This window comes from Crotalus tigris, unplaced genomic scaffold (genome assembly GCF_016545835.1).
Source record: "Crotalus tigris isolate CLP2741 ecotype Arizona unplaced genomic scaffold, ASM1654583v1 scf7180000018371.15429387391:27106975, whole genome shotgun sequence".
Lineage (NCBI taxonomy): Eukaryota > Metazoa > Chordata > Lepidosauria > Squamata > Viperidae > Crotalus > Crotalus tigris.
In genome coordinates this window covers 26,031,103-26,294,770 of record NW_024096970.1, presented here as the reverse complement: position 1 = coordinate 26,294,770, position 263,668 = coordinate 26,031,103, and the positions used below count along the sequence as shown (strand labels likewise).

General features: G+C 37.1%; 4 protein-coding genes across 21 annotated transcripts; 1 reads left to right on the top strand and 3 right to left on the bottom strand.

Moving 5' to 3' along the window:
* Positions 1-1,989: 1,989 nt before the first annotated feature.
* HECTD1 (HECT domain E3 ubiquitin protein ligase 1) lies at positions 1,990-79,840 on the bottom strand. Of its 11 annotated transcripts, none has more exons than XM_039351898.1 (44): positions 77,569-79,839; positions 74,647-74,911; positions 65,262-65,496; positions 61,135-61,362; positions 60,149-60,430; positions 59,601-59,871; positions 59,012-59,088; positions 58,825-58,923; positions 58,217-58,331; positions 56,592-56,766; positions 56,031-56,169; positions 51,783-51,875; positions 46,519-46,689; positions 44,994-45,216; positions 44,862-44,906; positions 42,665-42,928; positions 42,318-42,394; positions 40,801-40,935; positions 38,973-39,119; positions 37,137-37,231; positions 36,631-36,736; positions 35,104-35,238; positions 34,887-35,026; positions 34,242-34,565; positions 33,631-33,797; positions 33,247-33,408; positions 28,216-29,052; positions 26,076-26,297; positions 18,993-19,126; positions 18,527-18,683; positions 16,746-16,968; positions 15,573-15,627; positions 15,202-15,384; positions 14,316-14,526; positions 14,147-14,232; positions 13,254-13,381; positions 12,843-13,044; positions 12,429-12,566; positions 11,731-12,338; positions 10,289-10,367; positions 8,529-8,622; positions 7,515-7,665; positions 3,286-3,430; positions 1,990-2,976 (listed from the first exon to the last, which is right to left on the bottom strand). In XM_039351898.1, exons 2-44 carry the CDS (start codon positions 74,784-74,786, stop codon positions 2,839-2,841), a joined length of 7,836 nt encoding a protein of 2,611 aa, XP_039207832.1. In that variant the 5' UTR covers positions 74,787-74,911; positions 77,569-79,839; the 3' UTR covers positions 1,990-2,838. The 11 variants fall into 11 exon arrangements, with proteins under 11 accessions (XP_039207832.1, XP_039207831.1, XP_039207837.1 ...); XM_039351897.1 differs by having other exon boundaries at positions 33,232-33,408; positions 77,569-79,838; XM_039351903.1 differs by having other exon boundaries at positions 28,216-28,911; positions 77,569-79,838.
* Positions 79,841-94,036: 14,196 nt separating this feature from the next.
* Positions 94,037-172,499, bottom strand: HEATR5A (HEAT repeat containing 5A). 4 transcript variants are annotated; one of them, XM_039351890.1, is made up of 38 exons: positions 170,862-172,499; positions 170,406-170,547; positions 159,177-159,405; positions 158,716-158,927; positions 154,985-155,093; positions 153,762-153,911; positions 152,163-152,334; positions 150,320-150,480; positions 147,635-147,890; positions 146,674-146,829; positions 145,427-145,677; positions 142,882-142,993; positions 141,418-141,570; positions 140,673-140,772; positions 139,362-139,471; positions 137,747-137,910; positions 137,486-137,661; positions 136,529-136,634; positions 133,887-134,077; positions 131,761-131,920; positions 129,967-130,156; positions 128,348-128,517; positions 125,681-125,707; positions 117,874-118,012; positions 115,586-115,765; positions 114,720-114,959; positions 113,082-113,263; positions 112,687-112,755; positions 111,859-112,038; positions 109,445-109,676; positions 108,859-109,107; positions 106,883-107,010; positions 105,684-105,831; positions 103,347-103,619; positions 100,880-101,104; positions 98,141-98,292; positions 96,927-97,140; positions 94,037-96,062 (listed from the first exon to the last, which is right to left on the bottom strand). In XM_039351890.1, exons 3-38 carry the CDS (start codon positions 159,300-159,302, stop codon positions 95,758-95,760), a joined length of 6,168 nt encoding a protein of 2,055 aa, XP_039207824.1. In that variant the 5' UTR covers positions 159,303-159,405; positions 170,406-170,547; positions 170,862-172,499; the 3' UTR covers positions 94,037-95,757. The 4 variants fall into 4 exon arrangements, with proteins under 4 accessions (XP_039207824.1, XP_039207823.1, XP_039207825.1 ...); XM_039351889.1 differs by lacking the exon at positions 170,862-172,499 and adding an exon at positions 170,678-170,853; XM_039351891.1 differs by lacking the exons at positions 170,406-170,547; positions 170,862-172,499 and adding an exon at positions 170,571-170,853.
* Positions 172,500-172,556: 57 nt separating this feature from the next.
* DTD2 (D-aminoacyl-tRNA deacylase 2) lies at positions 172,557-178,544 on the bottom strand. Of its 3 annotated transcripts, XM_039351894.1 has the most exons (4): positions 178,356-178,544; positions 177,300-177,369; positions 175,542-175,883; positions 172,557-172,715 (listed from the first exon to the last, which is right to left on the bottom strand). In XM_039351894.1, the coding sequence occupies exons 1-3, from the start codon at positions 178,464-178,466 to the stop codon at positions 175,558-175,560; spliced, it is 507 nt and encodes a 168-aa protein (XP_039207828.1). In that variant the 5' UTR covers positions 178,467-178,544; the 3' UTR covers positions 172,557-172,715; positions 175,542-175,557. The 3 variants fall into 3 exon arrangements, with proteins under 3 accessions (XP_039207828.1, XP_039207827.1, XP_039207829.1); XM_039351893.1 differs by lacking the exon at positions 172,557-172,715 and having other exon boundaries at positions 175,322-175,883; XM_039351895.1 differs by lacking the exons at positions 172,557-172,715; positions 178,356-178,544 and adding an exon at positions 177,933-178,317 and having other exon boundaries at positions 175,322-175,883.
* A 1,591-nt stretch (positions 178,545-180,135) lies between these two features.
* Positions 180,136-253,972, top strand: NUBPL (nucleotide binding protein like). Of its 3 annotated transcripts, XM_039351885.1 has the most exons (11): positions 180,136-180,395; positions 180,593-180,740; positions 183,692-183,726; positions 206,078-206,168; positions 215,011-215,050; positions 215,139-215,229; positions 223,583-223,676; positions 227,342-227,427; positions 245,243-245,363; positions 248,234-248,316; positions 253,826-253,972. In XM_039351885.1, the coding sequence occupies exons 1-11, from the start codon at positions 180,333-180,335 to the stop codon at positions 253,886-253,888; spliced, it is 915 nt and encodes a 304-aa protein (XP_039207819.1). In that variant the 5' UTR covers positions 180,136-180,332; the 3' UTR covers positions 253,889-253,972. The 3 variants fall into 3 exon arrangements, with proteins under 3 accessions (XP_039207819.1, XP_039207821.1, XP_039207820.1); XM_039351887.1 differs by lacking the exons at positions 180,136-180,395; positions 180,593-180,740; positions 215,011-215,050; positions 215,139-215,229; XM_039351886.1 differs by lacking the exons at positions 180,136-180,395; positions 180,593-180,740; positions 183,692-183,726; positions 215,139-215,229 and having other exon boundaries at positions 206,077-206,168.
* Positions 253,973-263,668: the final 9,696 nt, after the last annotated feature.

The window sequence follows — 263,668 nt, the reverse complement described above, 5'->3', positions numbered from 1 at the left end:
ATGCTTCAACTCAAGCATCTAATCCATCAAGAAAGCCACTGAGAGGTCCAAAAGAACTAGGATATGTGCATTACCTTCATCCAGGCTTCAACATGGGTTGCTGACCAAAGCGATCAGTGTTCTCTGTTCAAAACTCAGGGCTGGATCCTTATAATACACTTCCTCTAGCAGTTGGTCCTGAACTACTATTTAAATATTTTTTGTCAAAAGGACAAGTATATGTGATAGTTGTCCAAAACCTCTGAATCCATTAAAGCATGGCACCTTTTGGAAGAATGGAACTACTTAATAAAGGACGCAAAACAATTACCTGAAAAAAAAGAACTATTTGACTCTTCTAATGTTTGGCTGAACTTTCCTTTTTCTGTCAATTAAGTGAATATAATTAGGCAAAAACACTGGAAAGACATATGACTCTTGCTAGGACCCAGGAAAATGACTCTGGTGTAATAGAAAGTAATTCTTTCTTACAGTGAAAGAACTTAACGGACAAGGTCCCCAAGTGTCTTTATTTGGGCCACTGTTTGTTTGTTTGAAGGGTGAAGAGCAAAACAGCTCAATCTCCTGATGACATAAATTTTTAATTTGCTTAGTATAAAACAAGGTAGCAAAAAAAATCTTAAAAGGGTATTTTCAAGTTCTAGAATAAATATTGAAATGGCATGTGTAATTCTGGGTAAGCAAGGATAAAAGGATCTGTTTGGGGACAAAAAAACCCTAACATTACAAAAATGTTGAGAAGATACAAGTTCTAGTGACTGAATAGAAAAGATGGATAACGTGATTTATTAACTTACAATTGTGAAAAAACAAAATTGAAAATGGAAGTGCTAATGCTGTAATACAAATACACACATATGCACACACATATATGCATAGATAGATGATAGACAGACAGAAAGACAGATAGATAGACCTCTAAAATAAAATGCTGTGTATTATCCTGGTCAAATTTCAAAAAGTTAAGAGCAGCTGAAATGATTCCTTATTTTTATTTTGGCCTTTTTTAGTTCAGAAGCACTGGTGTAATGAAAATGCATACAAACTCACCTGGATTAGGGGCCACTTTATATAGAAAAATAATCTCATCAAAGTATTAACTAACTTGTATCAGCCATACTAAAACAATATAGAAACAACAAATTAAGTTTTTGAATGGATTGAATAATGCCAATATTTCTCATTTAAGATAATATAATAATAGTAAAATAGCACTTAGATTTATATACCATCCATAATGTCTTATAGGACACTCTGAGCAGTTTATGATGTCAATATCTTGGCCCAACAACCTGGATCCTCATTTTACCTACCTTGGAAGGATGAAAGGCTAAGCCCCATCAGGATCAAACTCCAGGCTGTTGGCAGTGTTAGCCTGCAATACTCTATTCTAACCACTGTGCCACATGGCTCCTGCTGTTAGTACCACTTTATAATATTGGTAAGACCATACTTGGAATATTGCATCCAGTTTTTGTCACCATGATATAAAGATGTTGAGACACCAGAAAGAGTGCAGAGAAGCGGAACAAAGATGATTTGGGGACTTGAGACTAAAATATATGAAGAACAGTCGCAGGAATTGGGTATGTCTAGTTTAATGAAAAGAAGTGACATGATAGCAATGTTCCAATATCTAAGGGGCTGCCACAAAGAGGAGGGGGTCAACCTATTCTCCAAAGCACCTGAAGACAGGACAAGAAGCAATGGATAGAAACTAATCAAGGAGAAAAGCAACCTAGAACTAAGGACAAATTTCCTGACAGTTAGAACAATTGATCAGTGGTATGATTTGTCTCCAGAGGTTGCATTCTGACACTGGAGGTTTTTAAGAAGAGATTGGACAACCATTTGTCTGAAATGGTATAGGCTTTCCTGCTTCAGCATGGGGTTGGACTAGAAGACCTCCAAGGTTCCTTCCAATTTTATTATTCTGTTAAGTTTCAAATGTATTGGAGTAACTAGTAACATACTAACCAAAGACTTTTGTAGGCTGCAAACATTTTAATGATTATTGTTGAGCATACACAATGAAAATCTCCTTTTTAAACTTCAAACTGCAACAAGTTAAATAAATGTTTTAATATACAAAGGAAATACAACATAAAGTAAAACTTGCTTTAAATGGGCCTTGCACCAGTAACCAGTGTCTTTTAAAAGCTTTATTGTTGAGTTACACGCGCACACACACACACATACATACATGAACACACATTTGAGGATTTGGATCTTTATAGCAGGGTATTTAGAAATCAAAATATATTTCCACTTGAAATAATAATAAACGGTTGTGCATGATTATATGCCAATACCCTACCCCAACACTAGAATACTCCAACAGTGCAGGCACCATTAAAGAAAGGAAAGAAAGCTTGAGATGCCCATTGACTAAGTTAAGGAAGCAAGTTTCTGACCATTTAGCTTAAAGCCAGCAAAAACAAGGATCAATGATGGAACTGTAGTGTACAGGATATTAAACGGTAGACTTTACACAAATGCATTGTTATAAATCTTGAATCAGTAAACACTGGAAATCTTCAGATCTGCTCTTTGGAACAGTCAAACATTTGCTTCAGCATCTGGTTGCACAAGCCCTTGGAAGCATCACACATTGTTCTTGCCTTTTTCTTGCTGGCTGTGTAATTAATTGGGATTTGTTTTGACATTAGCAGCTAACAAAATTATTCCATGTGTTTCCAAAGCCTCATGGATAGGGGGAAAAGGCAAGTCTCATTTGAGTACAGCATGGAGATTGTATTTTCTGCACAACAACACAGGAGGCTTCACTAGGTATGAATGCAAAACCAGTTTGAGATATCCCATTTCAGACACACCAGTTCAGTTGAGATGAAAGCCTTTCTCCATGGTAGCAGCTAGGAGGCGCTCTCGCATAATCTCTTCAGAGGAATACTCAGGCAATTTAAGATAATGCACACAGGTATTCACAGATGGGTAACTTGCATCTGTAGCATCAACCTGTGAATAAATATCCATAATGAAATTTAAAAAGAGGACAGAGACTACATAGTACACTTCCATTTCAGTTTAAACATTTATTAACTTTGTAAGCAACAGATCCCTAGTCAGTATTTCAGAAATTTGGGAATTATAGCCCCACATTTGGAAGGCATCCAATTGGGGAAGGCTCCTTTAGATTCTACTACTTTTACTTGTTGTTGTTGTTATTTAGATTTGAATTTGCGATGCATAATGGCCAAATCGCTATGAAAAGGTATCTGCCACAAGCTAGACAGAGAATGCAGACAAGTTGTAAGATGTTCATACCTTGCGTACAACAGTGAGACGGGGATGTAGGTTAGCCAATCCTCCTGGGGGAAGTGTTGAACAGCCAGTTGTGAATTGGAGGAATGCTTTTCTTTCATCTGAAGACATGCCACATAAAACTCTTACAAATCTCAGGAACCCAGGGCTAAAATCAAAGCAAATAGGTAAATATTAAATACCGATCTATTAACAAGAAGAATTGACCCTAAAAACCACAACCAGATCCTGTAGGTAACCTGGCCTCGTGCCAATTTTAAAAGTGATAAGCAACACCTTGAATTACACCCAAAAGTCACTGAGAGCCAATACAGTTCACATAACTGAATAGATGTATCATGGCATACCTCATATTGTTCAGGCTGCTTAAAAATGATATTATTATTAAAATTATATCTCTATTTTATTTAATAACATATTAAACTTCTATGTCACCTGACTTTCAATGACTATGAGTGGCTCTCAATAATCAAAGTAATTACAACAAAATCAATGAAAGACAGCAAGTGTTATACACATACCACTTTCTCATGATAAAAGGCTTGAATGAAAACCCAAATCTTCACCACTCTTCTGAACAGCAGCATAGTGGGGGACATCCAGAACTTGGGGGGGGGGAGACCAGTCCAACATAGAAAACTAAATAGATGCAAGCCTGCTTCTGCTATCCACTGGGAAGATAGTGTTATATTCAGAATCGAAGTGTTCTATTTATTTAATTGTTCTTACAGACTTTTACATTTCAACAACACTGGAAGATTTCCAGTATTTCCAATATAAAACAATCTATGGCTAAAAACTCTACAATATTGGCAACATCTACTGAAAGCAAACAGACCTATAAAAATACGGTATTCACTGCCTTCATAGGATAAATGCATCTCCACCAAAGGAGATGCCTATTCAGCTTCCTAAAGCAGTTAGGTGGGCATGAAACAAATCATTAGTGTAGAGTTCAAACTGCAGAACTTTCCATCCATTTTGAGGGGAACTAACAAGCTGAAATGTTTTCAAAGTAATATTGCAAAAAAAAAAAAAATCAAATCTCTACACCAGTCACCTCATCAAATTTCATTCACATAGGTAACACATGATCAAATTTCAACAATTTTTTCAGCAAAATATTGCAAGACAACTCACAACAACCCACAAGGAAATCTCAAAAGGGCACTTAATGCAAACTGCTAATGTAATAATGATGGAGATATGCTGTGTCACCTTTATTGCCCTAACATATATTCAAACGTGAGCTCTTATTGTTCAAGTCAAATTCATTTCCGATCTTCCTTCACTGGCACTCCAGGAATCTTTTCAGTCACTTGATTTCCTAGATAAATGAAGGAGCTCCACCCTGGGACTGGCAAATAGGGGGAAGAATCAGGGAAATCCTGTCAAATGCTTTGGCTGTGTCTATATTCCATAGCTTGATACAACTGTCTACCATACTTGCTGGGAAAATTCCAAAGCACATACCAGAATTTAACTGGATCCATTAAGATACCTGAGGCAAACCACCTAATCAATCTTCCCAGTGTGCAAAGGTTCTTTACAATAAGCCATATTTACAGCAGAGACTCATCTGATTGTAGCAAAAGACTCATCATTATGTTTTATAACTACAGATCATATACCAATTGCTTTGAGATAAAGACCAGTTCTAATATAGGATTTGTATTAGGCAAGAGATGATATTGATGATTTATTGAAATTTGTTATAGTCACCAACTCCAAAGGACTCAGGGCAAGCCTATGGATGACATGAATTCTTTCCCACTAGGTAGGGGATAGAGGATAAAACCTCCAAACATCAATAACAAGCAGGATTCAAAATCCAGAATGACAGTTTTTCTGGAAGAAACTTACACCACATGGCAAGTTGAGTGGAATATGAACAGGATCTTTAACTTGTCCCTATATTGTCTACCAACATTACATTCAGAGCTTGCTATCTCAAAAACAAGACGCCTGGACACCACCATTTTTTCCTGGAATGTTATTATCACTCTCATTGTCCTTGCTAGCAGTGAAAGACCCGAAACTCAGGAGGTCAGATTTCTGATCAATTTAAAAAGCAAGAGACAGCCAAGCTGAAGCACCATAATTACACTTTCTTTGATAATCTACAATACAGTAATAGAAGGGTATTTAGGCTGTCAAATCCAAACATATACAACAAACAGGAAGTCGATTTCTGTCAGTAATTTCACATTTATCTCTCTTTACCACCAGGATGTATTTTTCCTAATGTTTTATCAGAATCTGCCTTTCTATAAACCTAAGACCACTGTTTCGATATCTTGCAGTCTGGAATGTGGAAGGAATTGATATTCTTTCAGATACTTAAAAGGCTGCTACTATAGCTCGCTTATCTTTTCTCAAAGCTAAATATACCTACTTTCCTCAGTCTTTCCTGAGACTCAGTTTCCAGCCTCTGAATAATCCTTGATACTGTTCCTTGCACCTGTTATAGTTTGTCTAAATTGCTCCTATGTTTCAATATCTAGAACTAGACACAGTATTTAAGGTATAATTGGACCAAGATAACCAATATACTGCTTCCTAACTGAATATATCTGTATTGTGTCACTATTATTTTCAACTCATTTCTTTACCTAGCAGGTTTTCTATTTTGTGGGTCATTTGTTTTATTTATTCATTTAAAAAAAATATTTATATAGTCACCCATCTGATACCAAACTCTAGACAGCTCCCAATCAAGAATTAAATCAGTGAGGGGTCCTAGGTAACATCATCAGCACAAGTAAGGAATGTGGTTTGCTTTCAATATTTATTCTAGTTGCTTGCCCTGTCAATGTTGGTGGAAGTGGTCTTGGCAGTTGTTTGCTTGGGCTGTTTACTGTTCGCAATAACCCAATCAAGGAACTGCCAAAAAGGCTAAAGTAAATCCCATTCCTTACTAGCACTGATGATGTTAACAATAACAATAGCACCTAGACTTATATACCGCTTCATAGTGCTTTACAGCCTTCTCTAAGTGGTTTACAGAGTCCGCATATTGCCCTAACAATCTGGGTCCTCATTTTACCAACCTCGGAAGATGGAAAGCTGATATAAAACATCTGAAAGAAAACAAGCAAGCTCAGAGGGCACCAAGGACCGTCTGAGCTACAAATATTCTCCTTTATTGGTAATTAAAGCAGTATCAGTAATAAAGCAACATAAAAGCATAAACAGTAAAAACAAAAATCTGGCACCAAGTTAAGATTCCAACACACACTCACTTTATCCTATCCCAGAGCACAGGGGAAAAGTCAAGCCTTCAGTACTTTTCAGAAGGTCAAAAACGTAAAGGCCAAACTTCAGGGGAAAGATTGTTCAATAGGGTGGAGCTGCCATGCCCTAGCCCTGATAAGATGGCAATGTTTAGGGGAAGGCGCTAGAAGCATGCCCTATCATCTGATAGGATGGTAGATATCCTTAGGAAAATCTAGAATATTACCCACCTTTATTTTGTATCACATTTAAATCTGATAAATATGCCTTCCGCTATCTTCAAATACATTAATAAAAACTTAAGTAACATCAAGCCCAGCATTGAAGCTTGTTATCTCATTCAATTTAGATGATGAACCACTGAACTCTGAATACAAATTCAGACCAGTTTTAGCTCCAACTAACAGATGTATTATATGTATCATTGTATCATTTAACTAGTTTCTAATTTGAATGAGATGGGAACACTGACAAATTTTACATAACGTACCACCTTCCTTGTTTCTTCAATTGCTTTGGGGCTTTGGAAATATTTAGAACAAAATCTGTATATTCTTAAGATCATTTCACACAGCAAATCAAATTAAAAGTCAGAGATTAAACCTTTGATGACTAAGATACATTAGGTAAAGGAAGGCTTCTTGGGGCTCTGACTACAGAAGGCAAGCTTACAATGAAATTGTAAAAAAAAAACCTTCAATAAATATGTACTGTTTAAAATATAGTATTATATATAATTTCTTAAAAGATATTTATTTTTATTTATAAAATTTATTGGCCACCCATTTTGCCATAAGGTAAATTTACAACTTATGAAAACGTAGGTATTCTATGATGAGAAATTCCTTGTAAGGTAAAAATATGAAGCTGGAACAAGTAACATTTCATAGTTTTAATGGTTCTGGATTGATTCCCTCCTTATTTTCTTCCTCCAAACCATTATCTTTTATGACTAAATCTTAAAATTAATAGAAATATGCTACTATTTGATGAAGTACCTGTCTCGAGTGTACCCAAGTTTAGGTTCTGTGTAGTTGATTATATCTTCAGCTGCCCAGGATGGCGACTGATTACCACAAAGAATCATCTGAACTTCTTCATAGCTAAAGGAACTTAGCTTTTCCATTGGAAAGACTCGGTTGAAGCCATCTTTATGGAAAAAAAACAGGGCAAAAGTGAGTATGCTTGAAGATGTTTACCAGAAAAAATACTCATATCTTTTATTCTAATACTCTCCTTGTACTACACGGACAAATATGTTCACAAATCATCTGAAATTCACCATCTCTCTCTCTCTCTCTCTCTCTCTTTTAAAAAGGTATAGAAATCAATTCCTAGCAGAAATATTTGGCTATCTTTAACAGAATATAGCAAACAATAGCATAAAACAAGCAAATTAAAAAAACAAAACAAATAAAGCACCTCTTCAGAGAACTATTTTAAAATCCAAGTATCATTCTTTCCTTACTCCAACATGCATGGAAAAAAAGAATGAGGAAGAAAATGTGACACTTGTTTATATAAAAAAGAAGTATTTATATTCAAGACAATTAACAGAACAGTTTAAGCAAGAATATTAAATTGTAAAAATTGTCAAGTGTAAAAGAACACCATCACAGAAGTCAAGTCAGCAAAACTTTAGAAGACCTAGAAATGTTTTTAAAAGTTGTTTTTCCTAATATAATAAGGTAAGCTTCCTAATGAGAACTGCCGTTGGTGAGATGGATGGCACAGAAGCTAAATAAATATAATTTCATTATAGTTAGCTTAGGATTCGACTCTCCACATGTTGAAGATTCCCAATATCTCTAGTCATTGGTCATTCTGCAATTACATGAGTCCAAAATCATCTGGTATCCACTAACGTTAATTGGGGAAAAAAAATCCATCTCACTAATTTATCTAGAAATTCCAATTATGACTTAAAAGCAATACCTTTTTCCTTGCCAAGGTCCCCATCTCCCTTTTAAGTAAGAGATTTATGTTCTTGTCACTAATAAACAATTACATACCTCTGAAAGCATCCATTTGTTTCTGTATGCCAGTGTGCATGCAGAAATCAAACATCAAGTCCACATATTCTTCTGCATTATCCATAGTTACCAACTATAATGAGATTGACAATGGACAAAAGGGAGTCATGTTACATTACAGAAGATCATTAAAGAAATTAATATTGGACTCTAATAGTGTGAAAATGTTTTGTGAAATATTTGTGATTTTTGTAAATAGCTATTCTGAGTAGATTTTTAAAATATATTTAATAAAATCTCTAACTGGCAACAATCCTAAAGGACTCTAGGCACTGAAAACTTCCAAAAAATTTCATATTAGATAGCCAACCAGTTTGTATACTATGCTATACTGGTGATTCCCCAAACCAGGCCAAAGACATGAAATTGTCTTGCTTTAAACTAGCTGTCAAAAATACAAAAGGGTTTGAACTACACAGGGAGAGATTTCCACAGAGTGAGAGCTACTACAGAGAAGGCCTGTTATTTCATCTATATCCCATGGACCTTTTGGGGGGGGGGGAGATGCTCAAGGTGTTGACTCTCTAGATAATAGGAAAAGATAGCAGATTTATTGATTTTAATTGATTTATTAATGTTGATATTGCCCAACTCGGGGCACCTCATGAAACAGAGAACATAAATAAATATAGTAAATTAAACCAATACATTGCAAAATAACATAATTACATGGTAATTTTCCTTGTAATCTAAACAACACATCAGAAAAATATAAACAGAGGAATCCATGTCTCATGATGGAATTGGCTATGTCTAGTTTAATGAAGAGAAGAACAAGGGGGGACATGATAGCAGTGTTCCAATATCTCAGGGGCTGCCACAAAGAAGAGGGAGTCAAGCTATTCTCCAAAGCGCCTGAAGGCAGGACAAGAAGCAACAGATGGAAACTAACTAAGGAAAGAAGCAACCTAGAACTAAGGAGAAACTTTCTGACAGTTAGATCAATTAACCAGTGGAACAACCTGCCTCCAGAAACGGTGAATGCTCCAACATTGGATGTTTTTAAGAAGAAACTGGACAGCCATTTGTTTGAAATGGTATAAGGTTTCCTGCCTGAGCAGGGGGTTGGACTAGATGACCTCCAAGGTCCCTTCCAACTTTATTATTATTATGATAATGACGATGAGGCCTAAATCATCCTGGAAAAGGTTCCAGATACTCCTTCCTCTTGAATCTTCCATGGCTTCAAGGCTATACCATTAGGCTTTCCCTCAAAAGATTTTCTCCTATATCCAGTGCTCACACCCTATCTGGCTGCTTAATATGAGACAGGAAGAGACAGGTCAAACCCACCGATAATGCTGTTCTGCACAGAACCCCATCTACTTCTTCAGATTCCACAAGTTCCAAAGAATTCCATACAAGATGTGGGTAGGCTTACCACAATGGACTTTGTACAACTGACATCTAGTCCAAAGGAAATGAGAGCAATTTTTGCAAGTTCATCATTGTATAGAATCTTCAGTCATGTATAGGGACACTACTCTGCTCATCTTTCCATAATACTCTCAGATGGGATACTCTAAGCATACTGGAAGTGTCTCAAGCTTGAAACAGGTCTTTGCTATGAAATAGCTTGTTTTGATACAAAATTTCTTTCAAAGTGGCCTGTTTCATGCTAAAAACCACTTGTACTCAGAAAGGGCAATTTTGCCCTTGAAATGGGTTCCTTTAAATTCAGGATAATTTGATTCAAAAAATTTTGCACACTACTAAATTGTCTTATTAGAAATATTTACCTCATCTTCTCCACCAGGCTTGAGATCCACTGCTGTAAAGCCATAGACTCTGGATGAAGGGCAAAACTGGAAATTAAGACTATAAAAAAAGACAACATTAGTAAATCATAACTTTTTATGTTTTTTTTATCAGATAATTAAGTATCAGAAAGCATCATAGTATTTCTATGATAAGAGTCACAGCGATATAGATTCAGAAATAGTATCAGATTCATTCATTCTTATGTACCAGACATGTCAAACACAATGCCCGCGCGTTGAATCCGGCCCGCAACTGGCCAATATTTGGCCCCAGGGATGGTGAGGGATTGGCCCCTGCCACCATGGCCCCGCCCAGCTCGGCGGCCCCCAAGGCACATGCACAGGAGGTGGTGAGTTGCATGGAGTCACTGTGAATACCGGCCTGGCCCTCCAGCAGCAATGCTGCAGCAGCACTGGCAACACATGGAGTCGGGAGCAGTAGCACATGATGCGGCCACCAGACACGCCTACTCTGTCCCATCTCTTTTTGGTTGGAGAGCAGGTCGCCACTGGTCATCTCAGCCCCCTCGCAGGTCTTGCCCGTGATCCGCGGGTGGAGCGTATTCACCTTGCGCATCTTGGTACCTGCTGCAGCCGCTGCCGACAGCCACTCACACAGGTACATTAGGCCGCTGCCCTGACCTGCAGGCCCGCCCAGCCCCAGCAGAGATGGGGGGAGGCACGCAGTCCTAGCTGGGCCTGGGGGGCTATGGTGCCCCCGGGGGTGCCCTTTTGCTTGCTGGGCATGGGCGCGCTCTACCATATCTACTCGGGGCTTCCTAGCTGGCTGCTTTTTTTCCTTTGTGCTGGGCGGGCCTGCCGCTCTGGGCAGCAACAGCAGCCTAATGGACCTGCATGAGCAGCCAGTACCGAGGTGCATGAGGGGAATGTTCCAAGAAGGTTCCACACCCATTTGCACTACTCAGGTGATCTTGATGACACAGATAAACCTCCAGGTGGCCTCAACGATTCTCTAAAAAAATGCAAATGCTGCAAGGAATATAAATCTTTCTATTCCCCACCATCCAGTCAGAGCTGAAGAATCTTCTTGGATGAGAAATGAAACGTCTTCAAAGAAAAACAAGAAAGTCCAGTTGCCTTCCTTGTGAAAAAGCATTTTTGGGTATGAACTTTTTCCAGTCATGCAAAATTTATCTAGCATGATCATAACTTCATTATATTGAAGGATATCTCAATATCCAATGAAAAACAATTTATACGTGAACAGAATGACAATGTTTAAATAAAAATCTATATAAACACCTCAATATAATTAAACTGTAAGCTAATGCTGCAAATATTATATTTCTGTGATTTTGTTTAGAAAACAAGTAGTTTGCACAATTTTCAAACTAGTATGCTAATTCGTTTAAGAGCACCAACATTTACAAAAACAACTTGAGAAAAAAAAATCACCTTACCCTAAATCTTCTATGCTAAGTGGAGGTCCAGAACCTGATGGGTTCTTCATCATAAGTTCTTGAAGTTTAGTATTTTTTTCATCTTCTGAAAGGCCCTTGTTGCTTAATATTTGACGTCTCTTAATTGCAAGATCTTTAATTTCTTTTAAAAATCTTGCTCTGTGAGGGTTTACCAGTTCAAAATCTTCCCATGTTAGGATTCCATTAAACCATGCTGGAGGCTTAGGTTTTGGTGGGTCAAGAATAAATTCAGATTTGGAATCTTCTTCAAAACTTCCTACTGATAGGGAATCATGTCCCTCCTCTGTAGAGGCTTCTGATTGACTTTCAGTGCAGTGCAAGTCTCTGTCACCCCGTGATTCATAAATCAGTTTACTCATATTGCTTTTAATATCACCCATGCACATGAGTTTAAAAAAAGGCTTAGAAATTGGCAGGTCTACAAGTCTATTGTCCTGGATACATTTAGCTAAGAAAATCCCAAGAAAATGAAACAGTTTAGTGATTCTTTCAAGTTCATCACTATCCTGTGGGAACGGTGCCGTGAAGAGCCCACAAGAGCGCTGTACATAGTATCCTGGAGGTTTCAATCCACCGCCAATATCAACCTTTTTAAAAAAGGCAAAGGAGAAAAGTGTTATTGAAGTTACATAGTACCATATCTTTTATTTGTATATTTTTCTGAAAAGGAAATATACCTGTCGTGATTCATCATCTGGAAAATCATCATCACAGAGCCAAGCTCCCAATTCTGTTCTTTGGAATTCTGCTGCTACTAATGCATAAAATTCCAAAGTAGGTCCTAATCCTGTTCCTTCTTCCCCTAAAAACTCCACCTGGGAATCAATAAAACAAAAATTTAAGTAGCTCCAAGGGAAATATTACCTATCATAATGTGCCGATGCATTCAGATTTGCCCAGACAGAGAATCAATAGAGGCTTCCAGTGAATGAAAATGGGAAACTGAATAATTTTTGCATCCCATGCATAAAAGCACATAGGAGGCTGCAAAATAAACTTTTTTCCCCTTTACTCCAGAAAGAGAGATCTGTGCATACACAGATTGTCTTGTTAATATTTATTTTATTATTTTTTAAGAGGATATATTTTACCTCCAGAACTGACTTTCTATCTGCATGAATCTGCATAACATTTTCTGCCCATTCCATCAAGGATTCACCACGTGGAACTTTGACTCTTTCGTGTTTAAGGCGCCCAACTCTGAATTCTCCTGGATCATCTCTTCGTACAGTACTTGCAGTTCGTGTTCGCTCAACAGTTGCCTCACGTCGATTCTGCAGCCACACAATAGCTCTGATAAGAAAAAGAAATGCATTCATTTAATTTAAAATGTTAAGCATCTCTTCCATCAGTTTCTGTAAAATATTGAAGATTCTTAATATTATGAATGTTAAGATTATTCACCCCTAACGTAACAAACCAAAGCTTATGATATTCATGTTAAAAAACTGTTACACACTAGGACGAATAAGAAATTAAATGATTTTGAGCACAGTTCTCACCTTGATGCTCCAAATGCTGTGCACGTGAAATACAGTTGTCTAGTTTCAAACGGGATTAAGAAAGGACACTTGCTAGTTATCTGTTCACACCAGTCTGGTAAAGCTCCACTTGCTAATGCTAATGGTTCCTGTGATTTAACAATTAAAATATGAAAACAGGTAAGTCAGACCAGTAAAGTGCATGGATATAAAGCTATTTTTACATGCTGGCTAGTCTTTTCTGTACTCACCTTCAACCATGAATCTCATAAATTAATATAAATGCTATATAAAAATTAATTTTCTTACACAGCAATCTTGTCTTCAAGCATGGCAACCTCCAAGAAAACTAAATCCTTGGCAAACAGAAATCAGGGGCAGAGGCATCTTAAGTATTTTTCACTTTTCTGATTTAGGAGATGGGTTGTTTAACAAAATCTCTCTAAAATTGGGATTAGTCACAATTCTTAGATAGGTCAGCAACTTTGGGGGATGTAGCCCCTGTATACTCGCTACTGTATCAGACAGGTTCTTCCACTTTAATAAACCACCTAAGTTAATGACATTTAAAAAGAAAAAGAGAATATGCTTACTATTTAAATGGAAATTTAATCTTCTGAACTTTTATAATGGGTATCTCAGTAATTTCCATCCAAATAAGCTTACCATTCAAGAGTGAGGCTATGTTGACTGAATTGTGTAACTGGCTATATTATTTTTACTTGGCTCTGGATATCTACTTGGCTCTCAGATAAATAGCCTCTCTTTACATTTTGATTTGTGAACTGAATAGATCATATATAAAGGGCATATTCATAGAATTAATTTTTCCACAAAATTGCATTTTAAATTTCTGAACATCTAAAAGAATATATAACTGAAAATCTTAAAATAATTTTTCAATAATACATCACCTCAATCTGTTGAAGAATTTTTGTGGTAATTTTTTTGCTTGTAAATTCATCTGGTGGAAAATTAAACTGAAGCTGTTCATCTCCTTCTGAAATAATAACAGAATTTTTTATTTCATGTTTTCTTAGAGAGTTTTAGGGGGGAAATCTTTAGAGGCTATTTTCTACTAACCTTCTTGCAAAGTTCGAGGAGAACAAGGGTCACTTGCAACAATGTAGAGAATACGCAGTAATTGCAGAACATCCTCTACTCCACAGGAATTCTGTCCATTACCAGCTTTGGCTTGAGGTTGTTCTTTAATTGAACTAAGAATGTCTGAATTTTGAAGCGTGGAAATCGCTCCCTGATTCAAATTAGATTTTGATCCATGCTCACAAAAATCCTGCATGAATTACCAGAAGAAAAATAAATAGAAATTGAGTTAATAATGGAACATGCCCTATTACATCAGCCCATCCCACTTAATGAGGCAGGGAAGATATGTTTGTGGACCCTATCAGTTAAAGAATTCCAAATGCTGGGATCTGGGAAGGGAATTTTCTTTGCCATTGCCCCCCCCCCCCTTGAATATTCTTCCTGCCAGAGGCAAAGCAGGTCCCCAATCTCCTGGTCTTTTCAGAAATGTCTAAAGACCTGGCTCTGCCATCTTGCATGGGACTCTCAGAGGAGTATGCAGCTGTGGGATGGTTAGTGCTCCAATGCTGAATTTTAACTATCCTTGCTTTTTATGTTTTTAATATTTTATTTGAACTCCACCCACAGTTCCTCTGTAAGAAAGATGGGTGGTTTCTAAATTTGATAAATAAAAATAAATAAAATTTTAAAAAGAAAAAAAGATGTGTAATTCGAGCTGGAGCTTAGACTATTATTAGGCATCATGTTAAGGTTATCATTACTGCAGTAATTCAGAAGTATACAAAAAAAAGCTAACTATGACAACAGCACATAATGACACTTAATCAAGAAACAATGTTAGTTTTATATCAAATCTATCCAAATTCTCACAAGACCAAAACCACACATTTCCAAATTAATATTTTTAGATGTAGATATATACCTTGTAAGCGGCTATGAGTTGAGAACAATTTCTGTTTTTCCTAATGCTTTTATTAGTGCCAGTTAATTTCCAGTGACGCAGAAAGGCTGAATCCGCATTCTTCTGCAGGTAGGTTATCAAATCATTCTTTGGTAAGTCATCAGTGCCAAGATACTGCTCCACATGCTCTATTGACCAGCAACCCTACAACAGGAATCACCTAATGTTGGTCTTTCCTGATTGTAAGTTTGAAAGATTTAAATTTATGCTTCTCTAGGAACATGCATTTATGAAATATCACACAACTTATGTAACAAAATTAATTTAGCATAGCTTTCAAGCTGTTTTAGGTGCAAAAACTGCAAACATCTAAAGGTTAAGATTGTTCTCACCATTTTCCCACTGTCTTTTTCTTTATCAGAATCCTTCATTTCTTTGTATACAATTCTAAACGTAAAAAAGATCAAAGTTATTTATATAGCTTTGACTAGCTGTTCATTGCCAAAGAACTTGTTTCTAAATTATAACTGTACAACAGGGCTGAAGTTCTCCAGATATTTTGGACTTCCATATAAACCCTGGACAGTATGGTTAGAAATTATGGGTGATGTAATTCAAAATATGTGAATAATTCTAAATTGCTTACCACTGTATCTAATCATGGATACTGAAGCATCATTAAATTTGATAGAAAAGGACTATTAGAATGATCAAAGAAATAAAATATTTTTTACAAAATTATGTTTGGAAACTTTTGGTTTAAAAAAAAGGCAGAGGGGAGCACCATAACTGCATATAAATTTATATACACTATAGAAAAAGTGAAGAGAGAAGTGCTTTTTTTTCCTTTCCCCCCATAATAATATAATGTTAAATAATTTTCAGAAGACGAGTTTACAAAATGATTCAAATTCAGGCTATGTCACATTTTAAAACTTCCCATGAGTTTGAAGCACCTGAGTGCACAGCAGCTGTTTCAAAAACAAAGCAGGTTGTTTTGCACTTAAGATACTGCCCTAAAAACCAAGAAAGACATCACTTGCTCAAAAGAGCTGTTTTGCATTCAAAATGAGATCTGTACTCAAAACAATTGTACTCAAATATGAAAGAGTCCAAATTTGAACTGTTTTGAAATATTTCTATTGTTGAAAATTTTATCCAGCATAGAATGTCAGGGCAACCAATATAATTCTTCATTCCACAAGTTAATTATCATTATCATTTATCATTAAATTATAAAAAATAAAAACAATGAATAAATGTTGGTTTGTTTTGATGCAGTAAAATATTTTATGTGATTATTCAATCTGCATCTATTTATCACAATAAAGATAAAAGCAATGAAAACGGTAAAGAAATAATGGCCCCAAAGACTGACATAGAATTGTTAATACTGACATATTTCTTCAAGACATTGTTTCTGATATGTATTAACAATTGTTTAATAGATTATTCCTACATATGTTTATTCAGAAATATATTTGTTTGCTACAATTTACTATCAGAGAAGCAAATTTACAGTTTTAGATTATTTTACAACTATGAATATATTCTTGAATTCTTACGTGTATGTTGGTTCCCATATTCGCCTAAGTTTATCTGATTTCACACTGCCATTGCAAGAAAGCTGCAGCAATTTTTGTACGTAGTAAAATATAGTTGAACGGAAATTTGTTAAGGGTAGCTCAACTTCACGAGTTGTACCGAGTCCTGTAACTTTCAAGATAAGTGCTAAACGTGGTGATGGCATACATTCAACTTCTTCTAGAAGTTCCGAATGAGGTGTTCCTGAAACCAATAAATTGATGAAAAAATAATAATTTACTATTTTCTGAGGCACCTGCAAACTCATGTAAATTTGAATTGATGCAATCTTTGTGTACAACTAAGATAAATGTGTAGGTAATAAAAGGCAATGGAACTGTTAAGGCTAGATTTAAGGAATGAATAGCCTTACAATCATAGAGGCCTTTTAGAGAGCAAACGGTGGGAGAAGGACAGCAGTAAACATGAGCATTAAGTTCCAAAGACTGATAAAGGCACACTGGGGCCATTATAATTATACACTATAATCTTCTTAAAATGTCATTAGCAATTTGTATAGTGTGTAGATATAGAAACATAGTGTCTATAAAAAAAAACTCTAACAAAGTAAGGAAAAAATGCTCAAGGAGTATCACAAGATTATTTTAGGTTCAGTGTTTCCTCAGGAACAGAGATTTTGTGGGATCTAGGAGGTAGCAGCACAAAGTATTTACTTATTGTCCTTCTGCATTGCTTTACAGTCTATCACGTATTTTTGTTATATTGCATCTTGCACAACTTTACTGTCAACTATAGTGTACCAAACATAAATAAGCGTAAACGTTTTTTTAAAAATCATCTTTACTTCTCGGTTTCCCAGCCTAACTTTAAAAAAATCTTGCAAGTTTCTTTAAGAATAACATTTTAAATATACACCATTTTCAAATAAATTGTCAAAAAATATGAGGAAAAGGAAAAAAAAATAATAAAGAGCACTCTTATGCAGTTCTGCTGCTTTTCTTTTTTTTTTTTAAACTAGCATTACTTCTCTGATGTATTTTAATTGCCTAACTGTTTAAAGAAATCACCCTTTGGGAGATATTTTTCAAAACTAAAATTAACTTTTGCACAAAATGGCCTGCTACTCAAAAATCAAATCAAAACAAAATCAAATCTTTATTATTGTCATAAACCAGCATAAATTATTCAGAAACACGGCAGCCTGTTCTTTCTGTGAAGAGTTAACTTTGCTGGACAATTAATCCAATAATGCTAAAAAATACAAGATGGGATAAAATGAAAGAAAGAGAAGAACCTATAAATTCATTAACATTCAAGTAAAAATTTTTATAGTTACATTATTTATTCCAGTCCTTCAAATTCTATTGCTTTAAGTCCCACAATTAGCCTTTGCTCAATATCCCTGGGTTTCAATTCCTTCCAATGAAAAAGATGTGTACACCTACAGTTTTATCCCGATATGAAGGTAGCATGAGATATTTGTTGGCATAACAATGTTTTTTCTCTCCCATTCCAACCATTGGCTTCAGGGACAAAGAATTTATATATATTTATATCTAAATCTATCAACTTAGTGTGTTTTCTAATACCTGTACCACCCTAGTAATATCATGTCTAATAAAGCTGTGACATAAACCATAGAAGTTGGGTTCAAACATTCCACTAAACCCAAACCAAACAATTCCATTGTTATGACTTTACATAACTTGTGAAACAGTTTTTTAACAACCCTCCTGCCCACCCACAAATCTATTCATACAACGTGAATTTCCCACATTTTTTAAACTGCTCTCATGTATACCTGGGGGAGGAATTTCTAAATCAGTTGTTTGCTGCACATTAGTACGGCCAGGTCTTGGATCAAAAGTAGGTACTAGAGCAGAAAATTGGCGTTTTAACACATAATCATCATCCCATGTCCTTCTACGTCCTCCTTTTGTTTCATACTCCTCTTCTTCCTGTTCAAAACATTACAGTATGGAAGTAAATGAAAATGTGTAGGACTAGTTGAAAATATCAGTTTGATTTAAAGCATAAACATAAACATAAAAAATGGGGAAAATGGAAAAAACTTTGATCAGTTAGGTTTAAGTCTAAATTCAACAAATAAATCACTTGTATTTGGGGATTCATCAATAAAAAAAAGCAAACACGTTCAGTATTAGGTTTGTATAAGTTGCTTAAATTTTGTTACAATTATAAATCTCTCTTAAATTCAAGACTAGAATAAATGGAGAGAAAATAGAACTAAAACATATGTACTGTACCATTACTTCTTCGTATTCCTGATCTTCTTGATTGTCATCTTCATTTTCATCATCCTCCTCGTCTGGCTCTGGTAGATCTTCATCATCATCTAATTCAGCCAACAGAGTACTAGCCCGGCAACTATCAAGGAAATCTACACAGAAAAACATAAGACAACTATATGGTACTCTCTAAAAAGAAAGATAGCAAAGGTGATAGATGAACTGATTTGATAAATTCAAAACAGGAACAGGAAAAAAAGTTCACTTAGCATGATGTTCAAGAAAACAGGACTGAAACCTATTTTAAGAAATTATGACAAATTAGGGCAACATTAAGCTGAAAGACGAAAAAGGATTTCAGAAAACAACCTGAAAAAGAATTGAAAATCCAAACCAATCTCATGTTTAATCTTAATGTTAAATAAAGAGATAGAAATATGCAGTTTTTTCCAGTATAATAGGAATGGGATTTTATAACCATTATTTCCTCCTTACACTTCCACTTCTTATTTTCAGAAAGAGTGATAAAACCCCGAAGAATCATCTTTGTAATTATTTTTAAAACTACAATTCTAATAAATGATTGCTATCTTACCATGGCAATTTGAACAATGTACTATAACAATATACTATACTCAAAATTAAAACAACAGAGCATTAACTTTCTGTACCTGATCTCATTTCCCATACAATTGCTGCAATATTGACATGTTAACTATTTTGCTTAGAAACAGAGATTTTGGACTCGATTGTGGCTATAAGTCAAGGACTACTTATATTCAGATGAGCACAAACACAGAGCAACTGCTCTGAACATCAGAAAAAGGAAACAGGTCATCTATATAACATCTTCCAGCAAAGTGGATATCCACACAACTTCATCAAAAAGTGCCTGACTAGTCAACACAATATAGGACTTTCTTGTTTTTCTCTGAAGATGTTTCACTTCTCTTCCAAGAAGGGTCTTCAGCTTTGACTGGATGTTAGGGAATGGAAGGATTTATACTCCTCAAGGAGTATATAAATCCTTCTATTCCCCGCCATCCAGTCAGAGCTGAAGAAGCGTCTTGGATGAGTAGAGAAACATCTTCAAAGAAAAACAAGAAAGTCCAGTTGCCTTATGAAAAAGCATCTTTGGGACAACTATGACCTGGATGACTGAGAATCTCCATAGACAACCCAATATAGCACAATCAATACAAGCTGTTAACAGGGTGACACTGCAAACATCAAAAACATCTCAGAAACCATCAACGATTATTAGATCCACATGACATCAGTGTAGCACACAAACCAACTAAAGCCTTCCAAAACATCCTAAGTAAATCAAAAGACCTAGCAGTCTCAGAAGAAAAAATAGGAGTCATATAGAACATAAGGTCTGAAATGGCCACTACGTAGCGCAAAAAGGCAGAAGACTAGCAGAGTACACCCTTGAGCATCAACTAGCAGTCAGAAGACATGATGAAAAATGTCATTGTTCTCTGTTCAAAATATCACCATTTGTTTTCCCAATCGGCGTACCCAACAACTGTGGACTATACATTCTCATCCCATTACGTTAATTCCCTCTCAGACCCTCACTTAATTTATCCAGTGCCATTTCCAGGGCTCCTGTATTATTGAATAATAATACTGATGGTAACTGCTTTCTTTGGAGAGTCAGATTTCAGTATAGTGTCCTGGGTTCAGCACTTGATTAACAATGGGTGTAAATCTAATTGTGGTCAATTACTCTATTATTATAATAGGTGGCTGTAGATCAGTATTTCATGCTGAAATAGTTTTGGATACCACAATAATATTTTTTTTAAAAAAGTAAATATAAAAATAAATCAGAATTCCCTGTGAGTAATAATGAAGATGTCCACAGACCTAAATCAAAGCACAAATATTCCCAGAGTTTTTTCATGTTATTGAGTAAAATACAATCATTTTCAAGAAGCAGTGTTTTGAATGTTTTGAAATAGCCCTTAATTCTTTTCTGTGACATGAAAATAATAGCTTGGCAGAGCTATTACAAGGCTCAGCTTCTCATTTTGCCATTTCAGCAGGAAGTCTTAAATGTTCTGTACTACTACTACTACTACTACTACTACTACTACTACTACTACTACTACTACTACAAATAATAAAAATAGTAACAATAATAATAAAGTTGGAAGGGACCTTGGCTAGTCCAACCCCCTGCTCAGGCAGGAAACCCTATACCATTTCGGACAAACAGCTGTCCAGTCTCTTCTTAAAAACTTCCAGTGTTGGAGCATTCACCGCTTCTGGAGGCAGGTTGGTTAATTGTCCTAACTGTCAGGAAGTTTCTCCTTAGTTCTAGGTTGCTTCTCTCCTTGATTAGTTTCCATCCGTTGCTTCTTGTCCTGTCTTCAGGCGCTTTGGAAAATAGCTTGACTCTCTCTTCTTTGTCGCAGCCCCTGAGATATTGGAACACTGCTATCATGTCCCCCCTCGTCCTTCTCTTCGCTAAACTAGACATACCCAATTCCAGCAACCGTTCCTTTTATGTTTCCAGTCCCCTAATTATCTTTGTTGCTCTTCTCTGTACTCTTTCTAGAGTCTCAACATCTTTTTTACATCGTGGTGACCAAAACTGGATGCAGTATTCCAAGTGTGGCCTTATGAAGGCATTATAAAATAGTATTAATACTTCATGTGATCTTGATTCTATCCCTCTGTTAATGCAGCCTAGCACTGTTTTTTGGCAGCACACTGCTGGCTCATATTTAAGTGATTGTCCACTAGGACTCCGAGATCCCTCTCACAGTTACTACTATTGAGCAAGGTACCCTCTATACTATACATGTACATTTGATTTTTCTTGCCTAAATATAGAACCTTAGTTTTTTCACCATTGAATTTTATTTTGTTAGATAGCGCCCAGTGTTCAGGTCTGTCCAGATCCTCCTGTATCTTAAGCCTAAAGGACTATGTATTGCATTTTATCATGTTTAAAGCCTACCCTGATCGATAGCAATAGCAGCTATACACTGGCCCACAGTATTTTGCAGCACTCTCTGAGCGGCTTATAGTGTCAGCATATTGCCCCCAACAATCTGGGTCCTCATTTTACTGACCTCGGAAGGTAGGAAGGCTGAGTCAACCTAGAGCCCCATCAGGACCTGAGCTACTACTGGTTGAGATTTTGGTGGAACAATTTGGGTAAACTATTGGCTGGGGAGCAAGATTAGCAATGGTGCACAGGATTCACTCAGGAACCATTTTGCACTTGATTCTGTTCTTGGACCACATAAACACAGATCAGTTTGACTTCTTCTCAATTTAGTTCACATCTATTGGTTTTTATATTTTAGCTTAAGAGCACAGTAACTGAGTGGTAATTAATGGAGACAGAGAATAGACTCTATACTGTTTTACAAAGGTCTTATATATTATTTTTTGCCCATGCTCTTTGCAGATGTACTTCTAAGCACACTTCAGAAATCAGAGATGACACATGGATATTTGGCTACAGGTTTATGTTTAAAGCACGGTCTCTTCTGTTTAGCCAGTGCATGCATATATTTAAATATCAGTAGTGTTGGCAAGATCTGAAATAATAATAATTGAAGAACGTGTTCTTTTCTTTGGCTCTGGTTTTAGTTAACCCTTTTTAGGTAATTAAGCATATACTACAGCAAGCTCAGCCGTATTAGGCAGCATTTGCAAACATGTAAGGAAGCCACATATTACAACAATGAAAATACAATTGGGCTTGAGGTCTCTTTGTTTGGAACATATCCCAAACATTCAGGGAGCTACTATTGCTATCTGAAAAATGGGAAGAGATAATCAATGCTGTGATCTATGTGTTGGGTCTAGTACCTCAGGATAACAACAGACATTTCAATTTGAACTGCTTAGGATTTTTTGTGTACTTTTTTGTAAAAAATGATAAAGTTTCTGCAAATTAGCTGATCAGTATTATAAGGAGCAATATTCTTGTTCTAACTTCCTGCTGTTTCCTATGACAAGAACATTCTAAATATTTAGGGTTTTATTCTGCCAAATATGTAATGTTAACACTTCAGCTGTTTTTCGGTGTTATTTTGTGGGTTTCTACAAGAATCAGTTCACATATTATGCCAAGCCATAGCAAGATTGTTTGTTCTTGGTTCAATGCGACATGTAAACCAATTCATTAATTCTTACACTTTTGTATAAGGCAGACCACTATATTTAGTTCAAGGAATCAAAATTAAAATTCCTAGCTCAACATTAGATATGAATCAATTTATTGAACATCGAAGTAATTTCAATTAGTTCTGAAGCAATAGGACTGTAAGGATGTTAAAAGTGTGAACATGTGTTAATATATATTTAAAATAAGTGATCATATTAATATATATTTAAAATAAGTGATCACAAGGCCCGCGGGCCAGATGTGGCCCGCCAAGGGCCCAAATTCGGCCCCTGGAGCTGTTCCAGAAATAGCAACCACCCCAACCCGGCTGGGCACCTCCTGGCGCACACACAGGAAAGGATGAGCACTCGGAGGCTGGTGGTGCGTAGGAGCAGCTGCAGCTCATTTGCCTCACCCCACCCCACCTGGCCTGGCCTCGTCCCACCCCTCCTGGCCTCGCCCATCACACCCGGCCATGCCCCGTTTTACTGGGTTTCTCCTTGTCCGGCTCTGCTTTGCCAGGCCTCGTCTCACCACGCCTGGCTCCACTTTGCTGGGCCAGGCACCAAAGTGCCCGCTGAAAACAGCAGAGTCTGTGTGTGCGCCTGCCTTGCTCAGGTCAGCCAAGCTCCCCACGGCGCAATCCGAGGCATGGAAAGCAAAGGCTGACGGGTGAGCTTGTAGTAGGCAGAAGACACAGACGCTGCTCTTTTCGGCAGCCCTTCTTGCCGCTGGGGCTGCTCTGCTCGCCTTCCTCTGCTCTAGCACCTCCATGCCCCGCTCACCAGCCTGGTCTCACAGCCTGCAAGGCTTTTCTTTCACTGGGATCGCTCCACCCCCAAGTGGGAAAGCCACGGCCGGCAACTTCCTGGCTTGCGGTTTCTGGCATGGGAGGGGGGTTGGAAGCAAAACTGCCCTTTCGACAGGCGTAGCAGGCGTGGATTCAATCCCGGCGTGGAGGCAACAGAGGGGAGGGTGAACTAAAAGGGAAGGCACTGCTCCACACATTTTTTTTAAGCTGCCAGAGGCTCCGGACAGAGGTTTCCCATTTTGACCCCTTCCCCTATCGTTTCCTCTTGCTCCATGGCTCTCAGCTCAGCTCTCCCAGAACCTGCACATATGTTTGGATGTGTGTGTGTGTGTGTGCGCGTGGGGGAGAGAGTCTCACCTCCTGCAGCCCCACTGTGACATCGGGGAGGAAAAGAACGGGAGAGGCGAGAGAAGCTGTGATGGGAGCTTCTTGCATCCTTCCACAGGGCTGGGGGCAGGAGCTGAGGGGGGCAGGGCATGATGCAATTGGCAGCGGGTTGAGAAAAAGAAACAAATACTTCAAAAAAAACCAGCTTTCATTAGTTTGCAGCTTGCCATCGCAGAAGGTCTCTGTTGAGGGTGGGGGCTGCAAGAGGTGAGACACACACACATACACCTTCCTGTGCGCTCACACACACAAACACACTGTGTGGATCTGGGAGAGGTGAGCTAAGCCACGCAGAGGCAATGATGGGAGGAGGGGAAGCCTTTGCCCACTGCTGGCTGCCCATTGCCACCTCTGCCTGGAGCCTCTGGCAGCTTAAAAAAAAAGCAAGGAGAGAAGGAAGGAAGGAAGGAAGGAAGGAAGGAAGGAAGGAAGGAAGGAAGGAAGGAAGGAAGGAAGGAAGGAAGGAAGGAAGGAAAGAAGGAAGGAAGGAAGGGGATTACAATGAGAGAGGGTCTGAGGGAAGTGCTGCCTTAGCACTTGGCCACCAGCAGCCTTGCTGCCCTTTTGCTATCCCCTTGTCTCCTCCTCCTGATCTCTCCTGGTGGTCTCCCATCCTATTGCTGAGGATACTTTAGTTACAAAGCCAGGCTTCTTCACATGGAGAGGGACTGGGCCTCCCTCTGACCCACATACTTTGCCCCCTCCCACACATCATGAACAACTTGGCCAAGGAGAGCAAGAACAGCAGCAGCAGCTTCCAGTAGGAGGAGGTAAGCGCAACAAGACACTCCTTGGGACAGCAGGGCTAGGCTGGGCTGGGCTGGGCTGGGCTGGGCTGTGGGGTCCCGGTGCCCTGCAGCCCCGCCCAGGCCACACAGGTGCCTCCCATCACAAGCGATGTCGAGCTGGCCACGCCCACCCTGACCACACCCACCCAGCCCCCCAAGGTCAACCACAACCCTGATGTGGCCCTCAGTGAAATTGAGTTTGACACCCCTGCTCTATATAAATGGCCATATAAATCCAATTGTATTTCCCTGCTCTGGGCCTTTTATAATTATAATTTGCTGCAGATATCTAAAAGAACAAACTAAGACTAGTGCACAATGTACAAACAAACTGCCAACAATGATTTGAAACTGAGGTTTTGAATTTGAACAAACGTTAAATATTAAAAACGCTATGGAAATGCTAATTACTAACTGCAAATGCTTTTCAACATTTTTGACAATGCTCCTAAATCTATTCACATCTCATGAAATATCCCACACTGTTCACCAACTTACAGAAGAGCAAAGAGAACAGTTATTAAGAAAAAGAATGAGAAATAGTAATTTTAGAAGCACATTTCTATCCATATTGTTATAAATATGCCATGGTAGTTGTTGCAAACCTATTCTTCAAATGACTGATTGTAGCAAAGCATAAGGAAGACTACCTATAAATCCGTGCAATAGACGTATACAGATGATGGTTTCATTTACTATGGCATTCAAATTTCATGGCCTGTATATCAAAACACCACTACTGAAATGTCAATAAAGAAGTACCTTAAGTGACAACCATGTAAGAGGAGTGTGTAGAGCTGAAGTATATGGAAACATTGACAGAAGCTGAGATGCTTTGTGAAGAGGCCTTTATGTAGCTAATAAAGGGGCAAACAATCATTGATGTGCTTTAGTAAATGAAATTACTAAGCACAAAACCTGTGACAAAAATAAACCATGAATGGGAAATCTGCTTATGTTCATTTAAAAATAAAACTTACCATATAAAGAATATTCTGCTTCCTGACCTGTATCGCTCTCACTAGATGTTGATGTTAGGCTAGTAGTTAGAGTGTTACTAAGTGACTGACCAACAGATAAAACTGTAGTTGCTGTGGCTACATTGTTGCTGCTAGTAACACTGGATGTAGACATGGTCACTGTTGAGGTGGTACCAGTTGTAGTCAGATTAGGAAAACTTTGGGCACCCATTAGAGGAGAAGCTATAAAGATATGGTAAGATAAAATAAATAATCCAAAGTAGTACAATTTACATTAATGAGTGTTGTGTATTAAACCAATATTAAAAAAGAAAAAAAACAGAAGTCACTAAGCTTATGGTAATAACGCAGAACTGCAGGCCAAGAAAAAATAGACTGTTAAATAAAACAGAACATCAAAATAAGTATAGAAGCAAATGTGATTCTTATGAAGTAGCCCACATATCTAGTTTTAATAATTAGATAATGCATAATCCATATTATAAAAAGTTTGTGATTATAAAGAGTTTATATATGTGGGCTACTTCCCAGTTCAAGGAAACTGAGAGTTCAACAATGTTTCTTACTTTACAAATTCATAGCACTACTGTATCCTTAGTAGGACAGGACCAGAGAATCAAAAGAAAGGTTGAAGTAGGAGTTGCTGCCTCCATTTCACTTTCTAAGCAGAAACATATTTAGAAAATTCTGCAAGACTCTATTTCTTTCTTCTGGTTTGTGTACACTGAACAGCCACCATAAAGGGTTATTTTAGTTATTTTTTCAAATTTATTCAGTCGCCTGTCTAACTCAAAGTAAATTATTACCTCACAGGCAACAATTCTACTGATTTAAAATGAGCATATTTTTAATTATATGTTCAGGATCTGCAATAGTTCTTCTCCTTAAAAATCACTAGGTCTTCCCCAGTTCAGTTCATGATTTACTGTCCATTTCTACAACATGATTTGTTCAGCAGTGCATCATAACAAACTACAGTCTGGCATGAACACTGAAGACTCATAACCAACTTTCACTACCTGCTATCAATCATTATATTTTAGTGATCCTTAATGATGTTCTAGGATGGAAAAAATTAGATACAATGTTTATAGAATTGCAAAATACATCATAGAGGCTACTAGACTATTTAATTGATTTCATCTTTTAAAATTAAATGTTTAAAGTTGCAACATGTAATAAAACATACATTGATTTACACAATATTCCATAAAACTGTCCTCAAACATTACATACCCTGATGTATTCTAAGTTTCCAAAGTACAAGCAATAACATTCCAAAACAAAATGAAAACTGCATAGTAGCCCCTCAAATGGTTCATGGTATTTAAGCTACATTTCAGATTCTAATGATTTCAAATTCTTTTCTATAAAAAAAAAACAACTTCACTATTTTCTCACTGCATGTAACAGTGCTCATACCATTTTTTAAATGGCTCTGCTAAGTAAAAGCAACAACTGACACAAACACTAAATAATCACACGACATTGTATTCAGTTCAGTATAAAACACTCAGTAGTAGGTCCTCAATTTGGCAAAATAGGATTTATTCCTGACTTTTTTTTTTTTTACCATAAAATATACTTGTTTTCAAAGTGGCATTATATATCTTCTGGTGGTTCTGTTACAAAAAATAATTCAATAATTTTTTTCTGTAATGAAAATAATCAAAATCCACTATTCCATAAAAGTACTGCAGAAGAAAAATAAATGCAGACAAAGTCACAATATAAAGATTACATATTTCTAAATTAGATAAAATATAAATGTAATATTCTGGACAGTAACACATGGATGCATTCCTTGGGACTTCAGCAATTGGCTAGAATTAAAGGTACAGTTAATATAATTAGATAAAATCAAAGAAAATTAGCATGGCAACGGTAGATTATATTTGATGTTTTAATGAACAAAATATGAAAAAGAGTTATTTTACTCCAAACCAAACCTTTTAAAAAAGGGCAAGGAACATTCTAGAGTATGACTGTCATTAGCTGTACTAAATCCAATACCATATAACAATATGGGGCAATATGGCTAATGTTAAGTATTCAATTGCCCTTTCCAAAATTATTTCAAAAGAACACTCTCTCTTTTGTACAGAAATTACATCAGTTTATCAAAACACTTTTTACTTACTTGCAGTGCTCATGACATTTCTTCCCAAAGTATTAGTGCTGTTATCACTGCTACTTCGGCTTAAATTCATGTTGTTAGTAGCATTGGTGCGAGCTATATTTGCCACTCTCCGGACAAAGGACTCCAAACTAGAGGTTTCCCGCGAAGATAAATTAGGAACACTTGCACTGGAACTCATTGGAGCTCCAGCAGCCAGCAGTGAACTCACTGATAGTCTGTTACTTGCTGAAGAACTAAGGGGTCTTTGGGAAGCAGCTTCTTTATTAGTTAGCTCAGATACCGAACTAACGTCTGGAGAACTCACACTAACAATTCCCATGGATATGGCATTGGATTCCCCAGTCGCACGGATTGAGTTGTCAGGTCCTAGCTTTCTTTCAACATTTTCATTGCCCACATCTGCTGTTAAGGTGCTGGTACTTGCACTGGATGCTGAACCTACTTCAGTTTGGGGCATGCCATCAGCAGTAGAAAGTACAACTATTGGCTCATGGACGTCAGTGCCTGAAACTATATTTTGCTCCATTACATTTTCAGATCTCCGTTCCATTTTGGTCGAACCCAAGCTGATGTCGCTGCTACTGGCCACGCTACACACAGAACTGCTACTTCCTTTTCTACTTGAGGAGCCTGCAGCAGCAGTCATCTTGTCTGGACAGTTGTTTTTCACCAAGCTGCTCCATGACTGCGTTGTGCCTGAAACAGTGGATGAAACAGGTTTGGGTGATGCCGCTGAATCAGGGTCGTACCCTGGGGCAAGCTTGAGGTCAAATTTTCCTTCTGCGCCCATACGGTAAGAGTTAGAGCCACCAGCATCCCAGGTGACATCAATCCAGCCTAGAAAGGGACAGGAGTTTGTGAGACCCAGCAGAAAGCAGACAGGAGCGTGTCAGACAGTAGCTCCACAACATGGGATCAGCTTCCCATCGGGCCATTATTCTGAGCTATAAAAAATACTTAAGGGAATTTGAAGTAAGATAAAAAATTTAAAACTCAAACAGCATGATTGTTGTAGATGTTATCTGGTTGTTCACTGTAATTCTACAGATTTGAGAACCCATCCAAATGCTGGAAACACAACTTGATGTCAACTTTGTTTTAAAAAAATTATTCCCTTAAAAATAAAAAAAATGACCTACATGAAAGAAATATATGGGCGTTTAAAGGATACGGTGATTTATTCTTCATATCTCTATATTTTAAAATCTTAAGTTACTGAAAAAGTCTGGATGCCATCTTTCCCTTTTTGACTTTGTTAATCACTATCAAGATAAAGCAGCAATCAAAGCGACACCAGCAACCATCAAGCCAGAGTCTTAAAAATAGGTAGCTTCTTCTCTAAATGGCATTCAAATAACATTGCTCAAGGTGGGATGATGGGAGGGGGGAAAAAAGCAGGCCAAACTTTTTCAAGTTTCACTTGCAGCTGCTAGTGATAAAGGTAGTGTGTGTGTGTGTGTGTGTGTGTGTGTGTGTGTGTGTGTGTGTAGTCCTCGACTTATGACAATTGAGCTCAAAATTTCTGTTGCTAAGCAAGACAGTTGTTGAGTTTTGCCCCATTTTATGACCTTTTCTCCACAGTTGTTAAGTGAATCACTGCAGTTATTAAATTAGTAACATGCTTGTTAAGTAAATCTGGCTTCCCCATTGATTTTGCTTGTCAAAAGGCAGTTGGGAAAGTTACCAATGGTAATCACATGGCCCCAGGACAGTGCAACTATCATAAATAAATGCCAGTTGCTCAGCACCTATATTTTGATCACATGACCACAGGGATCCTGCAGCAGCCATAAGTGTGAAAACTGGTCATAAGTCATTTTTTTTCAGTGCTGTTATAACTTCGAATGGGCACTAAACAAATGGTTGTAAGTCGAGGATTACCTTTATTAGCTTGAAATTTGGTTTTAAATAATTAGCAATTTAATATTTATTAAATGAACATTTTAATATAATCTGTAATTATAAAATGTGCATTAAAATATCCAATAAATTCCAAACTGTCATATTTGTCTTCTACATTTGTTATTTAATTTGAACTTATTTTTGAAAAAATGAGAAAGTAATTTATTTGTATCCTGCCTTTATTATTTTTACAAATAACTGAAGGTGGTGAACACATCCAACACACCTTCCTCCTATTTTCCCCACAACAACAATGCTGTAAGGTGGGTTGGGCTGAGAGAGAGTGACTGGCCCAAAGTCACCCAACTGGCTTTCGTTGCTAAGGCAGGATATGAACCCATGGACTTCCACTTTTTAGCCTTGTGTCTTAATCACTAAATCAATCTGGCTCTTATTTTCTATGTTATAAATCTGGAAATCGTAAATTGAGAAAACCTAGTGTTTCAGAACTGCTAAAATATCAGTTTATTATTGATAGTAAAATATCTTTATTTTAGAAAATACCAGACCTATTACTAAATTCAGTAGTTTTATTTTAATGTGACTTTCTGTAAAATCTGAAAGTCATATATACAGAAAAGCAGAAAGATTTGGAGTAGATAGATCTTATTGACCTAGGGTTCCGGATAGCCTTGAAACCTACTTTTGGCCCCAGACCTGGGTTTGATGTTTGTCACTATTTACTGGCGCATGTACTATTTTGTAGGTTTTATTAGAGTATTTTAATCTGGGCTGTTTGCTGATTTAACGTTTCTTGATGTTTTTCTATTTTTTTTAGTTTTTTAAACCACCCAGAGTCCACTAGAATAGGACAATTAATTAATTAATCAAAATAAATAAATATTTTTTTTTAAAAAAAAGATAATCTAAACTTAAAAAAATAATCTAAAAATCTAGTAAAACTAAAAATTCTCCCTTAGCGATATCCAATTTAATTTCATTATATACAGTGTTAAAAAAGCAGTTAGATCCCAGTGAAGCTAACAAGATAAGAAAATGCATAGTAAACTTGATAAAAGCCAAAGGGAAAAAAGGCAAGTTGCAAAATGCTAAGCCAGAAGACCATAGCTAGCTGTTTTTATATGATATATAGAGAGAGGTTTTGTTTTTCTTGAATAATTGATCATTCATACGGTATGAAGCACACCAAAAATAAGAGTACAATGGTTATAGTTAAACTGCACAACCTATACAATTAGTATAAGATATGCTTTGTTTATGATTTCATTACTATATGTGAAAAACATATTACATTCACATCATATGGAGCCAAGAATTTTGGTCTAGGGCAACAAAATGTTCTTTATTAGTTAACTAGTTTTGTTGAAATACATATTTCTAGAACTATACATGAAAAATTTCTTCTGTCCAGGTAGATTAGATTTGAAAAATATCTACAGAGGTCATTTCCACTGTATTTCTGTATTTTTTTGGTTAGGTGAAGAGTCTACTATTTAGTCACTTATTATTGTTATTTTTAAGAGATCATTATTTTTCAAAGGAACGTCACATAGTATAGGCCTCAATTGTTCTTGGTTCTCTTTTCCTTTGGAAATAAATCTATTAAGTTTCAAGTATTGGTAATCAAACTTATTTTAAAACAATCATGTTTAGCACTGTGGAATTATTTACATTTTATAAAGCATAAATCAGTTTAATTTCAGCAATTGCCCTTTTTATTTAACATAAGCAAACATGTGTGATCAGAGTAGAGGACTGTAATTGCAGGCTAACTCTGCCCACAGCCTGAAGTTTGATCCTGACAGGCTGAAATTGACTCAGCCTTCCATCCTTCCAAGGTTGGTAAAATGAAGACCCGATTGTTGGGGGTAATATGCTGACTCTGTAAACCACTCAGAGTGTGCTGTAAAGCACTATGAAGTAGTATATAAGACTAAGTGCTATTGCTATTATATGTTTCTTGCTTTTGAGAAAGCTTTGCAAAGTTATTGAATGTTGAAATTTGCTGCTGGTAATAAGACTGGCATATGAGATGGAAATAAAGTATTGTGAATGGAATCCTTAGCAAATGGATCAGTACTGAGAAAGGATATGTTATATCCCCTTGACTGTTTAGTATATTAAGAATAAATGTTAAGAAATACTTGTGGTAATATTAGAAGGGTATTGATTAGGGACATGAACTTGCATATATATTTCTATAGATGACACTGTGATATAATAAGGTATACAAATCTGCAAATTACAATATCAAACACCAAGGTTGACAAGGAAAAGAGAATGAAGGTTTGCAAATTTCATATAAATGGTAAAAAACTAAAACATGTAGATGAGTATGTATACCTTGGTAGAATGTTCATTGACAGTGGGAAATGGATGGAGATACTTTAAAATGTGCAAATATTGGTTAAAAGAAGCACTATTTGGTCTTTTACTTATCAAAAAAAGTAAAAATGTCTCTTTATAAAATATGCTATGTCCACTTTACTATACAGAAAAAAAAAGCTGGCTATGTCAGGAGAAGCAAAATAAGTTGATTTCAATAGGAAAGGGGCTCTTGAGAAGTATGTGGGATAGAGTACAAAGATTCATGATGACAGTGAGAAGGAATATACTGAAGTGGTATTGCCACATAGAGAGAAGGAATTGGATTATAACGGCAAAGCAAATATACGAGGAAAGGATATTCATATCATAAAAAAGATAGTAGTGAGAAAGTTGGAGGGAGTTGATTAGTTGATTAGATTCATAAAAGTGAGAAGTTTAAGGAAGGAAAGATAATGTATGAACCAGTGCATGAATTGGGGGAAAGCAAGGCTTTTTTTTTTTTTTTTTAAGAATAGAAAGGAATGGATAGTTGGAATGTTGGAATAAATTAGTTTTAGTTAAGTTTTTTTTTCCTTATTCTTATCCCATGTCATTATTTTTTGGCTTTCTATTTCTTTCTCCTTTCCTTACTCCATATAATGTTGCTTGCCCCAAAAGGGAACAGTGAAATGATTTATGAGCAAATTATCAGCCAAATGTACCAATTATTGTTTTCACAATGATTTCTGAATAAACATTTTCCATTTACATAAGTTAAATATGCAAGAATAAAAGACTATTTTAATAGTCATTTGAGAAGAGGAAGTTATTTACATATCTGCTTACCATTATGTAATTCACCTGTAACAGTGCCTTCCCCTTGGGGGCTACCATCTTGATCTCTCCATTTCCAGTCAATTCCTCTGATGACACGAGCACCTGGAACCATGTATTTCAGAACCTGAGAACGAATCAGTCTTCTCTGCCTTCGCAGATTAGCCTCTGCTTCTTTAGCTGCTTTTCCTAAACAGATGTGAAACTTGGTTTATAAACCCTGTTTTGACTCAATCTATATATCATCAGACATTCTAATCTGGCTCAAAGTAGCTGAAATGCAACAAATGCAACCCAGCCGATTATGTCATATTAAAATCTCTTTATAGCTATCAACAAATATTGGGAAAATACACAATTTAGATTACTGTAGTAATAATAATAATAATAATGTTACTTTACAATGCTTACCTAACTGATCTTCGCACACACCACTGACAGTGCCATAAAGTTCAAATCCTGACAGGGAGAGATAGTGTGTCTGCCCACTGGCATTCTTTCCCATCTGTTTAATTCTTATATGCCTCCAACCTTGTTTTTCATCCTTTGGTGACTCTAGTGGCCAGGTTGCCGTTGAACTTTATATTTGGGAAAATTGCACCAAAAATTACAGTTTTTCTTTTTTTTAAATAGGCAAATGAGCAAACACACACACATAAAATAATTACATTTTGGGGTTTAAAGCATTAATATTTTTAAAAGCCAGGCACCTTGAAAATAAGGAATCAGTTGCTCAACTCTACTTCACAATATAACCCACTGTATAAAGCCATTAAAAAAAAACTAAGGTCGGGAAGCAAAATAATAAATACTTCCATAAATCACATAAAAGTTCAAGAATGTAAGAAACATTCCTGAATTCATTAGTACCAGAGATTATTGTTCATATATTTAGTCAGTTCAGAATGTTTCATAATATTATTGGTCTAAATGTATAGTATTACCACAGACTCAAAAAGAAAATCTATTTTAAATTTAATTAATATAAATGAGCATGCAAATGTAACAAAAGAAAAACATACCCAGGTTCATTTAGACTACAGTCATCAACATGAGTGTATAAAGTAGTCCAGTTCTGTCCGTCCTTAGAAACTTGAAAAACCCAATTTCTGAGAGCCGATCGTCCATAACCACGAGCATGGCGCAGTGTGTAAGCTGATGGTATCACCCAAAGACCAAGATCTATTGCAAACCATGCATTTTTATCATCATTAGTATGACAGTTTAAAGCTGAACTCTCATGGCTTAAGATGTCTTCTAAACGACCATAGGGCAGATTTCTTCCTTCTGAAGATGTAACTACAACTAGTCCATAGGCAGCTGGATTTACCCACTCATATGCTGTTCTACAAGAAAAACAACATTAATATTCATGAAGAATAGGAATCACAATACACATAAGTTTAAAGCAGGACAAATTCAAAGTCATATTTTATATAATTCATGCAAACGTATATTTGTCAAATCTAATGTGGAACTAATCATTGTTACTGATGAAAGAATTAACTGCAAACATAAATATTCATATATTTAATCAGTTTAATCTTTTACATTTCCTAACTTTAAAAGATTAAACCGAAAACACATGAACAGTGTAATAGATACCAACTGTTTTTATAAAAACTATTTAAGATATGTTTAAATTGATTAAATTCCTGAAATCTTACTTGGCATTTGTTCCAATCCAGTAAATAATTCCATTTTCATCAAAATCATGCTGATGTCTGAAAATAAATGTCTGACCTTCCCGTAGTTTTCGTACAAAAACAAACGAAGCTCTATCGAAGTCATACCACTGCTTTGCCACCTAAAAAAATATGACGGTTACTAAAACATCACAGAATACCTGACATTTGCAAAATGAGTGAAAAGGATTTTGCTCACCATTTTAAGAAGATATTGTTCTAAAGATTCTACTGTTGCCAAAGGCTCCATTTTCAACATTCGACCCGTTCGGTCTATCAAAGCTGTTTCCCCGGAAGCACGTTCCAAGCGAAATCGTAGCCGTCTTGTTAGTATCTATAGAAAATGTAACAAAGTTTTATTTTAATTTAATGAATTCTGAAACTTACAATTTCAAATTAAAACAAATATTCCTATATTGGAAATTGAGAACTAATTTCGGTACGCATAACACACATATATCAATGATAGTTTCGATGTAATGTCTTTTTCTGAAATAATGAAGACATTTCTTCTTTACTGATGCAGCTTATGAACAACGAACAAGAAAAATTAATCCTGACAAAATAATACAAGAAAATTCAAGGAAGAAGCTTTGCCCCATCTTTAATTCAACCTATAAAAGTTAATTTTCATTGGGGATATTTTTCTATACTAATACCTAAATCCCTATACCAGGGGTGTCAAACTCTCAGCCCGTGGGCTGAATGTGTCATAGTGAAATCGCGCCCAACCCATTGCCAGCAATGGAAAAAAAAATTGCGATACGTCGCAACACGTCACGTGACGTTGTGCATTTGACACCCCTGCCCTATACTATGAAATCTAGTATATTCAGCATTTTAGCTGGATGAGAACTCCTGCAATTGCAGAATTCATAGATTACTGTGTTGATGATAATTTGCTTTCAACACTTTCAGGGCTACACTTAGCCCAAACCTACCATTTACATATTTAATCATAAAATACAGTATTTTGAGTTGTGCCTGGAAATAAATTAGGAAGGTAAGTACAGTTCCTAATATCTTCTGAAGAGCAGGAAAATATACAAGAACACTATCTTTCAAACCAGTTCTTCCAAAGAATATAACAACAAACCTTAAGTCAGATATAACATATCTATTCCAAACATAACTGGCAGATTCTATCACATGCTCCAATAATAAATACTGATAATTAGCTGAATATTAGCCAAAACATGTAATGTAGAATTTTTTTAAAAAAAATAAAGGGAACAACAATAAGGGTTTCACCACTCTCTTGCACCTCACCTGATTGTAAATATGAATACATCAATGTGCCTACTGATCTGGCTAATCTTCTTCATCTTTTATTAAAAAAAAGGAAGGGCAAGGACAAGGATCCTAGCCTCATCTCCAGGCTATATAAATGGAAAAATATCAACACTAGATAAAAAAGGGAAAATTTATATCATGTAGAACTTTATCAGCGGTAGCATCCAAATCAATTTTTTTTTTAAAGACTGGCAGGTAAGAATAAGGCCCAAATAATTCCCAAGTTATGGGATGCACTTTTGCAGGAATTGCACCTGGCTTCCCCACTCTTTCCTTCACAATCAAATCCCTTGTTTTTAATTGTTAAATATCTGCACTTATTTTAATGTTTGTCTTTAAATTTGTATATATATATTTTTAAAATCATATATCTGTTAACAGTAACTTCATCTACAACATGATGTAGCAGATTTCCATAGGACCACAAAATTACCTGGAGATTATATGATGATCCTGGTGAATCATACAAATGTAACGGAAGCCGTTCAATAGATTCAAGTACTGCTATCAATTTCCGAATTAATGCAACTGCTGGACGACTATGAACAAAGAGAAAACAAGCACTATAAATGTTTGGAGAATATATTTTAAAAATGAATTCAAAATAGACACAGTGTACAACATACCAAAGTATCAAACTACATTTATTAGAAAATATTGTTTGCATAGCTAAACAGGAGAATCAAAAATAAGGTGTTGTTTTTTTTTTAAAAAATGGCAGTACTCTGCTAAGTGGATGTGAAACTGTAGCAATGATCCATATATACTGGAAAGGAGAAAAGCACTGCTCTAAGAAATGGGCAAATTCAATCAATCATTGGCTAATAAACATTTTTTGATGATGTAATTCAGTATATGTTTGTTTTTACTGTTGGAAACATTATAAAATGTTTATCATGTCATAATACATTTGTAATATGTTCAGTGACTTTAAGTTACCTTTCATCATCTTCATTTTCACTGAAAGCTGTCTTTAACACATTTATTCTTTCCACTAATTGACTACAGTCTTGTTTCAAATCGTAATCCATATTCTAAGATAAAAAACACTATTTAATGCTAGCAAAAAATAACAGGCCACACAATAAGTATAAATGAATCTTCATCAAATAGAACATTGGTTAGAGCCACATATCATGCTATTAAAATTTAGAGTTTTTTGCCTTAGTATGTTAACCCAGGCAATTATAAATATTTCACCTGTTTTGCACAATGCATTTATAAACTATGAAATCTTGAAAAAATACTAAATATACTCAAGGAAACAATTAAAAGTTTTAAATTCAAAGAAAAATAATATAAACTGAAAATGATAAAAAACTAAAGAATTTAGTTTTTTAGCACTAATTGCTATTAGTAATACCATAAAACACTGAAAACAGTCACTACAAAATATTATTGTAAAATATTATAAAATGTCTGCCTGTAGTGCATATTGCTTCATTCTTTGATTAGTAGAAAGTATTGTCTTATTCACAACAGGCCACACATTTCCAAAAGCCATTTCTTAACATTTGGAATAATATCATTTCCCCAATTTCTCAATATAATTCTTTTAGCCGCCAACATCATGGCATAATATGCAAACCATGTTACTAACTAGGTCTGTAACAGTGTTTCATGCGTACAGTCAAAGATTTAGGTTGACAACTCCAGGGAGGAAATTTGGGAGTAATATATTGAAAGACTTTTCATCTCATTATTCTTTAGCACTGAAAGGATCCCAAAAGCCATGTCAAGCATAAACAATTTCTTATGTCATTTAGGAAGCCCTGGAATGTTTAGTCTCCAGAGATAAGTTATCTTAAATCTATTAATCAAATTGAAATACATTTCTGGCCAAGGTATGAGTTGGAAGAAACCTCCCAACAGACCCACAACATCTGTATTCATGAAAAATACCAAAAATATGTCCTACCATAAAGATTTAACTTATTTGACACAGCTCCATAGTTTTAATAATCATATAGTTCTAACCTAATTGTCATCATATTATCTAAAGCAGGACTAATAAAAAAGACTAAAATTTTAAACTAAAGTATATAGAAGTAGTTCTCGACATGACCATAACTGAGCCTAAAATTTCTGTTGCTAAACAAGACAGTTATTAAGTGATTTTCCCCCATTTTACGACCTTTCTTTCCACAGTTGTTAAGGGAATCACTGCAGTTGTTAAGGTAGTAACACAGTTGTTAACTGAATCTGGCTCCCCCATTAACTTTGCTTGTCAGAATGTTGCAAAAGGTGATCACATGACCTTGGGGCACTGCAACCATCATAAATGCATGCCAGTTGCCAAGCTTCAAATGGTCACTAAATGAATAGTTGTAAGTCGAGGACTACCTGTATGTATTTGGACTGAACATTCAATATAGATTAATACAGAATATTTTAGAAATCCTTGGGACATTTTACCAAGGAAAAGAAGCAAGAGAAAGTATCTTCCTGTTTCTGGTCTTCTCTATAGCACAGTTATAAATACTTTCTGTACTGCCTAAGATACTTAGAAATTTATGTTGGCCACATATAATGGCTGATGGATAAACGTGGCTATTTTTTTTTAATTAAACATATCTTCTGCTGAAGTTATATTTTTATTTAATAGATTTATATTCCACCCCTTTTTAAAAGGTGTTGGCAGTTATTATTTCTGCATTCTTCCAAAAGTTGGCAGTAAAATAACCGACAAAGGTCAACAGTACATTATATAGCAAAGTGAAAATTTGGATTCCGCTCTTCCTAATCCTATACTACACTAGTCCCGCATAAACTTACATTATTCAATACAGTAAGGAGAGCCTGCACCAAGCCACTGCTGCACATTTCATATGGTGAAATTGTAGTTTCATCTTTCAGCAGGACAATTAAATTTTCCAGAGCAGTCTTCATTAAATCTCGCCAAGTGTTTTCTCCCTCAATAAACTAAAAGAGAATGAAATAGTAATTCTTCCATTAATGATACATTATTCTACACAGCTGGTCAAATTACACATAAGAATTTTACAAAATCAGTTTTTATATATGTAATATGTGGAATATTTTGTACCGCCTAAATATAAATAACTTAGATTAAGTATTAAGACAGTGGTTCTCAACCTTTCTAATGCCGCGACCCCATAATACAGTTCCCCATGTTGTGGTGACCCCCAACCATTTATACATCACCGGGTGCCAGGGGCGTGGCCAAAGAAAAGGGGGAAAACATGGCAGACAGCCTTGTTTGGCGACCCCCGTGAAATGGTCGTTCGACCCCAAATGGGGTCCCGACCCACAGGGTGAGAACCACTGTATTAAGAGGTCATAAAAATGCTACGTTATATCTCTCCAATATATTGGCATTAAAATCATACAATCAGTTAAAAAAGAGTCCTTCATGATATTCTATGGAACCAGGAATCATAAATAAAACATAAAAAGCATTAATTGGGAAAAAACTCTTTTTCATGATCCAAGAGGAAGTTACAACAATTCAACCCTCCTGGCTTGACAGAACAAGATTTGCATCAGTTTTCTAAAAATCAAGAGAAAGGGTGGTATCTGTACACTGAGGACAGATGCTATTCCAGAGAAATTGGGGCAGCAGCTGCCTGTTAAGTAATGATCAAGGTACCTCTTACAATATAAACAAGTATTACTGGGTGTGCCCATCACTTTAAGTTGTTGGATGAGGTGTATATATAGTCCATGAATGTTCTTCATGGCAGGCTCATGTAGAATATATTACAACAGTCCAATACAGAGATGACTAAGACATGACTGACTGTAATTAATGCCTGCCATTCCAAGAAAGGTGACAACATGCACACAATATGAAGCTATATAAAGGCTGTCTTGGCCACAGCTGCTACTTGCTCTTCATGCATGAACTGTGAGTCAGCAAGAGTTCCCAAATTTTAAATCCAGCATAACTGTGAGTCAGGCAACATACAAATGTAATAAACAAATAAACACTGTTCAAACTTAATGATGTAATTTTGCTAGAAAGAGCAGGCATACAAACCTGTCTTGCTGAGCTGAATGTCACTCAGTTCTTTCCCATCTAGATCTACACAATATTTTACCAGCATTGCTTATTCAGCTAGAGGCCAAGATATACAATTGGGTATAACTGAACTCTTTAACACCCTCAATTAATGAGCTAGGGTTCAATTCCCCCCCCCCCAAGAACTCTTGCTTCAAGAACGCTTATAATACAATTTCTCCCACTCCTAACACCTTTAGACAGCTAAGAAGAATAACATGAAACTACTTTTACCCGGTCCTCCCAGAGATCAGCACTGTGGTTAATGCCATCTTCATGCTAAACCAAGGCCTAAAATGTTTCCCTTTTTGCAATAACAATCCAATTACTTTCTTTGCAACCCTATCCTAAAAACTGGACATTGGAAATAGGTCACTATTTGTTCAGTATATCTGGGTTGACTGGTGACTTTTTGAAACAGGAGTTTAATTTCTTAAATTAAAATTATCTTGGGGATATTTCCAAGATATCTAATCCATGCAATAAATGGTTAGTGTTTGAGAGGGAGAATTATATTTGAATCAAGCGAATGTCAACAGAAAAACAACTATATCAATATTTCATTTCATTAATGAAACTTGCCTGTCTGTTTGTATGAAGTTCCCATGAAGACTCTAATTGAGTTGCTATATTCCTGAGCGTTACAACTACACCTCTAGGCATACTTTCAACCGCTTTAAAATGATCATCATATAAGTCTCTGGCCATAGTTCGTACCTGATTATTTAGAGATACAAAAATAAGTTTTATATATATATGGTATATACATTCACATATACATTAATAATTTTCTGAGGTTTCTGAATATGTTTTGTTTACAAAAGTAGTACATAAGAAAAGTATTACTTAGCAAACAATAAGACAAACTGTCAGTGAAATCTGATTATAGATAATCAGTATATTAATACACACTGTGCAATCGCTCTTGCTTAACTCCTCTCATTAGAAGATACATTAATCAATCGGAAGTAGATCATGTTATATCTGAATTAAAACTCCTAATTGCTAATCACTTATCAATATTGAAGGGCTACCAGTTAGTTTTAGATTCCAGAAAATGATAAGCCAGGAATTCCAATTTCAGATTCCAAAGAGTTGTAAGCCATGAATTCGAATATGAATTAATTTTAAAAAAGGTTCAGTTCAGAGTCCCAATGTAATTTTACAAACAGCACTTTTTCTAGGCTGGTCAAATCATCAACATCTGTGGAATGCTTCTTCCAGAGGAGTCTGAGATTGTTAAAAATATTTTAACTTTAAAAACAGTCAAATTGTTGAAAGTTCTTTACTTTTTGATTTTACCTTTTGCTTTACCAATTTTAATTTGTTAAATGAAAATTGGTAAAGCAAAAGGTAAAATCAAAAAGTAAAGATCTTTCAACAGCTTTGACTGTTTTTGAAGTATAAAATATTTTTAATAATCTCAAGATTCCTCTGCATTTTTTAAAATGCGTATACATTTAAATTTTTTCAAACGTCATCATGGATTCAGATAGAAAGCTGGATGGAAAAATGAAACCATACAAAGAAATTATATGTAACTGTGAATATAACATAAGATTGTTAAAATGTACATACACTTTCTGCAAATTGAAAATGCAGAGTTCTACAAGTGTTATTTATAATTTCTCAATCAAGTCAATGAATTTTTTCCAGATCTCTTTTTTTGAACAGAACCAGACCCTGCATCTCTAACTAATCTTCCCCAAAATGGCTATAGCACTACTCTGATGGTGTATGAAAGCTCTGCTATTTCTGATGCTTTTTGCCAGGTATCTGTAGGTAAAGTATGTCTCTGGAACAGATAATATTGTGCTTTTAGCTGATATACACCCCCACTAATATAGATATGTTATATGTGGTGGTAACAGGCACTATGTCAGTTTAGCCCTATTCTCTACTCCTGAGTTATTATATACATTTATTTAAAAAGTCAGTAAGGTTTCTTCTCTTTCACAGCTGAAGTTACTATTTAATTTCTTTTAAAATTTAGGCAGGTTTACTGTTTGAAGTATATCTGACTAGCAAACAGCATATATAAGAAGCAGCTACAAATGAAGACATTTACACTATTTAAAATTGGCAGAAATTATCCTGACCTTTTGTTTTGTTTTTTCCAACTTGGATTTTAGTTTTCTTCCCCTTTTTCCAGTCCAACCAGTCACAAATTCTGATCCTGAAAAACAACAGCTAAAAATCAGGTTACCATTGAACCCCAATATAATACAGATAAGTCAGACTCCTGTTCAGATGAAGTACGCATAATCAAAAATCCTTCCCTTAATGTACATAATTCTGGATTTGTTAATTCACCATTATATATTACCTGGCTTAAAAATAGTATCTACAAACCAGATACATCTCACAGAGAATAGGAATCCAGTTGCTGAATCAGACAACTGCAAACATCTATCTTTCTCTTCATTATATATAACTGCATACTCACCTAAAGAAGTTTCAGCTGTAAATGAGTGTTTAGTTCCTCTATTGGACTCAAAAACAAAACCTGGTAGATCTTCTTTTAAGATTGTAGCTTGCTGACCATCTGAATTATGAATAGCAATTTCTCCTTCCTTTAGACAGGTAAGAGACCAATTTCCTACTGTAAGTTTAGCAGGTCCTGGAGCTGATAAAATTGGCTGGCTGGTTGTGGATGGCTTTACCTGACTCCGAGCCCGCTGTAACTTCTCTAAAAATTCACTTCGGCTTTCTATTTAAAAAGAATAAAAAAATAATTTATATTTAATTTAATATTTAATTTAGCTTCCATGAAAGAATGTATCTCATAAAACAAGTGCAAATTTAGATTTTGAATTCAAGTTCTCAGGACTGTTTAAACACTGATCAGATAATAGTTTACAATAATGAAACTTAAGAGGGTCAATATAATATTTACATGCTGTGGAAAATGTTCTGAAAAAAATTAAATGCAATCAATTTATTTTTAAAATAAAGAAACCAAATTAGGCAGTTGAGATCTTATTTTTATTGAGAGAAATCCCACCAGTTTTCAGTTTGATATTAAAAGGAAGCATTTAAATTCTGAAAGAAAAAAGGATTGGATTGGATAAGAAATGAAAGGAAAAAATCTAAGATATTTTACAATGATAGCTTATTGTGAGAAGAATTTAGATTTTTTTAATCTGCTACAGTAGCAAACTGTATCAGTGTAATATGCTGCATAATTGCATAAAGTGGTTTTGTGCTTATATTTTTACTACAGTACAAATCTTAAAAACTAACTTTCTCTCCCATAAAATATACTCTACAAAAGACTGCATTATCTTCAACAGTCATTAAAACATGCAGTCCAACTAGGTTTGGCTGTTCAATCATGTTCCAAATACTTATATTTAAGTATCTTAACAAAGATGATTCATACCAAGCCCACGCCATTATTCTAGGAACTAGTAGCACAATGGAGACATGTGAAACTACACATATACTTCCAGCATTAAGGCAAAACCTTTATATTGAACACCTACACCCCAAGATTGATTTATGGAAAATCTGAAAGCAGCATTATGTGCTCTATAGTAACAGCTTCCAATGTGATCTACTTACTATAAAGATCTCCCACCTATGTTTTCCATCTAAAGGCTGATGGACTATTGTTGATTGCTATTGTTATTGTTATTTTGACTACACAGGTTTTTATTTCTAGGGAACCTTTCAAGGGTTTATAATTTACTGTTTTTGGTGGTCTATTTTCTCTCGCAGAAAAACACTGAGAGATTCCCACTTTTGACAAGATTCATACACAGGACTAAGGCATACTATGGTTTCATTTGTTTTTGGCTTAGTGCATAAAGGACTCAGCTTAACCTAAGGAATGAACAAAGACATAACTCTACCTGAAATGAATTGAAAACATATTCTGACGTATGCAAAAATGTAATGAAAATTCTTCTCAGAACTAGAATAATTGTACCAAATTGTGAGACAGCTATTTTATTCAGACATACCACACATACAGTCTAGTAGAGTCTGTCTCCTGTACTAGGTGAGTATAGGACTAGCCTTGAAGCTAGATGGTTGTCCAAACACACTTACACGCCAGCATCACTTGGGAATTAAAGTATTTCCTAATATCTCTAAAACTGAATTCAGTTATTAAACACAAAATTATTCAGAATCAATCCTCAAAGTATTCTTTTAGCTTCACATCATGGGAAAAGTCATTTCCTGAGAATTTGAATCTTCAATTATTGTACAGCAATTCTATAGTTCCATTGCACGCTATTTTTATTATTTCCTAATATTTAAAAATTAGTTGTTGCAATTATAAAAAACTACTAAAAGGAGACAGCAGGCAATATCTATTAAGTTTAAAAATTACAGATGGCTTAGTAAAATTCAGTATGAAACATTTCTGCTGAATGTTTGTCACAATTTAAATTTGGCTGAGGGAGTTTATACTACTTATCACACATACATGCATTTCATTCTGCTAGCTAGATGCAAGCCACATCATTCCAATTTCTTCTACCTGGAATGCAGTTTATCATTCTTACACATTATCTTTTATGATTGTTTAATATTAGTATGCATGGAAAAGAATGAAAACATGAAACTACGATGTTCACTGAACAGAGTTACTAGAAGTTACTGTTACATGCCAATTTGACAAAAGCATCACTGACCACCTTCCACCTGTTTACATCCTTTACTATTTAGGGAGGCAATTCCTGTAAAATAGAACATCTCAAAATCAAACATATAAAAAGTAATTTGTAATTAACTTTTTAAAATATTACTTGAGAACAAGATTGTACCTGAACTGTCAGATCCTCCTTCAGGACTACCGCTGGAATACATTGTAGCTAGCTTCCCATCCAAAATAAATCTGAACCATCCATTGCTTCCATTTGAAAGTTCCAGGGCTGCAGCATCACTCCAAATATATAGGCAGTCCCTTCCTCTAATAATTGACCAATCTCTCCAGTGATAGGGTTTACCCTGCTGCAATTCTTTGGCATCTTCTTGAGGTTCATCTTCCTGTAAATCAAGATTATTAGAGTACTTGAATGTACATATATTTAAAAAAAAACACCAATTTTAATGCAAACTAACTCAATTTGCATTTTCTGAACTTTACAAGTACAATTTTGCAGTTTTTACCAATTTTATAATGCAGTCTATAAATAAAAAAGTACTAACGATCAGACAAAATGCATGTCTCAGAAAGATTAGCATAAATGTTCAAATAACTTATAAAAAACAACGAATTGATAAAAAGGGAAACTTTTTACTGGTAAATATAAGAAACTGAATGAAAAAGGGAACTGGCAAATCAATCACTTTATATTAGCAGGTTCATCAAGTTATATTTCACTGTATATTATGCTATATAATATAGATTTCTATATAATCAGTTATAAATGATAAAAAACAGCAAGATTATCTACAGGCACCTTTCTTGCAGAAAACCTCTGAATTTCTATAAGCAACCATAATTTGAAGAAGTACTATGGTATATTTAAGAAAGTACATCTAAAAAGCACATTATGGATATATTTCAATTCTATCTTTCATATGCTTTCTTCCAAGTATAGATTAAGAAGCAGAAACATTAATAAAATACAAACCAATGCATTTTGCAAAGCTTCCTTTTTGAAAGGTAAACAGTTAATATAGTTTTAGGTTTCATATAGAACAGAGTACTAAGTTTTCCTTAACATGGTAGCTTTTGGACCAGAACTGTATCATTTACCAATCAGCATATGTTAAATGAACTTAGAAAAATCAAAAATATATTGGTTTCATTAAATTGCTTGCCTCTACCTTACAAGCCTCTACCTTACATCAGTATAAATTGCTTCTCTAGCAGAATTTATGACTAATTCCAAGAATTCTATTTCAAATCAGCATGTATTTCATTACTAAAAGTTAAGACTAGGGTTCTATAGTTTAACCCTGAGGCAGACAACTGCATTACCTGAATTATTTTCTTTCCCAATGGAGCTCCCTCTAATATGACTATTAAATCAGCATAGTTTCCCTCCACACAACTATTCTGAATTGTAACATAAGATTGTGCCATTCACTTTAGAACCAACTTATCACAATTAAAGAAATAAATTTTCCCAAGCATGTTCTGAAAATCTAGACCTGCCCTCAAAACAGAAATATGAGAGAACATCATCTTGCTGCATAAATACAGGTCCTCTTGCATGATACTTTGCCTATAAGTAAAGCAAAGCCATTATCAGAATTCTCTGTATTTGTCACTGAATTCAATATTTTTAAATTTCAAACATTTATTAGAACTATGGCTAAATAACTGGATCAAATTCGTACTTTCTCTGGTTTAGACTCTTCTTCATTCTCATCATCTGAAGATGGTCCAGCCAAAGATGATACTTTACTTATTACACCAAGTCTAGCAAGTTGGTCCAAGAAAAGATCACCTCCTTTATCCACCAAATCTCTTATGATCTGCAAAGCTAATAAATGGCCATCATCATCATCCTGCAAAAGTAACATAGAAAGAAAAAACTCCTCAGCAATTTCTTCATGATTTGATGTACAATTAAAATTAACATTGATTACATGAAACTAACAAACAGAAATTCTTAAGCAAGCTGGTAGTAATGATTATTCTAACAACCTGAATGCTAGGAATACTTTGGTACAGAGGGGCACACAAATCAAAAAGCTTTGGGCTTCTTTGCACAACAAACTAAAATAAAACTAGAAGTTTCATCTATCATGTAAGCAGTACAAAAGTAACACCAATCGCAGAAGTGAAATAGAAGGGGCCCTGTCTTACCTGAACGCCTTTTCTCAGCACGGAGATGGAGAATCCACCAATGGTTTAGACTGTGTTCCTGTCCAATCAGATCAAGTCAGTCAAACTTGCCACGCCTGTCCTGGACTAGGGTGTTCCAGTCTCGACGCGGGTGAAGCCAATGACTGACAGCAAGACGTGTTGGCTCCTGAAACTAACCCTAGGCCTAAAAGACCTGCGAGGGCAGGAGTGGATTCTCCATCTCCGTGATGAGAAAAGGCGTTCAGGTAAGACAACGCCCCTTCTCCAGCACTGGAGATGGAGAATCCACCAATGGGACATACCAAAGCATACTGTCCCTGAAGGAGGGGAGCAGGCCGGTCTGGTATGATATCTTGAGGTACAACCTGTTGGAGAACCCTCCTGCCAAAGGAGGCCTCCGCCGAGGCGAACCTGTCTATCTTATAATGGCGAATAAAGGGCGATGGTGAAGACCATGTGGCCGCCCTACAAAAGTCCTCGATAGACGCCTGAGTGGCCCAAGCCGCAGAAATAGCTGCACTACGGGTTGAGTGGGCCGTGACACGTCGTGGAACCGGCAATGATTCAGACTGGTACGCCTCCGCAATACACGCCCTGATCCACCTGCCAATCGTGGAGGAGGATACCTTCCGACTCTTGGAAGAATGATGGAAAGAAACGAAGAGGGTTTCAGAATTTCAGAAGACAGCTGTTTGTGAGATGTAGTAATGGAGTGCTCTGCGCATGTCCAGAAGGTGCCACTGCCGTTCCAGAGCATGCGATGGATTAGGGCAGAAATCTGGAAGCACGATTTCCTGAGCCCCGTGGAATAGAGAATTGACTTTAGGAAGAAAGGTAGGATCTAGACGAAGGACCACTCGGTCCCGGTGAAAGATGCATAGATCATCCCTGGTAGAAAGTGCCGCTAATTCTGATATCCGCCGCGCAGAAGTAATTGCCACTAGGAAGGCAACCTTGTGCGATAAGTATCGCATATCACACGTCCAGAGAAGCTCAAAGGGCGGTTTGGTGAGAGCCCGGAGAACCCACGGCAGTTCCCAAGAGGGGTACCTATGCACTACAGGGGGCTTGGCGTTTGTGGCATCCTTGATGAATGAGTGAATCAACGTATGTTGACTAAGGGACACTGCAGTGTCACAGGTCAGTATTGTGGAGAGAGCAGCAACCTGTCTGCGCAATGTATTTGGAGCCAAGCCCCTCTCCAGACCCTCCAGAAGGTAATCCAAAATATTTGAAATCGTTAAGTCAGAAATGGACAAGTGATGAGTCGTGCACCACGAACAGAAATTTCTCCACGTGGCCTCATAAATCTGGTTAGTAGAGGGCCAACGGGAGGCCTGGAGGCCTCGATTGTAAGTCGAGGACTACTGTACTTTTTTCCTTTTTTTTTTTAGTCATCAAGTTTTTGACACCTGGCGAGCAGGATTCCTGGGCTAAGACCCTGCGCTCAAGTGCCAAACGGCTAACTGGAGCCATTGGGGATCCGGATGAAAGAGGGTCCCCTGGCTGAGGGAGACCCGGCCCGGAGGAATTTTCCATGGGGCCGCTATGGAAAGGTTCACAAGGTCAGCAAACCATGGTTTTCGCGGCCAGTACGGGGCCACTAGAAGACCCTCCACCCTCTCCTGAAGGAGCTTACGGACAAACGCCGGAAGAAGAGGAAGAGGGGGAAAGGCATAGAGCAGGGCTTTTCAACCTTTTCACCCATTGTACCACTTTTAGGATAGGGCAACATCTGAGTACCACCAGTCGCCTAGCAAGGTGTCAAAAACTTGATGACTAAAAAAAAAAAAGGAAAAAAGTACAGTAGTCCTCGACTTACAACAGTTTGCTTAGTGACTGTTTGAAGTTACAGTGGCATTGAAAAAAGTGCCCCCCAAGCCACAGCCGAGCAAGACACCTGCCTGCCCACTTGGCAGCGCGCTTCCTCCTGTCCGAGGTTTTCATGGTTGTGAGAATTTCTGTTGAAGATTGGCAGCGGGGGTGGGGTGGGGGGGTGTTTGGTGTTTATTTCCCCCATCTGCTAGGGGGAGGTTTTGCAGCAGGTTTTGGTCACTTCACATGACCCTGGGACACTGTGACCATCATAAATATGACTCAGTTGCCAAGCATCTGAATGTAAATCACAAGACCTTGGAGATGCTGCAACATTCCAGCTGATCAGTGCTTCTTCTGGGCTCAGCAGAAGCTCCAGGATTAGCGCCGAGCTCCAGGTGGAGCCTGGCGCTGATCCTGGCGCTCCAGCCATCTCTCACTCAGGCTTGTGTGGTGATGCTGCCACCGGTTCAGCTCATTCCCCTCCCCCACTACTTTTCTAGGATGGTCGTGTACCACCTGCCAGGTGCCAATGTGCCACAGGTGGTACCCATACCACTGGTTGAAAAGCCCTGGCATAGAGCAATCCCTCCAGCCACGGACTCTGAAGGGTATTCGTCCGTTCTGCCCCTAGAGATGGGAAATGGGAGAAAAACCTTGGTAAGTGAGCGTTGGTCGGAGAGGCAAAGAGATCTAGGACTGGTAATCCGAAGCGGTGGGAGATCTCCTTGAATAAGCTTGGATGGAGACGCGATTCTGAATGGTCCACCATCGACCTACTCAGGAAGTCTGCCTGTCTGTTCGCCTTTCCTGATATGTGGTCGGCTTTGATGAAGGCAAGATTGGTCTCTGCCCAGGAGCCCAGTAGAAGGGCCTCGGTTAAGAGTGCACTTGCCGGTTCACATGGGCCTTCGCCGCTACATTGTCCGTGAGGACCAATACGTGGCGCTTCACCACTGTGCTGCAGAATTGACGGAGTGCCAGGTGTATGGCCCTGAGCTCCAGCCAGTTGATATTGTGCCGAAGGTCGGAGTGGGACCATCGGCCTTGGACCCACTGTGAGTGAAGGTGCGCTTCCCAGCAGAACAGCCTGGCATCGGTCGTAAGTGTGAGGCGATCAGGTTCCTTGAAGTAGGACCCCTTGAGCATGGCCGACGAGAGCCACCACTGGAGGGAGCGCGAGACTTGAAGCAGGACTCTCACCCTTCGATTGGAGGAACTGATGTTCAGTCTATGGAAGGGGAGGAGGAACCACTGGAGGATCCTAGAGTGGAGCCTGGCCCAGGGTACAATTGCTATGGCCGAAATCATCTTCCCTAGCAATTGGGAGAGGCTAGCCAATGTCACTATTTGGCTTCTGCGTGTCTGAAGAACCAACTCCCATATGCTCTCCCGGCGCTCCTGGGATAGATAGACCCGACATTCCAACGTGTCTTTGATGGCCCCTAGGTGTTGTAGCCTGGTTGTGGCTCTTGGAGAAATTTACCGAGAACCCATGACTCTGGAGCAGCTATGTCACCAGTTCGAGATCCGACTGAGCGGCCTGGATCGACAATGACTAGATCAGAATGTCGTGCAGGTAACACTGGACTCTGACCGGCACCATTCTCAGGTGAGCTGCTAGAATCGCCAGGATCTTGATAAAGACTCTTGGGGCTGAGGAAAGGCCGAATGGAAGTGCCTTGTACTGGTAATGGTGGCTTTTGTAGGCGAACCTTAGAAACCAGAGGTGGTTGAGAGAGATGGGGATATGGAGATATGCTTCCGTGAGGTCGATGGATATCAGGAAGTCCCCTTTTCTTACGCTTCCCAAGATGGACTGGAGCGTTTGCATCTTGAATTTTCAGTATGCAAGATGATAGTTTAACCCTTTTAGGTCTAGTATAGCTCTCCATCCCCCCGAGGTTTTGGGGACGATGAAGAGAATGGAGTAAAATCCCCGACCTCTCTAATCCAACGGCACCGGTTCTATGGCCGTGATGCTCAAGAGGTGACGAATGGCCTCTTGCATCAGTTTTTTCTTTGTGGGATTCCTTAAGTGAGAACAAGAAAGGAAACGGTTTGGCGGGTTGGAGATGAACTCCAGGGACAGTCAGTGACAGATGGTGTTCAGAACCCAGGCATCTGTGGTGGTGGCCTCCCATTGGTTGGCAAAGAGGGAAAGTCTGTCCCTGATGGGAGGATCCACCCGAGTCACTTGGACTGGGGAAATTGGCGGCCGCTCCTGCGAAAGGGCTGTTTGCCCTGGAACTATTGCCTGGGTCTGTCAGGCTGTCTGTCCTGTCTGATAGGAAAGGGGCGGTTGGAATGGGAATAGCTGGATCTAGCTCTTGCTCAAAAGGACTGCCTCCGAGTGTAAGGGTTGGCCTGTTTATCAGAGCTATGGTTTGAGAGCTTCCCCAAACAGCTTTCCCCCTTGATAAAGGGCTCCTGATAAGCGCCATTTGGATTTGGCATCAGCCTGCCAGTGCTTCAACCAGAGCATACGGCGTACAGTAACGTTGGATGCCATAGCCCTGGAGGAAAATCTGGCGGCGTCTAGTGTGGCATCGGAAGCATATTCCACAGCCGCCACCAGCTTGCTCAGGTCCTGATGCATGCGGATATCCTTCGCCGGAATCCTGGCCTGAAGCTGTCTAAGCCAGAGGAGAGCGGACCTATTAAAAAAGGATGCAGAGGTAGATGCTCTGATAGCCCATGCCCCAGCTTGATAGGCCCTGCGGAACATGAGCTCCCATCTGCGATCCTCAGCCTTGAGAGCCTCAGATATATCGCCAGAAACGGCAGTGGGGGATACAAAGGGACCTAAAGGCTCGTCCACCGTGGGCACCTCCAGGGCATTGGTCAGGTCTTGGGCCACGTTGAAGAGCCTTTTCTCATTCCCACAGGGGAGAGGAAAGGTGCCCAGGGAGGCCCACTATTTGTGGATCGCGTTTAGAAACATGAGCGGACAAGGTATACGGTGTTGGGTCGTTACCGGTTCGGTGAAGACCGGGTCCGCCTCCGAGTCAAGAGTGGTCGACGATACTGGTGCCGAGCAATCAGGTCCGATATGAGCTGTGGAGCTGGCCTTGCGGAGCAGGGAAACAAAAAAAGGAAGGGTTAAACAAACCGCCAAACGATGGTGCTTCTGGGGAGGGTTCCTCCTCCTCTGACCATGGGACCTCCAGTTTAGCATTGTACTTGCGAGAAAATGAGGCCTCTGAATAAGAGGACTGAGAAGGGGAAGAAGACGCAAGGAAAGCCGCAGAAACCGATTGATGAATCGGAGGGGAAATGACCGAATCTGGCCTAGGTGCTTGCGCCCTGGCCTCTAGAGCACACACTACCACCTGTGCGATCAATGCTTGTAGGCAGTCCTCCATGGGAAAGGAGGCTGATTCAGTTGCTCTGAGCCCAGCCGCAGTGGGGTGAAGGTGGCTTCAGAGGCTGAGAGTTGGGCCCGTGGAGCGGGAGGCTGAGACCTGGGGTAAGAGCCGGCTGGGTCACTAGGTATCGGAGAGGAAATAAGCTCCCCTATTGACCAAACTCCCTGGGCAGAGGTGGAGGGACCCAGGGGCAAATCGAAGAGAGGCACTTCGGCTTGTTTAGCCTCTATCCTGGCTTGCTGTTGTGCTTTAGAGAACTCTTTCTCTAGGCCCTGGTGTCTCCTGGTGGCCTGCTTCTCCGCCCTTTTGGAGGTTTTTTTCCACAGATTTGGCCTTGGCCGAAATCCTGCCTGCGGCCTCCTGATTGGAGGATTTGCGCCGTTTTGGGACCGATGAAGTCGGTAAGACATCCTTTGTGACAGTCCTAGTACCCTCCATTCTTGTGGATGAACTCAGGTGCAAGATAGGGTACACCTGGTATCCAGATATTGCGTAGGCGGGAGGGAGAATAAATTCAGGTGCACGATAGGGTATTCCTGGTATCCAGATGCCATGTAGGCAGGAGGGAGGAAGTCAAGGGCAGGGGATGTGCTGGTCGCCGTGCCCCCCTGGTCACCAGTCCGGAGCTATCTGGCTGACTGGACGTGTGGGCAGCCGCTGTTGTTGCCGGCCAGCTACGTGGAGAGTGGCAACACAGCGTGCGCAGTGCGTGGGCTTGCAGGACGGCGAAATCCCATGTGATGTCACAGTAGGCACTGCCCTGCCCGCCTCAAGGTGACCAGGTAGGGAGACATCAAGCCAGGGCCTGAGACCTAGATGACATACTTAAATCTACCTGAAGAATCAACAGATTAGAGAGTAAACTCTGTTTGCACCTGTTGGGGGTGGTTACCAGGCCTGCAGGCCTTAGTGGATGTGGCCTAGGTGTCTTCCAAAATGGCGGTCATGCTGGGTCCCTTAAATGACTGGGAGAGAGGGAGGTCAGTTGGAAAGAGGAATCCCCCTCCCCCCTTCGTGAGCGTCCCAAGCACACGAGAACAAAGGCCGCACAGGCCTTAAATTGGTGGACAACGAGGCAAGGCCACCCTGTGCAGGCCTCAAAATGGTGGCTGCTGAGGTGAAATGAGCCCTGTGTAAGCCTCAAGATGGCGACCGCATGAGGGAGCTACGAAATGGGCCTTGTGTAGGCCACAAGATGGCGGCCGCGCGAGGGGGCTACAATCGGTGGTCTTTGATAAGGGAGGCTAGTTGCATTGCCTCCCCCGTTCTCCCCTTGGGGTCCTCTGAGTATAGCAAAAAAACCTGTCCTTATACCTATCCGGACGCGAGCTAGCCTCAAACGGCCATTTTTGGCTTGCGCGCACCCAGTCAATAGGACTGCAGCCGCAGTCACCAAAAGGAGGAAAGGTTGCAAACGTAAAGGCAGAGGTCTGAAATGTAAGAAATGGCCCCTTTTCGAATGCGCACTATCCTCAGAAGGCTGTTTTCAGCCTGTGTGCTTTTCCAGCTTTGGAGCTGCAGCCGCAGGCTCCGGAAAACAAAGAGGCTCCAAATTCTCGGAAAAGCAGCAGAAGCGGCTATGCAAACATGCGCTAGCCTCAAACGGCCACTTGTGGCTTGCGCGGGTGTTCCGAAGCTAGAGTTCCAGCCCCAGACTTTTTAAAGGGAGGGAAGCTGAAAACGAGCCTTGAGGACAAAGGAGGAGATGAACTGCAGCACTGATCCCAGTGCTGCCTGAAAAGGAGAAAGTAATCCTCCTTGCAGAAGGGAGAAAGCTCCCTTCAGCTTGAAACCCCTGTTGTGAAGGAAAGAGGAACGGAAACCTCCGTTCCTCAGGGAAGGTGAGGATAAATTGTTCTGGAGAACAGTCAGGCTGAAAACAGCACTGATTACAGCGCTGCTCAGAAGACTGTGGAAAAAAAGGGAAAATCCACCAATGGGAAGTGTACCTGCCTATGAGCCAAACTTGCACGTCTGTCCTGGGCAAGATCAAGTCGAGACTGGGACACCCCAGTCCAGGACAGGCGTGGCAAGTTTGGCTGACTTGATCTGATTGGGCAGGAACACAGTCTAAACCCATTGGTGGAGTCTCCATCTCCAGTGCTGGAGAATAATAGAGTTAGAAGGAACCTTGAAGGTTTCTAGTCCAAACCCCTGCGCTAGTAGGAAATCCTATACCATTCCAGACAAAGGTTGTCTAATCTCTTCTTAAAAACCTCCAGTGATAGTTGACCCACAACTTCTGGAGGCAAGCCTTGTATTTTTGTATGATTCTTATATGATATATGCAAGCTATATACAGTCCCTGTTTAGCAATCACAGTTGGGACCAGCAACTTGGTCCCTAAGTTATGTAGTCACTAAGTGAAAAAAATCACATGACCCCAACTGTACTGATGATTTTACTTCAACTTTCCTTTTCCGCCATTTCCCCACTTTTTTGAATGTTTACCCAGTTGCTGTAATAATTAGCAAGAGGGGAATTGCTTGAAATTACATTCATTGGAGAGAAAGGGATTATAAGAGAGTAAACGGACACACAGTAAGGAATATATATTGAAAGGACTATGATAGCAGTGGCTATTTACCTGGCAGCTTTGGACTGCTTAGGAGGTAAACAAAGCCAGAAAGTATGAAAGAGATTGAAGTCTTGTCAGTAGCAGTAGGGAGCCGGCTAATTAAAGTCAAGAACTGAGCTTGTTTTCTTGTAGTTAGCATATTTTGGGAAAGCACTGAGATAGAGAAAAAAAGCTCAAGAACAGATTGCTTGTTAAGCAATCTCTCTGCGAGGGTAAAAAAAAGTACTATATTGGTGAACATGTGACTGAGAGAGATGCTGCAACGGTCATAAGTAACTTTTTCATCATGGTCATAACTTCAAATGGTCATAATTTCAAAATGCCCAAGATAGCCACTAAATGAGGTCTACCTAAAAGTTGCTCAAAATTACTTTCAACTGATACCTCAGATGGATTCATCCATATCAATTCATTGAGATATATCTTCTTACTTGATTGGCAGTGACTGAATTTTTATTATTAATTTCTATATAATGTATATACTTTTATAGCACAAAATTATAGACATTCAAAAAATGAAGCGCAAAACATTTTGAATTTGAATTTAATTTTGTGCATAAAACAGCTGTTTCATATTGAGACTATTTGACCGTTTGAGAAGCTTAAATACTTAATACGTGAAATATTAATACCACTTTACAATGCCTTGGTAAGGCCACAGCTGGAATACCATTTCCAGTTTTGGTCACCACGATGTAAAAAAGATGTTGAGACTCTAGAAAGAGTACAGAGAAGAGCATCAAAGATGATTAGGGGACTGGATGCTAAAACATATAAGGAACGGTTGCTGGAATTGGGTGTGTCTAGTTTAATGAAGAGAAGGACGGGGGGGGGGGGGGAAACATGATAGCAGTGTTCCAATATCTAAGGAGCTGACAGAAAGAAGAGGGAGTGAAGTTATTCTCCAAAGCACCTGAAGGCAGGACAAGAAGCAACGGATGGAAACTAATCAAGGAGAGAAGCAACCTAGAACGAAGGGGAAACTTCCTGATAGTTAGAACAATTAACCAGTAGAACAACCTGCCTCCAGGAGTGGTGAATGCCCCAACGCTGGAAGTTTTTAAGAAGAGACTGGACAGTCATTTGTCTGAAATGGTTAGGGTTTCTTGCCTGAGCAGGGGGTTGGACTACATGACCTCCAAGGTCCCTTCCAACTTTATTATTATTATTACTTCCAAAATAATTGAAATTGCCTTTTTCAAACTCATAACAGAGACTTTCAAATTTATATTGTTTTGCACATTGCTAGAAGAAAATAAAATATATAAAAATGAAGTACCTCTTGATCTAGAACAGTAGCAGTAATCTCAACCAATATTGTAGGTAAATTATGTCCAGCGTCTGAGTCACAAACCTCTTTGAGAAGAGCTTCAGAACAAAAGTGAATCATTTTTCTGATGAGAGCAAGACTAGCTTTTCTATACAAGAAAAAACAGCATATTTTAAAATTAAGAGGGAAAATATTTCTGGGAATTACATACTAAGTTTTGAATTTAAAGCCAATTTACTTGCTTTATATTACTCTCAACTGAAATCAGATTTTTATCCCAGCCAGTTAAGAGCTATTCAGAGACACACCATTGCTTCATTCCATTGCTATTTTTCTCTTCTCACACATGGTTACCTACATATGTCTTTATAGAGTAACATTGGGATACAAGCTATGACAACTCAAAATTAAACTTGAGTATTAGGGTAACAATAAGCATAAGTAATATGGTAATTTGAGAGAAATAATCAGCAAGCTGAAAGTCTTTTTTTTAGTCAGAATAATATTAATCTGAGTCTTATGGCATATTTCAATTCACATCCATGAAAGAGCCTTTTCCTTCTTTTTTACCTTATTGAAGGCAGCATAGTTTGCTGGAATGTCTGTGCAAACACAGGTAACAGTCTTTTCAAGTATATTGGTGCCATTTCTGGATCACCTTTGGGCTCATTTGATTCGTCTTCATCTTTGTTGGCATCTTTCTTTTTCTTTTCATCTCCTTTGTTAACTGGACACATCCAGTCACCTACAATTTGTTTAAAGAAATTTCTATCAAAGGTTTTTAAAAAGCATTTTGTTTAGTTGTACTGATTAGTGCAAACTACTTAGACATTCTGAACTGAATAAACTTCACACCATTTTCTGACAGAATTCAGAGCTGAGTATAAGACAGAAACACCCCTGCTTACACCAGTTGATTACCTTTGTCTGGACCTTCTGGTTCATTTTTCAGTAGTTTCTGATTCCATCAACCATACTATTTTTCTGGAGTAACTGTAAGATTTGAGGAAACTGTGTTCCAGTAGTTCCAGGGATTCCTCAGTGGACAGTGCCAGTCAATTAGACTATTGTAAAGTGATCTGAATAGGACTGCCTTTAAAGGTGACTCAGAAACTGCATTTGGTATAAAATGCAGTGATCTCTGTGTTAATGGGCCCTATATGCTAACAGCACTATCTCTGCATTATGGGACCTGTGTTATAGACCCAATTGTTTCTGGGTGCAATTCAAAAGAATGGTTCTAACTTATAAAGCTCTCCATGATTTGGTGTTGAGCTATCTTCAAGACCATGTAATTTAACTGGAACTGAATTACCCCAAAATTACTTGTAGTTCTTTACTTCTGTGAAGCTAGAAAAACTGAGATCAGAAGGAGATGTTTTTCAGTAATGGCACCTACACTGTGGAAAAGCCTCTCCCAGGAAACTAGACCAGCTATAACACTAACAAGAACAACAACAATTTATATGCCACTCAACTCCCAGTTCTCACTGGGTATTTTACAATATGAATATCAAAAACATTATTTTCATTATAGAAGCAAGTTAAAACAGAACTTTTCTGAGGGCATTTTAAATATAGTATTTTGAGGGAATTCCATATACAGTATATGTTTACATTGCTTTGTTACTATTTTTAATTTTTGTAATAATTGTATTTTTATATTATGGGTACTATATGTTTAGATACTTTGTAATATGTACACTGCAAAGAGATGCTCTAATACAGTATAGCAGTTATAAAAACTAATAAATTAAAAAATAAACAAATAATTAGAAAAAAATATAAATTAGCCAGTTCATACATTTGACAACTGGTACCATAAAAAGGCAATCATATCGTTATTTTAATCATCATACTGTTGACTAGTAATTGTATTACTATGTCTGAACTGCACTTTCAGAAATGTCAAACTGAACTAACAAAATTTCCTCCCCAAATTATGTTTTACATATTTTTTCCCCTCACAGTTCAAATCATTCAATATCAGATGAAGGTTCATGATTCCTATGTTGTTTCAGAACTGTCAAGGCAATGGTAGATATCACTGATTGGGACAATCAGTATTTCAAACTCTAAACAATAAACAAATCAGTCTAATTACATTTTACAATATGCTAACTGAATGCATTTTGATATTCACATACTGAACTTGAATTTTAAGAAAAAATAGATTAGCAACTTTTCACACTAACCTGGAGACTGAAGAATAGCAACTACTTCACTATGTCCTCTTTCACGAGCTTTGTCCAAAGGAGTCTTTCCATCTTCATCTCTCAAATCTGGATTAGCACCATGTCTCAAAAGAGTCTACAAGGAATCAAATGTTTATTACTAAACTTTATTTGAAAAAGATTTAATTTCACATGGGAAAATACTAGATCTTGCTTAATGTGAGATCCTGCCTCAGCTAATCCTCCCAAGAAAGCAGAACTCTTGAAACAGGCATCATTTCAAAAGGAATTTTTATCGAGAGGCAGTGATAGCAATGTACATATTACAAAGTATAGCGTTTGGAGATATTTCAGATGATGTATGAAAATAAATTTAAATCACTGTAATTGTGACAGCTGATAAGGAACCTATCAGTGAACAAAACAAGAAGCCTGAATGAACAGGTGCATCATGAATGAGCAATCAATAAAACAAAATTCTTTCAAATTGTACATCACATGAAGTATTTGATCTACTTAAATCAAATTTAGGTTCGCTTTAGAAAGGAACATCGGTAGGTTAATTTATTTCTATTGTTGCATTATTTAAAAAAGTAGAGCAATAGCCAAATGGTTACTATAAAATTCACCTTTGCTACCTGTGGTCTTCCAAAACATGCTGCATAATGTAAAGATGATGATCTTTGACCCCTATTCACATCAGCACCCCGTTCACAGAGAAATTCAACCTGTTTTATATAAGAACAACAGGTTAGGTTTATTTATACATTCTCCCTATGAAAAAATGTTAACCCCATTATTTTATTCCATGTTTACCATTTCTTGAGTTCCAAAAGCTGAGGCCCAGTTTAAGAGGGTCTGTCCTACATCATCCATAAAATTTACTTCAAAAGCTGCGGAAAAGGAGAAAAAAACTTGCTCTATTTAATGAAATTAACACAACAAACATTAATTTTCAGCTTGTATCCTGCACATCATGCAAACCTATAAACTCTTTTTTTTAAAATTAAGACACACGTGGTACCCTGATACTTTTTGATGCGAAAATGTTGTCCCGGTACTTGTTTGTTTGGTACTCCACACACTGTGATAGGAAGAGGTGGAGGGCTGTGGGAATGGGCAGAAAGTAGGCCATGCCAGGAAGGTCACTGCTAAAGAAAGTGGGGGATGGCCACAGAGGGCAGACTTGTTGGGAAGATCACTGACACAGGAAAAGGGACAGCAAATAGGAAGTCCTTCCCGGCTGAAACAAAGGGAGACATGGTTTATTTGGTACTCCTTTTTAGTACTTGTCGCGCCTCCCAGTACCAATTAATGTCTAGTACCAAGGTACCACTGTATAGTCAGTCTTATTAAAAAGTCCTGGTCAACTAAAAGTTATATCGAAAAAGAACAGTTTGCTTACCTCCTGTGTCAATAGCATCTATTAGAGCATCAGTATCTTTACTACGAATGCAATCTATCAATTGCCGGTGGGAACGTTCCCCAGTACTATCCAATCTACGAAGTCCTGGGATTCTTCCTGTGGACCCAGCACTTGATTTTGGCAATGCTTTCCGTCCTTCAAACAGTAATACCAGAAGAAGATCTACCAAACGCATGGTATCAAGTACACATCTTTCATCGCCCTGCAATGCACTTTCTATAGAATCTGGAAGCTCAGATCTTAGGAGATCCTAGAAATAATTGAAAGTGTGAACAATAAAAATTTAACTTCAGAAGATCCAGTGAGAAAGGGATTAGATCACCATCCAAAAAAAGCCAAGGTTTTATATATAAATCAATTGCAACTGGTTAACTTTTTAAATTAACATACTGAGAAATTACAATGTGTAATTACAATAACAATATGAAAGTCATTGTTTCTCAACTATAGTTTTTAGAATGTACAAATGTGACATAGATGTCATTATTTTTTAAACTATTACTTAACAGTATCCCAAGAACACTTACGTGTGTTACTACCGGAGAGCCTCTGCAGAGAGTTGATAACAGGCTTACTATAGTTGACACCTGATTACTTAATTTAGAGTCTGCTGTTGCAGTTGGTGCCCCTGTGCTACTCCGGCCAGGTTTACATGCTGAAGATGGTCCTGAAACAGTACCACCTGCTGCAGCCATACGAGATAACAGCTCTTCAGTTAGTCCATGTTTGGCTAATGGTGCTGGATCAACTCCACGGCGAGTAAATCTATCAGCTAGTGAAGCAAAACATCTCAGTGCACCATCAGAAACCTGAAGGAAATAGATACATATATGATTATTCTCAAAGAACCACGAGACAAGTTCTTTCAGGATTCTTATTTAGTATAGCAAATTATACTTACTCGAGACTACGCTCAGACATTCTTTACATATTCTACTGCTGCTGTAGACTATATCCTTAAAGCTACTAGTTTGTAGGTTCACAATTGATTATGTTCAGCTACAGAATCCTTGCTTATTCCTAATATTTTTCTTGTGACCCATTCCAACAATTCACCAAGCAAGAGAAACAAAAGTATTTTTCCCCAAGTTTGCCCTCCATCTTTGTTCTGTCCAACAGTAGGGATATGACCTTATTTAAATTCTTCCTAAATAGCTACCTTTTTTATGCACTGTCTTTTCTCTAATGAGAAAAGAAAAAAATGATCAAGATAGTTTTGCAATTCACAATGTATAACCAATAGGATTTAAACAGAAACAGTTTCTGATAAGACACATATAACCATGAGTGTGATACCTCAAGCGTTTCTAGCATGGAATTATTGTGGGGTAATAAGTGGAGATGAAAAAAACATGTACACTGCTTTCAACAAAAGTACAGTAATATGTGTTATAAATATTATCTTAATAAATATTCAGTAATGCTTCCAAGCTAATAACAGTTTATTTATTTATTTATAATTTAATTTATAATTAAGGAATCACATAGGTCATCAAGATTACTAACTGTTTACCTGATGATCTTCATGTTTTAATAGACTTGAAAGGGATTCAACACAGATCTCTAGAGAAGAATCCTGTGGTTCCATTTTTCCACAAAGTCTGGATACCACAGCCATAGCAGAATGTAAAGTATCTTTATGAACAAGATGCCCGCTATCACGAATAAATGTCAGCACACAGTTCAACCCTCCAGCTTCAAACACAGCACCAGATTCACGGGTACAGATAAGTTCCAACACCTAAATGCAAATGGAATTTTGGGATCAACTCATGGCAAAAAAACCCTATGCTCCTAAAGTTCTCTTATCTTATTGAATCAATATTTTTTTTAAATGAACAGGTGTTTACCAATCAACAGCTTTCTTTAAGGTGAAAGAACAAGTCATGCTATTAAACAGCACAGCAACTGAAATTACTTGGGTCCATATAAAAAAGATGGGAAAAGAAATGACAATAAAGCTCTAAACAGAAAACATCAGCACAAAGTTATAGAAATATCATAATGAAATAGAGCAGATAATACATTAACTAACTGGAGGAAAGCATACTCATTTTTAAACAGTATAAAAAAGCAACTTCCAAAAACAACATTCATAAATCAGTGTCAGAAAATTGCTCAGGTTTTATGACAGGGTATGTGTGAGTGATATGAATAAATACTGAAACAACTATTATATTAATATTTGATTGGATTAATGCAAATTGTTTTTTCTGGAACTTAATTTAGACCAGAGTATAGATTTTAATATACAATAAATTGATCTCAACACGCGTTTAAAAGCTTTCTAGATTTGTAACTAGTTTAACTAGTTTTTAAGTTAAATATCTGAAGATCAAGCGATATAATTTTTATACAGACTAAGATAGTCGATGACAGTTGTGAACAGGAAACAAAAAGGTAATAACATTCCTATATCTCAATCTGATTAAAATGTTCTCAGGTGTTGTTAGCCCTACAAAGAAAAACATATTGGCACTTTTTCCCCTTTGGAAAGAAGCCATTTGTTTTAGCAGTTAAGGAAGAATGTGGGCAGGACTGGGGAAGGGAGTATAGGTAATCCCCGAGTTGCGAGCGTTCCCTTAGCCAACATTCGAAGTTACGTGATAAGCGTCCCCTAGTGCTTACAAGCGAATCCTAAAATTACAAATATTGCAGCACCATGGCAGTCGTTCACCCTTACAAGTGACCGCAGTAGCACTGCAACATTCACCCTGATTATTCCTTCTCTCCCCACCTCTGCCCCAGGTCTCCCTAGGAGCTAGGCCTTCAATACTCACCCTGCGAAGATCGAGATCCTTCGCTTTCTTGGCTGCTCCAGACCTTCAGTACATTCGCAGAGAATGAAGGCCTAAAGTAATGCAAGATCATGCGAGATCAGTGATGTGATCTTGCGTGATCTCATGGTACTTTAGGCCTCTGCAACAGAGAATGGAACTGAAGCTGGGGAATGCTTCCGCGTGCCTCCAGAGGCTGGATCCAGGCGCTGGAGGCCTTTTCCAGGCTGCTGCTGCCTGGATCTGAGGCTGGGGGACGCTTCTGTGGTCCTCTGAAGGCCCGATCGGGGCACCGGAGGCCTTTTCCAGGCTGCTGCTGCCTGGATCTGAGGCTGGGGGACACTTCCGCGGCCCTCTGGAGGCCCTATCCAGGCCACTGCTGCCTGATCTGAGCCTGGGGGACGCTTCTGCGGCCCTCTGGAGGCCGGGTGCCGGAGGCCTTTTCCAGGCCACTGCTGCTTGGATCTGGGGCCAGGGTCTGCTTCTGCAGCCCTCTGGAGGCCGGATCTGGGCATCGGAGACTTTTTCCCCCAGCCTCAGATCCAAGCGGCAGCACCCCGGAAAAGGCCTCTGACGCCTGGATTGGGCCTCTGAAGGCTCAGTTGTGGGCATAAGTCAAGGACAACATGTAAGATATTAGGCAGGACTGAAGTCCAAATAATAATAAAGACTTATATACAAAGCAAAGTTGGAGTAATGAATCAGGAGCGCTTTCATATTTATTCACTCATTCATTCAATTTCTATAGCCACCTATCAATGATTCTGGGCAGCTTACAATTCCAACACTATAAAAATAATTAAAACAATAAAAAGCATTTTTAAACAATAAAAACATCCAAAATAAATATACACAGCAGCCAAGATAGTTAGCCAAGAAATGAAGTTCTTAACACATTCAATCCCCCCCCAGGCCCAGGAACACAGCCAACTGAAAGACCGACAGGGTTGGGGCCATTCTAATCTCTGAGCAGAGGATATTCCACAGAGCAGGATCTACTGCAGAAAGAGCCCATCTTCTAGTCCCCATCAGATAATATTCTTTGGCTGACAAGATCTGCAACATGTCCTCAAAAACTGAATTTAATGCTGGCACAATACCGTACTGTCTTCTATTGTGATTTGAAACTATTTTAGTTGAAACTAAGCAATGCCTTCATGCAAAACTGATTAATGTTCTTGATGCGAAAAAACTTAAAGAGATCTTTACTTTCTGTAGTATAATCAGAATGAACAACAATGCCATATAATTACTTATATAATCCAAACAGAATAAATAGCCATGTATGTATACATCTGTATGTGCACATTATATGGGTATTCTGCACATGCAGGACTTTTCAATACTATATTATGTGCATTTTCTTTATACTGATGCATTTTCATGAATAAAAAGCATCATCTATAAATCTATAGATGAGGATAGTTTGTACATTAATTGTAGGATGAGTATATTCCAGGAGCCACTTGGACCCGTTTCCCACCAAAAACAAAACACCGGGAGCCGCAAAACCCTTTTGATATCTAAAATGAAGATAACACTGCAGATATCCTTTTTTACCTTTATTATAGGTGTGTGTGTGTTTGTGTGTGTTTGTGTGTGTTTGTGTGTGTTTGTGTGTGTGTGTATGTATGTATGTATGTGTGTATATTAAAAATAAAAGTAAAAATATGACATTAAAAATAAAAGTAAAAATATGACTCTTGGGAATATCCATACTATTAAAAAATGATCACCAGGAGAATGCTTTAAGAGAATAAAATTACATACACACACAGGTAAAAAAAGGATATATGCAGTGTTATCTTCATTTTAGATATCAAAAGGGTCTCTCTCTCTCTCTGTCTCTCTCTCTCCCTCCCTCTCTATCTGCCCTTGGTCTGCCACTCCTCTTCCCCCACTCTTTCTTTCTCTTTCTCTTTCCTCTCTCTCTCTCTCTCTCTCTCCCTCCCTCCCTCTCTTTCTCCCCCCTCCTATCTGCTGCTCACCTGGCAAGCTTCAAGTTGTTGTCCAACAAGCTCAGGGGTAAGCAACCTCGTCTCTTTTATGACTCATGGACTTCAACTCCCAGAATTCCTGAGTCAGCCTAGCTGGGCTAGCTAGCTCTCTCCTGCCCTTCCTGCTTCCTGCAGAGACGCAGCAAAGGGAGGAGCTCCGCCCAGTAAGCTTTTCAGCTCCTCGGAGAACACTGTGAGTGTACGCTCTTTTACACACACACACACACACAGAGAGAGAGAGAGAGAGAGAGAGAGAGAAAAGCAGGGAAGCGCAATTGCCTCTCTCTGTCTCTGTCTCTCTCTGCAAAGGCAGAGGAGGCTGGGAGCCACAGGGGAAGGCTCAAAGAGCCGCATGCGGCTCCGGAGCCGCAGGTTGCCGACCTGTGGTATATTCAAATGCATATGCAGTATGAGTATTTAGCAAAACACTCAGTTTAAAGCAGTGGTTCTCAACCTTTTTAATGCCATGACCCCCAACTGGTCGTAAGTCGAGGACTACTCAACTGGTCGTAAGTCGAGGACTACTCAACTGGTGCAGCACCATTTGCAGAATGGGACTTTTGGCGAGCTCAGCAGGGCAAAGACAGCCTGGACAATTCCTATTGGCTTTTGAAAGCCAATAGAATTAGACTCTATTCAAAAGCCAATAGAATAAAAGGGAGCAGCACAGCTAAGGAAAAGGGGGAAAAAATGGCAGATTGCGTTGTTTGGCGACCCCCGTGAAATGGTCGTTCGACCCCAAATGGGGTCCCGACCCACAGGTTGAGAACCACTGGTTTAAAGCAACTAAATTGTCCAAAATATAAATATTATTGAAAACATGCTTTATAGCTTTTCTTGGTGATAAATGAAAAATACAAACCTACCTTTACACATTGCTCAGCTAAGTCTCTACTAGTTCTGTTGTTAAGTTCCACAACTACTAAACGATTACAAAGTGCTTTGATAGCACCATCTACTCCCACGATCCGTCGAGTGCATTCTGCTGATACATCCAAATAATAAGTTATGGCACGAGCTGTTACCTCCAATACATTGTCAGGAGCACTTTCATCAAGAAAAATTTTACATAGTGCTGGCAAAAAAGTACGAGGGGGGCATCTGAAAGAAGAAAAATACAATCTATCAATTGCAAATTCATTCATTGTTCATATTTATCCTATTCACAAGATTAATATCGAGACTAAATGAATACAATTAATAATATTTGCATGTTCTTTTTTAAATGATATTTTAATTTAAATTTTAAGCTCAATTTAAACTGTAGACTTCTCTAAGAAAGCTTTATTTTCAAGGGTAAAATATAAAACATTTTAACAAAATAATATAGGCCAACACAACACACACACAAATTTCTATTATGCTAAGACACTTTCCCAATGATCCATCTACTTTCTCTAAATCAAATTACTACAATTTCTATTAGAGAGTTACTTCATTCTTTGTGTATTATAGTGATTTATTAAATCTATATATTGCCTCTGACTCCCAGTGATTTTGGATGGTTTGTAGGAGGGCTGTTCTCCAAAAGCATGGGCCAAACATGGGACTAAATGCATAATGTATATTTTTAAAGATGAACTGAATACAATAAATCTTTACAATATTTTGGTTGTATAGGTTGAAAAAGGATAACCTGCTATTAAACCTGCATTCTTTTGTATTCCTACTCAAAGACAAAAGCAAAAAATCTGTTCTGCATATTCATTAAGTACTCTAGAAAGCAATATGGGTTATAAAGGATTGTGGTACATAGTGGATCACTATGTTTAGTTTAAAACTAAACAAAAACTTATTTTCCTAGCTTCCTTTTTATATGAAATAGAACCTTGTTTACCTATCATACATGTAATTCTAACATGTTTCTCTGCTATTCTTTTTATTCACTATATAGTAACATTGTCTTCCAATTGTGACTTATTCAAATTAACTTTTTATTTAGCTACTTGAACAAAGATTGGGTTTTTCCCATTTGAAAGTCTTTTTAAAGGGAATGTTTTTTAAAATTTAAATTGTTTTATTTAAATTTATTTTTATTTAAGGAGACAAATGCTTTAGATTTAGCAACAAAATTGGAGCAAAATAGGCAGATTGTATTTTAACAATTTCACATAGGAGCATTATGGCTCAAATACTTAAACAAATAAGTAAGGAAAACTTCATATGAGAAAGATGAAATTATCCAACAAAATATATTACTGTTGTAAAAGCTGTTTTGTGCAATGCAGTTGCCATGTCTTTCCCACATAACAGATGAAATCCAATAATAGGATTCTGCTGACATAGTATTCCCTCTATTCATACAATTAAGCAGGATAACTTCCTGTTCTTCCAGATCTATTATGAAGGAGCTACCAAATTCAGAATAAGTAACTTGGCAGGCGGTAACAGAAAGCTTCCCTATACAACCCTGAAAAAGTTTCTCAATTCCAGATCAGAAAAATAAACAAGACAAGATAAAAGAGTACTTAATAACTTATAAAGCATTAACTTATGTGGAAAGAAGACAATTCCTAGTATTATGTTAGAAGACAGTATTATCCAGTAAAACTGATTTAAGGACAGTACTTATTCACTCTGTGCAATGGAATTCATTGTCATAAGTTGCGTGATGACAGACCAATTTAGATGTCAGTAAAATATCTAACAATTACTTGCCACATGTTAATTAAATCAGGGATCAACAACCTTTTTGGATTGGCAGCCCGGTGGGAGATGGAGTGGTAGGCGCCTTACGCGCGTAAGCACAAATGTGAATGTGGCCACACGTGTGCGTGTACAAACAGGCTGCAAGCATGCGCACCATGCAAACAGGGCTGCAAGCAAGCGCGCAAGACTCTCAGTCATGGCGGTGCCTATGTGAGGCTTGTGGCACCGCCCCTGTCAGGCTCGTGTTGATGCTACCACTAGCGCAAGGCTCATACCGTGGTCTGCAGTGATGCCGCCCATGACACGAGGTTCACACCAATGCTCCCGCATGATAATTGTGCCACAGCCCACAGCGATGCCGCCCCAGCACGAGGCTTGCGCTGCTGCCCTTGCATGAGCCGAGGTGCTGCAGCAGTTAGAGTGCAGTACTGCAGGCCACTTTAGCTGACTGTGTTCAACAGGTCAGCGGTTCAAATCTCACCGGCTCAAGGTTGACTCAGCCTTCCATCCTTCCGAGGTAGGTAAACTGAGGACCCTGATTGTTGGGGGCAATGTAAATATATACATACATTGCTTACTGGTGTACACCGCTTAGAGAGTGCTTGCACTTAAAGCGGTATATAAGTCTCATAAATAAATAAATAAATGCTGCGGCGCACAGCAATGCTGTCCTGGCGCAAAGCTCATAACGCTATCCCTGCGCAAGGATCATGCTGCAGCCCGCAGCAATCCCACCCCAGCGCGAGGCTTCTGCCACTACCCCTGTGTGAGGATCGTGCTGTGGCCCACCTGCTGCTTGCGGTGCTGCCGCCACCCGCACAAGGTTCGTGGCAATACCACCTGCGGGTGGCACACCGCCATCCACCTGCCACTTGCGGTGCTGCTGCTTCTGCACAACACTTATAGCAAAGGTGGTACGAGGTGGGGTGAGCACATGCACATACTTGTGTACTGCCCAGCTACTCACATGGCCTGGTGGCCAAGAGGCCATGGCCAGGTAGTGGGCCGCAGCCCATAGGTTAGGGACCTCTGAACTAAATGATATCTCTGATAATGTGGCAGGGTCCTTTATGGTATGAATACAGTCATCTGCAGACTGGATCCTTGTCATCCCTGGATTTTCTGATTAGTGACACATGGGATGAGAGTTGGATTTGGAAGATGATCAATACCTCTGAAGGAAAAGGTGGTGCCTGCTGCCTTGTAGTTAGCAGTGATTCCTCCCTGCTTAAAGATAATATTTTGCAATCTAACAGTGTGATATAATTGTATTTGCTCCTCATCCTCTCCTTTTAAGGGAAACTTTTGTAAAAAAAAAAGTAGTTGGACTTTAGTATAGCTACAAAAGTTCTTGGTGGACTCTGGATGCTTTGTGGTTGAGGTTCAAAGTCAAAGAGCAAAAACTTATGCTGATCACATCCAATAGCATCTGGATGGAGGAAACTGGCTATCTGATTGATCCCCAAATCATGTGCCCTTCTGGATTGCTTACAAAGAGTTAAGTGTTGGAAATATTTATACAATGATTTTAATTCATTACCAAGTGGCAGTTCCAATCACTATTAGTGTGGAAGAACTGTTTAAGCCCCTGGTTATTGCAGCATGGAATTCTCATTTTTTTCCCCCCATGTAACTGGACATCTATAGAAAGCTCCTACCTACCAGCTGATACCACTATCAGTACAGGAGAGGTATCAACAAGGAGTATGAAAACGTTATTTTCTACCCCTGGTATTGCAGAAGATGCAGAGTTCTCACCTAATACTTATTCTATAAGGTTCTGGATGGATTCCAAAGTTGAACTCCCAACTACAACTAGCCCAGAAGCCCATGGATTTTCTGATGCTCTTATTCTAGAGCTATATAGGTTACATTCCCCCTAAATAAATGTGTATGTAAATTGTAGGTTCTCCTGAACTCAGAACTACTGTACAACAGGTGGAGTCAGTGGTTTTTGACCAACAGAGGCTGGTTTATGAGTTGTGACTTTCTTAAGAGTTAGAGAATATAGTGCCAAATACATCCCTTTTTTAAAACTATAATAGATTACCACAATACGCTTTACTCAGGACTATTTATAGGATTACAGGTAGTCCTTGGTTTACAACCACAACGGGACAGGAATTTCCATTATTAAGCAATGTGGCTGTAAAGTGCAATGTCATGTGACCATCTTGTTTAATGATACTGGCAGTCCCAGTTGCTGACGTAACTTCAAATGTGAAGGTTAAGCAGAAAGCAGAAAATGTCTCTGGTAAAGAGTGAGGTAACATTGCAAGGAATTGGAAGTGGGAGGAGTGGTGTAGGTCATGTGCAAGTTGAGGCAATGCTGCAGTGTGGTGTGAGCTCAGGAAGACTGAGGAAACAGAGAGCGGGTACATGTGTGCAAGTGGCAGAGGCCAGGAAACGAAAATGCCATTTTTCAGCATATTGTGGCTCTGGTGCTGCAAGTAGCCCTGAGTTGTAGCCACCCCTGGAAGCCTCTGTTGTCCCAGTCCAGCCTAGCTCAGCAGCATGGTACAAAGGGGTTTCTTGCTGCCTCAGAATCACAGTTTGCCAAGAAGCTTCTTTCTGCCATGCTGCTGAGCCAGACTAGGCTTCATGCTGTGAAGGGCTTCATATTGTGGTTCAGGGATTCTTTCAGATCCATAACTACAGTATGCCAAGAACTCCTTTGCACCATGCCGTTGGGCCAGACTGGGGCTGGGCCTCACTCTGCAAGAGTCCCTGAGTTACAGCATGGAGGCCTTCCATGTGAAGTCCAACCCCAACCCAGCAACATAGTGCAAAGGGGCTTCTTCCTGCCCCAGGAAACCACAGCTGCCTCAGCCCAGACCCAATCACCCCAGCTGAGCTTCACCACCTTCTTGCTCCCAATGCTGATGAGGCATGCCTGGCCCTTTGCACAGCAGCTGCAAGCCATGTGAGGCCATCTTAAGCCACCCAGCATCACCTTAAACAGCAGGATGGGTGGCAATAAATATGATAAATAAATAAATCTTCCTCATGCTGTCGTGTGTGATCTGGGGGAGAAAGCCTTGTTCGGCTAGCAGCTATTTGTGAAGGACCAGGGCAGGCATGCTTGGACAGCTATGGGAGAAAGAAAATAGTGAAGTTTGGCTGGGGTGGCTGGGACCACAGGGAGTCAAAAGAACATAGATGGGGGAGATAGGCAAATGAGGGGAGTTGAAGCACCCCTGCAGTTATAAATGGAGTTTATAACTGTTGCCAAGATTTTAATTTTGTTCATGTGATCAGAGGGAGCTGCCATGATTGTAACTTTAGAACAGGTTCATTCAGAGTCACAATGAATGAATGGTTGTAAGTCAAAGAATACCTGTGCTGAAAACTTTTAACTGGTGCCAATGTGATGGCTCACTTGCTGATAATAAAAGCCACTGTTGCAGTGCATGGTGTATAAATATTAAATAAATGTTTACAGAAATTTAATTTGCTTTTAGCTTTCTACACAAACATTGCTAAATTTTAAATTTAAAAATGTGCTATCCCATCAAAGTATTTATTTGCTATATGTTTCTCCATTTCCAACTTTTCCTATTAAAGCATCTTTGTGTTGGGAACCTAGAACAATCCACAATCTTTTACACTCTGTGGTTTAATTTGAAAATATATAGCCCACTTTTAATATTCAATGAATGTACGTTAATGGTCTGAACATTGACCTCCCTTTTTCTCCTAGATTTTAAATGTACAGTACTACCTTAACTAACAGTTTTAAAGAACTCAAAAACTTACACATTATTTGATACCTGAAGTAGATGCCATAAAATAGTGCTTCATTATCTGACATTGGGGGGGAAAAAGCTGTTCCACACATATGTTGTCCTACATAACATAATGTTACATGAATACTAAATGCTTTTGAATCCCAGAAAGACAGAAAGGCCTACAGTATATCCAACCTGTATGGATTTTCTATAAATCAGTTTTCTTCATTGGAATATGTCCTTCTACTAAAAAGCATTCTCAATTCTATTGTCCAAAACACTTACTACCACTCCAATGATAGACAAAACCATTAGGGAAAAAGGGACCTAGTAATAATAACATGGCTAATTTAAAAAACTATTACTTTTCAGCATAATAATTATAACTGGGTCACTTAAAACTCATAACAGCTAAAATATTCAAATGATACTATGAGAGAAATCTATAATGACAATGAATCAGTCTTTCTGAATCACTGCTACTGAAAGATGAGCAATACCAATATTAAAAGGTCAGAATTACTAAAATGAACATCAGCATTATTATGAAAGTCAGCAGTTCTACAAAATAAATTTATAAATCAAACAACCTGGATTCAAGCAAATTTTCTCTGAATTCCAGAATATAAAATATATTTTGTTTAGTTTGTGGTATTTCTGTCAACATAGTTTTAACAGCAAAGGTATTAAAGAAAATATCTCATTTTAGACACCAAAGCAGGCCCTTTGCAGTGGGTTTTTACCCTTACATTAAGTGAAAGCTGCCCTTGATATACTAGTTTTTGTTGTTTACTGTTGATTTATATTTTATACATACACAAATACACACTACTTTGCCTTGGTTTCTCCTTTGAATTTCTACATGGGAGTTTATAAGCCACTATAGTCTCTACCAGTCTCTCTTAGGCTCTATTCACATAATATTTGATCTCCAATAAAAAGTAGATGCAAAACGCAACTATTTGTGTGCCTTTATTTCAACATTCTATTGCTTCCATTAATACTGATATATCTTTGGCTGTTTAACAAACAAATAAAATGTAATATTAAGGGGAGAAACTAAATAAAATATTGTAAAGTACTGTAATATATATACATACATACATACATACATACATACATACATATATATATATATATATATATAAAGACAAGAAATTCATATTTAACTTTTTCCACAATATTGGTCATTTTTAGACCTTTTTTATAAAATGTACATCTTATTAGATACACTTAATAAAAATAGGAAGTCTCATCACTAAAAAAAACCCCTTGTAACAATGTTGCTGTATTAAAAATAAATTTGTACCAGCAAAATTAAAAAAAACCTCTTATTCTCAAGCAGAAAATATATGTTAAATCTTCAAGGTCTTCTTAATGAATCAGCATTAATTGTAATAATTGTAAATATCATAAAAATAAGATGGTTGAAATTTGGGACATAGTAAATATGATTTAAAACAATAATATAAAATAGAATTTTATACTGCAGGGGTTCTACCCAGAATAACTCATCATTTCCAAGTTGACTAACTAAACCACAATTCTGCTAATAACTACTGGGATGCCATTTGGCAATTTCTTAGCCAAGAAGCAGCTATGATATCAGCATGTAAAGTTCTTCTAAAGTATTGTTCTTAACAGCAACCTTAAAAAAAAAACCAAGATTTTTAGCATTTGCAAGCAGGGTGGATGGCAGTAAAAACAGACTGAAAGCAAAAACATTTTTATCATTTGATTTTCATCCTCCCACGATGTCTAGAATGGAATTAACATTTTTCCTCTATTGGTCCATATACAGTACAGAAAAGCTGTACAACAAGATTATTTTTGCTATATCTGATGTGAACCCATCCTAGCAAAACAAATTATCAAGAATAAAAAGTTTCCCAAAGGTTTCAGTAGAAATCCTGTTAGACACTGGTACTTCCCAAGAAGTAAATTATTTTATATGCGTCTAGCAGAAATATGTATATAATTGCTCAATAGAGTCCTTGTCATGTTGGGCAGCATACAACAAGAAAAAAACATAACCAATACAAAGCAGTATCTTATTAAAACTTAATAAAATGATAAAATGACTACAAGAAGTGAAATCTTTAGTAATCAATTGGGGGCTCTACTCATTCTGATCCCAAGACCCATAGCCTTTAGTTTCTTTCTAAAAGTTTGCAGAGTCGGGGGATATATGACATGAGAAAATCATTCTAAAGGGCAGGGACTACTAGCAAGAAACCACACCTCCTGGGCTCCTTATGATCACATTGTTTCCACCAAAGCATCCAAAGAGTGCCCCCTCTGTCAGAGTCTGGAAGACAGGCAGATATCCTTGGAAGGAGGTCATCCCACGAATAACTTAGTTCTGTCATATAAGGCTCAACAAGCCCAATACCTTGAATTGCCCCCAGAAACCTATGGCGATCCTGTGCATTTTGTGGAGTAGAGGTATTACATAAGCATAATAAAGAACAGCCATAACAACCTCCGCCACTGCATTATAGCCAAATTAACTTCCTAATGGGTCTTCAGAGTGGCCCCATCTGGTGTGTTGCAATACTCTATTGAAAGATGATTAAGGCATGAGTGATCATGATCAGATCTCCTGAACAGGTGTAATTGGTGCATAGTATCAAAATAAGCAATTTCTCTCCCCAGATACAACTGTCACCTGCCCTGGAAATAGGAGATTTGAATAGAGGAGGACCCCCAAGCTGTGCACTAAATCCAAACGCAGCTTGCACCCTGTCCAAATTCAAGGAAGAAATCTCTTAAATTTCTTATTTGATTCTAGGATTCAATGACCCAAAACTACTGCCACTGTACTATCAGCATACTGATGATACTGCAGCCTATGTTAATGATGATGCCCTTCATTGAATTCGAAGAGTGGGGGAACAGTTAGGCACTTTGCCAAGCAGAGTTCTTGGACTAGATTGCTGTGTCCTAATAGTGACTGGAACTTCTAGAGGAAGGGGGAAACAGTGCCTACAACACTCTAAATTGATGCCTCCACTCATATAACCATCTGAACGTATCATAGACTGCTGAGAGATCAAGAAAAAAATGAGTTTGCCAGAAGTCATTAACAAGAGCAACCAAAGCTATCTTAGTTTTATATCCTGATCTGTAAACCTAACTGAAGCTCTGCTTCCACCAGAAGGAAATACAGGCTATCTGCTTTCTCAATAATCTTCCTCAGAAAGAAATTTTGGGAAGAAATTGCCTGGATCTGTGGCATCCTGTGATGCTTTCACAAAGAAGAGATAAACTATCACCTTTTTCAGAGCCAGTGGGATCATCCCCTCTCTCAAGGAAGCATTTACCATTGCATGGCTCCACATACATATCTTCTCCCAGGATGCATTAACCAGCCAGGAAGGGCATGGATCTAAAACACAGATGGTTACACCCACAGCATCAAGAATCCTAGCTACTTTCTCAAGACTAAAAGCTTCAAACACCTCCCAGATAACATCACAAGATAATGCCTCAGACAACTTCATCAGACAAGCTCAGAATAAGAGATTAGGCCAATCTGAACTGGGCCCCTAACCCACATTTGGAAGATACAATAAGAGCATAGAAATAAGCACATTTCATCACTCTTATCACCATAAGGCAGGCCCTAATATGGGATTTTACTTGTTCTTCTTGAATCCATATTACTTTCGATATGAGCACAAGCCACTTTATAATGAAAACAGCACATAATAGCTGGTATTACTGATCTTTCCTAAAACAACTGCTTTAGGATTGTCAACACTGATATAAAGATTTCAAACAATCTGAAGAATGTTTGTCACACATTTGCAGTAACATTTCAGTACAATCAAAATCAAACTGAATATCTGACATAAAATGAAACTTTACTTACGTTTCAAAGCACCGATCCACATTGTCTGACATCAGCAGCAGCATACATAACTGCTCCAGTGCTATTAGCTGCATGTCTCTTTCATCCCCCTGACCCATCTGCAGCCATTCAAGCAATGTATCTGGGTCCACATCTGCCATGATTTTAAAGTACTGTCTGTTCTTAAATTAAAAAGAAACCAAAATTCTTTTTTAAATCCAGTCAAATAGCTTGGGCCTAATTAATCTTCTATTCTGAAGAAATCCAATGGCTTTGCACTCTTCACCTGAAAAAAAAAAGGCAACCAGAAGATTTGTAGTTAATTTCTCTGTTACTACTCCTTAATTTTATCACAATTAAGTATGCAGTTACTAGCATGATATATATCCTGCACTCCAATAATTAACTATGCAATGCTTCAGTATCCTTTGGAAAAGGTGAACTTGAAATATTATAAATGAACAGTATTTGAGCTACAAAGGCTCTGCTGACATTTATATATTTTAGAAATCTTCATCAGGACTGTAAGAAGCTAAGAGTCTGGTACTATATTTTGGTCTAGCTATTATGCTAATGGTGCCTGCAAATTTCAAATTGGGAGCCAGATATCTAAACAAGTGTTGTTATAATACAAAATTCTGACAGAAGAGCAGGATCAAATTTAGCTATTTCAGATACCTAGGACAATACCAGCAATATATATATTGAAATATTACAATAGCATATTAAATCTTTGTTGAGTATGGTGTTATTGTTCTATTATAAGTTATTGATGGAGAAAAAAATAGTAAATAGCATTTCAAGGTTTAAAAAAAATCTCATCTTAAATTATAATGGAGTTTGCTTAACAGCAGGAGTGACTTGTAAACCTACAAATAAAATACATTATATTTTTCCCAATCAGGTGTTCTGTTGCTTTGATATTAGTTTCATGTTATAGTTTTAAATTTTTTTCTACATTATCTATAGTTTAAAAATCAAATAAAAATAAGACAATGCACACTTCAATTGCAATTTTTCTTAGAATAGTTTTATATCATGAAATCTAATACATTCTGTGCTTTGAGGGTTGTTCTTTTCATGCTGTTACTATGTTGCCTTTCAACATCTCTAACAGAACCCAAATACATCCAAGTCTTTTGCCCCATAAGAGACTGTTTTATGCCACAACTGCAGTTTTCCTTTTCCAAAGTTGTAGTGTCCATAGACACTTTGTAAAGTTAACTTCTTGTATTTTTTTGTAATCAGAATTCAGTTTCTAGAATAAAAGCTATGATGTAATCTTTCTAAGTTTTTTTTCAATAAATGCTTTAAGGTTCAGTCTGCACTGTCTTAATTTAGTATTAGGATCAGGTTAAAAATATATTATTATATATCAGTGAAACATGATGTAGCAGTAGGTAAAGTCTGGAAGTTTACTGAATTCAAGGCAGCTTATTTCTGAATATATATATATAGGATTGTGTAGCATGTGGTCAATAAAGCTATTTTGGCTTCTAAGAGTATAAATATCTAGATTCAAACAAATGATGCTTAGAAAAAGTTTCAATTATATTTGTATACTGCTTGTTCGTATGTATGACCAACAAGACTGAATCTAACACATAAATTAATCAGGAAAAATTGATACTAATAGTACACAATTTCTACTGAGGAAAAGTACAGGTAGTCCTCAACTTACAACAGTTCATTTAGTGACCATTCAAAGTTACAGCACTGAAAAAAGTGACTTATGACCATTTTTCACGCTTATGACCGTTGCAGCGTCCCTATGATCAAGTGATTTACATTTGAATGCTTAATAACTGGTTCATATTTATGAAGGTTGCAGTGTCCCAAGGTCATGTGATCACCTTTTGCAACCTCCTAACAAGCAAAGACAATGGAGAAGCCAGATTCAAAACCATGTTACTAATTTAACAACTTCAGTGATTCACTTAACAAATGTGGCAAGAAAAGTCATAAAATAGAGCAAAACTCACTTAACAAATATCTCATTTAACAACATACATTTTGGGCTCAATTGTGGTCATAAGTTGAGGACTACCTGTATATCCTTTTTGAAATGACTGACTTCTCAACACACCTGCATTTCAGTGCAAAAATCATTTGAGAAATAAACTGCACGAACTCTCCCCAACAAAGTAAACATGGAAGAATGGGCAAGGGTACTATGGTAAGCCATATGTTTTACATACAGAAGCACTTAGGTTCGACTTCTAGCTTTTTTAAAAAAAGAAAAGGAAATCTTAGTTTGGAAATAACCCCAAATTTCCCAAAGACACTATCGCTGGAAGATAATTATGTGCACTGATGACTTCTCACCCAGGAGGAAGTTTCATACCTTTACAGAACCAAATCTATACAAGTACTCTTACAACATGAGTGGGGCGTCCAAACTGGGCTGACCTACAGATATATTTGTTTGTCCCCCCCCCCCTTAAAGCAAGACGAGCCGGAAGCAGCGTCCGAGCACCGTCTTCAGGGAAAACTATTTCTCACCCATTAAAGTCCCAAAGCAGCAGGCTGAGAGGCCCCGGTGACTCTTCCCCACCGAACCGAGAAAGCCAGGAGAAAAGCAGGCCCAGCAACACCCTTTCTTTACGGACAAGACCTCGCTCTGGGCCCAGCAAAGACAACTCGGTCGCTTCCTTTCCGTCCGTAAGCCAAGCCCTGATTTTCCGGGCCTACCAACCCCCGCCTAGCTGAGGCTTTGCGGAATCTCTACAGCTATTCTCCCCCCTTCCCCGACCCACACTTTCCGCCACGCCGTCCCAGAAGAACCAAACTCTTTCCCCGAGCAACTCCTCCGTCACGCCACGGCACTCGCGTTCCCCGCCAGCCGCAGGCCTTGCAGGGCATCTCGGCCAGGTGGCTCAGGAAACACCGCCGCGAGGCCAGCAGCGCGGAGCTCCTTTGCGCTGACCCAGCGACTTCGCTCACCTCGGCGCCCGGGCTTCCCCTGCCGCCGCTGCCGCCGCCGCTCCTCAGTTTTCAGAGGCCTTTTCTTAGTCCGCCGCCAGACAGCGTCGCACCCCGTCCATCTTGATCCTCCCGGCAGAAGCTGAGGGGTGGGGGAGGAGACAGACGGAGCAACACACATACACAGACACACACAGACACACACACACACACACACACGAGAGGAAGAGGAGGAAGAGGAGGAGGACTCCGCCAGGCTTCAAGTCAGGCCGAAGCGGACTCAGAAGCAGCGCGACAACGCGGCCGGAGGGGGCGCTGCGGAGAACGCCGTTCCTGGCTTTTTCCTTCCCTTCTCGCGTCACGAGTGACTCCGGGCTTCCTCTTTCTGCCCATTATAACTCGAGACCGGAGGTAGCGTGATCGTGTTCCGTCCTCGCCCGGGCCGAACCTTATTCTTGTTTCATTTGCTTGGCTTCGTTGATTCCTTGCGGAAGAATAGAGATGCCGCTCACTCTTACCACACAGGCGATCATCAAGCTTTTTTTATATATAAATTGGGCTATACTCTGGGAGAGCTTTGATAACCCATGATGGACCTTTTAGCACAGCTTTGTAGTGGACAGACATTGAAACTATTAGTTAAAATACAGATTTACTAACATTTGTTTATTGCCTATCAAGGTTATCCTTCTCATGGGTGTTTTCCATCTGAACTTGGAATAATGATAGTAATTCCCACCAAATATGTTGGAGCAAGGTGTGGAAATGCGAATCTGTTAAGTCCCAGGATCTATAGAGCTTAGATGTCTATATTTGAGTGGGGGACAGGTTTCTAATAGGATAGATGACTTTCAAAAACTTACAGCACAACCAGCAGAAAGTTGATTGACGTCACTACAGTCTTACTACTGAAATGAAGTAAGCCTATTGTAACTTCTGATTGCTTGTAACTAGCTTTCTGCACAATTGGAGCTATCAAAAAAGCACCTTTAATTCCAATTAAGGGACATAATATGTGTATGCAATATTCCTCCATTCCAGTGAGATTGTTGCATTTTCTACAGATATGTTGGATTTTACAATTAGAACTTAACTTTGGTATGAAGAATATATATTATGCTTTGGTGTCTTTTGGGGGAGGGTTAATTCCTCTCCCCGCTTCTATGTTCCTAAATGCTGGGACCTTCATGTTGAAATTCTGAACATGTATTATGTGAAAAATAACTAAAATAAAATTAGCAAGACATTCTCTGCTAGTACTATGTTTAGGACAGAAGTGGAACAGCCATATTCTGCAATTGGGGTTTATCTCCCCTGTAAAGAACTAAACAAGGGGTCCCCAACCCCCGGTCCGCAGCATCTGGTCCGCACAAACAAGCAAAGCCCCATCCGTGGGATGCAGACAGCACACAAAACCGTGCACTCTCCGGTCTATGGAAAAACCTTTCTCCATGGAACCCGTCCGATAACCAAAAGGTTGGGGACCTCTGAACTAAACATATAGAGCTCTTATATAAAGCTCAGTATTGCAAGTAGCGCTTATAATAAAGCTGTAATATATAGTTCTCTGATGTGTCATTAAGTATGAACTGTTTACTCATTCTATATGTAATTCTCTGCAATTTTGCCATGAGTTAAAAGTTGAGAATATTTCCATGTTTTGACAACCATAGTTATTCTAATTAGTGGAGCTGAAAGACATTTTTGGTAAATGCATTTCTTAGTCACGAAGAACTAATGACAATGATTTTAAAATTATAGTATATTTAAACATTGTGGGTGACTATTTGGGAGATCTTTCTGTTGGTCACTAGAAATTGGATGTATGCAGAGAACATAAATCTGACACTTCACACAAAGATAGCCAGTCACATGTCACTGTCTGAAGGTCACTAGAAAGAGACTAGGGAAAGTTACTCTGCCTTCATTTGATGTACTATATTAATGTAAATTTACAGTAATTATATACTACCTTTTAATCATATTTAAATCATTGAATGGAAATTTGAGGTCAGATAAGGTTCATATTATTTAGAGAATTCTAATATGATCTTTGTCATATTTCTAACACTTCAAGCTCTGTCAGCTAAATGGTTAAAAAAGCAGACAAAATATTGCTTGTTCATGGTATATACAAATATTACACACAAACTGTTGCTTAATCTTTCTTCAGAATTAACTTTCTCTGCCTTACACAAACTTTTTCAACTTGTAATAAACTAAAATAAGTGGCTCCCTGGGCAAAGAGTTCCAGTAGATGAGCTCAGATGCCCTTTTTAACCCATACATTATAGTCTGTTTTTAATAGATTTGATACTGTTTGCTCTGAAACTTAAGTTTTGTTAGAGTCTTGTGCTTCTAATAAAGACAAATAACTTATATTGCTTTATATACTCCTTCTCCAATTAGTAAATCTTTATTTCCAATTTTTATTACTTTAACTAACAATGGTGACTCCTCTGACTTTTCATTACACAGTTAGCTTTAGGTAAACCTCTGAGTTAAATGTCCCCAGATGGAGACCAATTTGTAAAACTTGTATATTAGTAATAGTAATAGTAGTAAAGTTGGAAGGGACCTTGGAGGTCATCTAGTCCAACCCCCTGCTCGGGCAGGAAACCCTACACCATTTCGGACAAGTGGCTGTCCAGTCTCTTCTTAAAAACTTCCAGTGTTGGAGCATTTACTGCTTCTGGAGGCAAGCTGTTCCACTGATTAATTGTTCTCACTGTCAGGAAGTTTCTCCTTAGTTCTAGGTTGCTTCTCTCCTTGATTAGTTTCCACCCGTTGCTTCTTGTCCTGCCTTCAGGTGCTTTGGAAAATAGCTTAATTCCCTCTTCTTTATGGCAGCCCCTGAGATATTGGAATACTGCTATCATGTCCCCCCTTGTCCTTCTCTTCGTTAAGCTAGACATACCCAATTCTAGCAACCGTTCCTTATATGTTTTAGCCTCCAGTCCCCTAATCATCTTTGTTGCTCTTCTCTGTACTCTTTCTAGAGTCTCAACATCTTTTTTACATCGTGGTGACCAAAACTGGATGCAGTATTCCAAGTGTGGCCTTACCAAGGCATTGAAGAGTGGTATTAATACTTCACGTGATCTTGATTCTATCCCTCTGTTAATGCAGCCTAGCACTGTGTTGGCCTTTTTGGCAGCTGCAGCACACTGCTGGCTCATATTTAGGTGATTGTCTACTAGGACTCCGAGGTCCCTCTCACAGTTACTACTATTGAGCATGGTGCCACCTATGCTGTACTTGTGCATTTGGTTTTTCTTGCCTAAATGTAGAACCTTGCTTTTTTCACCATTGAATTTCATTTTGTTAGTTAGTGCCCAGTGTTCAAGTCTGTCCAGATCCTTCTGTATCTTAAGCCTGTCTTCTGGAGTGTTGGCTATTCCTGCCAGCTTGGTGTCGTCTGCAAATTTGATGAGTTCCCCATCTATCCCTTCATCCAAATCGTTGATGAAGATGTTGAAGAGTACTGGGCCCAGAACAGAGCCCTGGGGCACCCCACTACACACTTCCCTCCATATAGATGCAGTTCCATTGAGGACCACTCGCTGAGTACGGCCGGTCAGCCAGCTACGGATCCATCTGGTGGTGGTTCTGTCTACCCCACATTTTTCTATCTTGTCAAGTAGTAGGTTGTGATCTACTTTATCAAATGCCTTACTGAAGTCCAAGTAAATTATGTCCACAGCTACAATACTTGAAGATATTTTGAGAGTATTTTATATTGTCAATCTAGGAATATTGATTTGACTAATTTGTATTAAGGAAATATAAAATTACTAGGTGAATCCAAAATATTTTTTAGACTGTTAATTTTAAGGAATAAGAATGTTCAATGAAGTATTTAAGCATCTTGCCTGAGTCCAGCACCAGTATTTTACATGTTTATAGGGCAGAATTCTTCAATCTTTCTGACTTTACAGACCAGCCTGGGGAGGGGGAGGCAGGGGATGGTTCTGCGCAAGTGGTGGGCAAATGCATGCACACAGTTCAATTTGCAAGAGACATGGGCACACCATCCGCACAGATAGAGTACATGCGCCAATGCTTGCCCCCTGCTTGTGCAAGTGGGGACCCCTGTTATAGAGGACAAATAATATTCCATATGACTGCATTTTCCAACTTGTGCAGAATGCAGAAAATATTAATAGCCATTAATAGCCAATAACTGACATTCCACTCTGTATTATGTATTTATATTTTATGCTTGCCAACCCAACAGAATATTGAAAAGTTGTAGAACATGATATTCTGTCTGCCTATCTATTAAGAAGTTATCTCTCCAAAACAGAAACAAATTTGATGTGATGGGTGAAGCCAACCAAAAAAAAATTGAATTTGAAAATGGATCTCTTCTGGTAGGGTTTGCTGAGGGAAAACAACAACAACAACAAAATGTCCTATGGGAGAGATGGCTGGGACAGTGATTTGGAATGCTGTTGACTCCTCCATTCTTAAGCCCTCTCCCTGTTGAATGAAACTGCTATTCAAGGGATGGAAAGAATTCTACATATTTTCCCTGCCTTGTTTTCTGTTTCAGATTATTCTCTAGTTACAGTTAATGGGACAGTCAAGATTAGATACTTAATTGGTTTGTCCATGGATAAAATTATAAAGAATTAGCTGGTTAACTGACTTTTCAGATGTCTTCTTTAAAAAATTTCCGAGCAAAGAACCCCCAAATATTTTAATTTTATTTGACTAAAATGTTTCTGATTTAGCTGCATTATTTATATTGTAAGATTTGCCTTTCAGTCTTGGTAGCATGACCCTTGGGAAATAAACATAGATTCAACTTCTTAGTTTACACTGTGTGTTGCTGAGTGTAATCTTGTATCCTGGCAGTCACAAGTGCAACTCCACGTCATCTGTAAAATATAGCTTATGTTTACTATTCATTGGGTTGTGCAATGTGCTGCAACAAGAAATGTGGTAAAGGTTGCTTACCTCATTCTTTAAATGTTTTGTTTAGTCATGTTGCGGTGGGATTGTATTTTAGGATTTTTGTGTAGGACAAGTGTGAAAATACACTATAAATTTTTTTAAAAAAATGTTTTGAATATTGAAAGAATGTTATCATGACTGGATAAAAAAGCCACTATATCAATTAGTATAACTTACTTCAGTCAGTTATTGTAAATGACATAGGAATTTGTGGGCTTTTGTATTATTGTTCCCCATTTGGCTTTATAAACAGTTAATAGGATTTAGTCAGCTTGCTTTACCTTATGTAGAATCTACAAATGAACCGAATGTACTACATGTGTATGTGGCTTCTTCAGTCACAGAAGTCCATCAGACAGGAAGTGAATACTCTGCTGAAATATCTAGCTTGTGCTGCACAACTCAGAGCAGAGTAATGAGGACGATTCAGTTTTTGATTCCAGCCAATCAGAAATAGGAAAAGAATTCCATACATTTTTAAAAGGTTGCTCACATGAAACATTTGTTCTATCCTCTTCAGGGATGACTAATATATTTTCTGCTATCCAGGATAATTTTGGGATTTCCCCAAATCCCAAGAATTATTCATGCCTAATGGAGTTCCTACAGATAGTCCTTGACTTATGACCACAATTGAACTCAAAATTTCTATTGTTAAGTGAGATAGTTGTTAAGTGAGTTTTGTCCCATTTTACAACCTTTCTTGGCACAGTTGTTAAGTGAATCACTGCAGTTGTTAAGTCAGTAACACAGTTGTTAAGTGATTCTGGTTTCCCCTTCGATTTTGCTTGTCAGAAAGTCTCAAATGACCCCAGACTCTGCAACTTTCATAAATATGAATCAGTTGCCAAGTATCTGAATTTTGATCACATGAACGTGGGGAATGCTGTAATGGTTGTAAGTGTGAAAAATGGTCATGTCACTTTTTTCAGTACCATTGTCACAGTCCAACTTGAAAATTTGGATAAGAAGCTTGATAAAGTAACAGTAGTTTTAAACCAACTTGAAGATGGTAATCAGAGGCAAGTAACAGCACTACAACAAGATTTTCAACTAGACGGATTGGAATGTAATTTGCTGCTGGCAGACCTGAAAGATGGAGTTGACTTGGAAAATACAAGTTGGTTAGAGCAGGGGTCCCCAACCTGTGGGCTGCGACCCACTACCGGGCCATGACCTGCTGGCCACCAGGCTGTGGGACAAGCTGGCCAGTGCACCCACACACCCCCACTCGTGCTAGCACCACAGCCATGGGGTGCAAAAACGGGACACCACTGTGGGGCGCAAAACGGGATACCGCATCATGGGGTGTGAAAACAGGGCGCTATACCGCACAAGAACGGGGCAGGGCTAGCGAGTATCACGTGGGTAGCACTGCTCCGCTTGTGTCATGTGCATGCTCGCAGCCCCCAAAAATGCTGCCCCCTCCCTTTCCCTCCAGTCCACCAACCGAGAAAGGTTAGTGATCTCTGGGCTAGAGGACTCTAAAAAAGGTATGGATTTTAAAGACTCAACATTGATAGAATTGACCAGTGATGAACTCAATTTTTTCAAGAAGATTGAGGAAGATTGGGGAATGGATATATTATAACCAATCAGAAAACAAATGTTAAGAGATGTAATGTTACAATTTACAGGAGAAGTTTTGATATGACAAATGCTGTGGAGATATACACAACAGAGATTTATGACTTTAGAGAATAAAATCCAATTGTTAGGAAAGATCCCGCTTAATAGTTTAAGGAAAAGCCTTATTATTAAGAACCAGTCAAGGATATTTGATCCTGGATGGACCAGAGACAATGATGGTAGTGACTTACTGTAGACCAGAAGCCTGTAGACTTCCTGGAAATGAAATACAATTAATAGACTGTGAACCAGGGGGGTGTTGAAGTTTAATTTAGCTATTGGTTTTAGCTACTATATGTTTCCATATAGTAGATAGATGTCAGACTAAGTGGGTGGCCTAAACAGTGTGGTAAAAGCTTATAAATTGTGTGCCTGCTTCGCAAGGGGGGATGACCCTAACTGCACTGAAGATATCCTCCCCCCGAACAGAGACGAAGTGTTTGCAACCTAATTACCAAATCTGGAGATCAAACCAACAGCCTATATATATACCAGAATGATAATTAGGTTGCAAATGTTTCTCCGTTCGGGGGGACATCTTCAGTGTGGTTGGAATTGTGTTCAGTTTGTTTGGAATGTTGCTTCCAGTATTTCAGTTGAAGTAGTTCTCTTACTCTCAGTGGTTGGTAGGCAGGGTTGATGTCAATATGTCTGTTCACTGATTGGTTGGTAGAGAATCAGGCCTCGAGGAATTCTCTTTTTCTCCTTGTCTTTGCTTGGTTTATAATTGTGGTCCTGGTTAGATCGCACTTTGTCCTTCTGAGTTTTTGTAGATAGACATGAGGGACAATGAGTTGTGTCTTTTGATAGCCGGGGAGTGCTTTTACAGTCTGGTAGATAGCTTTTTCCTGTTTGGCCCACAGAGTTCTTTTCACAGTTGTTGCACTAGATTTGGTATATGGCGCCTAATCTTTGATTTGTTTCTGTTTGCTCTTTAGGTTTTGATAGGGTATGTCTGAGAATTGAGGCTGGTTTGTGGGCTACTGTGAGGTCGTGTTGGCATAGTAGTCTTGCTGTCATCTTTGAAATGTTCTGTATGTAAGGGATTGTTTTTTACATGTAAAAAGCTTCTTTCAACATGTAAAAAACAAGAAAAAAGTGAAGGAAACGATTGGTCCATTAGTGGGTGAAAGTGGCAAGAAGGTGACAAGCAACGGAGAAAGCAGAACTATTTAACTCGTTTTTCGCATCTGTCTTTACACAAAGGGAAAAAACAGACCATCCTATCAAAAATAATGCCATAAAAAACAAAATAGAAATACAAGTTAAGATAGGCAAGAAAATGGTAAGTGAACACCTGTCCAGCTTAGACGAGTTCAAATCACCAGGACCAGATGGATTACACCCCAAGCTTCTCAAGGAACTGGCAGATGTGATCTCAGAACCACTGAACTATATTTTTCAAAGATCCTGGAGCACTGGGGAACTACCAGAGGACTGGAAAAGAGCTGATGTAGTTCCCATCTTCAACAAAGGGGAAAAAAGGACCCAGGAAATTATAGACCTATCTGCCTGACCTCAATACCTGGGAAGATTCTGGAAAAGATAATCAAACAACGAATCAGCGAACACCTACACGTAAACAAAGTCATTACTAAAAGCCAACACGGGTTTGTCAAAAACAGATCATGCCAGACAAATCTTATTGCATTCTTTGACCAAGTGACAAAATTAATGGACCAGAGGAATGCTGTGGATATATAAGCCTGCTTTCCATCATTTACTTGGACTTCAGTAAGGCATTTGACAAAGTAGACCACAACCTACTACTTGAGAAGATAGAAAAATGCAGGTTAGACAGCATCACCACCAGATGGATCTGTAGCTGGCTGACCGGCCGTACTCAGCGTGTGGTCCTCAATGGAACCGCATCTACATGGAGGGAAGTGTGTAATGGGGTGCCCCAGGGCTCTGTTCTGGGCCCAGTACTCTTCAACATCTTCATCAACGATTTGGATGAAGGGATAGATGGGGAACTCATCAACTTTGCAGATGACACCAAGCTGGCAGGAATAGCCAACACTCCAGAAGACAGGCTTCAGATACAGAAGGATCTGGACAGACTTGAACACTGGGCACTAACTAACAAAATGAAATTCAATGGTGAAAAAATCAAGGTTCTACATTTAGGCAAGAAAAAACAAATGCACAAGTACAGCATAGGTGGCACCATGCTCAATAGTAGTAACTGTGAGAGGGACCTCGGAGTCCTAGTAGACAATCACCTAAATATGAGCCAGCCGTGTGCTGCAGCTGCCAAAAAGGCCAACACAGTGCTAGGCTGCATTAACAGAGGATAGAATCAAGATCACGTGAAGTATTAATACCACTTTACAATGCCTTGGTAAGGCCACACTTGGAATACTGCATCCAGTTTTGGTCACCACGATGTAAAAAAGATGTTGAGACTCTAGAAAGAGTACAGAGAAGAGCAACAAAGATGATTAGGGGACTGGAGACTAAAACATATAAGGAACGGTTGTTGGAATTGGGTATGTCTAGTTTAACGAAGAGAAGGACGAGCGGGGACATGATAGCAGTGTTCCAGTATCTCAGGGGCTGCCACAAAGAAGAGGGTGTCAAGCTATTTTCCAAAGCACCTGAAGGCAGGACAAGAAGCAACGGGTGAAAACTAACCAAAGAGAGAAGCAACCTAGAACTAAGGAGAAACTTCCTGACAGAACAATTAAGCAGTGGAGCAACCTGCCTCCAGAAGCGGTGAATGCTCCAACACTGGAAGTTTTTAAGAAGAAACTGGACAGCCATTTGTCCGAAATGGTATAGGGTTTCCTGCCTGAGCAGGGGGTTGGACTAGATGACCTCCAAGGTCCCTTCCAACTTTATTATTATTATTATTATTATTATTATTATTATTATTATTATTATTATTATTATTATTATTAAAGTTTGGTCATTGCTGTTCTTGTTGTAGTTGTGTTTAGGCGTTTGTGTTGTTTGTGTGTAGGGATATCTGGATAAAGCCTTGTGGACATCCTTTCTCTCAAAGACTCTGTATAAGTGTCTCAGTTCTGCTGATCTGGCTTCTGTTATACTGGGATTCTGCTCTTCTGAAAAGGGTTCTGATAGAACTTTGTTTATGGCCTTTGGGGTGGTTGCTGTGGAAATTGAGGATTTGGTCTATGTGCGTTGTCTTTCTGTATACGGATGTTAGAAGTTGGTCATTTGGTCGTTCTGGTAGAAGGACGTCCAGGAATGGCAGTTCACTGTTGTTCTCAGTTTCTATTGTGAATCAGATGTCTGTGAAGATGTCGATTTTTGGGTAGGTTTGTCGATTTGGTTGTGCTTGATTATCACGAAGGTGTCAATGTTCAGGAATGTTTAACATCAACGGCTCTGGATGTTCCACATTTTATTTGCGTTTGACAATAGCTATATTTCTCCTTTCTGCTGATGCCCTCAGCAGTCTATTGAGAGATCACCAAAGCTTATATGTTTCCTTTTCTATCTAGCTTTGATAAATCCCATCTTCTATGGAATATGAGAATCTGGCTGTATTGTGTTTTTGCATGAATTTCTCTTTGTGAATCTTGAAAAAATAAGTAAAAAACAGAATACTGGTCTTGTTAAGGAAAGTGAGTTTTGAAAATAAATTACAGTTCTAGATAACAAATCCCTGATCGTAAACGGTGCACAATCTAACCACCCAAATCCCAGGTTGCATTGTGCCTCCTGTTGTCTTGTGGCTAACAATTTCAGAGAGATGAAGATAATCTTGGCCACTCCCATTCTTCCCCAATGACTCTATTGCCTGCAGGTACTTGCACCCTGTCATTGTGGAGGCTTTCTTCCTTACGCCTCCCCTAGTGAAAACAAGTGTTTCCCAAATGACTGTGGTTGATAGAAGAAATCACAACTGGCTGAGTTGTGCAACATGCTGATTCAGAAACCATTCAGGTAGTCCTTTAATTTCATCCATTCATTTAGTGACCATTCTAACTTACAAGGGCATTGTAAAAATTGACTTATGACTGGTCCTTGCACTTAAAATCATTGTGGCAATCGGTCTGGAGTTTGTGGGAGTCTGGATGGGGTAGAACAGGTTTCAGCTGAACCCTGGTAAGACGGAGTAGCTATTAGGAGGGGGGGTTCTCTGTATCCAGGGATTTATCATATTTGGTCTTGGATAGGGTTGCACTGCCTAGACAGACCCAGTGAAAAATTGGCTAGGAGGACTTTTGCTCAACTCTGTGCTGTGCTTTAGTTTTGCTTCTTCCTAGATTGCGAGGCCTTCTCTTGGTCACTCATGCCTTGTTCATCTCCCATATGTGGACTATAGCAATGAGCTAAACATGGGGCTGTCCTTGAAGAGTATCCAGCAGCAACAGCTAGTGTAGAATGTGGCCATCTGAGCAATTTGGGGTTCCTCAAGAATGGCACATGTAACACCTTTGCTATGTGAGCTACAGTCAGGTCCAGAAATATTGGGACATCGACACAATTTGAACATCTTTGGCTCTATACACCACCACAATGGCGTTGGAATGAAACAAACACAATGTGCTTTAATTGCAGACTGTCAGCTTTAATTTGAGGGTATGTACATCCAACTCAGGTGAACAGGGTAGGACTTACAGCAGTTTGCATATGTGCCTCCACTTGTTAAGGGACCAAAGGTAATGGGACAGAATAATAATCATAAATCAAACTTTCCCTTCTTAATTCTTGGTTGCAAATCCTTTGCAGTCAATCACAGCCTGAAGTCTGGAACGCATAGACATCACCAGACGCTGGGTTTCATCCCTGGTGATGCTCTGCCAGGCTTCTACTGCAACTGTCTTCAGTTCCTGCTTGTTCTTGGGGCATTTTCCCTTCAGTTTTGTCTTCAGCAAGTGAAATGCATGCTCAATGGGATTCAGGTCAGGTGATTGACTTGGCCATTGCATAACATTTCACTTCTGTCCCTTCACAAACTCTTTGGTTGCTTTTGCAGTATGCTTTGGGTCATTGTCCATCTGCAATGTGAAGTGCCGTCCAATGAGTTCTGCAGCATTTGGCTGAATGTGAGCAGATAATATTGCCCGAAACGCTTCAAAATTCATCCTGCTGCTTTTGTCAGCAGTCACATCATCAATAAATACAAGAGAACCAGTTCCATTGGCAGCCATACATGCCCATGCCATGACACTACCACCACCATGCTTCACTGATGAGGTGGTATGTTTAGGATCATGAGCAGTTCCTTTCCTTCTCCATACTCTTCTCTTCCCATCACTCTGGTACAAGTTGATCTTGGTCTCATCTGTCCATAGGATCTTGTTCCAGAACTGTGAAGGCTTTGTTAGATGTTGTTTGACAAACTCTAATCTGGCCTTCCTGTTTTTGAGGCTCACCAATGGTTTACATCCTGTGGTGAACCCTCTGTATTCACTCTGATGAAGTCTTCTCTTGATTGTTGACTTTGACACACATACACCTACCTCCTGGAGAGTGTTCTTGATCTGGCCAACTGTTGTGAAGGGTGTTTTCTTCACCAGGGAAAGAATTCTTTGGTCATCCACCACAGTTGTTTTCCGTGGTCTCCCGGGTCTTTTGGTGTTGCTGAGCTCACTGGTGCGTTCCTTCTTTTTGAGAATGTTCTAAACAGTTGTTTTGGCCATACCTAATGTTCCTGCTATCTCTCTGATGAGTTTGTTTTGTTTCTTCAGCCTAATGATGGCTTGCTTCACTGATAGTGACAGCTCTTTGGATCTCATCTTGAGAGTTGATAGCAACAGATTCCAAATGCAAATAGCACACTTGAAATGAACTCTGGGCCTTTTATCTGCACATTGTAATTGGGGTAATGAGGGAATATCACACACCTAGCCATGGAACAGCTGAGAAGCCAATTGTCCCATTACCTTTGGTCCTTTAACAAGTGGGAGGCACATATGCAAACTGCTGTAAGTCCTACCCCGTTCACCTGAGTTGGATGTACATACCCTCAAATTAAAGCTGACAGTCTGCAGTTAAAGCACATTGTGTTTGTTTCATTCCAACTCCATTGTGGTGGTGTATAGAGCCAAAGATGTTCGAATTGTGTCGATGTCCCAATATTTCTGGACCTGGCTGTACATTGGGTGCTGATTCACTTCCGGCTCCAATTCAAGATATTATCATTAAAGCCCTGCAATGGCATCAGGCACGTTACCTGAGGAACTGTCCCACCCTCATCATATTGATCCATCCCATGCAAGCAGTCAGGGAAGGGATGTTAGAGATCTTGTCAGTTAAAGAATTTTGACTGGTCCAGGAAGAAAACCTTCTCTGCCATTGCCCTTGTCTTATGGAACATCTTTCCCCCAGAGGTAAGATGGACCTCTACTCTCCTGGTCTTTAGAAGCTTGAAGACCTGACTCTTCCAACTTGTGTGGAGCTCAATGTGAGGCCTGCAACTCTAGGGGTGGTTAGCACCCTGAAGGCACTCCTGCTGCCTTTCTATTTTTAACTTTTTTAAAAAAAACTTTTTATTGATTTTTAACGTACATCTTAATATTTGGTAAACATTGTGTTGTCTTAGTGTTTAAAAAACAATAATCAATTTCTATAATTTTATAGTCCATATAATAGCTTTACTTGATTTCTTCTTCTTCCAATAATATTCTCTTTTGCCAACTTTTAAGTTAATACATAAAATATTTTTAACTTTTTTTAATCTATTTTTTTAAACTTGGCTTCCATTTGACTAAATTTGGTATGTATTGTATTTTTATGCTTTTATCTATAAACTGCCCAGACTCATTCTAAGGGTGAGATAGGCAATACCAAAATTTGATTGATAAATAACAAATCTAGGAGGATCCTTTTGTCACACATGGACAAAAATAGTTCAACCTTACACATGCACATAGAACCAGACAAAGAATGCCTATTCCTGAAGCTGTGCAGGTTATTCTCTGATGGCAAGTTAGTCAGCAGAGGAAAAATGGCGACCATTACAATTGTGCTCACTTTCTCTCTCTTAAAACAGCATCCCTATAATTCCAGATTTTTCCTCAAATAGGATTTCAAGGCTATATGATTAAGTCAGTAGCCAAGACAAACAAACAAGAAGTGCGGTCCTTTTCATTTCTGTTCTCATTAATGTAAGAAAAGATAATATTTTTCTTTCAAAGAAAATGATTTGATCCCATCTATATTGTCCCTGACACAGTATAAGAAGAAATGCCAATGGAATTAGTGTACTATCCACAAGGTCATCAGTGTAGCAGACATCTATTTTCATCCCTAGTTTGCGATGGCTTGTAATCCCAGTAAATGTAGACTTAACCGGTACATGGTAAAATGAGGTGTTGTTTTGTCAGTTTTAATTTTCAGTGTATCAGACACAGTTGGTAGGAGCCATTTAGATTAGTGCACATAGTATGGCACACATTGTCAAAAGCTTGATTTTCCATGACAACAAGGTTGATATTCTTATCTGCACAAATATTTATGTTTCAAGAACTGATAACCCTATTTAAATTGCTGAGGACAGAAATGTTCTGTATCTATTAATTCTCTGCCCCCGTTATTTAGTTTAAATGTTTCTCCAGAAAATCTGTGAATTTAATGCCAAGTAACCTAGTCCGTTTCTTTGATGGATTCAAACCATCTCTTTTGTACCGTTTTTCAGTGGACCAGCTGCAGACATCGTGGCTAATATAACCAAAGCCTTCCTCTTTACACCACTCCTTTAGCCACACATTGACCAACATTATACCCTTGCCTTTTCATTTTTGTTCCTTTTATATAGGTAAAACCTCTGAAAAAGTAAGCCTATAGCCTATCCTACAAAGTTCCTGCCCCAAGCTCTGGAAATCATTCTGCAAAAAGAGAGTACATCTTTTTGGGACAGATCATTCATGCCAAGATATACAATAGCATCAACATCACAGTCCTACTGGCATTTTTGACTATCTTAAAAATATGCTTCTTGCCCTGCCGGCAGTAGCACCTGACAGACAGCGGACTTCTTTCAAAACCTCTGCATCCTTTTCTAAATTGATATCCCTCAAAACCTCCGCATCCTTTCCTAAATTGACATTTTCCCCACTGAAGTGATACCTATTTATGTACTTGCATTTGCATGCTTTCGAACTGCTAGGTTGGCAGAAACTGGGACAAGTAACAGGAGCTCACCCTGTGACAGGATGTCCAGGTTTCGAATTCAGGTTGTGAGCTTTCCAGATGACAAGAGCAGCTTCTTTAACTGCTGATCCAACATGCCCCCTAAAAAGCAGAATAAAAATCTAATAAAAAGGAATAAACAAGCATGGAAAAATATGATCTAGAAGTTCATTTTTAACTCAGTGGTTACACAATATACATAAGTGTATTTTTTATATTTGGGTTTTATGGGTAGTTATTTTTCAAGATGCAGCATAACGATTACTTTTCAGATTTCCTAAATTTGAGGTGGTAGCTGAGTGCATTCTGTGTAATTATCTCTATTACTAAAAATACATCTATATGTACTTCCTTCATTATTTAATTTTATTCACTCAGATTAACTTAACAATGTGAAAACATTCCTGAATAAAATCCTGTGCCTTCACATAATTAAATAAAAATAATGCATTGGCAGAAGCAGACTTTTATCTTTGGAGAAACAGTCTTTCGGATTGATCCATCTTTATTAAAAAAAACAAAGGATGTGTCATATGTGATTTCTGTTCTCCTGAATAAAAACAGTAAGTTAAAACCAAGCACTCCCAGATGCAATCCCACTACATAATACTGGAGAAAAGTTATAAAAATCATACATGATACAATATACAATATACGTATGCAGAATCATTTGACAAAGACACAGATTTAATTGATGAAAATTAACTTTATGTAAATTAGAAAAATGACACCATTGCTCAAGTGGTTAGATCTGTACAATTTACAATTTTATGTACAAATTGTATAATAAAATACAATCACTTCCTGAGTATTGGCTATACAGATGTTTTTATTTTCCTCAAATTAATGGGAGTATTATAGTCATCTAAACATTTGCTTTACTTCACATAATACTGAATTAAAGGGCAATGATTGCCAGCACAATTTTAAAAAATATTGTAATCATTGTGGAATTAACACCTACACTTCTATGTAAAATAGGATCCATTTTTAGTTAATTGTGATTGTTTATTTTGAAATCCTTGATGTTCTTTGAGCTTGGTTGTTGTGTGCAGATATTTTGTTACCAGATTATTTATTCTTATAATCCAAACTACAGTACAGTTCAGATAACACTCAGTTTGAAAAAGTAATTCATTCTCATTAGAGTTTTTAATATTTGAATGCATGATTGTACATCAATGTTTTAAGACTACAAAATGATTACAATAAATCAGTAGTGGCGAACCTATGGTACGGGTGCCAGAAGCGGCACTCAGAGCTCTCTCTGTGGGCATGCGCGCCTTCGCTCCAGTCCTAGGCCTTCAGCTGGGTTTTATAAAACCTTTTCACTTTAGGCCTCCGTCGCCGTGTACAAAAAAAAGGTTCAATCAGTGAATTTCAACTTCTCGTGGGAAAAAAAAATCTTGCAAAGTTGGAATTGATTGATTGAACTTTTTAGTCCCACCCAGTCTGCAGTTACCACTGCAGCCACACCCACCCAATGGGCCACACCCACTCAATGGGCCAAACCCACTCGGCAACCGACAATGCATAAGAGGGTTTTGGACTGCAGTTTCGGCACTCAGTCTCTAAAAGGTTTGCCATCACTGCAATAAATAATGTAATGTCTCATATGACAGTACTGCCTCAAATCATTTTCATACTCTAAAAAGATATGTAAGCCTCAATGATCTGCTTGGCATGATACATTTAAAATCAAATAAAATGTATTGGTAGTAAAAAGTCCCATTGATATAATCATAAACAGATGTGCTTAACTTTGGATATATAAATATTTAAAACTACAAAATTTGAGTGAATTGTCATCAACATTTAATTGCTCCACAATTCATTGGTGATCAATAATAATTTAAATGTGGGTTTTAGTTACTTAACAATAATTTTATGTTTCTGTGGATTTCAAGAATAGTCCTTTTACTTAATTATGTCATGACTAAATTAGTATAACACAGTGGTTCTCAACCTTTCTAATGCCGCGACCCCATAATACAGTTCCCCATGTTGTGGTGACCCCCAACCACTTATACATCACTGGTTGCCAGGGGCGTGGCCAAAGAAAAGGAGAAAAAATGCGGACAGCCTTGTTTGGCGACCCCCATGAAATGGTTGTTCGACCCCAAATGGGGTCCCGACCCACAGGTTGAGAACCACTGGTATAACACAATACTGTATAGAACTGTAAAGAATTTCATGATTAAATTTACAATTAAAATGGGATAGCAAAACTAACATTTTAACCATTTTTAACAAATTAGTCAGATTAAAAGAGCTAGCCATGTACTTTGTGTCATTAATTCTAGCATTAGAGGTAATTTTCCCTACTTGTCATCTAAAATGAACAGGCAATGCACTTCAAGGAGCCAAAAGTGAACATACTGTATACTAAGTTGCTCTTTTGTGTTTTTGTTTAAGAGTTCATACCAGCAAATTATCACACACACACAAAAATCATTATAGGGAGTGCTTGACTTACAACCATTTATTGTAAGCCTTGGTAATGCAGTGGTTAGAATACAGTATTGCAGGCTGCTCACTGTCAGGAGTTCAATCCTGACCAGATCAAGGTTGACTCAGCCTTCTATCCTTCCGAGGTCAGTAAAATGAGGACCCAGATTGTTGGGGGCAATTTGCTGACTCTATAATCAGCTTAGAGAGGACCGTAAAGTATTATGAAGCGGTATATAAGTCTAAGTGCTATTGGTATTACTATTGTTTAGCAAGTGCTGAAAAAAGTGACTTACGACTGATCCTCACACTTACGACCATCACAGCATCCCCACTGATCAAAATTTGGGTGCTTGTCAATGGACATATATTTACAATTGCTGCAATGTTTCTGGCTCACATGATTTCCATTTATGACTTTCCCGGGGGCTTCCAACAAGCAAAATCAATGGGGTGGTGGTGGGAGAGCCAGATTTGCGTAACAACTGTGATGACCATGGCAAAAATGTTGTAAAATCAGGTGTGACTCACTTAACAACAGCATCATTTCGCGATGAAAGTTCCAGTCCCAATTGTGGTTTTAAACCTGTATTATCAAGAAATAGCAATGCATAAGAGCTTCCCTAGGTTGACGTTTGTGCTAAGATTCAAGACTGAAATAAAAGTAACTTTATTAATATAAGTGTATCAAGTTGTTAACACATTAAGTCTTCAATATATTTTATTCAAGAGTGTTATAGTATATTCCAAATAAAATTGCAACTTTAAAAAAAATCTTGTAATATATATTTTAACAATTGAATGGGCCTCTTCTTATTGGGAATTGTATTTGCAAACAGATCTTGTAACTGGTACTATATAGCTCTAGTTCAGTAGCTGCTACTGAGTCAGTCAGCTGAGAGATAGAGAGATGGGTGCATGCATGCACTTCTCTGGAATTGGAGCATTATACAAAATTAAATAATGCATAATAGAACTGAAAACAAAAATCTCCATGATAATACCTGAAAAAAAAAACACTTTTCAATATAACCAGGATGTTTAAGGTTTAAGGTGAGGTCCTTTTCACAGAAAGTTAGTCTTTAGTTGAATACTTGAGCCTTTCACAGGATTCTTTGGATGCTTAGGTGTTGCCTTATCCTTGATGCTTTCTTGATTTCCTTTCACGGCTGACTCAAGTCTTGCTTTCATTGATGGGGAAGAAGCCATTAACTTTTTAAAGGCTGATGTATACTGTGGACCAATCTGCATCAGGTAACTCAAAGCAAACTCATGAAGATACTTTGCTGAACTTGAAACGGATCCTAGGGCATTTTCATCCAAAAGAAAAGATATGAGGATGGGAATAAAACAAGCCACTAGTTGACTTCCTGTGAAAATGGAAAAGAGTCATTTATTCAGTAATGATAAATAGCATCAGTTTCATAATTATCAGTTTTAACTCTTAAAACAACTGTACCAGAAACTTGATATCATTTGATACAGTAGAATGTATTTTTCAATAAACAAATATGCTTGCTTAATTAACTGTAAATAACATTGCTTTAACTTGCTATTTAGGATATTACGCTTCAAGCTATAAAACATGAACTTTGCATTCTGAAGAAGCAAGCAAGAGATTTTCCAATGATGAAAACCTATTACTTTTCCCTGCTTCTTATAATGACTATCTTACTATAATTTCTTCATGGTATTATGAATACACACAAACATATGCATACATTTCTCAAGAGTTTATGTCAAGAAATAGTGCTTTTTCCGTATTCACAAAAGCATAGGAAGCAGTTTAAAATCTAAACTGATACACTAAAAATATTTGATTTTTGGCTGTAGTCTGCAACTACTCACTCTTCCATGTTTGATGCACACTGTTTCAGTGACTTCAAGAAAACTGATCTAGTCAAAATCAATTAACATGGGCAAAATTGGGCTATGATAATTCTAAGGAAGGGACAAACAACCTGAGGCCCCTGTATGACTCAGTCACAGTACTTTGCAGCAAAGTCACATATCTATTGTTGGCAAAGCATCATAAAAAACATAAGATTGTTAAACCTCTGCAACTTGCAAGATTCCATTATTTTCTTCCAACACTGATTTTCTTGTAGAGGGCAATGGTCTACCAGGGCAGAAAGGGTAGAATATGGCCACTAACTAGAAATCATCAGATAATATTACAATGTTTTATGTTGCAATGTTTTATTCTTTTGAAAGAATATACAAAGAATACTTACGATGCTCTTCCTCAGCAAGGGCTACAACAGCAGCCACTACCTTTATTTCTTCTTGCACAACTTGAAGTTCGGCAGAATTCTCTGGTTTAATTTTTTCTGTTTCCTGTAGTTTGGCCACCACTGAAGATACTAATGAATGAATGTAGGGATATGAGACAGCTTGATTGGGACACTGGAAAATGGAAAGCAGCAGCTGGTAGCATTTAAGTTGCACCTAAAAAGAAAGAACTATTTAAAAAAGATAGTCCATCCAAATGTAAAAAAAAAAAAAAAACAAGTTAAAACTGCCACTGTGAACTGTGATTTGTATAATTACTTAATGCACTAAGTATTACAAGTTTTTACAAGTTTGTTTTAAGCCAATTTAGCTAAAGTTAAAATCCTGAAGTTAATTCCAAAAGTTTATTGCACAGGCTCCCCTTAGATATAAAAAAATAGAGGACACGGTAGAGGAAAGAAGAATTAATGATCGTTAGGTAACAATATAGGCTAATCCCAGGATATTTCCCCACCCTTTTCTCCTAACTATAAATTAGGAAAGACTATTTGCTTAAGGATGTCATACATCCTCAGTAAAAATACCAATGCTGAGATCTATATAGATGCCTTCACAACAAGAGGAAGAGTATATAAATTTGAAGCCCAAGATAAGCATCTATAAGGAAATTTATATAAGGCAAGCTTCCTGTCTTGTAACCACTCGCATTTTCCCAAAACCTTGGAGTCATTCCTGAACAATATGGGATGAAGCAACTGGACCTGTTAGGTGGGGAAAAATCTGGGAAAAATTTCCATTTGTGAACTTCCTTATGTTAGAAATCAAGTGATAGTTTTCAGTGTCTCTCCAAAAAATTCAAAAAGATGGAACAATGTTTTTAGACACAGAATGTCAACTTCTGTGAAGATCCTAAGTTTCTTTTAATCAGACATTTCAGATTTCCTAAGTAAATTGTCAGAATAGATACACTGATGAAGTTTTAACATATATTGACTGTGTAAAGTAGAATCAAGTTCCAAATGGCTGATTCAGGTGGTTGTTTTCATTGACAAAGCTATGGGCTAACAACAGGATGAAATCATAGAGGAAAATTTACTGTATAGTCATCCATCTCATTTTTAGTAGTGGGAGGCACATGTATATTCAATGAAAAGGGATAAACATTAAGCACATAGCAATGGTAACAAATCTCAAAACAAATTTAAGTTGTACTTACAGTGGGATCTTTAGATTCCATTGCTGATTTAAATTTCTCAATGCACTGTCTCTGAAGACATTCCAAGGTGCTAACTTCCGGACTTGCAGACAAAATAAATATGGTGATTGCAGTCAGCAGACTACTTTCGTCCAATTCTTGACCCGTATCATCTACCAATAATAAGACATTTTAAAATATCTGAAACGGGACTAATTATAACGTCAAAATATTAAAGTCAAGTTCTGGTATGCTTTTGAACCAAACTGTATAATAAGATATTATTAAGCAAATAAATAATCCTTGACTTAAGAGCTCAATTGAAGTCAACATTTCTGTTGCTCATCAAGACAATTGTTAAGTGAGTTGCACCCCATTTTACCTTTTTTTTGCCACAGTTTTTAAGCAAATCACTCGATTTGTTAAGGGAATCATGCAGTTGTTAAGCGAATCTGGCTTTTCCACTGACTTTGTTTATCTAAAGGCAGCTTGGGAAGGTTACCAATGGTGATCCCATGACCCCAGGCCAGTGCAACTGTCATAAATACATGCCAGTTGCTAAGTGCCCGAATTTTGATTATTGACTATGGGGATGCTGTAACAGTTGTAAGTGTGAAAAAACGGCCATACGTTATTATTTTCAGTTCCTTTATAACTTTGAATGGTCACTAAATGAATGGTTGTAAATTGAGGACTACCTATCTCTATTATATCTAATACAAATTTGTACGGACAATGCTGAAAAAATAACTTCATGAGTTCAAGCTGTGCACTCTTCACAACCAATGGGAGTTTATGACCACTGCAGCATCCCACAGTCATGTGATCACCATTTGCATGCTTCACAGCCAATTTCTGACAAATGTATTTTTTTCTAGGTTTTTCTGCTAATAAATTCTGGATTCACAGTCTTAAAGCTTCTAAAGATTTTCTATATGTAAAAGAGATTAAACTGGTAGCTGGGAATCTTAACTTTGAGAAACACTTATTCGCTACTTTATTGGGACCTATTATTTCTTGCAACGTTGAATGTCGAGAAGTAGAGTCCATGGAGAAGCTGGCAGTAAAATCACAAATTGCTGTCAGGTGATCTCTTGCTTCATTACCACGTTGCTTAGTGACAAGAGTTGCTTATTCCAAGAGGTTAAGCAAGGACTAAATGTAAAGTACTACTGAAATATTTAATGTCAGGCAATAAGATTTTTTTAATAAACTGCTTAGAATTTTAATCTTGTATTAAAGCTGTAACTGCAAAAACATTTTAAAATGGTAGGATTCTGGTAACACTTTGAGAACTTGCAGTGATGGGCCTCATGCTATACTAACCACATGGGGGCAGTGGAGTGCAGGTGGAGAATTAAAGGTATACTCCCCATTCCTTTTGTCAATTAAATTGCAAATCTCTATGATATATAGAATAAAAAGTAACGACTTGGAAGTGACCTCTGAGGTCTTCTAGTCCAACTCCCTATACCATTTCAGACAAGTAGTGGTATAGGGAGTTGGACTAGAAAACCTCAGAGGTCACTTCCAAGTCTGTTACTTTCTATTCTATATATCATAGAGATTTGCAATTTAATTGACAAAAGGAACAGGGAGTATACCTTTAATTCTTTCAGACAAGTAGTTCTCCAATCTTTTCTTAAAAACCTCCGGTGATGAAGCATCCACAACTTCTGGAAACAAGCCATTCCACTGGTTAATTGTCCTTACTATCAAGAAATTTCTCCTTAGTTCTTTCTGCCTTCCTTCTCTGATAAACTATAGGTACTCTTTGATTCTCTGGTAGGATATGGTTAGCCAGGAGCCAGGCTTTACCTATTGTTATGATCTATTCCCTGTACTTAAGTTCCTTTCTGTTATTAAAAAAACTGTTTCCTTAATAATTGCTTTCTACTTTCAGGAACAATCACATGCACACATCTCAATCTCCAGCATTTATCATTTCTACTGCTGTTGGAATCCCAACATTCTTAATAGCACAGCATTTCTATCAAGCCAACTTCCATTGACAAAATAATGTGCTTAAAATACTTTGGACTGTTTCAGGCATACAGTCCAAAATCAGAATGTCATATACAGTAACAAGGAAACCAAATTTGGATTACTGAGATACTCAGATTTAAATCACAAATGTATTTTTTCTAGGTTTTTCTGCTAATAAATTCTGGATTCACAGTCTTAAAATTCTAAAGATTTTCTATATGTGAAAGAGATTAAACTGGTAGCTGGGAATCTTAACTTTGAGAAACATTTATTCGCTACTTTATTGGGACCTATTATTTCTTGCAACGTTGAATGTCGAGAAGTCCACAAATTTGGGGAGGGTCTCTCCAAATTTGTGGACGTCTCAATTCCAGTTCTGTGCTTTTCTATAGTTATGAACCTGCTACATTCAACATTACAAGAAATAATAGGTCTAGACAAAGAAAATGGAAAAGAAATATTTGTGACACAGTGTGTGCAAGCTAAGATTCACAGAAAAAAATACCGGAGGGGAATACAAGAAGTGAACACAGTTAGGAAAGGAACAAAGCAAAGGCTATGATCATAGAAAGGGGCAAAGAGCAGGTTTGCTGAAAAGAAGAAACTTGTGCCCTCCAAGAAACTAGAATTGTTTTTAAGCAGCAATAGCTAATTATTGTGTGCCCAGTAGCATATTACTGGGCTGAGTGTAAAATTATTTCTTAATGCTCTATATTATACTTATTCTTATACCATGTATCTGAGCAACCCTTTTTCTTCCCATTTATACTGTACCTTGATCCCAAAAATTAAGAATGGTGACCAGAGCACTACGGAGCAATTCATTCCAAGCCATTTGGCTCTTCTCTGCCTGAGCCAGGGGTGATATTAGGACTCCTTTAAGAGCTTGCAGTGATGCAGAAACAGTCATGGGTAAGTGGCCACTGGACAACTTCACAGCAGTTTCTCTGAGGACTCCAATAATCAGATATAAGATAGTGGGAAGAACAGCAATGCTTCCTGAAGGATATAGCAAATGCACAGTATAAATATGATTGTTAAAAATCTTGCATCGTGCATTAAACAAAACACAAGTTTCATCATGCATTTATTAGACCTCCGTTATTTCAAGCTCAGTGTTGTATTTAATAAGAACTGTCACTTCTAAATTAAGCATCAACTTAATGCTAACACAAATATTTGAGATGAGATTAATTTAGAAAAATAATTACTCTGGAGATGGAGATGGAAGGAAGAAAGGAAGGAAGATTGAAGGGGAAAGAAAGGAGATGGAGAAGGAAGGAGACTGAAGGGGAAAGGAAGGAAGGAGAGAGAGAGAGATTGAAGGGGAAGGTATGGAGATGGAAGGAAGGAAGAAAGATTGAAGGGGAAAGGAAGGAGATTGAAGGGGAAAGGAAGGAGATGGACAAGGAAGGAGATTGAAGGGAAAAAGAAGGAAGGAGAAAGAGATTGAAGGGGGGAGGCGCTGCCAAGGATGCACAAGCAGCTCCGCACAATTGCCCGGGGAGGGGGGGAGGCTCTGGCGGAGAGTCTGGTGGAGAGCCAAGTGGCGGCACATCCGGGGCCTCGGAAGCTGTGCGGAGGATCCGCACGCCTCGGAGTCGCCGGCTGCCCTCTCACATCCGCCAACCTGGAGCCCCCCATCCTCATCCTGGCACCTCTTGCCCTCCCCCAGGACCTGCCCGCCCCTCCAGCCTCCTGAGTGCCATTGCAGCAGTGGGGTCACGGGAGCCCCTTTCCACGCCACGCAGCCCATCACAGGCAAGAGGGGCGCAGCCGGAGCGCCAGCTCCCACTCGGAAGGCGCCACTTCCCCCCTCCCGGCCCGGCCAGCTGGCCTCCGACACACATGAGGTCATCGCTGCTGCCTTGCCCTCTTCCCCACCTCCTGGCCGCTTCCGAGGCCCGCAGCCCGGCAAGCCGGGAAGGAGCTGCTCCTGCCCGACAGCCCCATGGCCGTGCCAGGCGCCAGAGGACCGAGGCAGCCTCCGATGGCGAGGGAGGCTGGCTGGACGGCGCGGGGGAGGCTCCCGCGCAGTGTGGATGGCGGCCGGGGCGGAGCGCTGCCAGGCAACCAGGAAGCGTGGAGACCAACTCGGTGCTCCAGCTCAGCTTAGCTGGCAGTGGCGGAGCAGCCCAGTGGCAGCAGCGCCCCAGACCCGACTCAGCTCAGACGCTGAACCAGCCCAGGGCGGCGTCAGGGGAGCGCACGATGGCGCTGCAGCAGCAGGTGCTGTCGGAGGAGAAGGGCACCCTGGAGGCGGAGGAGAAGGAGGGTGGAGGCTGCCGGATAGAGGAGCGGTGTCTCGGTTTCTAAGACCATCAGAAATATGTGTTTTCCAATGGTCTTAGGCGACCCCTGTGAAAGCGTTATTCGACCCCCAAAAGGGGTTTAGAAAGTCGTCTTATACGCCGGAAAATATGGTATTTTCTGGCGTATAAGACGACTGGGCGTATAAGACGACCCCGACTTTTGAGAAGATTTTCATGGTTTAAAAAGTCTTATATGCTGGAAAATACGGTAGTATATTTTACTTCTTTTGTAAAATTGAAGTAGTGGTTTCACTGACGTGAATCTATTATGGAATGCTTATGGCAGCTAGAGCTGAAATCTGAAGCTAGACAGTATACAGAATATTTGTATCTCGGGGTTGAAATGAGGAATCTTTGGTGCTCTCTGAGCTTGGTTGTTTTTTTGCAGATGTTTCATTATCCAAACTAGGTAACATCGTCGGTGCTAGTTTGGATAATGAAATGTCTGCAAGAAAACAACCAAGTCAGAGAGCACCAAAGATTCCTCATTTCAACCCTGAGCTACAAATATTCTCTTTTATTAGTATACAGAACTTTTATAATATTATGTTTCATTCAAATTGTTGTATTCTAATAAGCACACAAAAAAGAGAATTATAAATACCAATTTTAATTAATAATGCTGATACGTTAAGAGTTGACTTCCATACAAATACCTTTGTATGAGATGGCTATTTAAGTCAGAATTGCAAAAGATATGTTTTATTTATGAAGATCTTTTATTGTTTTTTTTTAAGCACATATCAGTTGCTTGAAGTTGTCTGAATTTACTTTCTTGTCCCTGTTTTAGTAAATTACTTTCATTTCACAAAATGAGGAAAATAAATTAAGGCCTTTCTCAGTCTATGGCTTAAATATATCCTTTTCACTTCACACATTGCTTCTTTATTTCTTTTGCAAATACAATGTATAGCGGAATTTTATCCTACCTTCTGGTGAACAGACTGCAGGAACACCAGAGAGGATTCCCAGGGCTGCTGCTACCAGTCTATTCCCGTCTTCTGATAACAATTGAGGTTTTCCAGCTGTAATTCCAGGGCCACCTGTTATCTTCAGGTTTAGCTGAGGTAGCTGCCTTACAAGAATACACACACACATTTCCAGTGTTGCAAAGACTAAAGACTTTCCAGGTATAAGTCCTCCTGTATCTTTGCCTTCTCCAAACTCTGGCAATGTCTCCTTTTCTTCAGCCCCATCATCAACTATAGTGAAATCAAGGATAAAGATTATGTTTTATTGACAAAAAATCCTCTTTGAAGCTTCCTAAATAGCTTCTGGTTTTCTGTGTTCTTATTTGGTTGGACAGAATACACCCCCTATAACCACCGATGCAGCATGGACAACCCACGCATCCAAAGAGACTTTTATTCTAGGCATTCCATCTCCATGCAAGGCAAAATAGTAATTTTGGTCACCACGATATAAAAAAGATGTTGAGATTCTAGAAAAAGTACAGAGAAGAGCAACAAAGATGATTAGGGGACTGGGGGCTAAAGCATATAAGGAAAGGCTGCTGGAATTGGGTATGTCTAGTTTAATGAAGAGAAGGACGAGGGGGGACAAGATAGCAGTGTTCCAATATCTCAGGGGCTGCCACAAAGAAGAGGGAGTCAAGCTACTCTCCAAAGCGCCTGAAGGCAGGACAAGAAGTAACAGATGGAAACTAATCAAGGAGAGAAGCAACTTAGAACTAAGGAGAAACTTCCTGACAGTTAGAACAATTAACCAGTGGAACAACCTGCCTCCAGAAGTGGTGAATGCTCCAACACTGGACGTTTTTAAGAAGAGACTGGACAGCCATTTGTCTGAAATGGTATAGGGTTTCCTGCCTGAGCAGGGGGTTGGAATAGATGACCTCCAAGGTCCCTTCCAACTTTATTATTATTAGTATTATTATTAGTAGTATTATTATCAAAAATCTTTTATACACCAACTAGAGTTATGCATATGGCTCTTCTATAACAATGATGATCTGCTATATACATAATCTATGCTATCAGAAGCACTTGGAATACTGCATCCAGTTTTGGTCACCATGATACAAAAAAGATATTGAGATTCTAGAAAGAGTGTAGAGAAGAGCAACAAAGATGATTAGTGGACAGGAGGCTAAAACATATGAACAGTTGTGGGAACTGGGAATATCTAGTCCAATGAAGAGAAGGACTAGGAATAACATGATAGCAGTTTTCCAATATTTGAGGGACTGTCACAGAGAGGAGGGGATCAACCAATCGAAAGCACCTGAAGGCAAGGCAAGAAGCAATGGATGGAAGCTTAACAAAAAGAGATACAACCTAGAACTAAGAAGAAATTTCCTGTCAGTGAGAACAATTAATCAGCGGAACTGCTTGCCTCCAGAAGTTGTGGGTGCACCATCACCAGAGGATTTTAATAAGAGATTGGAGAGCCAGATAAATGGCTGCTGCAGGGCAACGGAAGGTGCACAAGTGGCCAACATAAGTGCCCTGAGTCTTGCGGTGACTGCTACCAGGCACAGATTGATCCGGCCAACTTGTGACCTTCCCTATCAACTTTGTTTATGGGAAGCTAGCAGGGAAGGTCAGAAATTGTGATCACGTTGCTATGGGATGTTTTAATCATTATAAGCGCGCTCCGGTTGCCAAGCACCCAGATCATGAACACATGACCGTTAATTGTAAAGCTGAAATCTGCTGCAGAAAAGTATTTGAAAGCATGGATGACAGATTTTTCTATCTCATTTACAAGACACTGCATCATTTGTTATTATTTAAAATACCCCTTTTATGTACATAGTGTTTTACAAAGGAGTTATCATCTATCCTGAATGCTAGAAATTAATTTTGTAAAGATGCTGAGAATTTTTTATTGAACAATTTAAAGTTCCTTGAAAAATTACAATGTCCACAGTTATTCATAAGAGAAGCCACGTCATTTAATTTGTTTGGGATTGTAGAATAAAATAGAATGCCTTTTGTTAAAATTAACAAAAATTTAACAAAAATTTTAACAAAAACAGAATGCCTTTTGTAGTCATTCTAACAAATGCTTACTATATTTAAAAGGTAAGCCAATGATGAAAGTTAAAAAATGAATTTGTTAAACTACTCTCTGCTAAAATTATCCTCCGCCATCCTACCCTCAGTTTTAATCTGAGACAAAACCAGAAATGATTCAAAATCATGAATTCAAAATATGCTACTGTGGGTAAATGAAGCATTTCTTTCATCTAAAATGGAACAACTGTCGTAAGAAATTTGATCAAGTTTTTTATACAGCTCTACCTTCTGCACTTCTTCGTTTTTCCTTGATGTGCTCCTGTGCTGCAAAAAGAATCAGCTGGACGACTTGTAGAGCAGCAAGTTGAATGTCTGGGGACTCTCTGGTCAGTATAAGTCGATGTAAAACATTCAACAACTCCACACTCAGCTCCTGTATAAGGGAAACATAGCAGACTGTTTACTTAAGTTTTAATACAGTATATTTAAGGTAGATTAGCATGAGTGGAAGAGAATTGCCCCCAAATATCTGTTTCGATTCAAACCTGAAGAATTCATGTTTTCAGTGTCAAACCCTATAAAAATAACGTAACTAGGACACGTGTTGTGTTAGAGATTCTTTCATGCCTTTGCACGGGCACAGCTTTTAAAAATAATTTTCATCTTCTGTGTAGTGAGTTCAGTGGGCATACAAGGAAGAACTGTCTGAAGGAAAAACAAAGGCAAATTTTTTTAGCCTGTGCTTTTTAAAAAAACGTTTTTAAGAGGAAGGTTGCAGGATTCTATGCCATTATTAATTTTATTGCAAATTTCAGCTTCGTGATATTGGAGCAAGCCAAATCAAAATAAAGTGGGTTCAATACTATAGGTTGTCTACACTTGGCCTAATTGTTTTCCTCTTCATGAACAGGAGATATTTTAATTCTTCCCATAGTCCAAAAGTAACTTATAACTTTTCACAAGTATCTTCTCACTATTCACAGAGAATTATTTTAAGACAGAACAATAACACTCTAATATGTATCTGTTGAAGGTATAAGAGTAGTAAAATAAAAAAAAACTTGCAAGCCATGCAACTATATATTTCATAACAAAACTGGAAATGCATAGTATAGTGTTCTTTGAATAACTAATGAACAAAACTGCAGTTCTTGATACAGATGTCATAGATCAATTTTTAAGTGCCTTCATATAGTAGATGTCCCATTTGAGTTTATTAATTGGTTATTAATTATACTCTGCCCATACTTAAAATTATCGACTCCCCTACTGTTCACAAAGGAAAGAAAATGCAGTTGAAAGTGAATTTGTAAGCTGGATACAATTCCTACATAAATTACTTTGTCACAGATACTATTCAAATAACTGTCACATTATACCCATATCACAAGGTAAGAGAGACATAAGGGAAGGTTCCGTTTCTACAGACATTTGGCAAAAGCATTCATATCCAGCTGAACTAACTCAGAAGTTTTGAATGTTACCTGATCACTTCCAATCTTAGCTCTTGGCCAGGAAACCTCAAGCAGGACTTGCAGGGCATCTAGACAAGCAGTAATGTTCTCCATTGTTTCATCTGACCGGGGAGAACAGAGAAATTCCACACTAATTCCTAAAGAAAATGGGGTCAGGGAATATTAGATGAATTAAATGTAACATTTAAAAGTATAAAATTTATATTTAACTTTTAACTGAGAAAGCAAATGGTGATATCACTAATTAAAACAATTTACAATAAAGTTACTGTCAATGGCATTCTCTAAAAATGCCCACAGTGCAGTCAGAATAATCGGAATAATGAATAGAAAACTTAACATGTATCATGAAGTTGAACTAATGGCTTGAATGAACTAATAGCACCTTAGTTGGAACCAAATTCCTGATTTTGTATCTAAATTGGCCTTTCTTGCGTGGTCTACTGAAAACGCTTAGCCAATGTGTTTATCTTAACCATTTAGAGCATGGGTATCAAACCCGATCGCGTCACGTGATGTATTGTGACATTTTTTGCCTTTGCAGAGCCGGGGTGAGCGTGGCCTGCGTGTGATGCACCTGGCCTGCAGGCCGCCAGTTTGACACCCTTGTTTTAGAGCAGGGATTTTCAACCTTTTCACCCATTGTACTACTTTTAGGATAAACCAAGTACCACTAGTCGCCTAGCAAGGTGTCAAAAACTTGATGACCAAAAAAAAAAAAAAAAAAAAAAGTACAGGTAGTCCTCAACTTACAACAGTTCGCTTAGTGACTGTTTGAAGTTACAATGACACTGAAAAAGTGCCCCCCAAGCCACAGCCAAACAAGACACCTGCCTGCCCACCCGGCGGCGCTCTTCCTCCTGTCCAAGGTTTTCATTGTTGTGAGCATTTCTATTGAGGATTGGCAGCGGGGATGGGGTGGGGGGGTGTTTGGTTTTTATTCCCCGTCTGCTGGGTGGTTGCAGCAGGTTTTGGTCACTTCACATGACCGTGGGACACTGTGACCATCATAAATATGACTCAGTTGCCAAGCATCTGAATGTAAATTATAAGACCCTGGAGATGCTGCAACATTCCAGCTGATCGGCGCTTCTTCAGGGCTCAGAAATGCCAGGATCAGCACCGATCTCCAGCTGGAGCCTGGCGCTGATCCTGGTGCTTCCACTGAGCCCTGACAGTTCCGAAGAAGCGCTGATCCTGGTGATTCCGCTGAGCCCTGACAGCCCTGCAGCTCCAGCCATCTCTCGCTCAGGCTTGTGTGGTGCTGCCACCGGTTCAGCTCATTCCCCTCCCCCACTACCACTTTTCTAGGATGGTCATGTACCACCTGCCAGGTGCCAATGTACCATAGGTGGTACCCGTACCACTGGTTGAAAAGCCCTGTTTTAGAGGACAGAATAAGAAAAAAAGATATTTTATAAGATATCCAGGTTTTAAACATGGTAAGACTTTTGATATAGCTGGAAAAGTCTATTTACAGTAATTATAAATAGAATTATAATTTATTTACATTAATTGTTGTAAAAAATCCCAGATTATGCACCTGGTTTTTCAGAGGAATTGCACATTTGTAAGAAGCAAGTTATTTATTATTTTTATTTAAAAGCTACCCAACTCAGAAACATTAATGCTTCTAATTCACAAATCAAAGAATTACTAATTCAGTCTTTCTATCTTGGCAGCATTTAGCTTCATTCAATTGCACCTCATTCAGTCAAAATAATAATGTTTAACAATGTATACAAACTTTCATAAACAAAAATAAGACACAATAGCAGAAATTCAATTAACAAGTATGTGTTGTACGTGCTCATAAGTCATTTGTCTGATTCAGTAGAATGGATCTTCTGAACTAATTCCATGCAGAAAGGCAGTTTTATTGTGGCGTGTAGTCATTCTTGATTTAAGTGCAGCAATTTTCAGTGAAACTGGCAAAAACAGACTGCAAAAAAATATGGTAAAGACAAGTTTACATACTTACTAACCCAGAACAAGATGAAATCTATCAGTATTCACATCTTCAGGTGATTTTACCGCGGCCCTAGAGGTTGAATCTTGACACATACTAGTTGGAGTAACAGGTCGTGAAAGATTAGTTAGACCTTCATCTGAATCACCAACTAGAAAACCGGTGCTAGTAAGCCATAATGCAGTAGCATGAAGAATCTGAGCCCAGGCATTTTGATAATGTGGCCTTGCATTTTCAATTGTTTCTGCAGCATAGAAAGCACCACCTATAAACAAAAAAAAATACATATTCAGCTTGTTTCAAATCGCTCCAAATATTTTTATTGTTTATAACAAAGTGATAAGAAGAGTCAAAGACATAGTTCTTATCATTCGAAAAACAAACAAAACTTAAACAGGCTTTCAGTAAGCGTCCTTGCTTTCCCTCTGCAAGCTTACTGGCAGCTTCTGTTGACAAATCTTTTATTACTCTAAAAGTTTATGTTTTATTTTTGTTCTCTGTGTAGTAGCAACAATACCTCATGTTAGGAAATGAAGCTCAAATTCTGCAGAATCTCTACCTGCCAAGTGGATTCAGTAGAAATATTTGCTTTGACTTCTTACCTTCAGAGGGAAGTTGAGAAGCAAATTCTGAAGGCAAAGTTAAGAGAGCAAAATCCTGAAGTGCATCAAGCCAGAGTTTGCTCAGATTCCCTAGATCCACTTGGACTAAATCCAGAAGTTCATCCACTGAAGAGGATGGATCCCGGAAACCTTCCTCTGAAATGTTTTTAACCAATGGTGGGCTATTGAGGTAATTTTGTTTCTTTTGTCTTTGTAAGGCAACTATAGAAACCTGTTTGAAATAAGAAGAGCAAATGGAACTTTAAAGTGGTTACCAAATAAAAATTTGGATAGAAAAAACTAACACCAGTTAGATTGCTAGCTGCTGGTAGGCAACACTAGAGAAAAGTTATTGCTTTCAAACTGTTTATTGATTTTCCTGAAGTTATGATTTGCTTGCATTATTCTGGTAGTACACCTAGCTAGAAAAACTAGTATTAAAAGTTTCTAATATTAATAACAATAAAAGAATTAATTCATGCTCAAGGGAGCTGAATTGTTTCTATCTTGCTAGACCAGGGGTAGGCAACCCAAAACACTCAAAGAGCCACTTGGACCCGTTTCCCACCAAAAACAAAACACTGGGAGCCGCAAAACCCTTTTGATATCTAAAATGAGGATAACACTGCATATATCCTTTTTTATCTTTATTATAGGTGTGTGTATGTGTGTGTGTGTGTGTATGTGTATATGTGTGTGTATACACCCACCCACCCACACACACACACACAGACACACACACACATATACACATTGAAAATAAAAGTAAAAATATGACTCTTGGGAATATCCATACTATTAAAACAATGATCACCAAGAGAATGCTTTAAGAGAATAAAATTACATACACACACAGGTAAAAAAAAGGATATATGCAGTGTTATCTTCATTTTAGATGTCAAAAGGGTCTCTCTCTCCCTCCCTCTCTATCTGCCCTTGGTCTGCCACTCCTCTTTCCCCACTCTCTCTCTCTCCCCTCTCTCTCTCTCTTCTCTCTCTCTCTTTCTCCCCCCCCCTCCTATCTGCTGCTCACCTGGCAAGCTTCAAGCTGTTGTCCAACAACCTCCGGGGTAGGCAACCTCGTCTCTTTTATGACTCATGGACTTCAACTCCCAGAATTCCTGAGTCAGCCTAACTGGGCTAGCTAGCTCTCTCCTGCCCTTCCTGCTTCCTGCTTCCTGCAGAGACGCAGCAAAGGGAGGAGCTCCGCCCAGAAAGCTTGTCAGCTCCTCGCAGAACACTGTGAGTGCACTCTCTTTTACACATACACACACACACACACACACAAAACACACACACACAAAACACACACACACAGAGAGAGAGAGAGAGAGAGAGAGAGAGAGAGAGAGAGAAGCAGGGAAGTGCAATTGCCTCTCTCTGTCTCTGTCTCTCTCTGCAAAGGCAGAGGAGGCTGGGAGCCACAGGGGAAGGCTCAAAGAGCCGCATGCGGCTCCGGAGCCGCAGGTTGCTGACCTGTGTGCTAGACAAAGCAAGAAGCTGGATTGGTGTAATATAAGGCAGCCAGCTAGAAACAGAGAGACTGTGAGTTCTAGTCCTGACATGGGCACAGAGCCAGCTGAATGACTTTGGGCCATTCACTCTCTCTAAGACAGTGTTTCTCAACCTTGACAATTTTAAGGCATGTGGACTTCAACTCCCAGAATTCCACAGCCAGCAATGCTGGCTGTGGAATTCTGGGAGTTGAAGTCCACATGCCTTAAAATTGTCAAGGTTGAGAAACACTGCTCTAAGATCTAGGAAGCAGGCAATGGCAAACCATTTCTGAAAACTTGCAAAAAAACCTGCAGGAATTTGCCCAGGCAGTCATCAGGTGTTAACACTGACTTGGAGGCACACATACAAAGCAAAATATAACAAATCCAACTATTTCTCTTATTTTTTCTAGCCTGTCCCTAGAAGAATGAACACTGATGTAAGTAATGCCGGAATAAAAAAATTGGAAAAGATCCAGGATATTGCTTTCTCTGTTAGCAGGACTAGGACTTCTGTAACAAACTGAAAATAATAAAAATGCTTATTCTTTTGTTGTACACCAAGGGGAAGAGAATTGTGTTTCCAATAAAAGGCTGTAATATATTCTGCATATGTTTAATGTCAAAACCACATTTTATTGCATATAATAGATAATTTATATAAATTTAAACCTATTAAAAATAGCACACATTTATTATCCCAACTTGAGAACAAATAGTAGATAACGTACTTCACTCAAAAAAAGTTCTTTAATTCATAAAGTTATTATGTTAACATTAATTTCTAGCTAAGAAAGTTACTGTAAAATGCCTAATTTGAAAAGAAATCAACCTGTAATTCCAGTTTTTAAATTCACAGTTCTTTTCCATAACTATTAATTCCAAAGCACTGATGAAACCATCTTTGTTAAAAAATACCTCTGCCCAAGCTTTTAGTACAGCGAGTATTTCCATAGTAGATGTCCCTTCATTGTATAGTTGATTTTGTGCTTCTTTTCCAGCCTGTACTTTTGTCAAGGATGTCACAAGCAAATGATGAACTCTTTGAAGGTCATTAAGATCATTTACTACACCACTTGCTATCCAAGCACTGCAAACCTACAATACCAAATGATGTGGTTACTTTTTCTCTAGTGCAATAAACTCTTTTATATTAGTTACTGAAATATGAGTGGAGCTATCCTCTTGTCTTATGTCCTATTTGTGGGCATCTAGCTGGTTACCAAGCCTATAAAATGCTGGATTAGATGGGTTATTTGCTCTGATCTGTATTGCTTGTTATTTCTAATGTAATGCTACAGAGCATGCATGTAAATTATTTTATGTTCAGACATTTTGATTTATTTATTATAAAGTTTTCCAATATATAATCCTTCCCTGAGGGAGATGGGTAGTTCTTAAATGTGATAAATAAGTAATGCAAAAATAAAATCATAATTATAATTCCTTTAAGCAGATTAAACTAATAGCATCTACAAATGAACTGAACAAAGGAGTTATTAGAAATAATTCTAAAAACGAATAGCAATAAAGACAATGAAAAGTATATGAATATGTGGCCTAAAAATCCTCTCTCTGACCTGGTGATCCTAGTTCTTATGAGACAAATGTTTCATCATTGCCATTATCATGTTTTATCTGCACTTGGCCAAGACTTTGACACTTACATTTTAAAGAGAGGAGGAGGAGGAGGAGGAGGAGGAGGAGTTGTCAGGAGAAGCGGTGGGGAGAAACAAATTAACTTGCCTGACATGCTTTTGCTGTTACATCAGGTGGTGCTTCTGGTGTAAAAGCTGGTCTAAGAGCGGCACCAACCTAAAAAAAATGGTTTGATAAAATGATACACAGTCTAACATCTGAATAACTATTCTTTCAGGATGCTAATTTATTTCCTTAAAATAGTTATAAGAGAATGTGGAATAATAACAGTGATTAAATATCCATCCATTTTTATGCTATAGAATTACCAGCACATTTCCAAAGAAAACTCATTTAGATTTATCATGCATTTTGTGGCATATAATCAAACAGCCAATTTTAAAACATTAGAAATGTTATTCTCTGTTGCCTTAAATACTAAAAAGCGATAGTACATAATATGATATTTCTTTTTTGGCAAACTCCTCTCAAGATTTACTTACATTGGCTTGGTATTGCTCCAGTATTACGTGACCTGGGAATTCTGGCTCTACTACAGCAGCAAATTTTCGAATAAGAATTAACAACATCTGAAGTCCGGAAAGACGAAGTTGGTTGCTGTGATCAGTGGCAGCCATAAAAGCCATACGAATTAGGTCAGCTAAATATAATACCAAGAAATCATCTGTATGAGATAAAAAGGAAATGCTGTTTTGATAAAATGAAATTAATGTTATTAAATTCTGGTACTTTAAATTATTTATGCCCATTACCTATTCTTTTCCTATAATAAGAAAAGAAGAGCAGGACTAAATGGAGAATTTTCAAACTTGAAGAGATATTCAAGGTGACGTTTCTAGAGATTGGTGTAGAAACAATATTTTTTAATTTATAAACTGGAGTTATGGATAATAGTGAACTCTATTGATCATACCAATGTGTTCAGGGTAATATAATGCAATGAAAATGGGATTCCAAAGTGTTACAAAGTATACTTTTATAACTGGGTGAATTTGCTTAAACATCCCCCCCCCATAAATATAGGCATGGCAATGTACATTGACATAAAAATTCAAACTTTACATATTAATGGGCCCTGAGCTAAAAAGGGATTAAATCATAAAAGGGATTTTGAAGACATGATTCAATGGTCAATGCAGGAAAAGGCAGTGTTGGTTCAGGCTAGAAAAGACATGCTTGGAATCATTTTCAAAGGAACTAAAAATGCAACTGATAGTACACTAGCACTCCAACAAAAATTTATAATGCAATTCTCCTCCTATCCTTGGCATATTGCACATTGTTCTGATAATCATGAAGAGCTAGTGTGGAGCTGGAAAAAATTGCAAAAACAGGCCAACCAAAATAATTGGGAGTCTTGATCAGATTCCCTAGAAGGAAAGTCCGAGATTTTTAATTCAGAACGAAGAGGGGAAAGGGGAGACATGATAAAAATATATAGAATCATATTTAAAAACTAAAAGGGAATTGATAATATTTAAGTGGGAAAATCAGGGGCTAGCCGTCCTAAGAATAGTATGTTTTGAATAGCAACACTTACAAAGCATCACCAATGGATGATATTCCATTTTTGTGTTTTCTGAAAGTATCTAGTTGTACATTGATATAAAAGCTTACCAGCAGTGTAAGGTATTTTCTTACCCATTTATATTGAAAGTTAGAATTGGCTGTGCCACTAAATCAAAAATTACAATTGTAAATATCAAACGTCTGTGTAGAGTCTATACATCTGTGATTTGTATGTTAAGACTACATTCAGCTTAGTAATATATTCACATATAATATAGTTCACATATAATACATAGAGCTGTCATGTATGTCCAAAGACAGCAACACATACAAATAATAAACAATGCATCACGCAATGTAAAAATTATAACCTGTAACAAAATAGGTGGGCAGTCCATCCTTTGTCTTTAGAAGTGCTTCAACAGTTAATATTTAACAGAATTGTTTCATTGAGCCAAAGTAGTAGCAATTTATATCTAAAAGCTTACAGACTTCTTGTCAACTGTGATAAAAATGATAATGAAAATGATTATTTATCAAAATTAAATTTATCTGTGCTTGGAATTCCATGATATTTTCCAGTTGATATTTAAGTCAACATCAGCACATACCTCTTGAGTCCCTTTGTTTCATTTCCTGTGCTAAAGCTATGTCAAAATGAGCACTGCCCGCATTCTCACACTGGGTGATAATTTTACAAACACATTCTGCAGCAAAAACTCTAGTAGACCATCGGGGATGTGGGAATGGGTGCAATTTATCCTTCTTTGCCAACGTTAATGCCAATTCATCATCTACTTGAGTACCCTCTTCTTCTTGGCTTGTATCCACTGAAGCTATAGTTGTAAAATCTGCATTAAGACACAAAGTGGAATGCAAACTGTTTACTGAGCTCAGTAACACGGTTAAAACAGCAAGGTGAAGTCATAACCATGAAAAGGTCAGGGTGAATAAGCAACCAGATGTGGAAGGAAGCAGGAAATGGAGAGGCAAATGAATAGGAAAGGAAAAGATATTTAAGTTGCTATGCTCCCCTACAACGTAACTGTTTCTTTTGATGATAAAAAATACTAGGAAGCCTCACGATAAAAAATTAGCACCATTTAGATAGCATTTCAAAAAGAACCATTCCATTGTCTTTGTGATAAGACCAGGATCATGTAAAAGCGGGCCCTTGATAATGATGTTAGCATCCATACAGGCTGCTAAAGGCAAACATTATTTCAAGTGCCTAGTGGCCAAAAAATTAGGGCTTCTTTCTTCCTTTCTATAATCCTCCAAATTAGGTGACTTTATGAATCACATTATATCCAAAATCACTTTATTATATCCAAAATTAGTTGTGAGACCTTTGAAATATTGGATATTGGAATAAATGTCTCCTGAAATCTCTTCGAACTCTATGTTTCTGTGATTGGATTATTCTCCTCCCTGATGAAAATAGTGTGATGCCATTCTGGGCAGAAGGTATGCATACCAGCAGAAGCAGCCAGAACATCTTTGCAGAGTTTCAGCCAAAAGGAGAGTTTTCCAACAGCCATTGATATAAGCATATGAGTCAGAGTTTCTCTGATATCTTGGCACAGTTTGGGGTCCAATTCTTTGTCCAACAAGCTCAGCAAAGCTCCTTCAAGGCCTATTTCACCTATATTAACAACTGCGTTTTTAAATAAAAAAAATGAATATGATCAGCACAAATCAAACAATGAATTATTGCAATTGAAAGCTTTCGAAATTACATACTGTAATAAAATAATTTTGATACTGTTTTAGAAGATAGCTGCTGATTTAAAGTCTATGGAGATTCTCAATCATCTACTGTAGGTCAGGGTTATCACAAAGGTGCTTTTTCCAAAAGGCAACTGAACTTTCTTGTTTTTTTTTTCTTTGAAAATGTTTTGCTTCTCATCCAAGGAAGCTTCTAAATGGAAGAAACCTCTTGGATGAGAAGCAAAAACCTTTTCAAAGGAAAAAAACCAAGAAAGTCCAGTTGGAAATAGCACCTTTGGGACAATGCTGATTTAATATTTCTTATATCCATAATCCCAAAATTAAACAAGAATTGCAGAACCTTAGCTACTTACCTGGCTAAAGTATTACTCAAATATTTCCTAGTATTGTTTTTTAAAAAAACTCTTTAAAAATGTGACTCTGTACCATCAAAAAATATCAGCTTTGTTTAGAAATACTACAATATCTTAAATTGACATATTTAAAAATTGTATGAGGCTGTTTGGTTGTGTTTTCTTGATTAATGCCAGCTCCATACATTATCTTTCTTTTAGTATCTAGACGAGATAATGACAAAGACATAAAGCACATATTTCAGAAAAATAATAATAGGATTATGCTGATCTGTTTATCTAAACATCAGGCCACAAATCAGCACTAATACTGGTGACATATTCTAAATGAAGCATTGTTTTATAAATCCTTGTTATTGCTACTGTGGTTTATTTTCAGTAACTCCCCACTGCTGTAGTTACTCCATTAGTTTTATTTATTTTCTAGCAGAAATTAAGTCATGGATAAAGTTGCTGTTTCAACAAATCATGCAAGTTTCAGCCCAGGCTGCAACTTGAAGTGAGAAATGTATTCCTGCAAGACATTCCTTTGTTTGAAAATATAATATGGAGATTACTCTTACATTTTTTACGGTAAATATTCATTCATTCTCTCATACATGTATCTCTCACACACTCAGACAAGTATATTTTGCAGATAACCAAACTCAAATTATCATGTTTTGAAGATATAATGTGAAGACACAGCTCCCTTGAGAAGTTCATAATACTGGGCTGAAGGAGAAAAGGATGACCAACAGTAAGGGTGGTGGGCTTGATTACAGCGATGATGGGTGCACGGTTAAAAAATCTTAAGGGCCAGACTGGCGACAGATCATCAGGGAGAAGATCTATCTATATGGTTGCTAAAAGTTGACATTGATGATATCACATAATCAGTCAATACTTTGCAGGAAAACATGCAGATTGAAAGATTCCAGCCAAATACAAATTATGCATTTGTTACACTAATTTAAACCAGCAAAATTTACAAATTGGTAATATCTTGTTTCTGATTTTTTGTTGTTGTTGAAAATATAGATAAAAATTAAAGGTTTGACTTCCTCATATATAATATAGCCCATATATTTCAAACTAGTAAATAAGAAGGATGCCCCAGAATAGTATCTATGATGGAACTATAGACAAAATGAGCAATTCACATATTTCTTCTTGAAATACAATTGTTTTATATAAACAGTGGGTTTCTGATGCCGGGCAGAAATCATATCAACCATTTCTGCTATGTTAAAGGTTTATTTTATGATGGGTAAAACCCAATACTCTTCTCTATTGGTAAAATATTTTCTATCAATGGAACAGGCAATTCTCTTTTTTTTTCATTTTTCTGTTTTTGGGGTTGAGTGATTCTCCAAGGAAAACCTGTTAGAAAAGTGAAAAGTGGAAATGAGAAGGAAAATAAGAAAGATTGTTGCCAAGAGGATTTCAGCTCGTGTGACAAATGGATTGAATCCTATATGTCAGTGTTTTTCAACTTCAGCAACTTTAAAATATGTGGACTTAAACACCTAAAATTGCCCAGCCAGCATATATAACTTAAAGTTGCTGAGATTAAGAAACACTACTATAGGCTGCTTGCTTAGAGCAGGTTTGAAGTGTTCCTCAGTATACAGAGTGAAAAATACAAATACTGCAATGGTCTATCTGAAAAAAAAAAGTAACCTCAAAAGCTCAGTATTACCTGGAGTAAATTCTTCTCTACTGTCTTTAGCGAGGACCACTGCATGTTCAGATACTTCAACTGCCTCTCTCTGCACAAGCTGATGCAAACAAGCTAGAACTGCACGTCTCAATAATAGATATGAACTAGAGAGATTCACCTGAAAAGTGTACACAAGAAACAAATTTAATAAACCAGATGGCATCCTTATTATTGGCACTCATAGGCACATTCAACAGTAACTCTTCAGATTTCGAACTCTTAATTAGCTCTTGGTTAGACTTGGCAGAAGATTCCCAGGCATGATTCAACTATAGGTAGTTCTCGACTTACAACCATTCATTTAGTGACATTTTGTACTACTTGTTACAATGGCATTGAAAAAAAAACTTATGACCGCTTATGACTGTTACAGCATCCCCATGGTCATGTGATCAAAATTCAGGCACTTGGCAACTGGCATGTATTTATGACAGTTGTGTTTTCCTGGACAGAACAGCCAAAATCAATGGGGAAAGCCAGATTTGTTTCGCAACTACATGATTCCCTTAACAACTGCACTGATTTGTTTAACAATTGTGACAAAGGTTGTAAAATGGGGCAGAACTCATTTAACAACTGCCTTGCTTAGCAATGGAAATTTGAGGCTCAATTGTGGTTGTTAAGTTGAGGGCTACCTGTATCCTACAACATTCAATGCAGAGAAGTATAATGTCTTAAACAAGTAACTCAGAAGCATTTCTAGATCTATATTCCAGACTTTAAACTCCAGGCATTGGGCTGCATGGACTTAGCATCATTGGCTCTACCTTATTCTTTTTAGTCCTTACACAGTGGGAGGCAGGTGACATAAAGTTTACCTGAGGGGCCTTTCTACCCTGGGATCCACTTGTTCCTGCCTCACCTGTATCACACCTTACAACATCTCTATTTTATCATCCTACCTATGACAAATCTCTCGTCATAGAAAACAATAAAGTATTCTGCCCTTCCTTTCACCCCCATTTCTTTATTACCTGGAGCTGACAAGGAATTTTGCTTTCAAGCACCTCTTCCACTCACCAACCTCCTTTTGACAAAGAAGTACAGAAAGTAGGGGCATTTCCATGTTTTTTTTAATCAGGAACTTCTCCATTCCAGAACACTTTTTTCTCATCCTCAGGAATCCTTGTTTCTCTTAGAAATGACACAATTGTTTCCTGCTCTCTCCTAAAAAAAAAGTTTCTTTCCTCCTGAGAACTGCTGGTGGAAACTTGGATTTGTGAAGATGTTACAAATGGGACAGTTGGAAGAGATATAACACATGGATATTATGAGGGTGAAGGTTCGTTCTCCAAGCTTGTGGGTTGGTTTTCAAAATTTCGTTACCAGGCTAGGTAACATCTGTGTCAGTGTTCTTCTATTTATAAGGCTTCAGGTGTGGCTGTGTCAAGTGAGGGTCTTGTGATGAGTCATCAGAGAGAGGCTTCTGATGCTGGTAATGAAAGAGGCTGGTAACGAACTGTTCGGAAACCAACCCACAAGTTCGGAAGAACTTCACTATCATCTTACACCTAAGCTACAGATATTTGCCACATGAATATTATTTTCTGCTTCCAAAGAATGCAAAAAGTTTGGATGGATCTTCTAATGAAGTAAAATATTTCAGGCTGTCCCTCCTATGCTGAGAGTTCAAAATATATTCTACCTTCCTCCCAGAGAGAGGTATGCAGGGCAAAAGCACCAAAGATACGAGATGGGGGGGGGGAGACATTCCAGGACTATTAGGGGATTTTGGAAAATTGTGCCTAGAAGCTATGGCAGAAGGCCCACAGGAGTGACTGAGAAGAAACCACGGCAGCGGTCTTAGATCATTATGCACCAAGAAGAAAATCAAATGAAAGCCAGATGTGAGTTTCAGCAGAAGACAGAACACGGACATTTGTAAGAGGTGTTAGCATAATGTAGTTGGTCCTTACAGAGTTGCTTGAGCAGCTTAAAGCTCACTGAGAACATGCAAGCAAAGCTCTGCCCTGAGAAGTATTTTTTAGTAGGTACAAATATCTATAAATAGCCTGAAATGGCAGCATCTGATTCAAAGTCTGAACTGAATTACTCTAAGTAAACTCAGCCAGTAAAAAGATCAGACAATTTACCTGCTGGTGGTTTAGATAACAAGGGTATTAATGTAAAGTGGATTTTTTTCCTGTTTTTTTTTTTTTTTTTTATCCAGCTGTGGACAATAGGCAGAAGTGGGATTTTACATCTAACACTGTACTACATTAGTCCTTTCCAAAAACTTGCTGTAAATTGTGGGCTTCTGGCAGAAAAGAGTTGATTGAACAAACCACTGTTCTGGAAAGTTTTGTCATGTTGTCCTGGAAAAGGAAGGGCAGGCCTTCCCATGCTGGAGGAAGCCAGACCTATTAACAGCCAGCAATACTCTGAAAAGACCAGGTATTTAAGGAACAACCTGGGTTTGGCAATATCACTACAATAATGACAAACTGAGATGGTTTCCAGTTCTAGAACTCTTCTGATTCTCTCTTTTGCAGTTCTTTTAGATCTATTTATGCTGGTAGTCCTTGACTTATGACCAGAATTGAGCCCAAAGTTTCTTTTGTTAAGAAAGTCAGTTTTTAAGTGAGTTTTGCCCCATTTTATGACTTTTCTTGCCACAGATGTTAAATGAATCGCTGGAATTGTTAAGTTAATAACATGGTCGTTAAGTGAAACTGGCTTTCCCATGGGACTTTGCTTGTCAAAAGGTTGCAAAAGGGGATCACATGACTCCAGGACATTGCAGCCGTCATAAATATAAACCAGTTGCCAAGCGTTCAAATTTTAATCACATGACTAATGCTGCAATGGCCGTTAAGTATGAAAAATGGTCATAAATCTTTTTTCCAGTGCTGTTGAAACTAAATAAATGGTTGTAATTGAGGACTACATGTATATGTATGAAAGGTGGGGTGGATTTACAACTACCATCGCAGATGAACAGCTGTGTTGTCCAAGACTGTTGTAAGACGTTGGGCATCAACAGTCATTTAACATACATTTTAAAAGTCATAATTATATCACCATTTTCCAACACTGGTTCTTCAGTCATTATGTGTCAGAAGATATCAAAATGAGATACTGAAAACATCACTGAAAGCATTGAGATTCTTCTCACTCTTAACGATGTTCCTACTTATGCATTAAAAATGTGCACAATGGTTGAAAAATAAAATTGCATATTTTTGCTCCCAAATACATTAATCATCCCAGACTAATCAATAGGAAGAGATATTTGAAAAAGGTGATATTAGAATATGAAAGTAATAAAGATACATACCCAGCCCAAATCTTAAAAACTAATATTCAACCTTCAACTACAGCTTAGAAAAACATCAACATTTGCAAACAGTTGGGGAAAAACCCTGTTTTACTATATGGGTGCAGACCTGAAGACCCTGGATCTGAAATTAGTGATTGCCAAATACAGAAAGCTAATGAAAAGCAAGCAGCAAAGAATGATGTCTTGCAGTGATCAGGAGTGACTGAAAAATCTAGATGATGATAAAGAGCAGCAGAAGCTATGGCTGGCAAAAAGGAAGAGTGATGTAGCTGGGGAAACAGAACCGTCAACCCGTGAAATCAGGTTACTGTATTAGTTTTTAGGGCTTGTTTTGATGATATCTTTTATTGGTTCCTCCTCTGAACTTGGAAGTTCCATCTCATTACTCCAATTTACAACTCATTAGAGAGGCACAACTCACAGAGAGGCAACATGCCTCCAAGAATAAATTAAAATTGAAAGGTTCCTTTCTTCCAATAAATATGTTATACATTTCTCATGTGCTAAAAACAAAGTTAAGCACGGTGTAGTTAGTTTTCTCATGTACTGCTAAATGCATGAATAAATAACATTAATTGAAGCTGGCTTTTTTCATGTACGAGTGTGTGTGTGTTTTGCCCTCATATGATAAATTTTTGAGCTAATGAATGTTCAAATTTAATAGACACTCCCTTAACTGTTAAACAACTTTTACTTTAATACACAGTTCATGAAAATTACTACATTTTTAATTTGTGTCAAAAAGAAAAAAAAACCTAAAAAAGGATACAATATGTATCAAAGTACAGGACAACATAAACTCTCCTTTTAGAATAGGCTACCTGATCTTGCTGTGTTAACATTATTTTTAATATTTATTAATTTACCAAATAATTTATTGAAATGAATTATTTTATTTAATTAACTTAAATGCAATAATGCTATTCTTATTTTGTTTATTTTTTCAATAGCATTTATAAATCATATGTTATATATATATATATATATATATATATATATATATATATATATATATATATATATATATATATATGTAGGTCTTTGGTTGTTCGGGTTTTCTCCCGCGTAAAATTGGAAGTGTCTTGGCGACGTTTCGACGAAGTCCCATTCGTCATCTTCAGGCTGGTGTTTTCAGCTTCGTGCTTTGAGCAGCAATGTGTGGTCTTAGCTGTTTCTTCCTTTTAACTGCCAGTGGGGGTATGAACTGATTGGGTGGGAGCTTGGCTGTGTTCTGATTGGGTGGAGGTGTGTTCTGAATGGTTAGGGGCTTGGCTGTGCTCTGATTGGCTGGGGGAGTGTTCTGTTTGGTTGTGCTCAGGTTAGTCTGAGTTGCAGAGGGGTTTGAGATTTTGGGCTGCCTTGTTATTTTTTGGCTTCGCGTTCGTGGTCGTGCCTCCTCTTCATGGAGGGTGTCAGTTTGCTTCATGTATGGATTGGAGGGGTTTAAAGTGGCTAATGATGCAGCTGTGGTCTGGCTTCTGGTTTGTGGTCGTGCCTCATCATCGGTGTGGCTTTGGGTTTGTTTTTGCGTGGATGTGTGGTGGTGACATCCTGTGTGGTTTTTGTGAGTGTGGGTCTGGTATCATTTTTTGTGTTAGGGAGTCGTTTGTCAATAAGGGCGGGTTTCCAAATGGCTGGTAGGCGGGAGGTATCATCTCGCTTGTTCATGCTGTGTGGGCGTTTTTCTATCTCGATGGCTTCTCTGATTATTCTGTTATTAAAATGTTCACTTTTGGCAATGGTTCTGGTATTTTTAAAGTCAATTTCATGTCCTGTGGCTTTAAGGTGTTGGACCAGGGAAGATGTTGGTTCCTCTTTTTTGACTGAGTTCTTATGTTCTTCAATGCGTGCACTTATTCTTCTGTTGGTTTGTCCGATGTATGTGGTGGGACAAGTGGTGCATGGGATTTCGTATACTCCTTGATTTTCTAATTCAATTTTATCTTTGGGGTTTCTAAGGATGGTGGATATTTTTCTGTTTGTGCAGAATGCTGTTTTGATGTTGTGTTTATGGAGGATCTTTGCCGTTTTTCTTGGTGTGTCCTTTCTACAAGAAAACACACACAAACCGCTATCTGCACGCTCTCTCACACCACCACCCAGCACAGATCAACTCTGTAGCCAAGACACTCATCTCCAGAACAAAACGCTTAGCTGACGAACAACACCTAAAACCCGAACTACACACTCTCACCAATGTACTAACATCCAATGGATTCCATAGAAATAAGATTACAAACCTAATCCAAAAAGAAACCCCCACTAAAATCCAAGACAAAGAACAAGAAAACGGCAAAGCCCTCCTCCCATACATAAAAGGCACCACAGACAGAATCAGTAAGATCCTCCATAAACACAACATCAAAACAGCATTCTGCACAAACAGAAAAATATCCACCATCCTTAGAAACCCCAAAGATAAAATTGAATTAGAAAATCAAGGAGTATACGAAATCCCATGCACCACTTGTCCCACCACATACATCGGACAAACCAACAGAAGAATAAGTGCACGCATTGAAGAACATAAGAACTCAGTCAAAAAAGAGGAACCAACATCTTCCCTGGTCCAACACCTAAAAGCCACAGGACATGAAATTGACTTTAAAATTACCAGAAGCATTGCCAAAAGTGAACATTTTAATAACAGAATAATTAGAGAAGCCATCGAGATAGAAAAACGCCTACACAGCATGAACAAGCGAGATGATACCTCCCGCCTACCAGCCATTTGGAAACCCGCCCTTATTGACAAACGACTCCCTAACACAAAAAATGATACCAGACCCACACTCACAAAAACCACACAGGAAGTCACCACCACACATCCACGCAAAAAACAAACCCAAAGCCACACCGATGATGAGGCACAACCACAAACCAGAAGCCAGACCACAGCTGCATCATTAGCCACTTTAAACCCCTCCAATCCATACATGAAGCAAACTGACACCCTCCATGAAGAGGAGGCACGATCACGAACGCGAAGCCAAAAAATAACAAGGCAGCCCAAAATCTCAAACCCCTCTGCAACTCAGACTAACCTGAGCACAACCAAACAGAACACTCCCCCAGCCAATCAGAGCACAGCCAAGCTCCTAACCATTCAGAAAACACCTCCACCCAATCAGAACACAGCCAAGCTCCCACCCAATCAGTTCATACCCCCACTGGCAGTTAAAAGGAAGAAACAGCTAAGACCACACATTGCTGCTCAAAGCACGAAGCTGAAAACACCAGCCTGAAGGTGACGAATGGGACTTCGTCGAAACGTCGCCAAGACACTTCCAATTTTACGCGGCCAGATCATAATATAATATTACAGGATCACTCACAAGTCCTCATAATGGGCCAGAGTCCTGATACAATACTACAGTTTCCAACCACTTTTGAAAATCCAGAAAAGAAGGGCCAAGGTGTACCTTGGGGGAGGGGGAAAGGTACTATATCCTATAACAAGGACCACTACTGAGAATTGCCTCCTTGTCTACCCTACATAGGTGGCACCTTATGACAATTATGTAATAAATCCTCAGGAATACTCTTGAGTAATAATAACTCAATTTTCTGAATATCTAAATATCTAAACAACATTAAAATTATCACTCTTCAGGATTGAACCTTTGTGCTGAAAATGAGAATGGAGGAAACAACTAGTGAATAGGAAACTATTACTGTTAGTTTTCTTTTTGATATGCAAGAGTCAAAAATGAATAACTTTAAGGTGAGTGTCTCATGCAAAGGTGTCTGTTTGGACAATAAACAATAACCAGTGCTGGTTATTGAGACATCATTAGCATGAAAGAGAGGCAAAAGGAGTTAGAGCAGGCTCTAAGAGGAGGTACTACAAAATCACAATTTGATAATCAAAGGAAATGTGATTTAATTTTCTACATTTTGTTACATGCACCCCAATGTAAAGAAGTTGCTTAATACGTACAAAAATATGTCCCCACATTTCTAAAAACTGAAATATACCAATAAGCTGAAAATTAACAATTTAAATAAACATAAATATTTTATACATTTATTTAAGCTGATGTTTCACTGTGTTGAGATTTAGGCATGCTTTTTAAAAAGTCTTCTGCTTTTACATGAAAAAGCCAGAACAAATAAAGCTCAACTGCAAGACAATGCAAAATGCACATTTCCAATTTATTTCATTCTTCATATTTTAAAAAGGAAAAAAAGCAAACAATAACACAGAAAAAGCAAGCAATAGAGAAATTATACACACATACAGACAATTGAAGCTCACTCCTTTTGCACTTAATATGCTATATTAAAATAAGGTAAAAATAAATTACACACAAAGTTAGAATGCCAGTTACAGTAAAAAGATGTTAAGAGAGAATTTAGTTCAGCTCAAACAACACATCACCCAACATGCTAAAAATATTTTATTTTTCATTAATGGTTAACTATAGAAATAAAGGAAAAAATTAAAATACACACACACAGAGAGACTGAACATTGCTGAAGTGTTAACAATGCACAAAGACCTACCAACACAGAATTTTCCAACAAGATTTCCTGCACAAAAACAAATGATAATCCAGTCATGATAAAAGCTAGATATTAGAATCCAGTGATCCTGACTTCAGCAATACAAAATAAATTTACTGCATCACTTTATTTCAATAATGCAGTAATAAAATATTTGCTTATTATTGCTTTATTATTTAATATTTTATTTAAAATTAAGAATGCTATTATAAAAGTTGTTCAAAGCCAAATATTAAGTACTAATTTGAAACCATACTGGAGACTATGTACTTTTTGTTTAATATTAAAAACATAAATCACCCTATGATGAAAATTCATTGACTTCAGATATAAAAAGGCCAATTTCACATCAGCAGTGGCAGATTTAATCAGGTGGAAATAATATATACTGTAATTTATATTCCCATCTATAATGTTGGATAATACATTCAAAAGTATTTAATATTGACGGTTACACCTTTCTAAAACCAGAGCTAAACAAATAGCCTCATCATCATGAAGTTTAGTAGAAAAGTATGATGATCACTTCTCCAAAGGCTTATTTTAAAATCACTAGTATATATTTTTTCTCTTAATATTATTTAACTTCAGAATTAGTCTGTAGCTCAATAAGCACTAATTTCAGTTTGATACTCGCAATATCAATGCTTTAAATGGCAGTGATGGCAAAAGTATTCACTATTGGTTCCCATGCTAGTGTAGGCAATACAGGTAGTCCTTGACTTACGACCGTGTGTTTAGTGACCATTCCAAGTTACAACGGTACTGAAAAAAGTGACTAATGAGCATTTTTCACACAAATGACTGTTGCAGCATTCGATTGTCACATGATGAAAATTCAGACACTTGGCAAATGACTTGTATTTAGGATGGTTGCAGTGTCCCCGGTCATGTGATCACTTTTTGCAACCTTCTGACAAGTCAATGGGAAAACCAGATTCACGCAATAACTTTGTTATTAACTACAGTTACCAACTGCAGTGATTCACTTAGCAACAGTGCAAGAAAGATCATAAAATGGGGCAAAACTCACTTAACAACTGTCTTGCTTAACAATAGAAATTTTGAGCTCAATTGTGGTTGTAAGTCAAGGACTACCTATATTATTTCCAAACCTCTTTGAGAAGCATCCACTCCCTTGTATTCCCCCATAGGATTATACAGATATATCAACACCTAATAACATTTTCCTTCTGCTATCCAACAGGCCAACTTTTTATACAAAAAACAAATGTATACTAGATATTAAAGCACCTTTTAAAGGAAATGAGTGAATGTTTTGTCTCCCATATTTAAATCTGTTAATAATTTACATTTCACCATACTTAACCCTGCGACCTCCCAAAAAAACTTCACAGGAAGGCTGTTGTATGAATTTGCTGAATTATAATTACTCAATTTCATGGAATTAATGTTTGTCGTAATCAGAACACTGAATTTCTCATGTATTAAGCCAGTTTGGTATAGTGGTTGAGGCATCAGCTTAGAAACCATGAGGCAGTGAATTCGTCCTGCCTTAGCTTAAAAAGCCAGCTGGGTGCTCTCTCTCAGCCCAACCCACCTCACAGGTTTGTTCTCATGGGGAAAAAAGAAGGAGGAAGATGTGTTAAATATCTTTGCCACCTGGAGTTATTTGTAAAAATAATGAAGGCAAGATACAAATAAATAAATAATTAAAACAAAAAAAAATATATTCCATGTCTGAAAATTTATATTTAGAAAATGTATTTTCTTAGAAATATTTGGCAGAATTCTTGATCCTGTTTTTTTTAAAAAAATTTTTTTCTCTCTCTACTCGTGAGACTGGTACAAAATGTCCTTCACCAACTGGTAAATTAATTCCAGAAGCGGAACTGAAAAAGAGGATTTCACCAACTTTAAGAAGTGAAAATTCACAGACTGCTTGGTGGAGAGTTTGTAATGCAGTACTGAAAAGTGGCTTTGTCTTCTTCCCATTGCACTTATGCATATGTGTATGATTGTGTTTTTATATGTGTGTGGTGTGTGTATATGTAAAAGAGAGAGAAAAAGAGAGAATAGGAGACGGAAACAATGTAGAAACTAATTCCCTAGTCAGTTAGCAGATCAGTCAAGTAACTAACATCCCGCTTTTTAACCAGCAGAGAATAATAATCCTACTCCTACCAAAACCAGCTGACCTGCTATAAGCCTACCCTTGTCCTTAGGCAAGCAGGAAAGAGTCATGGAATATCGTAAGGAATTATATTCCTTCTCTCTCAGAATATTTTGCACTCTTCCCTACCTTCCTCCTCAATGTGCTGAACTAATTTAGTTCATCCAACTAGGAAACAACTCTCATATATGTTTTACATGGACACCGGTACGCGCATGTGCACACGTACAGACACACACACACACACACACACACATACACCACTATACACATGTGCAAAGTAGAGGGTCATTTTGTGATACGGTGCTAAAATCAGTCATGAGACTTGGCTAATATAAAGTTTATGTTCACATTTCTGAAAGCAATGGATTATATTATTTCAAAAGATTCTGCTGAATTAGGTACACAAACCGCTTTTCTTTGAAACCCTAATCTGAACATTCTGATTCTAAAGTTGCAAATAACACTGAAAAAAGATTTATAACATACCTATGTAACTATAGAGTTATATAGCTGTGTAATTATATACTTACACAAAGGCACTTTACAAGACTAGACAGGTTTACGTGATGAGGAGCAAACATGTGAAGTTGCTGAAGGCAAGAGATAGCTTGAGCCTGGACGAGGCAGTCAGGATGATCTTGCATCACTGCGCAGCCAAGGAGACAGGATGCCCTTAAGGCTGAGACTGCAGCACTGCTGCCTACACATAAGGCAAATAAGGCAAATGTTCATTAGTCAAAGAACATTTCAAAACAGTAAAAACCAAACTACAATAAAGACATTCCTCAAATTATTAACATGCTTTTAAAATCTATTTAGATCATGCTTTACTAAAACAAAATGTACAATTATTTCCACAGCACCTCTAGGATATCAAAAGAAGGGAATATATGTAGTTCAGGATTGAACTGTGGGCTCCTTGGGTCTCCCTGAACTTGGTTGTTTGCTTGCAGACATTTTATTACCCAACTAGGTAATATCATCAGTGCTAGTGAAAAGCTCTTTAAAAAAGCTCTTTAAGAAGAGACTGGAGAGCCATTTGTCTGAAATGGTATAGGGTTTCCTGCCTGAGCAGGGGGTTGGACTAGATGACCTCCAAGGTCCCTTCCAACATCATCATCATCATCATCATTATTATTATTGTTGTTGTTGTTGTTGTTGTTGTTGTTATTAACCAGAGCACATCCATGAATACCAACTAGCAGTCAAAACACAGGACAAGAACTCCTTAATTTCACAGCACGTTGGCAGAATCAATCATAGTTTCAATTGGGAAACTGAGAACATTTTAGGTCCAAAAATGTTAGGGAATTCCTGGAAGCTAGGCACTCAGACAAATCAGCCATCAACAGGCACATACAGATAAACCACTTTTATATAGCACTCAAAAGAGACAATAAGAAAGTTAAGAAGGAAACAAAAAGACCAGAACTCATGTTCTCCAGCATTCAACACCCAGATAAGCAGGGATTAACAGGAAACAAACAAGCAGAAAACAAGGAATTACTGAGGAGAAAACCCACACCCTCACCAACATGGCTGGGCAAAAGTTACTGTATTTAAACAAAGAGTAAACTCCACATTGACTAAAACTGATGATGTCACCTAGATGAATAATGAATGTCTGCAAACAAACAACAAAGCTCAGAGCTTTGGACTCCACATGTAGAATAATATTTTATAAGCAGTGAGAGAACACTAGTGTTTCTTGTAGACAACTCAGTTATAATTACACAAAATAATCTAGTAATCTAGTCTTTATGTACAGTATATGTGTGCACGCGTGCATGTTCAGAAGACAGTACTCCATCTTTGTCTTGAACACAAGGACAATTACTTTGATCAGAGTCCTTCTGATCTGAGAAATATCATTTTTATTCTTCACTCTCCTAATTATAATAATTTATTAATAACTGTTGGCTACTAGAAGTTTCTCTATTAAGAGGGAAAAAAGAGCATTTCTTTATTTCAAGATCTCAGATAAATCACAACTCAAGTGAAAGACAAATAAGATTGTGCATGACTTTGTAAAAATACAAATACTCTAAAGCTTTTGTCATGGTTTTTTCCATGCATATTTTGGGAGCAAATTAACTCAATGATTATTATTTTGGCTCCTAACTATCATTTGCTACAAATGTATGCATACCTTGCAACTCAGGACCCAAAGTGGCTATAAGTGCATTTAAACAGCGACCAAGGCTTTGATGGACTTCAGTATAAGCAGGAGGCACAGTCAACAACAACATAAGAACAAGAGAGAGGGTAGGTTCCACATGCACATGATATAAAGGACCAGCAGAATCAATGATCAGTGACAGAGAATGCAGTGCCCACGTCTGTAAAATACCAAAAATGTAGTGTTGTCACACACAGACACAGACACAAAACATGTGTAATGGGTGTGGAAAAAAATGAAATAATTTGCTAAGTATGATAAAAACTAAAGTTATGTGTAAAATAAGAGCATTTCAATGAAATGGTGAGAAATACTATGCCAACAACACACTACAGTATAACGTGTAAAATACATATACAGAATAAAACAATCTAGGCCATGGTTGTCCAACCATCTGGGGGCTCTACTCTGCATAGATCATCTTGCTTCAGTGTACTCACACCTGCCTAAGTTGACATCAGTATAGATGTGGGAGACATCTGTGTCTATCACAGTAGCAATTGTATCACTATCAACTCAGGGAATAAATAGTTTTTAATTATCTGAGATTCAAATTCCTAGCACATGTTGTTTTTCCTCTCTCTCCATATTGTGGAAGAGGTAATAGAAAGAAGGAAAAACAAGGAAGGATAGCTCACCAGAAACTTTGCCAGAGGATTGTTTATCACTCATGATTAGTCTTTCTGCCATCAATTCTGCTATCACTCACGAGTAGGCTTTATCCCACCAATAAATACCAAAACAATAAAAATATGTTAAAAGTCCAAATAATATTTTGCAATGTATTTTTTGAATAAGACAACATAAATGTTAATTTTCATTCCATAGAACAGGAAATGAATTGTGTGTGTGTGTGTGTGTGTGTGTGTGTGTGTGTGTGTATGTATAGATAGATAACCTTTATTGTCATTTTTTACTGTGGGCACAATGGCACACATTAAAAATGAAATTTAGTTGCTTGCTCTCAAAATGTACACACACATAACACACATTTAAACATACTATATATAACATATGTATAGATCTACACCCTTACATATAAGTAACATATAAATATTAATCACTGTCCATCTTGAATACATAACGGAAGGAGGAAGCTTTAGAGTTTACAAGGTTAATACTGTATGGAACAAAACTGTGACTGAATCTGGATGTTCTGCTTCGGATACCACGAAGCCTCCTCCCAGAAGGTAACAAAGAAAACAGGTCATGAAGAGGATGTGTAATATCCCAGACAATCTTGCAGACCCTGCTCAAGCAACGCTTATATGCTATGTCCTGGATGGAAGGAAGGAAACTGCCAATATCTTTTCTGTCATCCTCACCACTCTCTGCACTGCCTTCCTGTCTGAAGCAGTGATGCTTCCAAACCAGACTGTGATGCTGTATGACAGAATGCTCTTGATCGTCCCTCTGTAGAAAGTGGTAAGGACAGGGAAAGGAAGATGTGCTTTTCTCATGTGACAGAGAAAATGCAGGCGCTGCTGTGCCCACTTCACCAGTATCTCGCTGTTGAGTGACCAAGCCAGCCTACTTGTGAATTGCACACTCAGGAATTTGATGCTGGTAACCATCTCCACAGGTGAATCATTAATGCACAGTGTGGCTGTGCCTGCCTTTTCTGAAACCGACAATGAGCTCTTTGTTTTTTTCATTGTTTAAAACATTGAAACATGTGTGTGTGTTGTGTATGTGTGTAGGGCTTTTTTCACTTAGACATTTATCATCATCGTCTTCATCATCATCTTTATCTACAATACATACCTGTACTTCAGGTGAAGTGTTATCCTGAGATAAAGTAGAAAGTATTCCAACACATGCAGTAAGATGATGAGTGGAACTGATTCCTCCTGTATACTTATAAAGAGAGCCCAGAGCCAAAGAATGTCCTGTTCTTGATATCACATCTCTTGCAGATTTTAGCCTAAGAATGATAAGACAACTGGATTAAAATAAAATGACAATTATAATTATGAAGTCTAGCATTACAAAAGTCTACAGAAAACTTATTAATCAGCCTTCTTCTCACATCCAATGCCCTCTAAGTGTGTTAGAATTATAAAGCTTAACAGGATGCTAAGAACTGTAGACAGCAGACTTAGAAAGATGTTGCAGAATCACTATTTAATTTTTAGGCCTTAAAGAAGGAAAGAGAGAAGAACAGGAGAACAATGGACTATATTCATATCATCATCACCATCACCAATTAATCACACAATTGTAATAACTCTGAAGTTCTCAAGAGGAAGATAGCCTATTGAATTTTGGCAGCCAGAGTTCTTATGACTGCTTTGGTTTATAAAGCCAGGATTTCTGTACAGTGAGGATGATAAACCTGACGGAGATATATATGTAGGTCTATAGTAAAAAATATTTCAAGCCTACAACAAACAGCATTTGTAAGCAGCTCTAATAGAAACTTCATAATTTATTGAAGCATAAGGGCAGGAAACACAACAGAATAGTATTTGCAAGGTTTTGTTATTATAGTTAATCTCAATAAAAGTAGTTTTAGTCATCTTGTGGAGTAGATTTCTTGATTTGGTCTATCTCAATGGTTCTCAACCTTTTTAATGCCGCGACCCCCCAACCAGTCGTAAGTCGAGGACTACTCAGCCGGTCGTAAGTCAAGGACTACTCAACTGGTGCAGCACCGTTTGCAGAATGGGACTTTTGGCGGGCTCAGCAGGGCAGACAGCCTGGACAATTCCTATTGGCTTTTGAAAGTCAATAGAATTAGACTCTATTCAAGAGAGTCTATTCTATTGGCTTTCAAAAGCCAATAGAATAAAAGGGAGTAGCACAGCTAAGGAAAAGGGGAAAAAAATGGCGGGCTGCGTTGTTTGGCGACCCCCGTGAAATGGTCGTTCGACCCCAAATGGGGTCCCGACCCACAGGTTGAGAACCACTGGTCTATCTGAACGGAACTCCATAATACTTCAATATTTTTGTATAGTTTCTATACAAATTACTAACTTAAAAAAATGTATTCCTTCCTCCAATCATGAATATGCCATTAGTTAAATTTCAATTACTGAAATGCATATGAGTAAAATTAGACTGATCTCTTATTTGTATTTACTTAAATCTCATTATTAATATCTTCAAAGTTATCCCCAATAAATGTGTTCAGAATTATTGTAGATATAATATTTTGCTGCCAGGAAAAACAAACCACTCTTTATGATGCAATTTTAATGACTGCTTGAACAATTCCCCAATGTATTTTTGGGGGGCCAGGAAAGCAAAGTAGAAAATATATTATTCAGAGATATAAAAGAAATGTTTTATTTCTTAGAAGTTACGTGCAAATAATATATATCTAATATAGACTATAGTAGTTGTAATTATAATTTGTACATTTTATTGTGTGATATATACTTTTTATTTCAGAAAATTTCAAACAAATTTCAATTCAACTGCTAAGTTACTGATGTATAGTTTTCCGATATGAATTCTGAAGAACTTTATATTTACTAAACTGACATCTATAGATGTTTGGTGTAAGTGCTAATGAAGGAGAGAAGCAGTGATTCTCAGCTGACAGAGAATCCTTATGTAACTATGGAATGAACATTTCTGGCAGAAGTGAATTCTGTAGAGGGGCAGAAGAGAAAAACAACAAGATAGAACAAGGTGTGTGAAAGAAAGGTGTTGGCTGGGGAATTCTGGGAGCTGAAGTCTACACATCTCACGGTTGCCAAAGGTTGAGACACACTGTATTAGGTGTTTGCTTTTCTACCTCCGCTCCTTAAATACTTCCTTTTTATAAATTAAAAAAAGTCTGTTCAGAATTGAAATCTGGTCAACCTGATAGGCCCAACATAGGCCCAAAGGGGTGCCTATTTTTGATACAATGCAACAAAACCATATTATGAGAAAATGCTTACTTGTCAAAGCTAATTTGTGCCAATCCAGCAGTGAAGGTATTATCAGCTACCACCTGTGCGAGTCTGGCTAAGGCTTCAGCAGCAGAACATCTTAGAAGGGGACTGTTACTTTCCAAGGCACTTAGGATCAAGCTCAAGGTGCAGCTTTGGATTTCTTCATAACCTAAATTTCCCTTATGGCTAGCCAAGTGCTGGAATATAGAAGAGTTTATAAATAACATCATTACTGAACAGTAAATATTTTCCTTCTTTCAACAGACATGCAAATAGGAGAGGAAATGAAAATCAATACACTTTTCTTTATATTTGTATTCTGCCCAAGAACAAATGCTCTTAGAGCAGCTCGCAACATGAAGTTTAAAAGCATAAGCATTACAAAAAGCCATAATAGGCTTTTAAAGAAATCGGTATAATTACATAGTAGATTCAAAGTAAACTCTATCTTGGGAAGATTTTAAAAGAACATCAAAAACTACTACTGTTTCCGATAGAACTCTCGAGGGATTATATAAAAACTACATTTATTATTATTCTACTGTTCTTCTCTACTAAAGAAGATCCCCAATAACTAAAAATATGTAGACAAATACTTTAAGGCTAAAGGGAAATTAATTCTTCAGTTATGTCTGGGAAGATAAAATTATAGGCAGGCTATAATTTCTTCTTGATACTAGATGCCAAATTATGTTGATCCTAGATGCCAAATTACATTCTCAATCTAAAATATCTACAGCTACATGAACATAGCCTTCTTTAGGCTTTATAAAGCATAGAACAAAGTGATATCTTCTATTATCTCAGATTTCTCCATTACAATTCAACAAATGGCTATTCTACAACAGTATCACTATTTATTGAAATGTACAGTCACCTTTTTATCCTCAGGATCCAAGGCTCACATAATTCTGGTAATATTACATAATATGGAGAATAGAACCAGAAGCTAAGAATTATTAAGGAGAGGCAATATACTGCAAGTGGATTGAATGCTACACTTTTTGTTGCTAGTTGCAAAGTCGTGTCCGACCCATCGCGACCCCATGGACAACGTTCCTCCAGGTCTTCCTGTCCTCTACCATCTTCTGGAGTCCATTTAAGCTCATGCCTACTGCTTCAGTGACTCCATCCAGCCACCTCATTCTCTGCTGTCCCTTTCTTCTATTGCCCTCAATCTTTCCCAGCATTAGGCTCTTCTCCAGTGAGTCCTTCCTTCTCATTAGGTGGCCAAAGTACTTAAGTTTCAACTTCAGGATCTGGCCTTGTGAAGAGCAGTCAAGGTTGATCTCCTCTAGGACTGTCCGGTTTGATCGCCTTGCAGTCCAGGGGACTCGCAGGAGTCTTCTCCAGCACCATAGTTCAAAGGACTCAATTCTTTTGCGCTCAGCCTTTCTTATGGTCCAACTTTCACAGCCATACACTGCAATTGGGAAAACCATGGCCATGACTATACATACTTTTGTTGGCAGGGTGATATCTCTGCTTTTTAGTATGCTGTCTAGATTTGCCATAGCTTTCCTCACCAGGAGCAAGCATCTTTTAATTTCTTGGCTGCAGTCCCCATCTGTGGTGATCTTGGAGCCCAGGAAGATAAAATCTCTCACTACCTCCATTTCTTCCCCATCTATTTGCCAGAAATAGAGAGGGCTGGATGCCATGATCTTGGTTTTCTTAATGTTGAGCTTCAGGCCAACTTTTGCACTCCTTCTTCACCCGCATCAAGAGACTCTTCACTTTCTGCCATTAGAGTGGTATCATCTGCATATCTTAGGTTGTTGATATTTCTCCCGGCAATCTTAGTTCCAAGTTTTGATTCATCTAGCCCTGCCTTTCTCATGATGTGCTCTGCATATAAGTTAAATAGGCAGGGTGACAGAATACAGCCTTGCTGGATTCCTTTCCCAATTTTGAACCAATCAGTGGTTCCGGAATGCTACACTAAATTTATACTAAATTATTTGTTTAGCATAAAATGCTTGAGATAAAAGAGCCATAGGTTATCTGCGAACATGCATATTGTCCTCATTCACTCTTGTAGTTAAAAGGTTTTCAGAAGTTTGTGTCATTAATGAAAAGGAGTAGTACTTTATTACATCATCTAAAGCAACACATTGTGAAGACAGTGTTTAACATCAAAGCAAGGCAAGTTCAAGTTATTTAATATATAGTAGTCTGTTGAAATAACACTTAGAACTTCTTTCAGATGACCTTAAAATTATAATGAAGTTTTTAGGGGAGCAGAAAATGCATTGACTCTTGATATGATGTATTTTATGCATGTTATATTAAACCAAGCCTGCATTCATTTATAATGCTAAACCATTCAAGATGGTTCACCTTTTATTTGAAGAGCAAACAAGCATTAGTGTTATGTATGAAAATAAATACCTTCGAAAATGAAATAAATATCATCTAGCTATAGATGCCATTCAACAGACTCAACTTTGGAAGCACAACAAAGATATAACAGTAGCTGAATTCATCTACTTGTTTTTTAAATTACATTTTTTCAGTAATAGATAAAACAGACAACAAGATTCAGTAGTAATTTCAAGGAAAAGACAGCAAACTTGCTTTCAGATTCCCCTTAAATGATTATGGTAGATATCATTGACTTTCATAATAAACTGAAGGGAGGCTCTTACCTTTAGGACACTGCAAATTGCTGATATAATATTTTTCTGTATTATCTGTTGCCGTGATCCTTTGGTTTGTTTTATGGATGCCAATAACTGTTCCAGCACTTGCAGCCTTAAACACATGCAAAGTCAAGAGGAAATTGAATAATTAGCCTTTCTCCCATTTCATATACTGTAAAGGCTCTGTTTCATATACTGTAAAGTCTATATAATATGGCTCAGCAGAAAGCTGTTTATTTCTTAGTGTTAATCTCTAAATTCTCTCTTCATATTTCTCTATATTTCTTTGTCAAAGTTATCATTGCCTCTCAAAAAAATTCAAACAGCTACTGTGGCACACATACAGTATATTTCAGCGCGTTTCTTATACCCATAATCCAGGGATTTGTGGCTTGAGGAAATTAAGAAAACTTGGGAAACATGTCAGAGCTTTTTAATTAAAAAACACACACATGTTGATAAAGTTGCATCTACAATTTATTTCAAATCATATTTATGTTGAATATAAACAAAGTTTTTTTAACAATCTCTCAACTACCATATGAGAAGATTACTAACTGAATACAGAGTTGTTAAGAAGATCTATGCAATAAACACAATACAGCACTTTTCAGATTCATATTCATATTCCAGTCTTTGCAAATATTATACAATAAAACCAGTTCATATAAAAAGTGCAGGTCTATGACATTATTTTATACAACTCCACTACTGACAATCCAACCAGCTTTCTTAGGAGCATAATTACTCTCACCTAACACTCAGCACACTGCTATACTGCTCAGAGGGAAACTCTTGGCCCCATAATACGTATGTACATACACACATAGTATATAAATTAAGACAGACAATTCCTATCATGATTTAGTTCATAAGGCAAAAAAGAATATTTAGATAAAATGCATGCTTTTGAAAAATAATCTATTTCCCATGAGTAACTAATCTCAACTGTACTCTCTTTACCTTTGTGTTTCTGTTACTTGTGAAAATATCACTCCAAAAAGACGGGTTGATGCACTGATAATGGATGAAGTTGGAGACAAAGGCTTAGGCACTGAATCTCCATGCCCAGCCTTCTCATAGATTGCAAATGGGTCAAACTCCAAGCTTCCCCCAGCTGTATTGTTAACTAAGAATAACTGCAAAGACAGAAGAAATACAATTGATATTGCAGGACATGGTTTTTGTCCTCTGTGTGCATAAATAACCACTAAAATATAGTACCTGCTCTTCAATAAATCTGTGTTCTGTCTCCCGCAGTAACGGATCAAATAAGGCAAGTTCGCAGTGGTGGGAAAAGGGCGGAAGATACGCAGCAGAGACGGCTGCCTGGTTATCAAATTGAGTCAAGTCTTGCACTAGTTCTTTAAGAACAGCAGAAAAACTTCCTGTAATTTTAGAAATGAAAGGAAATGTTTTTTAATGCATAGCTGGTACCCAAATATACCACTGCAACAGTATTTTAAGGACCAGAAATAGGTCATGTGATTTCTGATAAATGTGTGGATTGGTGGATCATAAACCTGAATGATTTTAACAATCTCAAATGAAATATTCTATGCCAAAAAATGAAAGGCTTTCTAAAACAAGAATGTAGCATATCACAATCAAGTGTTAGAAAGAAAAGCTGAAGAATTTATTTCTTCCAGAAATTATTGCAGTAGAGCAAAAATTCTTTTGAACACAATAATAACTTAAAAGTATTTTCTTTTTGTCTATTTATTAGAAAATAGATTTGGCAGTACCAAACATTACGTCTTTTGAAATAAATTTGATATTGAAAGATTGAAACCCTGGTGAAACACTAGATTCAAGATTAGAAATATCAAGAGAACTATTTTTTACAGCTGGAATTTCTTTTCATTTTCAGTGACTGGGTAGTCTACCTGAAATTAAAATAGGAAAATATAGTTCATGGTTCTAACTATGTAGAATTTAATAGAGACGGGAGTATAATAGAAACAAAAAAGAAATATGTTAGCCTGTAATACACTACTTCCATTACAATGCCTTATAATACATTATGTCATAGGAGAAAACTACAAATTAGTTATGAAAAACAGAAAACTCTTGGTTATTACAGTAAGAATAGTTGTATATTTTTAATTGTTTACCCTGCAGTTTAAATTGACTTTGAGGGACAGCCTAAGATTAGAAATGTTGAACTGCTGTGTGGTCTAATGTCTGTTACTCAGTGTTACAGCAATACCTTTATTTCTGAATTTCACTGCACAAAGGGATACATCTACAGTCTCTATGTACCAAATAAAAATACTGAAAACAAAAAAGCAGAGGAAGAACCATAGAGCAAAAAGGTCACATGATTAGAAATGTTGAACTGCTGTGTGGTCTAATGTCTGTTACTCAGTGTTACAGCAATACCTTTATTTCTGAATTTCACTGCACAAAGGGATACATCTACAGTCTCTATGTACCAAATAAAAATACTGAAAACAAAAAAGCAGAGGAAGAACCATAGAGCAAAAAGGTCACATGATCAGTTAGATTCTGAATTATAATGCACACCATTTATGCTCTGTTGTCATGCCTGAATTTATAAAGGATATCAGCATTTTTATCCCTTCTTGAATACAATACACTGCTTTTTAAAATCTTAACCTTTATTCAAATTATGCTCTTTCTGTCTCTATTTTTTACTAGTATTATGCATGGAATTTATTTGGTACAGGTTTTTAAAATATCATTCTCTGTTAAGTCTTTCTCTTACATACAAATTAATTATATTCTGTGTTACAATGCTTTACTTGTCCTTTTGTTATTACAGCAAGACAAGATTGAGGGAAGTCTTTAGAAATATTTTGAGAAGAAGTATACATACCTTCATAACTCTTGGGAGGCAACAAAGCAAGCAGTTCATAAAGTCTGTTCCTATATGTCACTGATGATAATTTTAAAGCACTGCCATACATTTTATTTAGTGAAGGAAGCCTTTAAAGGTTAAAAAAAAATCCTACTGTTAACAATAAAAGCTGTTCAATTAATTTAGAGTCATATATGTAAAATGGGCAGCCTGTATAATAAATAAATCTGCTACTGATTTCATACCCATGGAAAAAGGTAATTCAGAGCAAGGAAGATAATTCCCTTAAAGAAACTGTAGCCTTTCCTTCGCTTGCTCAGCAATAGCTAGCACCTGATCCAAGAAAACACTCAGGATTTAAGGTGGTGCCAACAGATACAATGCACACTCCATATGTACTCCAGATCACCTTTTGTCAGCCCTATAAGGACTAAGAAATAGATCTAAAAATACTTTTATTAGAACAGTTATAATAACAGAATCTTGTTCATGCTACCTTTCCTGCGTCTTTTGTTTTCAGGAGAAGAGTGTGGGTGAGGGGCTACTAGAGGCATTTTTGCAAATTACATCCTTGATCTGGGCTCAAGTTTCATTTATTGACTGCTGCCTCAGTCCTTCAAGGTCATCCTCTTTATTCCCTGTGCCTTTCCCCCTTTCAGTCCAGTTCACTGTATTAATCCTGATAAACCCACACATGCGTATGACCACTGTCTTTAAAACTAAAGTGGCTGCAGATAGCAGTCACTTATCAGCCACAATTGGGATTGGCAACTCCATCAATAAACAATGCAGTTGTAAAGTAAAATCACGTGACTATGCCAGAGCTATGTCAGTTTGTCAGTTACAGTCATAAGTGAATCACGGCAGGTCACTAAGTGCGATGTCACCTGATCATGACTTGTGACTTTCTGCTGGCTTCCACATTGATTTCTGCCTGTCAAAAGCCAGCTGTGAAGGACACAAATCATGGTCAAGCAACAGTGGGATACCATCATAAATATGTGCCAGAATCACAGTGACATTAACTATGAGGATGCTGTGATGGTTGCAAATTTTAGGACTGGTTGCAAGATTCCTTTTTCAGCCTTAACTATATATAAACATTCACTTTATATAAATTATACTATACTGTACTCATTCTTATCTTCATAATATTCATCTTACAATCTTAATAATATCATGCTTTTATAGTTTCCTTTAGTAAATTAAGTCTTAAATCTTAGTTATCATATTATGTAGACTAGACTATAACAATGGGATGGCTGTAATTTTATCACTGAATGCTACTTCATGTTAATTGAGGATGAAAATAAAAATATTATTGTTTACCGTGTCAGTAAATCAACAGCACAGGGCACAGGAGGAAGCAGTCTTTGAATCACTTCATCTGTAAGCAGTCCCCCACAATAGAGAATAAAGCTTTTGACAGCTGAGAATAAAGCATATTGATTGCATATCAGTCTATATACACAAATCATAATACAATCTTATTGTGTTATAGAAAGAAGTAGAAAAAATAATAAGAATGTTATAATAAATTATACTTAATTGATATATCTGGAACAGTCTTGAGAGATGGATGATATATAAATGCATGCAATTATAAAGTAACAAATAATACTGTTGTACTATGGAATATAAAGGATAGCTATTCTACATACTTAAATATGTAGTCAGATGTTCACTACTTTTCAGTCAGAAGTAGTGAAAGAGATAGATTATCTCCAATGCTTGAATAATGAATAAACAGTCTGATGGTCTAATTAATATATCAGAGCATTAAGTCAAATGTTAATCTGCAAGGTTAGTATTAATTAGTAGTTAGTACCTCTCTTATTCACCAAATGTCCGCATGTAATATAGCAATAAATACAATTTTATACTTGCAACCAGCTACAATTACTGCATAGTCTAGGAATTTATGTGTAAAATATGTTATATAAAGACCTGGACCTGGAATTGGAAATCAATGAAGAAAAAAAGACACAAAAAAAGACCATTCTTTACTTTTATTACTATGACTTCTGAATGTTCAAAAAGAATGAAAGTATAAAGAGCCACGATTTTCACCCACCACAGAGAGCACCTGCTCGGCTTTCCAGTGTCACTTGCCAGGTAAATGAATCACCACGGTTCTTCTCAGTTTCTAAGTCTTTAGGAGATACTGGAAATGCACATTTCCATAACAACAACACTCTAGGAAGATGATGCTGGACCACAGCAGGACCTATTATTTTTAAGATTGGAAATGTTGATTTTCTTTTTTGGGAGGTGGTATTGACAGAAACATTTTCTTTAATGAAAGTCTTTTATTCCCTCTTCATCCTGAAGCTCTCGTGTGCCCTTGCAAAATACTCTGAAAAGTGAAGGGACCTTTTGAAGCAAACTTTGATGGGTATGAGAAATTGCAAAGGGGAAAGTGGAAATGTTCCGATGTGTGAAAATATTTTATCTATGAAACACTGATTTCATCTACTATGAATGATTATATAATCAGGTACAGATAGTCCTTGGTTATGAAAGCAATTGGAACCGGAATTTCCATCACTAAGCAATGTGGTCATAAAGTGCAACATCATGTGACTGCACTGCTTAGCGACAGCAATCTTGGCAGTTCTGATTGCCACTGTAACCCCAGAACTTTGTGGGTTGTTAAGAAAGAGGCCCAGGCAAGAGGCTGGGGATTGTACAGGTGCCAGAGGAGGTGCTAAGGTGCCGAGGCAGATGCACAGGTGCTGCAGGGAGGTAAGGACAACATGGGCAGTTATTATGACAAAAAATAATGGGAATGACTTCTGACTTCCTGTTGACTTCCCCATTCCCCATTGACTTTTTATGAGCGAAGCCAGCAGGTAACATGTGATTATGCTAACATGATCACGAGCCACACACTGAGTGCCTGGATTGCAATCATGTGACAATGGGGACACTGTGACAGCGGGAACTTCAAGGACAAGTTGTAAGTCCCCCTTGTTCAATGCTGTCATAACTTTGAACAATTGCTGATGAGTCGTTGTAAAGATTAACTGTATTAGCTATACAAGAAGAAAATGAAGATCATTGGTTATTCTTCAATTGCCCTATCATTGGAGTTCAAAAAACTACCCTAACATCCCAATCAGGATTAAAATTCTCCTCTGTATTGTTCTCATGTTCTACATTTTGGAAAACAATATGTTATAGTCCCATGTTACATGAATGTTCTGCAAGGGTTGGAGAGAAAGCCAAAATTATCTCTAATCCACATATTCATATTTGTTTTTAAAACTGTTTACTTCACCCTCAAAAGTGTGGTTGTTCGCTTATTATTCATATATAACATAAATGCTATTGATATAGTTTGTGTATTTGTTATACTGGAAAAGATAATTCCATATTATGACAAGGAAGTAATAATTTAAGTTAACTATATTTTTACAGCTATGAAACAATTAGAACTTGTTCATATATATTGAAACAGTGACATCAGACAAGAAGTACAAAAGTGGTCAATTTTTCAGCTGAAAAGAAATAAAGACATATAAGTGAACAATCTTACCTAATGTCATTAAAGCAGCTATCAAAAGCCAACCTGACTGCATTCTTTGTACTGAAATTCGACTATTCTGAGAAGCCGAACGCAAAAGATCCTCAGCTACCATCATGACAACCTATATGAAAACAGAAATCTTCACTATTTCAAGAGATGAAATACAAAATTAAATTCTTATGAAGAGAAGCATATACACTACTTCTGCATATGTCATGGCCCACAAGTTAACTTTCTCATGTAAATAAAATACATGGAATAGTTATTCCTTTTGAGCATAAAACTGAAGATGATAATATGTTGTGTGGCATAACTTTTTGTGAGCTAGGCCAGGGCTTTTCAACCAGTGGTATGGGTACTACCTGTGGTACATTGGCACCTGGCAGGTGGTACGCGACCATCCTAGAAAAGTGGTAGCGGGGGAGGGGAATGAGCTGAACCATTGGCAGCACCTCACAAGCCTGAACGAGATGGCTGGAGCTGCAGGGCTGTCAGGGCTCAGCAGAAGCACCGGGATCAGTGCTGCTTTCCAGCTGATTGGTGCTTCTTTGGGGCTATCAGGGCTCAGTGGAAGCGCCAGAATCAGTGCCAGGCTCCAGCTGGAGCTCCGCGCTGATCCTGGTGCTTCTGCTGAGCCCTGAAGAAGCACCAATCAGCTGGAAAGCAGCACTGATCCTGGCGCTTCTGCTGAGCCCAGAAGAAGCGCCGATCAACTGGAATGTTGCAGCATCTCCAGGGTCTTGTGATTTACATTCAGATGCTTGGCAACTGATTCATATTTATGACGGTCACAGTGTCCCAAGGTCATGTGAAGTGACCAAAACCTGCTACAACCACCCAGCAAATGGGGGGAATAAAAACCAAACACCCCCCCACCCCACCCCCGCTGCCAATCCTCAACAGAAATGCTCACAACAATGAAAACTTCGGACAGGAGGAAGAGCGCTGCCGGGCGGGCAGGCAGATGTCTTGCTCGACTGTGGCTTGGGGGGCACTTTTTTCAGTGCCACTGTAACTTCAAACAGTCACTAAGCGAACTGTTGTAAGTCGAGGACTACCTGTACTTTATCACTTTTTTCCTTTTTTTTTTTTTTTTTTGGTCATCAAGCTAGGCGACTGATGGTACTCGGATGTTGCCATATCCTAAAAGTGGTACAATGGGTGAAAAGGTTGAAAAGCCCTGAGCTAGGCTCTACTTCCTCTGATACAGTGAAATTGTCCTCTACAACCAGTAAGCATGCTATGCATTGCCTGGGTTTATAAATCTTAATTGGATATGATTTGTTTTAACCAGGATTTGTTGGATAAGACACAATAGCCATCAACTCACATCGTGCAGAGACAAAAATCACAATTTGTGATTTGTTTATGTTTGTTTTCAGACAGAGTTAAAATCAAACAAAATTATCTTCAGCCAGCTCGAGTATTTTCAGTACAGCAAGGTTTATGGCAAGGTTTAATTCTGTATTAAATAGATCAGCACAATGGAATTATTGGGTGCTACAAACCCTTGTTTTGTTTATCTAACCCAGGGGCAGGCAACCTCGGCTCTTTTATGCTGACTCAGGAATTCTGGGAGTTGAAGTCCATGAGTCATAAAAGAGCCGAGGTTGCCCTTGATCTAACCTAACCCTTTTATACACACATTGTCACTTGCTTTATTCACTTTATTGCTTTATTCACTCCAAATCTCAGGTTTGCCTGGCTCTTTCAATTGCTGTCCCTGTGTACTTGCATGTGTATATACTTTTACAATCACTTTACACATAGTCCTTATAACCAAATGGTGCCAATTTATTATAGTTGTAAGTCACAATGGTCATAAAATAGGTCATCATGTGACCAACCCAATTTTAGGATCTTATGTCATTCATTAAGCGAATCGCCATGGTTGTTAAATGAATCCATAATTGATAAGTGAACCCATTGGGCATTTTTGCCAAACCCCAGAAATAACAGCAGGTTTTCAGCAAAAATGTAGTAAATCATGGTCATGTAATCAAGAGACACTGTACATATGGGCTAGTTGACAAGCATCCAAAATGCAGTTTCTGTAACTTCAGATGTAAGTAAAGGACTATCTGCACTTGATTAGGAACCCAGTAGAAGTTTTGCCTTTGCATTCTCTTTCAAAACAAATGTTAATGTTTTGAGGGGGACTATTTCATTCTGACACATTCTACACATCACCTCTTGCAAATGTTTCACACATGACTACTATACAGATGGAATAACTAAAGAGCACTAAGAGTTTCCTTATTAACATATTTACGATTAGTTCATTCACGCTGTGAAAACACAATTTGTAAAACTGAACTAATTGAGCTACAATATGTGAAATGTTACATGTTTCTGAATACAGAACCTTTATCATAAACAGGTTTTCTCTGTAGAATTTGATACAGCAATTAAAAAAATTAAGGAACATAAAACAAATAATTCATTTATCAAAATAATAGCATCACATTATTTAAATAAGTATTCTAGCTGCACGGAAGTGACAAAAATAATTGTCAAATGCAATGAATACCAGACATACTGTTCTAATACTCACCTTCCCTTTACCGTGCGGAATTCCTAAAGGACATTCCCTGACAGCTCCTAACAAAGCAGCAATGGCAAAACTATAGCCAGTCACTGCTTCTGGGGAGGATTTCATTGCCGTCAGGCGCTCAATACAGGTATCCAGAAATGGAGAGAGATAGCAGGGTAATGCTACAGCAATACATCGTAAGCACCATGCTGCTGCTAGCTGAACTGAAATGCAGGGATGAAGAAGAATGGAGATTACTGCATCCAGGACTCCTGGAAAATCAAACATATTACAAGATTAGAAACTCATATGAGAATGCTTACTGAGACAGTAAATCAACAGAGCTTCCACTTTTTTGCCCTTGCCCTTTGTCCACTGTAAACTAAAAAAAAAAAAAAAAAGAATTGTCAGAATTTTCTGAGAGACTGATAAAAATAAAGAAGCTACTTAGTGCAAACCAGGTGTCCAGGTTCTCTTAAGCCAAAATGGACACTGGGGGCAATGACAAGTGACAGGACAGGAGGCATGCCAAGAAGAGCTAGGCAGATTCTTGTTCCTGACTAGGTCATCAGCAGCCTTAGAGAGTATTTGTAGCATGTATTGAAAAAAAGAAGGGTAAAGCAGCAAAACTGCCATTTTATACGAACATCTCTTAAAAAGTGTTCCCAAGAATTCTGCAGTTAGTGAATCAGGATGAGGATGACACAGAACTGTGGCTTTAATTGTATGTAAAACTTCCTTTCAGTTGAGGTGCTTCTTGGTAATTACCTAGACACATTTATATTGTTTTCTTGGCAAGATCATAAAAAATGGTTTATTAAAGCTTTCCCTCAGGAAATTATTCAGCTTCTTAATTCACCTAGTCCGGGATTTCTTGCTTGTCTCCCATTACTAATCGGGTACAATATTCTTGGCTTTTTAATGAAATTAGCTAAGTTAGACTAACTACTGTTTCATTGTGACACAGTCCTTATATAGCTCTGTGAAACATTCTGAAACCTCAACATGATATAAAAATGCAGTCTTCCCCCTCATCGCTAAACTAATAACTGATCCAAACAACATATTCCCAATAGATTTCTGATAATGATCTGTGATGATTCAGAAGCTATCCAAAATATTTTAACATTAAAGACTGGAATTATTTGAATATCCTGGAATTATTTGAACATCCTCTTTTTGTACAATACATCCTGAAGCAGTTTGTGGTACTACACTCATTTTTGTTTTATTTATCCTGTAGCTTAAGACTCTATAAGGGTATTTACCTATACTAGAATCTTGCAGAACAGGTGCAGCTGTAGTACCTAAGCCATATATGAGGTTTCCAAGCTCTTCTAGAGCACATATTAACATATGCTGGTTTGCTATTACCTCTGTTGTACCAATATGGGTTTCGACATTACAGTTACTCACTGCAGCATCTGGCAATAGAAAATGTTATGTTAATAAAAGAAATGAATAAAAGACAGGGATAGGTGTCTGATACATACAAAATGAGACTCCAGGAAAAGAGCTAGAGGGTTATACTTTAAGACTAGATATATTGTAAACCACAAATAAGTTATTGGATAATAATTGTAATTTCCATCTATCATCTGCAAAATTAAGATAACAAATAAGACTGCAACAACTTACCTTTTTAAAAAAGCTAAACTTTATGATCATGGTATTAATAGTTGTACAACAATAGCCACTACAGAATCATGATTGTAGAATCTGGCTGCAATAATAAGCAGTTTCCATTAATTGATCTTTTTTGACCTTCTTGTGCTGCCTGAGTAAGCTACATTAAGTCGGATCAGATTCAGCAAACTTTCCTGGTTACATCATCTAGATTTCAGCAAATCTTCCAAACTGGGCAAGATGAATGGGATCATTTAATTTCAGCGTTACTTGCTAAATGCAACAGGAAAGCTCGTAATTAGTGAGAATGTTGTGTCTGTGATTCCATCATCAGATATACATGTTAGTTATGTATAATATAAAGTTGTGCTGTTAAGGCTATAATCAGCTGCCATATCTACTTTCCACATATTTATGTAAAACTAAATCACGGGAAAAATTCAGGAAATTTTAAGCTTAAAAATTATTTTTAAAACCCACAGAGAGACTTGGTTTGTGTGTGGGATTAAATTAGTGTATGACTAGATTAGGAAATGATTAAAGCATTGCTGGAACGGAAGGTGACAAAGGGAGGGTTAGCAAATAATCTTGTTAGTCCCATACCCATAACTTTCTTCAGTTTCCAGATGGCTTGACAAATTTCCTTGGCAGTTGCAATTCGAGCTTTTTCCCCAAGAAGGCCTCCTACTGTAGCTCGGAGGATAAATGAAATACAACGGCGGCTACAGATACTGTCCATTTGTGTCTGAATAGCCTTAGGGTGAGACTGAGAGACGAGATCCAGAATATGGGAAAGCAAAGCAGAAAAATTCCTCTCAAGCCATTCTCCTCCTAATGTGGAAATGAACACTACATATGCCTGAAAAATGGTTGATTAAAAGAAAAACATTAAAATCATTTTCAACTTGCACATAACAATATGTCACATATTACAAAATAATAAACCATTTTAATGTATTTATTTAATGTATTTATTTACATTTATAAGTTCTTTAAGTAAGGTGAAGTGAAAAGATTTGGCAATAGTCATTTGAAAAATAAACTTCATTAAATTAAATTAAAATTCCTTCTCTCAATCAAAATGCCAATAAATATCAAGTTAAGATTAACTGCAAACTTAATATTCCAGTGAAAAATAAGAACAATATCAGTAGAATTTTCTATATATATTTATATTTAGGTAACATTGAATTTCAAGAACAATTAAGTTAAAACTGCCATTCTTACCCTACAAATTTGAATGACATCTTAGTAATTACTGAAATAGTCCCCTGTTTTTTAACTTGGTTTTACAACAATGGAAACCAGAACATAAAGGCAGTGAACAGCTTGAAAGATTACATGTCAATCAATAAAAGCTTTCTCAGCGTGGTAAGCTTACAGAATACTGTCCTACTTGCTAAAAGCAAGTAGTTTGTTGGTGATCTTTCATATTTGTAAGCCATTCAATCTATGTGTGATTTAGGCAGCCATAAAATTTGTTTACTAAATAAATAAATATATTTAAAGAAACTAAAAATATTTTCCATGCCTTTAAAAACAGAAATGGGGATAATCTTAAAGGGTCTGTAGATAAAAAGTGTAGTGATACTTTCCACCTCTAAAACAGAACATTTAAAAGGAATGCTATGACATAAAACATGATTTTAGGCCAAAATTAACGTTTTGTAAGGGAAACAAAGAATGATTTATGTCATGCTTTTCTGCCTAAATTATGAGGCAGAGCTGCGCTACTTAATTGCCCCAGTAGTTTGCAATAATTCATGCACAATTTTCCCATATGATACATACAGATAGTCTTTGACTTACAACTGTTCATTTAGTGACTATTCGAAGTTACAACAGCACTGAAAAAAAGTGACTTATGATCATTTTTCACATGACTGAAAGTCTTATGGATTAGTGTGTTACACACACACACACCCATATATAGCCAAAGGAAGATTTATATTTTTTGTAGTGCTTCTGATGACAGTGACTGCTTGTATTTGATAACATGATACCTTAAACATACATCCAAACCAGAAAATGGTTCTTCAATCATGCAGCAAAGCTTTGTTGATTCTGTGAGGAAGCCAATGTATTGTTTCAAGAACCAACACGTTCTTATGTGCAATGCCTTGTATTTTTCCAATTGTGTTGGACTTGAATCCATGTTCCAAGAGACAAGCTGTAAATTCACAACTACAAAGCTCTGGCACTGACTGGGGTTAGATTCCTTTAAGCCAGTGGTTCTCAACCTTTTTAATGCCGCGACCCCCAACCGGTCGTAAGTCGAGGACTACTCAACCGGTCGTAAGTCGAGGATTACTCAACTGGTGTAGCACCGTTTGCAGAATGGCACTTTTGGCGGGCTCAGCAGAGCAGAGACAGCCTGGACAATTCCTATTGGCTTTTGAAAGCCAATAGAATTAGACTCTATTCAAGAGAGTCTATTCTATTGGCTTTCAAAAGCCAATAGAATAAAAGGGAGTAGCACAGCTAAGGAAAAGGGGGAAAAAATGGCGGACTGCGTTGTTTGGTGACCCCCGTGAAATGGTCGTTCGACCCTAACTGGGGTCCCGACCCACAGGTTGAGAACCACTGCTTTAGCAATATCTTATTCTAACAGTTAAGTAATTACCCCAGACAAGGCAACAATTGTAAAATGTTTGCTTTAGGTATAACAGGTTATTTAATCAATGAGGGCAACTGAGTATTTTGTGAAGACTATTATTTTATTTTATGGATTATGAAACTGAGGAATTCACAGCATTCTAAGAGAACAGCGTAGTTTTATATAAGCATTTTTATGTATGTTAGAAGCAACATATGATATAGTCTGGATAATGTGATAGGAAGGAAGTATGCTTAGAATGGAGCATTCCAAGGTGTCGATTATATAGGGAAGTACCAGGGGAGGGGGGGGATTTTTTCCCAAAGAGATGTACTGGGGGATTTTTTTCCTTCCCTTATCACACCAAATTTGATCCAAATCTGTTGTTTTCAGAGGCTTATGCTGATGACAGACATAGTCCTTTTTCATAATTTCTGTCTTGGGTGGTCAAAGTATTTTTAAATTTTTATTTCTTCATTTTCTTATTTGATTTATGTCTGCCATTTTTAAATTAAAAATGTACAAGTTTTCATTAATAATTGAGACAAATGCTCATCAGTATTAAAATAATTCAGATTTCTTCAGAACGTTGAAAAAAACCTAACTGCAACATAAGCATATTCAACAGGAACTAGTACATAGTACAGTAACAAATTAAAAAAAGTTAAAACACAACATAATATAACTCAAACCTGAGTAACTCCAACTCTGACATCCCTGCTGACTGAGCTGATTCCTTTCAGAATATCACCACCAGTTCGTAGAAATCCAGAACTTCCACGAAGAAAACCTGTCCCTAGCAGTTCCAAGGCTTCCATAAATGAGATTTTGCGAACGTGTTGTCTAGCAGATGCTTTTTCAATAAAAAAAATACATATAATCATATGCCACATATACACACACCACAGTCTTTCATTTACTTTCAGCTTTTATTGTAGGGCTGAAAGGCTGCTGAACAAGGTTGTTAACCAAGAACTATTGGCTATTGTGTTTTTAGTTTGTGAACCCAACCAAAGCTGTTGGGCAATTGAACAGCCTATAAATATGGCAAATAAATAATTAAACAAACAATCATGGATAAAATATTCAAATCTGTGATAAACTACATGTCATTTTATGGAAAAGTCTTTCATAACCAGCAACTTTCACAGATCCTTTTCTTTTTTAAAATACAACTATCACATGAGACTCAATCACATGAAAATAAAATATAAGCAGCAGAAAGGTTGTTGCAGAGAGACTCTGCTTTGCAACCAGTCTTGTACTTCATATTTATCTATAAAATAATAGCTAACAGTCTGAACTCAGTCTATATATTGGCCAACTAAGCTAAACCAAGTCATGGTTATAGGCAAGGGTTGAGAGGTCTGATTCACTGTCTAGAACAGACATGTCAACCTCACAAAGTCACATGACATTGCGTAACGTATCGGAACAGTTTTGCTATTGCCGGCAATGGGGTGGGTGCGACTTCTACATGACATGTCTGGCCCATGGGCCGGCAGTTTGATACCCCTGGTCTAGAACAATGTGTTTGACAAACATCATTATCATGGAAACAAGGTGTTTATGAACATAATGATTAAATGGGTTAATAGTCCATTGATCCATTGGACGGCATGGAGGCCCAAGTGTTTCTGCATTACTGAATACTACTGGTATCAAACTTTGGCAAAGGGCAAATGTTACTCTAAATTCAGAAATATCATTAATAAAATGACCATGTTATTTCAGTATACCCATGTATGCAACTTAATACAACCTGTTTACATCATGTTAACCAAATGAAGTCAAGTTAGCTTTATCCTCATTAAATTACATAATATAATTGAAAATACTGTAATCGTTTAGATAAACTACCTTTTCTTTATGACAGAAAAAGGCTAGAGTAAATTTGCTATTATTAATAGTAATTAAATTGGTACATCTAATTAATAAATCTTTCGATGTTATGAATTATTTTCATCATCATCAAAATGGAGATAGGACACATCAAATAATCCATAGAATAAAGGTACATCAATGAGATGGGGCTCACTTCTGTAGTACAGATTATTAATATTAAAATTAAATTGAATGGGGGCGACTAAAGTACTAGATCGGCATTTCAAAAACTAACTCTAGATAATTTTAGTAATTTTTACTATTTACAATGTTTCCTCATATGCTATTTCCCCTTTCATCTGGGTATTATTAAGTTTAATTGCCACTTAGTTGATTTATTTCCCCCTTTAATGTTAGTTTTTTATCACTCTACACTGCAGAAAGTGGAAATATTTTCTGTCACAATTTTTATTCTGATCTAATACACACCATGACCATGTATTTTCTTAAATATGGTAATGTTTTGACATAGTTTAGACAAAATATTCATATATGTGTTTGTGTGTGTGTATGTGTATATGTGTGTGTGTGTGTGTGTGTGTGTGTGTGTGTGTGTGTCTGTCTATCTGTCTGTCTGTGTGTCTGTACTGGCAGGTATAGTGCTTACAATTTCCTAAGCCAAAGTGAGGATGGAAAAAAAAAACACCTCACCTGTGGCTTGTTTTGATGTTATAGCACTAATCAATACATAGCCTAAAAGCTTAGAAACAGCCATTCGCACATCATAGTTGGATCCTTCAAAGGATTTAAAACATAGAGTTACTACACTATCTATGTCTGTACTCCACATAAAAGTTGCTTCACTCTGAAGTTCAAGAAGACACTATTTAAAAAAAAATGGGGGGGGGAGAAAAGGAAGACAAGCAAAATAAACAAATCAAATAATGTATCCACAATTATTGTGTAGCTTAAAAAGTACCTAAAAAGTGGGTTGCAACCAACAATGTCTATCTGGCAGCAAAATAACACCTATCACATAAATTCATCTTCTCCCCTCCAATCTGACCCAGAAACATGTAACATCAACCAAGAGGAAGGAAGAACCTTGTTGTAGAATGTAGCAATTATTATTAGGACTCTGAATAGCATCAATTTATCTGGGTGGGAGGGCTCATTAGTGGGGCATTTTATTTATTTTTACATACATACACTCACACATATAAACACAGACACATCCCTCTTAGGCCATCACTCTTTCTTAGCCAACCACCTCACAGGGTTGTTGTGGGAAAATAAGAAGAGAAAGAAGCATTATGCATATATGCTGCCTTGAGTTATTTATAAAAAAAATAATAAAGGCAGGATAAAAAAATCTTAAAAAATCTCAAACCTAGCTTAATATCAAAAATATCTATTCACTGTTAATTATAAAGGAAAGAAAAGGAAAGGAAAGCATATAAACCTAAGATAATTAAACTTTACAAATGTTCAGCTCCTTCAGATGAAGGAAATAAAATACTCCAATCATTCTTCCTTTGGTGTGTGGGGGGGGGGACTTTGGTACTTTGCTCAATTTTCTTTTTGTCATTCCAGAAAAGATCATAAATTGCTGGTTGCATAGAATAACTATTCCAAAATGAATATGAGATCCATTTAGGAAGAAAAAAACATAAAACACTTACTTTGTCAATGTTACTTGCCAAAATATGAGAATATTTACTTCAAATGACACAAATTGAATATCCTAAGAAAAATGTATATGGGTAAAGAAAGTTACTTGATCTGACTTGTAAATTTTTGGGGGTGGGTGGGTGGGGGAGATGGGCAGTGTCTCTAAGTTATTGTTGACTTCTGGTAACTGCCTGGATTAGTCCCTGCAGTTTTCTTGGCAAGATTTCAGAAGTGGTTTGCCTAGAGTTTAGAGAGAGACTGACTGGACCGAGGTCCCTCAGCTGTCATTGTGTCTAAAGTGGGAGTAGAACTCACAGTGTCCTTGTTTTTAGCTTGGTCCCCTAATCATTACACCAAACTGTCTCTCTGTAATACATATACACATTGCTATTGTCAGTGAAACTTTAGAGATATTATATCATGCTGCAAAATGTATATAGTTTTAATAGAAATAAACTAATATACTGAATTTATCTGTGAGGGGGAAATCCTAAAAAAATATTATTTTCCATACTTATATAGGCCAAAATCTTCTTGGTAATACAAAACAGTGTTTGCAATGGATGCTGCTTTATTCTTCATGTAACATATAAGGTGGTATACAAGAAGATTAATTACAAAAAAAGAATAATATTTTACTTTTGCAGCAGCACAACGAACTGCCATTGATCTATCTGTCAAACATGTACGAGCAGCTTTGTAGATATCTCTGTGACAAGGAACAGCAGCAGCTCCCAACCCTTTCAGTATGTTCTGCAAACTTAGCATGATCTCGTATCGTCCTTGAGACTGACAAGACAAAAAAAAAAAAAATCTTATCATAGGACAAAAGTACCAGGTTTGTTTTCTATTTTTACATTTTTATTTTGCTACTCTTCAACGAACAAAACTTTAGTAACATCATAATCATGTTAGGTGAATTAGGTCAAAAATTTTGCCAAAGGTCCCACTGTTAAATTCACGGCAGAGAAGTTATGCACAGTACTGGAAATTGACTGTCTATAACAAGTTTCAGCACTTTATTATTTATTTTATTTATTTATTTATGAGACTTATATACCGCTTTAAGTGCAAGCACTCTCTAAGTGGTGTACACCAGTAAGCAATGTATATATATATTTACATTGCCCCCAACAATCTGGGTCCTCATTTTACCTATCTCGGAAGGATGGAAGGCTGAGTCAACCTTAAGTCGGTGAGATTTGAACCGCTGACCTGCTGAACACAGTCAGCTAAAGTGGCCTGCAGTACTGCACTCTAACTGCTGCGCCACCTCGGCTCTTTATTAAGTTATTGGTACTGAAAACCTGAGTTTATTTTACAAAGAATACAAACAGACACTTCTAGACCACTTCTGCATTAATGAAGATGCAAGTGTGACTACTTAAAATAACAATACTCATCATTTTTAGGCAAGCCAATTGTTTCACTTAAAGCATTTTCATCATCTTTATCTTTATCTCTAACATTATCTTTAACATGATTACTATAAGTAAAACAAGTCAACACTAAAGATTTCTAATAGACACATCACAATAAAAATATAAAAAAATAGTAAGAATAAAAACAAGAAGCAGAGGGAACGGAAGAAAAAATTAAATCATGGCATCAAATGTTCAATCTTAATGTAAGTTTCAATAAAGATTAAAAAGAGAAGAAAGGTCTTAACAAAGACTCATCATACTTTGTAATTATTATTAACCAATTTATGATTCAAAGAAGTTCACCAAAAATGTAATTCTATCTAGCACATCATCCTCAAATGTCAAAATATCATATGCATTAGACCTTCATTAAAATTGTTTTCTTCATTAAACTTTAAATCAATATTTTATTTCAACTTTGAATACTTGCTCATTTACCTCTGCATTCTTCATTGCTTTAAGAATATTTCCCACAGTATTCACAAAGCTGTTGCCCAAAATTCTTCCCAGTTTTTTGTATAAATAGCCCAAACAAACCACTGCAGCACTTTTAAAACAGAGAAGAAGAAAAACAGTCAGGCAACCTTTAAAAAAAATTATTAATATTATGCTATACTGCATTTTATTATAAACAGATGAGATTCTGAATAATCAATAGCTATTAATAATAAAAAGCTTTTAAATATTAAATTATTCAGGAAAATTTTCTTAACCTATGGTTTCTAGTTGTATTAGGTTGCCATGTCCAGCAGTATGTTGACTGGTAATTCTGCACAACAAAACTTAAAGACAACCAGTTGTATAAGGTAGGTTTAAAATATACATTTTAGAATCACTTTATTTAAAAAAAACTAAACTAATTCACAACCTGGTACAAAGAAACATCTTGGATTTGCCTTTGCAACTGAATTTCTTACTTACAAGTAGTCCTTGACTTACAACCATAACCGAGCCTGGTAATTATGGTTGTAAGCAGTGATGGTCATAAAGCAGATCATCATATAACCCATTCATTTTAATATTTTTTTATGGTAGTTGCTAAGCAAACACCATAGTTGCTAAGTGAACTCATTGTTTATTCTGGGTGGTTTTTGCCAGAAACCAGAAGTAAATGCTAGTTTTTGACAAAAATATTGCAAATCATGGTGAAATGATTGCAGGATGCTGTGTTGTAAGCCAAGCATTCCTTCAAGTGGACTATAAAGTTTGCACAGAAATATAGTTTGTTAAAGAGCATTTCACCAAATTCCAGTACGGACTGAAAAGTCAGCCTTTACTAGTATAAACATATCTGTGAAGTCCTTGACAGCCTCAAAAATAAAAAAAGCACAAGTGTAAATCTCAATGATAAAAAAGTTACCTATGCCAGAATATACATGCAGAAAGTCCTAGTATACTTGAAAGAGGCAAGAGTTTGTGATAACTTTGCTATTGGCTGGTTGTTTTGTTTTAATCTAGCCTTTTTTCAAACTTTCTTACTCATCTCTGTAAAGTATAACTTTTATTGATTTATTTTTGGCTGGCACTGCCTGGTACCTGATGAACTGTGATAAGAGTTTGATAGAAAATAATAATAATAATATTAATAATAATAATAAAGTTGGAAGGGACCTTGGAGGTCATCGAGTCCAACCCCCAGCTCAGGCAGGAAACCCTATACCATTTCGGACAGATGGCTGTCCAGTCTCTTCTTAAAAACTTGTAGTGTTGGAGCATTCACTACTTCTGGAGGCAGGTTGTTCCACTGGTTAATTGTTCTAACTATCAGGAAGTTTCTCTTTAGTTCTAGGTTGCTTCTCTCCTTGATTCGTTTCCATCCATTGCTTCTTGTCCTGCCCTCAGGCGCTTTGGAGAATAGCTTGACTCTCTCTTCTTTGTGGCAGCCCCTGAGATATTGGAACACTGCTATCATGTCCCCCCTCGTCCTTCTCTTTGTTAAACTAGACATACCCAATTCCAGCAACCGTTCCTCATATGCTTTAGCCTTCAGTCCCCTAATTTTTATTTTCTGTTTTTATATGTATCTGCTTTTGTCATTTTCTGAGATTGATTAAAAATCAATATGCTATTTTGCACTTTTAAGAAATTCCTACAGAATACCTTTCCTTTTATATAGAGCAGTGGTTCTCAACCTGTGGGTCGGGACCCCATTTGGGGTCGAACGACCATTTCACGGGGGTCGCCAAACCACGCTGTCCGCCATTTTTTTCCCTTTTCCCTAGCTGTCCTACTCCCTCTTATTGGTGGCCACACCCACTTGGGGGTCACCACAACATGGGGAACTGTATTATGGGGTCACAGCATTAGAAAGGTTGAGAACCACTGATATAGAGGAAGTATAATAGCATTCTCCTAACTGTCAGACACAAGTAATTCCACTGATATTCAACATTCCCATGCAACAGTCTCTCATACTATTTCTAGCATAAATAAATACATTTCTCATTTCAGTTACATTCCAAAGTATTTAATTGTATTTACAGTTTTATTGACTCAATAGAGTCAACAGAGGTTTCTTGTTTAGTCTTCTTCACCCATCTCCAGGCAATATTTATTTTCATCAAAATCACTTATTCGTAATGAAACTCACACTTTCACATCAATGCAGGTACTCATCAACTCCTCTCTCCAAGATCAGACATTAAATTTCTGTTTGTTTATGTGCTTTTTCTTTCATTCGTTAATTCATACTCATTACCATTTACACCATTTACATTCAAAGTCATGATTTATCATATACCATGGTCATAACCAGATGAGTCTACAACTTTCATTCCCTATCATGCCTTTGGCCAATTTAATCTTCACATGATGCTTTTTTAGTAATGCAGAGAAACCAATCAGGCTACCACTCTTAATAATACTAACATAATTCAATGAAGACAGTAGTAATCAGTTCTGCCATATATTGGATAGTATGTCATAAACTCAGGCAAAACTCAAATTTTCCCAAGTATGTTCCTGATATTTTATTGAAACTACAATTTCTAATTTAGACACTACCTTGCATTGCTATTATTGTCCACATGTCCACAACTGGGAACTGCATGCTGTGAACAGACACACTCAAGATACAAAATGAAACAGGAGCAACCTGTCTTAATCTGTTATCTTCTTTCTCAGCCTATCTGAATTTTTTCCTCAACATAAAGCAAGTCTGAGTTCTAAGTAGGAGCCACCCACTAGAATTTCATAAAATAATTGATATGAAGGTGCAATTATTAGTATAATAAATTTATAGAAGATAATGCAATAGACATCTGTTAGAAGAAAGCATTTGCAAAATGTTTATATTAAGAGAAGTTTCATATAATGAAAAGTATGTTGTGCACAACAAATTTTATGCCCACCTTTTTAAAAAATGAAATTGTGTTTCAAACATATAAACATTAAAATTAAAGATTTTCTTCCATCTGTATCCAGAAAAGAAACACCCATAACTGAAGAATTAATGATGTTATATCCTGGAACTTGAGTTTACTTGAGGTTAAATGTTTTTCAATTGTTAAAGCCTATTTTTAGGTTATGCATACCTCCTATTCCTTTGAAAAATCTTGTGCAATCCTCATAAGATATACAGTAGCTAAAACTTCATCTCAAAAATATTGTAGGCCAAGATTTTATGTTAGAGGCAAAGGCAGGGGCTTCTATCTGATAGCAGCTCACTTGAGAAAGGATGGAGCATTATTGGTGCCAAATTGGAGACTGGAGCTCTTTATTTGACTGTAATTCTTGACGGCCTATGTTTAAATGCCCGTCTAGTTACCCACTACAACGTATAAATGTCAATCCAACATTTCTAGGCATTCCTCCAATTGCTATGTTTTCATCAGTCTCTTTTTCTAAACTAAATTATTTTGATTATTCTGTTCCCATTATCCAACTAAAGACTCATTCCTGACTCATTTCAACTAAAGATTCATACAACTAAAATGAATAGGATCTAAAAAGAAAAAAAAATTGCCTTTGTGTTGTGCAAATGGGCATTGCATGGGAAAACATAGGGAACTATGGCTCTGTTACCAGGCCAACGAAAAATTGGATGGAGTCCTATTCTAATCTTCAAAACTCACACTTTATGCAATTTTGTTATTTTTATTTAAGACTCCATAGGCTCCATGATGAAAAAATAATACTTTATTATGACCATGGTGGACTTTTAAACTTACAGTTTAGTAGGTAGATAGCTTGGTGAATCATCTTTACTGAGAATAAGTTCATTGCATTTGTCAATTGTTTGGTGAACAGAAAAAACATCTCCTGTGCTATACAATATAGCAAGGTTCTTGGCAATGAGTTGTCTAGCAGGAGGTCCTGGTGAATTGGTTAATAAAGATATCAATTGCTCAACAAGTTTGTTCTGTTTTTCCCTTATATCAGCCTGGAAATATAGAATATACGGTTAACAAGAGAGTCATTCAAACTTTGAACTATCCGAAAAGCTTCAGACCACTTTCAGCTGGATTCAGACTTATTCAAGTGAAGCCTGGCTCAAAATAGTATTCAATTTCCATTTCTAGTCACTAGTCAGTTCCCTATATATACCCCTTATATTCCCCCCCCCCCCAGGAATAAAAGGGAAGAAAACAGGAAACAAAAATATGTTCTGTTCTAGTTGTATCATTCTTACCTGATTAGTTGCTGGTAAAAGTTTTTCCAAAAACCTCAGCCATTCCAAAGCAAATTCTGTTTTCTGAAATTCACCCAGCTGATTATAAACCTCTTCATTAAATAGCAAGCTGCAAGCCAACTCCATTCTTTAAAGCATCTCCTTTTCTCTATGTGAAAGCCACTCATGAAGGCACACAGGAATGTTGCTGTGTGATGTCAGCATTTACTGGCTGAATGAAAAAGGGCACCTGGATAAATATATAATAAATGTATTTAAGAGTGGAAATGACATATTTTAATTTCAACATTTAATCTCAGGGTGCTTTGCTGCATTTTAGAAGTATTAATAATTCTTGAACCTTAATTCTTAAAATCTCTTAAAATTTGGCAACTGCTTAATGTTGTAATATCTACAAGAAGCAATGCTAGCATACAAGAAAGATCACTTATAGACTGTTATTTGTTTAAATTTTATCCTACATTTCTGTCAAAAATTTAAGGTGGAGTACTTCCTTGTTTGATTTTTCCCCATAACCTCTCTATGACAATAACTTACCCAAAGCCATCCAACCAACTTCAGATAAAGTCTGAATATGTACTTGGGTCTCCAACATCTTAACCACCACACTACATAAGAGAACTGTGTTGCTATCAGGGTCCTTATTTTTTATACAGCACAGTGTGGTATTGACTATAGAACATGTGTTTCACCTGTAAGTTATTCTCACAGTGATAATAGTAGACAATAGATGTATCTTGACCCTTTCAACAGAAGAGACAACCCTCTTCTCCTCTGAATCAAAAACATATGAGAAGACAACCAGGTTTTTTGCCACATTAGATTGTATATATCGTATAATCCGGCGTATAAGACAACTGGGCATAAAAGACGACCCCCAACTTTTGAGAAGATTTTCAGGGTTTAGAAAGTCGTCTTATACGCCAGAAAATACGGTACAATATTGAATTTCTGTTTATAGATGAGCACAATAGGAGCTCCATTCCTTTGCTGCTAGAAAGCGAGTGTTGCCCACCGCTGCTTCCCTAATGCTTCCTGAACTCAGCTGGTATTTTTTCCCCCATATATTTTATTGATTTTTTAAAACATAAATCACTTAATAGTTGGTAAACAGTGTGTTTGCTGGGTTTACATTTGTAAAGAAAAATCATTAACAATTGGTATCTATAATCTATAATCCACATAGTACATTTAGTTAATTTCCTTTCCCCCAAAATGTCTTCTTTGCAAACCTTGAAATAATATAGTTCTTATTATTTTGATAAAATATATTTAATCTTTAAATATTCCATTTAATATGCCTAGTCATCTAATCCTTTAGGTCTTATTCAAAACATTTTTTTCTTTTTTATACATTATAATTTCCCTAAATTCAGACACATTTAATTATCTAAAACATTTCCTTCATCTAGGCCATTTCAGCAGTATTATATTACTTATATCAAGAAATAAAATAAAAGGGGGGGAAAGCACATAGTATTATTTAAGGAATTTATCTCTCTTAGAATGACATATGTATTCAGAATCTTTTCTGTTTCTTTAACCACATTCAAACAAATGTTTTTTTTTTAAATACTCTCTCTGGTAGATCCCATCATCTATTTTCTTAATTTTCACTTTGATCTTTTTCCTTTGACCAGTATGTTTCTTAATCAATGTGATTTGCTGAATCAAAAAGTTTTTCCATATATTCATGACTGCTGCTATAGGTATAAGAAGTAAATCAAATGTTTCTTTTTTTTGTAGATGTAATGTCCTTAATTTATATAGCTTACTGTTTTCTACTATTTAATTGCTTTTCCTGAAAAAGAATAAAGTGATGGGCGATGTAAAAAAATGGGATTTTTGTATGCTTTGTCCTGTTAGTGCTTATTTCTGTAAAAAAAAAAAATAGGGCTGGTTTTAAATTCAGAGAACAGCTACCTGTATATTCCAGCGTATAAGACGACCCCCGACTTTTGAGAAGATTTTCAAGGTTTAGAAAGTCATCTTATACGCCGGAAAATACGGTATATAGCTTTCTTAGTCGAAACTCATTAGAATTCTTCTGCTGCAACAATAATGCCCTTTTAATAAATATCACTAATAAACATCACAGGACCCTGAAAGTCTTGTTCTACAGACCAACTATTTCCAGTTCAGATTGCTAGGAGGGAAATTGTATCCCACCCTGCCCTAGAAGTTTTCGTTCTCAAATTGTAGGTCAGGACTACAGGTAGTCCTTGACTTATGACCACAACTGAGCCCAAATTTTCCATTGCTAAGCAAGGTGGTTGTTTTGACTTTTGCCCTACTTTATGACCGTTTTTGCCATAGTTAAGCCAATCACTGCAGTTGATTAGTGAATAATGTGGTTGTGAATTATTGCAGGACAGAGCAATTGTCATAAATACATGCCAGATGCTAAGCGCCCAAATTTTGATCATATAACCATGGAGATGCTGCAATGGTTGTAAGTGTGAAAACTGGTCACCAGTCACTTTTTTTTAGTGCCTTCATAACTTCTAAAAGTCACTAAACAAACGTTTGTAAGTCATAAACTACTTGTACCTGGGACTTTCTCAGCAATAAGGAAGGGTGCCATAAGTTTTATTAACTGTTATCTGATGAGTGTTCCACAAACAAAACAGATGCATTGTCAAAACTCGCTCCAGGTTTTGCTCCTTTATATACTTGTGAAAACCCACAGTGAGCACTTCCAGTATAATATTTTAAAGTCTAAGAACCCTTGGAACATATAAGTTAAAATACAGTGATTAAAAATGGAATGTTTATTTCTTGCCCAAACATAAACTCAAAGAATAATTAGTTGTATTCATTTGGGAATCACATGGATTCATTTATAATTTTAGGGAATAGCATTATTTTAGCTTTTGGGAACTGCTGTTCTAAAAACCAAACATTAAACATTCTCTCCATATAGGATTGATTTAGTAATAATAATAATAATAATAATAATAATAATAATAATAATAATAATAATAATAATAATGTTGGAAGGGACCTTGGAGGTCATCTAGTCCAACCCCCTGCTCAGGCAGGAAACCCTATAGCATTTCAGACAAATGGCTGTCCAGTTTCTTCTTAAAAACTTCCAGTATTGGAGCATTCACCACTTCTGGAGGCAGGTTGTTCCACTGGTTAATTGTTCTAACTGTCAGAAAGTTTCTCCTTAGTTCTAGGTTGCTTCTCTCTTTGGTTAGTTTCCACCTATTGCTTCTTGTCCTGCCTTCAGGTGCTTTGGAAAATAGCTTGATTCCCTCTTCTTTGTGGCAGCCCCTGAGATATTGAAACATTGCTATCATGTCCCCCCTCATCCTTCTCTTCATTAAACTAGACATACCCAATTCCAGCAACAGTTCCTTATATGGTTTAGCCTCTCCTAATCATCTTTGTTGCTCTTCTCTGTACTCTTTCTAGAGTCTCAACATCTTTTTTACATCATGGTGACCAAAACTGGATGCAGTATTCCAAGTGTGGCCTTACCAAAGCATTGTAAAGTGGTATTAATACTTCACGTGATCTTGATTCTATCCCTCTGTTAATGCAGCCTAGCATTGTGTTGGCTTTTTTGGCAGCCGCAGCACACTTAGAGTTTTCCTCTAGGAACATGTTTATTAGCTACAAAACATCTGCATGGTCAAAAGTGAAACCAAGACTAAGGTTTCCTCCAAAAAGTTACAATATTACAAAGTTAAACTTCCCATCCCAGTACTATGCAATCAACTACATTTACCAATAGAATAGTTTGGCGGGCTTTCTAACAAAATGCCCAGTCCCCAGTCTAATGAACAGAAATGACCTTGGTTCCCACGGGAAGAGAATTGTTTAGATTAGCATAAAAACTCTTATCACCCTCCTCCCATGCTCCTGGGGCATATTTGTAAATATAAAATAAATCATAAGGTGAAGTATTGAATGTTGTTTGGAATCAGAAATGTATTTGGTTGCATAAATAGCCACTTGCTTTGAAATATAATCCAAAAAATCTGCTGTATCACACCACAGGATTTATATTTGAGTAAATTATATTGACTTCAGTAATGCTCTTTGTCCCCCAAAATATTGCACCTATATGGGTGAAAACTTTCACGATATTGCCAGGTTAGTAGCAATGGAAAGGCTGTAAATAGTTTACTGTTTGAATATTAATACTCTCAAAAAAGACCAAGTTAAAGTCCATACAGATCCTAATAGAAATGGAGAATATCTAGAGAAAATATAGTAGTTATAGTACATGACAACTATCATGCAATTCCTATTTGCTTTACCACACATGCCTCAATGTGATAGGTATTGTTTTTGTAAAATAAAATGTGTGGCCCTTTCTACAGTATATTTGCCACCCTAATGTCATTTAGAAATGAGGTTATTATTTTCAATAGGACTTATTACCTAGCAAATGAATCTAGCTTACATTAAGAGGATTTTGTTCCTCTGTGTAGAAACCAGCTATCATAACAGTATAAATAATTAATAAGCCTGTTCTCTTAAATTACATCAGATAATCAGATCTCAGTGGACAGCTTAACTGCATTCATGTCTGTCTCTTCTTTTAATGGCATAAATTCTCTTCTCCCTACAATTAAATTATACTATGACAATACAAAGAATTTACCCTGAAATTCATGAGGAAAATCAGCTTTCAGAAGAAAACTCCAGACAAGTTTATACAAAATTGACAAAAATATTTGTAGAAACATGTATTACATATTGTCATGTTTTGTAGAAATGTTCAGTCCATTGAGAAAATAAATCATTGGCAATACTTCATATAAATTAATGATCATATAAAGTAAAACATGAAATTATAAAGATGCATACTTTTATTCTCAAGTTAACTCTTGAATTTGATGAATACTATACAATCTGAGCCAACTGAATTCCCTTTACATGTACGCGTCTTTCATTATCCTTTTTTTTCTGAATTATTTTATTTAAGACTTCATAGGCTCCATGATGAAAAAATAATACTTTCCCGTGGGAACCAAGGTCATTTCTTTCTCTTTTTTTAAACAAATTTTATTGTTTTTTTAAAGTTCTTAAAGCAATATATTCAGGACACACCATGGTGCTGGGGTAATCAAACATCTTAAAACAAGACATTATATATACATAATATAATCAATACGTCCAATATTCCCTCTCTTTTTCCCTCAAATAGCATAGTATATTTAGAATACCCAATTCTAGCTTAAATTTATTCAACCTGAACCTGTTTTTAAGCTTCATCAATTTCTACCATAATCAAATTAACTTTAAATAAAAACATTTTCAATTCAAATATCCCTTCCACATATGTTCTACTTTCTTAATTTTATCAAAATCTTATTTGTTTCTTCTTCCATTAATCTCCCTTATTTAGAGTAAAATATTAATCTATCCTATACCTATCAAATCTATCAATTGATCTATCTCTTCAAGCTAAAAAAAATCATACCTTAAATCATGTCATTCTATTAAACAAAATTCAAGTCTCTAGTTAATTATCATGACTAATAACGTCCATATCATCAGAAAATCATATCATCTTATTAAATTTCAATTAACTATTAGTTCACTTCAAATCTGAAACATCTCTTCAATTTTCATCATTCCATTACATCATAATTTTCATAGTAATAAACCTAACATTCTAAAAGGAACATTCCTAGTATTCTAAATTGTCTTTAATCCCTTATATAGAAAGATATCTCGTTTTTAAACAAAAATATTAATCTATCCTAGACACATCTAAATGTATGTGTTTATCAAACTATTCTCTAGATATCTAATCCTTCACTTAATCAATCTCTTTAAGTTAACAAATTAATATCAAACCTTAAATCATTTCAATATTTAATTAACATTCAATTAATTATTGATTCATTCCAACTCTAAGATATCTTTTTTACTTCAAACTCAAAATCTCAGTCCTTAGATCAGACCATAGTTCTAGGTTGCCTTTAATCCAATTTAAGAAATTTTAAATTTCATTTTTCAATCTTATTCTAGCTTTCCTCTTTTGCCAGGTAGGTTTCCATAACAGGGCTTCCCTTTCAGATAATAGGTCTCTTTTTGTTGCTTGTAGTGTCACTTGATTTGATACAGACCATATTGATCTCTGATTTAATCCTGTTTCTCTTGTCCATAAAGCCTTGTTGCTTCAGAAGTCCAAAGTTCGGTCTTTGCTTTTCTTGGTCTTGCTTGTAAGGCAAAATAAGATTCTCCTTATCCTCAGTTAAAACCTTTTCTTGTATAATCTGTTTTGTAGAGTAGTCAAGTGTAATCTGGAAGTCAGTTTTAAGTTTTAAAGTAGAGATTCTGGCTCTTGATTCTGTAGTAGCCTATTTTATTGTAGTACATATTTCTTCTTTAGCCTCATATATCTTTTCCAGTATATGTTTACAGTTTAAATGTGATTGAGGCTTCTCCATTTTAGCAATAGTTGAAGAAGAATCCTTTTCCTTTTTATTGAAGGTTACAGTTGAACATTATCCACCCCCACAAATCACACAGCTAGCTCAAATTATCTTTTTTCCTGAAAAACAGTTTGAAGGCCAAAGCTCTCTCATCTCCAAATAAACAATCCAATATTAACTTTTGACCAGTACGTGTCCTCAGTGAGCTACAAAGACTTCTTCAAATGCCATTTCTTCCTTTTTTCTATCTTTAAAGGGAGAATAGAAAAAAAATACTCTGCCAATATAATACCGCTCCAAAAAGCACAAAAACCAGTTTTTTTCTACAGCACAATGTAAGTAGGAATAGAATATAGTCTTTAAATGAATATTTATTTATTTTTTCTGTCCTTTTTGTAAACCGCGTTTGTTCCCACGATTACTAAAGCCGCTTTCTCCAGACGGGGAAATAATAGCACAAACAGCTTCTACAGGCAAAAACAGCAGGGGTATGGGGAGGAACAAAAGGGGTCTCACCCGGATCATCCGCGGTGGGTCTTTAACGCTTAGATGACGATGTGACTTTCGGCTGGTGCAGCAGGATGATCGGCAGGCCGATCTTTGCTCTGTCGGCCCTAAGGAGAAGCTAGAGACTCGGGGGAAGCTGCCGCCCTCCCCTATCTTACCAGCTGGCCTCCTCCTTGGTGGTCACCCCTCCAGGGCGACGTTCGATCCCCTAAAGGGTCTACCAGCGAAGGAAACGCTGGACGGCCTGGAGAGAAGTTTCCAGGCATGACCAGCGTCGCCACATTCCAGAATTGGAAGTCCAAACTAAGGTCATTTCTGTTCATTAGACTGGGGGCTGGGCATTTTGTTAGAAAGCCCACCAAACTATTCTATTGAGAAATGTAGTTGATTGCATAGTACTGGGGTGGGAAGTTTAACTTTGTAATATTGTAACTTTTTGGAGGAAACTTTAGTCTTGGTTTTACTTTTGACCATGCAGATGCTTTGTAGCTAATAAACATGTTCTTAGAGGAAAACTCAAGCCTCAGAGTTCTGTTTTAGTTGGTCTCATCTATCGGAACCATGACAGGCCACCAGTGCAGTAAGTTCTTTAGATTCATTAGGTATGACATGAATAAATGGGTGCACATTCTACATATACCGAATTGTTACCAATGACATGTGAATGGGAATGTTTAAAAGAGGTGGTAGGAATCAACTTGTTGTACCACCCAACAATTTGGGAATTAGCTTTTCTAATTCAAAACCCTTCCAATATATGAATCTACTGATGCACCATATATAAATATGACCCAATTTATTTTTGATTTGTATATAATAAACTAAGATTATCTCACTTCAGAACTGTATAAATGTGATTCATCCCTGAGTTTGAAAATCCCTATGCACTTCCTTGAGAACAAGTGCTACTTAACCAAATGAGGAACATATCTGAGCAAACATCTATTGGATGAAACAGCAGCAGAGGCCCTAGCATTTTTGTGGTGCAATTTTCCCTTCTGCTCATAAAAGAGACATTCTATTCATGATTAACTACAGTAACATACATATCAATGACATAATGAACTTTCCTCCCACAAGATAACTGTAATAAATAAATAGGATGAATATTCGAAGTATATTAAAGGTTTGCAACATGAAAAGATTACACATCAATGACTACTGCAAACTATAAAAATTCATATTTGCAATAGGGAAAATATCTGTAGCTTGGGTGTAGGATGAGGATGAAGGTTTGTTCTCCGAGCTTGTGGATTAGTTTCCGAATGTTTGAATATTCATTAAAAAAATTCAAATATATTTTAATTCTATCTTGACATTTCTCTTGCCTTACCTCAGTGGTTCTCAACCTTTTTAATGCCGCGACCCCCAACCGGTCGTAAGTCGAGGACTACTCAACCGGTCGTAACTCAAGGACTACTCAACTGGTGCAGCACCGTTTGCAAAATGGGACTTTTGGCGGGCTCAGCAGGGCAGAGACAGCCTGGACAATTCCTATTGGCTTTTGAAAGCCAATAGAATTAGACTCTATTCAAGAGAGTCTATTCTATTGGCTTTCAAAAGCCAATAGAATAAAAGGGAGTAGCATAGCTAAGGAAAAGGGGAAAAAATGGTGGACTGCTTTGTTTGGCGACCCCCATGAAATGGTTGTTCGACCCCAACTGGGGTCCTGACCCACAGGTTGAGAACGACTGCCTTACCTGAAATTATTAACATCTGTAATTTTTCTGTAAAAATATGTCATTGTTGCTTAACTATATAATAAGACCATATTCAATTCTCACAGTCAACTCAAATCTATGAAGCATAAATTATAATTCTATTTAATTACATGGTAGTCCTAAGAAAGAAAAAAGTGTGTACCTAGTTTTGGCATTCATTAAGAACACTAAATCTTGGCAAAGAAAGGATATCAATATAATCAGTCAATAGAACCATTACCCAAATTCTCATTTTAGTTCATTACCATGAAATTTTAATGATTTAAAAAAGAACATACATAAAAATACTTCTGGAATAATATGCTGCTAACAATGATCTCCATCCTTATGTGGTTAAAAAGTATCTGCAGACATGGGAGACCCTGAATAGTTGCATAACTACATAATATTTCAGACCTGTTCTCCTTAAGCAAAGAAAATCCCCTAATAAAAGACTGATCATGATAGGAGGCATAGAATATTGTAAGTATCTGGAAGAAAGGGGAGAGCAGATTAAAATATTCTGAAGAAAAATGTGATTGACAGACTATAATTAAATGTTAAAATGATTTGAAAGGGTAATTAGAGGAACTATTTTATAATCTTGTAACTATACAACACATTCTTATTACCAGTTATTCCATTATAAAGGAAAAAATGGAGGATGGACTGTTACATACCATCTTGAATTCTTGGAAAAGAGACAAAATATAAATCTAATGAAAAAGTAAATGTAAGAAACAAAAATAGTCTTGTATCAAGTTTTCTTGCTATGTTAAAGAAAGGAGTTGAATAATATATAGCATTTAGCATCTGAGTATACAATCCAGTGCAATCCATTCAGTAAAGCTAAGCATTTTTCTAAACCAGTTAGGAGATAGACAATAGTACCTATGTAATTAATACTTTTTTTTTTAAAAAAAGAAATACTTACACAAGTCCCACAATTCCTTTTATGTAGACACTATGTTTTCAGCTAAACTATGCCACTAGCTAAGTTTCTGTGAGAATGGGTCAAAATGGCTGTTCTATCTCAAAATAAATTTGGTTATTTGACAAAAAAAAAAGTTTTAGCTGCTAAATGTTGGTATTCTATACAATAAATATTTTTCTACCGCAATTTGAGGTACTCATTAAAAACATTTCTTGGTTTTCAATATTGTGAAACATGGAATAAATTTGTGCTGCAAAGTCAGGGATAAACTGGTCTATTCATGAATTTCACTCAATACTTTTTCCCTTTCCTTTTCTCCAGCCTATCTGACTTTATGACCCATGTCACACTAGCTTTTATTGTTCTGTCTATTCTGACTTTCTGTTGATCTCTGTTAAGATCTCCAATCTTCCTCTTGGGATTTAGAGGTGCTTTTTTAAAAAGTGGGCCTAAAAATGAAATCAATTTGAAATGTTTAACAAACATGTAAACTATATGCTCTTGTATAGTATATATCAAATAGGACCTTCAGAAAGAATAGTCAATCTTATATTCTCATGGAGAAAATCTAACTATAGGGTCGTTTAGAGTCAACACCAACTTGTGTTACTGTATTGTTTAAAGATAACAGTTGTATGTGAAAGTTTATTACAAAATTAAATGTTTTGTTAAATACTTTGTTAATTACAGTATGGAAAATGACTTGAACTTAAAATTTTTCAAAACTTCCATAACTTCAAATTTGATTCCTTTAACTTTTATATGAAGCAACAGGATAAAGGGTGTGTGTGTGTGTGTGATATTTCTTGTTGTGAAGGGTCTTTGGTGCTCTCTGATCTTAGATGTTTTCTTCAGACATTTCATTATCCAATTAGAAAACATCATCAGTGTTAGTCACTGATGATGTTACCTTGTTGGGTAATGAAATGTCTGCAGGAGAACAACCAAGATCAGAGAGCACAAAGACCCTTCCATGAGATAGAAATACTCTTATACTGATATTTCTTGTATTACTACAAATTGGAACATATTCCATAGTTATTAAAATTATACCCTTGCAGGGTCTACAGCAAAGTGTGAATTCCAAAATGATGCCATGTATACTATATCATCACACAAATGCTATAACTTATTTCCATCCTTACATCGGATACAAGTATGCAAGTCATAGCATTTGTGTTATCACATGGTAACTTCTCTCTCTCTCTCTCTCTCTCTCTCTCTCTCTCTCTCTCTCTCTCTCTCTCTCTCTCTCTCTCTCTCCCTCCCTCCCTCTCCCTCCCTAATCTCTACAGGTACCCAGAACTACAAGCATCATCCTGTTCCATATTCATAATGGATTACTTTGAATATCAAAGAAACTAAAAGAGAGAGAGAATATAACACATCAACAATCAAAAACCACCCTGTTTTGGAATATTTGCTGAATATTTTAATTCTGCAAATAGGAACCACAGTACAGTATCAGATCCATTCATACTTCCCCCAAATGTATTTTCCTTGGGCTGCAGACCTAGAGATTTTTCTTTTTTAAAAAAAGTTATTCCCATTTAACAGAGTCTGGCATGCATTGATCCATAACCTTTTAAAAAGTTATTTTTTACACCTCTTCCTCTTTTTAATTTTTTTTTACATCTCTTCCTCGATTACATATCACTCACACTATATAGTTTCGATGAGCGCCTACCTTTAGTTACAATCATTCCCTGGAGAGCTTCTCGCCGCCCGCCGTCTCTCCCCCGCATCAGTTAAACTGAGTTAACAATGTGGCTTCTCTCTCCTGACGTGTCCCCAAGCTCGGCACGCTTTTTGCCAGCCGCCAACGCTCCCTAAGGAAAGAGATTCTTCTCACCCATCTGCAGCCGCCGCCTCCCGAGTGGGCGAGCCCAGCCAGCCTCTCCCGTCCGGCACCAGGAAAAGGAGGGCAACGAGGAGCTCCGACAACTCAGGGAAACTGACCGGCCTGTAGGGAGCCTCTGCCAGGGGAAAGCTGGCGGGCTGGCGGCACAGGGCGGGGTTCTGCTCCGGCTGCCACCGCGCCGGGATCGGAATTCGCCCTCCGCCTCTGCCTCTCCGGGGAAACCCGCACGCTCCCTTCAGTCAGGAGGAGGAGTTGCTGGCGGGGCCACCTTCGTCCTCTTACCCCTTCTCCGCTTGAATTGGCTTTTAGGGCCGCCTAATCGGTCCCGGAGCCATCGAGCGGCTCCGATCCCTCCGCCAAAGCGGCCGAGCAACGCTGGGAAGCTGCTTTCTCAGACCTAAAGGGAAGTTGTTGATTTCGTTCTTCCTCCCTGCGCGACTCCTTCTCTGCAGCCACTTGCACGGCCACGCTCTGTGGCGCTCCTGTCACAGTTACCCTCCCTGTGTCTACTCTAAAGCGTGGGTGCTGTACATCTTTTAAAATTTCAATTATCCTGAACTGGAAGTTGAGGAATGGCTTGATTTTTTTTTTTCAGTACTGTAACGAAGCTGTTTACTTTGGTTTTCAAGCCTCAAATCCTGTGGGGGTCTCTTGTTTTCCCAGCTGGGCTGAGAAAGCACTTGTGCTTCAATGCGCTCTTGGAAACGGGCCCAGTTTTCAGCTTGAAAGGCAAGTCACTCCACCTTGCTTGAATTTCTCAGTGGCTTCAAACCTGAATCCCGTTCATAAGACTTGCCAAGCTAAATGTCATTTCTGTTATGTGAATTCTGTGATGAGTTAATGTGTCACTGAACATAGATCATAAATTCATAAACTCTATCTAAACATGACTCAGCATATTATGTGAAGAACCATGGCATTTAACACAATACGACAGCCTCTGTTCACAAAATGCGTTTAGTTCATTTGTACAGCTTGGATGTGCAGATTCTGTTTCAAACAGCCTGAAAGATGCTAATCTGTGCCTCCAAATATTTGGGTTATAGCTAGCACCTTGAATTGCATTTGGAAACAAATCAATAACTATTGCTCTTTTAACAATGACATACCATTGGTATAATAGGCATGACAGGTTCTGTGTGAGCCAAAGATTTCAGGTGGTTTCAAGACAACCTATATCAGACATGTCAAACTCACGTCATGTGATGTTGTGCGACGTATCGGAGCTTTTCCCCTATTTTTGGCAATGCGTGGGCGCGGTTTCATCCTGACGCGTCCCACCTGTGGGCTAGCAGTTTGACATTCCTGTTCTATATAGTCCAGATGACTATGACTACTCATACCCAAGTGACAAGGGTATGAGTTATTGCAGTTACTATAATCAATGCCTCTAATTGCAGAAAAGGCAACAACTGGCCAGAGCTGGTCAAAGGCTCTCTTACCACAGCCTCCACCTGCTTTCCACCTGTTTTCCAGTAGGAACTGCAAGTCCAGAATGATCCAAAGAGCAAATGTGCAGTGCAATTTTTAAAAATCTGAACTTCATTCAGATAAATCCTAGTGTCCCTTTACCATCATGAGTCAATTTTAGCATTGGGAGGGAGACAATGTGAGAACCATATTTTATTTCAATTTATTCATTTGAAAGCCAAGAATTACAGAAGTTATACCTATGTCCTGAATGCATCAACAAAGGAGACAGGTGGAATTTAGGTCCTTATTAGGAAAAGAAGAGATTGATCATGCTACAATCCAGCATCCATTGATGCCATAATCCTGCCAAAAGTCATGGCAAAAATCTCCAAAATTAAAAAGTATTTTTATTAAGAATTATAATTGCAAAGATAAAAATACAAAAAAATGTAAGAAAAGATGCATAAGAAAATAAGAATGTAGTAATGAAAAAGAAATATATAAAGAAGTGACTTTATCACAAATATAAATAATTTTAGTAATTTATCACCTTAGAACAGGTATGTCAAACTGCTGGCCTACGGGCTGGATGCGTCACGCCAAAACCGTGCCCACCCCTTTGCTGGCAATGGGGAAAAAGTCCTGATATGTCGTGCAACATCATGTGACATCGCAAGTTTGACATGCCTTAGAAGACAAATTATCTCCTCTTCACATATAAATCTGGGAAGTAAAAATTAAATATGGGAATCAGATGCTTAATTAAATAATTTAGTTAAATATGGGAACATTTAAATGTTCTCATTTAATTTAAATATTTAATAAATCCCTAAAGTCTTGTCATTTTAGGCCTGATCAACAAAAGTCTACTGGAAATACCAATGTATCTGTTTTAACATTAATAAACATTGAATAAACCAACTTTATATTCCTTATTTTTACTTTTAACAACCTTGATCTTCAAATGATGTTTTAGAATTTTATTTTTTCTTTGTGCTTTCTAAGAAAATTCTTCAAAGCTAGAAGTTGTTGTTAATTGTGAAGTCATGTCCGACCCATCGTGACCCCATGGACAACATTCCTCCAGGTCTTCCTGTCCTCTTACCATTTTCTGGAGTCCATTTAAGTTCACACCTACTGCTTCAGTGACTCCATCCAGCCACCTCATTCTCTGTCGTCCCCTTCTAGCAGCTAGAAGTGGAACTCACCAAATTTGCATAAGACACTAAGGTGGTAGGAATAGCCAACACCCCAGAAGAAAAGCTCAGGATCCAAAAAGATCTTGACAGATTTGAACAATGGGCCCTATCCAACAAAATGAAATTTAATGTGGAGAAAAGCAAGGATTTACAGTTAGGCAGGAAAAACCAAAAGTACAAGTACAGATTAGGCAAAACTGGCTCGAAAACAGTAACTGTGAGAGGGACCTTGGAGTCCTAGTGGATGATCATTTAAAAAGGGGTCAGCAGTGTGCAGCAGCAGCCAAAAAGCTAATACAATCCTTGGTTGTATAAGTAGAGACACAGAATCAAAATCATGTGAAGTATCAGGACTGCTTTATAAAGCCTTAGGCCACATCTGGAATGCTGCATCCAGTTTTGGTCATCTCATTCAAAACAGATGTTGAGACTTTGGAAAAAGTGCAAAGAAGAGCAACTAAGATGATTAAAGGCCTGGAGACTAAAACATATGAAGAACGGTTGCAGGATTTGGTTTTAGCTACTCTAGAGAAAAGAAGAACTGGGGAAGGGGAGGTCATGATAGCAGTAGTCCAGTATTTAAGAAATTGCCACAAAGAGGAGGGAGTCAACTTATTTTCCAAAGAACCAGAGGGCAGGACAAGAAATGATGGATGGAAACTAATCAAGGAAAGAAGACAATTAACTAGTGGAACAGCTTGCTTCATCACTGGAGATTTTTAAGAGACTTGACAGTTACTTGTCTGAAATGGTATAGGGTCTCCTGCTTGAGCAGGGGGTTGGACTAGAAGACCTCCAATATCCCTTCCAGCTCTATTCTGATTGATTGAAGTCTCTTTTGTAAATCCAATGTAGGAAAATTATCCTGGTCACTGTCTTAATTTTTATTGTATGTTTCTTTTAATTAATAAGACATAAGCGGGTTTCCTTTGTAGTCTAGTATAGCATCTTTTTCTATGTCATTCTTGTAGGCTGCCATTACTAAATATACTTTAAAATAGGTCTCAATGTTTTCAGGTAAAACTTGTTCCTCTTACAAACCATTTTTAATACTATCTAAGAAGCAGACTTAGGTCTGCTTAAAATTAGGTCCCTGGTTCAAAAATGTCTTTCAATATATCCAATGTTAAAATATTTTGTTTCATTCTGTATTAGTAAATCACATTTGTTATTCTCCTTTAATTTTAATATTTAGTGTCCAACCTTCAAAGTCTCATTCTATCATGTTCAAGATTTTTAAAAAGCACTTTTCCATGGTAAGGTTTATTATAATTAATCATAATAAACCTTATTTGGACCTTTTTTTTACTTTTCAAAATCAAAATTCTAATTATCCTTTTTCTATTTATTAAAAAAATATATATGTGTGCATACATGCACCTCTGAGTCTCCTGGAAACTGCCTGGACAAGACCCTGCAGTTTTTTTGTCAAGATTTCAGAAATGGTTTGCCCAAAGTCATCAAACTGTCTAGTGTACAGCAGAAGAAATTTTGTTATAGTAATAGAATATAGGTTAGACGTAATAGGAAATATATGGTCTCTGTGTGTGTGTGTGTGTGTGTGTAAGTGTATATAGATAGGGTTAATAGGGTGTGTGTACAGTGTGCATGTGTGTTTGTGTATGTGTGTGTGTGTGTGTGTGTGTAAGTATGTGTGGGCAGAAAAGAAACTATATAGGTTAAGAGTTGGATGAAAACATTCATGAACCAAAACAACCTTCTGTTGTAGCTTTTTGTTTTTAGTGATAGAATTATTGTTTGTTTTCAAAGTTTGATAAAGAAGAAATATAAGATCATGTAGTTAATAGTAATAATGATGATGTTGGAAGGGATCTTGGAGGTCATCGAGTCCAATCCCCTGCTCAGACAGGAAACCCTATACCATTTCAGACAAATGGCTGTCCAACCTCTTCTTAAAGACGTCCAGTGTTGGAGCATTAACTGCTTATGGAGGCAGGTTATTCCACTGATTAACTGTTCTAACTATCACGAAATTTTTCCTTAGTTCTAGGTTGCTTCTCTTCTTGATTAGGTTCCATCCATTGCTTCTTGTCCTGCCTTCAGGTGCTCTGGAGAATAGCCTGACTCCCTCTTTTTTGTGGCAGCCCCCGAGATATTGGAACACTGCTATTATGTCACCCCTCATTCTTTTCTTCATTAGATTAGACATTCCCAATTCCAGCAACCGTTCCTTATGTTTTAGCCTCCAGTCCCCTGATCATCTTTGTTCCTCTTCTCTGTACTCTTTCTAGAGTACAAAAGAAATATATCCATGTGGACCTAAGTTATTGGTAGACGTTTCTATTTTCTTTGCACACAAACATTAGCATCAAGTTAAGGATATTGTTACCTGTAGCGCATATTTCTCAAAACTCAATCAGATGAGTGAAAGGTCCATTTGTATCTACTCTCAGTACTTGTCGGTTTCCATATGTGCCATGCTTCAGGACTACATCAGCTTCTGCACATTTGACATTAGCAGCCAGTTGTTTTTCACACTGAATCACAAACTGGGAATAGAGTTCTAACCCAATTTCTTTTTCAATGTTAGCATGATATTGCATTCTTCTTCCTTTCAATTTACCACCCAGTGTGCCTTGTGGTATTACAAGTATGTTGCCTGGCAAATCCAAAACAGACACATATTTGCCATCTTCACATTCGCTTAATTTCACATTCAGGATTGTATTGACTACAAAAAGACAATAGGGGAGAATTATTGATTAGCAGGTTCAAACATATCATACATTATCAATAATGCATGTTTAAATTATATTTATTTATTGAACACATTTATACTTTAGCTTTTAGTATAAAAAAACCTTAAAAGAACAAGTTTGTGGATCAGTAAAATAATACAGGTCCTGCTCACATAGTCTAAAAAACAAGATGCAAAGGAAAGAACAGGGAGGAGAAAACAAATGAAAATATTCATGCATCAATTCTTAATGGTCAAATGCAGCGATGACAGCACCTACTGTATAAATTGAAATGCAAGTAGTGTGAAGTTTTTTATATCGGCTCAAATAGAACATTTATTTACATGCTAGTTCCCTCTACTGGCTCCCTGAAGCATTGATTTTTCTACACAGAACTGTTCTCTAAAAGTTTCTCTCCAGCAAACAATAAGTCTCATGACCCTTTTTCAAACAACTATCTGTAATATTGAGATGCCATTCTCAATATTTATTTACTAGTTGAAGTAAGGTCTAACTAAACTATTTCTAAGGACTACTTCCTATTTATTTAATTAATAAATATATATGAATTGATTTTGTCAAAACAATTTAAAAACTATAAAAACAGAGGTACTTGTCTAACTTCTGCAGGCTTGGATAGTAGTGAAAATTGGACTGGCTCAGGTTTGTGGAGTTTTTTGGCACTGACAAGTAAATTGTGTGCCTATGATTTAGCTGCCTGTTGTATTCGTGTCGGAAGCAATTACAAAGCCAACCAAAGGATGCTTCTAGATGGAAAGCATTTGCCGATGATTTAGCTGAGTGCGTTTTATACAATATTGGATATAGGGCCTCAGAAGCAACAAAGGATTTTGGCCTTATCTGTACTTTTAGAAGAGGAATTGTACAGCACAGCACAGCACATTGCTGGAAGTGGTTGATGAGGTAAGAAAATCTCATCCCCGTCCCATCCATCTCTTAATTCTGGTTTTAGTATAGTTTTTAAAATCTTAATCTGTGTAGTTTTAATGTTTTAATGATTTTTTTCTTCTTGTTTTATAACCTGTAAACAGCTGACAATCACCTGACTGAGATGGGTGGCATAAACATGTAATAAATAAATAAAAATAAATAAAATTGTGTTGTTGCCACTTCCCTGTTTATTTCCAAATCAAACCATACAAAAATTAGTTTAAAAAATTAAATTTACATATCAATGATACTTAGATCTAAAGATAAATATAGGAATTCTATTAATGATGTTCATTGCCTCTATTAACAAGAACTGGACATAGGTACAATTGTAGTTTAGAAGGAAATGTCTGTCCTGGTTAACCTTTCTCACAGAACAAACTTTTGTTTGCACACAAACACAATACATACACTGCTTTTAATCACTAGTTCTAAGAATATTTTATTTGGAAACCTACCCATTTTGGGAATAATATCTTCACCAGCCCCTTTGAAGAAACATACATAGATAATAAGACCACGTTGGATCTATATAAAATGACAAACATATATTGAAGTATTGTTATATATTGATTGATTTGGAGTGTGTTTTACTGTTTACTGTAATTTAAAAACAATATTCTGAGTCCAAATAGTACAGGTGCACAATCCTACAAATTTCGATTAACAAATAAGATTCACCAAGTTAAATGAGGTTTGATTCCTGATTACTGAGTAGTCAGGAAAAATAATTTATTTCAAAATACATTGATAAAATGTTCGTGTTTCTGTGTTTTTGTTTGTTTTGTTTGGCATGCTAAGGATGCCAAAGCTTCATTTTTAAAACAAAGGAAACTAAGAGTTTATGCTGGATTAAATTAGAAGTCTTCCCTATTGAAATTCCAAATATCACACATTTAGAAATACAGTATATTTTAGTGACAAAGTACTAAATATTTTTATGTTCCAGACGTCCTAAAGACCTGTATCATATTTTTACACGTATTTTGAAATATGCTCAGAATAAACATATGGCTGCTGTTTCTATCAACTGCATAAGAAAAATCAGAAGGTGCCTACATATTTTTGAAAATATCATTCAATGGATTTACCACAAGCTGCAGAAGAGACATGTGCAATCTTAACGAGTTATGTCAGTAGATGTCACACTGGTCAAAGCAAGCGAATTTTTACATGCGGTAAAATCCTAAACCATTAAGTATATTTTTCGGTGCCGGAAATGTTTCTAGTAAGTTAGTTTGGGCACCAGAGGGCAGGCATGTTAATAACCAGGTGAAGTACTTCCGTATTATGAAAAATTCGTTACGGATTACTGCAATAATGCATATTACGAGTTCCTGTTTATTTCAAGAAGGCAGATTATATACAACATGAAAATCTAATTTGCAGTGTTGAAAGATAGCGATATGAACTGCGGATCTCGGGGACAGGTCTGTAGGATTACAGTGATACAAGCATGCAGGAAAGCAAAGAATTTGGCCATCAACCGGCAAGATTCGCAATGCTAATATTACCTCTACCCATCTGGCTTCGGAATCCGGCTCAGCAGGCTTCACTTGCAGCTGCGCGTGCAGACACTGTTGCAAAAGCACACGAGCTAGTGGATTCAGGTTTGGGTCAGCCATAAATGCACACACACACACAAACGGGCAACTCAGAGGAACGCAAACGCGGCCTCTAGTCTTTTTCTCAAGCACCTCCTCCACTTCCTCCTCCAAGATGAAAACTCCTCCCACTTCTTTTCTGTATTCTTTTCTCTGTACCCCATGGCTATAGACTCGTTTAGAGACAATTCGTTTCTCTGCCTTCACACATGTACAAAACTAGAAAGCAGTACAAACTGTCCATTGAAAATAGTAGCTGAATTTAGAATTATTTCACAAAGCTTGACAACACAAGAGAATCTAACTGGTTCCTTCTGTTTTGTAAATTAGACACATTTATGGGACAATATTAAACTCAACTCTTTTTAGTCTCTTTTAAATGTTCTGTGACACAATCAAATGACTGAAAGAAAAAAGGAAGACTAAATAAAAGATTCTGCATTTTTATGGAACTCAAGAGGATTACAATAAATTTGGGGAAATAAGTGAAGCTGGTTCCAGGACTCTGGTTAAAAAAGGCAAGAAATACCTGGGATGCCTATAGAGCACTCTACTTAATAGGAGGCTGAAAAAGGGTTTTGTTTTCTGATGGGAGTTAGGAAACTGACCCAGACTTTTTTGGGACATCATTTCGGGTATAGTTCTCAATCTTTGATCTAGTTACTATGGGAAAAACATGGTTACCCAAAGAGCTATGTTTAAATTTCATGTTGTTGTTAATTGCGAAGTCGTGTCCAACCCATCGCGACCCCATGGACAACGTTCCTCCAGGTCTTCCTGTCCTCTACCATAAATGTCATGTACTTTAGAGGAAAATTTATTCTTTTTGACTCCATGTTTTACATCCAAGCAACATAAGGGGCAGCAGGCAGTCCTTCCAATCATTTTTAAAATGTATTTCCTTTCTTGGGTAAACTAGCACAACTGTGCTAGGTCACTTGCTTTTTGTGTAAGTGGGAGGAGAAGGTGGGCTGTATAAAAAAGAACTAAAAACTTTAAAAAGCAATTTAAAACTGATGCTATAGCAGGCTGTTTAAGAGATTAATAATATTGGGGGTTACACCTCTTGCAATGTTGTGGGAACAATCTCACCGTGGCTCCAATCCCGTTGGGAAAAAGTGGTGAACACGTTTTACTGCGTTCTGAATAGGTTTGAATGACCGGAGGACCCTTCCCTTCTGTGCCTGTGTCCTAAAGATGCCTACTGGGCCCTCGAGAGGTTTGCTTTTCTAATTCTCAGGAGACCTGGTGGGGAAAGTCTCCAATAACGCAGACGAGGTTTCTTGTGTACATCCTTCCACAGCTGTAATATTTGATGGGAATAGCTGGAAAAGGTTTTGCCCTCGCAGTCTTTAAAAGATTCCAGACCCTTAAGGAAGTAACCCATTAAATCGGTGTTTCTCAACCTTGACAACTTTAAGATGTGTGAACTTTAACTCCAATAATTCATCAGCCACTATGCTGAGTTGCCAAGGGTGAGAAACCTATGAAATAAAACGCAGTGAGCAAAGGGAAACGCGGGAAGTGTTTCCTCTGCAAGTGCCGTTCTAGCAAATAGAGTCTACTCTATAGTTCCTCGAGATAAAAAACAAAAGAACCGCTCTAGCTTTATTGTACCGGAAGTAATTTATCAAGAACTGGTGCCTGGAAGTGTCTAGTTATGTATCAGTTTCTCACGGGTGACCCTTCCGGCTTAGTTTCCTTCATTTCCTGTAAGATTTGAGGCGAGCGGCTCCTCGCAGAATGTAACTCTATCGTTTTAACTCTTAGTTGTCAGATTCACCTAAGTGGTGAATTGCTTATTGTCAATTTCCTTCGCTGAAAACTGTAGGGGAGCTGCTCGAGAATAACTCCTGTTAATACTGAAGGGAATTTCGAACAAGATAAATGGTTGGCAATCTCTTCTCCATAAGGTGGCTAAACCTAGTGGCGGCAAATTTGAAAAAAATGGTAGGCTTTTAATGCTCAGGTTTTTGTCTGGCTTGTTGCATAAGTGTGATACCTGACTTGCTATCATATGCAACAGTAATGATTCTGTAGTTATGGAATTGTAAGAGGTTCAAGAAAAATAGCAGGCAATTAACTGTGAGATGGGACATTTTCTTAGGTTGCCTTTGAACGTGTACATTCTTGCTTTTTCTTTAAAGTCATCAAATACAAAGGATGGTGTCCTCCAAGACAAGCGTAGCAAGATCATGGCTAGAGGGCTTCCGAAGCAAAAGCCGATTGAAGGAGTTAAGCAAGTGCTGCTTGTAGCTTCTGGTAAAGGGGGCGTAGGAAAGTCCACAACTGCTGGTAAGACGTTCATATTATGTTGGGAAACGTTTTAATATGTGCGTTCCATATATTACTATTATTACATTTTCCCTGCCTTTTGTATATGTGTGTGTGTATATACATACACACACATTTACTCAAGACAGCAAATGATACAAGAATAGCATCAAAGGGAATAGTTTTTTTAAGGCTAATTAAGAAGTTCAGTCCTAAAGAAGAAGCCTTTTTTTTCTGATTTATCCAATACTCCACCTGCTAGTTGTGTTGGGTGCTGACCCGCTAATGGCCAACAAATACTTTGTCTTCTCTAACTTGCCTTATTTCTTGGCTTAATGATTAGGAAGAAAGAGACAGAGATCTAGGATCAGACTGCAGATAAATAGCACCCTGGCTGAAAATAATTCACTGTTTTCTTTCTTTCTTTTTTTAAAAAATATATTTTATTGATTTTTTAATTTTTAAGAAGAAGTACTTAGGAGTTAAAGCGCATTATGGACTTGGTTATTTGTATAGTTGGTTAATGTTAGTTAGAATATGATTATTATATTTGTTACCCTGTACTCAGCTCTGGGAATTGGGGGAGGGAGAGGGTTTTTTTTTAGGGTGGGTGGGTTTTAGGGTGTATATTGTAACTTTTATAAAACTTTTCAATAAAAAAAGAAGTACTTAGGACACACCATGATGTTTGGGTAATCAGACATTCAAATGTGAAAACATAAATAAACAACTCAACTTAATACATTCACTGTCTCCTCTCTATTTCCCTCAAGTAACATAATACGTTTAAAATATTCCATTTCTAAATTAAATTTCTATTATTACTAAACCTGTTTTAAAACTTTATCAGTTTACAATTACCAAGATCAAATTTAACTTTAAATCAAGAAGTTATCAATTCAGGTATCCCTTCCAGATATATTCTAGTTCTTAATTTCTCTCATCCCTCCTTTTATCACCAATCTCATTTATTTCTTCTTCCATTACACAATAGCTATCTTACTTAAAAAAATAATATTAAACCTTAATTCACTTCAATTCATTACACAAACTTCAAATTTCATCCAATTGATTGTCATACCTTATCACATCTATGTTATTGTACAAAAAAACCATCTAACTAAATTAAAACATTCCATTAATTATTAAAACCATCCCAATTTAAAAAATCAACATTTTTTCAATTCCAATATCTAGTTTTCGTCAAAATATATTTATTATTCTAAAAGGTATTCTTAAACTATTTAAAATATCCGTTCTAAAAATCACCCTCATGTATATATGTTTATATTTTTTCTTGCTTCTAACTCTAAAATCATAATCCTTAAAACAAACCATAAATCCACCATTGCCTTTTAAGCCATTACACAATTTAAAATTTTTCTTTTCAGTCTAATTCTGGCTTTTTTCCTGTGCCAAGAAGGTTTCCATAGGATCTATCTTTGTTGCTTGCAGTAGCCTTTGAAATAATGGAAATTCTATCCTCTGCATTAGAGGTCTATTTCTCTCCTCCTTGAAGCGTCGTTGCTTTGTAGTTTGAAATCTCAGTCTTTGCTTCTTCTGTTCCTCTAAAGTTGCAGATGGCAGGTTTGTAAGATAGAATAAGTTCCTCTTTTTTCTCTTTTGACTCCTCTTCTAATATATTTTGATTTATACCATAGTCAGATGTAGCCTGGGCGTCCATTTGAACATTTGAAGTGAAATCCCTGGATCTTAGTTCTGTAGTAAACTTTTTCATTGTAGCACATATTTCTGCAGTAGCCTCATAGATCTTTTCCAATATAAGTGTACAGTTTAAATGTGACTGAGGTTTCTCCATTTTGATAGTAATTAAAAAGAGTCTCTTTTTTCTTTTTTGTGGAGGCTATATTTAATATAATTTAGGCAATATCCACCCCCACAGTTCCCACAGTTACCCAGCTTATCTTTCCTCTTCAAAAGTATTTTGAAGGTCAGCTATCTTCAAACCAAGTAACCAGAGGGTGCAGTATTAAATTTTCGCCACTAGATGTCCTCAGTAAGTTGAAAAAGGTCTTTTCCAAATGCCATTTCCCCTTTTCTATCTTTTAAGTATAACGTGAAAAAGAAATAATCTTCCAGCATAGGATGATAGTAGAGTTGTTAGAAAAAGAGGAAAAGAACAGAATTTTTTTTTCTGTACCCCCAAAAATATAAAAGTAAATATAATCTTTAAAATTTTGTTCTATTTTCATAGAACGCCTTTCTTCCCCAAAAATGTAGAAGCTGCCTTTTCAAGCCAGGGAAGTAATTCCAACAAGGCTCTTTCAGGTAGCACCCAGCTCCCTGCAAATCTGCCTTCATCCACCTCAGTCATCCTTTGGGTTATATCCCACTTTTGGTAAAGTAAGGGAAACGAAGGCCAGGAGATCCTTTTTCTCAGTTATTGCTCCAGCCTTACAAAATAGACTCCCATAGAATTAAGATTCATGCCATCATCTGTCTTAACTTTTGGGAAGGTATTTAAGTTCAAATGACTAGTGAATTGCCACTGCTTTTTGATTTCAGATTACTGTGTTTAATCTTTATCTTATATTTTGGTTTATGTTAACTATTAAATCGTGTATTTGTATTGAATTATAAATCTTCATGAGACTTCATTGATTTGATGCTCTCTATACATAAATAAGAATCAAGATCCCATGCAGTTTTTGGGTGTTATAGCATTAAGATTAAACACAATAATTTGAAGTTAAACACAATAACTTGAAGATTAAACTTAAAATATACAGATTACAGATAAAATATAAAATATACAGGTTATGCTTCCCAAGGCTTTATTTTCAGTATTACTGGCTGTGGATTAGAATAGCTACAACTCATTGATTCATTGCCCACAATTTTTTTTTTAAAAAAAATATAGCTCAGCAATGAAGACACATTCCTTTTATTGATTGAACTTTTGATGTTAACGCTGCAAGAATTTTGCTAAATTCCTTTTCTTCTTTTTTCAGTAAATGTAGCCCTTGGATTGTCAACAAATGAACCGGTAAGTGATCACTGAAAATTTGTTTCAGGTATTAATAGATATATTACTAATTTCTCTTCGGGAATAGGTTTAAACCGGTTGCAGTATTGTGATTTCAGTTTTAGATAATATAGTAAAGGTTAAATTCTTTTCCCCTCCAGGATTCTTTGAATAAGAATGTTGAAGAAAATGTGAAAATGATTATTTCTAATTGCAACATGAATATCTGTTGCCCAACTATTATGGAGTACTATACACTGTTTTAGTATAATCACTGATGGGAGCAATAAAACGTATTCTTAGCATTAAGATTCAGTTTTACAATTTGAGGCATGCATATATCTCCTTGTATAGAATCGTAAAATAGGAAGGGACCTTGGAAGTCTTCTAGTCCAAGCCTCTGCCCAAGGCAGGAATCCTTGTACTATCTCAGACAAATAGTCCTATCTTTTCTTGAAAACCTTCCAGTAATGGACCACCCATAGCTCCTTGAGGCAAGATGTTCCACTGCTTAATAATTCTTACTGTCAGGAAATTCCTCATTTCCAGGCTGGATCTCCTCTGATGAGCTTCCAGCCATTGCTCCTTGCCGTATCCTCAGGTGGTATGAGACAAAATTATTCTCTCTTCCCTGTGCCAGCCCTTCAAGTATTGGAAGACAGCTATCATGCCTTCCTTCAGTTTTCTCTTTGTTAAGCTAAACGTAGCTAGTTCCTTTAGCTGTTCACCTTTGTTGTTCCTCTCTATTCTCTTTCTAGGGCCTCAGCATCTTTCTTGTGTTGTGGAGATTAGAACCATACTCAATATCATAAATGTGGACTTACCAGTGCAGTATAGAGCATTACTATTACTTCCCGTGCAAAGGTCAGGATGAGTAATACCTGGTTTGGAATTTGTGATAAAAAAGTAAATATGAACTGTCAGCATAATATGATAATAAAAAAGAAAAATACATTTTTCAAGATGCATCAGATTATAATTTAAAAATGCTGGGAAGTAATGCAGTTTCAGTTTTAATTCAGTCACCTCAACTAATGTGTCTAGTTCCAGTTTCAGAAAAAAAAAGAACAGCTTCAGAGAAAGATGGTAAGGATTATTATAGATCTAAATGTTAAGTTCTGTGAAGAAAGGTTGAAGGAACAGGCCATGTTTAGCCTTAAGAAGATGAAGAGGAGTTAAGAAAACATTTTTCAAATAGTTGAACAAATGTCATGCAGAAGGAAATCATGATCTGTTCTACCATTCCACAGCAGGACATGGATTAATATATTTAAGTTAGAGGAAGATATATTCTAATTTTATTCATGTATTTGTTTGATTTGTATCTCTTTCCTTTTTGAGCCCAAGGTTTCATATGTTTTTCTCTATAAAACAATTCTTTGAGGTAATGCTATAATTTGGTAATAGAAGTAAATGCTCAGTGGCTCTCTTTCATTGGATTCAAATGAAGCCAACTTCTATTTGACAGGGATGCATTAATGTGGATTCCTGCACTGAGCAGTTGATGAGACTTCATAGATAAATGCTATGGTGTCTTCCAACTTTGATACATTAAATACAGTGTATAATATCGTCATAGCCCTTTTTGTTGATAGATTTTATTTAGTGTATGATAATGAAATAAAACAAAAATATCTGCATGTGGAATAAATTTTTGGAGTTTACATATTTTTGTAATTTCTCCTTGACATGTCCCCATGCCATCACTCTGCTAAACACCTAACTCCCACAACACTGTCTTATGCCTAAAGATATTTACCCATGTAGTAGGCTGTATTGTGCTATTATCTTTGTCATCTTCTCATCTTTTCCATCTTTTAATTCTGATCTTTCTCACATCTTTTCTACTATGTTCTCCTATTGGTATATTATGATTTATAAATTGTATCTTATGATTTTTTTAATTATTATTAAATTTTTATTAAGTACAAAGAAAAAAAGGATTAAAAACATTGAACATGGTAAATCGTCTTTGACTGACATCTCAGTCTATATTGTACATTAATTACATATAATATACCTATATACAACTATACATTTCTAATCTCTATCTCAGTTTATCTTTACTGTGACCTCCATTTTTTCCCCTCCATCCATAAAATTTATTCCATATTTGATAAAATTCTGTTTCTTCCTGATTTTTTAATCTTTTTGTTATCCTATCTAGTTCTGCGCAATACATAATTTTCTTTATTAATGCTTCCCCACTCGGTACTTCCATTGCTTTCCACTTTTGAGCAAATAGTATCCTTGCTGCTGTGACCATATGGATAATTAAATATGTGTCCTCTTTATTTACATTTTTCTCTAGTATTCCTAATAGTAATGTCTCCGGTTTGTATTGAATGTTTTGCCTAGTCATTTCTATTGCCCAATCCCAGACCATATGCCAATACACCTGTGCTTCTCTATAAGTCCACCATACATGAAAAAAGGTGCCCTTTTCTTTTTTACATTTCCAACACTTAGATTAATATCCGTTATACATTTTGGCTAATCTGGCCGGAGGGAGATGCCATCTGTAAACCATCTTATACAGGTTTTCTTTATATGATGTTGCCACTGTGATTTTGTTATTTCGCTCCCATACCTGCTGCCATTGATCCATATTTATATTATATCCTAGATCTATTGCCCATGTCACCATTGTTTCTTTAACATGCTCGTCATATAGCTTATGTTCCGACAGGTGTTTATAAATATTCTTTATTTGTTTTTTCTCCAGGCCTAGCAGTATTTTATCTAACCCCGTATCTTGTCTGTTAATTCCCCATTCTTGCTTATCCGTCATGTATCTTGCTTGTATCTGGAGATAAGACCATCACTCCATGTCTATTCTTTGTTGTTTTAGCTCTTGTTTTTGTTTTAAATAACCTTCTTCTGTCAAGATGTCTTTATATATAATAGCTTTGTCTGTCCTGTACAAATTGGGGTATGTGACTGCCTCCAATGGCGATAGCCAAACCGGGATCTTTGTGTAATATTGATGTTTAACTATATTCCAGCTTTTTATTAATTCTTGCCGAACCTTATGTCTTAAAAAATATTGGTGGTTTCTGCTTTGCCCCATCCATATGTGAGCATGCCAGCCCTGCTGGAGGTCATAACCTTCTAAATGTAAACATCTTTTATTTTCTAAGGTTATCCAGTCTCTAATCCATGTTAGGGCCGCTGCTTGGTAATATAGCTCCCAATCTGGGAAACCTAAACCTCCCCTCTCTTTGGCATCCTGTAATGCCTTTAATTTTATTCTTGCCTTCTTACCAGACCACACATATTCTAAGGTTAATTTATTCAGCTCCTTGAAAAATTTCTTGTCTAATTGAATTGGAATATTCTGAAACAGGAATATCATTTTAGATAAGATGTTCATTTTCACTGCGGCAATTCTCCCGAGTAATGAGAGATGTACATTTTTCCAGTGGTCTAAATCTACTTTTATATTCTTGACCAATTTGCCATAATTGTCTTTTTTAATTGATGAGCAGCGAGCTGAAATAACTATCCCTAAATATTTTAATTTGGAAATTACTTGTATACCTAATTTTGCCTCGAGGTTTCCTTTTTGTATGTTAGTCATGTTTTTTGTGATAATCTTTGTTTTGTTTCTATTTATTTTCGAACCTGCCAGATCCCCATACTCTTCCAATATTTTGAATAATTTCTGGCCTGATTGTTCTGGGTCTTCTAATATAAATGCTAAGTCATCTGCATAAGCTTGAAGTTTGTATGTTTCTTTCTTGATCTTAAGTCCTTTAATCTGCTCTTCTTGTCTTACTATTCTAGCAAGAATTTCTAATGTATATATGGATAACAGTGGCGAGAGAGGACATCCTTGTCTTGTGCCTTTCTGTATGTTGAATTTATCAGTGGCCTCTCCATTTAGAATATATTGTTCAGAATATATTGCGGTTATCACATTTAAAAATTTTCCCCCAACATCCATTGATTTTAGTTAACATTGTCAAAAGCCTTCTGTGCATCAAGGAACAGAAGTGCCACTTGATGATCGCTATGCAATTCATAAAATTCAAGGATGTCTAAAATTGGTCTTATATTCTGCTTAGTCTGCATGTTTGGTAAAAACCCATTTTGATCCGAATGTATGAAATCAACTAGGTATTTTTTGAATCTCTCTGCCATTATTGAGGCAAAAATTTTATAGTCAGAATTCAATAATGATATAGGTCTATAATTTTGTATCCGTGTTTTTTCCGCTTCTTCTTTTGGAATCAATATTATATTTGCCTCCGACCAGGACTTAGGTATTTTAGCATCGGTTAATACTGTGTTGAAAACTTCTAGTAGGTGTTGATTGAGTGCACTTTGTTGTTCTTTATATAGTTCTGCAGGTATTCCATCTGGACCAGTCACCTTATTGATCTTTTGTTTATTTATAGCCCTGATTATTTCAGCCATTCTTATTTCCTCATTTAACATAGATTTTATTTCCTCCGGAATCTTCGGTATGTCTACCTTCCCTAAGTATTCTATTATCCTTCTTACATTTTCGCTCTCATTTCTCTTATATAATTTTTCATAGTATCTTTGAGCAATTCCCCTTTTTATAGTCTCCTCCCCCTGGGTCTCTCCTTTCTCATCTTCCAAATTAATAATCCATTGCTTCTCTTTCTGCCTTCTTAGTTTATACGCTAGCCATCTTCCTGATTTATTTGCATGCTCAAAGTTATTTTGCTTAGCTGCCTGTAGTTTTTGTGCTAACTTTTCCGAATCCTCTATACAGAGTTTATGTTTAATTAAATCCATTTTGTTTTTCAATCCTTTGTATTCAGGATCTCTCTGAAATTGTGTTTCAGCCTGTTTGTATTCTTCCTCTAGCCTCATCCTATATTGTTTTTTCTCTTTGTTTCTCTTAGCCATGTACGAAATTGCTACACCCCTCATGTATGCTTTTGCTGTATCCCAAATGTTCTGCAAGGATTTATACTCATTGTCATTCGCTTGAAAGAAAAAGTGGATTTCTTTCTCCATTCTTTCTTTAAATTCTTTTTCTTTAAAAATCACTCTTTGGAGAGTCCATCTTGGCCTGCTTCTTTGTCCTTTCAAGTGAAAACTTATCGGATTATGGTCTGCCCAGAGGCTAGGTTCAATATCAATTTCTTCAATTTCCGAAGCTAATTCCTTGGTAAACCATAGCATATCTATCCTGGTCCATGATCTATGTCTACTAGAAAAGTATGTGTATTTCCTCTTATCATAATTCCTTTCCCTCCAAATGTCATGTAAGCTAAGATCTGTACACATCTCAAAGAAGGTTTTGGGAAGTATTTTTTTTCCCTTTTCCTTGCCACCGTACTTTTATGGTCTTTTGTTTTATCTGCAATCGCATTAAAATCTCCGATTATACAGAAACCATCTCCCTCCGTATTACTCAGCTTATTATGAAGATTTTTTAAAAAGTACACTTGAGCTCCATTTGGGGCATATATTACAACAATTATCATAATTTTTTTTATTCAGCTTAGCCTCAACTATCAAGACCCTTCCCTCTTTGTCTTTATAGATTTGTTTCGAAATTATCTTCTGCTTAACATACAGAGCTACTCCTCTTTTTTTTCCTCATCTAGTGAAACATATAGCTTACCTAATTTAGATTGTCCTAATAGATATTCTTGATCTGTTTTTATGTGAACCTCCTGTAAGGTGATAATGTCCGCATTTAGTCTAATAAGCTTACTAAAAACTTTCCTACGTTTTACTGGTGCATTCAACCCTCTAATATTTGTTGACCAAATCTTATACTCCTCTCCCATTGTCCTGTTTTTGTCGTGTCTTTGTGCTTCTAGTAATTCTTATTTCCTTCGCCTCTTCTAAGCTTCTCCCCTGCTGTTCTAGCCTATCATGACCTCTTCCCCCTCTCACTTCCTCCATGCTTTGCTCTGTCCCTCTTTTCTCCAACATTCGTTCAATATCTCTTCTTTTTTCAACCATAAGACTTTCTTCTCCGAGATCCCTCAGGTCTTCCTGTGAAGCACAATATTGCCTATAGAAGTCTTCTGCTTTCTCTACTGTATCCAATCTAAACCTTTTCTCTTGCCAAGTCACAATAAGTCCCTCTGGTGTTAACCATCTAAAATTTACATTGCTTTGATGTAACTTGGACGTCAGGAAGAGGTAGTTCTTTCTGAGGTCTCTCATCCTTTTTGGTATCTGTTTTAATACAATAATTTGTTTCCCTCCGTATTCTAACTGTTCATCATGTGTTCTATATAATAGTTCATCTCTAATTTTCTTTTTTATAAACTTCACATGGACCTCTCTGGGAAGGTTATGTCGTCTCCCATAATTTGTCTGCACCCTATATATCTCGTCCATTCCAGCAATCATCTCTTCTTTGCCAGTCTCCAGAGCTCCTGCCAACAAACCTGCCATCTTGTCTGGAAGGTCTTCTCCTCTTTCCTCAATAACATTTTGGAATCTAAGATATTGGGTCGCCTTCTCCACTTCCAGTAACATCATAGAAAATAAGCACAAAATTGTGATTGATAAAGTTTACAAAGCATTGAGCAGATGCTGAAGACATCTGCATGTCTCTAAAGACATGTCTCTGAAGACAGCAGGCATTATACTATTTCTCTTAGTTTATTGTAATTTTTCTGATAACAGATTTTTTTTAAAAAAAAATCCTTTCAAATGGCAATAGTCAGTTCTGCTCCCCTAGGAAACCTCTAAAGAATTCTAAATGCTTCTATTAGGCTGATAAGCATTCACTCTAGGTTGAGTATTTAATGAAAACATAACCACAGACAATTTATTGTAGCAGAAGCAATTCAAATTAGTAAAAACCGGCTACAGTACATCAAGATTTTTTGTTCATGAAGAGGGTGTTTTGGTGAGGAAACGTCAGCTGTGTGTGACTAAAGGTGGCACAGATCCAGCTGAGAAACTATGCTTATGCTGTCACCATGTGGGGAGAGTTTCGTTCAAAATTGCTTTTATCAAGGAAAGCTGTGATACTAACCATCAGTTTTGTATGAATTATAGCAAAGGGGAATAATCTGTTCAGTGGTGAAAGAAAGGATCCCTGTTAATTTGCAGTTAGCACATTTTGCATGAATAGAAAAAAGGACACACAGTTAAATAAAAATAAATAAGGAGGCAATTAAGTGAATACACTGGGCTATTTATTTATATTTCAGCTGTTTCAGTTCTTTGAAGTGGTGCATGAACTATATTTAAAAAGCAAATAATAAAACCACCAAAGCAGCAAAGTTCTAAAAAGGCAAACAATTGTAATAATACCCCTTTCCAAGTCCCATTATGCTGCCTCATTGTGATGGAATATGGAAGTCCTGGGAAGGATAAGCAAAACATGCTAGATCTCTATTCCAAGAATATACACCTGCAAGATGACCCAAGGCCTGAAGATCTTCCCAGCTGCCCAACTAAAGTAAATAGGCAGCTATACTGGGCAGCAGAAATATAGAAAGATGAGGGAGAAGGATAATCACCATAGTGACAATAGAAAGTCATCACTTCATATTGTGGCAGGACAAGGCAATGATGACCACTTTTGTATTTTACCAAGAAAATCAGGTAGATAAAATGCTAATGAGTTAATGTTGAAGATCTTGTAGACTACTAAAGGTTTTTATAATATGGGTGTTTATAGACTTTGGGATGTCAACTTCCTGATGTTGCCATGCAAGAAAAAAAAAATCTAAAGTTGCAAAGACAATTATAATGGGAACATGGAATATGGGAAACCTTAATAGACTGAAAGATGAAATAAATCAGCTACACATTGAATGTTAGGCATCAGCAAAATAAAATGGACCAAAATAGGACACTTTTGCCAGAAGATCATACTGTTTACTATTAAGAACATGAAGAACTGGAAAGGAACAGCATTGCTTTCATAGTAAAGAAAGATGTGCCAAAAATAATTTGTTGTTGTTAATTGCGAAGTCGTGTCCGACCCATCGCGACCCCATGGACAATGTTCCTCCAGGTCCTCTACCTGTCCTCTACCATCTTCTGGAGTCCATTTAAGTTCACACCTACTGCTTCAGTGACTCCATCCAGCCATCTCATTCTCTGTCGTCCCATTCTTCTATTGCCCTCAATCTTTCCCAGCATTAGGCCCTTCTCCAGTGAGTCCTTCCTTAGACTTTGTGGACAATTATTTAATGTAATGATTATTCAAGTTTATGCTCCACACTAATGTAAAAGAAGAGATTGATGAATTTTATGTTCAAGTTCAGTCTGAAATCTACCAAACATGCAAAGTGTACTGATTATGTCTGAAGACTGGATTGCAAAATTTAGAAATTAGGAATAGTAATAAAGAAAATAAAGTTGGCCTAGGCAAATGAAATGAAGCAGGAGAATAAGTTATCATTTTCTGCCAATTAAATGATTTCTTCATTGCAAACACATTTTTCAGACAACCAAAATGAGCCTATATTTATGGACATCACCCGATGGAACACACAGAAATCAGATGGATTATATTATTGGTACAAAGAGATGGAGGAGCCCAGCAAAAGCAGCAAAGATATAGTTGGGGGCTGTCTATAGAATATATCATAAACTGTTCATGTTCAAGTTTGAAGTCAGGCTAAACAGAAAGAACAAAACCAACTAGTTTCCATAATACGATGATGAAGATAAACCTGCTGTTTTCAAGATGGATGCCAGGAATTGTTTTGAATTCTTGAAACTCACTGATTGGGAACTAGAGGAGATTGAAATCTCATCAGACAAGTTATAAGAGGGTATATGTAGCTCAGGGTTGAACTGAGGAGTCCCAAACAGTGGAAATTATCAATAAAAGGAGACGCCAAAGCCAGGATCATAGTGCTACTAATTAGAGGGCCCATTCTTGTAGCCACTTGGTAGGAACAACTAGAGAAAGGTCTCCAGTTTCAGAGCATATGTAGGCAAATATTAAGAGTATTAGAGTTTAGAATATTAGTATTAGAGCGGACTTAACAACTGCAAGGCAGTCTTTTCTGACTGTCCCACTGGAAGAGTTGTCTATGAGATATAATTGCCTTGGTTAATTCCAACTGGCTGTTGGAAGGTGCTGTTTTTTGAACTATATCTGGTTCATTTTTGCATCAGCCATTGACAAAGGAAGATTGATATTGAAAAAAAATTGTAGGTGAAAAGTGTCACACTGTTGCATGTATAAACATTCATCTCTCCTTTCCAAGGCTTGCACCCTGCGTACCTGGAAACAATTTTATGCTTACGGTAATTACAGCTTATTTATTTCCTTTGCAACAGATATTCTATATTGGTTTTTGAAACAGATTACATTGCTGTCAAATACTTAATTTATGGAACTTAGACATATAAACTGAAGAATAGCCACCCTTAATGTGTATGCTGAGAGAGAGAGAGAGAGAAAGAGAGAGAGAGAGAGAGACAGAGAGAGAGAATATGAACCATAATAGTAATATTAAACATACATTTTCAAAATAGGAACAGATTAAGAAAAACCTCTAGCAAATTATTAGAAAATCAGGATACTTTTGTGGAAAAATGTATTGAATCAATGAAAACAGGCCATTTTTTTAAAAAAGTGTTTTGTTTAATGCAGAGGGAACCAGCAGAGGGTGCTCACCAAACCAAATTTTGTGTTCTGCTGTTTCATCTCCTATGGCACTCCAATCATGATGTCATGAAACAAATTTAACATGCGCACACACATCTTTCCTAGAGCAGAGTACTTTTAAGGAATTGGAAATGGGGAGACGGACTAAAAAATGCAAAAGATTCCATGGGCCAAGAATTATCTAGGTATAACACCCACTTGCAAATTGACAAGGAACTAAGTGATTTTATTTTTATAGTCATAGCACATTGAATACATTATATGCAGATATTTACTCTGCATTTTGATGTCTGTCTGCCTGCCTCTAGGGAATTTGAATATGGAATCTTAAATTTTACTTAGTGATAGAAAAAGAAAATAGATGAAAAAAAGGAATGTATGCAATTAAATTTCCAAATGCAGAGATCAGAGGAAAGCTAAAATGCTCCCTAATATTTTGATGCATATTATTTCCAAGAAGGGAATGTATCATATTACATGACTTTCTTTTGTTTTTATTTTTCAAGTAAGAAATACTATTTGTTGGCAATATCATTGAGCAAGGAGAAAAATATATTCATTTCTCTATGTCAGCTAATCTCATTCTGCTGTTTAATAGAAGTGTTGAACTTAAATTGCCATAATTCTGCTATAATTCTCTAATTTTGGAAAAAGCTGCTTTAATCCTGTGCCATATTAAAATCTATGAATTTATATAGCCTGAGCACTACATATGTCTGGTGCAGGACATGGCATTGATATCAACACACCAAACAATGCTTTTGCATTTTTTAAAAAATTAAATCTTTGTTACAACCAAAGATCAGAAAATATGTACAATTAATACATTTTAAAATTATAATATGAATAATAAAATGAGATTAAAATTAGTCAAAAAATCAATTGTTGCATTGTCATCATTGTGATCCAATTATAGATAGCAACACTCCTTGTTACAAATTAATTACTGTCTGACATATGCAACAATTTTGTGCATATTCTTTTTGTCCCCTGATCTTCGTTGTAATAAAGATTTGATTTCAATTTGATGCATGTCACAAAGCTGATATTTAAAGCCTCCTGACAGCAGACATTAGCCCCTCCCCCCACATCTTGAATACTTAAATTCATTGGGGGACAATGTGTCATCCAAAGCTATGTGCAGCCTTCTGGAAATTCACATGCAGTCCCTAACAACTCTCTAGATCAAGGGTCCCCAACCTTTCTGGGTTGGCAGCTTGGTGAGAAAGGGAGGGGCATTCACCTTTATGTGCATATGCACACACATGCAAATGTGGCTGCGTATGCATACATGCGAACAGGGCCGTGAGCATGCGCACTCCACAAATGGCATCGGCAAGAGGCTTGCGGCTCGACTAGTGCCAGCCCAAGGCTTGCTACTTGTGGCTAGGCTAGCGACTTGTGGCTCAGCTAGCGCCAGCGCAAAGGAGGGTAAGTGTGTACACATGCACTGGTCAGCCATTCATGTGGCCCGATGGCCAAAAGGCCATGGCCTGGTAGTGGACTGCACCCCATAGGTTGGGGACCTCTGTTCTAGATTCTGCTGTTCAGTCGAGCTGCAAGTCTCTCTCCAGCGCTAGCCCCATTTGTGGAGTGTGCATGCACACACAGCCATATTTGCCTGTGTGCACAAGTGCGCATAATGTGTGGGGTCTCACTCTCTCTTGCCAAAGACCTGGATGAAGAACCAGGTCTTCCATGGCTTTTCCAAACAGAGGCAAACTGGGAGCTTCGGCTCTTGGTAGAACCTCACTCATGTGGGCAGGCACTGCTATAAAGAAGGCCCCAATTCTGGAGACCCCATAGATGACATTGTTTAATTGAAGAAACCATGAATGACTCTCTGAAGCATTCCCCAATCTAGGAAAGAGTGCTATTGGCTCACCAACGAAGTTATATACAGTGTCCTTGCTGAGATCTCTTCAAGCAGAAGCTGCAAGTCCAGGGAGACCCCCAGATTGGGTAGCAATTTTGAAGAGGGAGATGCAATTCCATCCAAGGTCAGGGATTTAATATCCTCAGATTTGGAGTAGATTAACAGTTGTATATAGTTATAAAGATTACAGCTTAGTTTTCATACAAAATCTTGATTTCATAACATGTTATAACTGCTCAGAGTTCCTGGGAGTGGGGCGACATACATTTAATAGAAGAAGATGATGATGATGATCATGAATATTTCTACTACTTCAGCTGAATCAGTTTCAGGATGTACATGTGTCTTAAAGACACCTTTTGAAGTGTAGTGTACAAATATCTTTTCAAAATCTGTTACAAAACTTTTTCAAGAATCCAGTCACAATACTTTTAAAGAACTTCATAAATATATTAAAGTCCAAAGTTTAGGAATATGGTTCATCAGAATATCGATATGTTTCATCTTAACTCCCTTATTGAATTCTTAGTTAACAATATTAAGATTATTCAAACAACGAAACAACCAGAGGATATATTCAATCATATGCGTTGATTTACTTTAAATTTACTGCATCCCCAACATAAAATATTTCATTTTTAGCATTTACTGTTGCTTCTCCCTTAATTGTACCATTGACTCTCCCCATATCTTTGTGTCTTATAATCTCTCCCTTCTGTCCAAACAGGAAACTTCATGTAATAATATTGATATTTAATGTAATTGTTATTCCTTTAGCCAGATATTTTAAGGTAGTTCTGTTTTATTTGTGATGCAGCTCCTCGCATATTGTTCAAAGGCTGATAACCCTTTGCTCAGTGAAAATTGTATACCTGTTTTAAGAATTTAAAGAATATAGCAAAATAATAAGCTTATTATTAATTCCCAACTTGCATTCAAGATTTCTTCAAAGCTTGATTCAGTCTGAAATAAATATGCAGATCTATTCCAGAATCTAGGGGTTTTTTTGCTATTAAAATGTTAGAACCTATAAATTGAAAAAAGAATGTTCGCTAGGTTTGAGCATAAGTAGGCAATTCTGCAAATATTTATCTTTCAAGCAATAATTAGGGGATAATGCATTAGGGTGATGACTTGAAGGGGTTTGATTAGCTGAAAATACAGATAAAAAGAATGAGTCATGAATTGTCATAATCAGGTAAATTATGTGTTTTGTCTGAGAATAAAGGAGTTTGAAAATAGTATTGAAGCCTTTGAAATCAGGCATAAAAATGTGGCTTCTCAGTCTTAAAATTATGGCTTTCGTGTAGAAGACATGAAATAGCATAATCCGTCAGAGTAACTCCAATAGGATGTTAAATAGCTTTGTGCATAATAAAGAAGCCTAATTGTTTTTTAAAATAATGTTAAAAGAAATACTAGCTTTGATCTTCATGATTAACTAAATCGTACATGGTACTCTCTTCCAATTACTATTACATCAAAAATTTTAAGAAAAATTATATTGATTGATTATGCAGTTAGGAAATTGAGATATGCCTCTTAATGGTACTATCAAGAGCATCTTCATGCTTTTACTCATCGCATGCTTTCCCGTCACTTGGGGCTCTGCTTCAGATCACTTGGCCTCATGACCATAGACATATGATTGTAAGTCTATAGATTTTTTTGGGTGAAATGTTCAAATGAGATTTTCAAATGTGATTTGAAAAATACCAGCATTGGTTGGATTTGTACACTAACTAACTAACGCTTAGATTTATATACTGCTTCATAGTGCTTTATAGTCCTTTCTAAGCGGTTTACAGAGTCAGTATATTGCCCCCAACAATCTGGGTCCTCATTTTACCGACTTAGGAAGGATGAAAGGCTGAGTTAACCTTGAGCTGGTCAGAACTGAATTCCTGGCAGTAGCTAGTAAAGTTAATAACATTATGTTTAAAAACATATTTCACTTTCCAAGGGACCACATATGAGCAGGTCAAAGGAACACCTATGGGATCCCCCATTTCAAGTATAGTGGCAGAGGCTGTCCTACAACGTTTGGAGACCATAGTGATGACCCAGTTTCACCCCAAATTTTGGGTCCAGTATGTGGACGATACGTTTGTAATTATTAAGAAGCAAGATAAGGCTGATTTTATGGATGCGCTAAACTCTGTATACCGTGACATCTGCTTCACAGCAGACAAAGAGAACCAAGGCACTTTAGCCTTTCTGGATGTATTGGTCCACCACCAACCGGATGGGACTCTATACACAAAGGTATATCGCAAACCAACTCATACCAACAGGACCCTCCATTATGAGAGCAACCATCCAGTGGACCATAAAATCAGGTATGTAAGAACATTATTCAGATGGATTGATTCACATTGCAGCACAACCAGGACCAAAATTGAAGAAAGAAACCATCTCTTCTGAACCTGTAAGTACAATGGTTACCCTACTGAATTTATCAGGAAGTACAGTAGACCACATAGATCCCGTAAAAACTTGCAAAAAGCCAATAGGACAACAACACAAAATGTGCATATCCCTCTCCCATACATTAATGGTGTATCAGAGGCAACAGCCAGATTACTGGCCCCCTTTAATATAGAAGTGGCCCATAAACTAGATCAAACTTTACGGTCTAAGAAAATGCACCCAAAAGACCCACTCCCCAACAAAGAAAAATCTTCGGTAATATATAAGATCAAGTGTAAGGACTGTTCCTGCAATTACATTGGGGAGACTACTAAAAGGTTAAAAACTAGGGTGCATGAGCATGCACTAGCAGTTAAACGACAGGAACAGTATTCACAGATTTGGACCCATATGACCAACCATGGGCATGAATTTGATCTTAACAATGCACAGCCTATATCCAGAGACACCACCAAGGGAGGCCGCCTACTTAAGGAAGCCTGGCTTTCTAATTCCCTGGTCCAACACCTTAAAGCCACAGGACATGAAATTGACTTTAAAAATACCAGAACCATTGCCAAAAGTGAACATTTTAATAACAGAATAATCAGAGAAGCCATCGAGATAGAAAAACGCCCACACAGCATGAACAAGCGAGATGATACCTCCCGCCTACCAGCCATTTGGAAACCCGCCCTTATTGACAAACGACTCCCTAACACAAAAAATGATACCAGACCCACACTCACAAAAACCACACAGGATGTCACCACCACACATCCACGCAAAAAGCAAACCCAAAGCCACACCGATGATGAGGTACGACCACAAACCAGAAGCCAGACCACAGCTGCATCATTAGCCACTTTAAACCCCTCCAATCCATACATGAAGCAAACGGACACCCTCCATGAAGATGAGGCACGACCACGAACGCGAAGCCAAAAAATAGCAAGGCAGCCCAAAATCTTAAACCCCCCTGCAACTCAGACTAACCTGAGCACAACCAAACAGAACACTCCTCCAGCCAATCAGAGCACAGCCAACCCCCCAGCCAATCAGAGCACAGCCAAGCCCCTAACCAATCAGAACACACCTCCACCCAATCAGAACACAGCCAAGCTCCCACCCAATCAGTTCATACCCCCACTGGCAGTTAAAAGGAAGAAACAGCTAAGACCACACATTGCTGCTCGAAGCACGAAGCTGAAAACACCAGCCTGAAGATGACGAATGGGACTTCGTCGAAACGTCGCCAAGACACTTCCAATTTTACGCGGGAGAAAACCCGAACAACCAAAGACCTACAAATATATATGTAGTATGTATGTGTGTATATATATATATATATATATATATATATATATATATATATATATGTAGGTCTTTGGTTGTTCGGGTTTTCTCCCACGTAAAATTGGAAGTGTCTTGGCGACGTTTCGATGAAGTCCCATTCGTCATCTTCAGGCTGGTGTTTTCAGCTTCGTGCTTCGAGCAGCAATGTGTGGTATAGCAATAAAATATAGAAAAAACAAACACCAGGATAAAAGTAAAAGAAACCTGTTTAATACAAACAAGTTTGTAAATAAAAGAGTTACCAAGCTTTCATCGGTCCGACTGCCGACGTCATCAGGGTTGGAATGCTAGGTGATTAGGGAGCTTGCCTATATAGCTACCTGTCTCTGCGCCCAGCTTCTCAAGCACATAATCGGCCCATTAGTTGTATTAATCTGCAACGTGCTAAGTTGATTCACATGCGACACCTGTTGGTGGACCCGGTGGTTATGCCCAGATCCTCCATTACTTTTCTAGAGCGCGTATGAGTGCCTGGGGGACGGCTGTCAAGCTTTCTCTGCCCCCTATCTCTCCCCCCCTCTCTCATACAGAGTAATATTTTAAAATGAATCAATGTACTTTTGCTGTTAGAGAACAATAATGATAGATTTGACATTGCCCAAGAAAAGCAGTTTTTTGTACTCCACAATCATGTGGAGCAAACAAGATTTGCAGGCTTTTAATGCTTTAAAAACCTGAAAAACATGCTTAATCCAAATGAACAGAACCTTCCCCTTACAGTAATGTGACTCTTTATGGATGAGAACCGCTCTGTTATGCTTTTCATGATTTTATTAGCATCTCCTGTGTTGCTGGATGCTTAAAAGACCTGGTCTTAGACCAACAGGGTAAATGTTTCCCTTATATTTGCCAATTTATAGATATAGAAGCTAATTTAGAATCATTTCCAAAACCAATTTTAATTTGATGTTACCTAATACCTAAATTAGATCATCCAAACAATGTTTTCCTTCCAAATAACCCAGGTGAATCACTCTTACTCAAATTCAAAGTTGCTTCTCAGAAGCTCAATGTGTCTGCCACACAAAATTTCTGTATCATAACCAGCTTTTATTGCTGCTAATTGTCACGGCTATGTTTTTCAATAATACTTCAAATAAATACAAATGAAGGATCAGTTATGCTTTTATAACAAAAACAAACTTTTGGTAATCCTGCCCCTAACCCCAAATATGCCTGTATTTTTCTAATTTTCTAAAGCAGGGATCCCCAACCCCGGGTCCATAGACCAGTACCGGGCCGTAGCATGCCAGCAACCGGTCCAACAAACAAGCAAAGCCCCATCTGAGAGATGCAGGCAGCACATAAAACCACGCATCCTCCGGTCCGTGGAAAAACCTGGTGCCCAAAAGGTTGGGGACCTCTGTTCTAAACAATTAGTGTGGCAGAAAATAGCAAGTTAAATAAGATCAGTTAACATTCAGAAGCATATATTCTGTGCTCTGCCAGCCCTAACTGTGTTGCATAAACTGCAGTCAGCCCCAATTCTGTCTTTAATGTCACCTTGAGACCTGAGACAGGCATCAAGAAAGACTCTCCAAGTCTCCTACTCGTCATGGGATATGATCAAGCCAGAACTATTATCAACTTATCTTAAAGCAGACACAAAGGACCTATTGGATCTAGCCAGGACTCCAACCTTTATTGCCAAATGGCATAGCTAACTAAAACTCATATCATGCCCATCCCTCAGCTGTCTTTGAAGGTTGCTAGAAGAAGATTCCTTACCTGGGAAGATAATGCTTCTGTTACTCTGGACACAAGAAACAAAGGGCATGTGCTTCTCCAGTGCCTGTATTACAAAGACATTTGTGCTAGGCTCATCTCACCATTACTGCATAAATACCTTGGATGCCCTGGATAATTTTAAACCACACAATTGCTTTCAGATACCAACCCTGCTACATCATTCAGTGTTGCCAGGTTCTGTTCAGCAGTGGTTCAAAATTCTTCAGATTATGACCTGTGTTTTAAACTAGGTATAATGAGCATCTATTTCACCATATTAGAGTGCTCTGTAACTTGTTATAATCTTCCATGTACTAACTTTTTCTGCTGTCCTATACCCATCTAATATTTCTGCCCCTTATTTTAGATTCTTGCTTTTTATATGTACATTTAGTTTTTCATTCATATATCTTTTATATATTATAGCTATTAATTTCTACACAATACAAATAGTCCTTGACTTACAATGGGTCCTTAATGACCATTCAAAATTGTGATAGCCCAAATTTATATGGCTGTTTGCAGAGTTCCATGGTTACATGACTTAAATTTACAGTGTTTTTTGCTGAAAACCAGTGTTTACAAGCAAACATGGGTTTGCTTAATGACTGTGGCATTTGCTTTACAACCATGGTGTTTGCTTAATGACATGGGTTACCTGGTTACCTGGGTTACCTGTCTCCATTATGGTCATAAGTCAAGGACTAGCTGTATAGGGAGTTTTTGTTTCTATTTCACAATTGTGTGTGATAGAGTAAGTCCTTCTGACATGTGGGGTAACCAGAAAACAGTATCAAATAACTTTCAAATATTGTCTATTGGTGTCAATTCTGATGGCAGGTGGATAGCCCTTAGAATATTACACTTAAAATGGATAAATACAATTAGTAGCAGTGTCTACGATAACAATAAAAAAATTAATAAGCATGCAATGTCATCCTGCGAATTCCATGTTTATGTTTTTACCTCAGAATGTCTCATGCAAGCATATTAATCATTTGCCTACCTTGCTGCCCTCACTTACCTGCCTCTGGTATCAACAGCATTTAGTGTAACTTCTGCTTATTTAGAATTATTAAGAGTACACAGTTATAAAATTGTACTAGTAAAAACCCACTGGTTTCACTGCATAAACCCACCATAATGCAATAGCTTTATTTTTGTTCAGATACAAACATTCAAGTGATAATTTGAGAAAGCTGTCCAAAAGGAGAAACAATCTTGAAGAAGAAAAAAAAAGAATGCTTATTAATATAACAATTCTCAATGGTCAGATGGGACTACCTTTAGAATTTTAAAATGCAGAATACTTTTCATGATGCTGCATTAGGCACCCAGGATTTCATTTCTTTGTCACAACATTTGTTGTTGTTGTTTTTTTGTTCTTCCTTGTTTTACTCACATAATAAATTTCATTGGGAATGTCATTTAGTATTGCTAAGCACTGACAGTACTTGAAACTTTTTAAATTCCAGTTTTACAGGGATAGTCCTGATTTTGGGGAAGGAAAAGGATTCTTCCTAATGGGAGTGCCCAAGATAGAGTGGGCATAATAGTATGGGAACAAGTAATCATGGAAATGATGCCTTTCTATTACTCATCAAGTCTGGAGTACCTTATTGTAGAAGGTAACATGGGAATGAAAGTATTCCATTATCCATTTCCTGGCTGATTGATTAGGGCTACCGGTACTAATTTGCAGAAATAGAGAATAAGAAGTCAAGTTAGTGTTCTTGTATCTCTTTGTTGACAACTAATGGATTTTTGCAGACCAGATCTGATAGCCCTATGATGGAGAGAGAGATTTATTGATTGTGAGGAATGTTTGGAGCTATTTAAGTTGCTTTGTTCCAGAAAAGCTGTTCTAAATAATCTTTGTGTCCTTTTTTTCTGGTAATTTTTGCCTGTGATTTTAGGAAAATCGGCTTGTTGATTAATTTGTATATATGAATTTTTAATATTCATGTATCCAGATTTTTACTTTTGGAAATCAGGTCAGCCTGCTTACTCTACAAATTATCAGGACTGCAGAAAGCATTGTGCTTAGTTGCTATTTCTCTGTCTTTTCTGTTCTTTTGTTCCTTGCATTTATACCCAGACTCCTCCTCCTTTCCCATCTGTATTATTTTGTAGAAGTAGTTCTCGTTTAACAACCATATGTTCAGTGATGTTTGAGAGTTATGGCAATGCTGAAGGAATGGTAGTTAAACCAATTTCCTAAAGTTATGGCCGTTGTTGGGTGCCCACAATCACCTGATCAAAATTCAGGTATTTGATAGCCTGCCTGCTCTTACAACAGCGTGTAAGATTCCCCTTACCTGCCTATACTCTCCATCCCTGCCCTTTTTGCCACCCTTTACTCCACCGTGTCTGTTGGCCTTGCTGCCCTGAGCTCTGCTTGCCTGCTGCCCTGTTGCCTCCAGCTGACCTCTGCCATCTTCAACTGCCATCTTCAAATGGGGTTTGCTGGAATAGCTGTCACTAAGTGATGTAGTCACATGATGGCACACTTTACGACCAGATTGTTTAGCGATGGGAATTCCAGTCCCAATTACTGTTGCATCTTGAGCATTGCCTATATGCTGATTTCTTGATGTTATATTTACACTATCTCAAAAGCAAATACATCCAATCTAAATTTGGTATTAAGGGAAGACGCTTATATATGCACAGACTCAACATTGAACATCTCCTGTGACAGCTGCTAGTAAATGAGTTGGAAAGAATTCTAACAATCATGTTCTACATGTCTTTCCTATATTGTTATATTTTGCATAAATACTTGTTTATGAATGTATTACAAGACATTGGTTTTTAATTTGGAGGTAGTTACCAAGAGAGTAATTTGAGCCTATCCTGTAGGAGATGACCAGGCTGAGTCTTAAGGGAGGGGTCAAAGGCATCATAAGTTATGAGTGTCTGCGTGCCAATACAAAATCAAACTTCAGCCCCCTTGAATGCTTGTCTTATCTCCCGCACATTTCCCTTGACCACCAGTTGGTCAGATTCTTGTAGAGAGCTTAAGTTTGCAATAAATCTTTATACTCATTTGAACTGCCTGAATCTCCTGATTTCCCAAATGATTGACATATCCTGAGGCAATGGAACAAGTTATAATTGCTTATTTGAACCACTGTCCTAGCAGATGAATTTTATATATGCTTATTCAAAGTTATTTATTATTTTTAAAAAAGAATTTTTATTATTATTATTTTATTTTATTAATTATTTCAAAGAAGTAAAACACAGAAAAATAGGTCTCATTTTTACTAAAGAGAGCTAGACTTACACAGTTATTTAACAACGACAATAACAATAATAATAATGTTGAAAGGGACCTTGGAGGTCATCTAGTCCAACCCCCTGCTCAGGCAGGAAACTCTATACCATTTCAGACAAATGGCTATGCAGTCTCTTCTTAAAAACTTCCAGTGTTGGAGCATTCACTGCTTCTGGAGGCAGGTTGTTCCATTGGTTAATTGTTCTAACCAGTGCTTTTTTGGAAAAAAAAAAAAAGGTGCCGGAACTCACACATGTCATACAACCTGTCTTGCCTACCTTACAAGGTTCCATCCAAAAAAGGTGCCGGAACTCCGTTCTGGGCGTTCTATGACAAAAAAAGCCCTAGTTCTAACTGTCAAGAAGTTTCTCCTTAGCTCTAGGTTGATTCTCTCCTTGATTAGTTTCCATCCGTTGTTTCTTTCCTGCCTTCAGGTGCTTTGGAGAATAGCTTGACTCCCTCTTCTTTGTGGCAGCCCCTGAGATATTGGAACACTGCTGTCATGTACCCCCTTGTCCTTCTCTTCATTAATCTAGATATATCCAATTCCAGCAACCGTTCCTTATATATTTTAGCCTCCAGTCCCCTAATCATCTTTGTTGCTCTTCTCTGTACTCTTTCTAGAGTCTCAACATCTTTTTTACATCGTGTGACCAAAACTGGATGCAGTATTCCAAGTGTGGCCTTACCAAGGCATTGTAAAGTGGTATTAATACTTCACATGATCTTGATTCTATCCCTCTGTTAATGTAGCCTAGCACTGTGTTGGCTTTTTTGGCAGCTGCAGCACACTGCTGGCTCATATTTAAGTGATTGTCCACTAGGACTCCGAGATCCCTCTCACAGTTACTACTATTGAACAAGGTACCCCTATACTATACCTGTACCATTGGGTTTTCTTGCCTAAATGTAGAACCTTACTTTTTTCACCATTGAATTTCATTTTGTTAGATAGTGCCCAGTGTTCAAGTCTGTCCAAATCCTCCTGTATCTTAAGTCTGTCTTCTGGAGTGTTGGCTATTCCTGCCAGCTTGGTGTCGTCTATTACATTATACTATTATATTAACATGTACAGTAACAATAGAAAAGACAAAGGGAGTTTAATATACAAAATAATATATATAGTTCAAACTTCTAATTCATCTTTAAACTGAGATTCTTTTCTGGTATTTTTTTTTTCTGCAGCCATGAAAGTTTGCTGCTAGTCACTTTCATTATTCTTAGTTTCAAAACTATTATATAATTAAAAAGAACAAAAAAAATCTACAAAAATCAATAAATTTTCCAGAACAAAATTGATACATGAGATATTTTATGTTTAGAAGAAAGACATTATATCATGCAACTATATCATATGAACTGATGTTGCATTTAAGCCATTAATAATTACTGAATTGAGCAATTTATTTCTGCAAATAATATACTGCATGTGCCTATCAAATACAAAATAGTAATTTTGTGCAATTCATTAGAATTTTAAATTATCAAAATATGATTAAAAAGTCCATGATCTCCCACTGACATTTGTGCCTGTGTATTTTGAACTGAGACCCAGATAACAAAATTAAGACATGGAAAATCTGCCTTTCAATTATCACATTAATCTGGTATAAACGTAGATCACAATGGAGCACTTTGAAAAGCAGATTAAATGACATTCTTGATCATCCATATCACAAAATATAGGACTTTAAACAGCTACCACTTTTTTTGTCTGCTGCAAAATATAAATATGGCAAATGTCCTGTCAAATATTAAATGATAAATAATAGCAAATCATTCTATTTGTTATTTGTATCTTCTTTCTTAACAGAATCTCCTCAGTTGCCTTTATCTTGCCACTGAAAACATTTTTTTTAACTGACCCAAATCCAACAGTAATTCTATGTTTTTGGACATAATTAATGGTTGTGGAAGAGAATGTACTTCCTATGTATCCTTTGTGTTTCCAAATGAATTCTGCAATGGACACTGACTGAGCATGAATCACTTTATTATGTTCAGTTACTAGAATTTTGGTGAATTTTCAGATGTCTTGCTTTAATAAGTAACTGTTAGAGAAAATATAATTCAAGTGTTGCTGTGGTTAATTTTTCCTGTTTGAAGAATATGTATAAAGATGTGCATTTTCCTTCCACAGAAAAAAGCAGTTGGATTGCTTGATGCAGATGTATATGGGCCGTCCATACCAAAAATGATGAATCTGAAAGGAAATCCAGAAGTGACATCAAGTAAGTCAGGCTGGATATCACAGTTTTCCCAGAAACTGATGCTATTTTGTTTTTTTTGGTACAGGTTATCCTTGACTTACAACCATTTGTTTAGTGATCGTTCAAAATTACAACAGTACTGAAAAAACAGACTTGTAACCAGTGGTGGGATTCAAATATGTGAACAACCGGTTCTCTGTATGGATGCCGCTTCTGGAAGTCCATTTTGGGCCTGGGCAACAAAAAATTAGCTACCGGTTCTGCCTAAGTGGTGCAAACTGGCTGAATCCTACCACTGCTTGTAACCATTTTCCCCATTTACAACCATTGCAGCATTCCCCTGATCATATGATCAAAATTCAGACACTTGGCAACTGGTTCCTAATTATGATGGTTGCAGTGTCCCGGGGTCACTTTGAAAACTTCTGGCAAGCAAAGTCAGTGAGGAAGCCAGATTCACTTAACAGCCGTGTTACTAACCTAATATATCTATGGGGATTCTCCATCGTCTAGGTTATTGTTTCAAAGGTGCTTTTTTTCAAAAGACGTCTGGACTTTCTTTGTTTTTGCTAAAGACGTTTCACTTTTCATCCAAGCAGCTTCAGGTCAGAACTGAAGAAGCTTCTTGGATGAGAAGTGAAATGTCTTCAAGCAAAAACAAAGGAAGTCCAGTTGCCTTTTGAAAAAAAGCACCTTGAGCTTCCGGTGGGAGGCGACGGCGATGGCGGCTAGCTTTTAGCCGTCCAGCTGGGGAAGTGTCAGAGCCGCGGAGCGCAGCGCGCATCAGCTGGCCCGCGGCTCGGAAACCCCTTCCCGGGCAAAGGGAAGGGACAGAGAACGCAAGAGTAGAGGTAGAACCCCTGAACCCCCTCTGGATTTATTTCTAGAGGGGGTGAAAGGAGTGTTCCCTCGGAGCTCTTGCTGATCTCCGCCTCCCAGCTGTTTTTGCTTCCTAGGAAGCAAAAGAAACCGCCGCTTCTATCTCCGTGTTTACAGCATTTTGGTGAGTAATTTTTAAACGGACGGAGCAGTTTAAAGGATTTTTTGTTATATTTTAGGTGTTTATTTTTTTATCTTTTGATTTTTACTATTTTTCCTCCTTTTCTTTGTTATACTAGTGAAAGGACTTAAGATGGCGTTTTGAAAGTGTCGGAGTTTTTTTTTCCTTTCTCTTTTGTTTTACTTTCCCTTTTTAAGGACTGTTTTTTGCTTTTGCTTTTGCTTTTGGCTTAGAATTTTTTCTTTTGAATTGTTTGCTCTTTTACTACTTATTCTTGGGATTTATTTTGGACTTTTAATGATTATAGTTTGTCTCTTTTTAAAAATTCTTTTTTTCTTTTTTTCCTCCTCCCTTTTTGGCTGGAGGGGAAAGGGAAGTGACAATTGTGCTTTTTAAAATGGCTTCAAAGAGGCAGCAGCCTTCCTCAATACCCAAGGTTATTTCTTCTCCTATAACTTCCACTGCACAGTTACAACAACAATCTAAACATGCACCACCGGCTCAGCCACCACCCTCCCCTCCTCTACCTGGACTTTCAGTACAAGAGGTTAGAGGCATAATGGGAGAGATTGTAGTTCAAATGAGAGAGGAAATGACTCAATTTGTTTCACAGATTAAATCAGAAATTAAATCTGATCTCAAAGAAGAGATAACGGGGATAAAGTCTAAATTGCAAGAAAATAATAATGAATTACGACAAGATATACTGGCAGCTGTTTCAGGTTTGGCTACTGTGGTGGTTAAGCTTGATGCAAGGCTTGAGGAAGTGGAAGACAAAGTTGACTCTTTAGATGACAAAATTCAAGACGTGGAAAGGAAGGTGGACTCCTCACAAGAAGATATTTTGATGTTTCAGTACAGACAGATGGAGTATGCTCTGAGGATTAGAGGCCTTAAGGAAGATATGAATCAAGATTTGATGGAGGTGGTTTTTAGTGATCTGGCGCTGGCTTTGGATATGGATAAAGGAGAATTACAGAGAGAAGTGGAAAAAATTTATAGACTCAACTCCTGGATTGCTAAGCAGAAGAATTTGCCCAGAGATGTGGTGATTTACTTTACAAAGAAGTCCCTGCGGAATGAGATTATACAAGCTTTTTACAACAAAAGATTTCAGATTGCCGCCCAAGATGTCATCATTCTAAAGGAAATCCCATCTAAAATTTTAAGAAGTAGGAAAGACTTTGCTTTTTTAACCAATGAGCTTAAAGCTAGATCGATGCCATTCAGATGGGAAATTCCGATGGGTATCGTTTTGAGCCATGCTGGGACACGTTACAGATTGAACACAGTTGACAAAGCTAGAGATTTCTATACTTCGGTCCTGAGTGCAGGCTCAACTTCATCTGGTCGGAAATCTTTGAGTGGTAAGGAACCTGAGCAGCAATCTGAGGCACTAGATTTGGTTTCCGCAGGGATGATAGAAGTGGCAAAGCAACGCCAAACAGAGGCTAAAGAGCAGAGGATGACTCGTGCAGCCTATAAGCGTAAAGAGAAAGAGCAACGTAAAAAAGAGCCCAAAGAGAATTCTCCTGGAAGTGCATCACCGCCGGTGGGAGGAGCAAGACCCAAGAGTTATGCAACACACGCAGCTCTGTCAGAGTTTGATGGTGTCTTCTCCAGGCTGCGTGCCAAGGGAGATGGCAAAGTTTTTGACCTGGAATGTTAATGGATTGAATTCTCCTCAGCCTTAATGGAGGAGATGATCCAACCATTAAATGATCTTTTTAATGGTATTTTACAGGGTTTAGAGATTCCTCCTTCATGGCGTAGTGCTTTTATATCATTGATTCCAAAGGAGGATCAAGATCTTACTTTACCAAAAATTATAGGCCTATATCTCTTTTAAACGTGGATTATAAGATATTTGTAAAAATTTTGGTAAATAGGCTTATGAGGGTGGTGCATCATCTTGTGCATAAAGATCAATCAGGGTTTATAACAGGAAGGTATATGAAAAACAATGTTAGACAAATTATTAATTTATTAGAATACTTAGATAAGAACAACCAAGTTCCTGCAGGGCTCATATTTTTAGATGCTGAAAAAGCATTTGACCAACTGAATTGGCATTTTATGCTAAGAGTAATGGAAGAAATGAATTTTGGTGAAAACATATTACAAGCTCTTAAGGTAATATATCAAAAACAAACAGCACAACTTATTGTTAATGGAGGTTTGTCGGAGGTTTTTACAATAGAGAAAGGTACTAGACAGGGGTGTCCTTTATCGCCATTGTTGTTTGTTTTAACATTGGAAATATTATTGATCAAAATTCGAGACTCTCAGGAAATTAAAGGAATATATGTTAATAAAAAAGAATATAAGTTGAGAGCTTTTGCGGATGACTTGGTTGTTACTTTGTCGCAACCTGATTATTCTGTAGTAAACTTATTACAGTTGATTCACCATTATGGTTTGGTCTCGGGTTTTAAGATTAATGTAAATAAGACTAAAATTTTACCTAAAAATATGTCGAGTCAGGAGAAGCAGATTTTGGTTAACTCGACGGGTTTTGAGATTGTTAATAAGGTAAAATATTTGGGGGTGATGCTGTCTGTTTCTAATGCAAAATTATTTAAAAATAATTATGAAAGGTTGTGGGTCAGGGTACAGAAAGACTTGAAAAATTGGGAAAAGTTGCAATTATCCCTCATGGGAAGAATTGCAGTGATAAAAATGAATATTCTACCCAAGTTTCTTTTTTTGTTTCAAATGTTACCAATTTTGAAAAATGAGATTAATTTAAATGAGTGGCAGAAGGGTCTCAATAAATTTATTTGGGCAGGGAAAAAACCAAGGGTTAAGTTCAAAATTATGCAAGACTTCCGTGAGAGGGGTGGACTCAAGGTACCAAATTTGAAATTATATTATGATGCGGTGGTTTTAACATTAATTAGTGACTGGGTAAATTTGACAAACTCTGAGATACTTTATCTAGAGGGATGGGATTTACTTTATGGGTGGCATGCCTATTTAATATTTAATAAAAAAATAGATTGGGCTTTTAAATCTCATATTTTAAGAATTTCTTTACTTAGGATCTGGAGAAAATATTATAAAAGTGATTTTAAAGTACCATTATGGGCTATACCTTGGCATGCGATAGAAGGAATAAAAAGAGGGGTTAAAATGGATATGGTGACTTATAGACAGTTACTTAAATGGGATGGACAAAACTGGCAATTAAAATCACGGGAAGAATTAGCACAAGAAAATTTTACTTATTCTTGGTTCCAATATAGGCAACTACTAGATAGATGGAAGATGGATTGTAAGGTGGGTTTTCTTAGAGAAGATGAAAATCTTATTAAGCAACTGAAGGATCAAAGACAAACCCACATTAAGAGAATTTATGGGGTTTTAGTTGAATTGGACTCAGAAACGGAACTAATTAAAGATTGTATGATTAGATGGGCGCAGAACTTTGGTGAGCCAGTTTCATTGGACACCTGGGAAATTATTTGGGTGAGAAATGTCAAATTTACTCAAGCACAGAATTTAAGGGAGAATTTTTATAAAATGTTTTATAGATGGCACCTTGATCCACAAAAAATGTCTTACATGTACCCTGACGTGCAACCTAAATGCTGGAGATGTGGTTATAAGGAGGCTTCCTATTATCATATTTGGTGGTCATGCAGAGAGATAAAAGCATTTTGGATCAAAATATGGTGGAATATCCAGAGAATTTTTAGAAGGAGGGTAAAATTTACTCCGCAATTATTTTTGTTAGGTATTGTTACAGATTGTGATACAAAGGAGGTTGTATTGATGTTAAACTTGATCACAGCCGCGAGGCTGTTAGTTGGACAATATTGGAAGAAGGAATCTTTGCCTACATTGCAGGAATGGTTTTTTAAAGTAGCTTATCTGGCGGAAATGGCAAAGATTTCGGCTTTCTTAAAGCAACAAACGCAAGAGAAGTTTTTTGCTATCTGGGACAAATGGATAAAATTTATACAATTTAGATTGGGTATACAAAAATATCATATAGCTTTTTCATAAGTTTTATTTTTATATATATTATAGATATCTTTTTTATATATATAAACATAAAGTTTTTAATTTAATTTTTATTTTTTTTTTATTTCTCAAGCCTATATTCTGCTCTGGGAAGCTCAGGGGGGGGGAAGGGAGGGTTTTTGGGAGGGGTGTGGGGTGGGTTTTTTTTTTTTTTTTATATATGTATTGTTTAACTTTTTTTCTTTTGTATAAAAAAAGAAAAAAAGCACCTTTGGGGTTACTAATTTAACAACTGCAGTGATTCACTTAACAACTGTGGCAAGAAAGGTTGTAAAAAGGAGCAAAAGTCATTTAATGTCTCGCTTAGTAACAGGAATTTTGGGCTCCATTGTGGTCATAAGTCGATGACTACCTATAAACTGCTGTGGAAGGCCATACGTAAGGATACTTATATATTTTAAGTAAAACAAATAATTGAATCTATAAAATAGCCTCTTGCTTGTCATGAGAACCAGCTTCTGATCTTGCTAGGATTTGTCTAACTTCCTGGAGTATATACAGAGTTCTGAGTTTTCCTGCAGCTGTTTATATTTCTTAGATACATTGGTGTGGGAAGTGCTCCTTACAACCACACAGAGAAGTTCTTATCCCCGTGAAGAGCAGAAGGCGAGTTCAGGTTTCTTTTGCAGATTGCTGAAAGAGGGCCAGGAGAAAAGTTTGTAGTTTGTACTGAGGAGAAAGAAAACAAATAATTGCTTATTTATTTTGCGTTGAAGTATTTACAAGAAAGTGCCTTCAAGGTGGTTCAGGTTTCCATGGTTCTGATGTAAGCAGGTGGAGATCTTTCTGATAAGTATTTAAAGAACAACAACAACAAAATAGCAGGTTTAAAACCAGACTGACAATTGTGGGAAATGGGGGAGGGTGAAGCTGTCACTTGCAGTGCTCTTCTATTTTCCATTACAGAGATTTTGCTAACTGTGCAAGCATTTATCTTCTGGATTTGCAAGAAAAAAAAATAGTGGGACTAACATTTTTAAGGGTTTTTTTTGTTTGTTTTTTTTTTACACAAGGGTAGCTTGTCTTAATTTACCGGCAGAGAATAGTACAGGCCCTCAATGGAACTGTCCCTGGCTCTCACCAGTACTGAATAGCTTTTTTTTTTCTTTACTGGAATGACATACTGTCTACTAGAACACCCTTTACACCAATTTTTCTGGGTCTTTTTCTAACAGAGGCTTACTAGATAAAAATGTGTGGCCCGCAGTATGTATAACGTTGCTTTATTTTCAGGTACATCAAAGCCTGAAATTATAGAAGCTGATGCTACAAAATTTTGGGGGTTCCACGAGGTAGACTGTAACTTAAGCCATGTCATATATCGTGAGGTAGTTGTTTAGCCTATGAGTTTAAAGCAGTGGTTCTCAACCTTTTTAATGCTGCGACCCCCAACCGGTCGTAAGTCGAGGACTACTCAACCGGTCGTAAGTCGAGGACTACTCAACTGGTGCAGCACCGTTTGCAGAATGGGACTTTTGGCGGGCTTAGCAGGGCAGAGACAGCCTGGACAATTCCTATTGGCTTTTGAAAACCAATAGAATTAGACTCTGTTCAAGAGAGTCTATTCTATTGGCTTTCAAAAGCCAATAGAATAAAAGGGAGTAGCACAGCTAAGGAAAAGGGGAAAAAATGGCGGACTGCGTTGTTTGGCGATCCCCGTGAAATGGTCGTTCGACCCCAAATGGGGTCCTGACCCACAGGTTGAGAATCACTGATTTAAAGGAATCTAGAGAAATGCGAACTCTTACATTAACCACCAAGAATTTTTCTAATAAGACTCTGAAGTAAGTTTCTGCTTACTTTAAGAGGATTAAACAATTAGATCATTTATTAGACCTTTCTAATCCTATCTTGCGTTCAGGAGCTCCAGGCAATTTTTCTCCCAGCAATAACTCTGGGAGGTGGATTGAGATAGTGGTTTAGTCTCAAATCAGCCAGTGAGCTTCCATGGCTGAGAGTGGAATAGTATCTTTGTCTTCCTGCTCCAAACCCCAAACTACACATCATTAGCTCTCACAAAACATAGATACACATTACCCTTGAAAGATGATTTTGTGTCCCTGTGAATATGCAAGAATCAAGAATGCATTTGCTTTCCAATTGGGAATTTAACAGTTATAGACTCAGCACATTTCTAACAGAGAGGTAGTCTAACGCTGCCAAGAAATGTGCTGGAAGAGAAGAACAATCCTAGATAAACAGGAAGAATTGAAACATTTGAAAGCTTTTATTTGCTGAGATTTAAAAAAAAGTACTGTAGCACTGAAGTACTGAAAATTTTAATTGTTTGAAAATGGAAAGCGAGAGGCTATTTCTATCCTTCTGTTGAAGCTGAATTTGCTTATTGAGTATAAAAATTAGTAATATTTAGTCATACTCGTCAGTTTTATGCCTGCAATATGTTACTGTAATTCACATCTCATAAAGTCTATGCAGCTGTTATTGTAGGAATACAGAGGAAAAATTCCATTATGATTTTGTTTGTCATGATAATCTTATGTGCTCTGTCTGCTTCAGTGTTCCTTATTAAATTTCTGTATGGCAAACTAACTACTGAGTAACTGCACTGAAATATAATTTACTATGATTATTAACATTGATAATTGTGAAAAAAGATGGAACTGCAGCAGTCTGTTAAAAATCAAATGTTCATTTTAGACATTTAAAATTGTTAATTACAATTTTATGTATACTTATTTCAAATACAAAAACTGCTATCCAGGATGAGGCTATACTTTAGCAAAGAACAAGCTGTATATTCAAGATATTTTCCAGGATTTATGCTACAATTCTAACTCCTGAGAGAGAAGTAACTTTTATTGAATTGTGGTTGTCTCTTCAGCAGTGGAATCACACTTGAAATTATTTCAAGCAAAGTACTAGCTGTTTCATCAATATTCTCTTCCCGTCTTTGTTTTTCAGGCTTTCTTTCCAATGGAATTTGAGTAAAGAATTTAACCATTTTTGTGGCATTCTATTTAATATTTCTTTTATGCTGTAGTTACCAATTATCTCTCTATACATAATAACCTTAAATGAAAAGCTATAAACTTTTCTAGACTTGCCATTGTCCCTATGGAAATGCAAAAGGATTATTGTCATCTTAAATTATACTAATATCCCTAAATATTTCCTAAAACATCTATTAGATGTTTGACAATACCTGTTAGGAAAGGTTGCAGATGCTAAAGGCAATACCCACACATTTATTAAATTCCATTAAAATGCATCTTCTGGAATTTTGATTGATAACTTTCATATATACAAAATGATAGTCATAGGAGATAACAACCTGTATAGGGAGGTTTCCATTAGTGCGTGATTGCATAATTCTAATTTGCATTATTCAAGTAGTGTTTCTATGGAAAATTAGGAACTTGGTTCAAGCTCGATGGAAATAGGCAATTAAAATATTTAAATATAACTTTTATATGTTTATTAATGAAAAACAACAGTAAAGACTTACAAATATATGTTTAGCTTAAATATGGTTAATCTGTATGTATCTATTGATGAGTGATTTGCTGAATAACAAGCTTCTAGGAATTTCTTAGCGTTTTTGGATAGTGCTTGATCTCTACAGACCTAGACAAATCCAAAAACACGAAGGAAATCCTGTAAGCTTGTCATTTGGCAAATCAGTCTTCAATAGATATGTACATAGATTAAAATATTTAAAATCTTGTTATCATATCCACCAGAAATCAAGCTCCACATATCGGTTTTTTTAGATTAGATGTGATCTGTACAATGAGCCTCTGGTTTAAAACTATTTACATTGAGAGGAGTTCAATACTTTTTCCAAAAAATTATTCTTAAAAATAATTTCTGTTCTAGAAAACCTAATGAGACCTCTTGTGAACTATGGAATTTCATGGTAAGCCCTTTATCTTTGTATCTATGTACTTTTTATATTTTGTTGTTTGTATCATGTCTGAATGTTGGAAAAATGCCTTTAATTCTAGTATGTCTATGGGTTTCTTGGTGGAAGAGACTGCACCAATTGTCTGGAGAGGACTCATGGTAATGTCAGCTATAGAGAAATTACTGAGACAGGTAAAAAGTTGTTTTAAGTTAACTTCATTGGTGATTATAACTCTACAATAAAACAGCTTCTAACAATGCTTATATCAAATGCAGTATCAATATTTTAATACAGTATGGAAGTTTTGAAAACATAATAGCAAAACATTTTTCTTTGTTAACAAATATATCATTCAATATTTAAAATTAAACTTAATTAAACTGTCCTCAAACTTTCTGCAGATCTTGGCTTCAGCTGGAGTGAATATAGCAGCTTGTTGGTTAACACTTTGATATTAATCTATAACACAGAAATTCCATAGCTATAAGGAAATGCAAGGAAAGTATGTTTTAACTGCAGAAGGTTTTTTTTTTAAATCTCTGAGATCTCTTGATAGCTGTAGGACAGTGGTGGCGAACCTATGGCACACGTGCCAGAGGTGGCACTCAGAACCTCTGTGGGCATACGCACCGTTGCCCCAGCCCCTCCTCCCCACGCAGCCCGCTCCTCACCAGTAACCCCCCAGAGGAGAATCACCACCGGGCGTGGCCCATGTGAAGCAGCGCAGCCAAGGACATGGCAGCCAGGCAGTGGGGACAAGATTCCCCCCTCGCACCCCATCACGAGCAGATGATGCTGCGGGGTGTGGGCAAAGGGTGTGGCCGCCATGGCGCTGCTGGGCTACCTAGGTGATCTGTGGTGGACTGTGGAGGCAGTGGGTGACCCTGTGGGTGGGCAGGGTGGGGGGCACGAGCGGGGTGGGAGTGGGGGCAGTTTTTGGGCACTCGGTTTCTAAAAGGTTCGCCATCAGTGCTCTAGGAAATACTTCTGCTTGAAATTCCAGAAAGTTTCTGGCAGTCATTATAAGCCAGCCTTCCTCATCATGACACTTTTATTGATTCCACAGCAACCATATCTATATAATTTTTCTTCCTGCCTTGTAATAGATGTCTGATATTTTTCTGAACTGCAGATGAAAAGTTTGACCTTTCAGATACCTTATTTTGAATGTGTCCATCCTTAATAAAGAAACTGTATGTGACATCATAGAATTTAGGCTTTTTCATCCTATAAGTGAAATACAGTAATAAAACTCAACATCTGATGATAAAACATATAATATTTAACATTACTAGCCATTATGGAAGAAAGTGGAAGACATTGTTGTTGTTGTTGTTGTTAATTGCGAAGTCGTGTCCGATCCATCGCGACCCCATGGACAATGTTCCTCCAGGTCTTCCTGTCCTCTACCATCTTCTGGAGTCCATTTAAGTTCACACCTACTGCTTCAGTGACTCCATCCAGCCATCTCATTCTCTGTCGTCCCATTCTTCTATTGCCCTCAATCTTTCCCAGCATTAGGCCCTTCTCCAGTGAGTCCTTCCTTCTCATTAGGTGGCCAAAGGATTTGAGTTTCAACTTCAGGATCTGGCCTTCTAAAGAGCAGTCAGGGTTGATCTCCTCTAGGACTGACCGGTTGGATCGCCTTGCAGTCCAGGGGACTCGCAGGAGTCTTCTCCAGCACCAGAGTTCAAAGGCCTCCATTCTTTGGCGCTCAGCCTTTCTTATGGTCCAGCTTTCACAGCCATACATTGCAACTGGGAAAACCATGGCCTGGACTATACGCACTTTGTTGGCAGGGTGATGTCTCTGCTTTTTAGTATGCTGTCTAGATTTGCCATAGCTTTCCTCCCCAGGAGCAAGCGTCTTTTAATTTCTTGGCTGCAGTCCCCATCTGAGGTGATCTTGGAGCTCAGAAAAATAAAATCTGTCACTACCTCCATTTCTTCCCCATCTATTGGCCAGGAATTGAGAGGGCCGGATGCCATGATTTTGGTTTTCTTAATGTTGAGTTTCAAGCCAACTTTTGCACTCTCCTTCTTCACCCGCATCAAGAGGCTCTTTAGTTCCTCTTCACTTTCTGCCATTAGAGTGCTATCATCTGCATATCTTAGGTTGTTGATATTTCTCCCGGCAATCTTAATTCCAATTTTTGTTTCATCTAGCCCTGCCTTTCTCATGATGTGCTCTGCATATAAGTTAAATAGGCAGGGCGACAGTATACAGCCTTCCCGGACTCCTTTTCCAATTTTGAACCAATCAGTGTTTCCGTGTCCAGTTCTCACTGTTGCTTCTTGACCCGCATGTAGGTTTCTCAAGAGACAAATAAGATGGTCTGGTTTTCCCATCTCTTTAAGAACTTGCCACAATTTGTTGTGATCCACACAATCAAAGGCTTTAGCATAGTCAATGAAGCAGAAGTAGATGTTTCTCTGGAACTCCTTAGCTTTCTCCATGATCCAGCGTATGTTGGCAATTTGATCTCTAGTTCCTCTGCCTCTTCGAAATCCTGCCTGTACTTCTAGTAGTTCTCGATCCACATACTGCTGGAGTCTAGCTTGTAGGATTTTAAGCATAACTTTACTAGCATGTGAAATGTGTGCAATGGTGCGATAGTTTGAACATTTTTTGGCATTGCCTTTCTTTGGAATTGGAATGTAAACTGACCTTTTCCAATCCTGTGGCCACTGCTGAGTTTTCCAAATTTGCTGGCAAATTGAGTGTAGCACTTTTACTGCATCGTCTTTTAAGATTTTGAATAGCTCAGCTGGAATACTGTCACCTCCACTAGCTTTGTGGTTGCTCAGATTTTCTAAGGCCCATTTCACTTCACATTCTAGGATGTCTGGTTCGAGGTCAATGACCATCTCATTGTGGTTATCTGGGATGTTAAGCTCATTCTTGTATAGTTCTTCTGTGTAGTTTTGCCATCTCTTCTTAATCTTTTCTGCCTCTGTTAGGTCTCTGCCATTTTGTTCCTTTATCATGCCCATCTTTGCATGAAACGTTCCCTTCATATCTCCAATTTTCTTGAAGAGATCTCTGGTCCTCCCTATTCTGTTGTTTTCTTCTATTTCTTTGCACTGTTCATTTAAGAAGGCATTAATGGCTACTATCTTCATCTGTTGAAATGCTGTCAGCTTTAATTTATTCAAAAATCTTAAGCATAAGATCTTCCAGTATATTGCTAAAAGTAATCTTTTGTGGCAATTACTTGTGGCCATAGTGGAAAAAAACATTTCCTAGTAATGGCACACAGAACAGAATCCAATATTACATAAGCATTGGCGAGTTTTTCTGTTTCTCACCTTTGACTCCTCTTCAGAGCCCTCCCATTCTGTTGCAGAACCTCCAAAGAAAATTAAGAGGTTATGAAAGGAGCTGCAGGAAAATGGAGAACTTCCATTTTCCTGATTCCATTAACATGCCCTTCTACAGCCAGAGTGCCCTCTGGATGTATAAGTAGGTCCCAATTAGTGTGGTTAATGAATCCTACAAAATGGTTGCATTATTCAAATTCACATTATTCAAAGTGATATTTCAGTGGAAAATAGGGTTCCAACTTGACAAAATTAGGCAATTAAAATTTTTAAACATAATTTTTTACATCTATTAATGAAGTGCTGTATAACAGCAAAAGAAGATAAACCCATAAACAAAGCATACTTGCTATCTCCTGCATTCTGCTGTAGTTCTTCAAAATAAACTTTTTTGAGCTTTCCTCGAATAGAATCTTCTTCTCTATTTTGCACAAATGATAATTAGTGTCTAAAACCAAAAGAACAACTGTGCACATGTGTTAGCCTCAATACATGTGCTAGCCTCAATACATGTATGGTAGCTTTGCAGTAATTGAATCTTGGCTCACATTAAACAGAACCTGGTCTCAATTTATAAATCACACTAAATCAAATATTGCACTATGCAAACTCTCACTAATCACTGCCTACCTATATAGATGTCAATTCCCCAATAATCCTAACCCTTGAAATAGTTATGCTGGTTGAGTAATTCTGGAGGGCACCAAATTGGAAAAAGCTTTCATTAATGGAAGAAATTCAAGCAGTGAAAATAGAACATTTGATTCCAATTATATTTTTAATAACTTGCCAGGGTTGGAGTGGACCTGATTACATATGGCATTATTCTGAAGTTAGAATCAAAACATAGATTTGGGTGCTAACGTTAGTGCTTATTTTCTAAGGAGACCAAAGATTAATTGATTATGGGAAGAGATGTGGGATGATGTTTCAGAAACTGCAATATTACTTTAGTCAATGGAATTCCCAATTGGGAAGCAGATGGCAATTTCTTCTTATGCATTTTGATAATGATATATACTGAGTCTGTTGTTACCTAGCAACTAAAGAAATAGTTTTACTCTACACATCTAGGAACAAAAAGAAATATAGTCCCTTGACATAATAGCCATTAATGATTTTCCCATAGTGATTGCAGAAAGTTTTAATAAGGACTTTCCCTCTAATCAGGCTTTTTTTCCTGTTTTGTGTATAAACTAGGACTTTTTAATACTATCTCAGGATAATCTGGGTACCTTTTTCAGCTTGCCTGAAGATCCAGGAAAGAAAATAAAATCTGTCATAGCAATTGGTTTTATTATCAGACAATTGCTATTATTTACTACACTGCATTTAAAGATTTATACATATTACTGTTTGTAGCAGTAGCTTGTTACCAATGGTTTGTTTATTAATTTTCTGATCAGAGTACAGTGTTGTATAATGACTATTCAGGTATCCTATGCATTAGTTTCAATAAATCATTTTGTTTCAGTGTAATGATCCTAAATCTCTCCCCACTTTTTGTCACCAATTAGATTAGGATTAGAGCTATTTTCATTAGTAGTTTTATATTAAACATTTTTGTAGATGTTAACTTCCTGTTGGTCTATTTGATCTGGAAGAATAGCTCCTACTCTTCTTTTCCTAACCATCTTCAATTGCTTCCTTAATCTTGGTTCACGATGTAATACATTGAGTTTAAAGGGGTTCAAGAGATTGAGACATGCATTTGAAAAACAAAGATGTAAAAAAAAATTAAGTCAGTCAGATATAATATGTATTTAATGCATTTTATTGCAACCAACAGTAAAAGCAGTTTATAGTTTCCCACATAAAATAAGACTTCAATGTGCAATGGGTTCTTTACTAAAAATTTTGAAATATAATCCTTTCTTATAATCGAGTATCACATTATCAAATACGGCAACCAAATTAGATAATATAGATTTTCTCAAGACAACAGAGATATAATTTAATTGTACTCTTCCCAATACATTTGAAACAGCAGACAAATGTGTAGCAATGAATTAGATGCTGCTCTTTTGTTCCCAAGATGTTGGCATAGCAGGACTATGTAAATCTTTGTCATAGACAACGCATTTTAATTGGATCTCAGTTTTAAGTAAGTGTTAAAGTTTGAGCTACACTTTTGATTTTGCAAAGTGTTTGTAACAGATATAATGCACAAAATTGTTATGCACTGATATATTTCTGTTGCAATTTGTACAATGTTTAGTTTCCTTTTACAATATTTCAAATTAGATAAAAATCATTATTTAGCACTAAGAATCTTATATTTATAAGCTATTACTAAAATACAGTACAGAGACAGAACAAATCAAACATTGCACAATAAAATGGATGCAGAATTTGAAAGTAATCAGAGTGGATCAATAAAAGAGTTGTAAGAAAAAAATAATAAAATTTACTCCAAATTACACTTTAAGGGAAAGCTAGTATAAAATGTTTCACAGATGATAATACTATTGACAATTGCCAAGACTGATAAATTATTTATTTTCTTCTTATTATTTATCAAATAAATACTAAAAGTACTACAATAAAGTTCCATCATATGTGATGGTTATGCAAAAGAATTCAGAAGTATTGCAAAAAAACATCAAAACATTTAGAGAATTTTGAAAATGAATTGAAACCAGAAACATTTTTATTAGTAATGATTACAGAGAGTATAAATGAAAAGTACCACAGTTTATTAGGATATACACTGATGGTGAAAAGAATAAATGTATCGAACGATCAATTCATTAAACATATTTATTATGAAGAAGAAGCTTATGGTTTTAATCCTTCGTGACTGAACTGAAGAGGAAATTAGCAGAGAAATCACAGACTTGTATCAATTTCTAGAACTATTTCTGGCCTAACATAGTGTTCAGAGTGATTTGGCATCCATATTTAATTGGAATGCTCTAGGAATATGTTAGTTAACTGAAGAAAAAAAATCCTATTTTAAAATACATTATTATCAAAACAGTATGCAGGGGTTTCTTTATTCTTTAAATGATACAGTGCAGGCTATATTCTTATACAGTGATTCTAAACACTGATGTCATCAAAATTGCCTAATATTGCTTCTCTGAAATATCATCATTCAGAGTTTGGGCCTGGAATTGACATTATATGAATAACTACATTTGTCACATATATTTACTGATTGATTAGAACAATTTACAGAAAAACTTTAGTGATGTGCTTGAATAGAGGAAAAATATATAAAGCCACCTGGCAACTAATGATGTTTCTCCAACAATAAAAGTCAGAAAAATTATTCCTAAAGAAGAAAAGACGAATGCTATACTTAAGTAAAATGTAATCACATTCCCAGTATCTGAAATGTTTCACAACACTATATGTTAAAGAAGCAAATATTTTAGTGTTTTCCACATATGCATGTTGATGGCAGATGGTGGATACTACAGGTGTAAATTTGTAACCATACTCATTTGTTCATTTGCAAAGAGTAATTCCTGTGACGGTTTTTAGTGTTTTCTTAACTTGAGAGAATTTATTCTTGTGGCCGTCAATATTTTAACAACATGAACGTATGTATATGGGCATACTACTGAAAAGGTTAGGAGGATAAGGACTATTCATTTCATGTTTTGTAGAATGTTATTTATGAATATGTCTTACATATACTGAATCTTTTTCATGAAATTATCTAATCTAAAGATTTTATTCATTTACGTTTTCTTCAACTTGAAGGTAACATTTCATTTTAATATGAGACTTAGGGAAAGCAATGGGGATACCTCACAAGTCATCCTGTTCCTCGAAAGTTGCAGAGTTCAGTTCAGGCATTTCACATCAGCCCCCAAGAGGTGGGCTGGACCAAGAAATCAACTCCACAGGAAGGCTAAAACTATTTTTATTGAGATTGGTTATAATACCGGTAACAAAACTTTGCAAGTCTGATTGTGCTGTACCACCTTCCCTTTTTTATATTCCTGTGAATTAGGAAGATTTCTCTTTGAGTTTCTTTCTAAAATTATTTGTAGTTCTGCTATACCGATCTGTATTATCCTTTCTTCCTTTAATTATTTTATTTAATTATTTATTTAAATAAATTTGTGATGGAAGGTAGAACACGCTCAACTGCTAATATTGCTACTTTTGGTCTGAGCAATATCAGCAACTCTTTCCTGAAATTTAAGAATCCCAAATACATAATTCCATACGTAAGTGGTTTGAAATGCCACTGCAACAGTTTATTTAACAATAGTCTTGTGATGGTACAAACAGTTGGTGAGTCACTACGTTTCTTGGTAGTCCTGATATTCAAGTTTTATGGTGCTCTAGAATCACAAGATAGTTGTTTCCTGTGATTTAAGATATTAAGGATTATGATAGTTCATGGCTTGTTTTCTAAATTGGCATTTCATTAGATTATTACATATATCCTAAATAAGACATTGTAATTTTACTAGAGACAATGCATATATGCATCATAGTAATTCAGATTTTTTTGAGAATGTCTCACCAGGGACCAAGCAATACACGAACTGGTCTAATCTTTTCTGTTAGCAATATCAGGCAAAGATACATCAGTCTGTAATTTGTTACCTGCATCGTCCAAGCCAGCATATGAAGCTTATTTTAACTTTGGTGAAACTGAGTGCTATTAAGTCTTTCTATTTTTGAACACATAATTTGAAAATCTGACTTGAATATTGATTAATATCAAGAAGTTGTGAATGATCATCCATAACATTGCCCAGAGCCACTTGTCTGAGATGACAGCTATGAAGTGAATAAATAAATAGAAACATGTTAACTGATTATTTCACAGAAAAAATCTTAAGCTGTCCTACTTTCATGATGCAAATGAAGAACACTAAAGAAAAAGTATAAATCAAAATGACCCACTGGAATTGTAAGGAACAGAGGCAATCAGCTACTTTAACAGAAGCAGTAAGACTACAAGGAAGGTTTCCTTATAGGTTTCCTTCCTATGTGGGTTTGTTGCACTCTGGTGATCGATTCAATTTTATCACTGATCAGTTTAATTGGCATCTAACTGCAAGTCCCTTTCTCTTTCTTTTTCCAGCAGTATTACTCATTTCTGTTTGGATCTTTTTAATAATAATAATTTGTGATGTTGATTCCAAGCAATAGAATTTATCTGTAAGTTATCTCCAAAGGTGTTAAAAACTACAGGGAGTTTGACCTTGATGTTTAAGGTGAATTTCCTCCCCTAATTTATTTATACCTTTTCTAGGTTGACTGGCACCAACTGGATTACTTGGTAATTGACATGCCACCAGGGACAGGAGATATTCAGCTGTCAATCTCACAGAATATTCCAATTGCAGGTATCTTTGGTAGTTTTGCAAAGTAGTTTAAGCAGTGCAACTGGGTGCATTTGAACTATATGGCCAGAGAGAAAGGTTTTGTTTGGAATCTGTGAGGTTGCTCCCCTTTCAGCATTTGCTCACCATAATCTATGAATAAAAACCATTGCAATCAAATAATGTCTTTGGGGCAGATGAATCTATTCTTGCTCTTTTATTAATAATGTTATTAGTTTTTTTTAAAAAAGAAACAAAGTTAAAGGTAAACAAATAGAAATAGAAAATTAGAAAAAGAAAACAGCTTGGAAAGAAATAAAAGTGTAGAAAAGAAAAAAAAGAAAAAGTAAAGAAAATAGGAAAAGAATGATTTCTGACTTTCTTTGGTATAAACATAGATATAAGAATACATCACACTCTTATTCTAACATTTGTCTACATTATTTCAATTATATCATATAATACTAATCAAATCTCCAAACCAGCTTTTTATTTCTTTCAGTTTCTCACAAAAATCCAATAATGGTTTCTAAGTAGAAATAAAATTTGCCAAATCTTTTCTTTCGTCAAGGTTGCTAATTTCTCCATCTCCGCCAACTTCCACCAACTTCCCTATCCATTCTTCCATTGTAGTTTTTTGTAATTCCTTCCGCCTTTTAGCATACATAAGTCTCGCTCTTGCTATCAAATATAAAAAAATGTTTCCATTTATTTGTTCATTAAGCCCCAAAGAAAACCCTTGGATTTCAATTGTACATTCCACCTTTAAAACCTTCTGCACCAAAACACATACTGTACTTGATCCCAGTATTTTTTAGCTTCTTGCATGTTAACCAAAGATGAACATATGTTCTCTCAGTTTGATTATATTTCCAACAAATCATTGAAATTGCCTTATACATTTTTGACAGTTTATCTGTTGCCATATATCAATGATATACCGTTTTTCCAACCCTTTCTTCTACATACTCTCCCATTGGTTCAACTATATATTATATCCAAAGTTTATTGCTCATTTTATCATATAATTTTAACATGTTTGTCCTGTTTCCAATTTCAATAGAGTTTATACATCTTAGCAATAATATGATCATCATTTATACAGACCTCCACATCAAAATCAGTGTTATCCTTTTCAGATTCAGAACTCTTTATCCAGCTTAATTCTTTCCATTAATGAGCATAGGGAAACCAATGGCATGTAAAATCTTCTAATTCCACATTTTCTCTGTTTTTTAAGTTAAATTCTCCTTGAGAAAAATTTAACAAGTCAGCATAGGTTAAATATTTTTGTTTAGATATCATTTCCCTTCTAAAACAGGTTTCTTGTGACAACATAAAGGGATTGTAGGAGACAATTTTGCCTTATATCTATTCCAAATTCTCAATAGGGCACATGTAACATAATGATTTTTAAAATCTACATTCACCTTGACTTTATCATACAGCAAATAACCATATCATCCAAATCTTAAGTCATGACCTTCCAGCTATCACTCCTTCTTCCATTCATATAGTAGCATCCCAAATGTATTCCTAATACATAGATTTTGTAAATGCACTATAGGTAATCCTCAAGTTACGAATGTAATGGAGCCTGCCAATGAAATTTGTAAGCTGAGGAGTCGTAGGAGTGAATCACGTAACTTGAATGTGATCACTTCCTTCTTTCGTCCACACATTTGCTAATTGAATGCACAGATCATTAAGTGCACGAAGGTAACTCAGGATGGAGAAGGCCATGGAGGGTGTAGTGCTTCCGACCACCCAAGGCCTCCCCTGATCCACTGAGATATCTCATGCTTCCCTCCCCCTTTCCTGCCCAACCAGATCACTTTCCTTATGTAGATCTCGATGATCAAGAGAGCTGTCTCCTCTCCAGCCTCTTTGCTGCAGTTTTGCCTTGAGCAAAGGCTTGCTGAGGCCCACAGGGATGAGAGATTGCATCCCTATAGGCTCCAATCATCTTTGCAAAAAATCTTTGCTGCCAAGAACGGAGACCGGGAAAGGTGCATGTGTCCCTCTGGGCCTCTGTTTAGGGTGGCAAAGGTCTTTCCTCAAGGCCTTTGTCACCGAGAACGGAGGCTGGGAGGGGTGCTCCATTCTCATCGGCAAAGGCCTTGAGGAAACGCACTGAAGGCCTGAAGCACTGAACCAGGCCAAGAAACCAAAGACTTGCTAGATCTTTGCAAGGTGAATATCCATAGGCCAATGCCTTTGGAGATCTGGGGGGAGGGTGGGAAATAGGCAGAGAGAATGTTGCTGTGCCTCTGTGGGCATTCATAAGGGTGAATGACTACCATGATGTTACAACATTCGTAACTGTGTCGTAAGTACTTGGGTGGGGTTAGGTCATAACTTTGAACGGTCGCTAAGTGAACTGTCATAACTCAAGAATTGCCTGTACTTGGCATGGGGGGAGTTGTCAAGTGAATTTATATCTAAATTATAGATATGTCTATGGGAAACTTGCAAAGAGGATACGAGTGTAGTAGCACCTTTACTATTCCTTCTAAAAATATTTTATTAGAAAATATTAGAAAAAGAGGAATGAATTTTTGTTTATTAAGATTGTAGAGAAAATTTCTTTAATAGTATTGTATACCGCAACTTATAAAGACTTTCAGAGGTTTGTAAAATGAAAGCAAATTTTGTTTCATATTAAAACAAGTATAGCTGAAGCTACCTCTTGTTCATTAAATCAATATTATAAAACTGAAAAAATGTTTTGGGTTACATTTCTATATAGAACAATATCTCAAGTCATAGCTGCTAATTTTAAAGAGCAAAATGCTTTCATATTCATATATCTTCCAATGTTTTAGGAAGAAGAGGTTGATTCTTGTTCCTCAGTGAGATTGTTCTATATTTGCTCCTCCCCTCCTAAAATGTTGAGAATCACTGGAGAAATAAAGTTTGGGCAGGATAAAATGTTTTGCTGTAAAATAATGAAAGTTCCTACATTTTGTAAAAAAGTATTTTTAACTGACTAAATACAAAAAACAAGAAACAAAAAGAAAAAAGAAAAAAATACACAAAAAGTATATTTGCAAACACATACATATAGAAATATTAAAATTCATCTATATGAATCTATGTGAATCACTTCTGCAAACCACCAAATAGTTGGAGCCATATGTTTCTGTTTCCACTGCTGAACAATCTTTTGATTTTATATTCATTTTCCATGTCCAAAAGTCAACTCCCATATGATTGAGATAGTTTGTATCATGGTCACTTTCAAAATGAGGTAATATATTTAAATAGAATAGCACTTCCATTGTGTTTCAACAACATAAATACATTATAGCCATTTCTGAAATATTGTTTCTTATTGAAAACAATAATAACTAAAAATCTGTTAAAATTTCTGTTTTTTAAAAAAAATCTTTCTTCTTTTTTATTGGGTAAATTAAAAAAAAAAAAAAAAGCAACGTCCCCTTCCACAAAGTTTGCTTTTGGAGTTGAGTGAATTTTTGCAGCAAATGGCATTAAGAGTTGTGGGAACCAGGGAAATAATTGGCTACTCTGATACATGTGAAATGATACACTTTTTTTGTAAAGTATAACCACCATTAATCTTTAATTAGAAGTCTATTTTCTGAGCCTATTAAAGGTTCTTCTAGGAATTAAAGTACCCGAATGAAACAAAACAATATTGATTTTTCCTGGGGTTTCTTTCTTTCTAGGGGCTGTAATTGTGTCCACTCCACAGGATATAGCTTTATTGGATGCACATAAAGGAGCTGAGATGTTCAGAAAAGTGAATGTCCCAGTAAGTACATATTATTTGACTGCTAGATTATGGATACATTTTTAAACTAAAAATGGGCAATCTAGAACAAGATACATTTTTGAAATAATTTTTAAATTATTCCTAGAATAATTTCCTAGAAAATATTCCTAGAATAATATCCTAGACAACTCTAATATATAAAAGCATTGATTTTGATCAAATTGATATTAATTAATTGCCAATTAAGCTTAATTGGTATTATTTAGCTGTTGATTGCATTGTACCCAAGTACTATCCTTGTTGTATCCTTCCTTACTATGAAAGTAATGTCACTTGTTTTTGTATCTTGAGTAGTAAATAATATGATCTTTTCACTGAAAGTGTCCAGTCAAATTCAATCAAGTCCATTTCAATCCAGTGATGCTTAAGATGTTAGTATGTGCAGTAGTCAATTCGTGTAGTCTTTCACTGTTTGGATTTCCCCACATTTCTAATTCTTATATTCCAAATCTTCACTATAATTCTTTCTTTGCAGCTTTGGATTTTCTTTTCATGTATGGTAGAACAAATAATTAGGCTTGCCAAAGACTTCAATATAACCACATCGTAAATATCAAAACTGTTCCCCAAAATCCTTAGCTCATCTTTAGTCAAATGTTGAGTACTAAACACTATCAGTCACTTTATATTGCTATCCATGTGGTTTCTTCAGTAAAGGACTATTTCATCGTTGCTTTCTCCTGCCATAGCATGACATAATGCCTTTGCTATTGTAACTAAAATGATCAGACGCTCTGGATTCTTCCTATATCATTGTTGCCTAATATAGGTCCCTATATTGTTTTAATTGTGCACTTAAAAATAATCTTCATGACTTGATTGATGCCTTGGATTATGTACTCTAGGTCTACACTTCTCACGTTCTTTGCTCACACCTCCCAAGAACATCTGGCTATAATAAAACAGCCTAGCAAGTCATGAGATAGATGGTTCCATACTCAGCCTGTTTTTGTATTAGAATTCCAGTGCCACAAACATAGAAAACTGCTTTTACATACATGAGTTTTAGGGAGAAAGGCCTCAGGTAGTCTACACCTTTAGCAGACAGACAGTACAAACAAAAATGTAGCCAAAAATCAGCCAAGAGTTTTTCTGTGAATATTGGTTTTTTGGATTGTCACATGAAAGTTCTATTAAGCTGCTTATTCTTTGGAAGTCAGATCTGGGAATAAAGAATTAATAAATTGAAGCCAATTCAGGCGAAGGAAGAGGAAACAAAGGAATTGTTTGTCTCAGGACTCCAGGATTGAATTCTTAGTTCCTTATAATGATTACCCTGCTACATTGAGAAGAAGGCAAAAACACTGACAACTTTGTAGCCCATCAGCCAGGCTGGTAATGAGCCAGCAGCAGCTGCTCAAATAGCAGAGCCAGGCTGAGTAGGGTACAGTGGCTTATTAATCACACTTGGGTTTACGTGGGCTAATGACCGAGTGGCCACCTCATATATTTTTCCTGGTGGCTGGTGGCCTTCTTTGCATTGGCACTACATCTGTGCTACGGGTCATCAGTTGTGTGTCAGTGTACACATGCACAATTTAAAGGAGTATAGTCTGGTTATGTTGCTTTAAATCTCTCTTCTAATTCAGTCATACATTTATTTCCTTAACATCTTATTCTGAGCAATGATTGTGCATTTCCTGCACTAACTACATAGCCTCACAAGATACCATGGCCTGTTGTATGGGAGCCAGTGATCTTCAGGGAACTCAGATATCCTACCCCAACTTTTTGACTATTTTCTGTAAAACCAGTATACTGAAAATGCAAATCACTCCATATGCTGAATACTGCGTACATGTCAGAAAACCACTGTAGTTTGGTAGCAAGATGTTTGAATATTAATTGGTGAATATTTAACAGTTCATCAAAATGTCATGTAACTACAGCCATATTTAGAATGGAGGCAATTGCAATTCTATTAATGTTTTATCTTCCTTTAATGTTCCTGCTGTTGTCATATCAATTTGTCTCATCTCATCAGATGTTCACGCCTTTGCAAATAGTCATCTACTGATTAAATGTTTTTGCTACATCAAATGCCCATCGAAATTTTGCTGGGCAATGTGCTTTTTGCAGTCAGTTTTTGTCAAGAAGATCCCCCATACTCCATGTCAATCCAGACTTTCAGGCATATCATACTACTTGACTGGAGTTCTACCTTAAGGGAATAGCCATTGGCCAGTCTGTATGCTTTTCAACCAAAGGTCCATGTTTATTCTATGACATCTCATTTGAAAATACAGAAGCCAATAGAATGGGACAACCGTAGAGAAAAGAAAAACAAAAAAGGTGTGAAGAAAGGGAAGGGAAGAAACAAAAGACATTGACTTCCGACTCTCTCCGTTTCAGTAAAATCAGACATTAAAATCAAATCTCAACTTTTTTACATTTCTATAGTAGTATGCTCTAGCCATTTCTGTATTGGCAAATCTAATTGGTAGTCTAATCTAAAACCCAAAATCATAATATCATTTTTTTTCCACCTCAGGCACAAAGTCCAGAAGCAATTTCCAAGTAGAAACAAAAGCACTTATGTTCTTTTCTTTTATCAGCACAGTCAATTTGGCCATCTCTGCTAATTCCATCAGCTTTTGTAACCATTCGTCCATGGTAGGAATCAAGGCATCCTTCCACTTTTGTGCAAAGAGCAATCTTGCTGCCATCACCATATATAAAACCAGAGTTCCAAAATTTTTTCCAGTTCTCTTTCCATTAGACCCAGAAGGAAACTTTCTGGTTTAATCTTTATGTTCACTTTAAGAATTTTCCATTTTATGATATCTCAAGGAAGAGTTAGGAGAGATTTTTGTCTGAAACCAATCACAAAGAAAGTACATTTTTTCCAAATTGTAGACTAAGTCTCTTTTGTCCATAAGTTTTGTACCACAGAGATTTTGAAACCATAGAGAATATCTGTACATTTATGAGCAAGTTCATTTTTCCAGTGCACAACTATTTTGATAAGACTAACCTTGCACAGAGATGTTGGCCACTTAAAAAACAAGCAAACAATTATTCTGGTTTGTTCCAAGTCTAGGGAATAAATGTTGCTGAATATTATAACATAGCAAATAAATAAAATAGTTTGACACATTAATTGTAAATGTGCTGTTTATTGAAATGTAGTTTTTAGAATCCTAAATGCACAGAAGTAAAAATTAGACTGAAATTCATAGATGAATCAATATGTAAAGAAATGTATGTTTCTTTGGAGTTAATATTGAGAATACTAAGCAAATGAGGATTTAAACTTGAAATTTAAATGCCATTTTAAAGTTAGAAGTTAAAAGAACATCCTTAAGGACTCAAGTTATCACTCCAGTAGTAAGGTGCAAATTAAAATAGTAAGGTGCAAACTAAAGGCTACCTACAGGCCTAGAGCTTTCAGTCTTTGCCCTTAGTGCATAAAAATGTGGTTTGCCTGCTGAAAAATACCAATTATAAAAGTAAAAAATAGAAAAGGTCCTTCGGTATTATATATTTTTAATGATGAGTTCACCCCTGGAAATATATTGCTCCAGATGTCATACCAGAAATAAACCTATATTAGAATTGCTGGAAAATTTGTTTTGACAGCACAAGATAGTATGCTAGATTGGAATGTAATCCAGAATATGATGAGTTTTTCCTCATACACAGGAGAAAAGATGGGTACAGTTTTATTTCCAGTACTGTTAAAAAGTTTTGATATTATTGTATGAAATACTAGGCCATCAGGAAAAATGGCAATAATTATATTCAGAAAAGTGGGGTGAAATAATCTAACATAATAATCTAACATAAATAAAGTGTGAAATGAAAATAACAATTTTTCTAATGAAATTTATAAACTGCCTTAGCCTCAAGAACTCATGTAATGTTATTGCTTTTTGATTTTGTATTTTATGGTTTAATTTTTATTGTTGTATAACTATAATTATATCATGGATGTTTTATTCTTATGATGGTAACCCACCAAGAAACTTTTAACAGTGGTAGGCAAATACAAACAAACGGAATACATAGATATAATCTAAACAATGGCAATATAGTTAGTGCAACATACAGTATGACTTTGATTCTCCAGCATGGTGCTTGGGGCCATCGTGTGTCCCCTGACATATTCTTGGTAGTCAACTTTCTTTCATTTCCCCCCCCCCAAGGGGCGGGGGAAGAAAGTTTGCATGATGCAAAATAAAACAAAATCAAGCAAAAGTTAAAATTTCAGAAATGCCTCTGTGCCCTCAGACATCCTCAAAACAGTTTTAGAAAATAAAACAGTGGAAGATTGGAGCCCAGAAGTGTACTTGCCTTATGGTAAATGAATGTTTGTAATTGACAGCACCTGCCAAGGCAACCATTTTGTTATGAATATGCCCATTCATAACATGCTTTCAATATAAATATAAAAATATGACCACTTTCTCACAATAGTGACTCCTATGGGCATAATGGGATTAAAACAACAGCTATAGAAACCTGTGACCTGTGATGCCTTTAATCATCATGCCTGATGTGCTCATTAGCCCAAGCAGCTTGGGGAATCTTGTTCTAAAGTTTAGAAGGATTAATGTATAAGCAAGCTAAATATGAATAAAATCAAGCAGGGCTGCAAAGTAATTCAACATCAGTGAATACACACACACACACATACATACACATACACACACACACATATTTATATCACAAGTACCATATGTTCTATTTTATAATATTCTATAAGCAAAATGCTAAGATTCCCAGTTTAAATAGATCTCACAGTCAAAAATAGACAATTTGAGAAGACAGCAGTAGGAGCAGAAGCTTTTTTTCTGGCTTTAGGTTTTTGGAAAGATAATGATACCCTACTCTAATGTTGTTGAAACCCAGCTTGTTCACAGATCAAAATAGACTTTTTTTCTGCAATTAGCTTTCATCAGAAATAAGAAACAGAAGAGGTGATAACTTCTGTTGGCAGAGCTATTGGCATTTTTGAAGTTAAAAAATGAAAAAAAAAAAGAAGATACCATCATTACTGCATCAAGAAACTGCTTAATAAAACCCATTAAAACCCATTAAAAGGCTGTTTATCTTTTCCAGTTCTGCACAGAATTACTTAGAGTATCTGGTATCTGGGACAGAATGTCCCTGAGAACAAAACAGAAGCCTCATTATAAAATAGCTAAGACTAAAAGTTAATGGGACCTCTCTAAAAGTTATGTTGCAAGTCAGTTACAAAGATTTGCATTCTCCTAGCTTTAATGCAAAAATGTAAGCATTGTGCTGGACATGACAGATGTATCCTGTCTACTATACTTGCCAATTAAGTACCTTTAGGAATGCAGGACTTGAATACAGTGACATCTGTATGCTTTATAATGTGTTCTTTAGTAGCTGGTACTGACAAACATAGTTTGATATTAATATGAAACTGTTTTAAATAATGTTACTGAACTTTGTCTAATCCCTTCTTATATTGGTAGCTGCTACTGGAACCCTGTGGTATTAGGTTCTGTGGTTAACAGATTGTTATAAATTCTTAATCTTTTACCATTCATCCAAGGGTCTTTTACCCATGTAAGAGCTGCATGTTAGTTCAACATTTATCAAGTTATTAACCACTGTTTTGTTTGAAGAGTCCATTTGAGAGCTCTTCACCATCCTTTTTTCTTTTAAATACCCTTAATAATGTCTTCTAAGCAAATTTGTCTACCTCATTCCTATCTTCTCATTGATAATTGTGCCTTTCTTATAAACAATTAATGTATTTTTAAAAGGATTTTGAAAGCATAAACAATAACTGAAATTGTGAAATAACAAGACTTCGGGCATAGTTTTAATGGATCAACTGTAGCCGTCTGATAATCTAGTACACAATTGCCAATAAATAATAATCATTTATCTGATGAATAATTAAATTTCACTAAGAGTACCAGATCTCCTAACCAGCTCCAGATGTCTCCATATAACTACTGTAAATCATTTAATTTTTTTTGTCTCTGCTAAGGCTTTCTTGAAACCAAAATAATTTTGTTAGGGTGGTGGTGGTGTCAGTGATGCAACTTTGTGGGACAGTACATTTTGTCATTATCTCCTCTTCCACCAATATGCCATCATTTCACTTTTATAAGCTTTAAAATCTGACAAAGAAATGGTGGCAAGGTGGATGGCTATTTACAAATAGCCTTCCCTCATATATCAAAGCAACATGGAAGGAGTGTTATTAGCAGTTAATGTTATTTCTTGTTATGATAAATGGAGAATAAAAGGAATTGATTAATCTGGCACACATGGGTTCAGAATAGGGGCATGACTGAATATCTTTCCTTGTTTTTTTCCCTATTCGACAGTCCAATATTCACCAACCTTTCAAGCTGGTGGATATGAAGACAACCACTATTTGGCTTCAAATGCTTTACAACAGGGTTGTCTAACCTAGGCAATTTTAAGACTTGTGGACTTCAACTTCCAGAATTCCTCAGCCAACACATGCTGGCTGGGGAATTTTGGAGTTGAAATCCATACGTCTTAAAGTTGCCAAAGATGGACACCCCGGCTTTAGAAAGTTAGAGGGGTGGAAATGGTAGTTGTATAGAAATGCCTTAAAATGGTATGAATCATTCACATAACAGGTTTCTTGAACAAATGCAACTTATTATATGATAGCAACTATTTTGCTACTTAAAGTGAGCTATGCTAACATGAAAGTTGGAATTAAGATTGCCGGGAGAAATATCAACAACCTAAGATATGCAGATGATACCACTCTGATGGCAGAAAGTGAAGAGGAACTAAAGAGCCTCTTGATGCGGGTGAAGAAGGAGAGTGCAAAAGTTGGCTTGAAACTCAACATTAAGAAAACCAAAATCATGGCATCCGCCCCTCTCAATTCCTGGCAAATAGATGGGGAAGAAATGGAGGTAGTGACAGATTTTATTTTTCTGGGCTCCAAGATCACCTCAGATGGGGACTGCAGCCAAGAAATTAAAAGACGCTTGCTCCTGGGAGGAAAGCTATGGCAAATCTAGACAGCATTCTAAAAAGCAGAGACATCACCCTGCCAACAAAAGTGCGTATAGTCCAGGCCATGGTTTTCCCAGTTGCAATGTATGGCTGTGAAAGTTGGACCATAAGAAAGGCTGAGCGCAAAAGAATTGAGGCCTTTGAACTATGGTGCTGGAGAAGACTCCTGCGAGTCCCTTGGACTGCAAGGCGTTCAAACCGGTCAGTCCTAGAAGAGATCAACCCCGACTGCTCTTTAGAAGGCCAGATCCTGAAGTTGAAACTCAAGTACTTTGGCCACCTAATGAGAAGGAAGGATTCACTGGAGAAGAGCCTAATGCTGGGAAAGATTGAGGGCAATAGAAGAAGGGGACGACAGAGAATGAGGTGGCTAGATGGAGTCACTGAAGCAGTAGGTGTGAATTTAAATGGACTCCAGAAGATGGTAGAGGACAGGAAGACCTGGAGGAACGTTGTCCATGGGGTCGCGATGGGTCGGACACGAATTCGCAGTTAACAACAATGCTAACGTGTTTTGCTGCTTTCTCCTAAAATGTATGTGAATGAGATAATAAGCATTGATCTGTAAATATGGAATTCTTTGTAAAAGTTGAATATTCACCAAATTTTGTCAGATTCTGATGAACTAAAGTCTGTTTCTGAAATCTTTGTATTTCTATGAATATGGAAACATGCTGTTCAACCTAAAGTAGCATGTAGGTCACAAAACCCGATCTGCAAATTGAACGTTGATGAGCCCAGGGAAGTTACATAAAGAAATCTGTCACCATAACTATTCTTTTGGCTATGTAAACCAAAACTATTATGAAAATATTTGAAAAGCTAATTACAGAAGTTTGGTAAATAATGACTAATGTAAATAACATTCTTAAAGAATAAATAAACAAAGAAGGGTGTGTGTTGGGGAGGTTGATATGCATGTGACAGGATCAAGAAATCCCTCTCAGAGCAGGGGTATCCAATCTTGGCAACTTTAAGACTTGTGGACTTCAATTCCCAGAATTCTGGGAGTTGAGGTCCACAAGTCTTAAAGTTGCCATGGTTGAACAACCCAGCTTTAAAGTGTCTAGGGTACCCAAGTCTGATCTGAAAACCAGATGAAAGTGTGTGTGTAAAAGTTTCTTTGCTGTATATATGACCAGTGCAGACTTACATAGCATTGTTTACTGTCAGGGATATGCTTGATAGTTTTCACTACCCTGAATGGGAAAACCTATTTTAAAGAGGAAAATGACTTGTCTCTTTGGCTAGGTGTATAGGTGCAATGCCAACTGTTTAAAACACCTCTACTTATGTGTGAATTATTGCCCCCCCCTCTGGTAAGTCATGCAGATGGCTGTATACTGCTGCAAGCTGACTCAGATTTTGCATACTAATTATATCTGTTGTCTGTAGTTTGATGTCCAATTGATATATATATAGAGATTTCATTGATGTTGTTTTTGCCTTATACTAGGTATAAGTGTATTGATTATTGGCAAACTGCTTTCAAACCCATTGTTAGTTTTAACTAAACACTGGAAGGATTTCCTCCTCCTAAAGTTACTGCAGAAATAGGAAAAAAAAGCATATTGGGAGTTACATAAATTATTGTCCCAACTTGTCAACCTGAGAGCCAGATCCTGAAGTTGAAACTCAAATACTTTGGCCATCTAATGAGAAGGAAGGATTCACTAGAGAAGAGCCTAATGCTGAGAAAGATTGAGGGCAAGAGAAGAAGGAGACGACAGAGAATGAGGTGGCTAGATGGAGTCACTGAAGCAGTAGGCGTGAGCTTAAATGGACTACAGAAGATGATAGAGGACAGGAAGGCCTCGAGGAACGTTGTCCATGGGGTCACGATGGGTCAGACACAACTTCGCAACTAACAACAACTTCTCCCTACAATAGTGAGGAGAATCCCACATTTTCACCACTGCTCTTTGTGTTCTGCAAGTTATACATTTAAACATGTATTTTTATTATTTATCAATCAGTATTTACAGGTATCTTTGACTTCTAGCCATTCGTTTAGTGACTGTTCAAAGTTATAACGGCACTGAAAAAGTTTTTTATGACTGTTTCTCACAATTACGACTGTTGCTGCATCTCTGTGGTCACAGTGACAAGCAAAGTCAATCGGGAAGCCAGATTCACTTAACAACCATGTTACTAACTGAACAATTGCAGTGGTTCACTTAACAATTGTGGCAAGAAAATTCATAAAATGGAGCAAAGACAGCTTCCGGTGGGAGGCGACGGCGATGGCGGCTAGCTTTTAGCCGTCCAGCTGGGGAAGTGTCAGAGCCGCGGAGCGCAGCGCGCATCAGCTGGCCCGCGGCTCGGAAATCCCTTCCCGGGCAAAGGGAAGGGATAGAGAACGCAAGAGTAGAGGTAGAACCCCTGAACCCCCTCTGGATTTATTTCTAGAGGGGGTGAAAGGAGTGTTCCCTCGGAGCTCTTGCTGATCTCCGCCTCCCAGCTGTTTTTGCTTCCTTGGAAGCAAAAGAAACCGCCGCTTCTATCTCCGTGTTTACAGCATTTTGGTGAGTAATTTTTAAACGGACGGAGCAGTTTAAAGGACTTTTTCTTATATTTTAGGTGTTTATTTTTTTATCTTTTGATTTTTACTATTTTTCCTCCTTTTCTTTGTTATACTAGTGAAAGGACTTAAGATGGCGTTTTGAAAGTGTCGGAGTTTTTTTTTCCTTTCTCTTTTGTTTTACTTTCCCTTTTTAAGGATTGTTTTTTGCTTTTGCTTTTGCTTTTGGCTTAGAATTTTTTTTTTGAATTGTTTGCTCTTTTATTACTTATTCTTGGGATTTATTCTGGACTTTTAATGATTATAGTTTGTCTCTTTTTAAAAATTCTTTTTTTCTTTTTTTCCTCCTCCCTTTTTGGCTGGAGGGGAAAGGGAAGTGACAATTGTGCTTTTTAAAATGGCTTCAAAGAGGCAGCAGCCTTCCTCAGTACCCAAGGTTATTTCTTCTCCTATAACTTCCACTGCACAGCTACAACAACAATCTAAACATGCACCACCGGCTCAGCCACCACCCTCCCCTCCTCTACCTGGACTTTCAGTGCAAGAGGTTAGAGGCATAATGGGAGAGATTGTAGTTCAAATGAGAGAGGAAATGACTCAATTTGTTTCACAGATTAAATCAGAAATTAAATCTGATCTCAAAGAAGAGATAACGGGGATAAAGTCTAAATTGCAAGAAAATAATAATGAATTACGACAAGATATACTGGCAGCTGTTTCAGGTTTGGCTACTGTGGTGGTTAAGCTCGATGCAAGGCTTGAGGAAGTGGAAGACAAAGTTGACTCTTTAGATGACAAAATTCAAGACGTGGAAAGGAAGGTGGACTCCTCACAAGAAGATATTTTGATGTTTCAATACAGACAAATGGAGTATGCTCTGAGGATTAGAGGCCTCAAGGAAGATATGAATCAAGATTTGATGGAGGTGGTTCTTAGTGATCTGGCGCTGGCTTTGGATATGGATAAAGGAGAATTACAGAGAGAAGTAGAAAAAATTTATAGACTCAACTCCTGGATTGCTAAGCAGAAGAATTTGCCCAGAGATGTGGTGATTTACTTTACAAAGAAGTCCCTGCGGAATGAGATTATACAAGCTTTTTACAACAAAAGATTTCAGATTGCCGCCCAAGATGTCATCATTCTAAAGGAAATCCCATCTAAAATTTTAAGAAGTAGGAAAGACTTTGCTTTTTTAACCAATGAGCTTAAAGCTAGATCGATGCCATTCAGATGGGAAATTCCGATGGGTATCGTTTTGAGCCATGCTGGGACACGTTACAGATTGAACACAGTTGACAAAGCTAGAGATTTCTATACTTCGGTCCTGAGTGCAGGCTCAACTTCATCTGGTCGGAAATCTTTGAGTGCTAAGGAACCTGAGCAGCAATCTGAGGCACTAGATTTGGTTTCCGCAGGGATGATAGAAGTGGCAAAGCAACGCCAAACGGAGGCTAAAGAGCAGAGGATGACTCGTGCAGCTTATAAGCGTAAAGAGAAAGAGCAACGTAAAAAAGAGCCCAAAGAGAATTCTCCTGGAAGTGCATCACCGCCGGTGGGAGGAGCAAGACCCAAGAGTTATGCAACACACGTAGCTCTGTCAGAGTTTGATGGTGTCTTCTCCAGGCTGCGTGCCAAGGGAGATGGCAAAGTTTTTGACCTGGAATGTTAATGGATTGAATTCTCCTCAGAAACGGAAAAAAATCTTTTATTATTTGAAACAACATACCAATGATGTTATTTGTTTACAGGAAACTCATATTCTACTTAAAGATCAGAAATATTTAGTTAATGCTCGTTTGGGATCTCATTTTATATCTCCTGCACCTGGGAAGAAAGGGGGAGTTGTTATATATGTCAAACAAAACCTGCCAGCTTGTCTGGTAGAATCAGATCCCCAGGGGAGATATGTGATGATTGAACTTGGTATTTATGGTAAGAAAGTACTTATAGTTGGACTTTATGCTCCAAATCAACAACAGGAACAATTTTATAAACAGTTACACCAAAAAATAACTTTGCTTGATTATAGATCGGTGGTATTAATGGGTGATTGGAATGGTGTCTTAGATACACAAAGGGATAAGAAAGGTTCCTCTCCTTTTCTTAAACAAGCAAGGCTACCTAAAGCCTTTTTTGATATGAAAGAAGACTGGGAATTAAGGGACTATTGGCGGGAACGTAATCAAGAGGAGAGAGACTTTACTTTTTTTTCTGACAGACACCAATCTTTTTCAAGAATTGACTTTTTCTTGATTACCACGGATTTGTATAATAAAGTAAAGAATGTAAAGATTTTTCCTAGATCACTGACGGATCATAGTCCAGTTTGGATGGAGTTGATTCAAGAGAAAGAGGAAAGAAGATCCTGGAGAGTTAATGAAAATTTGTTTAGACAAGAGAAGAATGTTCAAAAACTAAAGGAGTGTTTAAAGGACTATTTTGCTTTGAATATGTATAAGGGGACTTCAATGTCAATGGTATGGGATGCAGGTAAAGCATTTATGCGCGGTGTTTTGATAAAAATGAATAATTTTTATAAGCGAAATCAGACTCAGAAACGTAGAGAACTTGAAGATGAAATTAAACTAAAAGAAAGGGCTTTGATTCTAAATCCTTCTGATGAAAGTACTAAAGAATCTGTAAAGTTATTAAGGTCACAATTTAATATGTTGATAGCAGATCAAGCTGCAACCAATTTATTATTTATGAAACAAAATACATTTTGTAATGCTAATAAGCCGGGGAGATGGTTGGCTTATCAATTAAGAAAGAAACAGAGACTGAGAATAATAGAGAAAATAAATTATAAGGGTAAACTAGTTTCTCAGAAGGAATTAATTAAAAAATCTTTTTTGGATTATTATCAAAACCTATACAAATCTACTAATGTACAACTGTTAGATATAAATAAATATTTAGCTGAGGCAAGTTTTCCTAAACTGACTGAGGATCAGAAATATGAAATTAATGGTTTAATTACTAAGGAGGAAATCGCCTCAGCAATTCAACAATTGAAATTAGGGAAAGCACCGGGTACGGATGGGTTAACAGCTGTTTATTATAAAGCTTTAATGGAGGAGATGATTCAACCATTAAATGATCTTTTTAATGGTATCTTACAGGGTTTAGAGATTCCTCCTTCATGGCGTAGTGCTTTTATATCATTGATTCCAAAGGAGGATCAAGATCTTACTTTACCAAAAAACTATAGGCCTATATCTCTTTTAAACGTGGATTATAAGATATTTGTAAAAATTTTGGTAAATAGGCTTATGAGGGTGGTGCATCATCTTGTGCATAAAGATCAATCAGGGTTTATAACAGGAAGGTATATGAAAAACAATGTTAGACAAATTATTAATCTATTAGAATACTTAGATAAGAACAACCAAGTTCCTGCAGGGCTCATATTTTTAGATGCTGAAAAAGCATTTGACCAACTGAATTGGCATTTTATGCTAAGAGTAATGGAAGAAATGAATTTTGGTGAAAACATATTACAAGCCCTTAAGGTAATATATCAAAAACAAACAGCACAACTTATTGTTAATGGAGGTTTGTCGGAGGTTTTCACAATAGAGAAAGGTACTAGACAGGGGTGTCCTTTATCGCCATTGTTGTTTGTTTTAACATTGGAAATATTATTGATTAAAATTCGAGAGTCTCAGGAAATTAAAGGAATATATGTTAATAAAAAAGAATATAAGTTGAGAGCTTTTGCGGATGACTTGGTTGTTACTTTGTCGCAACCTGATTATTCTGTAGTAAACTTATTACAGTTGATTCACCATTATGGTTTGGTCTCGGGTTTTAAGATTAATGTAAATAAGACTAAAATTTTACCTAAAAATTTGTCGAGTCAGGAGAAGCAGATTTTGGTTAACTCGACGGGTTTTGAGATTGTTAATAAGGTAAAATATTTGGGGGTGATGCTGTCTGTTTCTAATGCAAAACTATTTAAAAATAATTATGAAAGGTTGTGGGTCGGGGTACAGAAAGACTTGAAGAATTGGGAAAAGCTGCAATTATCCCTCATGGGAAGAATTGCAGTGATAAAAATGAATATTCTACCCAAGTTTCTTTTTTTGTTTCAAATGTTACCAATTTTGAAAAATGAGATTAATTTAAATGAGTGGCAGAAGGGTCTCAATAAATTTATTTGGGCAGGGAAAAAACCAAGGGTTAAGTTCAAAATTATGCAAGACTTCCGTGAGAGGGGCGGACTCAAGGTACCAAATTTGAAATTATATTATGATGCGGTGGTTTTAACATTAATTAGTGACTGGGTAAATTTGACAAATTCTGAGATACTTTATCTAGAGGGATGGGATTTACTTTATGGGTGGCATGCCTATTTAATATTTAATAAAAAAATAGATTGGGCTTTTAAATCTCATATTTTAAGAATTTCTTTACTTAGGATTTGGAGAAAATATTATAAAAGTGATTTTAAAGTACCATTATGGGCTATACCTTGGCATGCGATAGAAGGAATAAAAAGAGGGGTTAAAATGGATATGGTGTCTTACAGACAGTTACTTAAATGGGATGGACAAAACTGGCAATTAAAATCACGGGAAGAATTAGCACAAGAAAATTTTACTTATTCTTGGTTCCAATATAGGCAACTACTAGATAGATGGAAGATGGATTGTAAGGTGGGTTTTCTTAGAGAAGATGAAAATCTTATTAAGCAACTGAAGGATCAAAGACAAACCCACATTAAGAGAATTTATGGGGTTTTAGTTGAATTGGACTCAGAAACGGAACTAATTAAAGATTGTATGATTAGATGGGCGCAGAACTTTGGTGAGCCAGTTTCATTGGACACCTGGGAAACTATTTGGGTGAGAAATGTCAAATTTACTCAAGCACAGAATCTAAGGGAGAATTTTTATAAAATGTTTTATAGATGGCACCTTGATCCACAAAAAATGTCTTACATGTACCCTGACGTGCAAACCTAAATGTTGGAGATGTGGTTATAAGGAGGCTTCCTATTATCATATTTGGTGGTCATGTAGAGAGATAAAAGCATTTTGGATCAAAATATGGTGGAATATCCAGAGAATTTTTAGAAGGAGGGTAAAATTTACTCCGCAATTATTTTTGTTAGGTATTGTTACAGATTGTGATACAAAGGAGGTTGTATTGATGTTAAACTTGATCACAGCCGCGAGGCTGTTAATTGGACAATATTGGAAGAAGGAATCTTTGCCTACATTGCAGGAATGGTTTTTTAAAGTAGCTTATCTGGCAGAAATGGCAAAGATTTCGGCTTTCTTAAAGCAACAAACGCAAGAGAAGTTTTTTGCTATCTGGGACAAATGGATAAAATTTATACAATTTAGATTGGGTATACAAAAATATTATATAGCTTTTTCATAAGTTTTATTTTTATATATATTATAGATATCTTTTTTATATATATAAATATAAAGTTTTTAATTTAATTTTTATTTTTTTTATTTTTTTTTTTTTATTATTTCTTAAGCCTATATTCTGCTCTGGGAAGCTCAGGGGGGGGGAAGGGAGGGTTTTTGGGAGGGGTGTGGGGTGGGGGGTTTTTTTTATATGTATTGTTTAATTTTTTTTTTCTTTTGTATATGTTGTTTTTTGTTCTGTATTGTTCTTGTTTTTTTTTTGTAAAATTTATAAAACTTTTAATAAAAAAAAAAAAAAAAAAATGGAGCAAAGACTTAGCAACAGTCTTGCTTAGCAACAGAAATGTTGAGCTCAATTGTAACTCCAGAACCATAAGTCAAGAACCACCTATACAGTATAGTCTGCTATCTATTCAGATTGCCATTCATAAAATAACCAAGGTAAAACAGAAGTGCCAAATAGAATAAATAATACTTAATTTAAAAGTTACATTAATTATCACAATAATGCTGTCCAATAAGCGCTTAAATGACAAAAGATATGATTAGCCTTGAACCCAGAGAAGAGTACTCCAAAGCAGAGTTGCTAGTGCAGGAAAGGCTTTTCAAAGTATCTTCATATAATTATGGGATGCTGAGGATGGTCCCCTTATAGATCTTAACCTTCAGGCATGTACGTTGTTTAGATGTCGGGATCCTAACCCGTTAAAGATTTCAATTTGCAACTCTAGCCACGAACCCTGAAACACTTAAGTCAGTATTCTTTATTATAGATGGACAAATTGATGACAAAGAAGGAATAGCCTCTATAAAGCTTGACATTGAATGTACAACTATAATAGCATTTCCTGCTAATAGTTCTGGGCAGTTTGATCAGTATACTAGAAGTTTAGGTCATGCTTTATGACCTAAACACAATGTTTTCTGATTCCAATTTGGGCATTTAGCTTACACTGACAGTTGTAATGCCTCATCATCCCTATTTGTGACCTTCCCTACCGGTTTTCCCCAAGCCAGGTCAATGGGGACACTGGCAGGGAAGGTCACAAATTGTTCTGGTAAGTCCCCAGCTTCCCTTCCTTTACCTGGCATGGTGTCCTGCTTACCTTGGCTTTTCTTTGCTCAATCACACAGCATGGCAGCATGCTTCCCCCAGCCTCTCTATGGTCATGTATTGTTTACTCCCACCCCATGGCACCCCCATGCTCCTTACCTGGGATTCCTTATGCTTCCTACTTAGCAAACCATATGTCCTAAATTACAACAGCAACTGAGACTGCTGGAATTTTTGCTAAGTGATACAGACACATGATGTCATGCTTTATGACTGCATGCCTAGCAACTACAAATCCAGTTTCAATTGCTATCATAATCCGAGGACTACCCATATATGCAGTATACTAGCACATACTCAGAGTGAATGTACTGCAGAACAATTGTCTATAACAGCCAATATTGGGGAAGAACTACCCATGGGTTTGCTTGGACTGGACTTCAAAATCTTTTCCTGTTTTTTTATTTTGTGTAGCTGGGATGAACACCCAGTGTCTAACTTCTGCTTTCCCCAAATAATGTACATAATAATTGTTCTTCATCATACATACATAGATACATGTCAGATTTCTTGGAGTGTATTAGTCCATTGTACTTGAGGAAGAGGCCATTGTACTTGAGTCTAATAGTGCAAATATACTTTTGTGTGTGGCAGGTGCTTTACTATAATCTAGACCAAGGGTAGGCAACCTTGGCTTTTTTATGACTGGCTCAGGAATTCTGGGAGTTGAAGTCCACGAGTCATAAAAGAGCCAAGGTTGCCTAGACCTGATCTAGAACCAGAAAAGTAGTAAACCAGGAGAATTTAATATTTTAGGTGAATAAGTTTAATATAAAGGTTGAGTGCTGTTTTGACTGTTCCTCCCCAAAATTTGGCAAAGGGTAGACATTTTAGTCACCATTATCAAATAAGTTAGCTAGATTGCATATAACAGATTCTCTATGTTAATCCATTTACCATTTGAAATGCTACATCTAATATAAGTACTGTCAATAACATAGTCATTTTTATGGCTTAAATAATTAAGTTAATTGCTCTTCAAATGTGCCTTTGATTTGTAGAGAGAATAGAAAAGGCTGAGCTACCCTCCCCTTCGGAGTATTAGTGAATATACATTTTGAAGAGCAGAAATAATGTTGCTCATGTTTTCTTTCTTTTTTTTATTACTTTAAGATAATAGTGGCTGCTGCAGAATCCAGGCTAATTTAATGAGCAATCAGATCAATAATTTTGGCAACTCCTATATACAACTGTTTTAAAGATACAAATTTGGGAATAAATGCCATTGAACAAACCAAGGTTATTTCTAAATAAATGTTCATCTGATTAACTATTAAGGTCTGCCCATAAAAGACATTTCGATAATAGCTCACTTGCTGTCATTTTTTGTGTTCTAGACTGACAGTTACTGATTTTTTACCTTCTTGCTCAAATGGATTATAATTTATAAACAAAGGATTACCAGAACCCTACAAAGGAAACTGGCATTTCCCTAGGATTGTTGATCAGGGAATGCTGGCAAGTAAATGCCGGCGTATAAGGCGACTTCCGCGAGCGCTGAAATCAGCGCCAAAGACGGTCGTCTTATACGCCAAGTCGTCTTATATGCCGGAAATACTGGTAGTTTCCGGCATATAAGACGACGTTCTAGGAATGCGGCCCGGCGATAAAGACGGGGGTCGTCTTATACGCTGGGTCGCCTTGTACGCCGGCATATATGGTACTCTTTTTTTTAACTAGGATATATTTCTGGGTTTATTTTGAAAAAATTGGATAAGTTGATCTTTTAACTTACTGTTTCTATAATATTAAATCTGTTTCTGCTTTGTTTTTGTTTAAACAATTTGCCAGGTATTGGGCCTTATACAGAACATGAGCGTTTTTCAATGTCCAAAATGCAAACATGAAACACATATTTTTGGAGCTGATGGTGTGAAGAAATTAGCCAAGACTATTGGTATAGATGTTTTAGGTAAGAATATGTGGTTTAAAATAAAACCTGTATTAGACAAAACAGGATGCAATATAATTTTTCATTAGTATGTATTGATTTTAATGAAACTAAATATGAATTGTAGAAACCTGGATTGTGCTGCTGCATTGTGTTTATTGCTGCTACTCTAATATATGGAATATTCATATCCATTATGACTATAAATAGTGAAAGAATAAGTGGTCATTAAATGAGAACTACCCATCATTACATTGTTTCATTCAGATTGGAACTTAGAAGCTGGTAAAATAAAGGCATAAAATACTTTCAGAGAAATATTGAGGGCTGACAGATCTGGTGGATACCAAATCTATCTGTTTGGTGAGTTAAGCTGTCTTCTGGAAGAGTACTAAAGATTCCTTGTTTGAAAGCTATTTTGTGTTTTACTGCCAGCATAAACCATTTCCCATATTAGAGGAAGTTCCTTATTTACTTCACAAACAAGTATCCATTTATATCTGAAAGCAAATAATGACAAGGAGTGACCTGTGCTAAGTGTACAATCGAGATTCTGCTGTAAGATTTATAGCATATATAGCAGCTGTCCCCCAACCTTTTGGTTGCCAGGGTCTGGTTCCGTGGAGGGCAGTTTTTCCATGGGGGGGGGAGGAGTGGTGTTAAACGCTGCCCGAATCCGCATGTGTGCTGATAGGGCTTTGCTCATTTGCGCAACCTAGTTCATGGTAGGTTGCAGACCAGTACCAGTCTGCAGCCCGCAGGTTGGGAAGCCTGTTATATAGAATGCTATAAGACAGGAGTGTCATACTGCCGGCCTGTGAGCCGGACGTGTCACCAGGAAACTGTACCCACTCCATTGCCAGCAATGGAGAAAAAGCTCCAATACGTCGCTTGATGTCATGTGACATTGCAAGTTTGACATATCTGCTATAAGACAAGAGACAAAAAATTATAAGCACTTCCAACATCCAACCATTTTAATCTGTCTAGCTGTAGTAGAAGGAGTATTTTCAAAACTGTTTGACCTTGTTACCAGTTCTTGTCATCATTTTAGTAAATCATTCGTTGAGAAACTGACAGGTGTTTTATTTTAACCTAAAATTGACTTAACCTCCTCTACTATGTTGCTTATTTGTAATAGCAGCACCAGAAGATTGCTGGCCATGCCATTACAAATGCAGCATCCTAGACCTAATTTCCTTGCCCACTCATTAGAACAAATTATTTATAGAAACTTTTATCTTTAAAAAATTTTCTTCAGCTGAGTTGGGAATGATACCTCTTTTTTGTGCTTCTCAGTTTAGGTGTAGCTTTGATTTTACAATCTGTTTTTGCATGATGATATTATTTAAATCTAAAAAGTTAATCTTCTACAAAGAATTTTTAAAACAAAACAATTCTGAGTATTATGCAGTTTTTCTTTATTTCTGTGGCAATATTTCTATGCCTACTGAGTAGAAAAATTCAATATACAGTTAACAGTTGGGAGGAAAAATTAATTAAATATCTAACTAGCACTTAAATCAGTAGTTGTCTGATAACAATAACACTTTCATTTTGGTGATTAAATATTTAAGCATCTGTTTGAATATGGATTAGAATGTTATACTACTGGAAATCAGTAGGGAACGAGTTGCAGTGCTGAAGAAATAATGTGTTGTGTGAAGAAGTTGTATACTGGAACATTTTACTGTGGATTTATTTTTGTGTGCATTACAAAAAATAACATCTGCTCAGTAGGGAGTTGGACTTGATTTTTACATAGCAAACCGCCAAATACATGTACAGTAACTGTGTAACTGTAAGAGGGATCTAGGAGTCCTAGTGGACAATCACTTAAATATGCGCCAGCAGTGTGCTGCAGCTGCCAAAAAAGCCAACACAGTGCTAGGCTGCATTAACAGAGAGATAAAATCAAGATCATGTGAAGTGTTAATATCACTTTATAACAAGGGTGTTATAAAGTGGTATTAACACTTCACGTGATCTTGATTTTATCTCTCTTGGAATATTGCATCCAGTTTGGTCACCACGATGTAAAAAATATGTTGAGACTCTAGAAAGAGTACAGAGAAGAGCAACAAAGATGATTAGAGGACTGGAGGCTAAAACATATAAAGAACAGTTGCTGGAATCTGTCTAGTTTAATGAAGAAAAGGACTAGGGTGACATGATAGCAGTGTTCCAATATCTCAGGGGTTGCCACAAAAAGAGGGAGTCGAGCTATTCTCCAAAGCACCTGAAGGCAGGACAAGAAGCAATGGATGGAAACTAACCAAAGAGAGAAGCAACCTAGAACTAAGGAGAAATTTCTGGAGTTAGAACAATTAATCATTGGAACAACCTGCCTCCAGAAGTTGTGAATGTTCCAACACTAGAAGTTTTTAAGAAGAGATTTGACAGCCATTTGTCTGAAATGATATAAGATTTCCTGCCTGAGCAGGGGGTTGGATTAGAAGACCTCCAAGGTCCCTTCCAACTCTATTACTATTATTATTATTAATTATTATTATTATTGCAGTACGGATTTCTTCTGAAAAGCAAAATAGAGATTATTGAGTTGAAAAGAAATTTGTCTCAGTGGTGCATGCAGATCTGGCATGTTTTCTTTATTATCATCCTAAATAGGTCATATCTGTCTTCATCCTCTCCCACCATCTCAGTATTAGACAATTTTAGCAGATAAGAGAAACTGAACATCACTTTGCAGTCATCTTTAGAAACAATCTTTTTAAAATTATCTCAATAATCCAAAACTTTGACAAGGCTTGACTAATTCTCAATTTTAATACTTCTGAAATATGACACCAGGTGTATTACTTGAACTATTTCAATTAAAAACATTTGTATAACATTTAACCTTTGTGCCAATTTTCTGATATTTAATATAGGTGACATTCCACTACATGTCCACATAAGAGAAACATCTGATTCTGGCAAACCTATTGTCATTTCACAGCCCCAGAGCAATGTGGTGAGTTTAATATAATCAATTTTTTAAATGTAGACATTGTTTGATTAGAAGCTGTTATTTTTGTGCTAAAAGGATTTCAATAGAACTAACTTATTAGTCTCCACTTCTTTCATAATGACTCTTTAGCCATAATTTCAGCAGGCAATACTAGGCAATAGTTAAGATTTTTGCATAGAAAGGAAAGCAATAGAAAGTGATGTTTTGAGTAATAAAACATTGACTATTTTTTCCAGCTTATTTTTGAACAATTTTATGGGTAGAAGTGTCTGACCTTACTTAGCAATACTGTATTTACCTGACAGGAAAACAGACTCCTCCCTCCCCAAATAATTGCCTGAAAACATGGACCCATCATTCACTGAAAAGAGTTATAGAAGAAGATTCTAGTGAAAGGGAATAAATAAAAGTGCAAATAATGAAAGAGCCTCAACCAGAGTGAAAAAAGGAGGAAATTTGCTGCCCTTGCTCAAGTCTTCCTCTTGTAGTTCTCTTGATATATAGTAGATGGTGAATATTGACAGTAAAAACTCATTCCAAGGAGAATTTACATAGAGCCATTACAGATACTCATCAATCATCCATGAAAGAGGCTGGCCCATTCACTAAACAGCTCTGCAAATCATAAGTATACTCACCTGAAAATAAGAGTCTCTGAACTCAGTAAGACTTACCGTAGAATAAGGTTGCATGAATCTCACTTGTGCTTGCATTTCAGTATAAAGCTTTCCACTGTTCTGTCTTGTTTTTACAAATGTAACAAAAAAACCCAAATCCATTACCTCCAGGTTCTTTTGCCCAGTTTGCATCCATGATAAAGGATGTAAACTGACCTAAACAAATCCATCTGTAGCATGGCAACAGTGTATAAATATTTCCCTAGGAGTGAGGGTCACTGAATGTACTCGGTGCTTTTGATGAACTGAGCTTCAGCGTATAAAAGTTTAGGAAAGTTTGTGCCTTTTAATAAAATCTGTTAATGTGAAAAGGTGCTACCAAAGTCTCCTGATAGTTGAATTCAGTAGGATTCCCTACTGAGTTGTGTTTCCTGATCCCAGATTTTTGCAGTCTCTCTTTGTGTAAATCTAGAGCACGGGTGTCAAGGTTGATCATGTCGTGTGATGTATTGTGATGTATCGCGACATTTTTTGCCTTTGTGGAGCCAGGGTGGGCATAGTCTGTGCGTGACACATCTGGCCCACCAGCCGCCAGTTTGACACCCTTGATCTAGAGTGTTCAGGTTTGTCTGCATGTTTACAGAAATGTAGGTACTCCTCAATTTATGGCTGTTCATTTAACAATGGCCCAGAGTTATGGCAGCCTTGGAAAAAACTGTAATTACACTTATGACTGCCACAGCACCCTGTTGGTCATGTGATAGCAATTCAGGTGCATTTATGACCAGTTTCAATGTCCGCAGTCATATGATCATGATCGTTTTTTACAACTTCTGGCAAAAAATGGGATAGCTAAATTCATTTAACAACTATGTGATTAGCTTAATGATCACAGTGATTCATTTAACAACTGCTGTAAAAATCATCATAAAATTGGTATTGACTTGACCTATGACAGCAATGTCTTAGGATGGAAATTCTGGCCATAATTTGAGGACTACCTATGGTTACATGTCATTTCTATCCTGGTTCTAATATATGAAGATATTCTATCACTACACTTTTTTAATTCTGAGAATTCAGTGTAAAATTCATCTTAATTCATCAGATTAAGAATTTATATCTTAATTTTTGCCATGCTGCCATGATATATATATATTTGATTTTCAAATCAACGTTGCATTAGTTTTTTTGCAATTACTCCAGAATAGAAATTGTAGCATACAAAGCAGCTAAGAATTAGAAGTTGTGCTAGGATTTTGACCCTAAAGATCTGTAAAACTACAAAAGACCAAACCTCTGTAGTCAGTAGATCTTTTGGTCCATCTATTGATTTATGAGAATATTTCTCCTTCTGTTTGTCCTATATTTAAGAGTTTGGCCTTCAAATGATTGGTCAGCAGATTAATCAGCAAATGATTAATGTTAAACTGTCAACTTTTTTATTTGCTAGGAGAAATGGATCCTTGCTTTGCAGAAATGTGACCTGTAGTAATTCCCTTAGAAATTCCAAAGCAAAAGAGAAGGGAGAAATATTTCTAGTGAACATAAGCTATATGCATATGAAGACATAAATGTGAAGGATAAATGTGAGCTGTACATTTCTCCTTTCAATTTTTCATGTTGTGCTTCCTCTTATTTTTTCGTAATGATGGCATGCATGACAGTAGAATACAGTTTTATTAAACGGTCCATAGTTAAAATGCATGCATACTACATACATACATAATATTCATGATGCTATTCCTTTTCAGGGTAAGCAGTGTGTCACAGAGTGCATAAAATGTATAAGAAATATTAAGCCAAAGAAATTAAAGGCCTGAGATAAGAGAAAGAAAGATGGCTAAAACTAGGATAGTCTTCTCTAGACAGGGTCAATCTATGCAAATTATTTATCTTGAGAGAAAGTATTACTAATCCCACATTTATGCAAAATACATATCACTGGGCTGATTTTCTAGGGCATGCCTACACTTTAACACTAGCACAGGGGTGTCAAACTGCCATCCCGTGGACCAGTTTCATCATACCGAAGCCGCGCCCCACCCCATTGCTGCCAATGCAAAAAAAGTCACAATATGTCGCAACACATCACGTGATGTGGCAAGTTTGACACCTGTGCACTAGTGGTTATATACCACCTCACAGTGTTTTGCAGTTCTCTAAGCTGTTTACAGAGTCCGCATATTGCCCTCAACAATCTGGGTCCTCATTTCACCAGCCTCGGAAGGATGGAAGGCTGAGTCAACCTTGAGCCGGTCAGGATCAAACTGCTGGCAATCAGTAGAATTAGCCTGCAATACTGCATTCTAACCATTGCAACACCACTTTGCTTCCTGTTTGAAGTGAAATTGACTTCTATGATCTAGGCCTTTCTAAAAATGATTCAAAACAGCATTGCTCCAGAAGGCCTATAGTGAGGCCTAACACCTGGAATGATTGTAACTATGGTTTGATGATGAAATATTTTATTTTTATATCTTGATTGTAAACAAGCAACATTAACCCTAGACAGACAGACAGACAGACAGATAAATACAATGCCCACATTATTTAATATACTACTTTCCAATATTCTGCCCTTACAAATGGTGCTTGCTTGCACCACATCTATTTACCTTCATGCATCATCTTTTGTTCTTTAAACTTTTTACCTCTGTTTTTGACAATGTCACCAACTCCACCCAAACACAACTTTCTCAATCTTCCCCTTCCTCTGAACTCATTCACTCTTTCTTTGCAAATTCACCAATGCAGTCCTCATTCAATCTTTCCACTTAGCCAAAACACCTCAGTATGCTTATATTATGACTTATTCTTTTATTTTATCACATGCACTCTTTAAATATCACATAATTTTTTAGGGGCAGAGTGGTGTCTTAGCATCCAAAAGGATGCATTAAAGACTCATTTTGTTTATCAAATTCCTCCAAACTCTTTATGTGCAAAATTGCGAAGCTTTTATATAATATGAATAAGACTCTGGCCTAGGTTTTCCCCCTGCTCAGGAACTCATATAACCAGTTTATGCTGATGAGCAACAGCCAAACATTTTTAGATCATGAATTCAAGAAGTCTGACACTCCAGATGTCTTTTTGACATTCCTGACATACAGCATCTTGGCCTCAAATAGCAATTTGTTTGACTCTTGTGCTAGTTTCAATAGCAATAAATATATTCTTTTTTATGGGTTCAGTGGGAGATTTTTACTCAGTTTCCTTTTGCTGAACTCTTACCTTCTTCAGAGCTTTACCTCTTTCATCTACCTTCACTCCTTACTCATTTCTGCCTTACTTAGACATAATTTTCTTTCACACCATAGTACTTTACCCCATGTCAACCATTTAGGTCCTTTCCCACTCATCATAGCACATCCATTTTTTCTGTTTAGGGGTCCTTTTTTGCCAATAATACTATCTAAGTGTGGTAGAGAAAGAACTCAGCACACTGTACCTGGGCATCTGCAATATCTCTGTTGTTGCCTGTAAACTCCTCAAATTAAATATCATCATCATAATAATTTTAGCCATTGTCTATCCACCGTAAGAAGAAGGCCTCTTCCGTATGTTTTCAACCAATACGGTCCTGAGTTTTCTTTTGCCAGTTGGGCCTGCAATACTTGCTGATGTCATTGATCCATAAATTAAATATAAATTTAATTAATTTAATTTTTGTAAGTGCCTGAAGTCAACTGAATGTGAATGGGCGACCATATAAATTCTCTAAATAAATACATTCATGCTAAAAATGTCCAACTTTTTATTAGCTTTTCAGCTTTTATAAGATTTGAGCTTTCTTGCATGCTCTGGTGTTCTTATGTAAGAATTTGTGGGTGATATTGCTGACATTTCTCATTAAGGACAATATTGCAAGATTTCAGTCATTTTTAAAGAATTGTAAAGGATTTCTGAGAAATGAGGAAGAGTTCTGACTATCTAATAAAAAAATCTCCCTATTCCATAAATACAGTCTAAAATTTTACATCATTCCATTGGCATCCTTCAGTCTCTAGAGACTATGGTATCGTGCTCTGGAAAGAGGTCCTAAGGCAGCATCTTGTGTGGCTAAAAAGGCCAATTCGAGAATGGCAGTCCCTTCCACACTGAGGGCAGATATAATCTGTCCCCTGTCCAGCCCCCAGATTTCGCTGGTTCTGGGACTGCCTCTTTGCCTCAGCCTGCCGCACAAGTGTCTCTTCAAATTGGAGAAGGCCATGCTGCGTCTTTAGCCTTCAGGCTGAACGATCAGAGGTCAAGAATTCCCAGCTGTTAATGTCCATTCCCAAGGCCTTTAGATCCCTCTTGCAGATATCCTTATATCACAGCTCAGGTCTCCCTCTGTGGCGCTTTCTCTGCACTAGTTCTCCATACAGAAGATTTTTCGGAATTTGACCATCAGCCATTCTCATGACATGCCCAAGCCAGCGTAGACATCGCTGTTTCAATAGTGTATAAATGCTAGAGATTCCAGCATATTCCATGACTGCGCTATTTGGGACTTTGTCATGCCAGGTGATGCCGAGAATACGTCGAAGACAGCGCATATGAAAAGTGTTCAGCTTTCTCTCTTGCCATATGTGAAGAGTCCAAGACTCACTGCAGTACAAGAGTGTGCTGAAGACGCAGGCTCTATAGATCTGGATCTTTGTATGTTCTGTCAACTTCTTATTAAGCCATACTCTCTTTATAAATACAGACTAAAATTTTACATCATAATTACTACATTATTTGTCAATGTTTTGCTATTGGCCACTTTTTAGGTATAATTAGTATAGTTAATCACCCTATAACAGCAGTCAGGTGGTAGTGGGCAATTTGTATTGTTTCATAAGAAATATTTTATATTCCATTCTAATCTAAGATATTAATACGATGAATTTGTAAATATTTTGCAGGCTCAAGCCTATTTGAAGATTGCTGCTGAAATAGTGAAAAGACTGTCACTTTTACCAATTTGAAGTCATCATTTTGAAGGGCTGCACTTCGAATTTTATGATTGAGATGTGACTTAAAATATAACAAAATAAATAACAAATATTTTATGACTGTTTTATGGAAAGTTTTTCAGTTGCATATTTTAATCTTCATATTTAGCTTCTTTAATTCCAGTAATTTAAAAATAGTGTTCCAGCAAAGAATCTTTTGGTACTTTAAAGACTGAAACTCATTAGAACATAAGATTTCATGGATTACAATTTATTTAATCAGATGCATTGAATATAATCTTGGGAAATGATTACTGTATCAGATGCACGGATTCTAGTCCAGAGAAAGAATTATTACATGCGAGGCAAATGGCCTGTTCAAAAATATGATAAATAAATAAACAAATTACATATACTGTCAGCTAAGATGGGCCTGAAAAATTCATGATGTCTGTAGTCAGATGAATTTTTCCATACATGTATTAGATGCAGCAGTGAATTTACATTTGCAGGATTAAGAGGGCAACTGATCTTGTCAATTTCTCCTTTACTTATGGTGTAACTTGTTCCAGTAAATCTCCTGTTTCACTTTCTGAACGTGATGTTGGGAACTTCAGAGAAAGAGTATAGTCAGTCATCTTGCTTTTCTTTTCTGCTGATAAAGAGTTGGACAACCTTCGACCCTCCTGGTCTTGTGGAACTGGAACTTGCACTGACATACATTTCCCATTGCTTATGCTGGCTACAACTACTAGGATTTTCAGTTCACCAACACTTTGAGAGCCTATACCTGGGCTAGCATAATAGTTCTTCTCAAGGAAGAACAGTTCACAGTTGAACCGATTTATATAAGATCTTCTAACTTTTCCCACTCGTTTAATCAGGTGTGAAGATGTTGTGCCAGTCCCTATCTTTCATTCCAACCTGTCTTACAGAGTTATGGTGAGGATAAAATGAAGGGGGAGCTCCATAATTCAATCTTTTATGTGAATGTTTAAATATAAGTGTAGTAAATTTAAAATAAATAATGGGACGAAAATGTAAATTGATAGTCTGGAGCCAACATAGCAAAAATTTGTTCTATTGTGAAGAGTTATTGTGAAATTGTCAGAAATTATTTTGAGCTATCAAATAATAGGAGATTTAAGGAACTGTCTTTTAACTTTTGTGGATTATCGTGTGTCAGTTGATGCTCGATAAATTGTAATTGTCTAAGCAAATTGTTTTCTTATATCGAGCATGAATAAACTCAACATTCAGTAGCAAGCTCCTCATTAAAATAGAAGCATCAGGTTACTGAAGGAAGAAACGTGTGATAAAAATTAAGTACTGATCACTGAACATATGATTATAGTTTTACAACAGAGTAATAGCCCCAAATGTATAAACAGTACATTTAATTGCCAATTTTTATCCAGCACGTGGATATATACTGTCAGTGCTTTTTTTCTATATAAAAAAAAAAAGGTGCTGGAACTCACACACATCATACAACCTGCCTTGCCTACCCTACAAGGTTCCATCCAAAAAAGGTGCCGGAACTCCATTCTGGGCGTTCTATGAGAAAAAAAGCCCTGTATACTGTGTATTTCATTATTATGTGCAGGTTTATAAACATGAACATACATGTGCATGCAAAAGTTTTACTGACTAAACCACATGCTAGTTCAGGTTACCAATTTTCTTTTATATATGAACTAACAGGAACACAAACCAAAATGCACAAATTCATTGTTAAGTTCATAGTACTATGGTAGTATAGTTTATAGAAGTTGGTTGCTATTTCCTTTTTATTGCTAATTGAGAACTGGCTTACTTTGTACTTTTAAAATTTGGCATTTGTGTTTTATTGGACTGGGTTGTAAATTAAATAAATATACAAGATACACAAATATATAATATTTAACTGAGCAAGATTGTATGAAATTCAGCATTCAAGATTTTATTCTCTAACAAACTTCTATTATTATTTGATATTATGCTTTATGAATTCAAATGATCAGAGCTGTAGTTAATGTGACGAGCTGAATAAATTTTCCTGGGTCTTGGGGTTTTTGTTTGTTTTTTGCTCAGTCCAACATAGTATAAAACTTGGGAAACTTTCATAATAGCCAATTTAAGATTAGATTAAGATTAAGAAGATACCGTTGAAGTCAGGTCCCTCTTTTTTCTAGCTTCCACTGGTATGATATCAGTATTGATGACATTTCAGTGATGACTGAGAAATCCAGCACAAATTCCACTACCTGTACTTCAGATCAATGCCTGTGTATATTTGGAGTTAATTACAGTCTTCTAAAATGGTTCTTTAACATCACAATAGAGTCATATCATGACAGATATGCCATTATCTATTGTATAGACAAATGCTATTGGGGAATTTGGGGGTAAGTTAATGTTAAGTATATAAGGACACTTCTCAGATTCTGCCAAATTCACTTCTCTTGGTGTGTATGTGCTTTAGATAGCATTCAGACTTACTGCTAAGCTGTGGTTTTTAGTCAAAACCTCAGTTAGTAGGCAGCTATTTGGAAAAATGCCGAATCTTATAGTAAAACCAAGGATCACCTAATAAAACTGTTCAGAAGGAGGTTTAGAAGAGACTAAGCTAAGTATTGCTTAGCCATGCATAATTAACCCATGTCATTCATTATCAAAGGATATGATGACAACTATAAAAGGAGTTTGGATAACTCCAGTTTTTCAAAAGCTTTTAACTTTTATACTTAATATTCTCTTTGGGTAAGAGGTTTATACTTCTAAATACTAGTTACAGGGAACAAAAGGGAGAGGGACATGTATCCTTGCAGCCACCAAATAGTTCAACTCAAATGACATTTTACTTTAAACTGTGATTTTTAGGTGAGTTATTGTCTCCATTCTGCTTTTTCTTCTTTTTTTTTTCTGAATGTATTGCAGGACTCATGTACTAATTTCCACAACTCTTGAAAGATGAGCAGGGTGAGAGGGTCTGTTAAACCCTTAATGTCTGTTAATTCTGAATTTATGACACTAGCAACAATAATTACATTGCATATTTTTTATAATTCATGTAAATGAGCTCATTGTAGTTACAGCTCTATTTAAGAGAGAAATATATAATTTTATGTATACAATAGTATAGTAGTCCATACAATGGGAGTAAAGTCCACACAAAAAATTGTTAATTTGAATTTGGATAAACTTTTTCTGTGTTTAGCAATCTTACCACAGTTCAGTAATGATAAACCTCTGCAACATTTTTGTGCCTTTTAATATAATAATCTCAATATTTATGTAGATGTTTCTGAAGATTAGTTGGCTGTTGTCCTGTGGGAGACAGGCTCTCCTACTTTCTATTTTTAATCCTATCCTCAGTAGAGTTTTGCATTTATGCACTTCAAGCAATTAAAAGATTCAGGCTGATTTCCTATGTGTTAATTGCTTGTTTGTTTCCAGGTTATCTTCTCCATTCACCAAATCTTACGCATTTTAATATAATTGCACTGAAAGGATGGATTAATTTTATTACCTCATATGGATTTGTTCATTGTAATAAATCTACAACAGTATAAATGAATAAAGCAATGAATATCATATTGAACTATGTATTTAAAATCAAGTTTGCACTATGTTTTTAAGAGCAAAACAACAAATCTTACATTACTTTTGTAACTGAATAGTTTTGATCAGTGATGTAATGGCATACTGATTAGGTAAGGTGGCTGTTCATAATGTTTATATTAAATGTCATAGGATTGTGCAAATTAAGTCTGTTCTGATTCACATCAGGTCCCCCAAGTTGGATTGATTCAAATTGAATCTGATTCCAAAAGGCAATTTGTTCTGGAGAGAGGAAAAAAAACAGCATTTCTGAACATGTACAAAAAGTTATTCAATTGTCAAACTGATTCAGAGGCAATCAGTCAATTTGACAATGCTTAATGTTTATTTGTTAGATTGATGATAATAATAATAGTAAAGTTGGAAGGGACCTTGGAGGTCATCTAGCCCAACCCCCTGTTCAGGCAGGAAACCCTATACCATTTCAGACAAATGGCTGTCCAGTCTCTTCTTAAAAACCTCCAGTGTTGGAGCATTTACCGCTTCTGGAGGCAGGTTGTCCCACTGGTTAATTGTTCTAACTGTCAGGAAGTTTCTCCTTAGTTCTAGGTTGCTTCTCTCCTTGCTTAGTTTCCACCCATTGCTTCTTGTCCTGCCTTCAGGCGCCTTGGAAAATAACTTGACACCCTCTTCTTTGTGGCAGCTCCTGAGATATTGGAACACTGCTATCATGTCCCCCTTAGTCCTTCTCTTCATTAAACTAGACATACCCAATTCCAGCAACCATTCCTTATATGCTTTAGCCTCCAGTCCCCTAATCATCTTTGTTGCTCTTCTCTGTACTCAACATCTTTTTTACATCGCAGTGACCAAAACTGGATGCAGTATTCCAAGTGTGGCCTTACCAAGGCATTGTAAAGTGGTATTAACACTTCACGTGATCTTGATTCTATCCCTCTGTTAATGCAGCCTAGCACTGTGTTGGCCTTTTTGGCAGCTGCAGCACACTGCTTGCTCATATTTAGGTGATTGTCCACTAGGACTCCGAGGTCCTTCTCACTGTTACTACTATTGAGCAAGGTACCCCCTATACTATACCTGTGCATTTGGTTTTTCTTGCCTAAATGTAGAACCTTATTTTTTCACCATTGAATTTCATTTTGTTAGATAGCGACCAGTGTTCAAGTCTGTCCAGATCCTTCTGTATCTTAAGCCTGTCTTCTGGAGTGTTGGCTATTCCTGCCAGCTTGGTGTCGTCTGAAAATTTGATGAGTTCCCCATCTATCCCCTTGTCCAAATCGTTGATATAAATATTGAAGAGCACTGGGCCCAGAACAGAGCCCTGGGGCACCCCACTACACATTTCCCTCCATGTAGATGCGGTTCCATTGAGGACCACACACTGAGTACGGCCGGTCAGCCAGCTACGGATCCATCTGGTGGTGGTGCTTTCTACCCCACATTTTTCTATCTGGATCTATCTGATCCATGTGAATTGAATGTCTATAATAAATTGTCTATAATAAATCCCAATAAATTGTTTATAAGAGATGTCAAACTTTTAATTCACTAATGTCCATGACGTATTCTTCATATTATTTTGAAACGTTAGCTATAATTTGTGGGGAAATTTTTGAAAGCCCTTATTTGAGCATTTAGAGACTGTTTGAAGTTAGATTGGCACTGAACAAAGTGACCTATGACCATTTTTCACACTTAACGACCATTGCAGCATCCCCATGGTCACGTGATCAAAATTTGGAAACTTGGCAACTGACTCCTATTTATGGCAGTCGCAGTATCCCAGGGCCATGTCATTCCCTTTTGTGACCTGACAAGCAAAGTCAATGGGAAATCTAGATTCACTTAACAACCGTGTTACTAACTTAACAATTGCAGTGATTGACTTAACAACTGGTAAAAAAAGTTGTAAAATGGGACAAAACTCACTTAACAAATGTCTCACTTAGCGATATAAATTTTGGGCTCAGTTGTGGTTGCAAGTCAAGGACTACCTGTATAATAGCATTGGAAATAGGATTTTCTTCAGCAGCGTTCTACCAGCACTGGTAGATAAAGCAGCTTGAGGAGAAGGGCTGATGTTAGTCATAAAAATAACTGAATGGGAAATGATTTTCCTTTCAAACTAGCTCTCATAGCTGCTGTTCCTTTATTTTTAAAAATAGTTTTTCTGTTCTGTGTCCTTTAACTGTTTTTCAGTTTGGCCTCACTATAAGTATGCACTTAATTTGGGGGTGTAAGAACTTATACATTTCCAACTGCTCTCAGTAGCGAAATGATGTCTTAAATCAAGGTATTGTGATGGTACAAAAATAGTTATGTAACAGTATAAACCATGCTATGCAATTAAACTTTTCCTACAAAGCACAAAGAGTAGCCATGAGATAATTGTGTACATCACATAATTGCCCTTTTTGTGTAATTAAATGTGTATTTATTTCTCATGCTGATTTCCCTAAGTACTTTATTTTTAGTCACTATTCTAAATAAAACCACCGATTAGGGAGCAAATGTAACCTTATAAATATATCTGCACAATGATTTAAGAGCACTGAGTTTTTTAAAGCCCTTTTTTCTGAAATTTTAATAAATGCATTGCCACAATTTTGGTTACAATTTAGCAATCAAAACTATGCTTTAATAGATTGCAAGCAGGTTTTTGGAATACACTGTACCATAGAGAGAAGTTTATTACCAAATTATATCCAAACAATTGGGAGAGTTGGCAACTATTTTTCCTATCCTGAATATTTTTTACAGTTGTATTATTGATTTGTAAGCCTTTTGGAATTTTTGAGAAAATTCTTTATCCTGATATAATGTTTCAACAGAGTTATCCCATATAACTTGTACCAAACATATTATGCAGACATACTGTCTATTAATACTGTATTATATGATAGTATGTAAGCATAAGAGATGTACATAAATAACTTAGCTTTCCCCACATATAAAATGTAGGCAATTAAAAAAATACGATTCTGGGCTTCACTGCTCTTAACTGCAACTGTAAATAGATAAATACTTTGGATCAGTGGCATTCACTTCATATTTTTTTAAAAAAATCAATGGGCAAGCACTAGTCATTAAAATTGGGTTTAATACTTATGCTTACTCTGCAGCTGTTCCAACCCAACTTCTTCTGTCAAACCCTCTTAACTGCTTGTCTATATTTCATAGTAATATTTAGAATGGCCACAACAGAGCTGTATGTAGAATCATTGCTGCTCTTCTAATGTATTTATGGACTCTAGTTTCAGATCTGGAAGGATAAATTTACAAATTATTTTTAAGCAGCTGCAAAGCTGAGTTGCAGAAACATTTATAGAGAGTAACAGAAAACAGTGAGTTGTCAGGTTATAAAACCAAGAAAGGCTTCATTCCTTCCCTTCCCCAGTGCTTCCATCTGTGGCTCTTGACACCCTTTGTGGTGCTGTAACAAAGCAATTTTGTGGTGCTCCCTAAAGGGCTCCAATACTGCCAATCATCTTCAAGATGAATGCATGGGGTAAATGGAGCCGATATAAGGTTGTTTCCCACATTCTTAGGTCTGAAAAAGGTTAAGCGACTCACTATTCTATTCTGGAGCAACTAGCTTGATCCTGAGTTTCAGCCAAGTTCAGTTATTGCTCATTTTAAGCCACCTCTGAAAGAGAGCATCTTCAGTTTGCAACATAAAGCTGATTTTGCCCCCTCTTATTGGTATTTCAGTTACTGTGTTTAAATATTGTGTGAATGTATTGCAGAAATGAGCTGTCAGAAATAGTGAAAATGACAAAGGCACTCCGTGAAAACCTTGTACAATATGTTTGGAACGCAATAATTCTAAAAGTAGAACTGGGGTAGGAATAATTGAAGCCTTTAACTTCCTTTTCTTAACAGTTTTGAATATAAGAAATTCCAAAAATAGACGGTTGCAATAAAAGGAAAGGATAGGTGAGCTCTCCAAAGGTGGGAAAAAGTGCATGATATGCATATTAATCTTCTCCTGTGAAATGAGACGGCCTCAACGCTATTTCACATGGAGCATTTTTACCAGTTACAGTCACTGGCATCATGTGTTCAGCATCTGGCCACCATTCAGGACTAGTAGCATATGGTGCATGAATAGTAATACTGAAAAGATGAGTTTATAACATAAACGGTGAACCTAGAATCATCCTTTCTGATTCTTTTGAAAACTTTTCTGGGTGGAAAGTGAAACTGTCCTGCTTGACTGCATTTGGGGGGGGGGGAATTCATTTATTTTGAATGAATGCCTTTACTAACGCTTGCTTTTCCAATCCATGGTGGATGTATCGCAAATGGATATGTGAAATGGGAAACATGGATTATATCCTAGGTCAGTATGAATGTTTTAAGACTTCCTACATTTCTGCCTCCAATAGATTAGCATCGTGTTTTAGTTGTAAAACAGACATCACCGTGACTGATCAGTGCTTTGATGATGGGTTTTTCTTCATGAAGAAATCCTGCTGGTAAAACAGGAATACTGAATCCTGCTACTTGTTTTCTTTATCCAAACTACAGATGATTATTCTTCCAGTGGGCCCAGAGGTTACCATAAACCAAATTAAACAGAACTGCCACTTGCAGAGGCTTCGGAAATAACTGGTTTCAGCATCTCACCATTGCCTCTGCCTCCCATCAACTGATTATTTGGTGACACCCAGGGGGAGGCAAGACAACCTTTTGATCACTAGATCTATATTAACATTTGAGGGGCGAGCAGCAGCCACAGCAGATGGTAAAAATGATGCAAAACGAGTGGGTCCATGTCACACTTGTGGATGTGTCAGAATTAGGAGGAGGAGATTTTTCGGGAGGTCTGTTTTTAAAATCATTAAGGTTATTTTATGACTTATCTGACACTTCTTTTATATTCTCTAATTCAAAATGTTAGAAAACTGGGATCTTCAAAAAAGATGATCATGAGGCTGGGGACTTTAGTTGCCCACCCATGTTCCCACATAGACATTCTGTTGTGGCAGTTCGTGAATGAAAACTTGATTTTGCTCATGGGGTTTGTAGGCTGACTTCTTTTTCAGTGGTATTTCCAGTTTGACTTCACATAAACTGAAGCAGAATTCAAAAGAGATTTTCCCATAATTAATATTATTGTCTTCTTCCTTTGTTACCTTCTTCACCTGCTTTATGTTTGAAAAAAGGAATGATCATCTGCTATTTCATCATTTCTCTTTGGCAAATCTCTCAAAACCGCGTGTTCTGAGAAAACATGACCATATTTTATTAACTGTGATATCTTTTGCCAAAGCAAAAGCAGGTTAATACCAAAACTTTAGAGAAGTAGTGTTCAAAACATTTACCTTTTTTAAAGCTTCCTTTTATCCATTGTGATTTAGATTTTAGATACATTTAGCATAATCAGAGTCTCTTTATAGTTATATATTCATTAGTAATTTATTTTGAATAAAGCGAAACTTCATTTCCATCTGAAACAAGGGCACTTCACCCTTCCATACCCGGCAGCTGCCAGTCCCCGGTCCCACCCCAACCATGCTTGTGTTGTGCCAGAGCAGCCACTTACCTGCCAGCCTTCCGCATTGGCTTTGTTCGAAGCTGGCAGGAAGCTAGGAGGAGATCCTTGCTTAAATGACCCACAATGCTTACATAACAATGGCCATGGGGACTACCAGCATTGCGGTCACTATCACATGATGTCAACACTAGTTACCACATTACAAAAAAGATGTTGAGACTTTGGGAAAAGTGCAAAGAAGAGCAACTAAGATGATTAAAGGTCTGGAGATAAAACATATGAAAAATAGTTGCAGGAATTGGGTATGGCTAGTCTAGAGAAAAGAAGATCTAGGGTAGGGGTGTCAAACTGCCAGCCCACGGCCATATGCGTCATGCCAAAACCACACCCACCCCATTGCCGGCAAGGTCGTGATACATCGTGACACATCACGTGACATTGCAAGTTTGACATCCCTGGTCTAGGGGGTGACATAATAGCAGTATTCCAATATTTGAGGGGCTGCCGCAAAGAAGAGGGGGTCAACTTATTTTCCAAAGCACCAGAAGGCAAGACAAGAAACAATGGATGGAAACTAAGCCAGGAGAGAAGCAAGCTGGAATTAAGGAGAAACTTCCTAACAGTGAAAACAACCAGTAGAACAGCTTACCTTCAGAAGTTGTAGGTGCTTCATAACTGGAGGGTTTTAAAGAAAAAAGTGGTCAGCCATCTGTCTGAAATGGTTTAAGGTCTCCTGCTTGAGCAGGGGG

Coding starts and splice junctions, on each gene's coding strand:
- HECTD1 (XM_039351897.1), bottom strand. CDS start 74,786: ATGGCAGATGTGGACCCAGATACATTGCTTGAATGGCTGCAGATGGGT. Junction 39,120..40,800: donor AACTTCATACAAACAGACAG/GCAAGTTTCATT, acceptor ATTCTCTTTTAG/TTTATTGAGGGAGAAAACAC. Junction 15,385..15,572: donor AAAAAGACAGTGGGAAAATG/GTGAGAACAATC, acceptor TTCCTGTTGTAG/GGTTGCTGGTCAATAGAGCA.
- HEATR5A (XM_039351890.1), bottom strand. CDS start 159,302: ATGGAGTTGGCTTGCAGCTTGCTATTTAATGAAGAGGTTTATAATCAG. Junction 139,472..140,672: donor GCTGTTGATTTACTGACACG/GTAAACAATAAT, acceptor TAACCTTTAAAG/GCTTCCTTCACTAAATAAAA. Junction 107,011..108,858: donor TAGATTTCATCTTGTTCTGG/GTTAGTAAGTAT, acceptor CATTTTCTTTAG/GAATTAGTGTGGAATTTCTC.
- DTD2 (XM_039351894.1), bottom strand. CDS start 178,466: ATGGCTGACCCAAACCTGAATCCACTAGCTCGTGTGCTTTTGCAACAG. Junction 177,370..178,355: donor CCGAAGCCAGATGGGTAGAG/GTAATATTAGCA, acceptor CATTTTATATAG/ATCCAACGTGGTCTTATTAT. Junction 175,884..177,299: donor AGATATTATTCCCAAAATGG/GTAGGTTTCCAA, acceptor GTCTTTTTGTAG/TCAATACAATCCTGAATGTG.
- NUBPL (XM_039351885.1), top strand. CDS start 180,333: ATGGTTGGCAATCTCTTCTCCATAAGGTGGCTAAACCTAGTGGCGGCA. Junction 180,396..180,592: donor CGGCAAATTTGAAAAAAATG/GTAGGCTTTTAA, acceptor TTTTCTTTAAAG/TCATCAAATACAAAGGATGG. Junction 227,428..245,242: donor TCAGAAAAGTGAATGTCCCA/GTAAGTACATAT, acceptor ACAATTTGCCAG/GTATTGGGCCTTATACAGAA.